Source organism: Scyliorhinus torazame, chromosome 3 (assembly GCF_047496885.1).
Source record: "Scyliorhinus torazame isolate Kashiwa2021f chromosome 3, sScyTor2.1, whole genome shotgun sequence".
Taxonomy (NCBI): domain Eukaryota; kingdom Metazoa; phylum Chordata; class Chondrichthyes; order Carcharhiniformes; family Scyliorhinidae; genus Scyliorhinus; species Scyliorhinus torazame.
The window spans coordinates 310,700,983-310,989,340 of record NC_092709.1 but is presented as its reverse complement, the minus strand read 5'-3'; the positions used below and the strand labels follow the sequence as shown (position 1 = coordinate 310,989,340).

Sequence of the window (288,358 nt, the reverse complement as noted above, 5' to 3'; positions counted from 1 at the left end):
ATTCCCTTTGAAATAAATTCATAGATCATAGAATTTACGATGCAGAAGGAGGCCATTCGGCCCATCGAGTCCACACCGGCTCTTGGAAAGAGCACCCTTCCCAAGGTCCACACCTCCACCCTATCCCCATAACCCAGTAACCCCACCCAACACAAAGGGCAATTTTGGACACGAACGGCAATTTAGCATGGCCAATCCTCCTAACCTGCACATCTTTGGACTGTGGGAGGAAACCGGAGCACCCGGAGGAAACCCACGCACACACTGGGAGAATGTGCAGACTCTGCACAGACAGTGACCCAAGCTGGGAATCGAACCTGGGACCCTGGAGCTGTGAAGCAATTGTGGCCAGCATTCCATTTGCCTTCCTAATTACCTGCTGAATTTGCATGCTAGCTTTTTGTGATTTATGCAGGAGGACCCCCAAATACCTCTTGTGCTGCAGTTTTCTGCAGTTTTTCTGTATTTAAACAATATTCCGCACCTTTATTCTTCCAAGCAAAATGCATAACTTCCACATTTTCCTACATTCCATTCCATTTGCCAATTATTTGCCCCCTCACTCAACCTGTCCATATCCCTTTGTAGACTTTGTCATCCTCATCACTTGCCTTCCTGGCTTGTAATGTAGAACAAGGCCAGCAGCATGGGTTTAATTCCTGTACCGGCCTCCCCAAACAGGTGCCGGAATGTGGCGACTAGGGGCTTTTCACAGTAACTTCATTGAAGCCTACTTGTGACAATAAGTGATTATTATTATTGTGTCATCCCAGACTTGGAAATAGTGCATTCATTTCCCTCTCCAAGTCATTAAGATATGTTATGAATAATTGTGGCCCCAGCATGGATCCCTGTGGTAATCCAGTCGCTACAGTTGCCATTCTGAAAATGCTCCTCTTGTCCCAACTCTGTCTTCTCTGTCTTCTATCAGCGAACCAATCCTCTATCCATGCTAATACATTACCCCCAACACTGTTGGCTCTTGCTAGTACCTTTTTGGAAATCCATGTATGTTACATCTTCCGATTCCCCTTCATTTACCCTGCTCATTACCACCTCAAAGAATTCTAATACATTTTCAGGCATGAATTTCCCTTCATGAAGCCATGCTGACTATGCTTAATCGTGTTATGTATTTCTAAATGCTCTGCTATTAAATCCTTTATAATGGGCTCTTAACATTTTCCCAATGACTGGCCTATAGTTAGTTGTTTTTTTGTCTCCCTCATAAGACACACTCACAATCCAAAGACCTAAGACGATAATCAGGGATTCAAGGTTTGATCTCCATGGCAGATGGTAAAATTTTAATTTAATGGGGCAAAAAATCTGGAATTAAAAGTCTAATGATGACTATGAAACCATTGTCAATTGTCATAAAATCCATCTGGTTCACTAATGTCCTTTTTAAGGAAAAGAAACCTGCCATTGTTCGTCTGGCCTTGATATGACTCCAGACCCACAACAATGTGGTTGACTCTTAAATGCCCTCTGAAATGGCCTAGCAGACCACTCAGTTCAAGGGCAATTGGAGGTGGGCAACAAATACTGGCCCAGCCAGCGATGCCCACATCCATGAATTCATTTTTTAAAACTCCTCATCCCAGGAATTAGCCTCATGAACCCTCTCTGAACTGCTTCCAATGCAAATCTCTCCCTCCTATAAGATCAAAATTGTACTTAACTCCAGGTGTAGTACAGTTGTACTTCCCTACTTTTATACTCCCATCTTCCTTTCAGTAAAGGCCAGGTTCTATTTTTCTTCCTAATTACTTGCTAAACGTACATGCTGATGTGAGAGCCCTCTGTACTGCGGTATTCTGTAGTTTCTTTCAATTTAAATAATATTCTACTTTTCTATTCTTCCTGCCAAAGTGGACAACTGCACATTTCTCTATTTGTCAATTTATTTACCACTCGTTAACCTATCTGCATTCCATTGCTGACACTTTACATCCTCTTCACAACTTGCTTTCCTACCTGTCTTGTCTCATCAGCAAATGTGGCTACAATACAGTCGGTCCCTTTATCCAAATAATTAATGTGAATTGTAAATATTTGATCCATGTGCCACTCCACTAGTTAGTTTGCCAACCTGAAAATGGTCCAGTTCTTCCAACACTGTTTCTTGTTAGCTATCTTTGGGAATACATCACTCCCAAATCACAAGTTCTTATGTAGTAGCCTTTTATGCGGCCCTTTATCAAATGCCTTTTTGAAATCCAACTACATTACCTCTACTGGTTCTTCTTTATCTATCCTACTTCTTGGATCCTCGAAGAACTCTTAAATTTGCATAGCACTATTTCACTTTCAAAAAACCATGTTGACTCTGTCTGATTTGTATTATGATTTTCTAAATGTCCTACTTCTAGTTCCTTATTAATGGATTCTAGCATTTTCCCAACGATTGACATTGGGCTAAGCTGGCTGAGAGTTTACTGCTTTCTGTGGGCCTCCTTTCTTGAGCAAAGGTGTTACATTTGTGGTTTTCCAATTCCCTTGAACTTTTCCAGAATGCAAGAAATTTTGAAAGATTACAAATACATTAGCCCTCTGCAGCCACTTAAGACCCTAGGATACAGGTGATCCCAAGTTCAGGGACCCGTCATCTCTAAGTTCCATTACATTTTCTCCAGTAATAGTGATTGTTTCAATTTTCTCTCTATTGCCTCTTGATTTTCATTCTTGGGATGCTTTTTGTGACTTCTAACAAGAATATTTGTTCAAAGCCCCTGTTTCCTATTAATTCCCCAGTCCCACTGTTTAAGAGATCAGTGCTCACTTTAGCTACTTTGTCCCCTTGTATATACTTTTAGAAGCTTTTACTGTCTGTTTTAATAGTTCTTTCTAGTTTTGTGTCATTCCAATTTCTCTTTGTTTTTCTTTTATTAATCCTTTGCTGGTTTACTTAGAAAATAGGAGCAGGAGGAGGCCATTTGGCTCTCCAAACCTGCTCCACCATTCATTATGATCATGGCTGATCATCCAACTCAATAGACTGATCCCTCCCCAATATCCTTTGATCCCCTTTGCCCCAAAGGCTATATCTAACTGCCTCTTGAAAACAGTGTTTTAGCCTCAACTGCTTTCTGTGATAGCGAATTCCATAGGTGAACAACGCTCTGGGTGAAGAAGTTACTCCTCATCTCAGTCCTAAATTGTCTACCCCGTATCCTCCGATTGTGAGCCCTTGTTCTGTACGCCCCCACCATTGGGACATCCTCCGTGCATCTACCCTGTCTACTCTTGTTAGAATTTTATCGATTTCTATGCAATCCCCCCATATTCTTCAGTACTCCAGTGAATACAATCCTAACTGACTCAATCTCTCTTCATACTTTTCCATTCTTCGCACCTACCAGTAATTTTTGCAGCATTTAATGCCTTTTCTTTCAATTTTATATCTCCCTCAGCTTCCTTGGTGTAGCCTTCTGATAGTCTTTCTCCCTCAATGTTGAGAGTTATGAAGTATATTTGGTACATCTTCGAGTGTTCTGAAATGTAGCATTCATTTCTGCCACTATTTCTCAACCACTTTACCTTTTAACCTATTTAGCCAGTCCACTTTAATCAACTCTGTTTTCATACCGTTGAATTATCAAGTTTAAGATACTAGTTATGGATCCACATTTCTCATTCGCAAACTGAATGTGAAATTCTATAATTACTCTTGCCTAGAGGATCCTTCACCATGTAGCCTTTAATCATATTTCATTACACATTACAAGGTCTAAAGTCGCCTGTTCCCTGATAGGTTCCAGAATGTATAATTCTAAGAAACTGTCCCCAAAACACTCTTATGAATCCATCCTCCAGGCTTTGCCAATTTGATTTGTTGAATCGATGTGACAATTGAAGTTGCCCATGATTATTTCAGTAACTTCCTTGCAAGCCTTCATTATTGTTCATAGGCTCCGTTTCCAAAGAACCGAAATAGCCTACTCAAAATATGGGTCTGGTTTCACAGTGGGCTAAATAACTGCCTTTTAAGGTAGACCAAGGCAGGCCAGCAGCACTGGTTCAATTCCTGTACCAGCCTCCCCGAACAGGTGCCGGAATGTGGTGACTAGGGGCTTTTCACAGTAACTTCATTTGAAGCCTACTTGTGACAATAAGCGATTTTCATTTTTGTTTCATTTCAAATTTAATGGCTTAACAGCAGACAGTCTTGTGGCATGTTTCATTCTTTTTAACTTTACTAATTGCAGGTTTTTCTAAAGCTGTCTTATCTATAATATATTATCCATGGTGAGTAATGTCATGAATCCAAAGGTGATGAACTTGGTTAGCAGTAGTGTGAATGTTATATCATGTGACTCATTGAGTAAAACACAGCAGGCAGCACCTAACATTTTGTAATAGGCCCCAACTAAACTCTCGGTGATCAGTGACCAATGGAATAATCAACTAGTGCTCCTTTCTTAAAAGAAACTCGCACTGCCATCCAGGAACTGACAGCCCAGATAGATGTAACTTGAAACAAATTGAATTAAATGCAAGAACATTTGTTCAGACAAAAGCAACAGGGTGAAAGGAAAAGAATGTCTGGTAAACATCTGTCAGCGAATCTTATTTTTGTGAAGGTGGTCCTCTGTGAGAACATGCCTTGAAACTGGGTGGTAGGAGGAGAAACTGAGGCCGAAATGCAGCCGTGGATCTCAAAATGTTAAACAAAAAGCCAAAAAAAGTATTTAGGAGCAATATTTGATAATTTATTCACTAAAAGAGCTGAAGTCTTCGTGTCAGACCATCTGGAAATAAACTATTGAAAACTCAATACAATACAAATTGAACCAAGAGTGCAAAAAAAGTCCCCACAGGAGCCAATCCGTCTCATTGAGCACTAACCACACTTCTTTCCTCCAGTGAGTAGGTATCGAAGGCCCATGCAAGCCTGCTGGCTTTTAAAGGCTCCCTGACAGAAATCAACAAGGAGCTTTATCTTAGCTTTGCATGCTGGACCTGCAGTAGTACTCTGAGCATAACATCACTGGACAGAAAGTGAGATGTGATGCCAGCATACCTTTAGCTGAAAATTAAACTTAAGAGCATAAGATAGATCGATCCAACCATCTACACCATGAACATGGGCTTCAGAGTGGTTTCACAGGTCAGCGCAACATCGAGGGCCGAAGGGCCTGTACTGCGCTGTGATGTTCTATGGGTTCATTTTATTTATACATGTTCTATAGTGTAGATGGGCTTCAGAGTGGTTTCACAGGTCAGCGCAACATCGAGGGCCGAAGGGCCTGTACTGCGCTGTGATGTTCTATGGGTTCATTTTATTTATACATCTACACTATAGAACATAGAACAGCTAATTTCATAGCCACAGAAACCATGCATTGCAGAAGGAGGCCATTCAGCCCATCGGGTCTTCACCAATTCCCCCCCGCCCTATCCCTTCACAGCGCCAGATTCGATTCCCGCTTGGGTCACTGTCTGTGCGGAGTCTGCACGTTCTCCCCGTGTCTGTGTGGGTTTCCTCCGGGTGTTCCGGTTTCATCCCACAAGTCCTGAAAGACGTGCTTGTTCGATGAATTGGGCATTCTGAATTTTCCCTCAGTGTACCCGAACAGGTGCCGGAGTGTGCCAACTAGGGGATTTTCACAGTAACTTCATTGCAGTTTTAATGTCAGCCTACTTGTGACAATAATGAAGATTATTATAATATGGCCCAGCGGGCAGCATGGTGGCGCAGTGGTTAGCATTGCTGCCTCACGGTGCCGAGATCCCAGGTTTGATCCCGGCTCTGGGTCACTGTCCATGTGGAGTTTGCACGTTCTCCCCGTGTTTGCGTGGGTTTTGCCCCCACAATCCAAAAGATTGGTAGTTGGATTGGCCACGCTAAAATTGCCCCTTAATTGGAAAAAAAAATAATTGGGTACTCTAAATTACAAAAAAAAAAAATGTTTTTTAAACATGGCTCAGCCATCTGCTCCTCTAATCCTTGTCGATGCTTTTCTCACCGACAGAATCAATGTTCTCATTCTCATTCCTGGCTCGTCTCCTATCCTTGGAAAATAGCAGCTCATACTCTATTCTAATGCCTGTATTCTAACCTGCTTCAAGTCCTAATTGCCCATCATCCACCTGCTTGCTCTCCCATGTTAGTTCCTGTTGTCCAGCAGCTCAAATTCAGGAACCTGTGCTCCTCCAATTCTGAGCTCTTGTATGTCCCCTCTCTTACTTATCACACCCTTAGGAACCACATCTTCAGCTCTTTAGGTGTTTGTCTCTGACCAGTTAAAAGTTTATTCAGATTAGATTCTAATGCAATGTCCTTGGGTTACTAATCTTCTTGTACTTTGAGTGAAATATTAGAGCCTCCTTAACTGTCCTTTTCCTCCAATAGCCTCCCTAATGTCTGACATTTAAAATGAATAGTAAAGTTGATCCACCCTTAGTGAATTAATTTCTGCAGAGCCTGTATGTTTTGTCTGCAATGCTGATCTGTTTTTTGGTACATTTGGACCTATAAAGTCAATAATTACACTTAAATATCAATTTGTTGTAGAATTCAGCAACGTGCAATGTCTGCAGCAATTTAACCTACCACCAAGCTGCTCCAATTTAGAAGATTAATGGAAAATAATATAAGTTCTTTAGTTCCAAACACCGAATTGATGCAAATCTGTTGTCCAATTCATGAATACTTTATGGTTTTATGAATATTTGGCATGTTGCGCACATGAACCATTTTTTCTTCAACACTTTATTTGCACTTTTTAATTTATTTGTTCACAGGATGTGGGCGGCACTGACAAGGCAAGCATTTATTTCCCATCCATAATCCCCTTTTGAAGGTGGTAAATGGTCACTGCCTTTGACTGCTACAGTTCATGCGATAGAAACATAGAAAATAGGAGCAGGAGTGGGCCATTTGCCATTCGAGCCTGCTCCACCATTCAATATGATCATGGCTGATCCACCATCTCAACGCCATACTCCTGCGCTTAGAAACACCCACTGTGCTGTTAGGAAAGGAGTTCCACTGTTGGCCCAGCGACAGTACAGTAATGGCAATATAGTTCCAAATCAGGACTGTATGTGGCTTGGAGAGGAGCTTGTAGGTGCTTGTGTTCCCATGCATCTGCTGCTTTTCTCTCTAGGTGGGAGAGGTCATGGATTTGGAAGTTGTGTCGAAGGTGAGTTGCTGCACTGCATCTTGTAGATGGTAGACACTGCTGCTACTGTGTGTCAATGGTGTGTCGATGGTGTGTTGCTAATAATAACCACAAGCCGTGAGTATGTTTCTTGTATTGACCAAATTACCACACAACCAGTATGTTAGTTCAAAAGACAGTTTATTATTAAACACAAGACTTACCTCTATGTGCAATGATACACACGGCTACGCATTAAACTACACCTCTCAACCAAGATGACCTTTACTTAACTTCTGGGTGACTGGCTCTGTGCAGGTAGATAAGGCCTTTATCTGAGTTCCCAAGTGTGTCGGCTGGAAGTCGTCCGGTTCGTCTCGGCTGCGGCTCGTCTCTCTCAGGTAGCGATCGCGGGTCTTGAACTTGGCTGGTCGTTATGCTGCAGTTGGTGTGAGCACAGGCCGGTCCCAAAAGACATCGATCCCTAGCTGCGCAGGGCCTCTTATCCTTCTCCTTTTGCACGCCCTTTTGGACGGTGCTAACTCAGGATCCAATGGATTGATAGGGTCTCGATCACCCTAATCGATTCTGGCCAATTAGGGCCGGGTACCTCAATGGCTGGGCGTGTCCTAGTTACAATTGTCCGCAAGGATGTATGCTTTCCAAATAAGAGGAAGCGGCGCCGGTAAGTCTGCTACTGTTGCTATCCCTTGATTTGAGTCTATTGTTCTGGGGAAATCAGTGATTGACCTTCAACAGGCGCAAGTTTCATTTCGGTCTGGTTTTCCTTTGTCCAATACACAGAGGCTGTGTACTGTCTGTGTCCCAACTTGACCACAATGCTCATTATCCTTTGCTGGCGGCCATTTTAGATGGCCACAGGTGGAAGGAGTGAATGTTTGTGGATACCAATCAAGCGGGCTGTTTTGTCCTGGATGGTGCCAAGCTTCTTTAGTCTTGTTGCACTCTTCCAGGCAAGTATTTCATCACACTCCTGACTTGAGCCTTGTAGATGGTGGACATGTTTTGGGGAGTCAGGAGGTGAGTTATTTGCTGCAGAATTATCAGTCTCTAACCTGCCCTTGTGGCCACATTATATGGTTAGTCCAAAGAAAAGTACAGCACAGGAACAGGCTCTTCGGCCCTCCAAGCCAGCGTGACCATGCTGCCCTTCTAAACTAAAACCGTCTATACTTCCGGGATCCATATCCCTCTATTCCCATCCTAATCATGTATTTGTCAAGATGCCCATTAAATGTTACTATCATACCTGTTTCCACCAACACCTCCTCCGGCAATGAATTCCAGGCACCCACTACCCTCTTGTGTATAAAAAAAAACTTCCCTCGCACATCTCCTCTAAATTTTGCCGCTCACAGCCTTAAGCCTATGTCCCCTAGTAATTGACACTTCCACCTTTGGGAAAAAGTTTCTGACTATCCACTCTGTCCATGTCCCTCATAATCTTGTAGACTTCTATCACATCACCCCTCAATGTCCGTTGTTCCAGTGAGAACAAACCAAGTGAGAACAAACCTCTCCTCATGGCCAATACCCTCCATACCAGGCAACACCCTGGTAAACCTCTTCTATACCCTCTCCAAAGCCTCCACGTCCTTCTGGTAGTATGGTGACCAGAATTATACAGCTGCAGTATGACTTGCCAATCTTTATACTCAGTGCACCGGCTGATGAAGACAAGCATGCCATATGCTTTCTTGACTACCTTCTCCACCTGCGTTGCCACTTTCAGTGACCTGTGGACCTATGCACCCATATCCCTCTCCCTGTCAATACTCTAAGGGTTCTGCCATTTACTGTATATTTCCCACCTGTATTAGACATTCCAAGATGCATTACCTCACATTTGTCTGGATTAACCTCCATCTGCCATTTCTCTGCCCAAGTCTCCAACCGATCTATATCCTGCTGTGTCCTCTGACAATCCTCATCGCTATCTGCAATTCCACCCGACCTTTTTGTCATCCGCAAACTTACCAATCAGACCAGTTACATTACATAGAACATTACACAGAACATTACAGCGCAGTGCAGGCCCTTCGGCCCTCGATGTTGCGCCGACCTGTGAAACCACTCTAAAGCCCATCTACACTATTCCCTTATCGTCCATATGTCTATCCAATGACCATTTGAATACCCTTGGTGTTGGCGAGTCCACTACTGTTGCAGGCAGGGCATTCCACACCCTTGCTACTCTCTGAGTAAAGAACCTACCTCTGATGTCTGTCGTCTATCTATCTCCCCTCAATTTAAAACTATGTCCCCTTGTGCTAGACATCACCATCCGAGGAAAAAGGCTCTCACTGTCCACCCTATCCAATCCTCTGATCATCTTGTATGCCTCAATTAAGTCACCTCTTAACCTTCTCTCTAACAAAAACAGCCTCAAGTCCCTCAGCCTTTCCTCATAAGATCTTCCCTCCAGACCAGGAAACATTCTGGTAAATCTCCTCTGCACCCTTTCCAATGCTTCCACATCCTTCCTGTAATGCGGCAACCAGAATTGCACGCAATACTCCAAATGCGGCCGCACCAGAGTTTTGTACAGCTGCAACATGACCTCATGGCTCCGAAACTCAATCCCTCTACCAATAAAAGCTAACACACCGTACGCCTTCTTAACAACCCTCTCAACCTGAGTGGCAACTTTCAGGGATCTGTGTACATAGACACCGAGATCTCTCTGCTCATCCACACTGCGAAGAATCCTACCATTAGCCCAGTACTCTGTCTTCCTGTTATTCCTTCCAAAATGAATCACCTCACACTTTTCTGCATTAAACTCCATTTGCCCCCTCTCAGCCCAGCACTGCAGCTTATCTATGTCCCTCTGTAACTTGTAACATCCTTCCGCACTGTCCACAACTCCACCGACTTTAGTGTCATCTGCAAATTTACTCACCCATCCTTCTACACCCTCCTCCAAATCATTTATATATACTATAAACAGCAAAGGCCCCAGCACTGATCCCTGCGGAACACCACTAGTCTCGGCAATCCATTCAGAAAAGCACCCTTCCACTGCTACCCTCTGTCTTCTATGACCCGAGCCAGTTCAGTATCCAGTTCAGTTTGATTAATGATGACCTCCAGGATGTTGCAGTTAATTGAAATTGTTTTGCTCATCAGTTAAATAAAATGCAAATAATTTCTGTTTTAACTGATGAGAAGTAGAGGCATAGAAATAATAGGCAAAACCTAGTGGAATTTTCTACTGATATTATTGAAGCAGAATCCACGAAATATTTTAGAAGAGTTATCTACGATACATCCCTTCCCTTCTTTGATCTTTCTATCTCAATATATGATAGACTGTTCAATAGTATTCATTGCAAACCAACCAACTCCCACAGCTACCTTGACTACAGCTCTTCACGACCCACATCCTGTAAGGACTCCTCCCATTCTCCCAGTTCCTTCGCCTCCACCGCATCTTTTCCAATGATGCCACTTTCGAAAACGGTGCTGCTGATCTTTCTTAATTCTTAATCGTGGTTTGCAACCCACTGTGTTCGACAGGGCTCTCAACTGTGTACTACCCATCTCCCGCACCTCTGCACTCATCCCTTCTCCTCCCTCCCAGAACCAGGATAGGGTCCCTCTTGTCCTCTATTTTCACCCCACCAGTCTCCACATTTAAAGAATCATCATCTGCCAGCTTCGGCAACTCCAGCATGATGCTATCACCAAACACCTCTTCCCCTCACTCCCCCTGTCAGTGTTTCACAGGGACTGTGGTCTCCGAGATACCATGGTCCCCTCCTCCATCGCCCCCAACACCTCACCCTCTTCCCATGGTAACTTCCCATGCAATATCAGATGGTATAAAACCTGCCCCTTTACCTCCTCCATGATCACCATCCAAAGGCCTAAACACTTTTCAAGTGAGGCAGCGCTTCACGTACACATTCTTCAATCTGGTCTATTGTATTTGCTGCTCCCAGTGCAGTCTACTCTACATGGAGAGACTAAACATGGACTGAGTGACACTTTGCAGAACACCTTTGGTCTGTCACAAGCAGGACGGAGACCATGTTGCTTGCCATTTCAATTCACCGTCCTGCTCTCGTGCCCACATGTCCATCCTTGGTCTGCTGCAATGTTCTATTGAAGCCCAGCGCAAACTGGAGGAATAGCACCTTGTCTTTTGATTTAGGCATGGTACAGTCTTCTGGACTTATGAGGTCAACAACTTCAGACTGTGAGTCCTCCATCTTCACCCCATTTTTGTTTCTATCAATTTATTTTCATGTCTTCCATCAATCTGTTTTTCCTTTGCCATTATCCACCCTCCCCGACTTGGGCACCTTGTTCCTAGTTGTCCTTTGACACATTACTTACCTTTGTTCTGTCATTAACACATTCTAATCTATTAATGTACCACTATCAGCACCCTTCTTGGCCTTGATCAGTGCCATTTACATTCCCTTTGTCTTTCTGTCCCCAACACCATTGTTAAACTCCACTTATCACTGGCCCCATATCCAGCAAATTCCAGTATTTGCAGTAATTTGCTTTTATTTTACACGAGTTAGTTGCTTGAGAATATTGTAGTAGGCTGGTATTAGGTATTGAACAAGGTGGAACCAAAGAGAAAATGCTGGAAAATCTCAGCAAGTGGCAGCATCTGTAGGGAGAGAAAAGAGCTAATGTTTCAAGTCCAGGTGACCCTTTGTCAAAGCTAAACTAGGTGTTTTCTGCACAAGAACAACAACTAATATTTTCGAACTCATTTAACATAAAGCACCCCAAATGCTTCATGGTTTTCTTTTCATTCATTTTTTTTAACGGGATGTGAGTGTCACTGGCTAGGCCAGCATTTATTGTCCATCTCTAGTTGCCTTCAGAAGGTGATGGTGAGCTGCCATCTCTGAGGTGTAGCTACACCCACAGTGCTGTTAGGGAAAGAATTCCAGGATTTTGACACCGCAACAGTGAAGGAGTGGTGATATAATGCCTAATCAGGATGGTGAGTGATTTGGAGGAGAACTTCCCGGTGGTGGTGTTCCCAGGTATCTGCTGCTCTTGTCCTTCTAGATGGTTGTGGTCAAGGTGTTGGAAGGAGCTGTCTAAGGAACCTCTGTGTTCCTGCAGTGCATCTTGTTGATGGTACACACTACTGTTGTGCATCGGTGATGGGGAAATTGAATGTTTGTCGAAAGGGTAGCAATTAAACAGCTGCTTTGTCCTGGGTGGTGCTGAACTTCTTGTGTTGTTTAGAGATGCACTCATCCAGGCAAGTGGAAAGTATTGCACTCCTGACTTGTGCTGTGTATATGGTGGACGGGCTTTGTGTGGGTCAGGTGGTGAGCTGCTCATCACAGGATTTCTAGCCATTGAGCTCTCTGGTAGCCACAGTATTTATATGGATAGTCCAGTTCAGTTTCTGGTCAATGGTAATCCCCAGCATGTTGACAATGGGGGATTCAGCGATGCTAATGCCATTGACTGTCAAGGGATGATAGTTAGCTGCTCTCTGGAGCTGTGAAGCAACGGTGCTACCCACTGTGCTACGTGTAATATGTATATAGGCAAGCTAGTGAAGGGTTAATTGATACATCTGTGTTTGGGACAGCACAGTGGCTGGCACTGTGGCTTCACAGCACCAGGGTCCCAGGTTCGATTCCCCGCTGGGTCACTGTGCGGAGTCTGCACGTTCTCCCTGTGTCTGAGTAGGTTTCCTCCGGGTGCTCCGGTTTCCTCCCACAGTCCAAAGACTTGCAAGCTAGGTGGATTGGCCATGCTAAATTGCCCTTAGTGTCCAAAAAGGTTAGGAGGAGTTATTGGGTTAGGGGATAGGGTGGAAATGAGGGCTTAAGTGGGTTGGTGCATACTCGATGGGCCGAATGGCCTCCTTCCGCACTGTTCTATGTTCATGTTCATAACTCAAACACTAGAGGGCACCACCATTTCTCTGTGCATAATCAGACCTCGGGGAATGCTGGGTAGTTAGCAAAGGAGAAAGCCTGAGAACAGCACGTGGAGTAGATTAGATTAGAGAGAGTTAACACGAGGATATTATTAGTGACTACTAGATTATTGATTACTGCTAAACAGATTCAATATTACTTTATTACTAACTGTAGCTCAGTAGCATGTGCTAACTTCATTTAATTAATCGTCATGCAATAAATTCGTTTTATTTCAATCTAATGATTGGTGGATTCGTTGTCATCAACTCAATGTACCATTCTGGAACAAAAGACAAAAGCATGACATATTACCAGGGATTTGAAAATGAGAATGAGTTTTAAAATCATGATGTTGGTTGGTTGACCAGGTGCCAAGGTCGGTCAGCGAGTGCAGGGATGAAATGTGAAAGAAACTTAGTGTGAGTAAGGGCACCACAGCAAAGTTTGGATGACAATTCAGAGGGTAGAATGTGGAAGACCAGCCAAGAATGTTTTTGCATAGTTGAGCCTAGTGTTAACCGTGGCAGGGGGCAAAGGCGTCCACAAATCATTGAAAGTGGCGGGGCAGGTTGAGAAATAATTGGCGAGGCTTACTAGATGGTGAGCTTTATAAATAGATGCACAAACTACAAAAAGAAGGAAGCTATGATGAACCTTTACAAATCACTGGCTACGCCCCCAACTATGGTGTGTGTCCAATTCTGAGCCCTGTAGAATATGGACGCTTTAAAATAAAGTGCAAAAACGATTTGCAAGATTAGATTCAGGGAGGAGAGACTTTAGTTAGCTGTGTAGATTGGTGAAGCTGGCCTGTTTTCCTAAGAGAAGGTTGAGCGGAAACTTGCTCAAAATCATCTGGTGGTCTGAACAGATTAGATGGGGAGAAACTGTTTTAATGACTGAAGGATCAAGATTTGGGTAAATGGCAAAAGGACAAAAGACGATGTGAGGAAAATCTATTCTACGCAGCAAGTAGTTAGGAGCTGGAATGCACGACCTGACAGGGTGGTGGAAGCAGATTCAATTATGGCTTTCAAAGGGAAACTTGACAATCCAGCCAGGGTTGGAGGCAGATGTTGTAGCCTTCACCTCGTTGATCGCCCAAAGGCGGATCCTGATGGGATGGAGGGCAGCCTCTCCACCCTGTACCCTGACGTGGCGGGGGGACGTGTTGGAATTTTTGACTCTTGAGAAGATTAATTTTGAACTGAGGGGAAGGATGGAGGTGTTCTACAATTCATGGGCATTATTCATTATGCACTTTCAAGAACTGGATAACATCAAACATTAGTTTGGGGTGGGGGGCGGTGTGTGTTGATGGTGACTATGGGTGATTCCTAATTCCTTTTTGTCATATGTTTATGTGAACATGCAGGCTAATGTTTGGGGTTTGGTGGGAGAATGGGATCGTTATTATTGGTATGGGGATTGACATATTTGTTACTGATTATTGTTTATTGTTGGTGGGTGTAAATTTGGGAGAAAATGTGAAAAAGGAGGAGAATTAAAATATTTTTTTAATAAAGGGAAACTTGACACGGACCCAAAGGTAGAATATATGCAGGGCGATGGGGTAAGGCGTGGGAATGGAATTGGCTAATCTATTCTTGCACAGTATCTGCAGTAACTTGACAGGCTGAATTGCATTCTCTGCTGGAACATTATGTGGTTGAGTGTATGCGGCAATAATATTCTGCTCAAAATGTTTATTTTGTTCTCAATTCATGCAAGAATTTATTTAAGCTTGATGAATGCAATGTATTTAATACAGTGGAGAAAACAAATATATGCAGAGACAATAAACTGTTCACTATTATTATCCTTGTTGTGCATAGTTAAGTAGTTGTCTGCTGAGGCCCAACAGCAGGGCACTTCTACTTTGCAAGCTTGGTGCTCAAAATAGGTCAGAGATCTATTAAAAAGCATAAAGAAGTGCTGTTTACGGAGCTACTTCTTGGTATTTTGTTGAGGCACAGCTGGTGTGGAGATAAGTTTTTTTTTTAATGGACTCTCTGCCTGTTGAGAAACTGAGTGACAGTTCAACTGTTAGAATTGAATGGATTTCAAAGGAAAATGAAGTACATTTTAATGGAAGCTATTGAACAAAGGATGTTTATTTCTGGCAGTTTAAACATGCATGCAACATAAAATACATATTATAATTTTAAGACCTTTTTGATAACCTTTTAAAAAATTTTACTGGGGCTGTTTTTTTAATGTCTCAAACTGATGGTATACTGTTGATTTAAAAAAGATATAACTTTTGTCGCCATTTCATAGCACACTTTCCTCAGACAAATCTATTTTGGGTGATATATAATAGAATTATTTTTTTAATGCTATCTTCAATTTAAGAAAATACTCTTTGGTCAGTTGCTCCAATTAAAATGTGATTGTTACTACATTAGTTCATTATAACTATTATTAATTTTAAAAAGTTTTATTTTAAAGTGTTCCCCAAAATATGTCTTTTGGTTTCTTAAGATGTTCAGAATGTTGTGGGAGTGGGAACTCTGCAGTCTGCTAATTAAAGTTAAAGCAATGCTGAAAAACAATCTGGTCTCCCGAGTTCAACAAAGAGAAGTCAATCTACTGGAATTTTAAGTTTCCCTCCCACTGCTCGCTGGCCACAATTGTATTCAGGAAATCTCTTTTGCAGACCCCTCTAGAGCACCTTCTGAGGCTGGCTGCATGTAGATAGAAAGTATTTGATTCATCTTTTGACTCTCTGCCATTTTTCCCCCACCTCTCGACCCTTAAACCCCTGTCAAGTTTGTATCCCGTAGTTCTTTTATCAGTCTGCAACATCAACATGCAACTCGTCAGGGAAATGAATACCTGCAGCCTTTTAAATATAATTACCATTATCATATTTTATAACCTTTTCCGAATGTTTGAAGTATAGTTAAAAGACCATTATGTAAATAGTTTCATTCAATTACTAGTTTTAAGTGATTATCTGAATCAGTTGAGAGGTATCCAAAGATGTGCAGATTAAGGCCGGCACAGTGGTTAGCACTGCTGCATCACGGCGCCGAGGTCCCAGGTTCGAATCCCAGCTCTGGGTCACTGTCTGTGTGGAGTATGCACATTCTCCCCGTGTTTGCGTGGGTTTCGTCCTCGCAACCCAAAGATGTGCAGATTAGGTGGGTTGGCCATGCCAAATTGCCCTTCAGTGTCCAATAGATTAAGTTGGGTTGCGGGGATAGGGTGGAGGCATGGGCTTAGGCAGGGTGCGCTTTCTAAGGGCCCGTGCAGACTTGATGGGCCGAATGGCCTCCTTCTGCACTATAGGGATTCTATGATCATTCTATTCTATCAATGACATTGTTTCCTGTTTGTTAACTCAATGTAGCATGTGCATTAATTCAATGTTTTTCAAACTTTTTTCCCCCAGACCCACTTTTGCCAGCTGGCTGACCTTTGGACTCACTTGATAGCTGGCACAGACATGATGGGCCTAAGGTCCTCTTTCTGTGTTCTGTGTAGTAAAACTATTTTATTCTATGAAAGTAGAGATATATTCAAAGTGCAGAGGAGAACCACGAGGTTGATGTCATTGTTTGAATGATGGGGGAAAAGATTGCATTTTGCTAGCACCTTCACAACTACATGAGTACAAAGTAGTTTGCAACCAGTGAAGTACAATTGCTGCTGTAATGCCAATTTATGCACAGCAAGCTCCCACAAACAGCAACATTAAAAAGACCAGATAATCTTTTTTGTGATATTGATTGAGGGATAAATATTAGTTAGAATGTCAGGGAAATTCCCTGCTTTTATTCCGTGCAGTCCCATGGAATCTTTTGTATCCACATGAAAGGCAGAGCCATGTAACATGTCATCTGGAAAATGGCATTTCTAGCAGGGCAGCATCCCCACAGTACTACATTGGAGTGTTAGCCTAGATGTGAAAGTGAAACCACAACCGCCTGATGTAGAGACTAAAGTGTTAACCCACTGAGCTATGACTAACACAGGGGACAGACTACAGAAAATTAGGTTTAACAGCCCGTAATCTTAAAGATAATCTTGCAGGAGAAGATGCAGTATGCTAATAAATAGTTGGGGGAGATGAATCCAGAACATTACTGTAAATTAAACTGAGAGTAAAAATAAGGGATACAGGTTTAAATTCGAAAAGGTTGCTTTCTCCAAACCCTATTGTCAAGACATTTTGAATGGATGTGTAAACTCTCCAACCTGGTGTTTGGCTTCCCAAAAGCTCCTTCCAGCAAGAGGACCGAGAGAGAGGGTGTAAGTGGAGGGCTTGTTGGGTGGGGGTCTGTGCTATCTTCTCTACAGAAATGGGAACTGAGTCTCTTGGTGGGTGAACCTGAAAAGCTACTCAATTTAATTTTCTTTGATTAAAAGACTTCAGTTGAGTGAAGAGTCAGATTGATGGGTGACGACCAGATATTCCTTTACCCAGCTTCAGTCTTGTCCGTGTGATGGTTCCAAAGTACAGTTAACCGTCTGGCTTGGTGTTGGGATGTCTGTCAGCTGGCCAGTCCACTCTCGCTCCTGGACCATGCATTCTCTCGTATCTCCCCTCACAAAAGCCATTTTCGTGGCACTCTTTCTGTTTGTCATCCTGCTGATCTTACCGTGTAGTTGAGATACCTATGTTAATTCCAGGTGCGTCAGGACCCTTTTTATACCTGCCTGTGACACCCCACTTTGAAAAAGCCTGCATTAATTTATAGTGAAATAGATCTTTACAAGTTGTACTTGATATTTTGTGCTGAAAGTTGCAGCAACTGGGCTGTTAATTTACACAATGATAGTCGCTGCACTCTATTTTTAAAAGCTATTGAATTGTATAACCTTCTATTAAATTTTTTAATGCATGCTTTCCACTGTTCTTATTGATGAGCTTGTGAGTCACCAGCATTAAATATTTTTTCATTGTCTAATATGTGACAGTGGACATAAAAACTTTTTTTGAATCATCGGCAGCCACAGGTGAGGTGCCTGAAGATTGGAGAGTGGCGAATGTTGTGCCCTTGTTTAAGAAGGGCAGCAGGGAAAAGCCTGGGAACTACAGACCGGTGAGCCTAACGTCTGTAGTAGGTAAGTTGCTAGAAGGTATTCTGAGAGACAGGATCTACAAGCATTTAGAGAGGCAAGGACTGATTCGGGGCAGTCAGCATGGCTTTGTGCGTGGAAAATCATGTCTCACAAATTTGATTGCGTTTTTTGAGGGGGTGACCAAGAAGGTAGATGAGGGCAGTGCAGTAGACGTTGTCTACATGGACTTTAGCAAAGCCTTTGACAAGGTACCGCATGGTAGGTTGTTGCAGAAGGTTAAGGCTCACGGGATCCAGGGTGAGGTTGCCAATTGGATTCAAAATTGGCTGGACGACAGAAGTGGTTGTAGAGGGTTGTTTTTCAAACTGGAGGCCTTTGACCAGTGGTGTGCCTCCGGGATCGGTGCTGGGTCCACTGTTATTTGTGATTTATATTAATGATTTGGATGAGAATTTAGGAGGCATGGTTAGTAAGTTTGCAGATGACACCAAGATTGGTGGCACAGTGGATAGTGAAGAAGGTTATCTAGGATTGCAAAGGGATCTTGATCAATTAGGCCAGTGGGCCGACGAATGGCAGATGGAGTTTAATTTAGATAAATGTGAGGTGATGCATTTTGGCAGATCGAATCAGGCCAGGACCTACTCAGTTAATGGTATGGCGTTGGGGAGAGTTATAGAACAAAGAGATCTAGGAGTACAGGTTCATAGCTCCTTGAAGGTGGAGTCGCAGGTGGACAGGGTGGTGAAGAAGGCATTCGGCATGCTTGGTTTCATTGGTCAGAACATTGAATACAGGAGTTGGGACGTCTTGTTGAAGTTGTACAAGACATTGGTACGGCCACACTTGGAATACTGTGTGCAGTTCTGGTCACCCTATTATAGGAAGGATATTATTAAACTGGAAAGAGTGCAGAAAAGATTTACTAGGATGTTGCCGGGACTTGATGGTTTGAGTTATAAGGAGAGGCTGGATAGACGGGGACTTTTTTCCCTGGAGCGTAGGAGGCTTAGGGGTGATCTTTTAGAGGTCTATAAAATAATGAGGGGCATAGATAAGGTAGATAGTCAACATCTTTTCCCAAAGGTAGGGGAGTCTAAAACTAGAGGGCATAGGTTTAAGGTGAGAGGGGAGAGATTCAAAAGGGCCCAGAGGGGCAATTTCTTCACTCGGAGGGTAGTGAGTGTCTGGAATGGGCTGCCAGAGGTAGTAGTAGAGGCGGGTACAATTGTGTCTTTTAAAAAACATTTAGATAGTTACATGGGTAAGATGGGTATAGAGGGTTATGGGCCAAGTGCAGGCAACTGGGACTAGCTTAATGGTAAAAACTGGGCGGCATGGACTGGTTGGGCCGAAGGGCCTGTTTCCATGCTGTAAACTTCTATAACATTTGGCATATTGTGTCATCACAATAGCCTATCTGACAGCTTTCCATCGATCTCCCCTCACCGATCTACTGCTTTTGTACCTGAGACTGGTCTCTGCTATTGAAAAAGCACCCTATATCAACTATTAAGTATTGTACTTTATAAAGTCCGAAAGCCAAATCAGATGTTTGATGTCGGCTTTCCCTAGTATAAAGATGAGTTACTGTAAGCCATTATTTTGGCTCAAGGAGTGGTGGAGAAATATTTTGAGAGAGCATGAAATTGGAAAGCTACAATAATTTTAATCATTAAATTATATATATTAATTAAAGAATAATTCTGATTTGAATGAGAAAAAAGCCATGCATTGTGTTAATTAAAATTATCTGGCAGGAATCTGTTTTGGTATGGAGTACGTATGCTTGTTTTGCATTCACCCACATTTGAATGAAATGGTAATACATAGCAAACAGTGCTGTTTTTGTCATTTCCTACCAATGTGAGCTTGTTGAAGACCTGGACTATCTGAATAGGTGGGCCTTCATCTTTCTGTATTTTTATTCATCCACTGCAAATAATAAGAATATTTATAAATGTCACGGCACCCTGAGCTAGTCCAGCCTCATTTGACCAGGAGTCGCAACACAGGTAAGATTAGATTTCATTTAAAATACCCGAGGCCCTTGGTTAAGTCTAATAAAATACAGTCACCAAGTTTAGAATTTTAAAACACAAGTAACCTTTTATTATGTACAGTATTATAATTAAACAGGTAGAAAATGTAACTACTACCCCTTTCTAAAAACACCCTTCTTCCTAACACAAACTGTGCTCTCTATATATACACGTGTGCACAGGCAAAGAACATGGGTTAAAGGATGGTGGAAAGGGAAAGACAATATTAATAAAAGTAAAAAGATAATGGTCTTTGGTGCACTGGGATGACATCTATTCAATGTTTTTCTGAAGTTCAGGTTTTGGTACTTCCTTCCAGGCTGGAGATGGTTTTCTCTGGCAAGCTTGTCTACTTTCTACTTTCTATTCCGACCGCATCTGTGGAGAGAAAAGGGAGCTAACGTTTCAAATCTGGATGACTGTTTGTCAGAGCTTTGAACAGAGTCCAGCGTCCACCGTAATTTGCTTTTGTCTACCTTCTCTGCAGACGCTGGTGTTGGTTTACAGCAAAGAGTGTGCCAGGCACTCGTTGCTTTCAGAACAATAGAGCAGTTCTTTCACTTCAGCAAGCAAGAAAGAGAGCATTCCTTTCACTTCCAAGGTCTAAACACTTCTGCCTACTTCTCTCAAGGCATCATGCAGGAACCAATCACCTACAGTTGTCACGCAAAAACTGTCCCTGGCCACCCCACTGGTAGCCAGTTAACCAATCGAACCGACTCTCTCCAAACCTGATTCCCAAGATCCACTCGGTGCCAAGGAGTCTGGCTTCTTCTCTCCAAAATACATAACCTGGGAACACAGTATCCTGGCAAGCACAGTTTTCAACTTTCAGTCTTCTGCTTAAAGGCACATCCTGATTATAGGTCCACAGGCCAAAATAATTTGTTTAAATGTGAACAAAGGAAATAAACAGGAAAGATTCTTACAGAAAGGAAATTTTCAATTATATTTTCAGTACTTTTGAGGGTTGAAAGGACGAATGTTAGTGTGCTTCTCCCCATTACACTCTCCCTGTGTAATACATGCGCTTATCTTGCACACGTGTACGATTATCAATTGGACCATGGTCTCCCATTTGGCAAGTTCTTTTCACCCATGTCCCGGTATTAATAAAGATACCAAGGATACTATAATTCACTAAATGAGCAGTACCTATAAATCATCATAAATAGTGGAGCTAGTATTGGACCTGGATGGCGTCTGGGGACACCAGAAATAAATTATACTGATAATTTATGTAGCGGTCTTGCTCAATCTGTAACCTGCATTTGCTTGTTAGATTTCCAAATTGGTACTATTCGGGTCTATGTAATAGCTGTGGTTCAGTGATTAGGATTCTCTCCTCTGAATCCGAGGTATGTGTGTTCAGGCCTTCTCCAGATACTGCAATCTAGGCTGTTATTCCAGCGCGTGCTGATTTTCAGATGAGAAGTTGAATTTATTTCTCAGGTGGAGGAGGAAGATCCAACAACACTATTCAAAGAGGTACAGGGAAGGTCTTATGGTATTTATGGAAGTATTTATCCCTGAGCTAACTTTACTAAAACAGGTTACCTCGCTATTATTTAATTGCTGTTTATGGGACCTTGCTTGTGCAAAATGGCTGCCAAATTTCCTGCATTACAATGAGTAGACGTCAAAAATACTTCATTGGCTGTAAAGTGCATTGTCGTGTCCTGAAGTTATGAAAGGTGCTGTATAAATAAAGCAGTGCTTTATTTTATTATATTTATTCCATAATCTGAAAAACAATGGATTAAATGCAACATTTTATTGCAATCTAGGGGTCCTAATGGGGTACAAATTGAATTTATATACTGCTATTAAACATCAACAATGTGTATTTTAATTAAACTGCAACAAATGCTAATTGACAGCTGAAATATCCACTCAACCTTAAATATCATGATGGCCATAGGTCATGACCTGGCCTGGTAATTTATCGTGGGATTAACTGCTATTTAGGCACTTTGTGTTATGTAAGTTATGTATGCAGTATGTAAAATCTCATGATTTAGGGGGTAACCTATTTGCATGGATTGAACATTAGCTAGGTAACAGGAAACAGTTTGCAATAATGGGTCTTTTTCTGGTTGGCAGAATGTAATGAGTGGTGTGCCACGGGGATCAGTACTACGGCCTCAACTTTTTGCAATTTATATAAATGACTTAGCTGAAGGTATGGTTGGTAAATTTACTGACCACACAATGATAGGTATGAAAGTAAATTGTGCAGATGTGCCTGTCCTGGATGTCTTGTGGATGCAAAACCTCCCACATCTTGCATGATACACACGTCACAACCTTTCTCAGGGTCCCTGCCATCTTTGCTGGCCATGATGATGGACACTACTGAGGCTCTGCTGTTTCTAAGCCACAAACATTATCTAACAGCCCCTCTTTTTTTTGGTTGAAGGATGAGAAGGGGAGGGGAAACACTACAGCAATGTAATGTTTGGGGCTTCACCGTTCTTTGACATTGGGTCCTCCGCGATCCTTTCCTCAGTTGTGGTGAGCGAGCTGACTTCATCCTAGAATCTTCCTCATTGCTTCTCACTACCACACTCTACTGAATGCTTCTCTCTCCTGTTGAGCAGTGGGTCCTCCGCGATCCCCTTCTCAGTTGTGGTGAACAAGCCAAATTCTCCCAGAATCCTCCTCAGCCACTTGTAACTACCGTCCACTGCCCTTCCTTAACTATTATGCCCCTTCCTTCACTATTATGTAACTATGTTGTCAACATCTACATAAGCCTACCTGTCCAGATTTAACTTGCCTATTTCTTTTAATTGCCTCTGATTTGAGTATGCCCAGCTTTATCTTGTAGTTAGAGGTCAGCATTGCAAGTAAAAAGTGCCACCTGAGGAACTTGATTCTCTCTCCAGGTTGAGTGGCACAATTCTCCACCTTGCCATCCAGATTGGAGTTTCAAAATCCGCCTGCTACCTGCTCCTGTTATCGAGTACTTTTGCACTTTGCTCTACTTCTCTCCTTTGGTGCTGGTTCAATGAACAACTGTAATTTTTACAGCAGATTGAAACAATGTTTTAAATAATGAGATTTTTTTATTTATTTGTGTCACCAAATGGCACCACAGATGAGTTACTCCACGGTGTGATTGCACTGCAAGGGCCAATGAGGAATAATCTTGCATCATCCTTTCAGTTTTGCCGTATTTACATATCAAAGACTGATCTGGCCACACCCATTTGTTGGAAACAGCTGTAATTTAAAACGGAAGCTGAGGAACCATACAAAAACAAAAATCATGTAGAGCAAAGGACTAGATAACAAAGTGAGCAAGTGGAACTAAAATATTTCCTGTTTTTATAAAATGATTAAAATCATTATGGGTTGATATTATGGGGTTGATATTACAACTGTTATAAACCTTGACATCCCAGTACCTTTATTACTGTAATTGTCTGTTTTAGTGTCACGAGGCATGAACTGAAGCATAAAATAAATGTGTTGACAATAGGGGGACCAATTTCCTTGCACTTGAGTGCTAAAGGTTAATCGTTCTTTTGCATATTATTTGCAGATGGGTTAATTTTAATATATTGAACTAGAAAGGCATCCCTGCTTCCTTTACATTATTAACAATGACTGCCTCACAATCTTGCAAATGAGGCAAATACTTTAAGGAGGCAATGGTACTTGGATATTCTGAAGTAAAAGATCTTTAGAATGAAGAGCAATGTTGTAGCTGTAATTTAATTTTGTCTGATTCATTATAACCAAACTACAACAGTCCAAATTTTTTATATGCCAAAACATGAACATCTATTCTCCATTGAAGTGTGAAACCACACATCACCATTGGATGAACCCTCTAAAACTCTGGAAAATCTTGTTAGATTTGAAACTTCAAGAGAAAACGATAAATAAATCTTGGTTTGTTGAAACCAATTTATAATTGTGTTTCATACATGATATCAGCTTTACTGCCTGTTTATATTAGTGACGACCCAAAGGTTGAGCAACATTTCTTTCATGGTTATTTTGTAGATTGTAATAACTTCTATTCACTTGTAATGAAAAGAAATATCGTAATCTTCTAGTTCCCTGCGTACATTTACGGGATGTGGGCGTCGCTGGTTAGGTTTTCCATCCCTAGTTGCCCTTCAGGAGGTGGTGGTGACTTGCCGCCTTGAACCGCTGCAGTCCGTGAGGTGTAGGTACACCTACAGTGCTGTTAGGGAGGGAGTTCCAGGATTTTGACCCAGTGACCGTGAAGGAGCGGCGATATATTTCCAAGTCAGGGTGGTGTTCCCAGGTGTCTGCTGCTCTTGTCCTAGATAGCCGTGGTTGTAGGTTTGGAAGGTGCTGCCTAAGGAACCTTGGTGAGTTACTGTAGTGCATCTTGTAGATGGTACACACGGCTGCCATTGTTCAGCGGTGGTGAAGGGTTTGAATGTTTGTGGAAGGGGCAGCAATCAAGCGGGCTGCTTTGTCCTGGATGGTACTGAGCTTCGTGAGTGTTGTTGGAGAGGCACAATTCCAGGCAAATGGAGAGTATTCCATTACATTCCTGACTTGTGCCTTGTAGATGGTCGACAGCCTTTGAGGAGTCAAAGGTGAGTTGCTCGTTGTAGGATTCCTAACCGTTGACCTGCTGTGGTACCGCAGTATTCATGTGGCTAGTGCAGGTAACGCCCCACGGATGTTGATTTGGGGGGGGGGGGGGATTCCACGATGGTAATGCCATTGAATGTCAAGGGGCGATGGTTAGATCCTCTCTTGTCGGAGATAGGTCATTGCCTGGCACTTATGTGGTGTGAATGTAAGTTGCCATTTATCAGTCCAAGCCTGGATATTGTAGAGGAGGAAACAGAGATGGATCATCCAGGTCTTGCTGCATTGGGTCATGAGCTGCTTCATTATCTGAGGAGCCACAAATAGCACTGAACATTGTGTAATCATCTGCAAACATCCCCACTTCTGACTTTATGCTGGAAGAAAGGTCATTGATAAAGCAGCTGATAATGGTTGGGCCTAGAGCGCTACCCTGAGGAACTCCTGCAGTGATGTCCTGGAGCTAAGATGATTGACCTGCAACCATCTTGCTCTGTGCCAGGTATGACCCAGGTGGTAATTGGCTGGATTGGATTTGTTCTATTTCTTGTGAACAGGACACACCTGGGCAATTTTATTGCCGGGTAGGTGCCAGTGTTGTAGTTGTACTGGAACAGCTTGGCTAGGTGTGCGGCAAGTTCTGGAGCACGATTCTTCAGTATTATTGCAGGAATATTGTCAGGACCCATAGCCTTCGCAGTATCCGGTGTCTTCAGCCGTTTCTTGATATCACGTGGAGTGAATCATATTGGCTGAAGACTGACATCTGTGATGTTGGGGATCTCCAGAGGAAACCGAGATGGATGATCCACTCGGTACTTATGGCTGAAGATTGTTGCGACTGCTTCAGCCTTGTCTTTTGCACAGATGTGGTGGGCTCCTCCATCAGAGGATGGGGATATTTGTGGAGCCACCTTCTCTAGTGAGTTTTTAAATTATCCACCATCATTCACGGCTGGATGTGTCAGGACTGCAGAGTTTAGATCTGATGCGCTCGTTGTGGAATCACTTAGCTCTGTCGAATACGTGCTGCTTATTCTGTTTGGCACACAAGTAGTCCTGTGTTGTAGCTTCAAATAAGATTGACACCTCAATTTTGGGTATGTCTGGTGTTGCTCCTGGCATGCTGTCCTGCATTCTTCATTGAACCAGGGTTGATCCCCTGGCTTGGTGGTAATGGTAGAGTGGGGGATATGCTGGGCCATGAAGTTCTAGATTGTGGTTGAGTACAATTCCGCTGCTGCTGATGGCCCACAGTGCCTCAGTCTTGAGTTGTTAGACTGTTCGAAGTCTATCCCATTTAGCATGGTGGTAGTACCATACAACAGGATGGGGGTATTCTCAATGTGAAGGTGGGACTTGTCTCCACAAGGACTGTGCGGTGGTCACGTCTACCAACAATGTTATGGACAGATCCATCAGGCAGGTTGGTGAGGATCAGGTCCATTCTGTTTTTCCCTTTTGGTTTCCTCACCACCTGCTGCAGTCCCAGTCTAACAGCTATGTCCTTTCAGATCCAGCAGCTTGGTCCTTGGTGGTACTGCCGAGCCACTCTTGGCGATGGACATTGAAGCTGCCACCCAGAGTGCATTCTGCACCCTTGCCATCCTCTGCTTCCTCCAAATGGTGTTCAACATGATGGAGTACTGATTCATCAGCTGATGGTGGACAGTACTTGGTAATCACCAGGAGGTTTATTTGCCCATGTTTAACCTGAAAGGCATGAGACTTCATGAGGTTCAGAGTCGTTATTGAGGACTCCCAGGGCAACTCCCTCTGGACTGTATGCCACTGTGCAGCCATCTCTGCTGGGTATGTCTTTTGGTGAGACAGGACATTCCCAGGAATGGTGTTCGTAGTTTTCATAGATTTCATAGAATTTACAGTGCAGATGGAGGCCATTCGGCCTATCGAGTCTACACCAGCCGCTGAAAGAGCACCCTACTTAAACACGGCAACCCCACCTAACGTTTTGGACACTACAGAGCAATTTAGCGTGATTAATCCACCTAACCCGCACATCTTTGGACTGTGGGAGGAAACCAGAGCACCTGGGGGAAACCCACGCAGACACACGGAGAATGTGCAGACTCCGCACGTCGATGCCGAGTGGTCCATCCGGTTTCATTCCTTTTTGATGTTTCTGTAGTGATTAAATACCACTGAGTGGTTTGCTAGGCCATTTCAGAGGGCATTTAAGAGTCAACCACATTGCTGTGGGTCTGGAGTCACAGGATAGCAGTTTTCCTTCCCTAAAGGACATAAGATGAGCATTGAGTATTGTGTCACTGTAAAAAAAAAAAAAAAAAGAGACATCCACAGTAGTCAAACATTATGGGTGGGATTTTCTGACCTCCCACCCACGTGTTTCTCTGCAGCGGGAGGTGGCATATTATTTGCTGGTGGTGGAAATCTTTGTTCCTGCCGCCGTCAATGGGAATTCCCATTGAAGCCACCCCACAATGCCAGGAAACTTGTGGGTGGGGAAGGGGGAGTGTGCTGCCTGTGAGACCAGAGAATCCTGCCACCAGCGAGCAGCTGCGAGAAATCCAGCCTATGTTTTTCTTATCTTACAAATTTTGACGGTAATGGAGCAGGGAAAGACTATACGGCCTCCTCCTGCTCTGCCATTCAGTAAGAATATGGTTGAACTTCTGCCTGCTTCTCATCCCTTAATTCCTTTAGAGATCAAAAATCTATCTGTCCCGCCTTAAACATACTCAACAATGGAGCATCCATGACCATCTAAGATAGAGAATTCTAAAGATTCACAGCACTGAGTGAAGACCTATCTCTTTATCTCGGTGCTAAATGATCAATCCCTTGTCCTGACACTGTCTCCATGTTCGAGATTCTCCAGCCAAGGGAAACCACCTCTGACAGCCAATTTTAAGACCCTTCAGAATATTGTATGCTTCAAACAGATCACCTCCCAATCTTCTGCACTCCAAGAATATAGGCCCAGTTTACTCAGCCTCTCATCAGAGGAATCAATCTTGTGAATCTTGTTATACCGCCTCCAATACAAGTATATTATTCACAGTAACGAATTCCACATTCACAACTCTGAGAAGAAATTCTTCCTGATCTCAGTTCCTCATTCATTTAACCTTTCTATATTCCTTTACAGTCTGTGTCCTTCTCACAGCTTACATTTCCACCTAAAGTTGTACTGTTAGCAAACTTCAATACTTTATTCTCCATTTCTTCATCTGAATCATTAATATAGATTTTAAATAGTTGAGTCCTTGGCACTAATCCTCGCAGCACTCCGCCAGTTCGACTGTCAATTTTAAAATGGCCCGTTTATCTCTACTCTCTCTTTGCTGTGTGTTAACCAATCCTCTATCTGTGCTAACATATTACCCCGAAGTCCACAAGCCCCGAAATCCATGAGCCCCTAAATCCATAGAGCCAAGCCTTGACATAAGTGATTTAATCTTGCATATTAAACTCAATAACTGGCTAAATTTTCCTGTTTTCTTCCTTGAATAGCAATGTTGTATTTGCTAACTTGTAATCTGCTGGGATTGTTCTACTAGCTAGGGAATTTTGGAATATCATAGCCAACACATCCACCATCTCTGCAGATATCTCTTTTTTTAACCCGAGGAAGTAGGTCCTGGGCAATAGTTGGCTTTCAGTCCCATAAGTTGCTCTTTAATACTTTTTCGAATATTTGGTGCTTGATGTTTAGTCACAGCTTCCAGACATGTAAGACCAGAAATAAGGCTTCTTTGTGTGCAGTATTTGAATTTCAAGTTACTCTAGGTAATTATGTGAATCCCATTTGAACCATTTCTTACTCCTGATGGTGTAACTATAATTTGGAATGCATTTTATTACTGACCTATTTTGTGCATTTAATCTCCTTGTTAATCTAATGGGGTAAGTGATGTTTAGTTTTGATATTAAATCATAATTTATATTCCTGCTGTCTTGAGATTTTCAAGACAAATGGTTTTGGATTTTATCTGTGTATGAGAGATCTTGTAACAGATATTTTTTGGTGGAAAGATGCTTTATTTTACCACCTGGCAATTTCATCTTTAATTTGAAATTCTTGTTGGGCAGTGATTTTGGCTTTGGTTCAATACATATAGCTAAGCAATTGCTGAAACAGACTGTAGAAGGATATCTATTTGATTCATTTCTATCCTGATTTATGATAGAATACAGTGTTTTAAAGCATGAGTTTTCACCTACAGTTCTCCCCAAGTGGTGAGTTGCTGGTCTTTGAAGTCATTAAAATACACTCCGAGGCAAACCTTAGCATAAATCATTGCTTATGGGATAGAAAGGAATTTCTCAGAATCCCAAGCCAGGCTTTTGCTGAGTGAAATTGATTGCTGTATTTTTGATGCTTTGATAATGATATGTAATTGATAATTTGGCATTGTTATGAATAGAATGGGAAAAAAGATTATATTGAAAGAATGTATTTGAAATTTTGAATGCCTTATCTGTTTCTTTTCTGTTCAGACATGCGCGGAGACACTTCAGTCAAGCTGAGGGAGGACAGCTGGATGAGGTGCGGCAAGTCATGGGTATGCTGGCTTTTCCCTCCGATACTCACATTTCACCTTATAAGGTAAGGGGCTTGATTTGTTAATTCTCTTTATAATCTTTTGTATAAAATATCGTAAATTACAGATCAGAGAACCTGAAATATTGTTTCAAAATCAATTCATACCTGTCAGATTTACAATCCATCACAAATTAGACAAAAACACTCCGTCTGTCCTGAAGCTCCTTTTGCATTTTTCATATTGTGATAAAGCACCAACTTGGGAAGGAATATCTGAACGCAAACTACTGTGGGCCATTGTTCTATAAAATCATCGTGTGGTACAGCAGAGAAGGAGGCCTTTCGACCCATTGCATCTGTGCTAGTTGTTTTGAAGAGCAGCCACGTTATTGCCATCACCAGGTTTTTCTGCATATTTTATCCATGTATTTTCTTTCGCACATTTTGTATTAGATACACAGAAGATAGGAGCAGGGGAGGCCTTTTGGCGCTTCAAGCTGCCATTTATCACAATCATGTTGATCATCCAACTCAATAGCCTAATCCTGCTTTCTCCCCATAACCTTGGATCCCATTCGCCCCAAGTGCCATATCTAGCCGCCTCTTGAATATATTCAATGTTTTAGCATCAACTACTTCCTGTGGTAATGAATTCCACAGGCTCACCACTCTTTGGATGAAGAAATGTTTCCTCATCTATGTCCGAAAGGGTTTTACCCTGAATCCTGAGACTGTGACCCCTGGTTCTGGGCACACCCACCATGGGGAACATCTTCCCTGCCACTACCCTATCAAGTCCTGTTAGAATTTTTAAAGTCAGGGTAGCATGGTGGCGCAGTGGTAGCGCTGCAGTCTCACGGCGCCGAGGTCCCAGGTTCGATCCTGGCTCTGGATCATTAATATATATCCCAGCACTGATCCCTGTGGCACCCACTAGTTACTGCCTGCCAATTTGAAAAGGACCTGTTAATTCCTATTCTTGGTTCCTCTCTGCCAACCAGTTTTCTATCCAGCTCCATCGATTTCCCCCAATCCCATGCGATTTAATCTTGCACAATAATCTCTTATGCAGGACTTTGTCAAATGCCTTCTGAAAGTCCAAATATGCCACATCGACTGGCTCCCCCTTGTCAACTGTACTGGTTACATCTTCAAAGAATTCCAACAGATTTGTCAAGCATGATTTCCCCATCATAAATCCATGCTGAGTCTGACTGATCCTGCCACTGCTTTCTAAATGCTCCGCTTTAAAATCTATGATAATGGATTCAAGAATTTTCCCACTACCGATGTTAGGCTTACTGGACTGTAATTCCCTGTATCCCCTCTACTTCTCTTTTTGAATATTGGAGTGACATTAGCTACCCTTCAATCTGCAGGGACTGTTCCAGAGTGTATAGGATCCTGGAAGGTGACCACCAATGCATCCACTATTTCCAGAGTCATCTCCTTAAGCACTCTGGATTGCAGATTGTCAGGCCCTGGGGATTTATCCACCTTCAATCCCATCAATTTTCCCAGCACCATTTCTCTACTAATATGGACCTTCCTCAGTTCTTCCCTCTCACTAAACCTTTCATTCTCCAACATTTCTGGTATCTGCTTTGTGTCCTCTGAAGACTGAACCAAAGTATGTATTCAATTGCTCAGCCATTTCTTTGCCCCTTATTATATATTCCCCTGTTTCTATCTGTAGGGGGCCTACATTTGTCTTTACCAATCTCTTTTCTCCTCACATATCTATAAAAACTCTTTAGTGTCAGTCTTTATGTTCCCTGCAAGCTTACTTTAGTATTGTATTTTCCCGTTTAAAAAAAATATTTTTGGTATTTGAAAACGTTATAAAAATAACATTAACATAAACATCAACACGGTATAATAAACATCCCCCGCCCCCCCATCCCAATCTCCAATCTTCTCACACTCCAACCATTAAACAACAATCCGGCCCCCCCCCCCCCCCCCCCCCCGCACCTTTGGAATACTGCATCTGCTGACATTTTAATTTTCCCCGAGAAAGTCGACGAACGGCTGCCACCTCCGGGTGAACCCGACCATTGATCCTCTTAAGGCGAACTTTATCTTCTTGAGACTGCGAAACCCAGCCATGTCACTAACCCAGGTCCCTACACTCGGGGGCTTCAAGTCCCCCCACATTAACAAGATCCGTCTCCGGGCTACCAGGGAGGCACAGGCCAAAACATCAGCTTCTTTCGCCCCCTAAACTCCCGGCTCTTCCGACACTCCAAAGATTGCTACCTCCGGATCCGGCACCACATGTGTATTTAGCACCGTGGACGTTGCCTTAGCAAAAGCCTGCCAAAACCCTCTAAGCTTCGGGCATGCCCAAAACATGTGGACATGATTTGCTGGGCTTCCTGCGCACCTCGCACGCCTATCCTCTACCCCAATAAACTTGCTCATCCAGGCCACTGTCATGTGTGCCCAGTGGACTATCTTAAATTGGGGACTACCTTAAATTGTATCAGGCTAAGCCTGGCACATGATGAGGAGGTATTAACTCTGCTTAGGGCATCGCCATAGACCCGCCCTATCTCTCCTCCTAGCTCGTCCTCCCACTTGCCCTTGAGCTCCTCTACCGGAGTTTCCTCCGCCTCTGAAAGCTTCTGGTAAATATCTGAAACCTTCCCCTCTCCCACCCAGGTACTGGAGTCGACTCTATCCTGTATCCCCCATGGCGGCAGCAGCGGGAGGCCGGCCTTGTTTTCTCAGGAAGTTTCGCACGTGCAAATTCCTAAAAACATTCCCTGCTGGCAATTCAAATTTATCCTCCAAGGCTTGAAAGCCCCCATCCTTCTAATTCCTGCCCTTTGCCACCATCTATCCTACCCGGTACAAACCGGTGATCCTTCCACTCTCTTATATCTCCTCCATTGCCCCCAGATTCTCCGAGCCGCCACCACCACCGGCCTTGTGGAGTATCGGGCCGGCGAGAACGTAAGAGGTGCCGTTATCAGTGCTCCCAGACTGGTGTCTTTGCATGACGCCGCCTCCATCCGCTCCTATACCGACCCCTCCCCTACTACCCACTTCCTAATCATGGCTATATTAGCCACCCAGTAGTAATTGCAGAAGTTTGGCCGTGCCAAACCTCCCCGACTGCGCTCCAGCAACACTTTCTTCACTCGCGGGGTTTTACCCACACATAGCCCGAAATAACCTCATTCACCCGCTTGAAAAAGGCCTTTGGGATGAAGATGGGGAGGCACTGAAAGACAAACAGAAATCTGGTGAGGACCGTCATTTTCACGGCCTGTACCCTCTCCGTCAGTGGTAGCGGGAGCATGTCCCATCTCTTAAAGTCCCCTTCCATTTGTTCTACCAGCTGGGATAGGTTTAACTTGTGCAGTGCCTCCCATTCCAGGCCACCTGGTTTCCCAGATACCGAAAGCTCTTCCCTACCATTCTAAGCGGGAGATCTCCCAGTCTCTTTTCCTGTCCTCTTGCCTGGATCGCAAACATCTCGCTTTTCCCCAGCAAAACAAATCGCCGCCACAGTACTTCTCCAAGGCTTCAGTGTCTTTTAATTCGCCTCCAGCCTCTTTTCTTTAATAAAAGTCCATACTTTGTCTGGTGTTTCAAAGTAGAAGTCCCGTTCCTGATGTGTGACCCACAGACGGGCATGGTACAGCATCCCAAACTTCACCCCCTTCTTAAAGAGGGCCGTTTTCGCCCGATTAAACCCAGCTTGCCTCTTGGCCAGATCCGCGTCCAGGTCCTGATAAATGTGCAGCTCACAATTCTCCCACTTGCTGCTCCGTTCCTTCTTGGCCCACCGCAGAACGTATTCCTTGTCCACGAACCGGTGAAAGTGTACCACCATTGCCCTCAGCGGCTCGTTCGCTCAGGGCTTCTTCGTGAGGGCTCTGTGCGCTCTATCCACTTCCAGGGGCCAAGGGAACACCCCAGCCCCCATCAACTTCTCGAACATGTCCGTCACATAAGTCCTCGCATCCGATCCCTCACTGCCTTCAGGAAGGCTGACAATTCTAAGATTCTGCCTCCTGGAACTATTCTGCAGGTCCTGCAGCTTCTCCTGCATTCTTTTCTGGCCGTCGTTCATCATCTCCACCTTGGTCTCCAGCATGGTTATGTACTCCTCGTGCTCGGACATCTTTTTCTCCACCTCCTGGATCGCTGTCCGTGGGGCCCTTGATTCTGTACAACCTGATCAATCGAAGCCTTAATCGGGTCAAGCGTGACCTTCTTCAGCTTGGTGAAGCAATCTTCAAAAAACTCCACCAGCTGCCCCATCGACCACTGTGCCGTCTCCCCGCGGCCCTTGCTCTCCGCCATGCTTTCCTGCGTTGCCAGCTCTGCTCGCGTCTTTCTTATAGGACTTTGTCGTCTCACACGGCCACGTCTAGTCCAATTCTCCATACACCGGAGGGGGATTTCTCCTCACTGTCTCAATTCACCAATTTATCCCATAAAATCCAGAAAAAAAAGGGGGGAAAAGGTCCAAAATTCCGTCACAGACGGGAGCTATCAAATGTGCGACCTACTCCTCCATGGCCGCCACCGGAAGTCCTGTATTTTCCCCTTAATCAATCCCTTGGTCCTTCAGGTCACTGAAAGGGGCAACACAGGTGGAGAAGGTAGTCAAGAAGGCATATGGCATGCTTGCCTTCATTGGCCGGGGCATTGAGTATAAGAATTTGCAGCTGTATAGAACCTTAGTTAGGCCACACTTGAGGAGTATAGTGTTCAATTCTGGTCGCCACACTTCCAGAAGGATGTGGAGGCTTTAGAGAGGGTGCAGAAGATAGCCTGAGACTTTGTTCCAAAGTGGAGGGGTCAATTACTAAGGGACATAGGTTTAAGGTGCGAGGGGCAAGGTTTAGAGGAGATGTACGAGGCAAGTTTTTTTTTTTTTATTTTTTTTTTATTTTTTATTTTATTTTTATTTTATTTTTTTTTATTTATTTTTTTAAACACAGAGGGTAGTGGGTGCCTGGAACTTGCTGCCGGAGGAGGTGGTGGAAGCAGGGACGATAGTGATGTTTAAGGGGCATCTTGACAAATACATAAATAGGATGGGAATTGAGGGATACAGAACCCGGAAGTGTAGAAGATTTTCGTTTAGATGGGCAGCATGGTTGGCACGGGCTTGGAGGGCCGAAGGGCCTGTTTATGTGCTGTACTTTTCTTTGTTCTTTGCCGAATTCTAAGCTCCCAATCCTCAGACTTATTATTTTTCTTGGCCAATCTGTATACTGCGTCACAGTGCCAGGGGCCCAAATTCAATTCCTGCTTGGGCCACTGTGCGGAATCTGCACGTCCTCCCTGTGTCTGCGTAGGTTTCCTCCGGGTGCTCCAGTTTCCTCCCACAAGTCCCGAAAGATCTGCAGTTGGGTAATTTGGACATTCTGAATTCTCCCTCGGTGTACCCGAACCGATGCCGGAATGTGGCGACTAGGGGCTTTTCACAGTAGCTTCATTGCACTGTTAATGTAAGTCTACTTGAGACAAGATTGTTATTATTTCAAAAAAAGGTGTGACCTTGAGCTTCCAGAGGCCAGTAATTTTAGTTCTTTACCTTTCTCTTACACTGACATCTCTGTCCTCAGACTTTTGCTCTGTTCCAATGAAGCTTGATGTAAAACCATAAGGAATAGGAGCAGAAGTAGGGCATTCAGCCCATTGAGTCTGCTCCGCCATTCAATGAGATCCTGACTGATCTGATGATCCTCAACTTCACTTTCCAGCCTTATCCCGATAACCCGTGATTAAAAATCTGTGTATCTCAGACTTGCATCAGTGCTTCGAAAGGTTAGTCATGGCACAAATTGCCTCCAGTCTCTCAGATTGCCTTGATCCCCTTCAGTTCGCCGACTGTTTCAAGAGGGTGACGGCAGACACCATCTCCATGGCCCTGCACTCAACCCTGGAACACCTAGATAACAAAGACACCTATGCCAGACTCCTATTTATCGACTACAGCTCAGTCTTCAACACCATTATTCCTGCAAAACTCATCTCCAAACTCCGTGGCCTTTGCCTCGGCTCCTCCCTCTGCGACTGGATCCTGAACTTTCTAACCCACAGGCCACAATCAGTAAGGATAGACAACAACACGTCCTTCACAATCATCCTCAACACTGGTACCCTACAAGGCTGTATCCGCAGCCCCCTACTCTACTTCTTATACACCTATGACTGTGTGGCCAAATTCCCCATCAACTCGATTTTCAAATTTGCTGATGACACCACCGTAGTGGGTCGGATCTCAAACAATGACGAAACAGAGTACAGGAATGAGATAGAGAATCTGGTGAACTGGTGGGACGACAATAATCTCTCCCTCAATGTCAACAAAACGAAGGAGATTGTCATCGACTTCAGAAAGTGTAGTGGAGAACATGCCCCTGTCTACATCAATGGGAACGAAGTAGAAAGGGTCGAGAGCTTCAAGGTTTTAGGTGTCCAGATCACTAACAACCTGTCCTGGTCCCCCCATGCCGACACTAGAGTTAAGAAAGCCCACCAACCTATGGGTGATTCCTGATTCCTTTTTGTTATTTGTTTATGTTAACATGCAGGCAGTTGTTTTGGGGGTTGGTTGGGGCATAGGATTGTTGTTTTTGATATAGGGATTGACATTACATCCGTTACTGATTATTGTTTATTGTTGGTGGGTGCAAATTTGGGAGAAAATGTGAAAAAGGAGAATTAAAATATTTTTTTTAAAAAGAAAGACCACCAACGACTCTACTTTTTCAGAAGACTAAGGAAATTTGGCATGTCACCTACGACTCTCACCAACTTTTACAGATGCACCTTAGAAAGCATTCTTTCTGGTTGTATCACAGCTTGGTATGGCTCCTGCTCTGCCCAAGACCGCAGGGAACTACAAAAGGTTGTGAATGTAGCCCAATCCATCACGCAAACCAGCCTCCCATCTATCGACTCTGTCTACAATTCCCGCTGCCTCAGAAAGGCAGCCAGCATAATTAAGGACCCCACGCACCCCGGACATACTCTTTTCCACCTTCTTCCGTCAGGAAAAAGATACCAAAGTTTGAGGTCATGTACCAACCAACTCAAGAACAGCTTCTTCCCTACTGCCTTCGGACTTTTGAATGGACCTACCACGTATTCAGTTGATTTTTTCTTGACACCTTTCTATGACTGTAACATTATATTCTGCAGTCTCTCCTTCCTTCCCTATGTACGGTATGCATTGTCTGTATAGCATGCAAGAAACAATACTTTTCACTGTATACTAATGCATGTGACAATAATAAATCAAATCAAATCAAAAATTGAATAGACTTAACGACCCAGCCTCGACAGCTCTCTGCAATATAGAATTCCACAGATTCACTACCCACTGAGAGAAGAAATTCCTCCTCGTCTCTGTCTTAAATGGGCGACCCCTTACTCTGAGATTATGCCCTCTGGTCCTTGACTCCCACAAGGGGAAACAACCTCTCGACATCTTCCCTGTGAAGTCTGCTGAGAATCCTATATGTCTCTATAAGATCACCTTTCATTCTTTTAAACTCCAATGAATACAGGCAGGCTTGAGGAACAGCACTTTCCTCTTTCGATAGGCACTTTACTGACTTCCGGAATCTCTATTGAGTTTAATAATTTCAGATCATCGCCTCTTTCCCACATTTTGAGTTTTTCTTTGCGGATTTTGATCAATTCTTTGATTTTTCTCTTATTTTTGTTTTTGGATGGCAGACGTTCATAGTTCTGCCATTCAAACCTCCTCTGGACAAACCTTTTTGTTTCTTGTCCCATTACCATTCCCTTTGGTCTTGCACCATCAACTCTTTTGTCATATAATTTCTCATGTCTTCCTCCTGATCACAGACCATCCTTCGTTCTTCCCACCTCACCCTCTTTCACTTGCTCACAACCTATATTACTCTTCTAGTTTGTTCAGGTCATTTACCTGAAGTATTTAACTTTGTTTATCTCTCCAAAGATGCTGCTTGACCTGCTGTGTGTTTCCAGCATTTTTGATTTTGATTTTGACCTTTCTGCTCCAACTTTACTTTTAAAAGGTACTTAAATATAACTCTCCATGACCATGGTTTCAGCAACTCCTATTTTCTGTTTTTCCTTTTATCCCCACTGCTTGCTGTCCAGATTGTTCATCTGTTCTGTTGTGCACAGTTTGCGTTGTGGTGCTGTGGAAATGGAAGTTGTTGTTATTTACATTGAGAGCTCAAACCAAATGTCAGATGCTTGGGAGCTGATTTTATTTTACTGTAGGTGTCAGCTATTACTTTTTCTGTTGCAGGATCTTTTGGACCCAGCCCGATGGAAGATGCTTATTCAGCAGTTCAGATATGATAACTACAGACTTCACCAACTTGGAAATAGCTCGGTTTTCACTATCACACTTCAAGCAGGCCTGTCAGCCATAAAAACACCGTATCCTTTTACAAGTCCAAGCAATGATCCTCTCAAGTTGCAGTATCAATGTTCAAAAATGCTTAATTATAAAACAAAGTTTAGTTACTTTTGAAAACATTGAAACTTGTACGTTTCGGCTTGCCTTGTAACATCCAACTTATAAAATCTTTGTTGTGCTTAAAATTGCAAGATTAGCAGAAATACTGCGATTGTGGATTCCCAATTAGATATTCCCTCGCATTTCCTGGTGATAGAAAATTGCTAGATTTATTTAAATAAAAACATGAAATGCTGGAAGCTCTACAGGTCAGGCAGCGTCAATGGAGGAAGAGAGAAAAAAAGGTGTCTCAGATTTATGAACTTGCATTAGAACTGAGAGATAACAAATTTTAAATAGTTGGAGAACAAGAGGAAAAAGCAGTGTGGAAGGAGAGATTAAATGACCAAAAGTGCCAGGGGAAAGTGGGTAGTTATGAGACAGTAAGGAAACAAAAGATGGTTCCAAAGGGGGTTTAAGTGGCAATAGCATAATTATTGCCAGAATTACTATTTGAGAAAATGGGAATGGTGGCTATGACCAAAATTATTAAAATCAATCCACAATTTGCCACTTTGGAATTTGAATGAATTTGCCAACCTAGACTAGTGCTTAAGGTGCTATCATGTGCTCATACCTTTTGTGTCACAATTTTGATGTGATAGTACGGAAGTAATACTTTCCTGGATAAAGCTGTAATATTTGTTTTTCCATGGTCTGCACCTTCTCCCTGTGTCTGCATGGGTTTCCTCTGGGTGCTCCGGCTTCCTCCCACAAGTCCCGAAAGATGTGCAGTTAGAAAATTTGGACATTCTGAATTCCCCCTCTGTATACCCGAACAGGCCCCGGAATGTGGCGACTCGGGGCTTTTCACAGTAACTTCATTGCAATGTTAATGTAAACCTACTTGTGGCAATAAAGATTATTATAGATAGGTGGTTGGTTTTGTTGTACATTTAATACTCCCATTGTCCAACTAGACGTACGACCAGCTCTCTTGTCACTAAGCTTAAAACTATTAATGATGCATTTAGGGCCAGCTATGAATTAATCAAATAAATGTAGGTTCAGCAGATGAAAATGGGTTTCAGGTGAGCCAGTTAGCTGTAAATAATTTATTAAGTTCACAGACCAGCAGACAGTTTACATGTGGTGAGGCATGGGAAACAGAGGTTGTGTACTGGAGTGCAGTGTTGAGGCCCAAGGGGCCATGGTGGTTAAAAGTCGCTGATCATAATTTGACTTGTGCAAAGACCAAATGATAAGCTTAAGGCCAAATATTAAACCACCAATGAGGGCACACATCCTGAAATGGAATGGATAGCCTCAAGACAGATAAATGGTTAAATTCCAGATGTACATCATAGAACCATAAAATGTGCAGAAATACACCATTCAGCCGATCGTGTCTGTGCCGGCCAAAAAAGAGGAAAAAGAAACTAACTGCTCATTTTAATTTCATTTTCCAGCGTCTGACCTGCAATCTTGCAGGTTACAGTACTTTAGATGTAGATCCAGGTACCTTTTAAATGTGTGAGCATTTCATCCTCAACCACCAACTTAGGCAGTGAATTCCAGGCACCCACCATCCTCGGGGTGAAAAGGTTTTTCCTCGTGTCCGCTCTGATCTTTCTACTAATGACCTTAAATCTATACTCCCTGGGAATTGACCCTCGGCTCAGGGGAAAAGCAGCTTGTGGTGGAGTCCACTAGGGAACCAGCAGTTCTGAATTTGGTGATGTGTAATGAGGCAGACGTGATTAGGGAACTTAAGGTGAAGGAACCCTCAGGGAGCAGTGACTACAATATGGTAGGATTCACTCTGCAGTTTGAGAGGGAGAAGCTGGAATCAGATGTAACAGTTTTGTAATTGAATAAAGGTAACTACAGAAACATGAGGACGGAACTGGCCAGAGTTGATTAGAAAGGGAACCTAGCAGGGAAGACAGTGTAACAGCAATGGCAGGGGTTTTGGGGGTTATTCGGGAGGAAACATGCTAACATTCAGGAGTGGTGGGGGAACCATGGCTGACGAGGAAAATCAAGGACAAAAAAGCAAAGACAACGCATACAATGTGGTGAGGATTAGTGGGAAGCCAGAGGATTGGAAAGCCTTTAAAAGCAAGCAGAGGACAACTAAAAAAGCAATAAGGGGAAGAAGATGAAATATGAGTGTAAGCTAGATAGTAATATAAAAGAAGATTTCAAGAGTTTTTTTTCAATAATTAAAAGGTAAGAGACAGGCAAGAACGGACTTTGAACCACTGGAAAATGAGCCTAGAGAAATAGTAATAGGAAACAAAGAAATGGCAGAGGAACTGAATAGGTACTTTGCATCAGTCTTCACAGTGGAAGACACCAGTGGCATGCCATCAGGGGGCAGAGGTGAGTGATGTGGCCATCACTAAGAAGAAGGTGCTGGGGAAACTGAAAGGTCTGAAGGTGGATAAATCACCCGGACTGGGTGGACTACACCCCAGAGTTCTGAAGGAGAGAGCTGAGGAGATTGTGGAGGCATTGGTGGTGATCTTTCAGGAATCACTGGAGAAAGGTCCCAGAGGTTTGGAAAATGGCAAATGTAAAACCCCTGTTTAAGAAGGGAGGGAGGCAGAATACAGGAAATTATAGACCGGTTAGCCAAACTTTGGTTGTTGATAAGATCTTAGAGTCTGTTATGAGATTGTGGAGTACCTAGAATTGCATGGTAAAATAGGACTGAGTCAGCACGGATTCGTCAAGGGGAGGTCATGCCTGACAAATCTGTCAGATTTCTTTGAGGAGGTAACAAGATTGTTAGACAAAGGAGAGCCAATGGATGTGATCTATTTGGGTTTCCAGAAGACATTTGATAAGGTGCTGTAGCGGAGGCTGCCCATGTGTTGGCAGCAGGGTACTGGCATGGATAAGAGGATTGGCTGACTGGCAGAAAGGGGGATAAAGGGGTTCTTTTTAGGATGGCAGCCGGTGACGAGTGGTGTTCCGCAGGTCCGTGTTGGGACCACAGCTATTCACGATATACATTAATGATCTGGAAGAAGAAACCGAGCGCATTGTTGCTACGTTTGCAGATGATGCAAAGATATGTAGAGGGACAGGTGTGTTGAGGAAGCAGAGAGGCTGCAGAAGGACCTGGACAGACTAGGAGAGTGGGCAAAGAAATGGCAGTTGGAATATAATGGAGAAAAATGAGAGGTTGGGCATTTTGGTAGGAAATATAGAGGCATAGGCTATTTCCTAAATGGGAAATGGCTTCGGAAATCAGAAACACAAAGGGACTTGGGGGTCTTACTTCAGGATTCTCTTAAGGTCAACATGTACGTTCAGTCGGCAGTTAGGAAGGCAAATGCAATGTTAGCATTCCTTTCGAGAAGGCTGGAATACAAGACCAGGGATGTACGTCTGAGGCTGTATAAGGCTCTGGTCGGACCCTATTTGGAGTATTGTGAGCCATTTTGGGCCCCAAATCTAAGGAAGGATGTGCTGGCCTTGGAGAGGGTCCAGAGGAGGTTCACAAGAATTATCCCTGGAATGAACAGCTTGTTATATGAGGAGAGGTTGAGAACTCTGGGTCTGAACTCGATGGCGTTTAGAAAGACTCAAAGGGATCTCATTGAAAGGTAGAGAATACTGAGAGACCAAGAAAGAGTGAACGTGGAGAGGCTGTTTCCAATAGTAGGCGAAACTAGAACCTGAGGGCACAGCCTCAGACCAAAGGATAATGCTTCAAAATAGAGATGAAGAGTAATTTCTCTCGCCAGAGGCTGATTAATCTGTGGAACTCACTGCCGCAGAAGGTTGTGGAGGCCAAATCATTGAGTGTCTTTAATCAGAGATAGGTTCTTGATTAAAAAGGGGATATGGGGTTATTGGGGAGAAGGCAGGAGAATGTGGATGAGAAAAATAGCAGCCATGATTGAATGGCGGAGCAGCCCATTCAGAATGGGCTGAATGGCCTAATTCTGCTCCTATGTCTTATGACATTGCTGTCTCGCAGCGCTAGGGACCCGGGTTAGATTCTGGCCTTGGGTGACTGTGTGGAGTTTGCACATCCTTCCTGTCTGCGTGGATTAGTATACTATGGCATTTCCAGTGCTCATCTACATCTTAAAAGTTGAGGGTTCCCGCCTATATCACCCTTTCAGGCAGTGAGTTCAGCCAGTGAGTTACAGATTCCAACCACCCTCTGGGTGAAAATATTTCCCCTCATATCTTCTCTAAACCTTCTTCACATTACCTTAAATCCATGCCCCCTGGAATCAGCTCCCCGCAAGCCTTCTCTGTTCCAGGGAAAACAACCCAGCCTATCGAGTCTCTTGATAGCTGGAACTATCTAGCCCAGGCAACATCCTGGTGAATCTCCTCTACACCCTCTCCAGTGCAATCACTTCATTTCTATAGTGTGGTGATCAGAACTGCACACAATACTTCAGCTGGGACCTAACCAGCGTTTTATACATCTCCAGCATAATCTCGGTGTTCTTATATTCAATGCCTCAGTTAATAAAGGCAAGAATCCCATAGGCCTTCTTAACCACCTTATCTACCTGCCCTGCTGTCTTCAGAGATTTGCGAACCTGCACACCAAGGTCCCTTTGATCCTCTGTACCTTCTAGGGTCTGACCATTGTATATTCCCTTGCCTTGTCAGTCCTCCCAAAATGCATTACCTCACACTTTTCATGGTTAAATTACATTTGCCACTTTTCTGCCCATCTAACCAGCCCGTTTATATCGCCCTGCAATCAAAGGCCTTGCCCCTCACTATTTGCCACACCACCAATTTTTGTGTCATCTGCAAACTTTCTTCTCATACTTCCTACATTTACATCCAGATCATTAATGTATACTACAAACAACAACAGACCCAGCATTATCTTCAGTTACTTTGCCTTTAGACTGGAGACTTGTGATTACGGTGGAGTGGGGTTGAGTCCGGGTGGGGTTGGGGGAGATGTCTGCAAGAGGAAAGCAGAAGGGCAGGTAAAATAAAATATGGGGGAAAGTTGAAGAGTGCATGATAGTCGCAATTCCAAATTTCCTTCCATATTATATACCTGAACAATGTCATCCACAGACAGTGTTACAAAGAAGATGGCACCTCTAAAAACCCAGACTGCCCAGTCTGTAGCAAATCTCTGAACAAACTTGCACAGCCTCTGCCCATGGCACACTGTGCCAATTCCCGACTGGTCTGCAAGATCTCTGGTGAAGTTATGAATGAAAATAATCCACCCATGATGCTACCTAATGGCTACGTGTATGGATACAATGTAGGTTTCTAACTTTTTGGTCGCCTATCAATCTTTATTTTCAAACTGATTATAATGCTCAACATCTCTTACATTTAATATTCCCGAGTTGAAAGTGGACACTGAAGCTATTCATTCTCAGACTCAGCTTTTGGTTTATTGATTCAGCCTGATTAACAATTATATCAAACAGCATGTCCCTTCTGCTGTTTGCAACAGGCAAAGTACATACCGTACCCAACCTGCCATACTTGCAAAATGCAGAACAGTGTCCAACATGAGATGTGCTTCTGCAATTAGACAACATTTGCTAAACAATCCTTAGTGTGCTCAAAATTATGCTGACAATCAATTTAAGATAGTCCGGCTCTGTGTGGCGCATTTGCGTGTACTGGAAGCTGCATATATTAATATACATGGGGCCCTGTTCTTTGCAAACAAAGAACATGTACACAGTGTCCTGTTTCAGCTAAGCAAAATAAGTGATACCATTCACAGTTTCATTCCTCTGGGCAATGCCTGGACCAAAGACTCCAGCTGTCTGGTTTAAATTTCAAACAATGCTTGGCAATTAACTGTCGGTCACCATCTACTAGTGCATTCTCTATGGCAATACCGCCATGAATCAGCACCTTCCTGGGGCTGGTTTAGCACCGGGCTAAAGAGCTAGCTTTTAAAGCAGACCGAGGCAGGCCAGCAGCACGGTTCAATTCCCATACCAGCCTCCCAGAACAGGCACCGGAATGTGGCGACTAGGGGCTTTTCACAGTAACTTCATTTGAAGTCTACTTGTGACAATAAGCGATTTTCATTTTCATTTCCTCTCGTACAGTAAAATGTCATTGTTTCCACTGACTTTGGTATTCTTGTGATTGTCCTGATGAGTGCAAGACGAAAACATTTGACAATGCCTTTTTTCCACAACACAAGTTCTGAACTACCAAACGGTTAAAAGATAGCACAGGGGTTGGCACTGCTGCCTCACAGCTCCAGGGTCCTAGGTTCAATCTGGCTTCTGGTTATTGTCTGTGCGGAGTCTGCATGTTCTCCCCGTGTCTGCGTGGTTTCCTCTGGGTGCTCTGGTTTCCTCCCACTGTCCAAAGTAGTGCAGGTTAGGTGGATTGGCCATGAAAAATTGCCCTTAGTGTCCAAAAGGTTAGGTGGGGTTACAGGGTAGGGTGGAGGTGGAGGCTTAAGTAGGGAGCTCTTTTCAAGGGCCGGTGCAGACTCGATGGGCCAAAGTGCCTCCTTCTGCACTGTAAATTCTATGACAACTGTCAGCTATCAGAATTGAAATTCACATAGGCTCATTAACTATGGAAAAACAAACAGGACTGCAGAATATATCTTCTATTATAGTATTTGAAATCACAAACATTTGGTGCAACAAACTTGTTCCTTTTATATTTCAATGGTATAATCAGTTGAATAGTTCAGCATAAGGCTGTTGAGGGTTTTCCACTGCTGCATTAATTTATGACTGATATTGTGGTTAATTCTCCATTTTGTTTGCATGTAAGTAATCAGTTGGCTGATGATTTACAGATTTTTGTTCTCTTTCAGTCACTACTTTCTATTCGCCAAGAGGACAAAATCATCTGCCCAAGAACCAAAGAGGTCTACAACTTCTCCCAAGCTGAAAAAGTGTACATCATGTAGAAATATGGAAAGGCGCAAGGCTAGAATCTGAACCACGGGGTGATGTTGGCCAAGCTTACCCAGTTGGCTACTGGGGCTGCTTATTACCTGTGGCAATGCACCTTTTTATTGGGGGATGTGTGTGTCTCTTGCGACCAAAGATCCAAATGGAACAAGAAATACACTTATTATTGTATGGCAAAAAGGAGCTTATGATAAACTCGAACAGAGTTTGTACTGAAAAGGTGAAATAAAACAAATGAGGCTTTGACGTGAGTTTTGTAGTGGTTTACATTATCCGAAGAATTTTGACAGTTTTCAAATGTACTTCATTCGTAAGTTTAACTTTAGTAACTCGCATTAGTGTTGTGCTTGGGGGTACAATATTGAACCTGTTCGGCTGCCTTATTTCAAGCCTTCTAAACTTATAACTTGCACAAGTGCAACTAAGAAAGTGTTTTCAGGTCATAATGTTTTAGAGTAGTTTGCACTAATATACTTCAGTTTAACCGGATCCGCTGTAGAACAAAAACCTACAAATTTTGAGCAATTGTGGTAACGTTCCAAGTACTAGAGGTTGGAAATTCCAGGAACCTGACATTTTAGCACTATTTATGCATGCAGATACTGTTAGATTGTAGACCAAAAATTATAACTTCAAAAAGGTTGGAAGCAGTTGTTAATTAAAGAAACATGAAATAAAACCTTGTTTTGTTTTTTATTTCATCACACATCTGTATTCTAATTAACTGTTTATTTTTCTGCGTTTTCTCCCCACAAATCCCTCTGGAGACAGTAGCTTGAATTTCAATATAGTTTTGAATGTTTGCAAATGGCCATTTACGTGTGAGCTTATGAGCAGGGGTCGGCAGCTTTTCAGAAATACTGTGCTAAGTCTTCATTTATTCACTCTAATTTAAGTTTTTGCGTACCATTGATACATTTTAATGTTTAGGTCTCTCTAATAATTAAACAATTTTGTATGTAAAATAAATAAGGTTTTTAACATGCTAAGGAAGCTTTGTTTAAAATTAAAGTGCAGATCTTACAAGTTTAGTGTGATCCTTGCCGTTGCTTTTGCTTGTTGAGTTTTCCAATGTCTGGCATGTATTTGGATACTTTTACGTGGCACACAAACCTCTGAGTGAGTTGTTAACCGGCTCAGTGAGGGGAAGAGAACTGATTTCTTATGTGAAAATACCTGTACACACCGGTGGATCCAAATGCTGAAAGCATTGCATACAATTTTCTTCAAACATTTACATCTCACTGGCAAGGACGTCCAGCAGGTCAGAATAGAGGACCCTTGATCTCGCTTGGTTGCACCAAGAAAAATCTCTAAACCTTATCCACTGTTCCCTTCGTAAAGAAAGAGTTTTTCGTGCTTCATTTGAAAATGTTGTTGAACATGTGACGAACAAAAGCACAGATTGCCTGGTCCTTCTTTTGAATAAATCCAAATTAGTCTGTCCAAGAAGGCAGAAATAAACAGGCATCTAACCTTTTGCTTTCCTAGGAGCTGAAATTTGGCGCAGGTTCTTACAATCTGGGTTTACGGTGTATTATAACACTAGCCCTTTTTTGGAGGGGTGGGAACAATCCCATTCAGAGATGATTTCTCTCAAATTTAGCTTGAGGAAAACAGATCCAAAAGACTTAAATGGGGCTGAAGGACTGATTTATCTCTCCCCGAAGGAAAGGAACCATCTAGAAAGCCTTTTTAATAAATTAAAGCCAGGTTCTAATTATCCAGATAGCATCTAGAGCCAGTTTGTAGTAGACGGGGATATTTGGGCTCTCGCGGTCTGATTCGTTCAGATACCTGCAAGTTCGCAAAATAGATCTTTCTATTCCCTGTGGTGCCGCCAATCTCGTTGATAGAGAGGGCTCTTTTGTTTGCATGGTCAGAGGAGGAGGGGATTACCTCTGGTATCTATGGGAGATTTATGTCTGAAGACACAGTATCGTGGAGGAGCACAGTATCGTGGAGGAGGTAAGGTCAAGTGGGAGGTGAAGGCTGGTATTGGAAGATGGTGTGGAGTGAGGCCCTGCAGAGCGTGAACTCCACATCTTCATGTGCAAGGCGTGGCTTAATACAGCTTAAAGAATTGTATAGGGCTCATCTGACTCGGTCCAGAATAAGTCGTTTTTTTGCAGGAGTGGAGGACCACTGCAAGTGGAAGTGGTCTGGCCAGCCATGTGCACATGTTCTGGTCGTGTTCTAGCTCATGAGGTTCTGGGTCTCCTTCTTTAGCACCATGTCAGCAATTCTGGAAATTGAGCTGGAGCCTTTTCCTTTAGTGGCCATATTTGGGGTCTCAGACTTGCTGGAGCTGCAGGCGGGGGCTGATGTCCTGGCCTTCGCCTTGTCGATTGCTTGAAGGCGAGTGCTGATGAGATGGAAGTCAGCTTCTCCACCCAGTACCTCCATGGAATTCCTAAACCTTGAGAAAGTCAAGTACACCATGAAGGGAGCACTTTTGAGGGTTTTTTACTGAAGGTGGCAGCCGTTTGTTATGTATTTCAAAGAGCTGGTTACAAGTGGGGGGAGGGGTCTAGGGGTTTTGCTTTTTCAGTTGTGGGGGCGGGGGGGTGATGGTTGTGGTTCAGGTGTTTGCGTGGCATGTGTTTTGGTGTTTTGTATAAAATGGAAAATGTCTGAATAAACTTAACTTTAAATTAAAGAACCAAATGTGCAATTCAGTGTTATGCTTTAGAAACAATAAATCGCAACATTAAATAGGTTCTAGGAAAAAGAGATGGTACAATCTTGTTTCTAATGGAGAATTCAGTTTTACATTTAAATTCTTTCAACCAAATGATTTTAAGTGGGTATTCAAGTGACATTTAGCTTAACCCCGAATGAGTAAAAGACTGCAGAGCGAGTGGAACAAATCTGACTGTTGTCCTGTTTGTTCCTCAATATTATATTTTTGAGTATATAGGTCTCTTAATTATAATTACATTCCTCCTATTTTATATTTCAATTTTGATCACAGTTAATTTCTACTTAAGAACAGCCCTTTTTGATTCTAAAGAAACTTCTACAATTGTTACATTCCACACAAGGCCTGGCCCTTTTCGACTTTGGGGAAATCACACTTGCCTGAATTCATGATGGTCATTTTTTTTTCATTAGTCAGGAGTTTGCACTTCGAAGATGATATGATGGCTATAGATTGTTAAAAATCCAGCTGTGTTCGTAGCAGATAGCGGAGGTAGATATGTAAAGGTGAGTGGTAGGCTGGAGGGAATGGAGGTCGTGTTGGTTAATGTGTATGCCCCAAATTGGGACGATGCGGGATTCATGAGACGGATGCTGGTGCGTATACCGGACCTGGAGGTAGGAAACTTGATTTTAGGAGGGGACTTTAATACGGTGCTGGACCCGGGGCTAGATAGATCCAGCTCAAGGACCGGAAGAAGGCCGGCAGCGGCCAAGGTACTTAAGGGGTTTATGGACCAAATGGGGGGAGTGGATCCATGGCGATTTCTTAGACCTAGGGCTAGGGAGTTTTCCTTCTTCTCCCATGTCCATAAAGTGTACTCCCGGATAGATTTTTTTTGTGTTGGGAAGGTCGTTGATCTCAAGGGTGGAAGAAGCTGAGTACTCAGCCATAGCGGTTTCGGATCATGCCCCACATTGGGTGGACCTGGAATTAGGAGAGGACAGGGAGCAGAGATCACTCTGGCGATTAGATGTGGGACTGATGGCGGATGAGGGAGTATGTGCAAGAGTGCGGGGGTGTATTGAGAGATACCTGGAGGTCAATGACGACGGCGAGGTCCCTGTGGTAGTGGTCTGGGAAGCGTTAAAAGCGGTGGTCAGAGGAGAGCTGATCTCGGGGCCCACAAAAGGAAAACAGAGGCCAAGGAAAGGGAAAGATTACTGGGGGAGATTTTAAGGGTGGACAGGGAATTTGCAGAGACCCCGGAGGAGGAATTGTACAGGGAGAGGAGACGACTCCAGACGGAGTTTGACCTTCTGACCACCAGAAAGGCGGAGGTACTGTGGAGGAAGGCACAGGGGAGGAGGCATGAATATGGGGAAAAGGCTAGTCGCCTGTTGGCGCATCAATTGCGAAAGAGGGCAGCAGTGAGGGAGATGGGAGGAATTAGAGACGAAAGGGGAGACACGGTGCGAAGGGCAGGAAAGATAAATGAGGTGTTCAAGACCTTCTATGAGGAACTGTATAGGTCTCAACCCCCAGAGGGAGAGGAGGGGATGCGGCAGTTCCTGGACCAATTGAGGTTCCCGAAAGTGGAGGAGCAGGAGGTGGCAGGCCTGGGGACGCCGATTGAGGTGGACGAGGTTATTAAGGGACTGGGAAGCAGGGAAGGCCCCGGGGCCAGACGGGTTCCCGGTGGAATATTACAGAAAATATGTGGACTTGTTGGCCCCGTTGATGGCGAGGACGTTCAATGAGGCCAGGGAAGGGGGGACTCTACCCCCGACGATGTCGGAGGCGACGATATCACTAATTTTGAAGAGGGACAAAGATCCGTTGCAGTGCGGGTCCTATAGACCTATTTCACTATTGAACGTGGACGCCAAATTGCTGGCAAAGGTACTGGCATTGAGGATAGAGGACTGTGTCCCGGGGGTGGTGCACGAAGACGAGACAGGGTTCGTAAAAGGGAGACAACTGAATGTTAACGTGCGACGACTATTAGGGGTGATAAATGATGCCCCCAGTGGAGGGGGAGGCAGAAATAGTGGCGGCAATGGACGCAGAGAAGGCATTTGATAGGGTGGAGTGGGAGTATTTATGGGAAGTGTTAAGGAGGTTTGGGTTTGGGAACGGGTTTATTAGCTGGGTTAGACTTTATGGGGCTCCAACGGCAAGCGTAGTTACAGGTCGACATAGATCGGAGTATTTTCGATTATATAGGGGAACAAGACAGGGATGCCCGCTGTCTCCATTGTTGTTCGCGTTGGCAATTGAACCTCTGACCATGGCATTGAGAGACTCCAGGAAATGGAGAGGGGTGATTAGAGGGGGAGAAGAACACCGAGTCTCGTTATACGCAGATGACCTATTGTTATACGTGTCGGAGGTTATGCGAATTTTGAGGGGGTTCGGGGAATTCTCGGGGTATAGGCTAAACATGGGAAAGAGTGAATTATTTGTGATACATCCAGGGGACCAGAGTAGAGATAGAAGGCTTACCGCTAAGGAAAGTGGAAATAAACTTCCGATACCTGGGGATTCAGATCGCTAGGAGCTGGGGGGGAATCCAGCTGTGTGATCTCCGGATTATCAGAAACTAATTTTTATCAAATCCCACATTTTGTTGAACAGTGAGCAGTTTTTTGTGTGTCTGTATTTTCAAGGATTCTCTTATTTCTGTAAAAGGCTCATCTGTATAGACCAGGATGGATAATTCCAGAAGGAAGGGCTTTCCTTTGTTCTTAGTTTTAACTGGAAGCCAGAGCAGTTGGAGACAAATCACTGAGGGGTAAACAGCTCTCCGTTATGCCAGGCGAAGCTGGATAGGACAAGGGTGATACAAGATGCAGGCTTCCTAAGGAACAAGATACAATCCAGATAACCAGGGAATTGGGAGAGAATGAAGGTTCAAGACACTTGAAGGACCAAAGTATTGTTCAGAAGAATTCAAGGAACACTAAACAAAGTGTTCTGAGTTAAAAAGACAATTGCAGTAACTTGGCAGCAGACTTCAGAGGTAGATGAAATGTTTAAAGTCATTTTAATGCGGTCTCGGAATTGAGAGTTAAAGCAATTGTGAACAGTTTGTACATCCGTCAAAACCAGGAAATCCTTAAAACGTTGGTGTAAAATCCTGGTCTAGACTGTTAAAAGTGGAGTGGAAGCTTTGTCTAAAAGTGCCATTTTAAAAATAATTTTACAGGATGTGGTATAGGTGGCTAGGCAAGCATTTATTTGCATATCCCTAACTGCCTGCATTTTGAAGGCATTTTAGAGTCAACCACATTGCTGTGATTCTGGAGTCACATGTAGGCCAGACCAGATAAGCATGGCAGATTTCCTTCCCTGAAGGATATTGGTATACCAGATGGGTTTTTACAACGATCGACAATGGTCTCATGGTCATCTTTAGACTTTTAATTCTAGATTATTATTTATCATTGAATTCAAATTTCACCATCTGCCATACTTGGATTTAAACCCAGGTCTTCTGATCGTGTACTGGGTCACTTGATTATTAGTTCAGTGACAATACCACTATTCCACCACCTTCCCCTTGGAAAACCTCGACTGGATTTCAGAATGCAAATCGCTAAGGCAAAGCATTGTTATTATGAGAGGATTTTACAGCATGTTTTTGGATGTGGAGTTTGGAAACTTTTATATGACAACCATCTTGGGAGATTCTGAGGAGAAAACCACAGATGCAAACTTGGGTTCAGAACAGAGTGGGTGTATTTGACCACAGCCAATTGGTATGCTTTAAAGGGACTGGTGTTAATGGGACCAATGTAGCTTAAGATGTACTTTTTGCCTGTGCCCTTGTAGCCTAACTTCTCACCAGACCCCATCCAGGGACCTCAGTTGTCCCTGTGCTGACTCTATGGATTCACCTGCTCCCACCCACTTTCCAAATGCCTTTACAGAAGAGCAATCGCTCAGCAATAATATCACCACAAGTCCAGAAAGGAGGACACGGGCAGTGCAGCCTGAAAACCAGCTGCCAGACCCTTTTAAGCCTAAATGTTCACAGCCATGAAGGGCTGCCAAGGCCTGCGAGTGACTCTTTCCCCCCCCTCTCACAGATGTTGAGACTGTACACTCTGCTCTCCCTCCGCCCATGTACCCGTGCTAGAATGTGACTCGGGGCTTTTCACAGTAACTTCATTGCAGTGTTAATGTAAACCTCCTTGTGACAATACAGATTATTATTGATGTGTTAAAAAGAGAACAATTGAGAATCAGTCAGGAAAAGTGGAACATTGACTGAGGATTTGAACTGTCCAAAGGATTATCTTGAAAAATCAAACTTGGCAAAGGTTGATCTTCAGTTTAAAAACTTGGTGAACTTCAAGCATCAGAAATATTGATGAAGTATCGTGGAAAGTGCATTGAACAAGAAAAGGAGGTTCTGATAAATCAGAATAATGTGTTAAATGCAGCATTAAAAAGTAAAACTAACAAACTGTTTGAACTTTGTGTGAGAAGAACAATGAGATTTTTGAACTTGAAAATAAAGTGGAGGAAATGAAGAAGAAGGTGGATGGCATGGAGGGTCGCTATTCAAAAGTTGCTCTTGTGAATAAAACCTCATTGTTGAATACTGATACAGTCGAGCAAAGAATGGATCCGGGTAATAGTACTGATATATCAATGTCTGTAATGAACAATAAGAAAACAACTGATGTACTGGTAAAATTAGAAAATACAAATTGTCAACCAGAAATGCTGACATTGCAAAATTAGCTTTCTAAGTCAATGACTCGATACACTGATTTAGAAATGCTTATTGTTGATACTACACCAGATGTACTTATTGGAAGAAAGGCAAGTGAACAGTTTGCCGAAGACAATTCAAACTACTGAACTGGACTGAGATAGTTCAGAATTTGTGCAAAAAGGTGTAAGGGTTAGAACAAACTGAAACTTCAGAGAGACGAAGTGATTGAATGGCTTCAGCAGAACTGAAAAGAACTTATTTAAAATGGGACTGGGAGAAGCAACAAGATCACAAAGTTCGAAGAGCAAACATAGCAAGCGTATGATACTATTTTGAGTGAACATAAGAATCTTAACAAAACCTTACAAGAGAAGAAATGTGAATGCACAAAATTATGAATTTTGATTAGGTTAAATTGAAATACAAATTTACCACACATGAATTTGAAAAGTGGGCTTAAGTAGGGAGCCAGGTAATTATAGTCCAGTGAGGGACAGAATTAATCTCCACTTGGAAAGAGATTAATCAGGAATGGACCAGTGTGTGTATATTTGACCATAGCTAATTATGAAGATTTATTTCTTTCAAAGAGGGAGGTGTTCGGAAAACAAAAGCAGTTTTAAGGGATTTATATTTGAATTGGTAAACATTAGAAATAAGGTATAATTTGAATTAGGTTTAATTTGATGTTTCTGTGCCTGGGGGGGGGGGGGGGGGGGGGAAACAGTGCGTGTGTGTTCTCCGAAGCGTGGTACATTGGCGAGACCATGCAGACGCTGCGACAACGAATGAACGGACATCGCACGACAATCAGCAGGCAGGAACATTCCCTTTCAGCCGGGGAACACTTCAGCAGTCAAGGGCATTCAGCCTCTGATCTCCGGGTAAGCGTTCTCCAAGGCGGCCTTCAGGACACGCGACAACGTAAAATCGCCGAGCAGAAACTTATAGCCAAGTTCCGCACACATGAGTACGGCCTCAACCGGGACCTGGGATTCATGTCGCATTACATTCACTCCGCACCATCTGGCCTGGGCTTGCGAAATCCTACCAACTGTCCTGGCTTGAGACAATTCACACCTCTTTAACCTGGGGTTACCCCTATCTCTGGATTTGTAAACACTTAATTAACTGCAAATGCCCGCATTCAAAGCATTGTCTTGCATCTTTGAATTTGTCTATATATATGTTTCTGAAACCTACCTCTTCCTTCACCTGAGGAAGGAGCAGTGCTCCGAAAGCTAGTGTTTGAAACAAACCTGTTGGACTTTAACCTGGTGTTGTAAGACTTTTTACTGTGCTCACCCCAGTCCAACGCCGGCACTTCCACATCATAGGTATATGTAGGTCTGAGATTTTACTAAGAAGGAGATATAGAGCTTTCCGGTGACATCGGCCTCCACACTGTTGGAGGAGGTGCTGACGGCAGGGGATAGGAGAAGGGGGTGGTGTTGCCGATTTGTAGGGTGATTCTGGGAGAAGAGAAGGCACCGCTGGAGGGGATTAAGGCAAAGAGGAAGGGAGGGTTGGGACAGGGCATGGAGGAGGGATTGTGGTGTGAGGTGCTCCAGAGGGTAAATCCGTCAACTTCATGCGCAAGGTTGGGGCTGATACAGCTGAAGGTGGTGTATAGGGCCACACCTCACAAAGGCAAGGATGAGCCGACTCTGAGGGGATAGAGGATGTTGTGAATGTTGCGCGGGGGCCCCACAAAACATGTTCATATGTTTTGGCCCTGTCCAAAGCTGGAGGGGTATTGGAGGGAGGTGTTCAGGGTAATTTCGAAGGTGGTACATATGAGGCTTGAGCGGGGTCCTCTGAAGGCCATATTCGGGGTATCGGATCGGCCGAGGTTGGAAGCGAGTGCGGAGGCAGATGTTTTAGCCTTCGCCTCGCTGATCGCCCAAAGGTGAATCCTGTTGGGGTGGAGGTCAGTTTCTGCACCCTGTGCCCTGGCATGGCGGGGGGATCTGTTGGAGTTTTCAACACTCGAGAAGTTGGAGTTTGAGTTGAGGGGAAGGGTTCTACAAATCATGGGCTTTGTTTATTATGCACTTTCAAGAATTGGATGATATCGAACATTAGGGGGTGTCTGGGTGAGGGGGGGGGGGGGCGGAAGGGGAGGTTGGACTGTGTATGTTGTTGGTGACTGAGTGGATGATGGATTCCTGAATCCTTTTCTTTGATGTTTGTATTTAAAATGTTGGGGGTTGGTGGGAGGGAGGAATTGTTGGCCAGGGGATTGACAATGTATTTGTTACCATTGATTGTTGGTAGGTGTAAATTTGGTTGAAAATGTGAAAAAGGGAGAGAATAACACTTTTAAAAAAAAAATATTCCTCCCTTGAATATGGGTTGGGGAGTGGGGTTGTTGCGCCTGAACACTGGCGAATTGTAAATGTTGCACCATTGTCCAAAAATGGATGGAAGGATAAGCACAGCAGCCACCGGCCAGTCAGTTTAATCTTGGCGGTGGGAAAGCTTTTGAACCCTACTTCGGCACTTGGACAAATGTTGACTAATTAAGGAAAGCCAACATGGATTTTCTAAGGGAAAAACAGATTTAGCTAATCTGATTGAGTTTTTGGTGAGGTAACAGGGTTGGTGAGGACAATGCAACGGACGTGGTGTACCTGGACTTCCAAAAGGCGTTTGCCCCATAACAAGCTTGTCAGCAAATTTGAAGCCCATGAAAACTCATATCCATGCTGGCACTGTACCTTCTGAGTTTTCTGAGTGACATGAAATAGAGGGCAGTTGTGACAGATTTTCTTTCAGACAGGAACAATATGTACATTGGAGTTCCCCTGGGATCAGTGTTAGGCCCACTGCTTTCCATGATCTATATTAATGATCCAGACTTGCATTGCACACCACATCCATTGCATTGTCCTCAACCGTGGCAGCACGGTAGCACAAGTGATTAGCACTGTGGCTTCACAGCGCCAGGGTCCCAGGTTCGATTCCCCGCTGGGTCACTGTCTGTGCGGAGTTTGCACGTTCTCCCCGTGTCCTGCGTGGGTTTCCTCCGGGTGCTCCGGTTTCCTCCCACAGTCCAAAGACGTGCAGGTTAGGTGGATTGGCCATGCTAAATTACCCGTAGTGTCCATAAGGGTTGGGAGGGGTTATTGGGTTGCGGGGATAAGGTGGAAGTGAGGGATTAATGTGGGTCGGTGCAGACTCGATGGGCCGAATGGCCTCCTTCTGCACTGTATGTTCTATGTAATCTATGTAATCTATGTAACCCTCTTTGTTACCTCACAACTTCAACAATTGCAGATGTCCAAAACTTGGAAGTATTGTGAACTATGAAGACGATATTGATAGACTTCAAGAGGACATTGATAGGTTTTTGGAATGGGGGAAAAGTGGTAGATAATTTAATCCAGTGAAGTGTGAATTGATTCATTTTGGTAGGAAGAATAAGAAAAGGCAATATAAAATAAAGGGTACAATTCTAAAGGAGATGCAGGAGCAGAGAGACTTGGGAGTATATTTGCACAATTCCTTGAAGGTGGCAGGTAGAAAGTAGTTAATAAAACATGCAGGACTGTGGGGTTTATCAAAAGGGGCATGGGGTACAAAAGTAATTAAATTATAATTAACCTATATAAATTACTGGTTCAGCTGGAGTATTGTGTCCAATTCTAAGCACCACACTTTAGGAAGGATATGCTGCATTATGTGCCTCCATGCCATTGTAATGAAAAGGTGCTCAGCAGAGCAAGGGTTAAGATGGGACTGGAGAATAGCATTGCCCACGGTATGATGTATAGAGCCACATGGTAATACACTCAGAACACTCTGGAGGCAGCCTACATGCTATTAACTGGGAACTGTAAATAAGGATTAACAATAAATGGTTCATGTTTAAACACACAGGTCTCAAGATCTAACCACAAACAAACCACAATGTAACATAGTGCTCAGTGGTGGCACCATAACACAATAGGATAGAGAGTGTAGAAAAGATTCACAAAAATGATTCCCTGGATGAAAGACTTCAGTTTAGTGATTGGGCTGTTCTCCTTAGAGAGCAGATGATTAAAAGATTTTGATGGAGGAATTGAAAATCCTGAGGAGTCCAGGCACAATAGATAACAAGAAACTGTTCCTGTTTACCGAAGGGTCGATAACCAAAGAATGCTGATTTGAGGTGATTGGCAAAAGAAGGAATGGCAACCTGAGGAATAGGTCTTTTTATGCTGCTAGTGACCAGGAGCTGGAATGCACTGCCTGACAGTGTGGTGAAGGTAGATTCAATTGAGCCACTCAACAGAGAACTGGATGATTATCTGAAAAGAAAAAAAGGAATGGATTTGAGGAGGAAAAAATGAGAGAATGGGACGAGATGAATGACTCGCATAAAGAGCCAGCGTAGACATGACAGCTCTATGTCCGCCTGTGCAATAACCATTCTGTGATCTTTGATTTGATAGTGACGAGCAGCAGGTCTGTGCTGCTTGTGTGATTGCATCAGTTCAGATTCATTTAGGTGTTGCTACTGATCAAAACGATGTGCAACCCAGATGAATTTCAAGCCAAGGCCCTCCTCACACTGCACCCTGGACAAAACATTGAAAGACGCGAAGTGCAAATATTCATTGGCCTCCGAAGCTGTCAAAATCATATTTGCACAGATACATTTCACCTTCTGCAGACATTTGCTATTATCACATTTAACCTTCATACAATATTTAGTGACGTGTTCAGTGGTGGTAAGTAGCATCGAGTATAGATTCGACAGAGTACTGAACTCGGGAGTTTGGCTCAGATAAGGGCTTGGTGCTGTTCTAATCATTTACAAGTTAAGGAGTGAGAAATAGCCAGAGCTGAGCAATTGAGGAAATAATTAGGCAAGCAGGTAGTGTGGTGAGCCACGTATGGCTGTTGTATATATTATTGTATTTACTCACTGTTACTGTTGATGTTGTTGGCTCCGCCTGTGGCTCCGCCCCTCTGAGAAGGTATATAACCCATCAATCCCGGACAGCCTCTCCGTGCGGGAGAAGCTTCTGGTGGGCTCATTCTAGCTAATTACAACCACAGTTCTTGTTAACTACCGTTTCGATTGGATTCATTGGTATCAGGTAGGTAATTGGTTGGTGAGCCTTACTGTTTTACTCCCAAAACTGGGGCAGTAATTTAAACTAGAATAAAAAAAGACTGTGGATGCCGGAACCTGAAACGAGAACAAAAGACGCTGGAAAAACTCAGCAGTTCTGCCAGCATCTATTAGGAGGGAAATCGAGTTAACGTTTTGAGTCGTGGACCCTTTGTCGGAACTGAAAGAAGAAACCTTTGAGATAAAAAAAAACTGCAACAATATGTAACAACTTTAAGAACAAAAGACAGTTGGCTTGATGTGTGAGAGGGAGGGTGGTGTTTGCATTGAGGCAGTACATGTATAGAATATTAAAAAAAGAAAGGGGGGGGGGTTAAGGTGGAGAAGAAAGGTCAAATTCTAAAGTTGCCAAACTCAACATTGAATTCCAAAGACTGAGCCTGGGAAGTTTATTTATTTTTATTTATTAAAAAAAATAAATTTAGAGTACCCATTTCATTTTTTCCAATTAAGGGGCAATTTAGCGTGGCCAATCCACCTAACCTGCACATCTTTGGGTTTTGGGGGCGAAACCCATGCAAACACGGGGAGAATGTGCAAACTTCACACAGACAGTGACCCAGGGCTGGGATCGAACCTGGGACCTCGGCGCTGTGAGGCTGCAGTGCTACCACGGCGCCACCGTGCTGCCCACCTGGAAAGTTTAAGCACTGTATTAAATTTATAGCTTAACAATTTAAAGTACTAAATATAACTACAAATAATCATTGAGTGATGTCTCTAAACTTTGAACCAAAATACAAAGTACGGTCAGTGCTGGTGATATGTTGTAACTATGGCAGCTGGTGGATGCCTGTGTGAATTCACATCCATATCTGCAGCTCGAGGTGTCACAACTCCGTGTTGATGAGCTGGAGTCCAAGCTTTAGGCACCTCAACGCAACAGGGAGGGTAGAGGTTACCTGAGCCCTTTGATCCAGAAGGCAGTCAGGCCGCCCACATTAAGTTACAGACTTGGTCCACGGTCTAGAATAGAAGGTTGCGGCTGCAAGTGATGGGTCCAGAACGGAGTCCAGAACGGAGCGTTGGGGGAGCCTCAGCCTTTGCAATTGTCCCTCAGATTTGAGATTCTTGCATTGTTGGTGGACAAGATAATAATAATATTAATAATTGCTTATTGTCACAAGTCGGCTTCAGAGATATTGAACAAACTGACTTCTTCAGATTTCCAACATCTGCAGCATTTTGCTGTTGGGCTGGTTAGTTCCAAATCCATCATTTGGAAAATGCTGGAATCCATTACTAAGGAAGTAATAGCGGGACATTTAGAAATCGGATTACCAGCAGGCAGAGTTCACACCATCGTGTGAAAGGGAAATGGTGTTTGACATATTTAGTAGATAAAGAGGAACTGATAGATGTAGTGCACCTTCATTTCAAAAAAGCATTGGATAATGAACCAACCTAGGCTGTTGGGGGTAATATATTAATTAACATGGATAGAGGATTGGCTAACTAACAGGAAACAGAGATGGAAAATATCACGAGAATCGCGAAATGCAATTCTCGACAGAGATCACGTCACGTTTCCTGATTTTCCCCACTCCTCGCCGGCGGTGACACGAGAGTCACACCCCTACCCATGGGCGTGAGCCTCTTATTGATAAATTTGAATACATTTAAAAACTGTTAGTGCCCCCCCCCCCCCCCACCCACCCCCCGCACAAATATTCAAAGGCTATGTCTGCAATATTTACAACAGGTTTGGCCAGGCAGTTGAGGGGTTCCCTCCGAGGGCACATGTAGGTTTGGCCCCGGGGACGTAGAGGGATATGCCCAGGGCACTGCCCCTGGCACAGGTTATCACTGGCAGTGCCAACCTGGTGGAACCCCATGTGGGGGTGCATTGATGTGTGGAAAGTGGGGGGGGGGGGGGAGTAGACACTTAGGGGGTTGATCGGGGGGGGGGGGGGTGTAGAGAGATGCCAGCAGGCATTTCTGGGGGTAGGGTATGCTGGCAACAAATACTGTTGGTTTGGGGGGGGAAAAGCTGGTTATGCCAGCGATGAATGTTGGGTGGGTTTGCTGGCAATGTATGTCTTGGGGAGGGGGATTTGCAGGTGAGGATTGTCTGTGGGGCCTGTTAGGCTACAGTGCTGACCTGGGCGCCCTTTAAACATGGTATCTAGCTCTAAGAGTCCCGCCCGAGTGATGGCATAAACCACACCCATTCACTTTTTTTTGGCAAAGAGGCTTATGATTCCGTGAGAAAATTGGTCTGTGCAACTGGAGAGTTACACACCAATTATCTGAATGGGCTTGGCACAAATTCTGGTAAGATTCTGCTCTGAGAGTGGAATAGATGGATTGTTTTAGGGTTGTTAAATTGAAAATTGTGGAGTGCCACAGAGTTCAGTGATGTGAGCTCAACTATTTAAAATCTATATTAATGTCTGGGATGAGGGGACAGACTGTATGGTAGCCAGTTTTGCTGACGATACAAAACTGAGGAAAGCATATTGTTGCAGGGAGGGGGGGGGGGGGGGGGGTGCACAGAGTCTGCAAAGAGATATAAATAGGTTAAGTGCAGTAGTCCAACAGTTGGCAGTTAGTGTATAAAGTGGGATTATGTGAGGTGTTCCTTTATGTTTTCCTATTCTTCGTACCAATATTATTTGAGTAGAGACGACAGTACGTTGCAGTGCAGAAGAATCTGGATGCTCGTGTTCATGTATCATAAAGAGTCAGCATGCAGGTACGGCAAGTAATTAGGAAGGCAAATGAATGTTAGCTTTATGGCAAGAGGGATGGAGCATAAAAACAGGGAAGTCTTTCTACAACTGTACAGGACATTGGTGAGACCACACCTGGAAAACTGTGTACAGTTTGGATCTCCTTCATGAAGGGAAGGCCCGACTTGCATTGGTGGCAGCATAGAGAAGGCTCACTGGATTGGTTGGTGGGATGAAGGGATTGTCTTAGGAGGAAGTATTGAGAATAATAATAATCTTTATTATTGTCACAGGTAGGCTTACATTAACACTGCAATGACGTTACTGTGAAAATCCCCTAGTCGCCACACTCCGGCGCCTGTTCGGGTACACTGAGGGAGAATTCAGAATGTCCAATTGACCTAACAGCACGTCTTTTGGGACTTGGGAGGAAACCGGAGCACCCGGGGGAAATCCACGCAGACACAGGGAGAACATGCAGACTCCGCACAGACAGTGACGCAGTGACGCCAGTCAGGAATCGAACCTGGGACCCTGGTACTGTGAAGCAACAGTGTTAACCACTGTGCTACCGTGCGTCCACAAAAGGTTGGGCTAATACCCATTGGAGTTTAGAAGAATGAGAGTTGATCTTATTGATTGATTAATTGATTTATTGTCACATGTACCGAAGTACAGTGAAAAGTATTTTTCTGCGGCCGAGGGAACGTACACAGTACGTACAAAAAGAATAATCGACAGAGTACATTGACAAATAGAACATCTACAAATAGTGATCGGTTACAGTGTGGAACAAGGGCAATTGAAACATTCTGAGGGGGCACAACAGTGTGAAAGCTGAGATGTTTCCCTTGTGGAGAATCTAGAACCAGGGAGCACAGCTTCAAAACGCACCACTTAAAATGGAGATAAGGAGGAATTTCTTCTCTCAGATATCTGGTTGACTTTGGAATTCTGTACCCCAAAGATCAATGGAGACTGGGTCATTAAATATCTTCAAAGCTGATTTAGACGGGTTTTTTAATCTACAAGGGGGTCGTGGGTTAAGGGGTCTGGCAGGAAAGTGGAGTCCAAGCTGCAGTCAGATCAGCTACAATCTTACTGAATGGCGTAGCTGGTTCGAGGGGCCAAATGGCTGATTCCTCTTCCTATTTCTCATGTTTGTTTATGTTAATCACATTAATTTATATTGCTGTATCTCATTCTTAGCCGAGTAAGTCACTCAGTTGTTTGAAACTCTTCAAAGAAATAAGAAGCATTAAACAAGGCATGCTGCTTGACAGCATACTTGGCATCAAATCCAGACGTGACGAAGTGACACACAGCCCCATTGACTTGTAAAGTCCTCTCCTCACTCATATGGAGACTTGTGCCAACTTTGGCAGAGCTGTCACACAAACTAGTCCAGCAACAGCCTGCTGTATTCATGCTTAACCAGTCTGCATCCTAGACTCTTCCATCATCCTCTCCCATACACCATGTTTATTCTGAAATGCATGTGCAGAAATAATTCCATGAAACAGCACACTCTAGTGGCTAATGTGTAACAGTGAAATGCTGCAGAAAGATTACAATCCCCACAATTTATATAATTGTGCATTTAAAATATTGGGTCAGAGAAACGTACCTTTCATGCTGATTCCCTATTTTAGGCAATTATTACATTACTTGTGGTTTTCCTGTTGTGTTGACAAATTGTTGGGGCAAATCACTGAAAATTGATTGTTAAAAATGGTGTGCATGTGGGTTTCTGCCAAATTTTATCAATTAAATTGAAAATTATTTGATGGAATAGGTTTTGAAAAAAATTGGAATTAAATAAAAGCTCTTGCAATTTACCGATAATAGGGCTGCGTATGTAGTGATCATGCATATGTATATTTATTAACTACTAATTTGTACTTATTAGATTAGGTTTAGATTTATTGTCATGTGTACTGAGGCACAGTGAAAAGTATTGTTCTGCGTATAATCCAGGCTGTTCGGTCCGTACATGAAAAACAGGATACATGATAAATACACAAAGTAAATACATAGACGTTGGGTGAAGCATGCGGTGTAGTGCTACAACAGTAGAGAAGATGCGAATTTCAAGACAATTGTCATAAGTTTATGAATTAAATAAAAGGAAAGAATAAAATGTGGATGTTCCAAAATGCATTTGGGCAGTAGATGTAATAAAAATGGATTGTATTGATAGTATTGTATTATTTATAAATTATCATGATAATTGTTAATACAAGAAACAAATTTAATATAGCTGCTAAAAATGGGTGAAACAAAGGAACAAGAAGTGATAACAACTCTGGAGGTGGTCAGAATAAATCAGAATCTTTTTCTGAGATGCCAGTGCAGCTGGGTCTGGGTGAGCATATTTTTGAACAAATGTTTCATCATTTGTTCCTGTAAGATGGATTGAAGAGTGGTGCTGGTGATGGCAGCCAGTTTTGTTTTATTTTGTCACGGGTAGGCTTACATTAACACTGCAATGACGTGTTTTATTTTTTGGATGGAGGCAGGATTGTGTGGAATTGTTGTTTGACCCAGATTAGTTCTTCCCTGTCAGTGGTACCTTTGTCTCCCTTACATCACTACCGGATCCTAACATTCCCCTTTCCTCTCACCCAGATTTTCAATGTCTACTTGTGGCTTCAGAGCCTTATCATATGGCCCATTGATATCCTCATCCACTTGTTCTGCAAATATAGCTCTCTTTGCTGCCCTGAATTTTATTTTGTTCAAGGGATGTGGGCGCTGCTCCTAATTGTTCTTGAAAAGGTGGTGACGAGCTGCCTTCTTGAACCGCTACAGTCCATGTACTGCAGGAATACTCACACTGCTGTAAGGAAGGGAGGTCCCGGATATTGACCTAGCCATAGCGAAGGAACGGTGATATAGTTTCAAGTCATGAGGGTGTGTGACTTGGAGGGAACTTGCAGGTGGTCGTGTTCCAATGCATCTGTTGCCCTCGTCTTCAAGGTGATAGAGGTTTCAGATTTGGAAGGTGCTGTTGAAAGAGCCATGGTGAGTTGCTGCAGTGCATCTTGTAGATGGTACACATTTCTGTTACTGTGCGAGAGTGAATGTTTGTGGAAGGCATACCAATCAAGCGAGCTGCTATGTCCTGGATGGTATCAAGCTTTGAGTGTTGTTAGAGCTGCACTCATCCAGGTAAGTGGAGAGTATTCCATCACACTCTTGACTTGTGCCTTGTAGATACTGGAATGGCTTTGGGAAGTCAGAAGGTGAGTTACATGCTGCAGGATTCATAGTCTCTGACCTGCTATTGTCGCCACAGTATTTAGATGGCTCATCCAATTCAGTTTCTGATCAATTGTAACCACTGGAATGTTGATAGTGGGGGATTCAGCAATGGTAACGCCATTGATTTTCAGGGAGGACAGTTAAATTCAATCTTATTGAAGATGGTCTTTGCCTGGCACAAATGTTGTCACTGGTCAGCAATGCCTGAATGTTGTCCAGGTCTTGCTACATCTGGACACAGACTGTTTCAATATTTGAGTTGTCACAAATGGTGCTGAACATTGTGCAATCATCAACAAACATCCTCACTGCTGCTCACTTATGATGGGGGAAGGGCATTGATGAAGAGGCTGCAGGTGGTTGGGCCTAGGACACCACCCTGAAGAACACCTGCATTGATGCCTTGGGACCAAGATGATTGGCCTTGAACAACCACAACCATCTTCCTTTGTGCCAGATATGACTCCAACCAATGGAAAATCACCCCTTGATTCTTATTTACTTCAATTTTGCCAGGGCTCCTTAATGCCACATTCGTTCAATGACTTTCCCTCCTCATAAGGTCAGAGGTAGGTGTTGTACCGTTAAAACCTCTGATACGTTCGACCAATTTACTTACTCAAAAGCTTTACCCAGGTGCCCTTATTTGCAAGATGAACAAAGGACAAAACCGATTCACAGTTTAACGCAATTTTATTCGCAATTCTATTACTCAGGAAAATATGACTGAGACTCACAGCTGAGCTTTGGGTTTTACCCGCACTTAGTAAAGGAGGCTGGCAGGCTACTATCACTCGATGTTGATGTTTTCTCTGGGTTCGAAACCCAGGCTTTCTTCCTGCGATGATTGTGCCTGGGCAACTCCCAGGTTATCGCTGAAGATCTGTTCAATGTTCCTTCCTTTATACTGGAAATCTAGGAGTCATATATATACGCCCACCACTGGTCATTTTTCTAGCCAGATGCCAACTTGTTAATGGGAAAGACAGGATACTTCTGTTTATCCATGGTGATTCAATCAAGACCCGTTGTCCTCTGAAACTCCCCTTGTCTGACCAACCATCAGCTCATTATGGAGTCTGATGCCTTCTTTTGTCTGTTCTTCATCCTGCTGCAAAGTTGATCACCTGTGTCTGGAAGTTTTTTACATATTCATAGTCTTTGGAATGGGTAATCACAAAGTCCATTCAGTGATAATAAGTTTATGGCTTGACTTGAGTGCTTTTGCAGATGGCCAGTATCTATTCCAGCCGGGGCCTCACGAGACAGCTTCTGTTCCTGGCCTATGTGTATCTTCTCCGCCTGTTTTCAGTACCACATAGGGATGTTCACTGATGAATGCATAATGTTCGGTACCATTTGCGAATCCTCTGCTACTCGGTCAAATGCTGCCTTGGTGTCCTGAGCAGTCAACTCCCCTTTTGAGTTCAGCTCTTTTGTCCGTGTTTGAACTAAGGCTGTAATGAGGTCAGGAGGCAGCTGGCCCTGGCGGAACACGAGCTGAGCATCAGTTAGCAGGATATTGCTATGTAACTGCTACTTGACAGCTCTGTTCTGCAGAACCTCCATCACTTTGCTGATGCTTCAGTGGTAATTGGCTGAATTGGATTTGTCCTGCTTTTGGTGGGCAGCATTTACTTGGACTATTTTCCACATTGCTTGTTAGATGCCGGTGTTGTAGCTGTACTGGAACAGCTTGGTTGGGCGCGCAGCTAGTTCTGGAGCACAAGTTGCCAGGATGTTCTCAGGGCCCATAGCTTTTGCAGAATCCAGTGCCTTCAACTCTTGATATCAAGTGAATATCCACCATACATCACTCACTAGCATCCTCCTCCCCATCAGTCTGTAACCTATCATCTCTCACCTGTTGAATCTACTATTGCTGAAACGTGCATCAGTCAACCTCAGGTGACTCCGGAAGTTTAGAAGATTTTTGTTTAGACGGGCAGCATGGTCAGCGCAGGCTTGGAGGGCTGAAGGGCCTGTTCCTGTCCTGTACTTTTCTCTGTTCTTTATTCTTAGGTATTGAACAAGCAACCATCCTTTCCCTGCAATTTTCACTCCTGGATACATCATAAACACAGCAGGTAGAAGTTGAAAATTACCGTCATTGTTTCCTGCCCTTAAGCCATTTTCTTACCTAGTCCCCATAGCTCAAAGTTTAGAACAAAGAAAATTACAGCACAGGAACAGGCCCTTCGGCCCTCCCAGCCTGCGCCGATCCAGATCCTTTATCTAAACCTGTCTTCTATTTTCCAAGGATCTACTTCCCTCTGTTCCCCGCCCGTTCATATATCTATCTAGATGCATCTTAAATTATGCTATCGTGCCCGTCTCTACCACCTCCGCTGGCAAAGCGTTACAGGCACCCACCACCCTCTGCGTAAAAAACTTTCCACGCACATCTCCCTTAAACTTTCCCCCTCTCACCTTTAAATCGTGACCCCTTGTAATTGACATCTCCACTCGTGGAAAAAGCTTGTTGCTATCCACCCTGTCCATGCCTCTCATCGTTTGTAGACCTCAATCAGGTCCCCCCTCAACCTCCGTCTTTCCAACAAAAACAATCCTAATCTACTCAACCTTTCTTCATAGCTACCACCCTCCATACCAGGCAACATCCTGGTGAACCTCCTCTGCACCCTCGCTAAAGCATCCATATCCGTCTGGTAATGTGGCGACCAGAACTGCACGCAGTGTTCCAAATGTGGCCTAACCAAAGTCCTATACAATTGTAACATGACCTACCGACCCTTGTACTCAATACCCAGTCCGATGAAGGCAAGCATGCTGTATGCCTTCTTGACCACTCTATCGACCTGCGTTGCCACCTTCAGGGTACAATGGACATGAACTCCCAGATCTCTCTGTACATCAATTTCCTCCAGGACTTTTCCATTAACCGTATAGTCCGCTCTTGAATTAGATCTTCCAAAATGCATCACCTCGCATTTGCCTGGATTGAACTCCATCTGCCATTTCTCTGCCCAACTCTCCAATCTATCTATATTTTGCTGTATTCTCTGACAGTCCCCCTTGCTATCTGCAACTCCACCAATCTTAGTATCATCTGCAAACTTGCTAATCAGACCACCTATACCTTCGTCCAGATCATTTATGTATATCACAAACAACAGTGGTCCGAGCACGGATCCCTGTGGAACACCACTAGTCAACTTTCTCCACTTTGAGACATTCCCTTCCACCACTACTCTCTGCCTCCTGTTGCCCAGCCAGTTCTTTATCCATCCAGCTAGTACACCCTGAACCCCATATGACTTCACGTTTTCCATCAACCTGCCATGGGAAACTTTATCAAACGCCTTACTGAAGTCCATGTATATGACATCTACAGCCCTTCCCTCATCAATTAACTTTGTCACTTCCTCAAAGAATTCTATTAGGTTTGTAAGACATAACGTTCCCTGCACAAAACCATGCTGCCTATCACTGATAAGTCTATTTTCTTCCAAATGTGAATAGATCCTATCCCTCAGTATCTTCTCCAACAGTTTGCCTACCACTAACGTCAAGCTCACAGGTCTATAATTCCCTGGATTATCCCTGCTATTCTTCTTAAACAAAGGGACATTAGCAATTCTCCAGTCCTTCGGGACCTCACCCGTGCTCAAGGATGCTGCAAAGATATCTGTTAAGGCCCCAGCTATTTCGTCTCTCGCTTCCCTCAGTAACCTGGGATAGATCCCATCCGGACCTGGGGACTTGTCCACCTTAATGCCTTTTAGAATACCCAAAACTTCCGCCTTCCTTGTGCCGACTTGACCTAGAGTATTTAAACATCCATCCCTAGCCTCAACATCCGTCATGTCCCTCTCCTTGGTGAATACCGATGCAAAGTACTCATTAAGAATCTCACCCATTTCCTCTGACTCCACGCATAAATTCCCTCTTTTGCCTTTGAGTGGGCCAATCCTTTCTCTAGTTACCCTCTTGCTCCTTATATGCGAATAAAAGGCTTTGGGATTTTCCTTAACCCTGTTAGCCAAAGATATTTCATGACCCTTTTTAGCCCTCTTTATTGCGCGTTTGAGATTTGTCCGACTTTCCCGATATTCCTCCAAAGCTTCATCAGTTTTAAGTCGCCTAGATCTTATGTATGCTTCCTTTTTCATCTTAGCTAGTCTCACAATTCCACCCGTCATCCATGGTTCCCTAATCTTGCCATTTCTATCCCTCATTTTCACAGGACATGTCTGTCCTGCAATCTAATCAACCTTTCCTCAAAAGACTCCCACATTTCAAATGTGGATTTACCCTTAAACAGCTGCTCCCAATCCACATTCCCTAGCTCCTGCCGAATTTTTTTATACTTGGCCTTTCCCCAATTTAGCACTCTTCCTTTAGGACCACTCTCGTCTTTGTCCATGAGTATTCTAAACCTTACGGAATTGTGATTGCTATTCCCAAAATAATCACCGACTGAAATTTCTACCACCTGGCCGGGGTCATTCCCCAATACCAGGTCCAGTATGGCCCCTTCCCGAGTTGGACTATTTACATACTGCTCTAAAAAAACTCTCCTGGATGCTCCTTACAAATTCTGCTCCATCTACGCCTCCAACACTACATGAGTCCCATTCAATGTTGGGGAAGTTAAAATCTCCCATCACGACCACCCTATTGCTCCTACATTTTTCTATAATCTGTCTACATATTTGTACCTCTACTGCATGCTCGCTTTTGGGAGGCCTGTACAATGTTACTGCACCCTTCCTATTTCTTAGCTCTACCCATACTGCCTCAGTGCTCGAATCCTCCATCGTGCCCACCTTAATCACAGCTGTGATATCATCTCTGACCAGTAATGCAACTCCTCCACCCCTTTTACCTCCCTCTCTATCCCTCCTGAAGCATCTATACCCTGGGATATTTAGTTGCCAGTCTTTGCCCTTCCCTCAATCAAGTCTCAGTAATACCAATATCATATTCTCAGGTACTAATCCAAGCACTAAATTCATCTGCCTTACCTGCTACACTTCTCGCATTGAAACAAATGCACCTCAGACCACCTGTCCCTTTGCATTCATCATCTCTTCCCTGTCTACTCTTCCCCTTAGTCACATTGAGTTTATTATCTAGTACCCTACTGGCTTTAGTTGCTGCCTCTTTACTGACCTCTAACTTCCTAATCTGGTTCCCATCCCCCTGCCACATTAGTTTAAAACCTCCCCAACAGTGTTAGCAAAAGCACCCCTAGGGCATTGGTTCCAGTCCTCCCCAGGTGTAGACCATCCGATTTGTAATGGTCCCACCGCCCCCAGAACCTGTTCCAATGTCCCAAAAATCTGAACCCCTCCCTCCTGCATCATCTCTCAAGCCACGTATTCATTCTGGCTATTCTTGAATTTCTACTCTGACTGTCTCGTGGCACTGGTCCTACTTTTTAACTCCCTAAATTCTGATTGTAGGACCTCATCCCATTTCTTACCTATATCGTTGGTGCCTATATGCACCACGACAACTGGCTGTTCACCCTCCCCCTTCAGTATGTCCTGCAGCCGATCTGAGACATCCCTGTCCCGTTCACCCGGGAGGCAACATACCATTTGGGAGTCTAATTTTCAACCACAGAAACGCCTGTCTACTCCCCTTACGATTGAATCCCCTATGACTGTAGCCCTGCCAGTCTTTTTCCCTCCCTTTTGTGCAGCAGAGCCAGCCACGGTGCCATGAGCCTGGCTACTACTGCCTTCCCCTGGTGAGTTTAATCAATTATCTTTCTGCAGAACTTTATCAAAAGACTTTTGGATGTTGAGGTTCATCATGCCATAGGACTATTTGAACTGTTGTTTCCTCAAAGAAATCGAGGAGCTTGGTCTGCTCAGTACTGTAGCCATCTGAGTTGGCCAACTCCCAATGTAAAATGGAGAACAGCAAAGGCTGCAGGGAAATTCAGCCAACACAGGCAGAAACCAGCAGGTGAAAGTTTACTGTGTATTAAACTCTGCAAAAGCCAAGACAGCATCGATACAAGCAGCCATCTGCATAATAATGTAGCAGCCATCTACATACTGATGAGCGATCCCCGGGAACAATCGCAACATTTGGCACAAACATAGCTAAGCCAGACTCCCCAGCGCCAGCAGGAGCCAAAACAAAAGAGGTTAACGGACACCTCAAGACCGCCCATCGATCAGGGAACCGCTCCAGTCTTGGAGAAATCGAACCAAGCGATTGGAACGAAGTCCAATCACCTGGAACCAGGTACGGGGTCCGCCCCGAAAGGCGGGAAGCCCCTGGGGACTATAAAGTAAAGCCCCCAAGTTCAAATTGTTCTTCTTGACAGGGTCACTCAGCAACGCGAACCAACCCTTGAGAGTGAACTGTCCAAGCTGCTGCATCACTGAAGTAAGTCTCAAGTCGACGCTCGCTACGAGATAGGCGCTCCTAGCTACCAGTCCATACCGGCTTTGAATCTCGCAGTTTCAGATTCCGAACAAAAGGCAATTTGTGTAAGTATAGGCCTGTTAGTTGTAGAAGTAGCTTAGAAGTAGCATTTATGCATGAGTAGCGATTCACTGTGTATAATAAATGTGCTTTGATTTGAATCTTACTAACTGGTGGGTTGAGTTATTGATCATTACTTGAACTTGAACCTTGTGGCGGTATCATAAAGATACCTGGCGACTTCCGGGTGCGGCGATGACCAGCTGAGTCGCAAGTTTCGGCAGCTCCCGGTGAAACGGACTTTTGGGCTCTTGATAGGAGCCCCAACAGCAATTTTGACGGCTAAAAACACTGTGCGGTAAACCAGAAGGGAATCCCCCCTGGATACGGATGAAAAAAGGAGGAGAAAGTGGCCGGATTGCAGTGGATCCTTGAGAACAGCGGCAAGGAAGGCAAGCAAAAACCAAGATGGCGTCGGAAGGTGGCAGTTTAACATGGGGCCCTGAACAACAAGAGTTCTTGAAATGCTGTGTGGAAGAGCTCAAAAAGGAAATGAAGAAAGAGCTGTTGGCCCCGATACTACAGGCGATCGAAGGGCTAAAGGAGGAGCAAAAGACCCAGGAGCGGGAGGTTCGGGTCGTGAAGGCAAAGGCAGCCGAGAATGAGGACGACATACAGGGCCTGGTGGTGAAGACGGAGACGCATGAGGCACATCAGAAACGATGTGTGGAAAGGTTGGAGGCACTGGAGAACAACGCAAGGAGGAACAACCTGAGGATTCTTGGTCTTCCTGAAGGTGCGGAGGGAGCGGACGTCGGGGCATATGTGAGCACGATGCTGCACTCGTTAATGGGAGCGGAGGCCCCGGCGGGTCCGTTGGAGGTGGAGGGAGCATACCGAGTGATGGCGCGAGGACCGAGAGCAGGAGAAATTCCCAGAGCCATAGTGGTGAGATTCCTCCGTTTTAAGGATAGAGAAATGGTCCTTAGATGGGCAAAGAAAGCTCGGAGCGGTAAATGGGAGAACGCGGTGATCCGCGTTTATCAAGACTGGAGTGCGGAGGTGGCGAGAACGAGGGCGAGCTTTAATCGGGCCAAGTCAGCGCTTCATAAAAAGAAGATAAAATTTGGAATGCTGCAATCGGCAAGACTGTGGGTCACATATCGAGGGAGGCACCACTACTTTGAGACGGCGGATGAAGCGTGGACTTTTATTGTGGAAGAAAAACTGGAATGAGCGGGTTATTAAAAAGAACGTTTGAACAAAGTGGTGGGACGAATGTGGGGGGCGAAGAGGGGGGTTAAAAAGGGGGGAAAGAGGAGTTTTATGTACTAATCCTGCGATGTGGTAACTTTTCTCTCTTCCACAGGTGGTGATGGGGGGAGGAGGGGAGGTGGAGGAGATGGGGCGTTGGCCATTGGGGCGGGGCCAAGGGAGAAGCGCGGGCTTGGTTCCCGCGCTATGATAATCATGGCGGGAATAGAGAAGCAGGAAGGAGGGGCCGTCGCACGGTGCGAGCCGAGGTCACGGGGGGAAGCCGAGGTCGGCCAGAGTTTGCTGACTTCTGGGAGCAACATGGGGGGAGTAATTACGCTAGCGGGGGATCTAGCGGGGGGGGGTGGGAGGGGGGAATTACGGGGCTGCTGCTGCTGGGGAGAGGGGGGAGCTGGTATGGGAGGGGATGGGCGGGGGGGGCACCGCCTGGGGGAGATACAGCTGCGTGGGAACCGGGTGAGGAGCTGGAAAAAGGGGATGGCTAATCGACAAGGGGGGGGGGGGGGTAGGAAGCCCCCCAACCCGGCTGATCACGTGGAACGTGAGAGGGCTGAACGGGCCGATAAAGAGGGCACGGGTACTCGCACACCTTAAGAAACTTAAGGCAGATGTGGTTATGTTACAGGAAACGCACCTGAAACTGATAGACCAGGTTAGGCTACGCAAAGGATGGGTGGGGCAGGTGTTCCATTCGGGGCTAGATGCGAAAAACAGGGGGGTGGCTATATTAGTGGGGAAGCGGGTAATGTTCGAGGCAAAGACTATAGTGGCGGATAACGGGGGCAGATACGTGATGGTGAGTGGCAAACTACAGGGGGAGACGGTGGTTTTGGTAAACGTATATGCCCCGAACTGGGATGATGCCAATTTTATGAGGCGGATGCTAGGACGCATTCCGGACCTAGAGATGGGAAAGCTGATAATGGGGGGAGATTTTAATACGGTGTTGGAACCAGGGCTGGATAGGTCGAAGTCCAGGACTGGAAGAAGGCCGGCAGCAGCCAAGGTACTTAAAGATTTTATGGAGCAGATGGGAGGTGTAGACCCGTGGAGATTTAGCAGACCTAGGAGTAAGGAGTTCTCGTTTTTCTCCTATGTCCATAAAGTCTACTCGCGAATAGACTTTTTTGTGCTGGGAAGGGCGTTGATCCCGAAGGTGAGGGGAACGGAGTATACGGCTCTAGCCATTTCGGATCACGCTCCACACTGGGTAGACTTGGAGATAGGGGAGGAAACAGGAGGGCGCCCACCCTGGAGAATGGACATGGGACTAATGGCAGATGAGGGTGTGTGTCTAAGGGTGAGGGGGTGCATTGAAAAGTACTTGGAACTCAATGATAATGGGGAGGTCCAGGTGGGAGTGGTCTGGGAGGCGTTGAAGGCGGTGGTTAGAGGGGAGCTGATATCAATAAGGGCACATAAAGGGAAGCAGGAGAGTAAGGAACGGGAGCGGTTGCTGCAAGAACTTTTGAGGGTGGACAGACAATATGCGGAAGCACCGGAGGAGGGACTGTACAGGGAAAGGCAAAGGCTACATGTAGAATTTGACTTGCTGACTACGGGCACTGCAGAGGCACAATGGAGGAAGGCACAGGGTGTACAGTACGAATATGGGGAGAAGGCGAGCAGGTTGCTGGCACACCAATTGAGGAAAAGGGGAGCAGCGAGGGAAATAGGGGGAGTGAGGGATGAGGAAGGAGAGATGGAGCGGGGAGCGGAGAGAGTGAATGGAGTGTTCAAGACATTTTATAAAAAATTATATGAAGCGCAACCCCCGGATGGGAGAGAGAGAATGATGGGCTTTTTGGATCGGCTGGAATTTCCCAAGGTGGAAGAGCAGGAAAGGGTGGGACTGGGAGCACAGATCGAGGTAGAAGAAGTGGTGAAAGGAATTAGGAGCACGCAGGCGGGAAAGGCCCCGGGACCGGATGGATTCCCAGTCGAATTCTATAGAAAATATGTGGACTTGCTCGCCCCGGTATTGACGAGGACCTTTAATGAGGCAAAGGAAAGGGGACAACTGCCCCCGACTATGTCTGAAGCAACGATATCGCTTCTCTTAAAGAAGGAAAAGGACCCGCTACAATGCGGGTCCTATAGACCTATTTCCCTCCTAAATGTAGATGCCAAGATCCTGGCCAAGGTAATGGCAATGAGAATAGAGGAATGTGTCCCGGGGGTGGTCCACGAGGACCAAACTGGGTTTGTGAAGGGGAGACAGCTGAACACGAATATACGGAGGCTGTTAGGGGTAATGATGATGGCCCCACCAGAGGGGGAAACGGAGATAGTAGTGGCGATGGATGCCGAGAAAGCATTTGAGAGTGGAGTGGGATTATTTGTGGGAGGTGTTGAGGAGATTTGGTTTTGGAGAGGGGTATGTTAGATGGGTGCAGCTGTTGTATAGGGCCCCGATGGCGAGCGTGGTCACGAATGGACGGGGATCTGCATATTTTCGGCTCCATAGAGGGACAAGGCAGGGATGCCCTCTGTCCCCATTATTGTTTGCACTGGCGATTGAGCCCCTGGCGATAGCGTTGAGGGGTTCCAAGAAGTGGAGGGGAGTACTTAGAGGAGGAGAAGAACACCGGGTATCTTTGTATGCGGACGATTTGCTACTATACGTGGCAGACCCGGCGGAGGGGATGCCAGAAATAATGCGGATACTTGGGGAGTTTGGGGATTTTTCAGGGTATAAATTGAACATGGGGAAAAGTGAGTTGTTTGTGGTGCATCCAGGGGAGCAGAGTAGAGAAATAGAGGACTTACCGTTGAGGAAGGTAACAAGGGACTTTCGTTACCTGGGGATCCAGATAGCCAAGAATTGGGGCACATTGCATCGGTTAAATTTAACGCGGTTGGTGGAACAAATGGAAGAGGATTTCAAGAGATGGGATATGGTATCCCTGTCACTGGCAGGGAGGGCGCAGGCGGTTAAGATGGTGGTCCTCCCGAGATTCCTCTTTGTGTTTCAGTGCCTCCCGGTGGTGATCACGAAGGCTTTTTTAAAAAGGATTGAAAAGAGCATCATGGGTTTTGTGTGGGCCGGGAAGACCCCGAGGGTGAGGAAGGGATTCTTACAGCGTAGCAGGGATAGGGGGGGGCTGGCACTACCGAGCCTAAGTGAGTATTATTGGGCCGCTAATATTTCAATGGTGAGTAAGTGGATGGGAGAGGAGGAGGGAGCGGCGTGGAAGAGATTAGAGAGGGCGTCCTGTAGGGGGACTAGCCTACAGGCTATGGTGACAGCCCCATTGCCGTTCTCACCGAGGAACTACACCACAAGCCCGGTGGTGGTGGCTACACTGAAGATTTGGGGACAGTGGAGACGGCATAGGGGAAAGACTGGAGCCTTGGGGGGGTCCCCGATAAGAAACAAACATAGGTTTGCCCCGGGGAGAATGGATGGGGGATATGGAATGTGGCAAAGAGCAGGAATAACGCAACTGAAAGATCTGTTTGTGGATGGGAAGTTCGCGAGTCTGGGAGCGCTGACCGAGAAATATGGGTTGCCCCAAGGGAATGCATTCAGGTATATGCAACTGAGGGCTTTTGCGAGGCAACAGGTGAGGGAATTCCCGCAGCACCCGACACAAGAGGTGCAGGACAGAGTGATCTCAAAGACATGGGTGGGGGATGGTAAGGTGTCAGATATATATATAGGGAAATGAGGGACGAAGGGGAGACTATGGTAGAAGAACTAAAAGGGAAATGGGAAGAAGAGCTGGGGGAGGAGATCGAGGAGGGGCTGTGGGCAGATGCCCTAAGCAGGGTAAACTCGTCGTCCTCGTGTGCCAGGCTAAGCCTGATTCAGTTTAAGGTATTACACAGGGCGCATATGGCTGGAGCACGGCTCAGTAAATTTTTTGGGGTGGAGGATAGGTGTGCGAGGTGCTCGAGAAGCCCAGCGAATCATACCCATATGTTTTGGTCATGCCCGGCACTACAGGGGTTTTGGATGGGGGTGACAAAGGTGCTTTCAAAAGTAGTGGGGGTCCGGGTCGAACCAAGCTGGGGGTTGGCTATATTTGGGGTTGCACAAGAGCCGGGAGTGCAGGAGGCGAGAGAGGCCAATGTTTTGGCCTTTGCGTCCCTAGTAGCCAGGCGCAGGATATTGTTAATGTGGAAAGAAGCCAAGCCCCCGGGGGTGGAGACCTGGATAAGTGACATGGCAGGGTTTATAAAGCTAGAGCGGATTAAGTTTGTTCTAAGGGGGTCGGCTCAAGGGTTCACCAGGCAGTGGCAACCGTTCGTCGAATACCTCGCAGAAAGATAGATGGAATGGAAAAAAGAAGGCAGCAGCAGCAGCCCAGGATCGGGGGGGGGGGGGGGGGGGGGGAGGAGGAGGAACCAGAAGGACTCTCAGGGTTGTTAATATATACTGTACAATATGTATAGGTCGTTGCTACAGATAATTATATATTGGACTGTTAAATTATAATTTTGGAGAGTGTTACTTGTGATAAGGCAGTTGCCAATTAGGGTTAGTTTTCATTTTTGTTATTTATTATTTATTCATTTTTTTGTTTGTTTTTTGTTTATAAAATAGGTCATTGTTATTTGTGTTGTTATAATATTGTGTAAAGGATGCACAATGTACTGTGTTGGTTGACCAAAAATTTTCAATAAAATATTTGTAAAAAAAAAAAAATAAAGATACCTGGCGACTCGAGAGCAAAGGTTATAAAACAGAGCCAATTGAACCAACCAAAAGTTAGCAACAGTACCATGCTGACTGCTGCTAACTAGGTTAGCTGTACTATTGCTGTACAGATAATTGACAAATTTATTCCTGAGAATCAATTCCATATTGCATGGAATGGATGTAACACTAATACATCTATTCAAGCCTATTATTCTCCAGTGTTGGTATCTCCATATTTATGCCCTCATAATTGAAATACATAAATACAATTAAAACTGGCTTTCATAACTCATCCTCAACAACTGTCTATGACTCGTTTTGCACAACTTAATATTGCTTCTTATCCCAACTCCATTTTCACTTTTTGTCCAGTTCCTAACTCTTGTTATTTTATGAGGCGTGGACACTGCTGACGAGGCCAACATTTTTGTTGTCCATTCTTAATTGCAATTGAGGTGGTGAGCTGCCTTATTGAACTGCTATAGCCTATGCGGTGTAGCTACACCCACAGTGCTGGTGGGGAAGGGCAGCACGGTAGCCTTGAGGATAGCACAATTGCTTCACAGCTCCAGGGTCCCAGGTTCGATTCCGGCTTGGGTCACTGTCTGTGCGGAGTCTGCACATCCTCCCCGTGTGTGCGTGGGTTTCCTCCGGGAGCTCCGGTTTCCTCCCACAGTCCAAAGATGTGCAGGTTAGGTGGATTGGCCATGATAAATTGCCCTTAGTGTCCAAAATTGCCCTTTGTGTTGGGTGGGGTTACTGGGTTATGGGGATAGTGTGGTGGTGTTGACTTTGGGTAGGGTGCTCTTTCCAAGAGCCGGTGCAGACTCGATGGGCCGAATGGCCTCCTTCTGCACTGTAAATTCTATGACAATCTATGATACCTGGCGACTCGAGAGCAAAGGTTATAAAACAGAGCCAATTGAACCAACCAAAAGTTAGCAACATAGTACTGGTGACATTCTGACGGGACTCGACCTAGAAGTGGCTTAATCACTCCGGGAGAACCCAAAAATTTGAATTACAGATCCAATTGGGAACAGAAAACCACAAGTGTTCAAACAGTTCTGACCAATCCTCATAATTCGGAAGTGTGTGTATGTATGCGTAACTAACAGGGCTATAAGGTAAACTGATAGATTTTTTTTGTTGCGACCAAACTGTCGGGAGTTTGTACTTCGGAAATTAGCAAAAGCCGTACCCATATTTACAGCACCGCCTTAGCTCCCCTGTTCCAAATTTAAAAGAAGCATCCAGATAAGAAAGATGGCAATGCAGGCAATGCAGCGCCTCATGAACCCAGAAGAATTTGCGGTCGCAGCGACCAGCAGCAGTAAAGTAAGACAGTGTCCCATATGGGAGGAAGAAATCAGGAAGTACCTCAAAGGGAAAGGATGGCCCCTTTGGAGTGAATTCTGTAGCAATGAGGAAACAGGTCCCGGGAGTATGGGACATACTTGGTGGGAGAACCTGAGCGAGATTCACAAGAAGAGCTTAGGGAAAGCTCGCAAGCAGATGACAATCGTGTCCTGTTTGGCACAATTGCGAGGCACAGAGGAGGTTGTTAGGATGCTCCGGAAAGAGATAGAAGGCATACATCGAATGAGTAAGGTCGATGTCAGTGAGGTAGAAAGAGAGAATGTAGAGTTAAGGAGGAAGTTGGCAGCAAAAGACGGAGAGGTGGATGATGCCAAGTGGGCACACCAGTCTTGTCTGGCGCACTTAAGCAGCTTCCAGTCTCAGTATGAAAAGGCCTATCAGGACACGCAACGTGCAGTCCTGGTACATGAAGAAACCGAGAAGCAGGTAGAAGCATTGCAGAGGCAGTGTAGTGACCTGAAGGCAGCGTTAAGAGCACTCCATGCTGCCACCACGGAGCAAAGACAAAGCTCTCTAGACCACGCAAAGTGCCGGAAGCAGATTGCAGAGCTGCAATCGCTGCTTTCAGTCCAAAAAGGATTCCAGGAAACCTTTGGAGCAAAATTAGATGAGGAAGACGGCCCTGATTGGGAAGAGTTGAATGAGACAGCGCAGAGATATGTTCAGGGAACATGTGCGCAGAGAAAGCCCCAAAAGAGAAAAGCGCCCCAACCCCCCACAGAGCAGATAGTTCAGGCTCCAATGAACCCTGTAACCACCCACCGCACAGCCACATCGGACGATGTGGAATTTCTGTACACCACCCCCTTAACAGTAACCCAATTACGGGACGCGTGCGAGAAAATCACACCGTTCCTCCCCACCTCAGACCCTCACCATTTCTTTGCCAGAGTAAAGCAGCAGGTGACCATGTACGGCCTGGATGAGCGAGAGCACGTGAAGCTCACAGTTTTGAGTCTAGACCCTTCGGTCGTAGCAGCCCTTCCCGACCCACAGAATGTAGGAGGGGGCACCCTTGCAGAAATGCATACCGCGGTCCTAGACGCGATCGGGTATAACCGGGGTGACCTCAATAAATGCAGGCAAAAGAAAACCGAGCACCCCACAGCGTTTGCTGGACGCCTGTGGATCCATTTTGCAGCAGTTTTTGGAGACTTAGACCGCGCCCATTTGTCCCCAGACAACATGGCCAAATGGACCCGCACCCTTATCTCCCATGCCACAGAAACAGGACAAAAGGCTTGCGCGAATTATGATCCTTCAGATGAGGCTCATAACGAGAAATGGGCAGTAAAAAGCTTGTCCCGCACCTGGGAGCAGTCTGTACAAAACAAACACGCACTTAAAAATCCCGAAGAAAAGCAGGCCGACGCAGACATACAAGCCGTTAAAACACACCAGAACCCCGCATGGGTAAATGAAAGCAAGAACAGCCCCCCACCAAAGTCACAGGAGTGTTTCAACTGTGGACAGTTGGGACACTTTGCAAGGGAATGCAATGCCCCACGAAAGCCACAGAGAGCCCAGCAGACGGGCACTCTAAGTAAGAATAAGACAGAGCCCATACATAATGTGAGCACACGTTCAGATCAGACGGACCTGAACGGAACGGACTGACTGTGTTCGGGCTCCCCGTGTTGGGTCTGCGACACCCTTTGGGGCAGGTCCGGATGACCAGTAGTTGCAGCGAAGATACGGGGACAGCCCATCGAGTTTCTCTGGGACACAGGAGGGTCCCACACCATAATAAATTCCTCCACCATGTTCCAAAAGGACACGTGGCCCACTACAGCCACTATCACCAATGATACAGGCCGCTCACAGCAGGGACACATCACAGCCCCTGTACCCATTCAAATCGGCAACATCACCACCAAGCACCCCGTAGTTTTAGTTGACCTGCCCCTCACAGCAGAACACATTCTGGGAATAGACTTGATGGATTTGGCAGGAAGGATCAAGGAAAACCCAAAAGCTTTCTATAGGTATGTCAGGAATAAGCGAATGACTAGGGAAAGAGTAGGACCAGTCAAGGACAGGGATGGGAAATTGTGTGTGGAGTCTGAAGAGATAGGCGAGATACTAAATGAATATTTTTCGTCAGTATTCACTCAGGAAAAAGATAATGTTGTGGAGGAGAATGCTGAGCCCCAGGCTAACAGAATAGATGGCATTGAGGTACGTAGGGAAGAGGTGTTGGCAATTCTGGACAGGCTGAAAATAGATAAGTCCCCGGGACCTGATGGGATTTATCCTAGGATTCTCTGGGAGGCCAGGGAAGAGATTGCTGGACCTTTGGCTTTGATTTTTATGTCATCATTGGCTACAGGAATCGTGCCAGAGGACTGGAGGACAGCAAATGTGGTCCCTTTGTTCAAAAAAGGGAGCAGAGACAACCCCGGCAACTATAGACCGGTGAGCCTCACGTCTGTAGTGGGTAAAGTCTTGGAGGGGATTATAAGAGACAAGATTTATAATCATCTAGATAGGAATAATATGATCAGGGATAGTCAGCATGGCTTTGTGAAGGGTATGTCATGCCTCACAAACCTTATTGAGTTCTTTGAGAAGGTGACTGAACAGGTAGACGAGGGTAGAGCAGTTGATGTGGTGTATATGGATTTCAGCAAAGCGTTTGATAAGGTTCCCCACGGTAGGCTATTGCAAAAAATACGGAGGCTGGGGATTGAGGGTGATTTAGAGATGTGGATCAGAAATTGGCTAGCTGAAAGAAGACAGAGGGTGGTGGTTGATGGGAAATGTTCAGAATGGAGTACAGTCACAAGTGGAGTACCACAAGGATCTGTTCTGGGGCCGTTGCTGTTTGTCATTTTTATCAATGACCTAGAGGAAGGCACAGAAGGGTGGGTGAGTAAATTTGCAGACGATACTAAAGTCGGTGGTGTTGTCGATAGTGTGGAAGGATGTAGCAGGTTACAGAGGGATATAGATAAGCTGCAGAGCTGGGCTGGGAGGTGGCAAATGGAGTTTAATGTAGAGAAGTGTGAGGTGATTAATTTTGGAAGGAATAACAGGAATGCGGAATATCTGGCTAATGGTAAAGTTCTTGAAAGTGTGGATGAGCAGAGGGATCTAGGTGTCCATGTACATAGATCCCTGAAAGTTGCCACCCAGGTTGATAGGGTTGTGAAGAAGGCCTATGGAGTGTTGGCCTTTATTGGTAGAGGGATTGAGTTCCGGAGTCGGGAGGTCATGTTGCAGCTGTACAGAACTCTGGTACGGCCGCATTTGGAGTATTGTGTACAGTTCTGGTCACCGCATTATAGGAAGGACGTGGAGGCTTTGGAGCGGGTGCAGAGGAGATTTACCAGGATGTTGCCTGGTATGGAGGGAAAATCTTATGAGGAAAGGCTGATGGACTTGAGGTTGTTTTCGTTGGAGAGAAGAAGGTTAAGAGGAGACTTAATAGAGGCATACAAAATGATCAGGGAGTTGGATAGGGTGGACAGTGAGAGCCTTCTCCCGCGGATGGATATGGCTGGCACGAGGGGACATAACTTTAAACTGAGGGGTAATAGATATAGGACAGAGGTCAGAGGTAGGTTCTTTACGCAAAGAGTAGTGAGGCCGTGGAATGCCCTACCTGCTGCAGTAGTGAACTCGCCAACATTGAGGGCATTTAAAAGTTTATTGGATAAACATATGGATGATAATGGCATAGTGTAGGTTAGATGGCTTTTGTTTTGGTGCAACATCGTGGGCCGAAGGGCCTGTACTGCGCTGTATTGTTCTATGTTCTATGTTCTAATTCCCACAATCTATCATTTGATCCAGTCAACCAGTGTGTCTGGAAAATGGCAAAGTCTGCAAGAGCCCCCACAACGCTCAACATAGGTGAATACGCCAACAAAATCAGCGCAGTAGGCGAATTTTGGTTTAACCCGACGACACTTATGCACGGATAAGCAGGTTAGGGCAGTTTTACAAAGGAACAGGACAGCATTCGCGACCCACAAACACGACTGTGGCCGGATGGCTGGTTAAGTACAAATCACAGGACCTGACCCTAGACCCCAAAAACATTATGGATTTCCCCAAGAGGCAGAGGGAGAAATCGCAAAAGTAATCGAAAGCTTATTAGAGCAGGGCGTACTTAGATCAGTAGCCTCCACTAATAATGCCCCGATTTGGCCAGTGAGAAAGCCCGATGGATCATGGCGACTGACCATCGATTACCGGGAACTCAACAAAATCACCCCCGCAGCAGCCCTCACAGTAGCAACAAGTCCCGAGACCATGCTCAAGCAGGGACTCAATTCCCGAGACTTTACGGTTTTGGACATCAGTAATGGATTCTGGTCCATTCCATTGGCAAAGGCGTGCCAGTACAAATTTGCCTTCACATTTAAAAATCAACAGTACACGTGGACATGACTTCCACAAGGATTCCACAACTCCCCCTCCATTTTCCACCGACAGCTGGCAAATGGTTTAGCCAAATTTTCTCGCCCCGAATGTCTGGTGCAGTACGTAGACGACCTACAACTGCAGACAGACATCAAGGAAGAGCACATTGAGCTTCTGTCCAAACTCCTGGAACTCTTACATTCAATTGGTTGTAAAGTTAACCCCAAAAAAGCCCAGATTTTGGAAGATAAGGTGATATATTTATGTACAATTATCACACATGGTAAACGCGAGATCGAGCATAAAAGGATTGACTCGATTGCTAAATTGCCCCTTCCCCAGAACGTTTCAGCCCTCCGGTCATTTTTAGGACTGGTTGGCTACTACCGAAACCACATTGACGGTTTCGGCAGCAAGGCCGCACCCCTCTCAGACCTCCTAAAGGAGCCCCCTGGGAATGGCTTCCGCAGCATACAGATGCTGTGGACTCATTGAAACAAGCACTCATAGCAGCCCCCACACTACAAGTTCCAGACCCGCTTTCCCCCTATGCGACAGAGGTAGCGACCACAGACCGCACCCTTTCAGCCGTGCTCCTTCAGGAACGGCACGACCAGTTAAGGCCCGTGGCTTACGCCTCCAGAGTTTTAGATGCTGTGGAGCAGGGATTTTCAGCCTGTGAAAGGCTCGCAGTATTCTGGGCAGTACAGTATTTTTTGTACATTACCGGACTGAACCCCATCACAATCCTCACAGAACACACCCCCACCCAACTTTTACTGGACGACGACTCAAAGACGGTACAGTCAGTCAGATTAGAGCAGCTAGATGGACCCTTCTTTTGCCGGGACGGGACATCACTGTTAAAAGGACAAAGACCCACACTTTTTTAGCTGACAACTTACAGTACCCCGGAACCCCCCATGAATGTGAAATTATCTCTCCACACCACAACATAGGCCCCTTTATTGCTAAAACACCCCCCAGAAAGATAGGTAGTTCACCCCAGAGCCCCAAGCACACAGACATGTGCGAAGATATATGTGGATTGATCTTCCACAATATTAAATGGGAAGCGCATAACAGGATGCGGTATTTATGTCGAGGACGCGCAGGGCTGCGCCCTAGAAGAAATAGCAATAAAACTTCCAGGACACTTAGGCGCGCAGGCAGCAGAACTTGCGGCCATCGCATACATAGTGGAATACCCAGATTCCTTCCCCAGCCCAGCAGACATATATATTCGGAGAGCCTCTATGTCTGCAACAGCCTTATGTAATTCCTACCCCCGTGGAAAGCAAGAGGATTTGTTTCCGCAGACGGAAAACCCCTCCCTTCAGCCCCATTGCTCCGTCACATTTTAGAGACAGCACAGAACAGGACTTTTGGGACAGTCAAAGTTCGTAGTCACCATCGTTCCTCCCCCCCTGGAAATGTAAAAGCCGACGCACTGGCAAAAGCAGGTTCCAGGCATGGATATTTTTGGACACCCCCCGAAAGCGCACCAGTGAATGCAGTTCAGGTCTCGCAGACTAAGATCGAGGATTTAGTGCAGGCCCAGAAGCAGGACAGCAATCTCAGAGAGATTTTGAAAGGAAACTATCCAGCACCCGATGAGAGGTTTAAAAATGCTCTGATGACACATGATGGTGTGGTGTTAAAAGACACCCTTTATGTGGTTCCTGAACAGGACAGGAATCAACTGATTTGTTCATTCCATGACGGTCATGGACATCAGGGAATCGATCCCACTACAGCCCACCTCAGGCAGCTCTGCTGGTGGTCGAGTTTAAAGGACGATGTAAATCACTACATTGAGAATTGTCTTATCTGTGCCCAGAATAATCCGGACAGATATGCCAAGAAGGCTCAGCTCAGTCACACCCGACCCGTTAATGGCCCCTGGACTAACCTCCAGATTGATTATATAGGACCATTGCCCCTTGCAGGAATGGTTATAAATATGTACTTGTGGTGATAGACACGTTTACAAAATGGGTGGAAGCATTCCCATCCAGAACAAACATGGCAAAGACCACAGCCAAGATCCTAACCCACCACATCTTTACGAGATGGGGACTCCCCCGCAGCATTGAATCCGACCAAGGTTCCCATTTTACGGGACGTGTCATGAAGAACGTCCTCACAATATTTGGCATTACCCAAAAATTCCACATTGCATACCACCCCCAGTCGAGTGGTATCGTGGCGCGCATGAATCGGACCCTAAAATCAACCCTCAGAAAAATGGTCCAGCAAAACAACACCACTTGGGACTCAGTCCTCCCTTTTGCGCTGATGTTTTTGCGAAGCACGGTTTCCACAGCCACAGGTTACACCCCACACACCCTCATGACCGGACACCCCATGAAAGGCACAGAATTTTTACTAGGCTTAGACTTGACGAGCCCTGAAGTGACGGCCCTCACACACGAGAACGCAGTCAAACAATCAGTGGAGAATGTTAAAACGACTCAGCTAGCAGCCGCAGTGAAATTGGGCACAAGAAACAGAGCAAGGCCTGTTTCGATAAGACAGTGCATGCGACTGAGTTCAGTGTAGGACAGCAAGTCACGCTCTCCGTATACAATCCCAGCACATTCCTGTCACCAAAGTACTCTGGTCCGTACTCCATTGCGGGCAAAGTAAGCCCTTCCATCTACAAAATAAAGTACCCCAATGGAAAGACTGCGTGGTTCCATATCAACCAGATGAAGGCATATGGAACACAGTCTAACAACGCACACCACGTCATGCTCGACGCAGCAGACCACGCCCCGCCCACAGCCAACGTAACCCTACCCTCCTCCAACACGTCCAGTCCAGCCACGGACTCAACCTCGACTCCACCCCCGAAATATATACTCTGCCCCAGAACGCCCACAGACTGCAGCAGCAGCGACAGCGACTGTGACTCGGACAATAGCCACAGCACACCTCCCTAATATCCCCATGCAACAGGACCCACACCCAGTGAATCTGACCACGATTCGAGTGATCCCTTCATGATCACTTTCCTAAAGAAACCCCACCACCGACCACCGACCTAAAATGACGACCCCGATTCCGTCCCCACAGAACTAGACACCATCTTTTGGCACCGAGATAATTCGTACAGACTCGTCCAGAACGACGAGAGTGATCCAAAATCACACCATGCAGCCCTATCAGCCCTGATACACTTGAGAGTGTGGCATCCGGGAGAAGATGACGACTTGGAGTCTGACTCCCAAAACGAGATCCCCTTTGCGACCCTGTTCGCAACCGATAACTGAGGTGTCGAGATGATGTTTTAAAAGGAACCGCTTGGGAGAAACGGTGTCCTTTCTGATGGAACCTGCAGCATGTTTTATGTTGTTTGTACTTATACTGTTAAATGTTGTATGTCAGACCGGAATTTTTTTTTCCATGGCCCCACGCCACCACTCCTCTGACGCCCACTGGCAGTCAGAGAAACTAGTTTGGCTAGTTCAGAGGAACTAGTTTGTCCGCAGAGACTTGTTCAGGTCCCAGACTCCAGTTCAGCGGAACTCGTCTGTCGACGGAAACACAGACCCCCGTTCGTAACTGCCCTTCTGGTTCGAAGGAAGAACCACTACGGCAGCCCCCCACGATGACTACATTTCTTGCCCGTTCTTGTCGGTTGCTCAGGCAGTGGAGAAACGGTATTGGGACCCGCCCTGCCTGGGAACGCCCCTCTGGTCAGCTACGCTCGGGTAGGGCACACACGGCATTGGTCGCCGTCCTATCCGGGGACTCAATCCAAATCGTACCCGTCGCGGCCCATACGCACCTCATTTCGTTCAAAGTTTTGTTCAAAAAGTTTTGTTTTGTTTTCAGGTAACCCTTAGGTTGCCAACCTTATGCTATTTACATCCTCAAACATTTGGATGGTAAATCGCACAGTCTGCGAGACGTCTCGCACTGGTTCAGTATTTGTAAGTGTGTCTTGTCCTGAAATTCGGTTTCTGAAAAAAAAAAATGAGGGATTCACACATAGTGACCAATTATAAAGGGAGTAATTGGCACTAAAGGACAGAAGGCTATCATACGAGATGTTAAACCAAGATAGTAACAGACACTATGCTTGATCACACAGAACTCCAGAACCGGAGAAGCGAAGAGAAGAGAAAGAAGAACCATGAGGACATCCTCCGCGTGGCTCATCGCCATAATGGACATTTGGTTGCGCATGAACACGAACCCCCTGACCTCAACTCCCCCAGCCGTTAATGATTCACTTCCCCACAGTACCCAGAGCCCAGTCACAAGCGACACCACACCATCCTGGTGTGACAGGTTTATAACCTGGTACTCCCTGTCCTACATGATAGAATTCCTATTGGTATTGGCGATACTCTGCTGCATCGTGCAGACTATTCGTCTGAGAAAATGGAGAAGGAGAGCCTACTGCGCTCGCACCCCGGTATATAGAATAAGATCCCCTATTTTCGGATACGATCAGACCCCCGACCCCCGCGATCTACAATAAAGAGCATTCGTTTGTGTTTTTGTTGTAAATAAAGAAATGTTCATGAGCAATTGTACAATCCTGACCTTGACTGCCAAGCCAGAAAATGTGTATAAAACTGCTATGATTTTGTTTGTATGGTTTAGGAATTTAGTGTGATGAAATGTTTGAGTGAGCGTAGTATATTAAGGATAGAGGTTCCCATTTTTTTGGTTTTGTAATGCATGTCCCTGTTTGACATAGCGGCCCTCAGAATTGTTAGTTAAAATTTTTTCTGCATAGTTATGGTCAGTGTAGAGGCCATAGAAGAGTGCTCGCCGGGTCAGAGAATGAAAAACCAACAGTTGTGTGATCCTTCACGCTTCGCGTTAGGATCACAAGGAGGGTGTGTAGCCACCTGAGTTGGCCAACTCCCGATGTAAAATGGAGAACAGCAAAGGCTGCAGGGAAATTCAGCCAACACAGGCAGAAACCAGCAGGTGAAAGTTTACTGTGTATTAAACTCTGCAAAAGCCCAGACAGCATCGATACAAGAAGCCATCTGCATAATAATGTAGCAGCCATCTACATACTGATGAGCGATCCCCGGGAACAATCGCAACATTTGGGACAAACAAAGCTAAGCCAGACTCCCCGGCGCCAGCAGGAGCCAACACAAAAGAGGTTAACGGACACCTCAAGACCGCCCATCGATCAGGGAACCGCTCCAGTATTGGAGAAATCAAACCAAGCGATTGGAACGAAGTCCAATCACCTGGAACCAGGTACGGGGTCCGCCCCGAAAGGCGGGAAGCCCCTGGGGACTATAAAGTTAAGCCCCCAAGTTCAAATTGTTCTTCTTGACAGGGTCACTCAGCAACGCGAACCAACCCTTGAGAGTGAACTGTTCAAGCTGCTGCATCACTGAAGTAAGTCTCAAGTCGACGCTCGCTACGAGATAGGCGCTCCTAGCGACCAGTCCATACCGGCTTTGAATCTCGCAGTTTCAGATTCCGAACAAAAGACCATTTGTGTAAGTATAGGCCTGTTAGTTGTAGAAGTAGCTTAGAAGTAGCATTTATGCATGAGTAGCGATTTACTGTGTATAATAAATGTGCTTTGATTTGAATCTTACTAACTGGTGGGTTGAGTTATTGATCATTACTTGAACTTGAACCTTGTGGCGGTATCATAAAGATACCTGGCGACTCGAGAGCAAAGGTTATAAAACAGAGCTAATTGAACCAACCAAAAGTTAGCAACAGTACCATGCTGACTGCTGCTAACTAGGTTAGCTGTACTATTGCTGTACAGATGATTGACAAATTTATTCCTGAGAATCAATTCCATATTGCATGGAATGGATGTAACACTAATACGTCTATTCAAGCCTATTATTCTCCAGTGTTGGTATCTCCATATTTATGCCCTCATAATTGAAATACATAAATACAATTAAAACTGGCTTTCATAACTCATCCTCAACAACTGTCTATGACTCATTTTGCACAACTTAATATTGCTTCTTATCCCAACTCCATTTTCACTTTTTGTCCAGTTCCTAACTCTTGTTATTTTATGAGGCGTGGACACTGCTGGCGAGGCCAACATTTTTGTTTTCCATTCTTAATTGCAATTGAGCTGCCTTCTTGAACTGCTATAGCCTATGCGGTGTAGCTACCCCCACAGTGCTGGTGGGGAAGGAGTTCTAGGATTTTGACCCAGCGACAATGAAGGAACGCCAATGTAGCTCCAAGTCATGAAGATGTATAGCTTGGTGGGGTACTTGCAGGTGATGTTGTTTCCATGCATCTGCTGCCCGTGTTCTTCTAGGTGGCAGAGGTTGCGGATTTGGAAGGTGCTGTCAAAGGAGTCTTAGTGAGTTCCTGCAGTGCATCTTCTAGATGCTACACACTGTTGCCACTATGCATTGGTGGTGATGGAAGTGGATGTTGCAAATGGTGGATGGGGTGCTAATTAGGCAGGCTGCTTTGTCCTGGATGGTGCCTTGTAAGTGGTGGACAGGCTTTAGGGAGCCAAAAGGTGAGTTTTCTTAAATTTATTAAACCAGCAGTTGCTGTCCATATTTTAATTCTCACATAGGCCCTTTTAACTATCAGCACTGAGCTCTCTACTGGCTCCCAGTCGAGCAACACTTCAAAATAATTCTCATTATTTTGCAGCACGGTAGCATAGTGGTTAGCACAGTTGCTTCACAGGTTCGATTCCTGGCTTGGGTCACTGTGTGTGTGGAGTCTGCACGTTCTCCCCATGTGTGCGTGGGTTTCCTCCCACAGTCCAAAGATGTTCAGGTTATGTGGATTGGCCATTCTAAATTGCCCTTAGTGTCCAAAAACATTAGGTTGGGTTATGGGGATAGGGTAGTGGTGTGGGGCTTAAGCGGGGTGCTCTTTCCAAGGGCCTGTGCAGACTCGGTGGGCTGAGTGGCCTCCTTCTGCACTGTAAATTCTATGATTCATCCTTGTTTTCAAGTCACTCTGGTCCTTGATCCCCCCCACCCCCCCTCATCTCTATAACTCCACAACCCTCAGATATCCCTGCATTCCAATCTAGCCTCATCCAACCACAATTCTAATTTCTCCAACACTACCTTCAGTTCTTGGCCCCTAGGCTCTAGAATTACCTCCATAATCCTCACAACCTCCTTAAAACGTACCTCTTTAGCCAAGTTTCTGGTCATCAGTTCCATTATGGCTGGTGGTCAAATGTTGTTTGGTAATGCTCCTGAGTTCATTAGGATGTGTGACCGAATAAATAAATAAATGGAAGCAGGAGTTGTTACTGCTCCAATTTCAACAATGAGTAAAAACCTACAGGATTTTTGAAAAGCATAAGCAGAATGATAAACTGAAAACCTTTCTTGCGAAAGACTATCTACTGGACCTATCTGGTAACTTCACAAGGGCTTTTCTCTTGTCTTCAGAAAAAGGAAAGGGTCAGAATTTGTTTCAGATTATAACTATCAAGCAATTTAATTGAACGACTGATAAAGAAGAGAATATGCAGCAGTAATAGAATATATGTGATTACATTAGATAATGTGGCTTGTTGAATAAAAAGGATCACAATTTATATGCGGAGCTATTATTTTGTAGTTAACCTTTGTACATGCCACAATAAAGAACCAGCACTGTGTAAACTGCATGAAGGCAGCATCGGAATTGGCAGTGGTACAGCCTTCAGGAAAATGAGCCAGCACTTCTTGTTAAGGCTTGCATAAATATAATCGGCGAGTTGGTGGAGGGTGCCGAGTGACCAGGAAACTGTATCACAACAAAGGTTAATCATTTAATGACTTTAAATTACAATATGGAAAATGATTGCTGGAGCAGGCCGGTCCATGTTGGTATTTTTCCACCACGTGAGCCACTGTGCTAATCCCGTGTGCCTCCCTTACCTCCATTTCCTTTTATCTCCCTTTTCTTGAACTGCCTATCTGTAAATGTTATATTTCCTCAATTACTAACTCCAGCAGTGCATTTGACGGCCACAGAACCGTGTGTAAAAGAAACAGTTTTTCCTGTTCTTTGTTCTGAATCAATCATCTACATGTAGTCATTTATCAATGTCTCCTCTCCCACCTCCAGACCCTTCAATCGCTTGAAACAGTATCGCGAGAAGAAAATTAGCTTGAGAAAAAGAAATGTTCAACATTTACTACTCTTCTCCTAAAGGTTCCCGCAGCCTGATGATCATTGCTCATGTATAAAACGAGTCTTAGCATGCTATTCGATCATGAAAGTCATCCCAATCAATTCTGAGCCCATTCTCCTCTAATTGTCAAATAAGCACCTTTCAGAATGTCCAATTTATCTATCTTAACCTTCAGGGTGCACACTGTATTAGTTTACATAGCACACAACAGTGTTGAAAAATGAAAGCATATTTTTTGCTGTTCTTTCTTTTGAGAATTCTATAGTTAAATACATCACCAGGTACATACAGATGAGGAAGGGTATTTCACCTATCTCAGATCATCTGTACAGACCATGGTATCTACTACTACTTCAATGAATCTAGTGTTTTTTCCCTCCATTACTCCGCCTAAATTCCACAAGTTGCTCATTCTATATGAAGATCATTTTGACTTCCATTTTAAGTTTGCCGTTTAAAGTTCTTCTTTTTTCTCCAACTCTCAATTTGGGTTTGAAGTGGTATCCATTCTTTTTGCGCGACTTGCTTCTCCCAACTTTGTAACCTCCACAATGCTCAGAACTCTGCAGTCCTTCAATTCTGGCCTGATTGGTTTCACTCTATCATTCAGCTGCCTTCGACCCGAGGAATTTCCTCCTTAAACTTCTCAGCCTCTTTCTCCTCCTTTAAAATGCTCTTTGAAATTTACTTCTTTGACCAAGCTTTTGTTAACCTATCCTAATTACTCCCTAGAGTTTTTCAAACTTTTTTGCCTGGGACCCATTTTTACCAACCGGCCATCCTTCGGGACCCACGCTGGCCGACCTTCGCGACCAACGCCGGCCGACCATCACAAGCCTCGCCAGCCGAAATTCGCGATCCACCATTTTCTCTTACCGTTAAAGCGAGAAGTGAGCCTGGGCTTATATTCTATAGTCTAGAGTAGCGAAGAATGAGAAATGACCTAATTGAAACGGGCATTATTCTCTCGGGATTCTACAGAGCAGATGCAGAATGTAAGTTTTCCTCAGATGGGTGATTTACAGCCCGAGGATCGAGTCTGCAAATTACAATGCGATGATTTTAGCCATAGATGAGGAGGAATTACTTAACTCAAAGTATTGTGAATCTTTTAATCTCTAAAATTCACTATCGAAGAAAGTTCCATTGAGCATATTCAAGACAGATGCAGGGAGATAGATCACTTGGTTGCATGGTGTACCGAAAACAACCTCTCTCTAAATGTCAGAAAGACCAAGGAACTGATCATCGACTTCAGGAAGCGTAACACGACACACATCCCCATCTGCATCAATGGCTCCAAAGTGGAGATGGTCGATAGCTTTAAGTTCCTGGGGGTCACCATCACCCACAGTCTGTCCTGGTCCACTCACGTTGATGCAACAATCAGGAAAGCTCAACGTTTCCACTTTCTACGGAAGCTAAATAAATTTGGCATGTCTGCATCGACTCTCCCAAACTTCTACTGATGTGCCATAGAGAGCATCCTATCCGGCTGCATCACAGCCTGGTATGGCAACTGCTCGGCCCAAGGTCGCAAGAAACTGTAGAGTGTGGTGAACTCAGCCCAATGCATCACACAAACGTGCCACCCTCACATTGATTCTGTATACACCTCCCGCTGCCTCAGGAAGGCAGACAGCATTACCAGAGACCCCTCCCACCTAGACTTTGCCTTCTTTCAGACTCTTCCATCAGGCAGAATGTACAGAAGTCTGAAGACCCGCACATCCAGACATAGGAACAGCTTCTGTGCCACAGCTACTAGACTCAACGACTCTCCCTTGGACTGATCTGTTCCCTGTAAGAACTCTATTCACGACGTCCTATGCTGCTCTTGCTCATGTATTTGCTTTGTTTGGCCCCTTGTTCCGCACTGTAACCAATCAGTTTGTCAATGTACTCTGTCGATTATTCTGTTTTGTCTACTATGTACGTACTGTGTACATTCCCTTGGCCGCAGAAAAATACTTTTCACTGTACTTCGGTGCATGTGACAATAAATCAAACCAAATCAAAATCCCTGACCACTAGCGTCCTCTTCTCCTGTCTCCATTTTCTAAATGTGGCGTCGAGCATGGCTGGCGGGAATTTGTGGTTGCCTCAGATGGGGGCCATCTTGATTAAACCAAAATACTGCCTCATTTGGTTCCATGTTTTCAGAGTGGCCACCACCACTGGGCAGGATGTGTACTTTGTTGGGGGGAAATGGGAGCGCTGCAGTGGCAAGGGCTCAGAGGGTCGTTCCCTTGCAGGACTCCACCAGCCTTACCCATTCTGTGTTGGGCTCTCGTATCTAGCCCCTCATCCTCTTGGCTGTGTCTGCCCAGTGGTAATACTGTAGGTTCGGCAGGGCCAGACTGCCCATGTTTTTCCTCCTTTGCAGTTTTGTTTTAGGGATTTTTGACTTCTTGCCCCTCCACACAACACCATGATCTTTTTGTCTACTTTGTGGAAATAGTCCTTGGGGATGAAGATCAGTATGGATCTAAACAGGAAGAAGAACCTCGGCAGTATCTTCATTTTGACCATCTGCACCCTCCCTGCCAGGGAGAGCGGTAGTTCATCCCATCTCTGTAGGTCCTTTTTAACTTCCATTTATGAATCCGTGTTCAGTCATGAGCTATCTGGATCCTCAGGTATCTGAATTTGTTTTGGGTTTGTTTGAATGGCAGTCCCTCCAGCTCTGTCTCTCTCCCTTTAGGGTTCACCGGGAATGCCTCGCTCTTGCCCAGGTTGGGTTTGTACCCCGAAAAGGCTCTAAACACTTCCCGAAGTTGCATGATTGCTTTCAGGCCATTCTGTGGGTGCGAGACGTAGAGGAGCAGGTCATCTACACAGAGCGACACTCTGTGCTCTCTGCCTCCTCTTTAGGGGGGAATCTAGACTTGGGGCAGTAAGGGTTCTTCCATTTAAGACAGAGATGGTGAGGAATTTCTTCTCTCAGTAGGTCATTAATCTTTGGAATTCCCTACCTGTGAGGCTTGAAGAGGTTTTCAAGGTTGAGTTACATATCTTTGATCCACAAGCGAGTCAATGGTTATTGGGGCAGGCTGAAATTTGGAATTAAGACCACAATCAGATCAACTATGGTCTTACTGAATCGTGGAGTAGGCTCGATGGGCTGAAAGGCCTCCTCCTATTTCTTATGCTTGTATAAGTATCTGACTGATAATAATGATCTTTGTCACAAGTAGGCTTACATTAACAAAGCAATGAAGTTAGTGAAAATCCCCTCGTTGCCACATTCTGGCACCTGTTCGGGTACACAGAGGGAGAATTCAAAATGTCCAATTCACCTAACAGCACGTTAGGGACTTGTGGGAGGAAACACACGTAGACACGGGGAGAATGTGCAGACTCCGCAGAGACAGGGACCCAAGCCGGGAATCAAACCTAGGTCCCTGCCGCTGTGAAGCCATAGTGCTAACCACTGTGCTACCGTGCTGCCAGTCTAGTCCCTAATAAAACATAGGCCAACATTTCAAAGAATGACTTTTGCCATAACCGCAACGATGGCACTGGCAGGTGCAATATAAAAGGTTAAGCCCCCATTCTGCTTTCAGATGTTGCCTTACCCAATATGCACTTTCACCATAGAATAACATTTCACATCGACATTTGAATCCTGAACAATTCGGTTGTTCCCTCCCAGTTCAGATATTATCCCTTTCAATCCAGTTGTCAACAGGGCATTAGAGCGAAAAGGCTGGAAACAGTCAGACGGTCTGGCAGTATTGGTGGACAGCTAAACATTTCAGATCAGAACTGTGGGAGAGGGTGTACAGCACAGTAGTGTCATCACAGAGGGTGGTGAATTTGTGGAACTCGCTGTCCCATAGTGCGATGAAGTCCAAAATCATGAAATGGTTTAAAGAGGGAGATCGATATATTTCTCATTTTAAAAAAGGGGTTAAAGGGACACGGGCAACAGGTGGGGAGGTGGGTTTGAGTCCAGGAAAAGATCAGCCATGATCTGATTGAATGGCGGAGCAGGCTCGAAGAGCTGAATTGCCTACTTCTGCTCCTAATTCCTATGTTTCCACCAGTATGAATTATGGTTCCTTTGGAACTAAAGTGGTGGAGGAACTTTCAGCATGCACTCCAAGCGTTATAAACTGTTCCAGTCAACAGAGAACTGAGTTTACTGAGGGGGTGGGGAGAGGTGACAAGAGTGAGTTTATGGGCAGGATGCGTGAGTTGATGGCAGGGTGGGTGGGTTGATGGCAGGGTGAGTGAGTTGATGGGCAGGGCGGGTGGGTTGATGGCAGGGTGAGTGAGTTGATGGGCAGGGCGGGTGAGTTGATGGCAGGGTGAGTGAGTTGATGGGCAGGGCGGGTGAGTTGATGGCAGGGTGAGTGAGTTGATGCGCAGGGTAGGTGGGTTGATGCGCAGGGTGGGTGGGTTGATGCGCAGGGTGATGGCAGGGAGTGGGTGGGGTGATGGGCAGGGAGAGTGGGTGGGGTGATGGGCAGGGGGGGTGGGTGAGTGGATGGACAGGATGGGTGGTGGGGTGATGGCAGGGAGAGTGGGTTAATGGCCGGGAGAGTGGGTGGGGTGATGGGCAGGTAGAGTAGGTGGGGTGATGGGCAGAGTGGGTGGGTTTACGGGCAGGCTGAGGTTTTAAGCGGGCCTGACTGCGTCACTCGGCAGAAGGGGCTCCTCCTCCATCTAAAATGGCGGCCCGTCAATGAGCTCCATCAGCGGCGGCAGCCTCAATGGCTGACTCATTGGATCCAGGCTCCGCTTCAAGCCGCCGCCGGACCGCCTGAATCTGCCCGGCGGCCTGGGTTATCAACCGTCAGCCTTCGGCCGGCCAGCTTGGACAGGAGGCTCCGCCCAGGAAGCCCACTTCGATTGTCGTTTCGAGTGGTGTAGTCGGATCCGATTGGCCGTTGTCGCTGTCAGTCGGAAGCCACGCCCCCTCTGACCGGAAGCCGCTCCCCCCGGACCGGAAGTGGGCCTGTGGTGGTGTCAGGCTCAGGTCGGCCTCAGCTGTCACTCCAGCCCCAGTGTGTATTCACGGACTCACCGAGCTGAAACATCAGCCATGTCTCTCTTTACCGGTGCTGCCTGACCTGCTGCGTATTTCCAAGATTCTCTGTATTTACCCGGGCTGCGTTCTGCTTTTTAACTGTAATCCTGTTAATATTGGCTCACCTTACACATTACACAATCGTCTTTATCTCAACCGAAGTTTGTATTTATATAGTGCCTTCAGGACAGTAACATGTCCCAAGCAATCTGACCCGGAGAGGGGATTCATGCCCGTAGGTGGACCTCTTTAAATTATTATGTGCAAAATATTTAAAGGGCCCGTGCATTTAAATGAATCAACTTCACACTTAACACAATGTAAGGTATACAATTGGGCGCAAGACATTTCTCAGGCGTACAATCAAACAAAAATTGTCAACGAGCCAAAGGAGGAGGTGTTTCGACAAGTAGACAAAAACTTAGTCAAAGAGGTAGGTTTCAAATAGCATTTTTAAAAATTATTTCATGGGATGTGGGTGTCACTGGCTACAGGCTTGCATTATTACAGCCCATTCCTAATTGCCTTGAAGAAGATGCTGGTGAGCCGTCTTCTTGAAGCGCCATAGTCTTTGTGGTGTAGGCACATCCATGGTGCTGTTAGGGAGGGAGCTCTAGGATTTTGACAGTGAAGGAATGGCAATATAGTTTGAAGCCAGGATGGTGTGTGACTGGTAGGGAACTTGTAGGTGGTGGTGTTCCTCAAAGGGGGTGGCAAAACAGGTTTTTCTTTTGGGGAGTGGCAGGAGTGAAGGAAGGATGTTTCAGAATATTCCAATGACAACCATGAAACAGTAATTTATGTCCCAGTCAAATGGTGTGTGATTTGGAGGAAAGCTATGGTGTTCCCAGGCCACTTCTGTTCTTGTCCTTCTTGGCATTAAAAGTTACAGGGAAGGAAGATTCTATCCAAGTAAATTCAGTGATTTACTGCAGTGTATCCTGTAGATTGTATAACAATCATGATATGCTGATGTGGGATGGAGTGGATGTTGAATCGGCCATTTGGCCCAACAGATCTATGCTGCTGTTTGTGCTTCACATGAGCCTCCTTCCATCTTACTTCATCTCCCCCATCGATGTATCCTTGTATTTATTTCTCCCTCATGTACTTATCCAGCTTCCCCCAATCCATCCGTGCTATTTCTGTCAAATATTTCATGTGGTAGTGAGTTTCACATTCTAACTGCTATGAATAGAAAAGGTTTTCCTGAACTCCTTATCGAGTGACTATCTTGTGTGTGGCTTCTTGAGTAATTTGCAACTGTTCCCATCCAGGTGCACATGGCAGTTTTGATAAAGGTCTTTTGTGATTTGCTTCAGCACCTTGAGGAAGAAGTGTGTGAGCACAGCTCAATGTGATCAAGTCTCTGGTGATATATACAGCTGATAAATATCCTATTTATTGTGAACAAAGAAGAATACAGCACAGGAACAGGCCCTTCAGCCCTCCAAGCCTGTGCCAGTCATGATACCAATCTTTGCCAAAACTCTCGGCATTTCCTTGTGCCGTATCCCTCTATACCCATCCTATCCATGTGTTTGTCAAGATGCCTTTTGAACGCCATTAATGTATCTGCTTCCACAACCTCCCCTGGCAATCCGTTCCAGGAACTCACTACCCTCTTGTGTCAAAAAAACCTGCCTCACACATCTCGAAACTTTGCTCCACGGACCTTAAACCTATGCCCCCTGGTGACTGATGTGGGTAAAGCTGTTGGCATTGGTTTATTAACTGCTCATGTTCCAAAACTCCAGTTACAATAAATTAATTACTGAAGACAACTTTAGGAGTGGATGAATACAGAACCTTCATGTTACAGTATTTGTGTTTAATGTTTTTATTCCTTCTTTACAGTAATGGAAGCCCAGCAGCATGAGAAGCTTTCTCAGCTGATCGAGGATCTCACTACCTCTGGACAACAAGTGCTAAATCCAGAAAAGTTGAAGGAGCTGAAGAAAATCTGCAAGTATGAAGTCGCTAAATTGCAATGTTTACTGAGGGAGGCTAATGTGGCACAATTGTGTCAGAATGGTGGATTATGCCAGTGATTTCCTGCATTGTGAATTTCCGAATCTTCACTCCACCATAAGAGATCAAGCAAAGGAGAAATGCCCTCCCCTGTGAAGCCAGTCCCTCGAGGTTGATTTGCTTCCATTCCAATTCTAAGGGTATTAAATGGTTCATGAATCCAATGAGTGGTGTGCAGATTCTGCCACACAGAGGACAGGTGGTGCTTGAAGGATTGGATTGATGGAACTCACAATTGCCCAGAATTCTACTGGTTGCCTGCTGGTTCACTCAGGAGAAAAAAAAGTTAGTTTGTTTTTAGACATTGAAGTTGTTTCCTGTAGGAAGTCTGCTGGCCTTCTGCTAGAGTTAAGACAGGATACAGATAGAACCTTTGCAGAATGTTATTAATTCCTGGAATGCAACCGTCACTGGCAAAGCCAGTACTTGTTGCCTGTTCCAAATTGTCCTTGAGAGGGTTCTTGGGAGCCACCTTCTTAAACCTCTGCAGTCCATGTGGCGTACGGTACACCGATAGTTCTGTTAGGAAGGATGTTTGAGACAGTGATAGCATAGGGATGACGATATGGTTCCAAAGTCACGATGGTGTGTCTCTTGGAGGGGAGTTTTCAGGTTATGGTGTTCTTATGTGTTTGCTGCCCTTGTCCTAGGTTGCTGAGGTTTGGGGTATAAAGGTGCTTTCGAAGGAACCTTGGAGACCTGTTGCAATGCATTTTGTGGATGGCCACAATGCTGCCACTGTGCTGTTGGTGGGGGGAGGTTTAAGAACAAAGAAAATTACAGCACAGGAACAGGCCCTTCGGCCTTCCCAGCCTGCGCCGATCCAGATCCTTTATCTAAACCTGTCACCTATTTTCCAAGGATCTACTTCCCCGCCCATTCATATATCTGTCTCGATGCATCTTAAATGATGCTATTGTGCCCGCCTCTACTACATCCGCTTGCAAAGCGTTCCAGGCACCCACCACCCTCTGCGTAAAAAACTTTCCACGCACATCTCCCTTAAACTTTCCCCCTCTCACCTTGAAATCATGACCCCTTGTAATTGACACCCCCACTCTTGGAAAAAGCTTGTTGCTATCCACCCTGTCCATACCTCTCATAATTTTGTAGACCTCAATCAGGTCCCCCCTCAACCTCCTTCTTTCCAACGAAAACAATCCTAATCTACTCAACCTTTCTTCATAGCTAGCACCCGCCATACCAGGCAACATCCTGGTGAACCTCCTCTGCACCCTCTCTAAAGCATCCACATCCTTCTGGTAATGTGGCGACCAGAACTGCACGCAGTATTCCAAATGTGGCCTAACCAAAGTCCGATACAACTGTAACATGATCTGCCGACTCTTGTACTCAATACCCCGTCCGATGAAGTCAAGCATGCTGAATGCCTTCTTGACCACTCTATCGACCTGCATTGCAACCTTCAGGGTACAATGGACCTGAGCTCCCAGATCTCTTTGTACATCAATTTTCCCCAGGACTCTTCCATTGACCGTATAGTCCGCTCTTGAATTAGATCTTCCAAAATGCATCACCTCGCATTTGCCTGGATTGAACTCCATCTGCCATTTCTCTGCCCATCTCTCCAATCTATTTATATTTTGCTGTATTCTCTGACAGTCCTCCTCGCCATCTGCAACTCCACCAATCTTAGTATCATCTGCAAACTTGCTAATCAGACCACCTATACCTTCGTCCAGATCATTTATGTATATCACAAACAACAGTGGTCCGAGCACGGATCCCTGTGGAACACCACTAGTCACCTTTCTCCATTTTGAGACACTCCCTTCCACCTCCACTTCTGTCTCCTGTTGCCCAGCCAGTTCTTTATCTATCGAGCTAGTACACCCTGAACCCCATACGACTTCACTTTTTCCATCAACCTGCCATGGGAAACTTTATCAAACGCCTTACTGAAGTCCATTTATATGACATCTACAGCTCTTCCCTCATCAATTAACGTTGTCACTTCCTCAAAGAATTTTATTAGGTTTGTAAGACATGACCTTCCCTGCACAAAACCATGCTGCCTATCACTGATAAGTCTATTTTCTTCCAAATGTGAATAGATCCTATCCCTCAGTATCTTCTCCCACAGTTTGCCTACCTCTGACGTCAAGCTCACAGGTCTATAATTCCCTGGATTATCCCTGCTACCTTTCTTAAACAAAGGGACACCATTAGCAATTCTCCAGTCCTCCGGGACCTCACCCGTGCTCAAGGATGCTGCAAAGATATCTGTTAAGGCCCCAGCGGTTTCTTCCCTCGCTTCCCTCAGTAACCTGGGATAGATCCCATCTGGACCTGGGGACTTGTCCACCTTAATGCCTTTTAGAATACCCAAAACTTCCCCCTTCCTTATGCCGACTTGACCTAGAGTATTTAAACATCCATCCTTAGCCTCAACATCTGTCATGTCCCTCTCCTTGGTGAATACTGATGCAAAGTATTCATTAAGAATCTCACCCATTTCCTCTGACTCCACGCATAAATTCCCTCTTTTGTCTTTGAGTGGGCCAATCCTTTCTCGAGTTACCCTCTTGCTCCTTATATACGAACAAAAGGCGTTGGGATTTTTCTTAACCCTGTTAGCCAAAGATATTTCATGACCCCTTTTAGCCCTCTTTATTGCAAGTTTGAGATTTGTCCCACTTTCCCGATATTCCTCCAAAGCTTCATCAGATTTAAGTCGCCTAGATCTCATGTATGCTTCCATTTTCATCTTAGCTAGTCTCACAATTCCACCCGTCATCCATTGTTCCCTAATCTTGCCATTTCTATCCCTCATTTTCACAGGAACATGTCTGTCCTGCACTCTAATCAACCTTTCCTTAAAAGACTCGCACATTTCAAATGTGGATTTACCCTTAAACAGCTGCTCCCAATCCACATTCCCTAGCTCCTGCCGAATTTTGTTATACTCGCCTTTCCCCAATTTAGCACTCTTTCTTTAGGACCACTCTCGTCTTTGTCCATGACTATTCTAAAACTTACGGAATTGTGATTGCTATTCCCAAAGTAATCACCGACTGAATCTTTAACCACCTGGCCGGGATCATTCCCCAATACCAGGTCCAGTATGGCCGCTTCCCGAGTTGGACTATTTACACACTGCTCTAAAAAACTCTCCTGGATGCTCCTTACAAATTCTGCTCCATCTTCGCCTCCAACACTACATGAGTCCCATTCAATGTTGGGGAAGTTAAAATCTCCCATCACGACCACCCTATTGCTCCTACATTTTTCTATAATCTGTCTACATATTTGTACCTCTACGTCACGCTCGCTTTTGGGAGGCTTGTAGTAAAGTCCCAACAATGTTACTGCACCCTTCCTATTTCTCAGCTCTACCCATATTGCCTCAGTGCTCGAATCCGCCATCATGCCCTCCTTAATCATAGCTGTGATATCATCTCTGACCAGTAATGCAACTCCTCCACCCCTTTTACATCTCTATCCCTCCTGAAGCATCTATACCCTGGGATATTTAGTTGCCACTCTTGCCCTTCCCTCAACCAAGTCTCAGTAATACCAATAACATCATATTCCCAGGTACTAATCCAAGCCCTAAATTCATCAGCCTTATCTGCTACACTTCTCGCATTGAAACAAATGCACCTCAGACCACCTGTCTCTTCCCTGTCTACTTTTCCCCTTAGTCAGATTGAGTTTATTATCTAGTACCTTACTGGCTTTAGTAGCTGCCTCTTTACTGACCTCTAACTTCCTAATCTGGTTCCCATCCCCCTGCCACATTAGTTTAAAACCTCCCCAACAGTATTAGCAAAAGCACCCCCTCGGACATTGGTTCCAGTCCTGCCGAGGTGTAGACCATCCGATTTGTAATGGTCCCACCGCCCCCAGAACCGGTTCCAATGTCCCAAAAATCTGAACCCCTCCTTCCTGCACCATCTCTCAAGCCACGTATTCATTCTGACTATTCTTGAATTTCTACTCTGACTGTCTCGTGGCACTGGTAGCAATCCTGAGATTACTACCTTTGAGGTCCTACTTTTTAACTTATCTCCTAACTCCCTAAATTCTGATTGTAGGACGTCATCCCGTTTTTTACCTATATTGTTGGTGCCTATATGCACCGCGGCAACTGGTTGTTCACCCTCCCCTTCAGTATGTCCTGCAGCCGATCTGAGAATCCCTGACCCGTGTACCCGGGAGGCAACATACATTCGGGAGTCTCGTTTTCGACCACAGAAATGCCTGTCTACTCCCCTTACGATTGAATCCCCTATGACTATTGCCCTGCCAGTCTTTTTCCCTCCCTTCTGTGCAGCAGAGCCAGCCATGGTGCCATGAGCCTGGCTACTACTGCCTTCCCCTGGTGAGTCATCTCCCCCAACAGTATCCAAAATGGTATATCTGTTTTGGAGGGAGATGACCGCAGGGGACACCTGCACTGCCTTCCTGCTGTTTATCTGCCTTTTGGTCACCCATTCCCCATCTCCCTCACCAATCCTAATCTGCGGTGTGACCAATTCACTGAACATGCTATCCACCACCTCCTCAGCATCGCGAATGCTCCAAAGTGAGTCCATCCGCAGCTCCAGAGCCGTCATGTGGTCTAACAGGAGCTGCAGCTGGACACACTTCCCGCACATGAAGGAGTCAGGGGCATCAGCCGCGTCGCTGAACTCCCACATTGAGCACAAGGTGCATAACACGGGTCTGGGATCTCCTGCCATTTTTACACTTTACCTTAACTGATTACAAATACAATATCAAATAATGTATAAGTGACAGGAATAAGGATTTTACTTCCCAATCACAATACTTACCAACCCACGAAGAGTTAAATTTCTCCCAGCTACTTACCTTCCCGACAGACACCCAGCCACTTCTCCCGCCGAAAATCTGAAGGCCGCTTCTCCTGCAAGGTAAGTTTTTAAAGGGTAAACCTACTTTCCCGACAGACCCCTGGCCACAGCGCCCGCTGAAAATCTGAAGCTCTAACTTGCGGATAAAAGAAAAAGAAAAGAGAGAGCTTACATGATATTCACTCACCCCTTTAGGTTAGAGGAGATGGAAGGGTGGGAGACACTGCAAGGGTAATGCCTCGGGTTCAGTAACCGCCCAACTTAAATAGAGGTAACAATCAAACACTTAAGCACCTACCTGATACCCATGCTGCACTCCGGCTCCCTCTCTCTCTCCCGCTCCCGGAAATGACGGCCGCTGGAACCTGGGGCAAGTTTAAACACCAACCTGAATCCCAAGCTGCACTCGCTGCGCTCCGGCTCCCTCTTTCACTCCCGCTCCTGAAAATGAAGGCCGCTGGAACCTGGGCGCAAGTTTAAACACCTTCCTGAATCCAAAGCTGCACTCGCTACGCTCTGGCTCCCTCTCTCCCTCTCCCTCCCGCTCCCGAAAATGAAGGCTGCTGGAACCTGGGGGCAAGTTTAAACACCTACCTGAATCCCAAGCTGCACTCGCTGCGCTCCGGCTCCCTCTCTCTCTCCCGGTCTCAGAAATGGTGGCCGCTGGAACCTTGGGGCAAGTTGAAACACCTACCTGTATCCAAGCTGCACTTGCTGCGCTCCGGCTCCCTCTCTCTCTCCTCCTGAAAATGAAGGCCGCTGGAAACTGGGGGCAAGTTTAAACACCTACCTGAATCACAAGCTGCACACGCTGCGCACCGGGTCCCTCTCTCTCTCCCGGAAATGAAGGCCGCTGGAACCAGGGGCAAGTTTAAACACATACCTGAATCCCAAGTTGCACTCGATGCGCTCCGGCTCCCTCTCTCACTCCCGCTCCCGAAAATGAAGGCCGCTTGAATCTGGGGTCAAGTTTAAACACCTACCTGAATCCCAAGCTGTGCTCCGGCTCGCTCTCTCCCGCTCCCGAAAATGAAGGCCGCTGGAACCTGGGGGCAAGTTTAAACACCTACCTGAATGCCACGCTGCAGTCGCTGTGCTCCGGCTCCCTCTCTCTCTCCCGCTCCCGGAAATGAACGCCGCTGGAACCTGGAGGCAAGTTTAAAAACCTACCTGAATCCCAAGCTGCACTCGCTGTGCTCCGGCTCCCTCTCTCTCTTCCGCTCCCGAAAATGAAGGCCGCTGGAACCTGGGGGCAAGTTTAAACACCTACCTGAATCCCAAGCTGCACTCGCTGCGCACCGGCTTCCTCTCTCTCTCCCACTCCCGAAAAAGGAAGGCCGCTGGAACCTGGGGGCAAGTTTAAACACCTACCTGAATCCCAAGCTGAGCTCCGTCTCCCTCTCTCTCTCCCGCTCCCGAAAATGAAGGCCGCTGGAACCTGGGGGCAAGTTTAAACACCTACCTGAATCCCAAGCTGCACTGGCTGCGCACCGGCTCCCTTTCTCTCTCTCCCGGAAATGAAGGCTGCTGGAACCTGGGGGCAAGTTTAAACACCTACCTGAATCCCAAGCTGCACGCGCTGCGCTCCGGCTCACTCTCTCTCACCCGCTCCCGAACATGAAGGCAGCTGGAACCTGTGGGCAAGTTTAAACACCTATCTGAATCCCAAGCTGTACTCGCTGCGCTCCGTCTCCCTCCCTCTCTCCCGAAAATGAAGGCCGCTGGAACCTGGGGGCAAGTTCAAGCACCGACCTGAATCCCAAGCTGCAGTCGCTGCGCTCCGGCTCCCTCTCTCTCTCCCGCTCCGGAAATGAAGGCCGCTGGAGCCTAGCTGCTAGTTTAAACACCTACCTGAATACCAAGCTGCATTCGCTGCGCTTCGGCTCCCTCTCGCTCTCCCGCTCCTGAAAATGACGGCTGCTGGAACCTGGGGGCAAGTTTAAACACGTACCTGAATCCCAAGCTGCACTCGCTGCGCACCGGCTCCCTCTCTCTCTCCCGCTCCCGGAAATGAAGGCTGCTGGAACCTGGGGGCAAGTTTAAACACCTACCTGAATTCCAAGCTGCACCCGCTGCGCTCCAGCCCCCTCTCCTGCACCCGAAAATGAAGGCCGCTGGAACCTTGGGGGCACGTTTAAACACGTACCTGAATTCCAAGCTGCACTCGGTGCGCTCCGGCTCCCTCTCTCCCTCCCGCTCCCGAAAATGAAGGCCGCTGGAAACTGGGGGAAATTTGAAACACCTACCTGAATCCCAAGCTGCACTTGCTGCGCTCCGGCTCCCTCTCTCTCTCCTGCTCCTGAAAATGAAGGCCGCTGGAACCTGGGGGCAAGTTTAAACACCTACCTGAATCACAAGCTGCACTCGCTGCGCACTGGCTCCCTCTCTCTCCCGCTCCCGGAAATGAAGGCCGCTGGAACCTGGGGGCAAGTTTAAACACCTACCTGAATCCCAAGCTGCGCTCCGGCTCCCTCTCTCTCTCCCGCTCCCGAAAATGAAGGCCGCTGGAACCTGGGGGCAATTTTAATCACCTACCTGAATGCCAAGCTGCAGTCGCTGCGCTCCGGCTCCCTCTCTCTCTCTCCCGCTCCCGGATATCAAGGCCGCTGGAACCTGGGGGCAAGTTTAAACACCTACCTGAATCCCAAGCTGCACTCGCTGTGCTCCGGCTCCTTCTCTCTCTCCCGCTCCCGAAAATGAAGGCCGCTGGAACCTGGGGGCAATTTTAATCACCTACCTGAATGCCAAGCTGCAGTCGCTGCGCTCCGGCTCCCTCTCTCTCTCTCCCGCTCCCGGATATCAAGGCCGCTGGAACCTGGGGGCAAGTTTAAACACCTACCTGAATCCCAAGCTGCACTCGCTGTGCTCCGGCTCCTTCTCTCTCTCCCGCTCCCGAAAATGAAGGCCGCTGGAACCTGGGGGCAAGTTTAAACACCTACCTGAATCCCAAGCTGCGCTCCGGCTCCCTCTCTCTCTCCCGCTCCCGAAAATGAAGGCCGCTGGAACCTGGGGGCAAGTTTAAACACCTACCTGAATCCCAAGCTGCACTCGATGCGCTCCGGCTCCCTCTCTCACTCCCGCTCCCGAAAATGAAGGCCGCTTGAATCTGGGGTCAAGTTTAAACACCTACCTGAATCCCAAGCTGTGCTCCGGCTCGCTCTCTCCCGCTCCCGAAAATGAAGGCCGCTGGAACCTGGGGGCAAGTTTAAACACCTACCTGAATGCCACGCTGCAGTCGCTGTGCTCCGGCTCCCTCTCTCTCTCCCGCTCCCGGAAATGAACGCCGCTGGAACCTGGAGGCAAGTTTAAAAACCTACCTGAATCCCAAGCTGCACTCGCTGTGCTCCGGCTCCCTCTCTCTCTTCCGCTCCCGAAAATGAAGGCCGCTGGAACCTGGGGGCAAGTTTAAACACCTACCTGAATCCCAAGCTGCACTCGCTGCGCACCGGCTCCCTCTCTCTCTCCCACTCCCGAAAAAGGAAGGCCGCTGGAACCTGGGGGCAAGTTTAAACACCTACCTGAATCCCAAGCTGAGCTCCGTCTCCCTCTCTCTCTCCCGCTCCCGAAAATGAAGGCCGCTGGAACCTGGGGGCAAGTTTAAACACCTACCTGAATCCCAAGCTGCACTGGCTGCGCACCGGCTCCCTTTCTCTCTCTCCCGGAAATGAAGGCTGCTGGAACCTGGGGGCAAGTTTAAACACCTACCTGAATCCCAAGCTGCACGCGCTGCGCTCCGGCTCACTCTCTCTCACCCGCTCCCGAACATGAAGGCAGCTGGAACCTGTGGGCAAGTTTAAACACCTATCTGAATCCCAAGCTGTACTCGCTGCGCTCCGTCTCCCTCCCTCTCTCCCGAAAATGAAGGCCGCTGGAACCTGGGGGCAAGTTCAAGCACCGACCTGAATCCCAAGCTGCAGTCGCTGCGCTCCGGCTCCCTCTCTCTCTCCCGCTCCGGAAATGAAGGCCGCTGGAGCCTAGCTGCTAGTTTAAACACCTACCTGAATACCAAGCTGCATTCGCTGCGCTTCGGCTCCCTCTCGCTCTCCCGCTCCTGAAAATGACGGCTGCTGGAACCTGGGGGCAAGTTTAAACACGTACCTGAATCCCAAGCTGCACTCGCTGCGCACCGGCTCCCTCTCTCTCTCCCGCTCCCGGAAATGAAGGCTGCTGGAACCTGGGGGCAAGTTTAAACACCTACCTGAATTCCAAGCTGCACCCGCTGCGCTCCAGCCCCCTCTCCTGCACCCGAAAATGAAGGCCGCTGGAACCTTGGGGGCACGTTTAAACACGTACCTGAATTCCAAGCTGCACTCGGTGCGCTCCGGCTCCCTCTCTCCCTCCCGCTCCCGAAAATGAAGGCCGCTGGAAACTGGGGGAAATTTGAAACACCTACCTGAATCCCAAGCTGCACTTGCTGCGCTCCGGCTCCCTCTCTCTCTCCTGCTCCTGAAAATGAAGGCCGCTGGAACCTGGGGGCAAGTTTAAACACCTACCTGAATCACAAGCTGCACTCGCTGCGCACTGGCTCCCTCTCTCTCCCGCTCCCGGAAATGAAGGCCGCTGGAACCTGGGGGCAAGTTTAAACACCTACCTGAATCCCAAGCTGCGCTCCGGCTCCCTCTCTCTCTCCCGCTCCCGAAAATGAAGGCCGCTGGAACCTGGGGGCAATTTTAATCACCTACCTGAATGCCAAGCTGCAGTCGCTGCGCTCCGGCTCCCTCTCTCTCTCTCCCGCTCCCGGATATCAAGGCCGCTGGAACCTGGGGGCAAGTTTAAACACCTACCTGAATCCCAAGCTGCACTCGCTGTGCTCCGGCTCCTTCTCTCTCTCCCGCTCCCGAAAATGAAGGCCGCTGGAACCTGGGGGCAATTTTAATCACCTACCTGAATGCCAAGCTGCAGTCGCTGCGCTCCGGCTCCCTCTCTCTCTCTCCCGCTCCCGGATATCAAGGCCGCTGGAACCTGGGGGCAAGTTTAAACACCTACCTGAATCCCAAGCTGCACTCGCTGTGCTCCGGCTCCTTCTCTCTCTCCCGCTCCCGAAAATGAAGGCCGCTGGAACCTGGGGGCAAGTTTAAACACCTACCTGAATCCCAAGCTGCGCTCCGGCTCCCTCTCTCTCTCCCGCTCCCGAAAATGAAGGCCGCTGGAACCTGGGGGCAAGTTTAAACACCTACCTGAATCCCAAGCTGCACTCGCTGCGCACCGGCTCCCTCTCTCTCTCCCGGAAATGAAGGCTGCTGGAACCTGGGGGCAAGTTTAAACACGAACCTGAATCCCAAGCTGCACTCGCATTCGCTCCGGCTCCTTCTCTGTCTCCCGCTCCCGAAAATGAAGGCCGCTGGAACCTGGGGGCAAGTTTAAACACCTACCTGAATCCCAAGCTGCACTCGCTGCGCACCGGCTCCCTCGCTCTCTCCCGGAAATGAAGGCTGCTGGAACCTGGGGGCAAGTTTAAACACCTACCTGAATCCCAAGCTGCATGTGCTGCGCTCCGCGCTCACTCTCTCTCACCCGCTCCCGAAAATTAAGGCAGCTGGAACCTGTGGGCAAGTTTAAACACTTACCTGAATCCCAAGCTGCACTCGCTGCGCTCCGGCTGCCTCTTTCCCTCCGGAAAATGAAGGCCGCTTGAACCTGGGGGCAAGTTTAAGCACCTACCTGAATCCCAAGCTGCAGTCGCTGCGCTCCGGCTCCCTCTCTCTCTCCCGCTCCCGGAAATGAAGGCCGCTGGAGCCTGGGGGCTAGTTTAAACACCTACCTGAATACCAAGCTGCACACGCTGCGCTTCGGCTCCCTCTCTCTCTCCCGCTCCCGGTAATGAAGGCCGCTGGAGCCTGGGGGCTAGTTGAAACACCTACCTGAATCGCAAGCTGCACTCGCTGCGCTCCGGCTCCCTCTCTCTCTCCCGCTCCCGAAAATGAAGGCCGCTGGAACCTGGGGACAAGTTTAAACACCGACCTGAATCCCAAGCTGCACTCGCTGCGCACCGGCACCCTCTCTCTCTTCCGCTCCCGGAAATGAAGGCCGCTGGAACCTGGGGGCAAGTTTAAACACGTACCTGAATTCCAAGCTGCAGTCGCTGCGCTCCGGCTCCCTCTCTCTCTCCCGCTCCCGGAAATGAAGGCCGCTGGAGCCTGGGGGCTAGTTTAAACACCTACCTGAATACCAAGCTGCACACGCTGCGCTTCGGCTCCCTCTCTCTCTCCTGCTCCCGGTAATGAAGGCCGCTGGAGCCTGGGGGCTAGTTTAAACACCTACCTGAATCACAAGCTGCACGCGCTGCGCTCCGGCTCCCTCTCTCTCTCCCGCTCCTGAAAATGAAGGCCACTGGAACCTGGGGGCAAGTTTAAACACCTATCTGAATCCTGTTCTGGATGATTTTGAGCTCCTTGAGTGTTGTTTGAGCTGCACTTTCCAGGCAAGCGGTGAGTATTTGTCACACTCAAAACCTGTCAGGCTTTGGGGAGTCAGGAGGTGAGTTACTTGCTGCAGAATTTACAGCCTATTACCTGCTCTTGTAGTCACAGTATTTACATAACTGCTCCAATTTAGTTTTCTGGTTAATAATAACCCCCAAGATGTTGATGGTGGGTGACTCAGTGATGTTAAGACAAACTTACGAATTAGGAGCAGCAGTAGGCCATTTGGCTCCTTGAGCCTGCTCGCCATTTAATAAGATTATGGTTGATCTCATTGTGGCCTCAAATCTACATTCCGCACTGATAACCTTTGACTCCCCTTGTTAGTCCAGATTCTCTCTACCTCTGCCTTAAAAATATTAATTGCCCCGGTATCCACCGCTCTCTGGGAGTTCCAAAGATTCACCATCCTCTGAAAGAAAAAAGTTGTCTTGTCGTCATCTTAAATGGGTGACCGCTTATTTTTAAACTCTGCTCTGTAGTTCTAGTCTCTCCCACAGAGAAAGCATCCTTCAGCATCTATTCCATCAACTTTCACTAAGATCACCTCTCAATTTTGTAAACTGCAGTGGATGCAAGCCAAATCTGTCCACCCTTTCCTAGTAAGATACCACCTCTTCACACCCGGTATCAATCGAGTGAACCTCCACTGAACTGCTTCATTTATATCCGTTCTGTAATTTTTTTTTTCATTTGTTCATGGGACGTGACATCACTGGACATCACTGGATGCACCAGCATTTATTGCCCACCCCAATTAGTCTTGTGGGGGCAGATAAGAGTCAACCACATTGCTGTGGGTCTGGAGTCACATGTAGGCCAGACCAGGTAAGGATGGCAGATTTCCTTCCCTCAAGGACATTAGTGAACCAGATGGGTTTTTACAACAACCAACATGGTTTCATTAGACTTTTAATTCTCGATTTCTTTTTTAATTGAGTTTAAATTCCATCACCTGCCGTGGTGGGATTCGAACCCGGGTCCCCAGATCATCACCCTGGGCCTCTGGATCACGAGACCAGTGACAATACCACTATGGCACTACCTCCCCTCAAGAGAGGGGCAGCAGCCTTGTGGATAGCATAATTGCTTCACAGCTCCAGGGTCCCAGGTTCGATTCCAGCTTGGGTCACTGTCTGTGCGGAGTCTGCACATCCTCCCCGTGTGTGCGTGGGTTTCCTCCGGGTGCTCCGGTTTCCTCCCACAGTCCAAAGATGTGCAGGTTAGGTGGATTGGCCATGACAAATTGCCCTTAGTGTCCAAAATTGCCCTTGGTGTTGGGTGGGGTTACTGGGTTTTGGGGGCGGTGTTGACCTTGGGTAGGGTGCTCTTTCCAAGAGCCGGTGCAGACTCGATGGGCCGAATGGCCTCCTTCTGCACTGTAAATTCTATGAGAGGAGATCAAAACTGTACACAGTATTCGAGATGTGGTCTTACCAATGCCCTGTACAACTGGAGCAAAGCATCCCTACTTTTATATTCATTCCCCTTGCAGTAAACAACAGCATTCCATTTGCCCGCCTAATCACTTGCTGTATCTGCATTCCAACTTTTCCTGATTTATGTACCAGGACCCCCACCCAGATCCCTCTGTACCTTGTTCAGCAATCTCTGTCTATTTAAATTATATACCATTGAATGTCATGAGGAGATGGTCATTGCCGGCATGAATGTTACTTTCCACTTGTCAGCCAAATCCTGAATCTTGCTCAGGGCTTGCTGTATACAGGTAAGGACTGCTTCAAGGCAATTATACACAAATAAAAGTCCTGCAATTTCTAGACCATTAATTAAAATATATTTTTACAGATCATCTGACGATTACATCAAGCAAGTATATCACTTAATCATGACGCAGTTAAACCAAGAGCATGCAGAGATCCGCTTATCTGCTTTCCAAATAGCAAACGAGCTATTTGTACGTTCACATCAATTTCGGATACTGCTTATTTCCAACTTTCAGGAATTCTTGGAGTTAACAGTGGAATCAGATTTTGAGCAACCTCTGCCTCCGCCAAAAGAAGTAGCTCAGAAATTGAAGGAAATGGCAATCAAATGTATTGAGGAATGGCATGAGAAATATGGCGAAGCTTACAAGAAACTCTCTCTGGGTTATCATTTCCTAAAACAAGTTAAGAAGGTGAATCTTTTTCTGTCTTTTTACTCGTTTAATTTTTCTTCCCTCAGTTAAAGAATTAAATGCTAAATATATTCAAAATCGGAAGTAGAAAAATGGGCATTGACGCTGTTCCAAATGTAAAATGATGCATGTCACATTCGTGAAATATCAGACTTGCCTAACTGTGTAAGAATTCCTCAGGCTTCATAGAACATAGAACAGTAGAGCACAGTACAGGCCCTTCGGCCCATGATGTTGTGTCGACAATTTATCCTAATCTAAGATCAACCTAACCTACACCCCTTCAATTTACTGCTCTCCATGTGCCTGTCCAAGAGTCGCTTAAATGTCCCTAATGGCTCTGACACCACCACCTCTGCTGGCAGTGCATTCCACACACCCACCACTCTCTGTGTAAAGAACCTACCTCTAACATATCCCCTATACCGTCCTCCAATCACCTTAAAATTATGTCCCCTCGTGACAGCCATTCCCACCCTGGGGAAAAGTCTCTGGCTATCCATTCCTCTCATCACCTTGTACACCTCTATCAAGTCACCTCTCTTCCTTCTTAGCTCCAGTGAGAAAAGCCCTAGCTCCCTTAACCTTTTTTCATGAGACATGCCCTCCAGTCCAGGCAGCATCCTGGAAATCTCCTCTGCACCATCTCCAAAGCATCCACATCCTTCTTATAATGAGGCGACCAGAACTGACTATTCCAAGTGTGGTCTGTTGCTAACTTTGGCTGTTGTCTTATAATTTGGCTCTGTTTAATTAAGTTTGCTCAAGAGTCGCCAGGTATCTTTCGACACCGCCACAAGGTTCCGAATACTGATCAATGACTCGATACACCAGTTAGTAAGTTCAAAAACAATGCTCATTTATTTACACACAGTCAAATCTACTCATGCATAAACTCTACAAATTAAACTACCACTATTACTAAAGCCTATACTTAGCTTCGGGTGCCCACTTAGTCAGAGGAACAATGGCCGTTGCTCGGTTCTGAGGCTGCTGGGTTGAGCTGTTTACAGGATAGCAACTAGGAACGTCTATCTCGTAGCGTGCGTTGACTTGGAACTTACCTGGTCTGGTGTAGCTGGTCTCTTCGCCGAGAGCCAAAGCCAAAGAAGAAAGATTCTCCCCTGGGGAATACCTTTTATACCGCTTTTGGGCAGGCCTTGAACTTGGCCTCAATTAATTGGATCTTTCCCAATCATTCGTATCGATCTTCCTCCAATAGTGGGGTGGTTCCCTGATTGCTGGGCGTGTCCTAGCTGACCGTTGGTCTGCTTTGTTTTAGTCTCTTCTGGCGCCGGGGTGTCTGCCTTAACATTGTGTATCTAAATGTTCCCTTTTGTCCCCGGAGATGGCTCATTAGTATGTAGATTGCTTGGTAGTTTCTGTCCTGTCTGAGAGCTTAAGGTTCTAATCAACAGACAGACCTTGCACCTGCTTGTTTCTTCGTGTTGTCCAATTTCCCCTGCATTCTTTGCGAGAGTCCATTTTGTAACCGGGACGTGGCCATCCCAGATGGCTACAGGTCTAACGAGAGTTTTATAAAGCTGCAGCAAAACCTCACGACTCTAAAACTTAATCCCCCTGTTAATGAAAGCCAACCCACCATACTCCTACTTAACAACCCTATCAACCTGGGTGGCAACTTTGAGGGATCTATACACGTGGACCCCAAGATCCCTCTGTTCCTCCACAATTCCAAGAATCCTGCCTTTAACCCTGTATTCAAGCATTCAAATTCAGCCTTCCAAAATGAAGCACTTCATATTTATCTAGGTTCAACTCCATCTGCCACTTCTCAGCCCAGATCTGCATCCTGTCAATGTCTTGTTGTAACCTGCAACAGTCCTTGACACTATCTACAACTCCACCAACCTTCATGTCATTGGCCAACTTACTAACACACCCTTCCATTTCCTCATCCAAGTCATTTATAAAACCCACAAAGAACAGAGGTCCCAGAACAGATCCCTGCGGGACACCACTGGTCACCGACCTCCAGGCGAAATACTTTCCATCCACTACTACTCGCTGTCTTCTTTCGGCCAGCCAATTCTGTATCCAGACAGCCAAATTTCCCTGTATCCCATGCCCCCTGACTTTCTGAATGAGCCTACTATGGGGAACCTTATCAAATGCTTTACTGAAATCCATATACACCGCATCCACTGCCCGACCTTCATCAATGTGTCTCGTCACATCCTCAAAGAATTCAATCAGGCTTGTGAGGCATGACCTGCCCCTCTCAAAGCCATGCCGACTATCTTTAATCAAACTATGTTTTTCTAAATAATCATAATCCTACCTCTCAGAATCCTTTCCAGTATTTTGCTCACCACAGACGTAAGACTGACTGGTCTGTAATTCTCAGGGATTTCCCTATTCACTTTCTTGAACGGGGGAACAACATTCGCCTCCCTCCAATCATCGGGTACTACTCCAGTGGAGAGTCAGGACGCAAAGGTCATCGCCAACGGCGCAGCAATCTCCTCCCTCGCTTGCCTTAGTAACCTTGGGTATATTCCATCAGCCCCAGGGGACTTCTCTATCCTGATGCTTTTCAAAGTTTCCAGCACATCCTCCTTAATATCAACCTGTTCGAGCCTACTAATCTGGTTCACACTGTTCTCATGAGCAACATGGTCCCTCTCTCTAGTGAATACTGAAGCAAAGTATTCATTTAGGGCCTCCCCCATCTCCTCAGACTCTAGACACGTTCCCTCCACTATCCCTGATCGGCCCTACATAAGTGTAGAATGCCGTTGGTTTTTCTCTAATCCTTCCCGCCAGGGCTTTTTCATGCCTCCTACTAGCTCTCCTAATACCATTTTTGAGTTCCTTCCTGGCAACCTTGTAACCCTCTAGAGCCGTGCCAGATCCTTGCTTCCTCAACCTCACGTTAGCTTCCTTCTTCCTCTTGAAGCTCCACTTCTCTTGTCATCCAAGGCTCCTTCACTTTACCATTCCTTCCTTGTCTCAGTGGGACAAACCTATCCAGCACTCGCAGCAAGTGCTTCTTAAACAATCCCCACATTACTGTTGTGCGTTTCCCTGAGAACATCTGTTTCCCAATTTATGCTCCTCAGCTCCTGTCTAATAGCAGTATACTTTCCCCTCCCCCAATTAAATACCTTCCCATACTGTCTGTTCCTATCCCTCTCCATGACTGTGATAAAGGGCAAGGCATTGTGGTTACTGTCATTGAAATGCTCTCCCACCGAGACATCTGACACCTGGCCTGGTTCATTGTCGAGCATCAAATCCAATATGGCCTCTCCCCTCGTCAGCCTATCTACATATTGAGTCAGGAATCCTTCCTGGACACACCTGACAAAATCTGCTCCATCCAAACCATTTGCACTAAGGAGGTTCCCGTCAATATTAGGGAAGTTGAAATCACCCATGACAACAACACTGCTACTTCTACACCTTTCCAAGATCTGCCGCCCAATCTGTTCCTCCATCTCTTTGCTGCTGTTGAGGGATCTATAGAAAACTCCCAATAAAATAACTGCTCCTTTCTTGTTTCTGACTTCCACCCACACTGACTCAGTAGACAAACCCTCCTCAACTACCTCCTTTTCTGCAGCTGTGGTGCACTCCCTAATTAACAGTGCCACTCCCCCTTCTCTTTTACCTCCCTCCCTAGTCTTCTTAAAACTTCCAAACCCCGGAACATCTAACAACCATTCCTGCCCCATGTCTCTGTAATAGCTACAACATCGTAGTTCCAAGTGATTCGAAACAAACCGGTTGGACTTTAATAATAATAATAATCGCTTATTGGCAAAAGTAAGGTTCAGTGAAGTTACAGTGAAAAGCCCCTAGTCGCCACATTCTGGCGCCTGTTCGGGGAGGTCGGTACGGGAATTGAACCCGCGCTGTTGGCCGTGTTCTGCATTACAAGCCAGCTGTTTAGCCCACTGTGCTAAACCAGCCCCTGGTGTTGTAACCTGGTGTTGTAAGACTTCTTACTGTGCTCACCCCAGTCCAATGCCGGCATCTCCACATCATCCCTTATTCATGACACTCCTTGCATTGAAACAGACAGACTTTAACCCACCCCACTGAGTGCAACTTTGCCCTATCAACTGTCTATCCCTCCTCACAGATTCGCTGCATACTATTTCTGCCCGTTCAACAGCTACCCTATCCTCTGATCCGTAGCTGTGGTTCCCATCCACCTGCCAAACTAGTTTAAACCCTCCCGAAGAGCTCTAGCAAACTTCCTACCCAGGATATTGGTGCCCCTCCAGTTTAGGTGCAACCTGGCCTTCATGTACAGGTCCCACCTTCCCCAGAAGGTATTCTGCGTGGCATTATGAATACGTGTTTATAGATTTCCTGTGCTTGAAGCTTTTAAAAGATATACATTTTACAAACACAAAATCTTTGAAATTAGAAACAATCTTTCATTGGTCCCAAGCATCTTAATGATCATGGAATACACAACAATGAAACATTGCAGTCTTAAAAGGATTCCCAAGAGTAAAACAACAGCAGGATGATATATACTGTGTTGCATGACATCTTGGCTCCAACCAAGGGAAAATAGTTTTCCCTTTTTCACTTTTGAATTAAATCTCTTCCATCTTCTCTGCTTCAGTGGAAACAGTCCCGAGTCCCAGGCTCTCTAGTGAATCCAAACAATTTCCTACTTCCGACATCATTCTGGTGAACAGTTGCTGTCTATGGTCTTAATGTAACTTCTTTAATGGGACACCCAAAACTGCATGCGGTACTCCCAATTATGCGATAAGTAATGGTTTTTGTACAAAATAGTCACCTCTTTGTCAATATTTTGTCAATATTTCCCAAATCCAAAATGATGTTAGCCTTTTTTCTAAGTACCTGTATATGCACGTCAGGAATTGTGCCTTTGAACCTCTAATCTCTTTGGGCTGTAACATGCGAGCTACAGGGCCGGGCAGTGTAGCTTGTGGGTGCTGCAAAGATGTGCTGGGGAAACGACACACCTCCCACCACCAAAGCAATTTCCCGGGAAGTTCAGACATCTGAAGGGCAATTGTCCCTTCACTGGGAACCATCCGATAATGCAATTTAAATTGTAAACTTCGAATGATTCTGTCTTTTTTGCATCAATAATTACCCAGAGACAGTTGGAATTAAAATCACTTTTTTAGCTTCTGGGTGACTATCATACCGACCCCCTGGGGACGACTCCTCCCCCCTCCCCTTCCGAACTCTCGGGGGAGTACCCCTGCACTCTCACTCCTGGAATTTCCCCTCCACCCACCCAATTCTAACCACCTATCTGCCAAACCTACCTTCTCCCTTTCTTCAAAGTGTTTGGACCTTTAAACATACCCAGACCACTCTCTGAACAATGGTCGTTCCGTCCAATTATGCAGCATTCGCCGAAGGCCTCAGGAGCACGCTACCCTTCACAGTTCTTGCCCATTAGGTGAGACAGGATCGAGAAGATATCCATGTAAGGAATTAGGAGCGGGGTGGTAATCAAGAACCAGATTGCCACTTCATGGAAGTTCAGGCTCTATGTGAACTTTTGTTTTAGTGTTATTCCATTCACCGTTCTTTGCATTTTCTCTCGAAATATGTTACTGCACTCCAATCGATGTTACATTTTCACTCTAGTCAACGTTGCATCTGTCGCTTGCCAGCACATTCTGTTAACCTGCTTATGTCACCTTCAAACCTTTTACAGTCCTCTTTCTATTTTCCAAACATTGTGGGCAGGATTCTCCACTCCCGCGCCGAAGTGCCCACCCCGTTGTGAATGCCATCGAGGTTCACGACGGCGCGAAATGGTCCCAATCCCGATCGATTCAGGCCCCGACAATGGGCTAGGATCGGGGCCGCGTCATCTACACGCGCCAGGCCTTGTTGCTGCGTAAAGGCGTCACCCACGCATGCGCGGGTTGGCCGGCGCCAACCCGCGCATGCGTGGTTGCCGTCCTCTCTGAGTTCGCCCCGCAAGAAGATGGCGGACGGATCTTGCGGGGCCGCGGAAGGAAGGAGGTCCTCCTTCAGAGAGGACGGCCCGACGATCGGTGGGCACCGATCGCGGACCATGCCACATTTGAGGTACCCCCGGTGCAGGATCCCCCCCCTCCCACCCCACCTCGCAGGCCACCCCCCCCAGCGTTCCCGCGCTGTTCCCGACGGCAGCGACCAGGTGTGGACGGCGCCGGGGGGAACCCGCCGTTTTGGCCTGGCCGGAATAGCGGGGTTGCCGGAGAATCGCCATTTTGGGTGTCTCCGGCGATTCTCCGGCCTGCGGCCCGCAGAACTCGACGGGGCCGTTCCCGCCACTTGGGAGAATCGTGGGAGGGTGTCGGACCCGGGAAATTTTGGCGGCCCAGGCGATTCTCCCAAACGGCACGGGAGTGGAGAATCTCGCCCTGTGTTCTTTTTAATTGTCAAATTTTGAGGTTGAATTCCCTGAACTCAAATCAAATTCAGCTGTCTTGAGTCCAGAAAAAAGGTTGACTCGGCAATAAGCCCTGACACAAATCAGTTGCATCCCTTCTTTAGACTGAACAAGATTAATTTACACTGGACCAGAACTTACTGTTAACTGGTGAATGAAAGGCACATGCCATTGGTTAAATCTGTGGTTGCCGGTTTAATTTCAGAGTATTTTTCAAGGCGAGTTGCCACAAGTGGAGCATTTGAAAAAGTGCATCCGAGAGCTATGTGAACAGGCAAATAGTTGTGTATCTGTTAACTAATAAGGTTGAAGAATTATTGATGAACAGTGAGGCGTCTGAACATAGAACATACAGTGCAGAAGGAGGCCATTCGGCCCATCGAGTCTGCACCGACCAACTTAAGCCCTCACTTCCACCCTATCCCCATTCTATGTTCTATAGTGTAAATGGGCTTTAGAGTGGTTTCACAGGTCGGCGCAACATCGAGGGCCGAAGGGCCTGTACTGCGCTGTAATGTTCTATGTAACCCAATAACCCCTCCTAACCTTTATCTGGTCACTTAGGGCAATTTATCATGGTCAATCCACCTAACCTGCACATCTTTGGACTGTGGGAGGAAACTGGAGCACCCGGTGGAAACCCACGCACACACGGGGAGAACGTGCAGATTCCGCACAGACAGTGACCCAACGGGGAATCGAACCTGGGACCCCGGCGCTGTGAAGCCACAGTGCTATCCACTTGTGTTACCGTGCTGCCTAGGAAACAGGAAATAAGTGAAAGTTAGAATAATTAATTGCTTGGTTGTGCAGAACTTGAGTATTGCTGAAACAAAGACATGTCGTTGGAGCTTTTCATAGAATTTACAGTGCAGAAGTGGGCCATTCAGCCCATCAAGTCTGCACCGGCCCTTGGAAAGAGCACCCTACCTAAGCCCACACCTCCACCCTATCCCCATAACCCAGTAACCTCACCTAACCTTTTTGGACACTAAGGGTAATCCACCTAACCTGCACATCTTTGGACTTTGGGAGGAAACTGGAGTACCCGGAGGAAACCCATGCAGACACAGGGAGAACATGCAACCTCCACACAAACAGTGACCCAAGCTGCGAATTGAACCTGGGGCCCCAGAGTTGTGAAGCATCTGTGCTAGCCACTGTGCTACCGTGCCCCCCCCCCCCCCCCATTTTGCACTCATCAGGACAGATGCAAGAATGCCAAATTTCAAAGGGAACAACAATTTATACTGCATCAATACCTCTTTTTGCAGTACAAATTGTTCCCATTGAAATTTGGCATTTTTGCATCTGCCCTGATGAGGGCAAGATGACAAGTTAGATAATGAATTCACTGTCAAATAGGGTGCAGAAAGCAAAATAAAGAGAGGGAAGGAAAGATTGGATTAAGAAAACAAAATCTCCAGAAACAGTTAAAACTTGTATAAGTTAATGTTCGGTGGTTGATTAGTTATTGATTTTGATCTGCAAATTATTCAGTTAAACTGACCCACAGAATTTTATTTTTAGTGAGTACTACTGTTCAATACTGCAGAAAAGTATCTTTCTTGTGCTTATAGATTGGCCATTGCGTTGTGTGTTACTTTATGCACCCAATAATGAGAACATCAGGAATAGACCATTTGGCCCTTCAAACCTGCTCTGCCATTCATTATGACCATGACTGATCATCCAACTCAATAGCCTAATCCTGCTTTCCCCCTATATCCTTTGATCCCCTTTGCCCTAAATGCTACCCCTTCAAACCTGCTCTGCCATTCAATAGGATCATGGAATTCTACGTTCCTGCCCACTTCCCATGTTCCTTGATTCCCCCCCCCCCCCCTCATGTTCCTTTAATCTTTCAAGCTCAGTCTTAAATATGCTCATCTTTTGGGAATCCACAACCTTTTGGGGTAGAGAATTCCAAAGAATGGGTTTGAGCTTCCTGAAAGTTCTGTTTTCCTGGGTATGAATTTTCTTTACATACATTGAAACATAGAAAATAGGAGCAGGAGGAGGCCATTCGGCCCTTCAAGCCTCCTCCGCCGTTCATTATGACCATGACTGATAATCCAACTCAACGGCCTAATCCTGCTTTCCCCCTATATCCTTTGATCCCCTTTGCCTTAAATGCTATATCAAACTGCCTCTGCCTCTTGAAAACATACAATGTTTTAGCCTCAGCTATTTCCTGTGGTAACAAATTCCACAGGCTCACCACTCTCTGGGTGAAGAAATAAATGTCTCCTCATCTCTCCTAAACGGTCTACCCCATGTCCGCAGACTGTGACCCCTGGTTCTGGACACCCCACCATTGGGAACATCATTTTTGCATCTACCCTATCTAGTCCTGTTAGAATTTTATAGGTTTCTATGAGACCCCCCCCCCCCCAATATTAGGAATACAATCCTTCCCACTCAATCTCTGCTCATACGTAAAAAATTTTTGTTTAAAAGAAAACTTAACATGTTTGCTTTATGTTAAGAGGAGTTTCACCTCTTCAATGTGATGCTTAGCTTCAGTGCACCAATTTTAATTAACTTGCGCTTTACTTTCCTCTCATTGACATTTAGGTGGACTTCCAAGATCTTGGGGCTAGAACCCAAGCTGAGAGGATGCGGGAGGAAGAGAGATTGAAAAGACTCGAGAATATTAACAGAGTGAGAGTAAACCGAGTGGATCAAGAAATGGAAGGTGTGCTACAAATTCAATTTTTTTGATTCTGTTGATTTATTTAATGTATTCTCATGGATGTATACTCGTGGAAAATGTAATGTTAAGTAATCCCTGTCTACATTGTTCTTTTCAATGAGAAACCTGTGTGAAGGGCCAATTAATGTTCAAAAGGATAGAAAGAAAGACTACGCAAGCACTTACCATAAGCCTGTTTAGGGTCACAGTGGAGGATTCCGTCCTTTTACTTTTCCATGGTCCCATTTCAGATCATGGAAACAAAGTCATTGGAATAATTAAGATGGGTGACCCACAGTAGTTAAGGTGTAACAGAGATGCATGCCCTTCTGTGATAACAGCTACTTCGAGAGAGGCTGACCTAAACCCTTGTCAGGCCATATAAGAAAGTGAGTAAAATTATTTTTCACTGGGGAATTTGACAAGTACCTTCGAGGTTACCAGTCCTTATTGTAGACACACAACTGTACCATTTGATGGAGGGAGGGCTACACTGGAGAGAATTCCTAGGAGATCCCAGGAACGCCTGCAGTCATTCCTTCATAATGCTGCTGAGATGTCAGTGTGGGAGGTAGCAGAGGCCTCCACTTCTGGCCACAGTTTGAAAGGTAAGTTACATAGTCTGGCAACCAAATGGTGCTGGGTCCTGCTGTTCTATACGACTCCACTTGATTAACAACATTAAAATATAATAACACGTGGAGACTAATGATACCAGGCTTGGGCTTTGCCAACCAAGCATTGCAGGGAGAATTGAGCCTTAGGAAGATGAGGATTTTTGTTTTTGTGATCTTGAGGAAGAGTTGGAGCACTAATGAAAAACAGGTTTGTGTTGAATTTTTACATAATTAAACTTTCAATACAAGATTAAAATACCTTCCATTGTTATTTGAAGTTCCAAATTTTATAGGTGAAGATGCATCATCACTTCAGAATGGGCTGTTGCCCTATGATTAGCAACAAATGAGTATTTTCAAAATATGCTGAGAACCTACTATTATATTGTTGTTTTTAATTACAGAAATATGATTAATCAGTAGGAATCAAAACTGGGATTTCAGAATTTCAGTTCCAGATGGGCTTGTGCATTTTTTTATATATATCTGCCCAGGAAATAGTTTCACTTGTGATGGGACTTTTATTTTTCTCTTCTAATAAGAATCGGTAGTCCGATTGGTGAGGTTCAAAAATATGACTTTATTGTTAGTGGCTTCACTGGTATATACTTGAATAAGAACTGCAGAACTGAATAAAATTTGGCCCGTGGGCGAGTACAAACTGAATAGAACTTTGAATTGAAATATCAAACAGCACATCAAAAAGTCAAGCCCGTGGCAAAAGCAGAAACACAAAAGAAATCACCAACACAAACAAACAGATGAATGATTCAAAAATTCAGGAACAACATACCTGAACCACGAGGTCCTATTTATAAGGAAATTCTTATCTCTGGTTTATCCCCTTGTTATGGGTCCGGGTTTACAGAACCCCAAAGTGTTTCATGGAGTTCAACCGACCCATAACTTTTAATAGATTGTGGTGTGGGAAGCACACGGCGTACTCTCCAGGTGTGATACAGCAATTATGGACAAATGGTTTATAAAACAAAACAATGTTTATTCTATGAACTCAAGTTAACCTTTTAAAAACAAATGTTGAATATCTTAACACCCACTACTTCAAAGATAACCCCAAAAGACTACAACAATAAATAATCCTTCAAACTGTTCCTTTAAATATCCAAAAGACTTCAAACCTTCAAAAATAAGAACACACCAGGTTACATTCAATATATTTATAGTCTTTGGATTTGCAGACATCAACAGACCAGCTGTGTTTCTTCCTGCAGCTCTCAGCAAAACACAGACACTCCCAGCTGCCTTCTCAAACTGAAACCAAAAGCCAAAGTGAGCTCAGCTCCCCCCACCCTCTGACATCACTTCAGTAATATGATCAGCTCCGTTTCTTAAAGGCATATTGCTTAAACATCCATTTCTTAAAGGTACTCTCACATGACACCTCCCCCAAAGAAAACAAAATAAACCATCAACTTCAAGATGGTTTCATTTTTCACCTTTGCACCATCAATTAAGAAATGCACACAGTAAAAACACTTTACCGGTAAAAAAAATCCCACACGTAAACAGGTATAATAATATAGTACATTTTTCTTTTCTTCGTTCTTCCTCCAACCAAACTCCTTCTCAATTGACAGTCTCTTTGAACAAGAAAGTCTCTGCACGATCCATCCGTTCCTCTACGCCTCGGCATTTCTCTTTAAAGTTAAATACTTCAGTTCAATCTGATCACAGAGTCCCTTGCAATTCTCCAATACCGGAGCATCAGTTACCACAGCTTTCAGGCTGTCAAATGCCTGTTGAAAGTCCATTGAAATTTTCGACGTTTCTTAAGCAAGTTCATCAGTGGAGCAATCACGCTACAAAGCTTTTGCACAAATGCTCGATCAAATCCACTCATGCCAAGAAAGGTTCATCACCAAACCTGCCTCCTGAAGTCGATCGAGTAACTCCATCAGATGTTTTAAATGTTCTTTCCATGTCTGGCTGAAAACTACCAGATCGTCGATATATACCGCACAATTGGGTAATCCTGAAACGACTATTAGTTAACCGTTGAAATGTGGCTGGGCATTTTTCATGCCAAATGGCATAACTTTGAATTGGTATATACCATCTGGAGTCACAAAAGCTGAAATCTCCTTTGCCCTTTCGGATAAAGGTACCTGCCAGTAACCTTTTAAGTAAATCCAGTTTGGAAATAAAAGCGGATTGTCCTACTTTCTCAATGCAATCCTCCAAACGTGGGATAGGATAACAGTCCGTTCTTGTAACTGCATTCAACTTTCTATAGTCCACACACAACCGTCTGGTTTAGGTACCATCACTATGGGTGAGCTCCATTGGCTGCAACCCACTTCAATTATGCCATTTTTAAGCATACTCTCAATTTCTTTGTTAACCTGTGACAATTTTAAAGGGTTAAGTCTATATGGATGATGTTTGATTGGAACAGCATTTCCCACATCTACATCATGTATAGCCATTTTAGTACTTCCCAATTTATCTCTACAAGCTTGCCCATGTGATATCAATAACTCTTTCAGGTCAGTTCATTTTTCCTCTGGAAGATAACTCAACAATTTATCCCAATTTTTAAGAATATCCTCATTCTCCAATTTAATTTGAGGTATGTCAAATTCACAGTCATCTGGATTTGGTTCGTCACTTTGAGTTAGAATCATTAAAACCTCCTCTTTCTCACCATCCCTTTCAAAGTACCTTTTAAGCATATTCACACGACACACTCGGTGAGTCTTCCTTATATCTGGTGTTTTTACCACATAATTCACCTCACTTAATTTCCTTTCAATCCGATATGGTCCACAAAACCTAGCTTTTAAAGGTTCACCTACCACTGGTAACAACACTAAAATTTTATCTCCGCTGGTAAAACTACGACCGTTGGATTTCTTGTCCGCTACCCGTTTCATCACATTTTGTGCAACTTTCAAATGTTGTCTTGCCAATTCACCTGCTCTATTTAATCGTTCCCTAAAATTTGACACATAATCCAATAGTGTAACTAACGATTTCTCACCCACCAATTTTTCTTTAATCAATTTAAGTGGTCCTCTTACCTCATGACCAAAAATTAGTTCAAAAGGACTAAATTTGGTTGACTCATTAGGTGCATCCCTAATTGCAAACAGTACGAATGGAATTCCTTTATCTCAATCCTCTGGATAATCTTGACAATAAGCCCTCAACATTGTCTTTAATGTCTGATGCCACCTTTCTAACGCTCCCTGCGATTCTGGATGGTATGCAGTTGATTTAAATTGTTTTATTCCTAAGCTAACCATAACTTCTTTGAATAACTTTGAAGTAAAATTCGATCCTTGATCCGATTGAATTTCAGTGGGTAGTCCATATCTAGTAACAAATTTAAGTAACTCCTCCACAATCTTTTTAGTTGTAATATTATGTACTGGAATGGCCTCTGGAAACTTAGTAGACACATCCATTATAGTCAAAAGATATTGATTCCCACTTTTTGTTTTAGGAAGCGGTCCTACGCAATCAATGAGGACCCTTGTAAAAGGTTCCTCAAATGCTGGAATGGGTATAAAGGGCTCTGGTTTTATCACTGCTTGAGGTTTCCCTATCACTTGACATGTATGAGATGATTGACAAAATTTAACTAAATCTTTATGTAGCCCAGGCCAATAAAAATGTTTCTGGATTTTAGCTTGAGTTTTCCTTATCCCCAAATGACCTCCCACTGGTAGCTCATGTGCCACTCGCAATACCTTCTTTCTATACCCTACCGGCAATACTACTTGATGAACTTCTGCCCACTTTTCATCCGCCTACATATGTACAGGTCTCCATTTTCTCATCAAGACATCACTTTTACGGTAATAACACTCTGGTATCCTCTCAGATTCCTCTTCCGTATATGCTTTCTGATATATCTTTTTATTTCTACATCTTATTGTTGTAACTCCGCCAATTTTCCTGAACTAAAAATATCCGCCTCATCCTCCACCTGTTCTTGATCTTTTTCAACCACCTGATCAAAAATCGTTTCTGATAATTACACTTCCACTTCATCTTCACTCTTTGATTTCTCCTCTTGTCTTAACCTGTGACTTTGCGACCTTGTTACTACACAATCCGGAAAAATCCCAGGATATTTGTCCTTCAACACTTCAGTTGACTGATTTTCCACTGGCTTATCAACCACAGTAGGCATCACTCCCACTTGCGATCCAGCTATATCATTACCCAAGATAAACTGTATTCCTGGTCAAGATAGTTTCTCTATTACTCCTACTACCACTTCACCACTCTTCACTGGACTTTCCAACCTTACCTTATATAATGGAATGCTATTCCTCTCACCCTGAATTCCACATATTCCACACACTTCTCATACTACATAATTCCTCATCTCTTACCATTAAAGATTGACTAGCTCCTGTATCTCTTAAAATTGTGACTTCTTTACCTGCTCCTCCTGATACACATGAGTAAACTTTACCCAAACAAGTAAATTCTTTAAAGAGATCTGGCACCTTCTTATCAATCAACTCTTGACCAGGCTGGACAATCTTTTGCACCTCCTTTGCTTCACTTGGGATTTCCTTTACCACTTTAACAAACCCCACTGTCTTATCCTGTTTTACCACATCAGCCTTCCCAGTGCTTTTCTTCAACCACCAACACTGTGACTTTACATGGCCTAGTTTATGACAGTGAAAACATTTGAAACTTTTCATTTCTTTTCCACCCTCCTGGATCTCTTTTTTAATCTGAGGTACACTCTCTTTATTATCTCCCATCAGATCACCTTTACCTTTACCACTTGAGTATTTCTCATGTCCCCAGTTTCTATCCCTCACAGGCTGAAACTGATGTCAGAAACCAATCTTTGATTTATGAACTAATTCATAATCATCTGTCATTTCTGCTGCTAACCGTGCAGTTTTAACCTCTGCTCTTCCACATGAGTTCTCGCTACATCAGGATTTGAATTTTTAAACTCCTCCAAAAGTATAATTTCTCTTGAGAGCTTCATACGTTTGGTCTATTTTCAAAGCCCTTATCCACCTATCAAAATTACTCTGAGCCTTTCAAACTCCATGTATGTTTGACCAAATTCTTTCCTTAAATTTCTAAACCTTTGTCTGTTGGCTTCAGGCACTAGTTCATATGCACCTAAGATGGATTTTTTCACCTCCTCATACGTCCCAGATACCTCCTCCGGTAGTGATGCAAACACTTCACTAGCTCTACCTACCAGCTTTGTTTGAATCAGTAATACCCACATGTCCTGTGGCCATTTCATTTGTTTAGCTACCTTCTCAAATGAAATGAAAAAGGCTTCCACTTCCTTCTCGTCAAACCTTGGCAATGCCTGGACATATTTAAATAGATTCCCACCAAGCCTTCGACTTTGACGCTCTTTCTCACTATCCTCATCACTATCATCCAACTGTATGCTTCCCTTTACATCTGCCAATTTTAACTGACTGTCATGTTTCATGGCCATTTTCTGAAGTTCAAACTCTCTCTTTATCTTTTTCCCTGATCTGTATCTCCCTTTCTCTTTCTTTTTGTTCTGCTCGGGCTATTCTTTTCTCGTTTCTTCTCTCTCCTTTTCTTTTTTCCTCTCTCTCTCTTTCTTTTTCCTCGCTTCCTCTTTCGTATTCAAGCTTCTTTAATTCTTTCATGTTCCATTTGTTTAATTTGCAACTGAATTTTTTGCCATTTCCAATGATTTGAACAATATCTCAGGCAACTTTAAATGCTTAACAACCGCCATAATTACCTCATCTTTTCGCATTTTGTCAGGTAATGTTAACTGCAATGTTTTTGCCAAGTCTAACAGTCTGCTTTTAGTCTCTGTCCGTAAGGTACTGCGTGTGACCGTCTCCACCCCCAAAAACCTCTGAGCCTCTGAAAGAGCCATTGTCTACAACACACTCCTCACTTAAACTAAAATACCACACCTGAAAAGCAACCACGATATGCTCACCCCTCACTGTCTTTAAGTCCACTAAGCCAATCCAATACATAGATTTTTTATCTCCCTCGAGCCCCCAATTGTTATGGGTCCGGGTTTACAGAACCCCAAAGTGTTTAATGGAGCTCAACCGACCCACAACTTTTAATAGATTGTGGTGTGGGAAGCACACGGCGTACTCTCCAGTTGTGATACAGCAATTATGGACAAATCGTTTTTAAAACAAAACAATGTTTATTCTATGAACTCAAGTTAACCTTTTAAAAACAAACATTGAATATCTTAACACCCAATTACTTCAAAGATAACCCCAAAAGATTACAACACTAAATAATCCTTCAAACTGTTCCTTTAAACATCCAAAAGACTTAAAACCTTCAAAAATAAGAACACACCAGGTTACATTCAATATATTTATAGTCTTTGGATTTGCAGACATCAACAGACCAGCTCTGTGTTTCTTCCTGCAGCTCTCAGCAAAACACACAGACACTCCCAGCTGCCTTCTCAAACTGAAACCAAAAGCAGAAGTGAACTCAGCTCCCCCCACCCTCTGACATCACTTCAGTAATATGATCAGCTCCGTTTCTTAAAGGTACATTGCTTAAACATCCATTTCTTAAAGGTACTCTCACATGACACCCTCCTTTGCGCTCATTGGCTTCTCATTTCTAGCTGGACCTCCCGGTTTGTTCAAATGAATGTCTGTTATTTAGAGGATAACTTGTTAACCAAACATTGGACATTACTTGAGATTGATTAGTGCCTATCAAAACTAGCTTAGTGTTTGTGTGCATAGTATTAGGAAAAATACTGAGTTACTAATAATGTATTTGTCACGCTTTGCCATTTTTCAGAGCCTGGCGGAAATCTAACTAAAAATTGATTAGTTGATTACACAAGGAACACTCTGTCCTCAGTATTGAATACAATGGTTAATTCATTATATGTAAAATGACTTGGTTCCCACAGTCAAGACAGTCTTAATATTTTCTTCTTGGCTATATGCATTCAACTATATATGAATAAAACTAGACTCTATCAACTTGACAGGTTATATTTCCCCCCGAAAATAATCTTGTATGCAAATTGGATGATAAACTATTATAAGAAATAGAATCCGTAGTAAAGATGACAGATATAAAATGCCGCTTAGAACTTAATATAATAATGAAGTTTCATTATTAGTTTGTCTGAACTCCTGATGTCTTGTGATGCACAAAATAATCTTAAATTGGTGTAAATTAGATAGGCAACCAAACATCCTGGAGTTGAGAGTTCAAAAGATAGGGCTAAAAGATTAAATTGTTTATGCTTATGGGGAAAACTGCAAGTAACTCTGTGTCCTTGCAACATAAAACTAATTGTGCTAAGCCCTATGTGGTGATCCTCAGGTTAAATCACCATCGGTCAGCTCTCCCCCTCAAAGCCTATGGTCACCTGGGACTATGGTGACTTTACTTTGGGGCAGCACGGTAGCACAGTGGTTAGCACTATTGCTTCACAGCACCAAGGATCCGAATTTGATTCCCTGCTTGGGTCACTTTCTGTGCGGAGGTCTCTTGGTGTCTGCGTGGGTTTCCTCCGGGTGCTCCGGTTTCCTCCCGCAAGTCACAAAAGACGTGCTTGTTAGGTAATTTGGACATTCTGAATTCTCCCTCTGTGTACCCGAACAGGCACTAAAGTGCGGCAACTTGGAGATTTTCACAGTAACTTCCAGAATAACTTGCCCTTTGTTGACTTTTTTTGCAGCCATTCTATTACCAGTTATCTGGAAGGAGGCTACTTTTCCATAAATAGAATATGCAAATATATTTATTCAAGCAAGAAAATATAAAAAGTTAAAAATGACGTGCTTTTATCTGATAAAATACTGGATTAACAGTAAAGCTTCTTAGCGTGTCACATTAAAAAAAAAAGTAAAAATAAAAGTGCGTCAATTGAAATCTTCCAAGTCTTCAGCAATCGAAGCACCTTAGAAACACCGTAATGGGCATTGTAATCATGATACCTTTAGCCCCTGACTCATACTTTAGATGTTTTAAAAAGCAATTAAACAGTGCAGGTTTTGACCTGGAGGTCTGAAGAGCAATCAACCTCTGACTTCCCCTGATGTTTACTTCACAGTAATTAGAATTTATGAACTTTAAAGAGCCATAGATCTTCACCTTCGAGCATTGCGCTTCTCTTCTTGTAAAAAGCATATTAATGTGAGCACTGTCACAGGATATCTGCTAAAACAAATAGTGTAGCACGTTGTGCACATTTCTGCTACCTTGTTTTTCCATCATACTTAGAGTCGCGCTGCACATTGCTATGTCACAAGGGCAGCATTTGAAGCTCCAATGTGCAGAGTTCCTCAGCAATTGGAAATGATGAAAGTGATTCAAGAACCAGAACAAAACAAATAGACGAAGGAGGAGACCATTCAGCACTTCAAGCTTGCTCTGCCGTTCAGTATGATCATGGCTGACCATTGTCCTTAATTCCACTTTCTCACCCGCTCCACTCCCTTGATTACCCGTGTGACCACAAATTTGTCTACCTCAACCTTAAATATGTTCAACAATAAAGGATCCACAGCCCTTTTGAGTGAAGAAATCTCTCCTCATTTCAGTGTTAAACGGTTGCCCCCATATTCTGAAATTCCCAATCAGGGGAAACAACCTCTGTGTCTACCCAACCAAGCCCCTTCAGAATCATGTATATTTCGATGAAATCACCTCTCATTCTTCTAAACTTCAGAGTATGTAGGCCCAATTTACTCAGCTTGACATCATTGGAGAACTTCATGATACTTGAACTTGAAGGAATCAGCAGTTGCCAGTGTCTATTTGACTACAGAGTACTGTGCACCAGTATGGTACAATTCATCCCACACCAGTCTTGTAGATACCGAGCTCACCGCAACAATGCATTTCATCTCGGGTACCCTCTGGTCAACTCAACTCCCCCGGCTCCCAGTCCTGAATAACATCCTGCCCCCTCCCAGGGGGAGATTGCAACATAAAAGCTCTTGGAGAAGGTTTATATCAACCCAAGCCTAGCAGTACCCAGGGACCTTATCAATTCACTTGTTGCTTGCCTCCCATCACGCCAGCCTGTATGGTTAAGACCACTGTGCCAAGGAATAACAGCAGAGGCCCTATGGCAGCAGGAATGGAACTATCATGCCACAATTAATAGCCACTTCCTCATCACAGATCCCACATTCCGCCCACCTGGCTTCAATCTTCAACATCAACACCGAGCACTCCTCAAATAAAAGCAAAATACTGTGGATGCTGCAAATCTGAAATAAAAACAGAACATGCTGGATAAGCTCAGCAGTTCTGTAGAAGGATCGTTTAGATCTGAAAAGTTAACTCTGTTCCTCTCCACAGATGCTACCAGACCTGCTGAGTTTATCCGGCATTTTCTGTTTTTATTTGAGCACACCTCAACCATTTCCGCGCTGACCAAGGCATTTGTGCAGCTAATCGGCACAAGTGGGACCTTGCAGGGATCATGGACTGCAGCTGTGGTGCCCCCCAATCAATGATGCACATTATTGAAAACTGCACCCTGACAAAATTCAGCAGAGGGCTCAGAGAGCTCTGTTTAGCCACTGCAGAGGCTGTTGCCTGGCTTGATGATTACTGCACAAGCTAAAAGCCAGCTGAACTTCACTTTAAAAATACTGGGAAAGATGAGTTTTGACATGCAGCATGAAAAACAATTAATCTCTGACCGTATTTCAGGTTTACTTAACAGCAATTAAGCATTGTGTTATAAAAGGATCTTTAGCATCAGAATAAGGTCTTGTACATCTTGAGTGTTAGTTTGCCTCAGTATAGAACTCTTGCCACTGGGTGTGAAGGTTATGGATTGCAGCTGCAATTCAGGACTTCAGCACAAAATCTAGGTGGCACTTTAGAACAGGGATGCTACATTGTCCTAGGCGTGATCTTCAGGTGAGGCATTGATCTGAGGACATGGCTTTTTCTGATAAAGGGCAAGAAGTAGTGACCTGGATAACATTAATCTCTCATACCACTAAAGTAGATGAATTGATCTCATTGCTGTCTTTGGACCTGACAAATTGCTTTGTTTGTTGATTTAATAATAACAAATACACATCTAAAGCAATTGATTCCCTGGGAAGCATTTTAGGGAGAGGGTCGCTAAAGATGTGAAAGGTAATATATACATACACATCCGTATTATTTCTTCTTGTACCAGAATAATCTATTGTCCTCCATTTAGCACAAGGTGGCCACTAGTTTTTTTTTTTTAAGTATCTAGTTCTAGGAGGCGATATTGGGCATTGATCCAGTTTTGGTATTCAGCTAATTAATAGGGGCTGGTTTAGCACAGTGGGCTAAACATCTGGCTTGTAATGCAGAACAATGCCAGCAACGCGGGTTCAATTCCCGTACTGGCCTCCCTGAACAGGCGCCGGAATGTGGCGACGGGGAGCTTTTCACAGTAACTTAATTGAAGCCTACTTGTGACAATAAGTGATTATTATTATTTTATTATTATTATTAGTAGTAGTAGTAGTAGTATTAGTGCAAACCACTGGAGCGTTTTCTCGGTGCAACATTTGAAGCTTTTTCATCGATAGAATGTGTGTCTCGTAGTTCTTCTTGACTTGTTCTTTAATCTTCCATTTTTTTTCTGTTTTCAAAACAGAAATGTCAGAAGAAATTCAAAACTCTTTGGTAGAGCTGGAGTCATGCTTCAGACTGCTGCTACCCGATGTGACTGAGTTCACCTGCAACAGCGTCGAATCTCAGCACGCACCAGAAGCAGCTGACCAAACAAACGCCGCAAGCTGTACAACCAGCGGGCAGGAAGATTTGTTTGATGAAGAGCAGCCATGTGGCAGTAAGGACCTTGCGCCACTGCCTTTGGCGAGCTCAGCTCATGAGAAGTGGAAATCAGATAATGTGTATCAAAGTGAGGACAGTGAGGATGAAGAACATGAACACAGCAGTGAAGTGTTTATTAGAAACCATGGTCTGCTCTCGCACAATTATTCTCTCGACTTGGAAATTCACACTGGTATGTACAGATCATTATGTTACTAATCTTAAGTTTATTAACTTGCCATTGTTTCAGATGTCCACACTTCACTAACTGTAAAAAATTCTCAATAAAATGTTTGATATTGCATTGCAGATTACTGCCAATTGGACATATCATTAACAAATATAAACAGCACAAAGAAAAAAGCAACTGCACACAGGCAATGCTGTATTGATAGATTGTAGAAGTATCCTCTGGTACAATTTTGGTATAAGTTTGGAGGGGAGCCTGCAGTCTAACGAGAAAACCAGTACAGGGCCTGTTTTCAGAGAGTATGAGCCAGGGAAAGGTGCAGGCGAGTTGGTACTCCTTGAGGATAAACTGGCGTGTGTTGAAGACTGGATCAGCTGGCGTCAGTCATCCTTTCCACAAGCATTGGTGCTTGAAATTGCACTCATCACAGCAAAAGCTATCAGTTTACATGTTAATAATGTTGCATACCATTCATAAAAATATTCCAGTAACCATGCAAGTTAGGGAGTGTTCAGAATAAGACTTGATTTTTATTGATTTTGCTCTGAATTTACAGTTTTTGAAAGCATTTCTTCAGAATATCTCCTGGTTTCTGATGCTAAAAATAAAACTGAAAAATATGCAAAAGAAATGGGTTTGTAAATCAGCAATAGAACATGAATATAAAGGTCCTTATTGACAAATTAGGGCAATTCAGAAGGGACCTTGTAAAGGAATTTAATATATGGAATAGATAAAATAAACACAGTATAATCCTTCCCCTGGGCATTGGGACAATTTGGCACAGGCTCAACAGTGAAAGACAAGTTTAGGAATGAAGACAAAAATATTTCTTTGCACAGAGGTTACTGAACAGTTGGAACTGCTTTGTAAACAGGGTAGTTAAGGTCAAGATGCTTGTCTCTTTCACAACTCGATGTTAGAATTGACATTTTGGAAGGACGTAAAATGGTCCCAAGCGCTTTCTTCATTTGAACCTATATTTGCAACATCCTTCTTCTGATGAGCACAGCAGGATTGTTTTTGAATAAATCATTAGTTTGCTGATATCTAGGCTGGACCAACTTGTGATCGGCAATTCCTCAGTTCCCCTCAGTTTCTCTGAAAAAGTCTCCAACCCTGAGTTAGAGAAAATTAGTCAGTGACTCTCTTTCCTACACCTGAGGCGGAGAGTTCCAAAGTCTTCTGATAGAAAAATATTTCTCTATTTTCAGAAGAATATTCGTGATTAGTACTTTACCAGCCCAGTAAGGAAGGAGGCAATGCTGAATCTAGTTCTGAGGAATGAGATGCTTCAAGTGTCAGCAAGGAAACATTTTGGGAACAGTGATAAGAACATAAGAACTAGAAGCAGGAGTAGGCCACCTAACCCTTCGAGCCTGCTCCGCCATTCAATGAGATCATTGCTGATTTTTTGTGGACTCAGCTCCACTTTCCCGCCTGAACACCATAACCCTTTATTCTTTTATTCTTCAAAACACTATCTATCTTTATCTGGAAAACATTTAATGAAGGAGCCTCAACTGCTTCACTGGGCAGGGAATTCCATAGTTTCACAACCCTTTGGGTGAAGAGGTTCCTCCTAAACTCAGGCCTAAATCTACTTCCCCTTATTTTGAGGCTATGTCTCCTAGTTCTGCTTTCATCCGCCAGTGGAAACAACCTCCCCGCATCTATCCTATCTATTCCCTTCATAATTTTATATGTTTCTATAAGATCCCCCTGCATCCTTCTAAATTCCAACGAGTACAGTCCCAGTCTACTCAACCTCTCCTCGTAATCCAACCCCCTCAACTCTGGGATTAACCTAATGAATCTCCTCTGCACACCCTCATTTCATTTCATTTCCAGTGCCAGTACATCCTTTCTCAGGTAAGGAGACCAAAACTGAACACACTACTCCAGATGTGGCCTCACTAACACCTTATACAGCTGCAGCATAACCTCCCTAGTCTTAAACTCCATCCCTCTAGCAATGAAGGACAAAACTCCATTTGCCTTCTTAATCACCTGTTGCACCTGTAAACCAACTTTTTTGCAACTCATGCACTAGGACACCCAGGTCCCTCTGCACAGCAGCATGTTTTAATATTTTATCATTTAAATAATAATCCCTTTTGCTGTTATTCCTACCAAAATGGATAACCTCACATTTGGCAACATTGTATTCCATCTGCCAGACCCCAGCCCATTCAATTAAACTATCCAAATCCCTCTGCACTTTTTGCTTTACCACTCATCTTAGTGTCGTCTGCAAACTTGAACACATTGCACTTGGTCCCCAACTCCAAATCATCTATGTAAATTGTGAACAATTGTGGGCCCAACAATGATCCCTGAGGGACACTGATTGCCAACCATTGAGAAACACCCATTAATCCCCACTAATCATTGTATCAGAAGGTTTAGGTTAACTATGGATAAGGACAGGAAGCAATCTAATGTAAGAATTCTTAATTGGAAGGGCAACAATCTTTGGGGGAGGATCTGTCCCAGGTAAACAGTAATCAAAGATTATTAGACAATACTGTTAGAGAACAATGGGCTACCTTTAAAGAGGAGATAGTTCGAGTACAGTTGTCATACATTCCCATGAGAGGAAGGGAAGGCAACTAAAGCCACAGCTCTGTGGGTGATGAAAGATAGAATCCCTACAGTGGAGAAGGAGGCCTTTTGGCCCGTCTGGGCTGCACTGACCCTCTGAAAGAGAACCCTATTTAGGCCCAATCCCCCAACCTATCCCTGTAACCCCACCTAACCTACACATCTTTGGACACTGAGGGGCAGTTTAGCATGGCCAAGCTTCCTAACCTGCACGTCTTTGGTCTGGGGGAGGGGGAAACCAAAGCACCTGGAGGAAATCTATGCAGACATGGTGAATCACCCAAGGCTGGAATTGAACCCAGGTTCCTGCCGCTGTGAGGCAGCAGTGCTAACCATTGTGCCACCATGTCGCCCTGAAACAGGAAAAGGATGCATATGACAAATGCTATATTAATAATACATGTGAGAACATGTCTTTCTTTATTCATTTACGGGATGTGGGCATCGTTGGTTAAGTCAGCATTTATTGCCCATCCCTGGTTGCCCTTCAGAAGTTGGGTGTGAGTTGCCTTTTTGAACCGCTGCAGTCCTTGATGTGTACGTCCATCCACTGTGCTGTTAGGGAGGGAGTTCCAAGATGTTGCCCCAGCGACACTGAAGGGACGGCGATATATTTCCAAATCAGGGTGGTGAGTGACTGATGTATAAAATGATATATAAAATTCCAAGGAAAATTGAAAAAGGAAATACAGGGGACAAAGAGATTATAAGAAGAGACTGGACGCTAACATGAAATGGAATCCAATTTTTTCTGAAGGTCAAAGGGTAGTAAGAAGGGTGGAACCAATTAAGAACCAAAAAGGAGGCAGAGGGCTTGGCTCAGGAACTACATGAGTACTTTGGGACTGTTTTTACCAAGGAAAAAGATGCTGCCAAAGTCAAAATGAAAGAAGTAATTGGGCTAAAATATAAAAGCTGTCTGTCCTTAATGTTGATAAGTCGCAAGGACTGATGGAATGAATCTAGGTGCTGAGGGAATGAAAGGTGGAAATCATAGATGTGCTGGTCATAATCTCCCAATCCTCTTTAAATATAGGGATGCTGTCAGAAGACTGGAAAATTGCAAATGTATCTTTGTTCAAAAAAAGGTGGGTAAGGATAAACCCAGCAACTACAGTCAGTCAGTTTAAGCTAGATGTTGGGAAAACAAAGAACAATACAGCACAGGAACAGGCACAGAAACGTTTAAAAATAATAATCCGGGGCAAAAGTAACAGTCACTTGGATGAGTGTGGATCAATGAAGAAAACCAGCAAGGACTTGTTATGATGTGATTTAACTGGCCTGATTGGGGTTTTTTGATAAGGCCAATGTGGTGGATCTGGTGTATCTGGACTTCCAAAAGACATTTGTTAAAATGACATATTACAGGCTTGCCAGTGGAATAAAAGGGACAGTGTAAAAATGGAATCTAAGTTGGCTGAGTGACGGGAAGCAGACTTGGAGCTGGTTTAGCACAGTGGGCTAAACAGCTGGCTTGTGATGCAGAACAATGCCAGCAGCGAGGGTTCAATTCCTGTACTGGCCTCCCCGAACACGTGCTGGAATGTGGCAACCAGGGGCTTTTCACAGTAACTTCATTGAAGCCTACTTGTGACAATAAGCGATTATTAATTAATTAATTAATGAATTAATTAATTATTAATCTGTGATTGTTTTTCAGACAGGAGGAGGATACACAGTGGGATTCCCAAGGGATTGGAATTAGGAGCACTGCATTTCTCAATATACATTAATGGCTTAGATTTCGGTGTACAGGGCAAAACTATAAAGTTTGAAGATGGTGCAAATCTTGGAAACATTGGGAATTGTCAGGGGGGTATAGTAGTAGGCTTCAAGAAGATAGAGACGTGCTGGTGGAATTGGTGCAACTTGGCAGATTAAATTTAATGTAGAGAAGTGTGAAGTAATACATTTTGGTAGTGTAGCCATCTGGGATTGCCACATACCGATTACAAAATGGACACTTGCAAAGAATGCAGGGTAAATTGGTCAATACTGAGAAACAAGCAGATGCAAGGTCTGTCTGTTGATTAGCACCTTAGCTCTCAGACGGGACAGAAACTACTAAGCCATCGACATACTAATGAGCCATCTCCGGGACAAAAGGGGAAACATTTAGATAAACAATGTCAAGGCAGACACCCGACGCCAGAAGAGACTCAAACAAAGCAGACCAACGGTCACCTAGGACAAGCCCAGCAATCAGGGAACCACCCCTCTATTGGAGGAAGATCGATACGAATGATTGGGAAAGACCCAATTAATTGAGGCCAAGTTCAAGGTCCACCCAAAAGCGCGCAAAGCCTTTTTGAGTACATAAGCACTCACCAAAGAGAGAATCTTTCTTCTTTGGCTTTGGCTCTCACCGAAGAGAGAGACCTGCCTAGCAGCTACACCAGACCAAGTAAGTTCCAAGTCGACGCACGCTACGGGATAGACGCACCTAGTTGCTATCCTGTAAACAGCTCAACCCAGCAGCCTCAGAACCGAGCAACGGCCATTGTTCCTCTGACCGAGTGGGCATCCGAAGCTAAGTATAGGCTTTAGTAATAGTGATAGTTTAGTTTGTAGAGTTTATGCATGAGTAGATTTGACTGTGTAAATAAGTGAGCATTGCTTTTGAACTTACTAACTGGTGTATCAAGTCTTTGATCAGTATTCGGTTCTGAACCTTGTGGCGGTGTCGAAAGATACCTGGCGACTCTTGAGCAAACGTAATTAAACAGAGCCAAATTAAGAGACAACACACAAATTAGCAACATTTACTGGCGACATCTGACGGAATTCGACTTAGAAGTGGCCTAACCATCTCCGAGAGAACCCAAATTTGAATTGAGAATCCAATTGGAAACAGAAAAACCACAAGGGTAAGAACAGTACTGATCAAGCCTCTGAGATTCGGAAGTGTGTTAATGCATGCGTACTAACAGGGATATAAGGTAAACCTGAGAGATTTTGTTGCATAAAACTGGCGGGAGTTTTGTAGGCTGGCAATTGGCGAAAGCCGTACCCGTGTTTACATCACCATTTTATCACCCCCTGTTCCAAATTCAGTAGAGAACCTAGATAGAATGGCAATTAAGGCAATGGAACGCCTTATGAACCCCCAGGAATTCGAGGTCGCAGTGACCAGTACAGTAGGACAGTGTCCCGTTTGGGAAGATGAGATCAGGAAATATCTCAAAGGGAAAGGCTGGCCCCTTTGGAGTGAATTCTGCAATAATGAGGAAACAGGACCCAGGAGTATAGGACATACTTGGTGGGAGAACCTGTCAGAGATACACAAGAAGAGCTTAGGGAAAACTCGCAAGCCGAGGGCAATCGTGTCTTGCTTGGCACAATTGCGAGGCACAGAAGAGGTCGTTAGGACGCTCTGTAGAGAGATGGAGGAGAGAGACAGAAGTAGTGAGGTAGACATGAGCGAGGTAGAGGAGAATCGAGATTTAAAAGAGCAGTTAGCAGCAAGGGTCAGAGAGGTGGATGATGCCAAGAGGGCACATCAGCCTTGTCTCGCGCATTTGAACAGTTTTCGGATGCAATATGATAAGGCCTACCAGGACACGCAACGTGCGGTCTTGGTAAGACAAGAGACAGAACAACAAATGGAGAAATTGCAGAAACAGTGCAATGATCTGAAAGCAGCCCTACGAGCACTCCATGCTTCCACGATGGAACAACGGCAGTGCTCCGTAGACCACGCAAAGTGTCGGAAGCAAATTGCAGAATTGCAATCTCTGCTTTCCATTCAAAATGGGTTTCAAAGCACATTTGGACCACAATTAGGTCAAGAAAACGGCCCCGACTGGCAGGAATTGAACGAGACTGCCCATAAAACGTACATGTGACATGTACTCCGGAAAAACCCCAGAAAAAGAAAGCGCCCCAACCGAACAGGCAGAACACACCCCCATGAACCCTGTAACCACACACCGCAGGGCCGCAGGAGAAGCAGACTTCCTTTACACAACCCCGTTAACCGTGACCCAATTACGGGACGCGTGTGGAAAAATTACACCGTTCCTTCCCACATCAGACCCCCACCAGTTTTTCGCTAGAGTTAAACAGCAGGCTACCATGTGCGGCCTGGACGAAAAGGAGCAGTGAAGCTCACAGTTTTAAGCCTCGACCCTTCAGTCGTGGCAGCCCTTCCCGACCCACAGAATGTAGGAGGAGGCACACTCCAAGAGATGCACACAGCGATCCTTGATGCGATCGGCTTTAACAGAGGAGACCCCGCAGAAGGCCTAAATAAATATAGGCAAAAGAAGACAGAGCACCCCACAGCGTTTGCTGGATGTTTGTGGATTCACTTCACAGCAGTTTTTGGAGAGTTAGCCCGCGCCCATTTGTCCCCAGATAATATGGCCAAATGGACCCGAATTTTAGTCTTCTACGCCACAGACGCAGGACGAAAAGCTTGCGCAAATTATGACCCCTCAGAAGAGGCCCACAATGAAAAATGGGTTTTGAAGAGATTGTCCCGTGCCTGGGAGCAATCAATTACAGGCAAAACCGCATTTATAACACCCGATGAAGAGCAGGCAGAGATGAACCCAGTTAAAGCGCACCAGAACCCCGCATGGGTAAATGAGTGCAGGAACAGCCAACCACAGTCAAAAGCTCAGGAATGTTATAACTGTGGACAGCTAGGACACTTTGCACGAGAGTGCAACGCGCCACAGAAGCAGTAGAGAAACCAACAGACAGGCACCCTAAACAGGAATAGGGCAAAGCCGATCCATAGGGTTAGCGCCCGTTCAGAGAATGCCAACATGAACGGCACTGACTGATGGTGTTCGGGCTCCCCAACTTGGGTCTGCGACACCCTTTGGGACAAGTCCCGTAGACCGGTAGTAGCAGGCAAAGTTCAGGGACAACCCGTAGAATTCCTTTGGGACACAGGAGGGTCCCGCACCACACTCAATTCCTCCACGATGTTTCAGCGAGACACATGGCCCACAACAGACACCATCACACTCAGCGGCTTTACAGGGCATTTACAAAAGGGACACATCACAGTCCCTGTAGCAATACAAATAGGGAACATCACAACTAAGCACCCCATAGTTTTGGTTGATCTGCCCCAGAGAGCAGAACATATCCTTGGGATCGATTTCATGAGCTCCCATAACCTTTCTTTTGACCCAGTTAACAAGTATGTTTGGAAAATGGCAAAGGCAGCACGGGCCCCCGCCACGCTCACAGTAGGAGAGTATGTAAACACGATTAGCTCAGTAGGAGACTTCTGGTTCAACCCTCGAGCCATTAGTGTAGACAAACAGGTTAGGGCAGTCCTGCAGGAACATAAAGCAGCATTTGCACAGCACAAGCACAACTGTGGCAAATTGGCTAGCTTTGTGAACATTACAGGTCCCGACCCTAAACCCCAGAAGCAGTACGGATTGCCCCAGGATGCAGAGGGAGGAATCTCCAAAGTAATAGAGAGTTTGTTGAATCAAGGCGTACTCCGATCAGTAACCTCCACAAACAACGCACCAATTTGGCCCGTCAGGAAACCGGATGGATCATGGCAACTGACCATTGTTTACCGGGAACTGAACAAAGTAACCCCAGCAGCAGCCCCCACCGTAGCCACGAGTCCCGAGACCATGCTCAAACAGGGACTCCAGTCAAATCTTTTTCCGTTTTGGACATTAGTAACGGCTTTTGGTCCATTCCATTGACTAAAGCGTGCCAGTACAAATTCGCCTTTACACTCCAAGGGAAACAGTACACGTGGACGTGCCTTCCACAAGGCTTCCACAACTCCCCCTCCATTTTCCACCGACAGCTGGCAAATGGATTCGTAAAATTTTCCCGCCCCGATTGTCTGGTCCAGTATGTAGACAGACACAAAGGGAGAGCACATTTCGCTTCTCGTCGAACTAGCACTCCTAAAAGAAATTGGTTGTAAAGTCAACCCCAGACTTTGAAAGAAAAAGTGATTTATTTGGGAACAGTGATCACTCCTGGTAAACGTGAGATCAAGCAAAAGAGAATTGACTCGATTGTCAAATTGCCCCTTCCTCACAATGTCTCAGCCCTCCGGTCATTTCTAGGACTGGTTGGCTCCTGCCGAAAACATTTTGATTGTTTCGCCACTAAAGCAGCGCCCCTATCCGACCTTCTCAAGAAGCAGGCACCTTGAGAATGGCTTCCACAGCATACAGATGCCGTGGACGCTTTAAACAGAGCACTCAGCACAGCCCCCGCACTACAGGTCCCAGATCTACTTTCCCCTTACGCTATTGAAGTAGCAAGCACCGACCGAACCCTTTCGGCCATACTCCTCCAGGAACGCCATGACCAATTACGCCCTGTAGCATACACCTCACGCGTGTTAGACCCAGTAGAGCAATGATTTTCTGCCTGTGAAAGGCACCTACTTGCAGTTTTTTGGGCAGTACAATACTTCGACTACATTACAGGACTCAACCCCATCACCATCCTCACAGAACACACACCGACACAGCTATTGTTAGACAGCCGACTTAAGGATGGCACAGTCAGCCAAATCCGCGCAGCCCGTTGGACCCTTCTTTTACAGGGACGGGACATGACAGTGAAACGAACAAAGACCCACACCTTCCTTGCCAATAATTTGCAGTATGCAGGCCCCCCTCATGAATGTGAGATCATCACCACAAAACAGAACACAGGCCCATTTATTCCCAAGACACCTCCCAGGGGAAACAGGTAGTACACCCCAGAGACCCCAGCCCACAGACACGTGCGCACCCCTGAAGATTTATGTGGATGGCTCCTCCACAGTGTTAAATGGAGAGAGAATTACCGGTTGCGGTATATATGGAGAGGATGCGCAGGGACGCACCTTAGATGAAATTTCATTAAAGTTGCCAGGACACTTAGGCTCGCAGGCAGCAGAACTGGCAACGATTGCATATATTGTAACCACTCAGACTCGTTCCCGGCCCCAGCAGACATCTATTCAGACAGCTTGTATGTATGTAATAGTTTGACGGAATTCCTACCCCTGTGGGAAACAAGAGGATTTGTTTCCGCGGACGGTAAACCCCTACCCTCAGCCCCATTACTACGCCATATCTTAGAGACAGCGAAGGATAGGAAATACAGAATAATTAAAGTTTGCTGTCATCACCGTTCTTCATCCCCAGGTAACGTTAAAGCAGACGCCCTAGCAAAGGCAGGCTCCAGGCATGGTTATTTTTGGAACCCCCCCGAAAGCACCCCAGTGCACGCAGTTCAGGTCTCACAGACCAACATTCAGGATTTAGCGAAGTCACAGAAAGAGGACGAGAAACGAAGAGAAGTTTTAAAGGGTACCTTTCCAGCCCCATATGATAAATACAAAAATGCAATAACCACACATGATGGTGTGATTTTAAAGGTTGGCATTTATATAGTTCCCAGCCAGGACAAGAACCAGATCATTTGTCAGTTCCATGACAATCATGGACACCAAGGAATTGAACCCACCCTAGCCCACCTCAGACCGCTCTGTTGGTGGCCTGATTTAAAAACCGATGTAACGCACTACATTGAGAATTGCTTAATCTGTGCCCAGAACAATCCAGACAGATATGCGAAAAAGGCTCAACTTAGTCATACCCGCCCCGTTAATGGACCCTGGACAAATCTCCAGATAGATTATATAGGACCCCTACCCCCGTGCAGAATTGGTTATAAGTATGTGTTAGTGGTCATAGACACCTTCACAAAATGGGTGGAAGCATTTCCATCGCGAACTAATACGGCCAAGATAATGGCTAAAATATTAACACACCACATCTTTACAAGATGGGGACTCTCCCGCAGTACAGAGTCCGATCAAGGCTCCCATTTCACAGGACGTGTAATGAAAAATGTCCTCACGATTTTCGACATTCGACAAAAGTTTCATATCGCATACCACCCGCAGTCGAGTGGTATTGTAGAGAGGCTGAATAGGACATTAAAAGCCACCCTCAGGAAAATGGTACAGCAGAATAACAGCACCTGGGATTCAGTACTCCCATTTAATGTTTTTAAGAAACACGGTATCTACATCCACAGGATACACCCCCCACACCCTCATGACCGGACGCCCCATGAAAGGCACTGAGTATTTATTAGGACTGGATTTGGCCAGCCCCCCAGTTACAGCCCTCACGCATGAAAATGCGGTTAAACAACTGATACAGAACATAAAGGCAGCCCAACTCGCAGCAGCAGTGAGACCTGGAACCAGGAGGAAACAGAGCAAGGCTTGTTTCGACAAAACAGTACACGCCACTGAGTTTACAGTCGGGCAACAAGTTATGCTTTCCCTTTACAACCCCAGTTCATTCCTTTCCCCCAAATCTTCCGGACCGTCCTCCATTTCGGACAAAGTCAGCCCCTCAGTATACAAAATAACCTATCCAAATGGTAAGTCTGCGTGGTTTCATATAAACCAGCTCAAGGCATATGGCTCGCAGAATAACCACACACACCACATCCTGCTCGCAGCAGCAGACGATCACGTCCTGCCCACAGATGACGTTTTCCTACCCTCCCCACCACCCAGTCCAGCCCGTCCTCCGACACAACTTCAACTCCGCCCCCAGAGGCACGATTCCGCCTCTCCCTTCCCTCAACCAGCAGCGACAGCGACAGTGATAGCGATCACGATGACAATAGCCACAGCACACCACGTTATGACTATACCCCTGCACCAGGCCCCAACCAGGCCCCACTCCCAGCGAATCTGAGCATGATTCTACTGACCCATTTGAGATCACTTATAACAAAGCCCCTGACGCCGACCCACCGCCCGACGATTACGGACTGAAGCATAGTAGCTCCAACCTCGACACACGATTCTGGCACCGAGACAATTTGTTCAGGCTCATCCAGAATGATGAGATGGACCCCAATTCGCCCCAAGCACGGTTACTACAGTCAAGAGTTTGGCAGCCGGGAGAAGATGATGACTTAGAGTCTGAATCCCACCAAACGAATCCCTTTGCGACCCTGGTCGTTATTGAGCAGTGAAGTGTCCAGATGATGGAGAAAAAAGGAACCGATGGAGAGATACGGTGTCCTTTCTGATGAAACCTGCACCATGTTTGTTGTATGTTTGCTCGTTAGTGTTAATGTTAAGTGTTGTTCGTAAACTCGAAAGTTTTCACGGCCCCACGTCACCACTCCTTTAATGCCCTCTGTCTGTTAATGGAACACGTTTGTCCCCAGACAATAGTTCCGAGGAACTAGTTTGTCACCAGAAACCAGTTTAAAGGTACAAGTTTGTCCCCAGACAACCGTTCAGAGGAACTAGTTTGTCGCCAGAACACGACTCATAGCTACTCTCCTGATTCGAGAGGAAGCCCCCACGATGACCACATTCTTACCCGTTCTTGCCGGTTGCTCGGGCAGTGGAGAAACGGCATTGGTCCCCGCCCTGCCTGAGGACTCCCCTCTGGTCAGCTACGCTTGGGTAGAGCACATATGGCATTGATCACTGTCCTACCCGGGGATTCCACCCATTTCTTACCCGCCGCGGCCCATATGCACCCCATTTTGGCTCGTTACGTTCGAAATTCTTTTGTTTGGTTTTGGCAACCCTTAGGTTACTTCCATATGCTATTTACATCCTCAAACACTGGGATGGTAAATCACACAGGCTGCGAGATGGCTCGCAGTACGGCAGTATTTTTCTGAGATGTCTAGTCCAACATTCGGTTTTTTTTAAAAAATGAGGGAGTCACAGATGGTGACCAATTATAATGGGAAATTGGCAACAAAGGACAGACAGACAGGCATACGAGATTTTAAGCAAGATAATAACAGAAATTATGCTTGTGTTCACAGAACTCCGGAACCTCAGGAACCCCAGAGGAAGACGAAGAAGACCGACAAAGATGAAGACAGCCTTCGTGTTCACATGGATCTTAGCAGGAACCCTTCAGTTGCGCACGGATGCTTCCCCCCCCCCCCCCCCCCGACCCCGACCACACAAACAGTAAATGATTCCCACCCCTGCAATACACGGAACCCTGAGATAACTAGCCCCACGACAGCTAGCAATACCCCGACCTGGTGTGATAAGTTTAACACCTGGTACTCACTCTCATATGTAGTCGAAGCACTCTTAGTGCTGGCGATACTTTGCAGTATCGTGCAAACATTTAGAGTTAGGAAATGGCAAAAGAGAGCATATCGCTCTCGCACCCCGGCACAGAGGTTTAGGTCCCCCATTTTCGGATTTCACCAGAATCCCCGAACCCATTGGGACGGATTAAATTGCATCCATTTTTCTTTATGTATTCTGTGGAATAAAGAGATGTAAACCTCTGTGTCTGACTGCCAGGCCAGAGAAATGTGTGTGCTGCTATTTTGTACAGGTTAAGATGTATAGATTATTTTTGGATTGTTTGAATGAGGATAGTTTATTGAGAATAGTTAGAGGTTCCAGTTTTTTTATTTTTCTGTAATGCATGTATTCATGTCATAACACCCCGTAGAGTTTTATGATAATGACTGTTTTTAAAATGGTTTCTGTAAAATTGTGTTGCATCGGATAGGACAGTGTAGAGCCTACGTATGGGTGCCCCGTTTGATCAGAGGATGAAGACGACGTAGTAGTGTGATCCTTCACGCTTCGCGTTGAGGATCACAAGGAGGGCGTGTAGCCATCTGGGATGGCCACGTCCCGATTACAAAATGGACACTTGCAAAGAATGCAGGGAAAATTGGACAATACTGAGAAGCAAGCAGGTGCAAGGTCTGTCTGTTGATTAGAACCCTAGCTCTCAGACAGGACAGAAACTACTAAGCCATCGACATACTAATGAGCCATCTCCGGGGACAAAAGGGAAACATTTAGATAAACAATGTTAAGGCAGACACCCGCGGCGCCAGAGGAGACTCAAACAAAGCAGACCAACGGTCACCTAGGACACGCCCAGCAATCAGGAAACCACCCCTCTATTGGAGGAAGATCGATATGAATGATTGGGAAAGGCCCAATTAATTGAGGCCAATTTCAAGGACCGCCCAAAAGCGCGCAAAGCCCTTTTGAGTACATAAGCACTCACCAAAGAGAGGATCTTTCTTCTTTGGCTTTGGCTCTCAGCGAAGAGAGAGACCTGCCGAGTTGCTGCATCAGACCAAGTAAGTTCCAAGTCAACGCACGCTACGAGATAGACACTCCTAGTCCAACGGCCATTGTTCCTCTGACTGAGTGGGCACCCGAAGCTAAGTATAGGCTTTAGTAATAGTGATAGTTTAGTTTGTAGAGTTTATGCATGAGTAGATTTGACTGTGTGTAAATAAAGGAGCATTGCTTTTGAACTTACTAACTGGTGTATCAAGTCTTTGATCAGTATTCGGTTCTGAACCTTGTGGCGGTGTGGAAAAATACCTGGCAACTCTTGAGCAACCGTAATTAAACAGAGCCAAATTAAGAGACAACACATAAATTAGCAACATTAGGAAGAACAAGGAGAGGCGATATAAAATAAGGGGTCCAATTCTAAATGTGGTGCAGGAACTGAGAGACCTGGGTTTAATATGTATAAATCATTGATGGTGGCAGGGCACTTTGGGAAAGTGGTTAAAAAGACATATGGGATCCTGGATAAATAGAAGCCTAGCAAACAAAAGTAAGCAGGCTTTGATTACCCTTTATAAAACACAGAATTGTGCCCAATTCTGAGCACCACATTTTAGGAAGGATACAAAGGTTTTATAGAGGGTGCAGAAAAGATTCACGGGAATGGCTTCAGGGATGAGGGATTTAAGTATCATGAAACAGATCGGAGAAGCTGCTGCTGTGCTCCTTGAAGACGAAAGCGTTGTGAGGAGATTTGATGAAAGTGTTGAAAACCATGAGTGGTCTAGATTGAGTAGATAAACTGTTTGCATTGGTAATAGTGTTGTGAACCAGTTGATTGAAACAAAAGAAACAACTATGACACGAGGAAAACCTTTTGTGGAATGAGTGGTTAGGATTTGGAATGCACTGCCTCACAATTGGTGGAGGGAGGTTTAATCGTGTCCTTCAAAAGAGCATTGAATTGGCAATGCAGGGCAATGGGTGCTGTGGGGGAGACGGGACTAGTTGGGACTATTAAATTGCTGTTGCTGAGTACCGACATGAGCTCGATGGGCTGAATGGCTCCCTTCTGCAGTGTAACCATTACATGATCTTCTGATGTTCTGTATTTTTGGATAACAGACTTCAAGATCAAAGAGAATGAAGACAATAGTGCTGTGATCAACAACGTAAAGGACCTCCAAAGACTGCTCACTAACACACACTTGTCAACTGTCCAGTATTGGATCCAGGTATGAATGAAAACGTTTAGTGTTGTTAATGGATTTTCTGTAAAGAAGCTTGATCAGAAGCCCTGGGAGACACGGTCATAAACACAATCTCCAATGATGCTTTTGATAAATATAAATTAGTTTGAAGAAAAGTAGACATATCATTTGAGGTCGTAAAGGTCTCAGGATCTCTTGCGTCCAATTCTGGAGTAAAATGTGCCGTTTGTAATTCTAGCACTATTTATGGCACTAGAATGTCATTTAAGAAAAAAGGTTTACCATAAGGCTCTACAATCATCTTGTCCTTGAGTATTGGTTCAGAAGCTAGACTCCTATAATTTTTACTAAGACCATGGTATTTCAATTTGAAAACTAATTCCGGAGTTAATTAAGAACATCTCTGGCCTTCTGATTCAAACTGCAATTTTTATATTGTTGTTTAGGTTGGCTGCTGAAAAGTAGTTGCTGCCAGTAGATTTTATTTGTCACTTATCACATTCCTGTCTTATCCAATTGAGTACAGAACAGGTGCCAACCTTGTGTTATATACAATTCCAATATAAAGTTTCATGCACTGATATAAAACAGATGTTTATATTTTTACATATCTTGTTTTAAAAAAGTTTACCATGAAATCTATTGAGTTTTGCGAATAATTGCAATTTGTATTTACAAACCCTGCTTAACTGAGTAGAACATGCTGATGCGCTTCATAGAATCATTAGAAATAAATTGATGCCAAGTAAGGAAAGCTTCGGAGGGGTGACCAAAGGATTGGTCAGAGCGGTGGGTTTTGAAGAGACTTTTGAAGTGGAGAGAGGGAGGGTATTCCAGAATGTGGGATCTTTGTGGCTGAAGTCACAGGCATGAATGGCAGAGTGAATGGTTGGCAGGATGTAAAGGGTCAGAGGACTGGGGAATCCAGAATAGGTGCAGGAAAAAAAATAAACATACAGATGAGAATTTTAAATTTGGGACATTGGAGGATGAGCATTTGGTCAGGAAGTCTTCCTGCTTTGTCCGGGAAGTCTTCGCTACATTCTGCAGAGCTGAAGAGGACTTAAGGATGTAGTATCTGAAGCCTGCAAGCTGCCCTTCTCTGTGATAAATCCTATTTGTATAACATGTAAGTTGTAGGAAGTCAGACAACTACAGAAAGGCCAGGTTTATTAGCCTGTGCCAGAAAGATAACCAGAAATCTCTCAGGATGCATCAGGCCATGGTAAGCAGTTCTAACCATGGCTCCAAACCTTCGCACAAAAGGCTCATTCCGGAGAACTATAGAGATGCATTGTATGCAAACATAAGGCTAATTCCATCTTTGCCTGTGCAGATAGTTTATGCACTTCGTCAGTGTTCCAGAATAGATTTTTTCTGCATCACTTTATTATCCAGGTTTTTGGGACCTTTTTCTTTTTTTTTAATATATTTTATTGAAATTTTTTTCCCTGAGCAACATTTTTCCCGCTTACAAAACAAGCGAAACGATAACAGTAACAAAACAGAAATTTTTAAACTTTTTACCATAATAATAATAATAATAATATACAAGTAACAAAACCTCGTACTCTATTGACCTATACTCAACTGAGCCTCCTCCCCCCCCCCCTCCCCCCTGGGTTGCTGCTGCTGGTCATCTGTCTTCCCTCTAACGTTCCCCTAGGTAGTCGAGAAATGGCTGCCACCGCCTGGTGAAACCTTGAGCCGATCCTCTCAGGGCAAACTTTATCTGCTCCAGTTTAATAAACCCCGCCATATCGTTTACCCAGGCCTCCAGTCCGGGGGGTTTCGCCTCCTTCCACATGAGTTGGATCCTGCGCCGGGCTACGAGGGACGCAAAGGCCACGACATCGGCCTCTTTCGCCTCCTGCACTCCCGGCTCTTCCGCAACTCCAAATAGAGCTAACCCCCAGCCTGGTTTGACCCGGGCCTTCACCACCTGCGAAATCACTCCCGTCACTCCCTTCCAATACCCTTCCAGTGCCGGGCACGCCCAAAACATATGTGCGTGGTTTGCCGGGCTCCCGCCACACCTCCCACATTTGTCCTCCACTCCAAAGAACCTGCTCAATCTTGCCCCCGTTATGTGTGCTCTATGTAGCACCTTAAATTGAATCAGGCTAAGCCTGGCGCATGAGGAAGAGGAATTTACCCTGCTTAGGGCATCAGCCCACATACCCTCCTCTATCTCCTCCCCTAATTCTTCTTCCCACTTTCTTTTTAGTTCGCCCACCGACTCCTCCCCCTCTTCCCTCATCTCACTATAAATCTCTGACACCTTGCTCTCTCCGACCCACACCCCTTAAAGCACCCTGTCCTGTATCCCCTGTGTCGGGAGCCGGGGAAATTCCCTCACCTGTTGTCTAGTAAACGCCCTCACCTGCATATATCTCAAGAAATTCCCCCGGGGTAACTTATACTTTTCCTCCAGTGCTCCCAAGCTCGCAAAAGTCCCATCTATGAATAAATCTCCCACCTTCCTAATTCCCAACTGGTACCAGCTTTGAAATCCTCCATCCATTCTTCCTGGGGCGAACCTATGGTTGTTCCTGATAGGGGACCCCACCAGGGCTCCCCGCACCCCTCTCTGTCGCCTCCACTGTCCCCATATGTTCAGTGTTGCCGCCACCACCAGGTTTGTGGTGTACTTGTTCGGTGAGAACGGTAGCGGCGCCGTCACCAGCGCCTCTAGACTCGTCCCTTTACAGGACCTTCTCTCCAGCCTTTTCCACGCCACTCCCTCACCCTCCATCATCCATCTACGTATCATTGCCACATTGGCGGCCTAATAATAATCTCCCAAGTTCGGTAGTGCCAGTCCTCCTCTGTCCCTACTGCGCTGAAGGAACCCCCTCCTTACTCTCGGAACTTTCCCTGCCCACACAAAGCTCGTAATGCTCCTATCTATTTTATTAAAAAAGATCCTGGTGATTAAAATAGGGAGATATTGAAATACAAATAAGAACCTCGGGAGGACCATCATCTTAATTGCTTGCACCCTGCCCGCCAGCGATAAAGGCTGCATGTCCCACCTCTTAAAGTCCTCCTCCATTTGTTCTACCAGCCGTGTCAGATTAAGTCTGTGCAAGGTTCCCCAGCTCCTAGCGATCTGAATCCCCAAGTATCGGAAGTTTCTTTCCACTTTCCTTAGCGGTAAGCCTTCTATCTCTCTACTCTTGTCCCCTGGATGTATCACATATAATTCACTCTTCCCCATGTTTAACCTATACCCCGAAAATTCCCCGAACCTCCTCAAGATTCGCATAACCTCTATCATCCCCCCCGCTGGGTCCGACACGTATAGCAATAGGTCATCCGCGTATAATGAGACTCGGTGTTCTTCTCCCCCTCTAGTCACCCCTCTCCATTTCCTGGAGTCTCTCAGCGCCATGGCCAGAGGTTCAATTGCCAGCGCAAACAACAATGGAGACAGCGGGCATCCCTGTCTTGTTCCCCTATATAATCGGAAATACTCCGATCTATGTCGACCTGTAACTACGCTTGCCGTCGGTGCCCCATAAAGTAGTCTAACCCAACGAATAAATCCGTTCCCAAACCCAAACCTCCTTAACACTTCCCATAAATACTCCCACTCCATCCTGTCAAATGCCTTCTCTGCGTCCATTGCCGCCACTATCTCTGCCTCCCCCTCCACTGAGGGCATCATTATCACCCCTAATAGCCGTTGCACGTTAACATTCAATTGTCGCCCTTTTACGAACCCTGTCTGGTCTTCGTGCACCACCCCTGGGACACAGTCCTCTATCCTCGATGCCAGCACCTTTGCTAGCAGTTTGGCGTCCACGTTCAATAGTGAAATAGGTCTATAGGACCCACACTGCATCGGATCTTTGTCCCTCTTCAGAATTAGCGATATCGTCGCCTCAGACATTGTCGGGGATAGTGTCCCCCCTTCCCTGGCCTCATTGAACGTCCTCGCCAACAACGGGGCCAACAAGTCCACATATTTTCTGTAGAATTCCACCGGGAACCCGTCCGGCCCCGGGCCTTCCCTGCTTGCATGCTTCCCAGTCCCTTAATAACCTCGTCCACCTCAATCGGCGCCCCCAGGCCTGCCACCTCCTGCTCCTCCACTTTCGGGAACCTCAACTGGTCCAGGAACTGCCGCATCCTTTTGGGACCTTTTTATTGCATCTTATGAAAAGTTGTGTCTCAAATATAAATTCCCTTAAATGTACAGCATATTTGCAAACACCTCAGCCTCCCGAGTTAACAAAATATTGGGAGATGTAATTATGTTTTTATTTTGCCAGCTCACAATATTTCAATAGCAGAGGGCATGTAGAAGAATAGATGTTGGGTGACTCGGGAAATCTGATATTCCCATGGTTCATGGTGACACTTTGGAGGCTCCACAGTGCTGTTGAGGCACTGCAGTAAAGTATGGAGTAAAACAAAAGCTAGAACTGAAAAAGCCATTCGGGTGCTTTGAGGAAAGCTTTGATGTTTGCAATATTTGTCCGAAATCATATCCAAAATGTGTGCTAGCAACTTTGCATAACTTTGCAATCCTCTAAAGCACTGACATTAGATGTCCCAGAGGTTTGCAATGGCATTGTTGATGCTGTAAACTAAGACCATGGACATCATGAGTTGGGTCCAGTGATTAGTGCTGCTGGACAGCTGAGATCAAAGACATTTGTGATGTCTTTGCAGACACATACACAAATATTTTTGCTATTTTATCAAATTGCCATGTCCATACCAGGACGTTGTTGCCACATTCTTATATACCCTGTCAATATCAAGACCACAACTTCTCCAGCTGCTGAATATCTGCATGACTGAGGCTGAATATGCTTCATCTCGGGCATAACCCTTCGACAGAATGTGTTATTGAAACAGGCTTCTCGTGATATAATTTGGAGTAATGATTTTTTAAAATGTGTTCTAGACATTCACCAAAGCTGGTATCAGTGACACCCGCCTAAAACGTGCCATTGACTTAAAAAATACAATTGATGCAGCACTAAAAAAACTTGAAGAGATGAACATTGATTACGAGAAGAGACAGAGAAAAGTGGTGAGTACTGTTATAGCCTAATTCAGTGATTCTGGTAATTGCATTGAGGAGCAATGTGGCTGCAGGAATAAGAGAATCTCCAATAAGATAGACACACCTAAAAACTGCACGCCAGCTTTTCTTTTGCACGCTGCCGGGGAAGACAATGCAATGTAGGATTTGATACAAAAAGGTTTATGTTGAAAATTCTAGACCCATAGTAAACTGGAACTTTTTACAACCTAGGACCACCTCTTAATCTTAAAACACAGACTCCTGGCTAATGGAAATTAACCACTACGGAAACTTCCAGCTTAGAATTTCCTTCAAATTGAAAAGGTCTGTCCCTAAGGAGCAATTAACAGTTCAGGTCCGAAGCAGTATCATCTTCAAGTCGCAAATAAACATCTCTCAACAAGTCACAATCAAATTTGAGAATGAGGCCTGGTTGTAATGGTTCAATCTTTTGCTTTTCTGGAACTTTTAATTTTAGCTCTAGTTGAAATGAGAGCCTGCAGCCCAGCAGAGGGAATTTGTGCTGGCTTGCTGGAGCAACCACCTTAAGCATCATGGCTGGAAAAGACAAAACAAATGTTGACTGTAAAATTTAGCGTTAAATTTAAATTAATGTAATGATGAACTGAGTGCTTTTCCCTCTCATAACATGGAAAGGGCAGCATTTATTGATGTTCCTTCGCAAAGTAGAACTTATTCTTTTGAACTGGGTTTCAGCTGCATTTGTTGTGCTCCTACATAAAGTTAACCATGTATATGATGCACTGTATCATTACTGGTGAAAAGCAACTTTTTAAGCATATGTTTACCTAAAGTCACACAAGAATGTAACAACATGTGGAATTAATAATCATTTATTCACACCAAGAATTTCCCTTCCACTCTGCCTATTGTTAATCAACTTTAGGGCCATTTACGGTAGCACGGTAGCATTGCGGATAGCACAATTGCTTCACAGCTCCAGGGTCCCAGGTTCGATTCCGTCTTGGGTCACTGTCTGTGCGGAGTCTGCACATTCTCCCCATCTGTGCGTGGGTTTCCTCCGGGTGCTCCGGTTTCCTCCCACAGTCCAACGATGTGCAGGTTAGATGGATAGGCCATGCTAAATTCCTCTTAGTGTCCAAAATTGCCCTTCGTGTTGGGTGGGGTTACTGGGTTATGGGGATAGGGTGGAGGTGTTGACCTTGGGTAGGGTGCTCTTTCCAAGAGCTGGTGCAGACTCGATGGGCCGAATGGCCTCCTTCTGCACTGTAAATTCTATGATAATCTATGATTAATCTAGGACAAAGATTCGGCACAACATCGTGGGCCGAAGGGCCTGCTCTGTGCTGTATTTTTCTATGTTCTATGTTCTATGTCTCTGGATGGAAACGCGTATTGCCGTAAAGCAGCAGCAGTAAACAAAAAACATAAAATAATGCATCCAAGATAACACAAAGTGCAAAGTATTAAAACTTAGTGCAATTCCAAATTGTGAATCAAGCTCAAGGTGGAAGTTGAAATCCAGAAACAAATAATTTGAAATAGAAAAGCAGTGAAGAAGCACAAGCATCTTGTAATCCATGAAACCTATGTAAATAAAATTGAATAAACTAAGGAGCTATATTGAAACCAGAGACATAGTGAGACTTCTGAAAATTTCTGAACATTTATTCTTTGGACTGTGGGAGGAAATCGGAGCACCCGGAGGAAACCCACGCACACACGGGGAGGATGTGCAGACTCTGCACAGACAGTGACCCAAGCCGGAATCGAACCTGGGACCCTGGAGATATGAAGCAATTGTGCTATCCACAATGCTACCGTGCTGCCCTTAAGAACAAACTAATCTACACTATAGCATCCTACCGTAATCCATGTACCTATCCAATAGCTGCTTGAGGGTCCCTAATGTTTCCGACTCAACTACTTCCACAGACAGTGCATTCCATGCCCCCACTACTCTCTGGGTAAAGCACTTACCTCTGACATCCCCCCATATCTTCCATTATTCACCTTAAATTTATGTCCCCTTGTAATGGTTTGTTCCACCCGGGGAAAAAGTCTCTGACTGTCTACTGTATCTATTCCCCTGATCATCATATAAACCTCTATCAAGTCACCCCTCACCCTTCTCCGTTCTAATGAGAAAAGGCCTAGCACCCTCAACCTTTCCTCGTAAGACCTACTCTCCATTCCAGGCAACATCCCCTTTGCACCTTTTCCAAAGCTTCCACATCCTTCCTAAAATGAGGCGCCCAGAACTGTACACAGTACTCCAAATGTGGCCATACCAAGGTTTTATACAGGTGCATCATCACCTCTCGGCTCTTAAATTCAATCCCTCTGTCAATGAACGCTAGCACACCATAGGCCTTCTTCACAGCTCTATCCACTTGAGTGGCAACTTTCAAAGATGTATGAGCATAGACCCCAAGATCTCTCTGCTCCTCCACATTGCCAAGAACTCTACCGTTAACCCTGTATTCCGCATTCATATTTGTCCTTCCAAAATGGACAACCTCACACTTTTCAGGATTAAACTCCATCTGCCACTTCTCAGCCCAGCTCTGCATCCTATCTATGTCTCTTTGCAGCCGACAACAGCCCTCCTCACTATCCACAACTCCACCAATCTTCGTATCGTCTGCAAATTTACTGACCCACCCTTCAACTCCCTCATCCAAGTCATTAATGAAAATCACAAACAGCAGAGGACCCAGAACTGATCCCTGCGGTATGCCACTGGTAACTGGGAGCCAGGCTGATTATTTGCCATCTACCACCACTTTCTGACTTCTATCGGTTAGCCAGTTCGTTATCCAACTGGCCAAATTTCCCACTATCCCATGCCTCCTTACTTTCTGCATAAGCCTACCATGGGGAACCTTATCAAATGTCTTACTAAAATCCATGTACACTACATCCACTGCTTTACCTTCATCCACATGCTTAGTCAGCTCCTCAAAGAATTCAATAAGACTTGTAAGGCAAGACCTACCCCTCACAAATCCGTGCTGACTATCCCTAATCAAGCAATGTCTTTCCAGATGCTCAGAAATCCTATCCTTCAGTCCCCTTTCCATTACTTTGCCTACCACCGAAGTAAGACTAACTGGCCTGTAACTCCCAGGGTTATCCCTAGTCCCTTTTTTGAACAGGGGCACGACATTCGCCACTCTCCAATCCCCTGGTACCATCCCTGTTGACAGTGAGGACGAAAAGATCATTGCCAACGGCTCTGCAATTTCATCTCTTGCTTCCCATAGAATCCTTGGATATATCCCGTCAGGCCCGGGTGATTTGTCTATCCTCAAGTTTTTCAAAATGTCCAACACATCTTCCTTCCTAACAAGTATTTCCTCGAGCTTACCAGTCTGTTTCACACTGTCCTCTCCAACAATATGGCCCCTCTCATTTGTAAATACAGAAGAAAAGTAATCGTTCAAGACCTCTCCTATCCCTTCAGACTCAATACACAATCTCCCGCTACTGTTCTTGATCGGACCTACCCTCGCTCTAGTCATTCCCATATTTCTCACATATGTGTAAAAGGCCTTGGGGTTTTCCTTGATCCTACCCGCCAAAGATTGTTCATGCCCTCTTAGCTCTCCTAATCCCTTTCTTCAGTTCCCTCCTGGCTATCTTGTATCCCTCCAGCCCCCTGTCTGAACTTTGTTTCCTCAGCCTTACATAAGTCTCCTTCCTCTTAACAAGACATTCGACCTCTCTTGTCAACCATGGTTCCCTCACTCGACCATCTCTTCCCTGCCTGACAGGGACATACATATCAAGGACACGTAGTACCTGTTCCTTGAACAAGTTCCACATTTCACTTGTGTCGTTCCCTGACAGCCTATGTTCCCAACTTATGCACTTCAATTCTTGTCTGACAACATCGTATTTACCCTTCCCCCAATTGTAAACCTTGCCCTGTTGCACACACCTATCCCTCTCCATGACTAAAGTGAAAGTCACAGAATTGTGGTCACTATCTCCAAAATGCTCCCACACTAACAAATCTATCACTTGCCCTGGTTCATTACCAAGTACCAAATCCAATATAGCCTCCCCGCTGGTCGGACAATCTACATACTGTGTTAGAAAAGCTTCCTGGACACACTGCACAAACACCACCTCATCCAAACTATTTGATCTAAAGAATTTCCACTCAGTGTTTGGGAAGTCATGACTACTACCCTGTGACTTCTGCACCTTTCCAATATCTGTTTCCCAATCTGTTCCTCCACATCTCTGCTACTATTGGGGGGCCTATAGAAAACTCCTAACAAGGTGACTGCTCCTTTCCTATTTCTGACTTCAACCCATACTACCTCAGTAGGCTGATACTCCTCGAACTGCCTTTCTGCAGCTGTTATACTATCTCCATCATCCTCCCAACCACAATCTTCGTCTGAATTAGTCAGAGTTAACTGCTGTCCAATTAAACCTTGAGCTGAGCTTTAACACTACAGCTCTTGTTTTCCTCTGACTTCACATTACCTGACTTCCTAAGCCAACCAGTTGCTGAAACTCTTGTACTTTCAGAATCAGCTACTCTTTTAAAAAAAAAAATATTTTCATTCAAATTGTTATCAGAAACATAATTTTTGCATAACCATTCGCAACAATTAACATAACAAAATAAATGTTAACCATATCGACAGAGAAAAGAACAATACTACGTAACAATTCCCCCCTCCCCCCGGGATGCTGCTGCTGCTGACCTTCACTGCTCTCCTAGAAAGTCGATCAATGGCTGCCACCTCCGAGAGAAACCCGTCGTGGACCCTCTCGAGACTGAGAAACCCAGCCATGTCACTAACCCAGGTCTCTGCACTCGGGGGGGCTTCGAGTCCCTCCACATTAACAGGATCCGTCTCCGGGCTACCAGTGAGGCAAAGGCCAATACGTCGGCCTCTTTCGCTTCCTGAACTCCCGGAACGTCTGACACACCAAAGATCGCTATCTCTGGACTTGGCACCACCCGCATGTCCAAGATCTTGGACATTGCCTGAGCAAATCACTGCCAGTATCCCTCAAGAGCTGACCATATGGACATGATTTGCAGGGCTTCCCATACACCTCGCACATTTATCCCCAACCCCAAAGAGCTTGCTCATCCTGGTTGCCATCATGTGTGCCCGGTGGACCACCTTAAACTGGATTAAGCTAAGCCTGGCACATGATGAAGAGGAATTGACCCTGTTTAGCGCATCCGCCCACAGGCCCGCATCCAGCTCCTCCCATTTGCCCTTAAGTTCCTCCACTGGGGCTTCCTCTGCCTCCTGGAGGTCCTGGCAGATGTCCGACACCTTCCCCTCCCCTACCCAGGTGCCGGAGACCACCCTATCCTGTATCCTGCGTGGGGGTAGCAGCGGAAATGAAAGCACCTGTTTTTTGAGACAGGCACGTACCTGAAGGTATCTGAAAGCATTTCCAGGGGGCAAACTGAATTTCTCCTCCAGCGCTTTCAGGCTGGGAAAGGTCCCGTCTATGAACAAGTCCCCCATCCTTTTAATGCCTGCCCTATGCCAGATTTGAAACCCTCCGTCTATCTTGCCCGGGACAAATCTGTGATTGTTGCGTATCGGGGTCCAAACTGAGGCTCCGTCCACCCCCCTGTGCCTTCTCCACTGACCCTAGATCTTTAATGGCGCCACCACCACCGGACTGGAGGAGTAGCGCGCCGGCGAGAACAGCAGAGGTGCCGTTACAAGTGCCCCTCGGCTGGTACCTTTGCATGAGGCCGCCTCTAACCGCTACCACGTCGACCCCTCCCCCAATACCCATTTCCTAATCATGGCTATATTAGCCGCCCAATAGTAGCTGCAAAAGTTCAGCAGCAGCGCCGCCACCCCCTCCGGACTGCGCTCCAGGTACAGTCTCTTTACTCGCGGGGTCTTATTTGCCCATACGAATCCCGAGATGACCTTGTTCACCCGCTTAAAGAAGGACTTCGGGATGAAGGTGGGAAGGCACTGGAAGGCGAACAGTAATCTGGGGAGAACCGTCAATTTAACGGTCTGCACCCTTCCCGCTAGAGATAGCGGGAGCATGTCCCACCTTTTAAAGTCCCCCTCCATCTGCTCTACCAGCCGAGATAGATTAAGCTTGTGCAGGGCATCCCACTTTCGAGCCACCTGAATCCCTAGATCCCGAAAGCTCTTCTCGACCATCTTCAGCGGAAGCTCTCCCAGTCTCTTTTCCTGCCCCTTTGCTTGGATCACAAATATCTTGCTTTTCTTCTCGTTTAGCTTGTACCCCGAGAAATTGTCAAAGTCCCTCAGAATCTGCATGACCTCCCCCATCCCCTCTAGTGGGTCCGAGATGTACAGGAGCAGGTCATCCGCGTAAAGCGAGACCCGATGCTCCTCCCCCCACCGAACCAACCCCCGCCAGTTCTTTGAAGTCCGCAGCGCTATAGCCAGCAGCTCTATTGCAAGGGCGAATAATAACGGGGAGAGGGGGCACCCCTGCCTCGTCCCCCGGTGGAGCCTTAAGTATTCCGACCTCCCCCTGTTCGTGCATACGCTTGCCACGGGGCCTGGTAGAGTAGCTGGACCCAACCTATGAACCCCTCACCGAATCCGAACCTTCTTAGCGCTTCCCACAGGTACTCCCATTCCACCCAGTAAAAGGCTTTCTCTGCATCCATCGCTGCCACTACCTCTGCCTCCCCTCCCTCTGAGGTCATCATGATGATGTTTAGGAGCCTCCATACATTGGAGTTCTATTGCCTGCCCTTGACGAAGCTTGTCTGATCCTCTCCTATCACCCCAGGGACACAGTCCTCAATTCTAGCAGCCAAGATCTTGGCCAGCAGTTTGCCGTCCACGTTCAGGAGCGATATCGGTCTATAAGATCCACACTATAGCGGATCTTTCTCTCGTTTGAGGATGAGTGAAATCGAAGCCTGTGACATTGTTGGGGGGAGGGTCGCTCTCTCTTTGGCCTCATTAAAGGTCCTTAGCAGGAGTGGGCTCAGCAGCTCCGAAAATTTCTTGTAGAATTCTACAGGATAGCCGTCCGGCCCCGGGGCCTTGCCCGACTGCATGTTCCCTAGACCCTTTACCATCTCCTCCAGCTCTATCGGGGCCCCCAGTCTCTCCACCAGATCCTCTTCCACTTTTGGAAACCTCAGTTGGTCCATGAATTGCTTCATCTTTTCCCCTCCCGGCGGGGGCTCTGACTCATACAATTTACTGTAGAACGCCCTAAAGACTTTATACACCCCCTCTGGGTGATGACCGTGTTGCCCTCCTTATCCCGTACTTCCCCAATTTCCTTGGCTGCCTCCCTCTTGCGAAGTTGGTGCGCCAGCATTCTACTCGCTTTCTCCCCGTATTCGTAGACTGCCCCTTTGGCCTTCCTCAGCTGTGCTACAGCCTTCCCAGTCGTCAGCAGGTCGAATTCCGACTTCAGCCTCCGGCGCTCTTTCAGTAGCCCCGTCTCGGGGGTCTCCGCGTAACTCCTGTCTACTCTGAGTATCTCCTCGACTAGCCTTTCTCTCTCCGCTCTTTCTTTCTTCTCTCTATGGGATCTGATAGAGATTAACTCCCCTCTGATAACTGCCTTCAGGGCCTCCCACACCGTGGACGCCGCTACCTCCTCCGTATCATTAGTTTCCAGGTAATTTTTAATGTTCCTCCTTATCCGCCCACAAACCTCGTCGTCTGCCAGCAGTCCCACATCTAGCCTCTATAGTGGGGGCTGACCTCTCTCCTCCCCAAGACGCAAATCCACCCAGTGTGGAGCATGATCGGAGACTGCAATGGCCGAGTATTCTATCTCCTCCACCCTAGGGATTAACGCCCAGCTCATCACAAAGAAATCTATACGGGAGTAAACTTTGTGGACATGGGAAAAGAAAGAAAACTCCTTCGCCCTCAGTCGGGCGAATCTCCACAGGTCTACGCCCCCCACCTATTCCATAAATCCCCATAGTTCTTTAGCCGCCGCTGGTTGCTTTCCCGACTGGTCCAATACAGGGTTGTGGTTTGACCGGTCCAATACAGGGTCTATAACTGTGTTAAAGTCACCCCCCATAATCAGATTGTGTGAGTCTAAGTCCGGAATTTTACCCAGCGTGCGTCTCATAAATTCCACATCGTCCCAGTTCGGGGTGTAAACATTCACTAGCACCACCTGAGTCCCTGCAGCTTCCCGCTAACCATTATGTATCTGCCCCCCTTGTCAGCCACAATATTGCCTGCCTCCAAAGCCACCCGTTTGCTGACCAGGATTGCAACTCCTCTGGTCTTTGAATCCAGCCCCGAATGAAACACCTGGCCCACCCACCCTTTTCTCAATCTTGTTTGGTCAGCAAGTTTTAGGTGCGTCTCCTGTAGTATGGCTACGTCTCGCTATAACCCCTTTAGGTACGAGAACACGCGAGCTCTCTTGACCGGCCCATTCAGGCCCCGCACATTCCACGTGATCAGCCTGGATGCGGGGCTAACCCCCCCCCCCCCCCTTCCCCCCTCCCCTGCCGATTAGCCATCTCCCTTTTTCGGCCAGCCACGAGCCCGCGTCCCCCGCTTACTCGAGCCCTCCCATTGGAGCCCCCCCCCGACTCGCCCTCTGTTCCCCCTTGTTGGCTCCTTTTCTGCCAGAAAAGCAGCATCCCTTCCCCCCCACCCCCAGCAGCCCCGTGATCCCAAACCCCCAAGTCAAGCACTTGCTTGACACTACCTCTCCCCCCCATTACGCTTCCGTGAGTCACCTGACCCATGCTGACCCCGGCTGCTCCCGCCTCTGTCTCCGATTATTCAGATGCCTCATTTTTCGGGCCCCTCCCTCCCTGTGGCAAGCCAACTTATCTGCTTCAACGGCCCCCAAAGAACATTTTCCGCCCCCCTCCCCCAACGAAAAACAACAACCCCCGGGCGCAAACCCGGCCCCACAAAGAAACGGCTCCAGCTACCAGGAGAGCAGCCCTACGTGTAGGGCCCCTCTCCTTCCTCTGCGGCCGAGCTCTGCAAAAGCCGAAAACATGGCCGAAGGAACAGGGAACAAACAAAAATAAGAGGGAACCACATAATGTCGCTCCCTCCGGCTACTCGGCAATTAACATCCCCACCAGAGTAACGTCCCAGTGTGGCTGTCCTTTAAGTCGAGTCCAACTTTTCATGCTTGATAAAATTCCACGCCTCATCCGGATGCAACAGCCCGAATTTCACGCCTTTGTTGTGGAGGGCCGTCTTAGCACGGTTGAATTCAGCGCGCCTCTTGGCCAGTTCTGATCCCAGGTCCTGGTAGATGCGGATTATGCTGTTCTCCCACCTGCTGCTCCGCTCCTTTTTAGCCCATCGCAGGACTCTTTCCTTATCTGAGAAGCGGTGGAACCGTACCACCATGGCCCTCGGCGGTTCATTCGTTTTGGGCTTCCTTGCAAGGACTCTGTGCGCCCCATCCAGTTCCAGAGGCCGAGGGAATGCTCCTGACCCCATCAGGGTCCCCAGTAATGTGGTCACGAATGCGCTCCCGTCCAACCCCTCCACACTCTTGGGTAGGCCCAGAATGCGCAGGACCTGTTTCAAGGTCTTCCAGTCTCTCCTGCCAACTTTTATGTAGGGCGTCGTGTGCCTCTACCCTGACGGCCAGACCCAGTATCTCGTCTTCATTATCCGAGACCTTTTTCTCAATCTCCTTGATCGCCTTCTCCTGAATTTTCTGGGTCTCAACCATTTTCTCCATTGAGGCCTTCATTGGGGCCAGCATCTCTGTTTTCAGGTCAGCAAAGCAGCTTCTAAGGAACTCCTGCTGTTCCCGCGACCACTGGGCCCACACTGCCTGATCCAAGCTGGCCGCCATTTTCTGTTCCCGCGCCCGTTCCTACCGCTTCTCACTGGTCATTTGTTTGGCCGTCCTGCTCCTGGTCCCCTTCATAAACTGCTGTGGGGAGCCTTCTAGCGCCGTTTGCTTGCCGATTTGTGCCGAAAAGGGGCTGTCAACGCTCCTTAAAAGGGCCCTTTAGTCCGTTAACAGCAGGAGCTGCCGAAAACGCGACCCGCACATGGCCGCCACCGGAAGTTCAGAATCAGCTACTCTTAACACATTGCTTGTTACTTCCCATCTGCTATTCTCTAATTTTTTCCTAACATGTTGCATATATCCGGTTTCCTCCCACAGTCCAAAAATGTGCAGGTTAGGTGGATTGGCCATGATAAATTTCCTTTGGTGTCCAAAATTTCCCTTAGTGTAGGTGGGGCTACTGGGTTACGGGGATAGGTTGGAAGTGTGGGCTTAAATGGGGTGCTCTTTCCAAGGGCCGGTGCAGACTCGATGGGCTGAACGGCCTCCTTCTGCACTGTAAATTCTATGATTCTGTCCCATACATGTCAGGTTTGCTGATCGTCCCATCCTAGCTGACCTACATCGGTTACCTTCCCTCCTAATGCATTTGGTTTCAAAATCCTTGTGCTCGTCCATAAATCCCACCGCGTTGTATCCCCATCCCTCCGGGAATGTGAAGGCAGTATGAGGTCATCCACTTTGGATTTGTAAAAGACGAATTGAATAATGTTCTGAAAGGCCAGAGAGACTAAAAGCTATAGAGGTTCAAAGAAATTTAAATGTATGTGTGCCCAAATCATTAAAAGCTAGTGTAGAGGTAAAAGAAGTGACCAAAAAGGCTAATGGAATATTGTCTTTTATCTCAAGTAAATTCAAAAGTGAGTGTTCATCATTTTTTGTCCCTAATTTTAAATTAGATCTACTTATTTCCTAGAACACTTAGCAGAATTATTAAATAATGGGCACCATTCAGCATAAATATGTCTAAGTGTAATTTTGGACAGGCTTGGTGGGGAATTTCCTGCCAGCTTTCTGGGTAAGATCCAGACCTGGATTCACCCACACTTAGTCATTTTTTTGGGCCTTGGTCTAGCCCACACTTGGAAATCTTTTTCAGCAGTGGGAAGCTGAACCCTTCGGCAGGACCGGCTCCTTGGAGATCAGGGCGCCATCTTAAAAGGGTTCACCAATCTCTAAGTGAGCTTGAGGGACTCCCCCACACCCCCCATCCAAGGGCAATGCTGCCCCCCGCAGACATAAGTATATATAAGTATAGACATATAGGTATAGTATACAAGTGAGGACATCCCATTATGGGGTAGCTGAGGGCCCTCATTTTCAGGCCCTCCCACCCCTCCCTTTTGCCCCCTTTCAGGAACCCCCCTTCAGCCCCTCAACTTTTTATGAGGCCCCTTCATAACCCCCTCCACCCCCTCACCTTCCTCCTTCAAACTCCCCTCACCCTACTGGCTCATTTAAATATCAGTATCTGGATCATGCTCAGTGAAGGCTCGGCGCAGAACCCGATTTGGGCTTCTCCCGTGATTCAACCGTCGCGTCCTGCTCTGTACCGGGCGCAACGGGGTTGCTGAATCGCAGCGGCGGGAAGCCCCCTGATCCGGCTGATAACTTGGAATGTGAGGGGCCTGAACGGGCCGGTCAAGAGGGCCCGGGTGTTCGCGCACCTAAAGGAACTGAAGGCAGACGTGGTTATGCTCCAGGAGACCCATTTGAAGGTGGCAGATCAGGTTAGGCTGAGAAAGGGGTGGGTAGGGCAGGTCTTTCACTCGGGGTTGGACGTGAAGAATAGAGGGGTGGCGATTCTGGTGGGGAAGCGGGTGGCATTTGCGGCGCTGAACATTGTGGCAGATAATGGAGGTCTGTACGTGATGTTGAGTGGTAGGTTGCAGGGGGTGCAGGTGGTATTGGTGAACCTATATGCCCCGAATTGGGATGATGCCGGATTTATGAAGTGCATGTTAGGTTGGATTCCGGATTTGGAGGGAGGGTGCCTGATAATGGTGGGGGGGGGGGGGGACTTCAACACGGTGCTGGACCCAGCACTGGACTGGTCTAAGTCCAGGACGGGTAAGAGGCTGGCTGCGGCCAAGGTGCTTAGGGGGTTTATGGACCAGATGGGGGGGAGTGGATCCATGGAGGTTTGCCAGGCAGGTGGAATTTTCCTTTTTTTCCCACGTCCATAATGCCTACTCCCAGATAGATTTCTTCATCGTGAGTAGGGCGCTAATCCCAAGAGTGAAGGGCACGGAATATTCGGCCATAGCTATCTCAGATGGGGCTGGGGGAGGAGAGGGACCAGCGCCCGCTGTGGCGCTTCGATGTGGGACTGTTGGCGGATGAGGAGGTGTGCGGGCGGATTCGGGGGTGTATCGAAAGATACTTAGAGGCCAGTGACAATGAGGAGGTGCAGGTGGGGGTAGTCTGGGAGGCGTTGAAGGCGGTGGTCAGGGGAGAGCTAATCTCCATTAGGGCCCACAGGGAGAATAGAGAGAGTGAGAGACTGGTGGGGGATATATTAAGGGTGGACAGGAGCTATGCAGAGGCCCCCGAGGAGGGACTACTGAGGGAGCGACGGGACCTCCAGACGGAATTCGACTTGCTGACGACTGAGAAAGCAGAGGCACAGTGGAGGAAAGCGCAGGGGACTGCGTATGAGTATGGGGAGAAGGCGAGTCAGATGCTGGCACATCAGCTTCGGAAGAGGGAGGCAGCGAGGGAGATTGGTGGAGTTAGGGATAAAGGGGGAAATACGGTGCGGAGTGCGGTGGGAATAAACGAGGCATTCAGGGACTTCTATGAGGAGCTGTATAGGTCTGAGCCCCCGACGGGGAGGGGGGGGGTGCGCCAATTTCTAGATCGGCTGAGGTTCCCGAGGGTGGAGGTGGTTGGGCTGGGGGCACCAATTGGGCTGGAGGAGCTGGCTAAGGGACTAGGGAGTATGCAGGCAGGGAAGGCCCCGGGGCTGGATGGGTTCCCGGTAGAATTCTATAGGAAGTACGTGGACCTGCTGGGCCCGCTGCAAGTGAGGACTTTCAATGAGGCGAGGGACGGGGGGACCTTGCCCCCGACAATGTCCAGGGCGCTGATCTCTTTGATCTTGAAGCGGGACAAGGACCCACTACAGTGTGGATCGTACAGGCTGATCTCACTCCTCAATGTCGACGCGAAGTTGCTGGCGAAGGTTCTGGCCACGAGAATTGAGGACTGTGTCCCAGGGGTGATTCATGAGGACCAGATGGGATTTGTGAAGGGTAGGCAGCTGAACACCAATGTGCGGAGGCTCCTTTATGTAATTATGATGCCTTCGGTGGAGGGGGAAGCGGAGGTAGTGGCGGCTATGGACGCGGAGAAGGCCTTCGATAGGGTGGAGTGGGAGTATCTTTGGGAGGTGCTGTGGAGGTTTGGGTTCGGGGAGGGGTTCATCAGTTGGGTTAGGCTACTTTATAAAGCCCCGGTGGCTACAAACCGGCGGAGGTCGGAGTACTTTCAACTGTACAGGGGGACGAGGCAGGGGTGTCCCCTGTCCCACTTGTTGTTTGCACTGGCAATTGAGCCGCTGGCCATGGCATTGAGGGAGTCCAGGAACTGGAGGGGATTGGTTCGGGGGGGGAGAGGAACACCGGGTGTCGCTGTATGCCGATGACCTGTTATTGTATGTTGCGGACCCAGTGGAGGGGATGGCGGAGGTCATGTGGATCCTTAGGGAGTTTGGGGACTTTTCGGGGTATAAACTTAACGTGGGGATGAGTGAGCTCTTTGTGGTGCACCCAGGGGACCAGGGAAGGGGGATAGATGAGCTTCCGCTGAAGAGGGCGGAAAGGAGTTTTCAGTACCTGGGGATCCAGGTAGCTAGGAGTTGGGGGGCCCTGCACAAGCTCAATTTGATGCGGTTGGTGGAGCAGATGGAGGAGGATTTTAAAAGATGGTATATGTTGCCACTCTCACTGGCGGGTAGGGTGCAGTCGGTTAAAATGACAGTCCTTCCGAGGTTTCTCTTTGTATTTCAGTGCCTTCCCATTCTGATCCCTAAGGCCTTTTTTAAACTGGTAAGCAGGAGCATCATGGGATTTGTGTGGGCGAATAAGACCCCGAGGGTAAAAAGGGTTTTCCTGGAGTGTAGCAGGGACAGAGGAGGGCTGGCGTTGCCGAATCTATGTGGCTACTACTGGGCAGTCAATGTGGCGATGATCTGTAAGTGGGTAATGGAAGGGGAGGGGGCGGCGTGGAAGAGGCTAGAGATGGCATGTGGGCACGAGTCTGAGGGCGCTGGTGACGGCACCGTTGCCGCTCCCACCGACAAGGTACACCATGAATCCGGTGATGGCGGCGACTCTGAAGATTTTGGGGCAGTGGAGGCGTCACAGGGATGAGATGGGGGCCTCGGTTTGGTCCCCGATTCGAGAGAACCATCTGTTTGTCCCGGGAAGGATGGATGGGGGGTTTCTGAGCTGGCATCGGTGAGGGATTAAAAGAATGGGGGACCTGTTTATTGATGGGATGTTTGCGAGCCTCGGGGCGCTGGAGGAGAAATTTGGGCTACCCCCGGGAAACGCTTTTAGATTTTTGCAGGTGAGGGCGTTTGTGAAACGGCGGGTGAGGAAATTCCCGTTGCTTCCAGCACACAGGAGTCAGGACAGGGTGATCTCGGGGGTATGGGTTGGAGAAGGCAAGGTCTTGGCGATTTACTAGGAGCTGCAAGAAGAGGAGGAGACCTTGGTGGAGGAGCTAAAGGGCAAATGGGAGGAGGGGCTCGGGGAGGGGATAGATGAGGGTCTGTGGGCTGATGCCCTGAGTAGGGTTAATTCTTCCTCCTCTTGCGCCAGGCTCAGCCTGATACAGTTTAAAGTTGTTCACAGAGCGCATATGACAGGGGCGAGGTTGAGTAGGTTCTTTGGGGTGGAGGACAGATGTGTAAGGTGCTCGGGGAGCCCAGCAAATCACGCCCATATGTTCTGGACGTGCCCGGCGCTGGATGGGTTTTGGAGGGGCTTTGCGAGGATTATGTCCAAGGTGGTGAACGCCCGGGTCAAGCCGAGCTGGGGGGGTAGCATTATTTGGGGTATCGGACGAGCCATGAGTGCAGGAGGCGAAAGAGGCCGGCATTCTGGCCTTTGCGTCCCTGGTAGCCTGGCGCAGGATTTTGTTACCGTGGAAGTATGCGAAGCCCCCTAGCGTGGAAACCTGGATTAATGACTTGGCAGGGTTCATCAAGCTGGAGAGGATAAAGTTGCCTTGCGAGGGTCTGTGCAAGGGTTCCTCAGGCGGTGGCAACCGTTCCTAGATTTTCTCGCGGAGTGTTAGGAGGAGGTCAGCAGCAGCAGCAGCCCAGGGGGTGGGGGGGGGTTCTTCTGGGGTGGCGTTTGGGTTAGGGTGGGGTGTTTCCCTATTTGTGTTTTTATTATATGGAGGGTTATTGTAGTTTAGGGAAATTCTATGTATAATTCTTGCGAGTGGTGTTCTTATGTTCTTGTTTATTTTTTCTGCGGGGGGGGTGTTTGTTGAAAATCTGTTGAAAATTTGAATAAAGATTTTTTTTTTTTTAAAAAAGAAATGCTGGGTAGTGGTTTATTTCCATTCAATTCTGAACCATTCCTTGTTCTCCATTGAAACTGCTGCCAATTACAATAATAAACTAATCGCTAATAATATATTCTAAAATATTTTTGAAAGAACAGGCATAACTCTAGCCAAAATATTTAAATGTACACCACAATTTGTGTTCAAATATTTTCAAGTATTCTGATGAATGCTTTAGCAACTGAAACATGCATTTATCGTGACTTTAGAGCATCAGAGTCCTTCCTAGAACTTGGCTCTGCTTCATTGCAAAAACAGTCCCTAATGTGCTATGATTGCATACACCTTCTCATTTGTTATTGGCTCATTATTTGTCAGTCAGATGCATCTCTATCAAGTTTAAAAGCAAGCTGAAATCATCAGTGAACAACAGTGCAAGCTGATTGTGATTTTACAAGTCTTTGCCACAATCTTTCGAAATATTGTATATTTTTTATGTTGTACAGTTAGAGGCTGAGGCTAGATGCACCTGACTTACTGGAGTGCTATAATTTGCAGGACCTTCGAGAAAGGATATTAGCATATAAATAGCAGATGCAATGACGACTATCACAGCTGAGTACATTTAATTTTTAGTTTATAAGATAGAATGGGTTTTTAAATGCATAGCCATCAAGCCTGCAGAATGACAAATGAAGTTTAGAGTTCACTTGTCTAAGGATGCCTTATAATATCATTTTTTAGAGTGTAACAGACACTTATTTAAGACAGAACAAAACTGATTTCCTGGGTGGGAAGTAATTGAGATTACCTCCCAAATTAATTAGACCATGGAGAATTTATTTTATGATTCTATTAAGATTTTACACAAAACAAAATGTATAGGGAAGCAGATTTTTTTTCAACCATTCAAATATTTATAATGATCCCTTGCTTTAGCTTAATTTGCTCTGATAATATAAGGGCAAATAATTCATTTGATTTTATGTTTTGCCATAATTACGACTCATTCAGTAAAATACTTTGCATTTTTTGGTATATTAAAAAACTGCAAAGAGATGAGATAACACAATATCATACTGATAATTTTGTTTTAAATTGAGTTGTGATATGTTGCTCTTTCATCCATCCTTGTGCACTAATAGTGCAATGTTTTCAGCACTTTTATGTATAGCCCAGTGCTGCACTCATAGTTGGCATTAAAAAGTTGTAGCTTCCCTGTTGTATATTAATCATAGAATTGTTACAGCACAGAATGAGGCCTTTTGGCCCTTTGTGTCTATGCTGGCTCTCTGCAAGAACAACTTACCTAGACCCACTTCCCACCCTTTTCCTAATGTCTGCAAACATTTCCACTTCAGATAATTGTCCACTTCTCTTTTGAAAGCCATAATTGAATCTTACCCCATCACAGTCTCAGGAAATGCATTCAAATCTTAGCCACTTGCTGCGAATAACGTTTCTCCTTATTTTGCCATCGCTTCTTTTGTCAATCACCTTAAATCGGTGTCCTCGGGTTCTTGATCCTTCCGCCTTTCCCCCTATCTACTCTGCCCCAGCCCCTCAAGATTTTGAATGCTTCCATCAAATCTCCTTTCAACCTTCTCTTATCCAAGGAGAATAGCCCCATTGTCTCCAATCTATCCACGTAACTAAAATTCATTATCCCTGAAACCATTCTCGTAAATCTTTTTTGAACCCCTTTTTGTGACACAGGTGCTGCTATTTTTGCATAAGAGATTTTGGCTATTTAAGAACAGGCTGTACTCCTCAAACATAATTCATAATGTAAAGATTTTTGAGATGTTTGGAGGTGATAAAGTACCCTGGGGTAAAAAATTGTCTTGGGCTCAAGCAATAACGAATTCATAACTCAATTTTAATGGAAACAAAAATTGTGTGGAGTACAACACTAGCTGCATATTCACAATTGTTCATTTTGTGTTATTGCCAAAGACAGAACATTTTATCCCCAGCGCCCACCTGACTGCAAACACTGTGACTTATTACATTTGAATAATGTACTTGTGTAAATTGGAGATTCTTGACTGAGGTGGTTCCTTTACCAGGGTTATTGTTGCTGATGCATTGTATGCCAGAGAATGCTTGTAAGATTTTTGGAACCTTTCAGTAAAAGTATGTAAAATTAAAATAAATAAGGAAAATCTAACCTCTTCAGTTCTAAGAAGTTCCCTTTTCCGGATTTGATCAATGTTTTTTCAGCTTTATCTTGCCTAGAGTTAAATGCAAAATTGTTTTTCTAATGATTGAAATTTTGACGTTTTACTTTTGAGAAATGGTGAACACTGGATAATGGCGCAATTTCATGCATTTAAAAAAAAAAAGCAGTATATGTTATGCATTGTAGCACCAGACCCTACTGCACCTTTCAGAAAATTAAAACTCATAAATTCTGTTTAGTGTTTGATGTGCAGTGTGCAAGCTGAAAGCCATAATACCCTAAACCTTGGGTTGTGTTTCACCTTTCATAAATTCCTGGGTAGATTCTATACAAAAATAATTTTCAGGTCCGCAGCTCATTGTTATTCAGACTTGATTGATTGCTGTCATTTACTCACTGAGAAAGTTAAGTGCTCCTGTCATTTCCGAAGAGTATAATTAGGATGTTTCACAGGTCAGCGATAGTGACAGGTTTTCTTTTGATTTGCTTCGACAGATGAAAGGGACCGATGAGGATGATGACGACGACAATGATGATGATTTTGTTGAAGTTCCAGAGAAGGAAGGTTATGAACCGTACATTCAGGAGCACCTTCGGGAGGAATACGGTGAGTTTGTGCAGCTGCCGGCTGCCACTTCTCAGTACGCTCTCCCACAGCTACGTAAACAAAGACCCATTATTAAGCAATAAGGTGATCAGTTGTGTGCTTAATCTGCCCACTGATGACTGAGGAAGTTATTACCAAGTTATTTGAACACCCATTTATAATAGATAAATAAACATCTTGCGATGATCTCCCCTGATAAACATCCAATAACTTTCTCTTGAATATATCAGTTAAATTTCTTTCTGGCCCAGCTAACGCTTCTACTGTACCTCATCCAAGGCCGAACAGAACGTCCTAACTCCAGTGCCAACCCAACTGTTCAAATCCAATTGACTTGCTCCCAACAGTTTTGTCATTTCAATTCTTGTTTGTAATTCATAGTGTGGTCATGCTTATTTGAACGATGATGTAAAAGTCTGTAACATATTATGCATTCACATTGCAGAGATGTTGGTTTTTGATTAAAGCAAAATGCACAAGCAGTTGGTGTGTTTATGTAATGCTCTTCCAAATTCATATTGTTACAAAGTCAACTGATTCCAGAAGCGTTTTTTTCATGGTGGCGTGAGGTAGGAGTGTTATTCAACTGGGTTTACTACAAAATTCATACCAGGCAGACATAAATACCAGTTCATGGCATTAATGTGGCAGTCTGAAAAAGATAATGTAATAGTACAATCCTAACTAGGCTGAATCAATCCGTCCTCTTAATCCTGACACTAAATCCATCTTTGGCACGTTTCACGTTGGCTGTGAATAAGAAAAAGGAGTCTAGTTTATCTAAGATATATGCAGTCTCAAAGTAATAAAAAGGGGTCAACTGTTTGTTGAACGAACAATAGTTTTATAATATTTTTGCTTATGAATGCTAAATTTATTTAACAATAAAGATTATTATTATTTAATTAAATCAGTCAATGGAATTTATATTTGATTTACCTGAATGTAAACAATTATGATTACTAAAGTAGCATGCTGAATCCAGTGACATTATTTAAATTAATCTTTTCAAAGCTAAAAGGGCAGCACAGTGGTTAACATTGTAGCTTCACAGCTCCAGGGTCCCAGGTTTGATTCCCGGCTGGGTCACTGTCTGTGCGGAGTCTGCACATTCTCCCATGTCTGCGTGGGTTTCCTCTGGGTGCTCCGGTTTCCTCCCACAAGTCCCGAAAGACATGCTATAAGGTGAATTGGACATTCTGAATTCTCCCTCTGTGTGCCCGAACAGGCGCCGGAATGTGGCGACCACGGGCATTTCACAGTAACTTCATTGCAATTTAAGCCTGTGACAATAAAGATTATTATTATTCGATTATTATTATTAGAACTTTAAGGGGAGGCACGTGGGACAGTGGTTAGCACTGGGACTACGGCGCTGAGGACCCAGGTTTGAATCCCGGCCTTGGGTCACTGTCCATGTGGTGTTTGCACATTCTCCCCGTGTCTGCGTGGTTTCACCCCAACAACACAAAGATATGTAGGTTAGGTGGATTGGCCACACTAAATTGCCCCTTAATTGGAAAAAAGTAAATACTTGGGTACTCTAAATTTACAAAAAATGATCAGAACATTCTGCGTTTTTCCATATTCATGTTTTTAAAAATTATTTCAGTTAGCTCTCACAGAGAGAGTTTCCTGTGTCTTTCAAAATTTACAAAAAATGATCAGAACATTCTGCGTATTTCCATATTCATGTTTTTAAAAATTATTTCAGTTAGCTCTCACAGAGAGAGTTTCCTGTGTCTTTCAAAAATGGCATCTTATAAAGTTTTACTGAAATTTAGCTGTCTTTAAACCAGAATATTTTGGGGTTAATTTCTTATAGTCTTCTTGACGGAGTCAGCAAGATTTGGTTTCAAGGACTTCAACTCCAGGAATTGAACTTAAATCTTGGCTGACACTCCATTGCAGCATGAAAAACTACTTCATTGTTGAAGTTTTTTCTTTCTGATCAGCCATTAAATCAAAGTCTAATCTGCCTATAATATAGGAAGCGCAGCAGCCAATTTGCACGCAGCAAGGCCTCACAAACAGTGATGCAATAGTAACCAGTTAATCCTTTTTGTGTTGTTGGTTGAGGGACAAGCCAGGTTAGTAGGGGAACTCCGCTGTTTTTCATCAAATTGTGTTACAGGATATTGCATGTCAAAAGTTGATAGCTTATCTGACACCTCTGACAGTGCACCACTCCCACAGCACTTCAGCTAGACTTTATGCTTAAATATGTGGAGTGGGATTTAAAAATTCCCAGTCGTCTGACTCAGATGAGAGGCCTGAGCTATTTTGGATTTGTTGACAATGGGTAGCAGTACAGTGTTATTCAATATAATTCGATTAGGGAGTAGGAAAATCAGGCAGACTTCCTACTCCTCATTGTTATACAGCAGCCCAGGATTGATGGGCTTTGCAATGGATGCAAGTTCCACTCTGCTTCCTCTCCTTCTGTAGCTCACCACCCTGGCTGCTTATGAGGAATAATCATTTAGATGTAATATTGGATAAACGCTGGTACCTGTGGAGCTAAATAAGAGGCAAAGGCGATTTTAAACATGTCCATGTGATTTTCAATCTAGTTGATAGTTTTGCAAAGGAGTTTGTTGTTGTATGTGATAGCTTGGAATGGTGCAACGTTGGTTAATGCTGTGAGTCTCAACATGCTGAGTTTTTAATCTCATCTGGGTTGTGCAGCAAGTGCTCTGAATGCAGGTATAGAAGAACTACCTCATGAAATCATGAATGGCTCATCTCATGATTTATTTTCTGTTAACCTACCTTCGGAACTCTTTTTAAGATATTCTAATTACACATTCAATTGCTGATGATATCAAATTTGTTTCTTGTGAACAAATCCACTAATCTAAATTTTAAAAATGAAATTATGCAACAAAATAGGAATTTAGATTTTAAAAAGGAATTATCAGCTAATTTTAATTTAGCTACTTCAATGCCAAGAAAAATTCTAAAATAATCTGGGGAGTTTGATGAGCAATAACAAAGGAAAATGTCCTGAAAGGTGAGATGAGCTTGCTCAGGTATCTAACCAAAGCAATCTTGGATTTTGACACCGTCTCTATTTCTATCAACCCTGATTATCAAGTAGGAAAAGATTAAAAATACACCTCCTGTCAACTTTATCCATTATAAATTCCTGTGTTCATATTTGTAATGGAAACTGTCTGGATAAAATTGTCACATTGTAAGTACATCCTCACCCATTGGAAGTGTTATGGCAAATTCATATCGACACTTTCTATTTTAAATGAGGTTTCAGGAATATATACATCTGCCCAGTTTTCCCTTGGACAGGAACATCGGGCAGGGTATGTAACGGCTGTCTGATCTGATGCTGCTAATTTTGGGTCCCTGTTAAGTTGTAAGTTCCGCTCCAGTGTGTAATGCCACAGGCAATCAATTGGTTGTAATATTTTGCCAGTATTGATAATCTGGCAGAACACAAATTAAAAAGATTGTATGGGACCTCTGTCAGGACTCAAAGGCCTTGAAATTACTCCGTGCAAATGTAATGTCTAAATGCATAATACATGTGCGTACAATTCTATTGTTCCTCGGCTTTTAAGGAGATATTTCTATTTCATTTTAAAACTGTTGAGGATTTAGTAATATTTTATTTTACTTTAAATTAATGTAGTAAACCTGCAGAATTAGTTGAATTCCAGTACTTTAAAACTCCAGATGTTTTCTTTTGAAGTGTAGTTGTAGCTGTAATATCCATTCTGATATCCTTGGTGGGAACATTTTCTAATACAGACATCTCCCATGTCATGTTGATGCTAATTTTAAGAATATGTATGTCGATCTGTTATTTTGAAATGGTGGATAATTTTTTTTCCGATCGCAAAGTTTGTTAAAAGCAAAATACTGCGGATGCTGGAAAAACACAGCAGGTCTGGCAGCATCCGGGGAGAGAGAAACAAAATTAATGTTTCGGGACCAATATGACTTCTTTAGAACACAAAGTTTAGACAATACATTCTGCAGTTAGTGAGCTATTAGATTGTTTTTACATTTCTCTTTCTGTCTTCATGCTGCAGATGAAAATTTGCAGAATTGTTTATCTCTACATGTGAGATAATTGAGATGAGTGGTGTGAATGAGTCACTCCAAATGAGTGAAATATGGCAGGCCATGGGCGGGATTCCCCCATGCCGCGGCGTTTGGGAGAATCGGCGTTCGCGCTGATTTTTCGCGCGACGCCGTCCCGCCATTCTCCCAACCGGTCATCGAGGTCGGCGCCGCGCCTGCCGGAGAATCGCCATACTCAGTGGCCCAGATGGGCTGAAGGTCACGCCGTCGCCGTTCACCCCTGCTAAAACTGGCTGACGATGCGGAGTGAGGAGGTGAGTGGCTGGCGTTCTCGGAGGCAGCATGTTGTGGCATCCACGGCCGGTGCTGGCGGGGAGAGGGGTTTTGGGGAAGGAAGACGCCATGCTCAGGGGAGAGGGCGGAGGGAGGGGGGGGAAGGAGGAGTGGGTGGGGAAAGGATGCCGCCATGCTCGGGGGAGGGGGGGGGGTTTCCGCGGGAGCAACATGCCAGCCGTTGTTGCACCACCGTTCTGCCCAAACGCACCACCCCCTACCTCCCGCACCATCCGACAACCCTAGCCCCCACACCACCACTTTCACAGCACCTTACACCTGCGGCACAACGGGATGGTCTCACAGAGGTGCTTGTGTAAGCGGGTGTGATCAGTGCATGTTGAATGATGACAACCCGCTCTGCGATGGGCTGTGAGCTCCGGATCGTTAGACAATGTCTGACTCATGGCCACAGCTACACCCTCCACCTCGGTGGTCCCTGTAAGCGTCACGGACAGTCCATCACCTGGCCATATGGGGTAGCTGGCATCGGTATGCCGAGGACGGCGGGGTGTTGGGGGGGAACACACACCCGGCCTCACTGTTGTACCGAACTTCGACCCCAGCGCCACTCGGTCCCCTTCGTGACCCCTCAGGCACCGGACATAGCACAGAGGCATCTAGGTTTGGTGTAACAGTGACTTTAATCGGGACTTTCTCATACAAGTGCCCTTGCCTCTACTAAGCTGTGCACTGCATCCGTGCCAACTTACTACGTGTCTAACATCTTTGCCTTACGGGTCCGACCACTACGCCTTGGTGTTTCCCCAGACGGTACAGCAGGAGTGGAGGTGGACTGCGACTTGGCTCCCCGTCGGCGCGCGTTTCCTGGGGCGGCCCGGCTTGGATGGGCCAGGTTGCTCGGCGGGCGTGCTGATGGCATGGTGCCACCCTGTTCTGCCCACCAGATGCACCAGGGACGGAACGGGGGGAGTCCGTGTTTTCCGGGACCTCCCTTGCTGGAGTCACCGGGACGGGCCCCAGAACCTCCTCCCCCTCGGGGAGCTCGGTGGTTGGCAGGCCTCACTATGGGACGGTGGTGCCTGCGGAGACGAGCGCCGTGGCACCAACACCACCTGGCGCTGCCAGTCCTGGAGACCCGCTGTGGCATCGACCAGAGTCTGCACGTTCGCAGCGATGGAGCTCAGGGAATACGCCATTCCTGTCAGGGACTGTGCAACCTTCCGCTGTGCTTGTGCGACGCAATCCAACACATGCGCAAGGCCATCGATGCTCTCGGCGATGGCCTGCTGGGACTGGGTCATGGCCTGCTGAGACTGGGCCATGACCTGCTGAGACTGGGCCAGACTCCGGAGCACGGCGACAATGTCCAGCTGGCTCTGGGATATGGCTGCCTGTGAGTGGGCAGCCCTGTCCTGGGCCACGGATGACACGTGCACATCAAGCCCCACGCCTTGCAGAACCTGACCCATGGCCGAAACATTTGCCCCCATTGCCTCCACCGCGGACGCCACCCGTGCGGTGTCGGCTTGGGTGGCAGCCATGACCGGCACCACTCCCTGCTCCTGGATGCAGATTGACTCCTCCAACTGCGTCTGCAGATGGTGGAAGGCAGCCGACATCCCGTTGTCCACTCCCTGGGTTTCCAAATGCATCAGGTCTGTGTGTGGGTCTAGTAAGAGTCCAGGAACCCGGGAACTGTCTGGGCGGCAGCTGGGTGCTGGGCCTGGCCTGCCCTCTGACCGTCCAGCCCCTCGGCTGCTCCTAGATCGATAGGTTCTTGATTAATAAGGGCACCAGGGGTTATAGGGAGAAGGCAGGAGATTGGGGAGGTAGAAAATTATCAGCCATGATTGAATGGCAGAGCAGACTTGATGGGCCGAGTGGCCTAATTCTGCTCCTATAGCTTATGGTCTTATCTCAAAACCACCTTCATACCAGTGAAAACTAAAATATCTCCATGAGTAGGAGATTGTGGGCAGCATGGTAGCATAGTGGTTAGCACAATTGCTTCACAGCTCCAGGGTCCCAGGTTCGATTCCCGGCTTGGGTCACTGTCTGTGCGGAGTCTGCACGTTCTCCCCGTGTGTGCGTGGGTTTCCTCCGGGTGCTCCGGTTTCCTCCTCCTGTCCAAAGATGTGCAGGTTAGGTGGATTAGCCATGATAAATTGCCCTTAGTGTCCAAAATTGCCCTTAGTGTTGGGTGGGTTATGGGGCTAGGGTGGAGGTGTTGACCTTGGGTAGGGTGCTCTTTCCAAGAGCCGGTGCAGACTTGATGGGCCGAATGGCCTCCTTCTGCACTGTAAATTCTATGATGATAATACCTCCACCTGCTGTACCGATTCGGCTGTGTGGTGCGCACCAGTCAGTGTCCCAGAAGCCTCATCACTAATGTGCCCAACCGAGGTGAGTGTAGCTGCGATGGTGGAGGGTGTGGGTGACAGCAGTGACGCAAGGTCCATTTCCACATTGGACCCCAGGTCTGGGGTCTCCTGGGTCGAGCCTTGAACCGATGGACGTTGTCCCCGGCCGATGTGAGGTGCCATTTCCGGCCTGTCCATCATCTGTCTGGCCGTGCTCTGTGCGTCACTGTCCAGAGTCCCCGTCCTCTGTCCGTCACTGTCCTGGCTCTCCGTCCTCCCATCATCCATCTATGTCCTGACTGTCCGTCCTGTGTTCGTCAATGTAATTTCTGTTAGTCCTCTGTGCGTCCGCTTCCTGGGCCCTGGCCTCGGAAGAGGGCCCTCCTGTCCGTCTTCCTTCCCCTCCCTGGCGTGAGTCCCTGTGGACGGATGGACTTGGACCTGGACGGCGGGGGCTTATCCGAGACGTTCCGGGACGATCGGCTGCTGGCCCTGGAATACACTATAAAACGTGTATCGTTAGACACGCGGAGTCGGGTGTGAGGGGGTGGAGGGGGCAGTGTGAGGGAGTGGAGAGTGAGGGGGGGGGGTGTTAGGGGGTGGAGAGGGCAGTCTGAGAGGGTGTAGTGTGGGGGGGGTTTAGGGGATGGAGGGGGCATTGTGAGGGGGTGGAATGTGAGGGGGGGGTTAGGGGTGGAGGGGGCAGTGTGAGGGGGTGGAGTGTGGGGGAGGGTTAGGGGATGGAGGGGGAAGTGTGAGGCAGTGGAGGGGGAGGGTTAGAGGGTGGAGGGGCCAGTGTGAGGAGGTGGAATGTGAGGAGGGGTTAGGGGTGGAGGGGGAGGGTTAGGGGGTGGAGGGGGCAGTGTGAGGGGGTGGAATGTGAGGAGGGGTTAGGGGTGGAGGGGGCAGTGTGCAGTGTGAGGAGGCGCAGTGTGAGGGGGGGGGGGTGGGATGGGGGAGGTGAGGGGGTGTAGCCAGGCAGGGGAGTCTCACTTGGTACTGCGCCTCCGATCTGGCATGGCGCTACCCCCCGGGTGGCAGCTCCCCCAGCGAGGTCCAGAGCCCTCTGCTCATGGACGGTGATGGGGTGCAGCAGAGGTGATCCCCCTCCGGTTCTTGCACGCTCACGGTGGTTGTGGGCTGTCTTGTCCTGCGGGGGGGGGGAAAGCATCAGAGTTCGGCGGTCAGCAGCAAGACGCACAGATGTTAGCAACATTATGACTTTGGGGGGGGGGGGGGGGGGGGGGGGGGGGGCGGCACTGGGCACCACGTCACGTCGGCTCGCAAGGGGGGTGTCGTGCCCATGTGGGTCAGGTGCAACATGGTGCACCCCCTCCTGCGTGGGCGGGGAAGGGCGCGACACGTGGTAGGGGGGGGGGCGGGGGGGGGGGAGGGGGTGTGTGGCCCGGGCGAGCTCTCGCGGTACTTACCCTGGCAGTCCTCGTGAGGTCGTGGAGCTTCTTGCGGCACCGGTCTCCAGAGCAGGGGGTGTGCCCCACAGTGCTGACGGCAATGTCCACTTCACGCCAGCTGCGCTTGACTGTGCTGGCCGGGTACCGGTGGCCATGTCTTGGGCACAGGATTGCCCTGCACTCTTCAACTGCGTCCACCAATGCCTCCAGATCATTGTCCCGGAACCTGGGAGCGGCACGGTGGGGCTCAGCCATCTCTTTTTCATGGCCTGTGCGAGAATCGCGCACATTCAATGACGCGGCGTCATCCGGGCGTCGTGCGATGACGGCGCTGCTCTGGCGCCACGCCCACTGCGTTTCTCACGGCCCCGCTGCCGGCCCCTTTTCGGGGCCTGAATCGATGCTGCCGGCTGCCCGTTTGCGCTGTCGTGAAACGCGACGGCGTTCGCAACGGCATGGACTCTCTGACTCGCCATCAGAGAATCCCTTCCCATGTGGCTTATTGTTACTGACCACAGTTGATTTATAAGACAGACTGATAGCTGGTGTCAACGAAAGTTAATGGTCAGGACTAGGAATACTGAGCGGATTCTCCGCCGGCGGGATTCTCCATTTTGCCGGCGCCCGGGGGTTTCCCCACGGCGTGGGAACCCCCATTTCCATATGACACAAAACTTGGAAGTATTGTGAACTGAACGGAGCATTGTAATAGACCTCAGAAAGACACAGAAAAAGGCTGGTGCGATGGATGGACACGTGGCTGATGAAATTTAATGAAGAGAGGTGTTTCATGATAGATTTTGATTAGAAGTAGTAAAATAAGGGAGATCTAAAACAGAATCCTGGAGGTATAAGTCAAATAAATCATTGAAGGTGGCATGAGTAAATGACTCCCTCTGTCTGTCTCTCTCTCTCTTTCTGTTCTCCATAGGGAAGAGAAGGTTGTGCAGGGATTTTATAGAGGTGTTCAAAATCATGAGGGATCTAGATAGGAAATAAATAATTCCCTTTGGTGGAAAGGTCAAGTACCAGATCAAAGGACAACAATTTAATGTGATCGACAAAACAACCAAAGGTGACGAGAGGAAAATGTTTTTTTTCCTGCAATGGGTATTCCAGGTCAGAATGAACTACTTTGGAGTATTGTGAAGACCAATCAATCACGACTTTGAAAAAGGAATTTGATAAGCACCCGAATTAAGAAAGTTTACAGGACTACAGGGTGAAGGTGAGGGAGTGGGTCTAGCATAATCACACTTGTAAAGAGCAGGCACAGAATTGATGGGCCAATTGATGGGGTGACACAGCGGCACAGTGGTTAGCACCAAGATGTGCTGGTTAGATGGACTAACCATGCTAAATTGCCCCTTCGTGTCCAAAAGATTAGGTCAGGTTATTGTGTTATGGGGATAGGGTGACCTTTCCAAGGGCCGGTGCAGACTTGATGGGCCGAATGGCATACTTCTGCACTGTGAATTCTATTAACTATACTATTAAAATTATAGAATCCCTACAGTGCAGAAGAAGACCATTCGGCCTATCAAGTCTGTACCGACCATCTGAAAGAACACCCTACCCAGGTCCACTCCCCTATCCTATCTCAATAACCCTTTAACCTAACTTAAACATCTTTGGACCGTGGAAGGAAACTGGAGCACCCGGAGGAAACCCACACAGACATGGGGAGAGTGTACAAACTCCACACAGACAGTCACCAGAGAATTGAACCCGGGTCCCTGGAGCTGTGAGGCAACATTGCTAACCACTGGCCTCCTTCTATGCTGTAACCAATAGTACTGCAGTTTCAATTAAAGCAAGTTTATAAAGTGATTTGGTGACATTTTCTTTGACCAACCATCTCCAAAACCAAACCTTTTTTACTCAACAAGTTAACATCTATTCCAAATAGCTCCTTTGTTGGGGTTAAACATAATTCAGAGAGCAATGGGTTAAAAGTTTAAAAAGCATTAGAATCCATAGGTGCTTTCCATGGTTCAACTTCTATCAGCTGCTTCTATTATCTGTCTCAACAATTTACTAATTAAACTTCAGAGCAGATCCAATGTTGTTAAAGTTAGGGTAAAGCCTCACAGCTGAGGAAACCTTCCTTCTCTCTCTCTCTGTGCACCACTGAGGCCCTTTATCTTCTCCCTAATCCCAAGATTTCTGTCAGGACGTAATCTCTTTCTCAAATTTACATTTTAATTACAAGTCCTGGTGAACTTGCTAAAATCAATAATGTCAGCATTCAGTGGCCTAGCTTTCAGCTACAGGCCCAGCCTAGCCATTTCCTACTATTGATTAATCTTTTTAACTCTATCTTTGTTATTGCTTGAGGCAAATAGGTGACACTGAACAATTTCAAAATGATTTTGGCATTTTATAGTTTTGTACGAAGGTCACAGTTGTAACAATGTGATTCAGTGTTTGAAACATAAAAGACAAAAACATTATTTTTTTGCCACAACGTTTTGTACTTTATACTACTAGATTTATTTTATCCTTGCATGCAAGCATAATTTTGATTAATGACCCTTTGCTGCCTTGGAATTACTTGATCCAAATGATTTTTGATATAACCCATCACTAAACCAAGTAATTTTATTCCTTGTTCCTCTACAATTTTTCCCTCATCAGACTGCTTGGTACAGTTTCAGAGAGGACTGAGGTCTTCTGATGTCTTGTCCAAATGCCAGTCCATGCATTAACCTGGTCAGAGAGCATCTCGTGATTTAATTGTTTACTTGACCTTGAGGCCCATCGCAGCTGAGTCTGGTCCTTCTCTCCTAGCATGTGTGTACTTTTCATTTCCAGCAAGAGTCACCCGACTAGTGATCAAGGGGAAACCCTAGCTTTCCCCACAACCTCTTTCATGATTTTTGGCGCATGGTTAACTGTAGAACCCCACTACTACTGACTTGCTGTAGGTATGGGAAGAGAAGGCTACCTTTTTGGACTTCAAGGCTCACTGCCAATACATACCGTCCAGTTAACCATGAGGTGAGAGGAACAAATGCTTTTTGCTATATGTTCCATCAACTGTATTTAGAAAACCTACTTAAACATTTTTGTGTTTACAACTTCTTTTGTACACCATGATAACTGTCTAATGAAGAAATTGATAATTATAGTCAACTCTTATTTGTCTAACTGTGAATATTAGTTTATTTAATTAACCTAAGTGCTTAGAATAACAGAATTCATTGCAATTATTGAATCAGAATTCTGGTTCAAGTAACATGGGGACACCATAGGATTTGACCACAACTTGAGTTTGACTGAAGATGTTTGATGAAAGTGGTGACTATTGTTCAAAAGCTTTATTTTGTGTGTTTTGTTTCTGTGGCTTTTAAAAAATATATGGTAAACACACAAAACATACTGATCTTACTGTGATAGTTTACATTGTGCATGTACTGTGTGTAACTACAGGACTGGAGCCACTAGCAGCAATGACCAAGGAGACAGTGAAGAGAGAAATGCAGTCTCCTCGGCCCCCACCATCACGGAGGACTGATGAGGAACTTGATCCAACAAGTGCGGCAGCAACATTAAAGATCTTGAAAAGGAAACTGGAGAGGTACAAGTAAGTGCTTGTTATTTTGTCTTTTGTGACATTTTCTTTCAGATAAATACACCATACTCGACTTCAGGAACTAGAATAATGTGTATTTTTATTGCATTTTTACACAAGATTTAAAATAAATGTCCTTCAGCACTTCTCAGAATGATAATGGGATAGATGCCTCCATCAGACATTCCTGGTTTCATATTGCCTTGCAAAGAAAGCAGCTTTATGTCAGCATAGTAAAAATGGAAAGCAGTACTTTAAGATGATGGGTCGCTGCATTAGCGAAGCTCTGTTGGAGCTACAGTGCCCGTGCTTTCATATTACAAGTAAGTTTTTATTTTTCACCTGCAGTTCACACCAGTTATCTCAGGATTGACCTTGTATCCCTTACCCTGAACAATGCACCATTAATCACCTATTAATAACGATTAAGTCTACAGAAGATGCAGAGTTTCTCATGTCACGCTGTTTGCTTCCGTATCTCCAGATGTGCCATAGCACAGTTTTATATCATGATGATCTATGAATTCACCTGGATGAGACAGACTTGAAACTATTATGCAGATTAACAGGGAAACTCAATAAATGTTTTAACAGAAGTGAATGAACATTAGAAAGACTTCTGTTTATGCTATATAACACTTTCGCATCTCCCAAAACATTTCACATTGAAGGGGTTACTTTGAAATGTATTTCCTACTGTTGGGTGAGTGAACTTAAAGCTATTTTGTTCTATGTTGCCCACCCAGGGGAAACAACTTCTCAGTATCTACCCTGTCAAGCCACTTCATAATCTTTTAAAAAAATATATATTTTATTAAAGTTTTCAAACACAATTTTTTCCCTTACAAATCAAAGAAATAAAAATACAAGTAACATGATAACTGCAATATAACATTGTGTAACTAACATGGTAAACTAACCAAATAACACAAAGTAATACTCCCTCCCCCGCCCCCTGGGTTGCTGCTGCTGGTCATCTATCTTCCCTCTAACGTTCCGCTAGGTAGTCGAGGAACGGTTGCCACCGCCTGGTGAACCCTTGAGCCGATCCTCTCAGCGCAAACTTCATCTGCTCCAGTTTTATGAACCCCGCCATATCGTTTATCCAGGCCTCCAGTCCGGGGGGTTTCGCTTCCTTCCACATGAGTAAAATCCTATGCCGGGCTACTAGGGACGCAAAGGCCACGACATCGGCCTCTTTCGCCTCCTGCACTCCCGGCTCATCCGCAACTCCAAATAAAGCTAACCCCCAGCCTGGTTTGACCCGGACCTTCACCACCTTCGGGATCACTCCCGTCACTCCCCTCCAATACCCCTCCAGTGCCGGACACAACCACAACATATGTGTGTGGTTCGCCGGGCTTCCCCCGCACCTCCCACACTTGTCCTCCACTCCGAAGAACCTGTTCAACCTTGCTCCCGTTATGTGTGCTCTATGCAGCACCTTAAATTGGATCAGGCTAAGCCTGGCACACGAGGAAGAGGAATTTACCCTGCTTAGGGCATCAGCCCACAAACCCTCCTCAATCTCCTCCCCGAGCTCTTCTTCCCATTTTCCCTTCAGTTCGCCCACCAACTCCTCCCCCTCTTCTCTCATCTCCCGGTATATCTCTGACACTTTGCCCTCCCCGACCCACACCCCCGAAAGCACCCTGTCCTGGATCCCTTGCGTCGGGAGCAGCGGAAATTCCCTCACCAGTTGTTTCGTGAACGCTCTCACCTGCATATATCTAAAGAAATTTCCCCGGGGCAGCTTATACTTTTCCTCAAGCGCTCCCAAGCTCGCAAACGTCCCGTCTATAAATAAATCTCCCATTCTCCTGATTCCTACCCGGTGCCAGCTCTGGAATCCTCCATCCAGCCTCCCTGGGGCAAACCTATGGTTGTTCCTGATCGGGGACCACACCGAGGCTCCCAGCACACCCCTCTGTCGCCTCCATTGCCCCCAGATACTTAATGTTGCCGCCACCACAGTTCGTGGTAAATTCTTTTGGTGAGAGCGGTAGTGGCGCTGTCACCAGCGCTTTTAAACTCGTCTCTTTACAGGACTTCATCTCCAATCTTTTCCACGCCGCTCCCTCTCCCTCTATCATCCATTTACGAATCATCGCCACATTGGCGGCCCAGTAGTAGTCGCCCAAATTCGGCAACGCCAGTCCCCCTCTGTCTCTACTACGTTGTAGGAACCCCCTCCTTACCCTCGGGACCTTCCCTGCTCACACGAAGCTCGTGATGCTCCTATCTATTTTTTTAAAAAAGGCCTTAGTGATCAGTATAGGGAGACATTGGAACACAAATAGGAGAGTAATGTATCTAAATTATTAGGGATTATAAATGGCCAAGGCCACAGCACTGATCTTTGCAGCACTCCCCTAGTTACAACTAGCCAACTTGAAATTATCCCATTTATCCCTACTCTCTTCCTGTCCATTAAACAATCCCCTAATATATTACCTGTAACCCCATAAGCTCTTATCTTGTGTATTAATCTTTTGTGTGGCACCTTATTGCATGCCTTTTGGAAATCTGTAAGTATACCACATCTACTGGTTCCTTCCTGGTATTCTTGGATTATAAAAAGAATAATAGTTTAGGCTTCTGATACTTGATCAATATTAAATGTTCCTGCTGGTAGTGCATGTGTGTCTATTGAGGGTGTGAACAAGGTCAAACCTTGAACTGATATCTCCATGAATAAATAACTGGGTAGCACCTGTTGTTATAGGTTCAGGGTTGAATGTGATTTAGTAGTGTATATATATATATATATCTATAAAATATATGACGTTCACAATGAGATGCATCTTTAATAGACCATGGTTGACTAGTTTCAATTATATACGTGCAGACCCCATTCAGTGCAAATAGTGTTTCTGCAATCTGTTGATCTCGCTGATCAAACATTGAGATAGAAACAAGCCCACAAATTTGGCCCAGATCCCCGGGATGATTAATGCACCGTTAGGAATTGTCGCTAATTGCATGCCTTCAAGGAGACTCTAAAAATTAAGCTAGTGCTTTTGCGCACAAGGACTCTGACAGGCACACTTTAAAAGTTTTTGAATATAATTTGGTTTTAATTCAGAAGGAAACTGACTACTACACCCCAAAATAACTAGCAAAATATTCTGCATGTTTTTTAAAAGTCATTTTCAGTCATTTAAAATTGGGTTATTCACTGGTGAATTTACACCATTTAATTTTTGTGTCAAACCTGTTTTCAGTTGTATTAATGAAACTTCACCAAGTTACCATTTTTAAATCTATCAAGAATATTGTTTTAAATTACATTTTAAAACCAGTAACCAATTGTTCTTGGCCCGTCCGTGATTCCTGCAATGTCCCCAATCTACCCATGACCGGGCCCTTGAATGTGTAGATTGGCAATGGGCCACTACTGGACGAATAACTGTTGCCAATTTCATCCCACCTGCGAAAATTTCAGTGTGGTACGCTGACCTGACGCCTTGATGTCTTATTTTCCTCCCGGTTCCGCCTCAGTGAAACTGGTAAATTTCCACCCACGGCGCCCCACCCCGAAACAGTGGTGGATGCAAAATTAGTAACATCTTGTAAGAATAATTTTACAAGGACGTGGATAAAGAACGGGGATAGAAGCCTGCAAAGTAGCAGTAGCCGAAGAACCTCCATGTATAATGTAAAATTCAATGAAAATGCACTTGGATCAGCAAGAAGACTCATAAGTTAGTTTCAGAATAGTGCTGACTGATCCGCTGGCTTTTCCAAGCATGTTCTGCTTTTGATTTCCAACATCTGCTTTTTGCATTTTTGTTTAAAGCAGGTATATAATTGCAACCATGGCCGATTATCGTAGAATCATAGAATTTACAGTGCAGAAGGAGACCATTCAGCCCATCAAGTCTGCACCAGTCCTTGGAAAGAACACCCTACTTGAGCCCACACCTCCACCCTAACCCGTAACCCAGTAACCCCACCTTTGGACACTAAGGAGCAATTTAGCATGGCCAATCCATCTAACCTGCACATCTTTAGACTGAGAGGGGAAACCGGAGCACCCGGAGGAAACCCACCCATGCAGACACGGGTAGAACATGCAGACTCCACACAGACAGTGACCCAAGCCGGGAATCGAACCTGGGACCCTGGAGCTGTGAAGCAACAGTGCTAACCACAGTGCTACCGTGCCGCCCAGTTTTAAGATGCATTTAATTGTGAACAAAATATATTTTGTAGTAGCTGAGAACGATTGTCAGGTCCCCTTCTTCTTGGAAAATGCCATCTCCAGAATAATTCGAAGGAATTCCTATAAACAAAAGGTAAAATGTGCATTTCCTGTTGACTAGAAATTACCTAGGGGTAGAATTGAAGAAGATCGGGAGTTAACAGAAGAATATAACCTCATGTATATAAGGTCTTAGAGACCTAGATTCTTCAGCAGTGAGGCTACTGATTGTAGCATGTCACAGCAGCGAACAAGACAAAGGCGATGCAAATTGAATCTTTGTTAATGAAGCTGCGGAGCTTTTGAAATTCATGATGTAGTGGCACACTGAAGAAAGCACTGCTGAAATAGATCTTGATCAAGTAATTGTACTGTGGTTTCAGTGACTGAGTTCTTTGAATCGATCCAGTAGAAACAATTTGGCCTTTATGAATTAGTTGAAGGGTTTCAGGTCACTTGGCAGGAACAGATGAAGGAAATGTACCCCAACCAGTTGAGTAATCTATCTGGGAATGTCTAAAACTGACTACTCATGATGGCCTTGCTGGTAAGACTTGACCTCATACCAGATGGATGAGGAAGAGCAACTAGACAGTTTCTTCATAGTTTCACCAGATTAGTGGAGAGTGGCAAATAATCTTTTCTTGGACAAACGATTGAAGTAAGTTTTGTACGAATAGCTATCTTTGAGGGAATCTAATCAAGCCGTATAGCTTCATTAGCTAGGTGGCAATGACACTGATAGTATTTATGGTCATAATGACTGCAGCTAGATGACAGATACATCATAATGGGTGCAGAGAAACATGTGAAGCGCAAGTTCAATTACCAGTGGTGTATTCTTTCTTGTAATAAATAGAAATCTACACAAGAGGGCAGGCAATATCTACTAGTTTCAGTTGTGCAGTCTGTAATATTTGCTCAATCTTACCAAGTTTTATATTTAGTTATTTAGATTGGCACATATCGTTGATCTTTTTTTGTTCTAAGTGTGGTGAGGGAGGAAGACAGGGCACCCGAGCCCGGTAATAGGTGGTGAACTCGGCAATGTTTGGAACCTGAAGTTGACCTTTACAGCCAGGCCTCATTTAAAGAAAACCTCCCAGACAACTGTCCGGATTTACTACTGGTGGGCAGGGATTGATATTAGGCCTCAACTGGGGTGCTGTGGAAATGGGCCTGAATTTTACGTTGTTGATGCGATATGACGCTGGGTAGCCGATTAATGGACATCCAGCATGAAAGACGCTCTGTGAAAGGCTGAGCGCTGGCGAGGAGGGCAGGAAAAGGGTGGGCACTAAGAAAAGGGAGCGTGTGGGCTAACGCTTACCATGTGCTCCCTCAGGGGGACAGCTGCTGAACCTTAAAAATTAGTGGGAAAACTGCCACATGTGCCGAAGTAGCACAATCATACACAGATCTCTGTCTCCAAACACACTTGTTAATTTTATTTCAATCCAGACTTTCATCCTCCCCAAAACATAAAGGGCACCAGGCAACTCATAAAAGGAGATGTAAAATTGTCTTCAATGCTGTTTAATTAATTTAAATGGTCTTCTTGATTGTCAGCAGGCGTGCTACATGGATTGGCCATGCTAACTTGTACCTCGCCTGCCGACCAAAATATCGCGCAAGGGAGCAATGGCGTCGGTACATGCGCCCAGCATTTTCTCGCATGATTTTACGCACTTCTGGGTTGGGCGTGCGGCCACCCAAACAACATAAAATTCTGACCATGGTCTTTGGCTGCCAATGCACTGGGGGTTGTTCTTTTTTTTAAGAGTATCCAATTAATTTTTTCCAAAGGGGCAATTTAGCGTGGCCAATCCACCTACCCTGCATATATTTGGGTTGTGGGGGTGAAACCCGCGCAAAAACGGGGAGAATGTGGAAACTCCACATAGACAGTGAACCAGAGCCGGGATCGAACCTGGGACCTGTTGCTAACTTTTGGTTGGCTCTTAAATGTTGCTTGTTGTGTCTTTACTTAATTTGCTCTGTTTCTATAACCTTTGCTCTAGATTCGCCAGGTATCTTTATGATACCACCACGAGGTTCAAGTTCAAGTGCTGATCAATAACTCAATACACCAGTTACTACGTTTCAAATCAAAACACATTTATTATACACAGTCAATTACTACTCATGTATAAAACTCTACTTACTAGACTATCTCTAACACTAAAAGGCCTATACTTAGCTTTGGAACTGGCCCAACAGGTCAGGGGAAAAAACGGCCTTTCGTTTGATTCTGAGTCTGCAGGCTTCAAAGCTGATATAGACTGGTAGCTAGGAGCGCCTATCTCGTAGCGTGCGTTGACTGGAAACTTACTTGGTTGATGTAGTGGCTAGGCAGGTCACTGTCAAGAGTTGTTTCGAGCTGCTGAGTGACTCTGCCAAGAAGGACAAATTGAACTTGGGGACTCTATTTTATAGTCTGCAGGGGCTTCGCGCCCTTTTGGGCGGACCCCGTACCTGGTTCCAAGTGATTGGACTACGTTCTGATCACTTGGATCGATTTCTCCAATACTAGAGCTGTTCCCTGATTGCTGGGCGGTTCCTAAGTGTCCGTTGGCCTTCCTTTGTCTTGGCTCCTGCTGGCGCCGAGGAATCTGGCTTGGCCTTGTTTACCGTAACTGTTTCCAGTTGTTCCTGGGGATCGCTCATTAATATGTAGATGGTTGTTAGTTTCAGTGCTGTCTGGGTTCCTGCAAGTTCTGATACACCGGAAACTTTGCACCTGCTTGTTTTTCCTGCGTTTGACTGAATTTCCCTGCATTCTTAGCGGATCTCCATTTTGAAGTCGGGAAGTGGTGGCTACCCAGGTGGCTTCAGACCTCGGCGGCGTGAGACTGCAGTGCTAACCACTGTGCCACCGTGCTGCCCTCTGGGGACTGTTCTAACCTCCAGTTAAGTATCAGGATGGCTGGGAATTCATTCACAGTGGTAAAATCGAAAGCTGGCAGGGGATTCTCCTTTGTATTGCCTGATTTGAGGGGATAGCTGTACTGATGTTTCCCCAAAGATTGAAGTCATTGGTAGATGCAGTGGTTGGGAAAACTGATGGACGACTTGCTGGGGGAGGAGAGGGTTGTGGGGGATCGCTCCTCTCCTCCTAGTTCACAAGCAGTTCAGGGGGAGATGAAGTTTTAGAATTTACTCGGGCCTCCCCAGCCAGTTGTCTCCTCCCACCAGGTTTCTTCTGGCAGCAGCAAACAGTGTGAGACTCTCGTGCGTGAAGTAAAATCGCATGGCAAAGCTGATAATATAATAATAACCGTACTAATAAAATTCTAGATGAAAAGTCGTGCTTTCACGAGTGTGCTATCACTAGTTTTTAGGTTTGGAATAGAAGAATAGAGAAATGAGACATTTTTGAGTTTGTCCTCAGTTAGCTGATCTTAGCCGTGATGGTGAAAGGGCTGTTACAATTTGTCTTATACCACTTGTCCTAGAGAGGAAGAGAAAAACAGAAAGGGTTCACACTTCCAATTGTTTTTCAGTGACCCTTGCTGAAAAATATATGTTTGGACATGAAGTGAGCACATGATTGAGCTTGGGTGTGATTGCCCCTGTGGTTGAATAGCCTACTAACTCTCCTTGGTCAGAGACACGCATGAAGAATGGCAACTATGGAATTGTATTCCAGTTAGAGACACAGCCTTCTGTAGATGGGAGAATAAGAATTTGCTATAAAAATCTGTTCTGATGGTAACCTTCCTGTTGGTCATAACCTTTTAAAACTTTTTTTCCATTAAGTGGCAATTTAGCGTGGCCAATCCACCTACTCTGCACATCATTTGGGTTGTGGGGATGGGACCCATGCAGACACGGGGAGAATGTGTAAACTCTACACGGGCAGTGACCCGGGGTTGGGATCGAACCCGGACCCTCGGCGGCATGAGGCAGCAGTGCGAGCCACCGTGCCGCCCCCTGCTGGTCATAATTGTGCTGCATTTCTAGAACAATTTAAGCACACAGCAAAGATTTAAATTATGCTTAAGCGAGGAAGGTAAATATATTCTGGGATTTAAAAATAAGAACAATGAATACTAAAAATAGAAAACAATATTAATTTTCTAATTTTTGTCAGGGTGCAGCTGGAATGTTATGTGGTCTTTTAAGCACGTTATAGGAAGGAATATGGTGGGGGGGTGGGGGTAATTGTAGAAACCAGATCAATTGGAAATGCCACCAGAATTAGAGCCTGTAGTTATGAAGAAAGTATTTTAGAAAATTGGAGCTTTTTTTCCCACTGGAATAGGAAAGGTTACAGTGGTATAAAATTTTTATTTCGAGATTAGGAAATGTTTTGCGAGGGTAAATAATTGAGCATTGACGTGAATTCACTTGGAGCTGCTCCTGATTGCTGTCAGAGGTGTTTTGGAAGCCCCGTTTATGCGTGTAAATGGGTTCGCCACTGCATTTCCAACAGCTACTGCTCTCGGAGAGTTCCAAGCCACTGGATCTATCGGTTAATGAAATGGTAAGCATATATTTAGGAACATCATCAGAAAAATGAAGGGGGAAATTAAAAGCGTTCTTTCAACTGAGGGTTATTGGAAATTGAATATTTTACCACCAGTGTCTTTTCAGCCAGAAATAATAACCTAATTTGAAAGGGAATTGGAGAAGTATATGAAAAGGAAGAATAGAAAAGAGTACACTGGACGGAAGGAAATGAAAGAGAGTAGCTACTTCCAGTTGAAGACCTAGCATTGGCACAGATCTCCTATGCTGCTATTTCAATTATGTCTCATTTAGACAAGTCTGGATATATAACTAAAAATAAAATTACAAGTTATACAGTTGTAATATCGAGCAGACTACAGAAATAAATATGAAAATGTGTGATCTATCCATAACCGTTGACCTATAGTGTCTAATTGCACCTAAAAGTTTATGAATTACTTTGTACTATTAGCCTTCAGAGGATCAAAGGAACACTTGTGTAGCTCATTTGGTTTAGCATTTTCAATTTCCTTTTCTATTTACTAAGTGTCAGCTTAGTTCGGCTGGTAGCTTTCTCAGCTCTGAATGACAAGTTCTGGGTTCAAGCCCCATTGCAGAATTTGAGCACTGTAGTGCTGAGGAAGTGTGACATCGTTGGAGGTGCCACTTTAGTGGGCACAGCACTAAACCGAGGTCCCATCTGTCTGCTCAGATGGGTGTGAAGATCTCTTGATGCAGTTCAAAGAGCAGAGACTTCTCCTGGTTCCTTGACAAACATTCTGTTTAATATGCTTTCTTAAAAAAAGACGGATTAAGTGGCCATTTATTTTGTTTGCTGTTTGTAGAATCTTGTTGTGCACAATTTGCTGCACATATTTACCTAAACTTTGGAGTAATTTGGTTACGGTGAGATTTTGAGATATTCTGAAGGCATGACAAGCTGATTAAAATTTCAAATGGCTTATAGTTTGGTATAAGTTCGCAGTTCTCAAAATGTAATATTCAAATGTACATTTGGATTTTTTTCTCCTAAAAATAATTTGTGTAATCTTTCAAGTGTTTTAAATGTTAGTTGCTGTTGAGGTAAAATTCTGGAGAAGTGATGAAAAGAGAAAGGTGGCCAGGAAAATGTTGCCAGTATTCCTTTCTGGTTGTTGCTTTCCCAAGCTGTGTCCACTTTTATTTTCCCTTGGGTGACCTCCAGAATCATCTATAATCCTTGGAGTAAGTTGCCTGCTGGAAACTTCATCAAATTCAGTGGCAAGTTGTAATGTGTATAATGACAGTGTTAGTCAAAGTGGGTCTGCATTAATGTGGATGTTAGTGCAAAGGTTAATGAAACTAGAACAGTGATTGTGCAGCACATTATCTTCTATTGATTTTTTTTTAATATATGTTCTTCCAACAGCCTGCCTGGAAGCTCAGACAGAACAGACATACAGGCATCTACATCAGCAAGACCTGAATTATCCAATGAACGTGACAAGAACAGGAAAAGGGAAGAAGAGTTAGAAAAAGCTCCTGTGATGTCTTTTGGGATCGACCTTTACTATTGGGGAAAAGAGCAGTTAACAACTGGCAGAATTCTCAAGTAATTTATTTTCTTATTAATTTTTCTTGTCACAGCACTGAACAGATTGTGGCTACAGGATTAGTACAAAGGTGGGTGGAGCGGGTCTCCCATCTCATGCAGAAGAGCTCACCCTGGCATTGTTTATGATTTGAGATTCACAAATATCGTAATTTTCTTTGAAATGGTGGAAATCATATGGATAATGACTGTTTTAAAATCCAGCATGATGAGTATCTAGAATGACACTCGCATATCCAACCAATGTGGAATCCACGACTGAACTACACAGCCAACAAATAAAGTAAGGTAATAGGAAACAATGCTCAATTTGCACAGAGCTGCAGTTGGATCACACCTTGATCAAACATGTCACCCCCCTCCACTCTCTCTTTCCCCCCCCCCCCCCCCCCCCAACCAAGTCTCAGATCATCCTGACTTGGAACTATATCGGCATTGCAATACTGCCACTGTGCAAAAATCCGGGATCTCGCTTCCTTACTACACTGTGGGTTGTTAACCCCAGCCTATCCAATCTTTCCTCACAGCTGCAATATTCCAGTCCTGGCAACATCCTCTTAAATCTTTCCTGTGCCGTCTCTCGTGCAATTACATCCTTTCTGTAATGAGGTGACCCGAACTGCACACGGTACTCAAGTTGTGGCCTAACTAGTGTTTTATATAGTTCCAGAATAACCACCCTGTTCTTGTACTCTAAGTCTCGGGTAAAAAAGTTAAGGATTCCATACGCCTTCTTAAGCACCTTATTGTCCTGTTAACTTCAGGGATCTGTGAACATTCACTTCAAGGTCCCTGACTTCCTCTCCACCTCTCAGAATCCTCCCATTTATTGTGTAACTCTTTGCCTTGTTTGACCTCCCCACATTCATCATCTCTTACTTCTCTGGGTTGAATTCCATTTGCCACTTTTCTCCCCATCTCACCAGTCCATTGATTTGTTGTTGCAGTCTACAATAATTCTCTCAACTGCACAGCCATTTTTTGGGTTGTCTGCAGACATCTTGATAATTCCCCCAACATTTACATCCAAATCATTAATATGTACCACAGAATTCAGGGGACCCCACCCACCTCTAGCATTCAGATCTATGTTTGGACTAAAGTTGTAATGAGGATTGGAGCTGAGTGGCCCTGGCAGAATTCAAACTGAGCATCAGTGAGCAGGTGATTCGTGAGCAAGTGCTGCTTGATAGCACTGTTGACAACTTCTTCTATCACTTTGCTGAAGATTAGAAATAAACTGATTGGGTGGTAATTAGCTAGATTGAATTGAACATACCTGAGCAATTTTCTGCATTGTTGCGTAAATGCCAGTGCTGTATCTGTTGGCTAGAAGTGTGGCCATTTCTGAAGCACAAGCCTTCACTGCCACAGTTGGGATATTGCTGGGTTCTGTAGTCTTTGCTGTCTTCAATACGCCCCAGTTGCATATTACAGACTGGTGAAAGATTCATCCATTTTGCCTTTGTATTTATTGAGTTGAGGATGTCAGTGCTGAGAAACAGGTCAGTTTTTAATTTGGTATACCTGATCTCAACGTAAAGCATTCCAAGATCAGGTGCACACAAATTGAATAAAGATGCCCAAATAAATAGAGAATGCTGGAAATATTCAGCAGATTAGGCAGCACGTGGAGAGAGAAACCGGCATCATTTCAGGTTGATGACCTTTCACCAGGGTGCATCTTTTGATTTTGATATGTACTTGCCATGCAAGTGAATGGCTACAGAGTACCTAAAACAGATGATACCGTAGTAGTATCCTCAAGGAAATGAGTGAGAAAAAAGGCAAGCGACTGATAGACGGAGAGCTAAATCTAAGTACTAGAGTACTGTGACTAGCTTGCAAACTTACCAAAGAAGTTGGAGACAGAGAGTTTGGAAACCTGAGAGTCTAAACTGACAGGTTTGAACATTTTACAGGATGCTATTGATATACTTTCTAAAAGCATGACGTCATTAAGATCAGTCAGCATGGAATTAGAAGCAATGATATGCCCAGAAAAAGAAATTTGATGTGATACATCATTCCGCAAATTTCTGCATTTATCAAATGTAACACAGGCTGATTCTGAGTATCATCATTTAGAAAAGAAAACTTTGAGGCAGTGAAACTGCTGGCTTCTGAGCAATATAAAGTATTTGACCTCATGATACTTCACAATAGTGGCAAATATTTGCGAATATAACAAATTTATCAATGTTATTTACAACAAAGTTTAGACAATGTTTGATGAAGTTTTATACCATATTATTAATTATATATAGTACTATTTATATTGTTCAAAACAAAACAGATGAACTGAGTGCAAATCGAGATTAATAATTGTGATCTAATAGCCGCTTGAGAGGCATGGCTTCGGGATTGATTGATAGTTATTGTCACATGTACTGAAGTACAGTGAAAAGTATTTTTCTGCGGTCAAGGGAACAGACAAAGTACATACATAGTAGACAAAAGAATAATCGACAGAGTACATTGACAATGGTACATCAACAAATAGTGCTTGGATGGCATAGATTGGGACCTGAATACTGAAGGGTATGTGACTTGTAGGGAGACAAGGAATTATGGAAAAGTGGACATTAGCACAATAGAGAGGAATGACCTAAGTTCTGGAAGCCAGGATATAGAAACAGTTTGGGTAGAGATGAAGACTGACAAAGGCAAGAAGTCACTTGTAGGAGTGGTGTACAGGTTCCCTAACAGTAACTACATGGTAGGATGAAATATCTTTTTTTTTTTGGTTTAGTTATATATGTTTAATAAGTTATTGTGTTTGATATTTTAAAATAAATGTTTAGAATTAGCCTGGGAATTAAAACTTCAAACAATGTGGAAGCTGGTTTTTAAAAAAAACCAACTCGGATTAAAAAGAACAGATCGTTCAAAGACGATAACGGGAATCTGGCAGCAATCCAACTTTTACTCCCAGTCCATTTGAGTAACAAATATATATATATATATTTTAAAAAGTTTAGAGATGCGAATGGCATCATTCCAAGCTATACGCCTCTTTTTGTCTCTGCAAGAAAATTAACCCTTTCATCAAGCTTTTGTGTACAATCCAGAAGATGTCAAAGTGAAGAATGTTGCACTTTCATTCCCAATAACTCTAAAGAAGTTAAAGATTTGGCATTACATATCCAAAAAGAAATCAAAAAACTTGATCCACCCCAATTTATCTCTCTCTGGGATAAAATTTGTGGGTGGCTTGGACACACTGGAATGTCCACAATAAGAATAATCTTATTCTCCTGTGTAGCTGTATTCATCATTTACATAACATACCAATGTGCTAAGTGCATAAAAAAACTATTTGCTAAACGCAGGGGACCAACTATTAGAATGATTCAAACTAACTGTACCCCCAATCGATGAATTTGAGCTGAAATACTATTATTGAAATGTTACTGATCAATCAACTTTTTGACTGTATTATTAACATATTGTATAATTCATTAATACTGAATCAGTAGTATCAAATTTGATTAATTTATTAATTATAACAATTATTTTGGAATGCCTGTTTGTTGGGCCCCGGGGGTTGGCAGGGTTGTATGCTATATTGGGAACTTGCCGGACGGGGAACTGACACTGCGGCTGATAATCGTCTGGGTAATCGGGGAAATCCACCTCTGGTACCCCCTCTTTTACCGGGACTAACTCTTGATTCATCTGTGGGAATTGATTAGCATGGGCTTTAGAACGAGTGCGAGTCGCCGGACCTCCTTGCGACAGTGGAGGTGGTGATAGTGGCGTTGGGAGCGGTGGATAAAGGGCTTGAATGTACACATCTTTAATGTAATTTCTAACATGGTCACATCAGAGGAATAAAGAGTTTTTTGTCTGAAACATCATTTGTTTTAGAACAGTTTAAACTACAATCAGAACCCTGGGAATGTAAGGTGGAGGCGGTCGTAGTGGCGGTGTAACGGTCGGTCGTCCCCTATATTGCCAATTTTCAGGGTCATCCTCATCGTCTCCCTCGGTCAAGGCAAGGCCGGCCATTTGACCGTACGGTCCTGATTTAGAAATGGGGGGTTTTACAGACTTGGGTCTTTTTCTATGGTGGGCACATTCCTTTTTCAAAACCTCCGCAGTCTTAACAATTCCCCCTTCTGTTAATTCAATACCCAATTTTAAAGCGTTAGCCTGCCAACTAGCCAATAAAGATGTATCTTTTAATTTTTGGCAGTACTCCCGCCATAACTCAATCAATTTCTTAGCCGTGGAGCTGCGGTTATGTTGCCAAATAATCTGCTGTGCCTCTATAACCGTAAGCAAATCTTTTGATCCTCCCAGGGGCCATTTCCCCGTTCCCAAATTCTTATGCAATTCTCCCGATAACTGCCGCAGCTGCTGAGAATGTTCCGGATACTGTTCACAAAGAGTCTGAAGCGCACTTCCACTATCAGAGGTGCTATCCAGAGTATTACCCATTGTCTCCTATCCTCGGATGATCCTTGTGGTTACCTACTTAATTTTGGTAGCGATCCTAAATTGCCTATTCAATCAAGAATTTAAACGGGTTTATCCTGCCCCGTTACCCAATTAGGAGGCTTAGGCAATTGTTCGAAAGTGACTTTTAGAAGGTCAAAGTCTGTAAATGAAACATGAAAAGAGAGAGAGAGAGAGAGGACTGATTTAAACAGACTGACAGACTCAGGGAATCAAAGACAGAACAACAGACAGACAGACTCAGAGATTTAAAGACAGAACTAACAGATTTAAGAAATTGTTCGAGTGTTCCGACAGGGTACGCAACGGTGAAACCCTGTTTATTGTGGAGTTTAAGGCGTCATCTGCACCTGGTGAGAAGTACTATAATTTAGACGGAGTTATCCGTTCTCCGCTGTAGCCAATAGTCAACCTCCGGAGTGTCGAACCAGTCGAGACACTGGTTGAGACAATCACTTGTTTTAAGGGCAACCTTTTATCGCGAAGGTATTAAGCAACCAGAAGGATCATCAACAGCCAAGCATCTTTAGAATTCGAAGAGGACTCTGACCTCTTACGGGACTCCAACCCAGAATTTGAGGAGAACTCTAAGCTCCTACGGGACTCCAACCCTTCCCGGGCCTCTAACCCGGACTGTAACAGGTTCGCAGGACTGACCTGATCTCGTAAGAGTCTCTCTGGGATGGAATATCAAAGAAGTAACAGTGGGAGCTTGTCAGAAAGGTATGGCAATTATCATAGAAAATAGGTGCAGGGGTAGGCCATTTGGCCCTTCGACCTGCACCACCATTCAATCTGATCATGGCTGATCATGCAAATTCAGTATTCTACTCATGGGTGATTTTGATCTACAAATAGGCTGGGAAAAATCAGATGGACAGAGATGGCGTAGATGACGAATATGTAGAATATTTTCAGGCTAATTTCTTAGATCACATTCTCCAGCCAACCAGAGAGTGGGATAAACTAGATCTGGCATTGTGATAGGATTAACTAATGAACTCATAGTGAAGATGCCCCTAGGCAACAGTGAGAATTTTACTTGGTGTTTGAGGGAGAGAAGAGTGAGTCTAAGACTAGTATTTTAGACTTAAATAAGGGCAATTACTTTTTTTATAAATGTTTTTTTACTAGGTTTTTGAGCAAAGTATATTTACCATTATGTACACAGAATAAGATATATATATATTATATATATATATATATATAGAAGAGAAGGGCACACACAAATATACAAAAAAAAAAGTAATAATATAAAATAAAATAACTGGTAGGGTATTATGCATCAGCTCAACTGCAGCAACTCTGTACAACTGTCAAAATTATTTACAACAAATAAGTAGGCAATAGTTTGTAGGGGTCGGGGGGGTTGGAGACTGGGGAGGTAGATATACATTTGGGTGCCAGAGAAACAGTTACAGAGGGCAATACTTGAATGGGTTTGGTGTTGGTGTTGTCACTTGCTTCTCCAGGACGGATCTCGCTGCCGTTGTCGGCTCGCGCTCACCTCCGCTTCAGCTGTTCCTCCCGTCTTTCGCTTGTATTCTCCTTGTTCTCTGTTCCTGTAGATGCCAAGTTTGTTATCGTTTCCCGTGCCCTCCTTCCGGCTATCATTTCCCTGCCTTCCCCCACCTCCCTGGTTCTCCTCTCTTGTTCCCTGTCTCTTCCCTCTCCCCCCCCTCCCGCTTCTGCCCCCCCCCCCCCCCTCCTGTGGTTCACCTTTCTTTCCTCTTAGGTTTATCTGGTCCGTTCCCCCCCCCACCCCCCCCCACTCTCCCGGCCTATCTCTCCCTCTCATGCTTTGGCTATTTTCCCCTGACTCTTGGCTACCTCGCTATTCTTCTGCTTGTTTGTTGGCCACAAACAGGTCCCGGAACAATTGGGTGAATGGCTCCCACGTTCTGTGGAAGCCGACATCTGACCCTCGGATGCCGAATTTGATTTTCTCCATTTGGAGAGATTCTGAGAGGTCGGACAGCCAGTCTGCAGCTTTGGGTGGTGCTGCTGACCGCCAGCTGAACAGGATTCTACGCCGGGCAATCAGGGAGGTAAAGGCAAGGGCGTCCGCCCTCCTCCCCAGGAATAGATCTGGCTGGTCTGAAACCCCGGGCATGGCTCCACCCTCATCCCCACCACTTTGGACATTGCCTCGAAGAAGGCTGTCCAGTACCCCGCAGATCTGGGGCAAGACCAGAACATCTGGGCGTGGTTGGCCAGGCTTCCTTGGCATCGTTCACATCTATCCTCTACCTCCGAGAAGAACCTACTCATATGGGTTCTTGTTAAGTGGGCGCTCTATGTACCACTTTTAGCTGCGTCAGGCTGAGCCTTGCGCACGTGGAGGTGGAGTTGACCCTATGCAGTGCTTCGTTCCAGAGTGCCCATCCTATTTCAATCCCCAGGTCCTCCTCCCATTTCTTTCTTGTTGCGTCCAGTACGGTGTCGGCCCTTTCTACCAGTCGGTCATCCATGTCGCTACAGTTTCCTTTGTCTAGTATGCTTGCGTCCAGTAACTCTTCCAGTAATGTCTGTCGTGGCGGTTGTGGGTACGTCCTTGTCTCCTTTCGTAGGACGTTTTTGAGTTGTAGCTACCTTAGCTCATTCTCCCTGGCTAGCTGGAATTTCTCCGTCAGTTTGTCCAGTGTTGCGATCCTGCCGTCCGTGTTTAGGTCCCTGACTGTCAGTGTCTCTCTGTCCTGTCCCCACCTTTTGAAGGTGGCGTCAGTCAGTGCTGGTGTGAACCTACGGTTGTTGCAGATGGGAGCTTTGTCCGACAGTTTGGTCAGGCCAAATTGCTGCCGTAGTTGGTTCCAGGACTGGAGGGTTGCTGGAGTGTTTTTTGGGTGGGGATGGGAGGGCTGACGTGGCGAGGGCCCGGAAGGAGGTCGCCATGCAGGAGGCCTCTTCCGCGCACACCCACTCGGCTTCTGGCTCCTTGATCCATCCCCTTATTCGCTCGGCCGTCGCCGCCCAGTGGTAGAGTTCTAGGTTTGGGAGGGCTAGCCTCCCCCGGATTTTGTTTTTTGGAGGACCTTAATTGGGATTATGCATTCTTCACCCCCCCCCCCCTCATACGAATGCCATGATTAGTTTGTCTAATCAGAAGGCCTTGGGGATGTAGATCGGAATGGATCTAAGTAGGAAGAGGTACCTGGGCAGTACGTTCATTTTGATCGTCTGGACTCTCCCCGCGAGGGAGAGTGGGAGTGTGTTCCATCTTTGCAGGTCCTTTTTTACTTCCTCCATCAGACTGGTGAAGTTCTATTTGTGGATCCCTTAATAAGGGCAATTACAGGGGCATGAAAGCAGAACTAGCGAAAGAGAACTGGCAATTTGAGATAAGAGATAGGTCAATAGAGATGCAGTGGCAGACATTTCAGGGGATATTTTCAGGGGATATTTCAGAATGTGCAGAATAGATACATTCCAATGAGAAAGAAAAATTCCAAGAGGAGGATCCATCATCTGTTTGTATCTTAAAAAAAATTAAAGGTACTATCAAACTTAAAGAAAAAACATATAATTGTGCACAGATGGGTGACAGCTTGAACAGAATATAAAAAATAGCAAAGAACATTTTTCCCCTCCCTATTAATCTTGTCGTCAGAGTACGAGAGAAAGTTAGCTAGAAATATAAAGAAAGAGTTTCAACAGATATTTTAAAAAGAAAATAGTTAACGTGATTATTGTTCCTATAGAAAGTGAGTCTGGGAGTTAATAATGAAAAATAAGTAAATGGCAGATAAATTTGCATCAGTCTTCATTATAGAGGATGTAAGTAACATCCCAGAAGTAGCTGTAAATCAGGAATTGTAAGGGAGGGAGTTACTTGAAATAATTACAATCACCAGGGATGTGGTACTCAGCAAATTGTTGGAACTGCAGATTGACCAGTCCCCAGGACCCGATGAACTTCATCCTAGGGTCTTAAAATAAGTGGGCTAGTGAGATAGTTGATGCATTTGTTTTAATTTTACAGAATTTACTAGATGTGGGTACGGTGCCAAGAGATTAATGCCTGTAATGGATGGGTTGTCTTCTGAGGAAAGGCTGGGCAGGCTATGTTTTTATCCACTGGAGTTTAGAAGAGTGAGAGGTGACTTGATTGAAACCTTTAAGATCCTGAGGGGACTTGACAGGGTGTATGTGGAGAGGATGTTTCTTCTTGTGGGAGAATACAGAACTTGGGGTTACTGTTTAAAAATAAGGGGTTGCCCGTTAAAGACAGAAATGTTTTTTCTCTGAGAGTAGCACGACTTTGGAATTTTCTTCCTCAAGGGATGGTTGAGGCAGAGTCTTTGAATATCTTTTAAGTCTGAAGTAGAAAAACAATGAGGTAAAAGGTTATCAGGGGTAGACAGGAATATGAAGTTGAGGTTAAAATTAGATCAGCCATGATCTTATTGAGCATATTCGAGGGGCGGATTGGCCAATTCCTAATTCATACATTTGTATTGGTTTTCAAAGTTATTGTAGGGAACCAGTGCTGACGCTCAGAGGACAAGTGCAGGACCAGGTAGTCAGAACTATCAGTCTGAGCGTTTCCTCTTTTTCCAAAGCAACATGAGGTAAGATGGGAGAGAATCTGATTTTATGTATACCCAGTTGAAACCCGGCATTTTGAACTATTACCGCCATAATTATAGCTGGAGTGTTATCTTCAGCAAAACATTACATTTAAGTGGAAAGGAAAATGTTAAAATTAAAATAACTTCTTAAAAAGAAAGGCTGGAGATTTAGCAGTGTGACACTGCAGGCTGTTGCTTACTGATAGCAGGCAGAGAAAATTGCTGCATCACTGTGTAGTCTGCGTCCTCGATGTTTTGTGTGCAGCAGTTTCCATTGCCAAGCAAGGGAAACATTTGATTTGTGGCAGTCGTGGATCTGCCATTGGCCACATGATCTGTTTTTTGCCTGGAGGAAAATAGGAAGACGGAAGTTTTCGAAGCATCATCTCTTAAGTGTGTCTGATTGTGGTTATTAGCCCTTAAAACTACTGAAACACTTATAGCTGATGCTCCTGTGACATCGAGATAGCTCTTCTTGAGCCCACAAGGTAACCTGATACAATTTCTAACAACTCCAACTTGTCCTCTCCCCTGAGGAAAATTCACACTGAGCTATATTCTTATCTTATGCTTTTCTGCTTTTTCTGGAAACTGGTCAAGTACGTATTTTTAATACCAGAGAACCCATGGTTTCAGTCCAAACTCAGGTTTTAAATTTAAACAAAGCCAATTACAGAGGTATGAGGGATGAGTCTGCTGAGGTAGATTAGGAAATTGGGTTAAAACATTTAATGGTAGAAATGCAATGGCAAACATTTAAAGCAATAATTCATAATTCTTAACAAATATATATTCCTTTAAAACTGTATGGAAAAGTGATACGACCGTGGGGAGGATTGTTAAGGATTGTTCTGATTCAACAAGTGTCTTAACAATGTTTCAATAACTTCCGGTTGCGGCTATGCCTAGGTAGGTCACACGTTCTGCAGCTCCCGCCGGGAACGGACTTTTGGGCTCTTTAGAGGGGCCCCAATGGCAATTGTTCGACAGCTCCCAGTGTGGGAAGGTGACAGCAAGGACCCCCAACATTATATGGATTGGACAAGGAGCGGAGCGGTTAAAAAAGTGATCCTGGTGCAGCGGAAAGTGAGAGGGAGGAAAAGCAAGATGGCGGCGGGTGGAGACCAAGCAGCATGGGCGCAGTGGTCGCAGGAGCAGCAGGAATTCTTTAAACGCTACTTTGCGGAGCTGAAGACAGAAATGCTGGCGCCAATGAAGGCGGCGATTGAGAAGCTTGTGGAGACCCAGAAGGCCCAAGGGGCGGCGATCCAGGAGGTGCAGCAAAAAGCCTCGGAGAACGAGGATGAGATCTTGGGCCTGGCGGTGAAGGTGGAGGCGCTGCACAAGAGGTGGCAGGAAAAATTTGAGGACCTGGAGAATAGGTCGAGGTGGAAGAATCTTCGGATTCTGAGTCTCCCTGAAGGAATGGAGGGGCCCGATGCTGGGGCATATATGAACACGATGCTCAATTCGCTGATGGGCACGGGAGCTTTCCCGAGGCCCCTGGAGCTGGATGGGGCTCATCGGGTCCTGGCAAGGAGACCCAAAGCCAACGAGCCGGCAAGCGCCATAGTGGTGAGGTTCCACCGCTTTATGGACAGAGAGTGCGTCCTGAGATGGGCCAAAAAAGAGCGGAGCAGCAGGTGGGAGAACACGGAGATCCGTATTTACCAGGACTGGAGTGTGGAGGTGGCTAAGAAGAGAGCTGGTTTTAACTGGGCTAAGGCGGTTCTCCAACGGAAGGGAGTGAAATTCGGGATGCTGCAGCCAGCACGATTGTGGGTCAAGTTCCAAGATCGGCACCACTATTTTGAAACGCCTGTTGAGGCATGGAACTTTATCCAGGCTGAAAAGTTGGACTCAAACTGAGGGTTTGTCGTGGGGGTATGTTTACCGTGTTTACTGTGTTTGGGGAATGTTCTTTTTGTTTCGGTGCTGGGTGGGGACGGGTGAATGGATTTGATGTGGGGGCTGTGGGAGAGTGTGGGCGTTGGTGTTGGAGGGCCAGGGCCCTGCGTAGGAAGAGGGGGGGGGTGGAGGCCCAGGGATGGGGAGTTGGGGTACGGCCGCAAAAAGGAGCTGCGCCAGAGGGGGTGGGGCCGGCTCAGACGGAAAGCGCGGGCTTTTTCCCGCGCTAGGGAAGGATGGGGGTGGGGCCGGGGGGAAGGGCGGTGCTGGAGAGGAGCGCACACTGACTGCCAAGGGGTGGGGGGATTCTCACACTGGGGGATCGATGGAATGGCGGGAGAGGCCGGGGTCGGCAGGAGTCAGCGGACTTACGGGAGTGTCATGGGGGGAGCAAAATGGCTAGATGAGGATCTAGCGGAGGGGGGGGGGAACTGGGTTGCTGCTGCATTGGCCAAAGGGGAGCTGGAAGTAGGAGAGGTGGTCGGGGCACGTACCTGGCCTAGGAAAGGAGATGGCTTGTCGGCCGGGTGGGGGGGGGGCAGGCAAGTAGCCCCCTGATCCGGCTGATAACTTGGAATGTGAGGGGCCTGAATGGGCCGGTCAAGAGGGTCCGGGTGTTTGTGCACTTAAAGGGACTGAAGGCAGACGTGGTTATGCTCCAGGAGACACATGTGAAGGTGGCAGATCAGATTAGGCTGAGAAAGGGATGGGCAGGGCAGGTCTTTCATTCAGGGCTGGATGTGAAGAACAGAGGGGTTGCAATATTGGTGGGGAAGCGGGTGTCGTTCGAGGCACTGAATATTGTAGTGGATAATGGACGTCGATATGTGATGGTGAGTGGTAGGTTGCAGGGGGTGCGGGTGGTACTTGTGAACGTGTATGCCCCGAACTGGGATGACGCCGGATTTATGAAACGCATGCTGGGTCGGATTCCGGATCTGAAGGTAGGAAGCTTGATAATGGGGGGGATAATGGGGATAATGACTTCAACACGGTGCTGGATCCAGCACTGGACCGTTCTAGATCCAGGACGGGTAAGAGGCCGGCTGCGGCCAAGGTGCTCAGGGGATTTATGGACCAGATTGGGGGGGGGGGGGGAGTGGATCCATGGAGGTTTGCCAGGCCGCAGGCCAGGGAATTTTCCTTCTTCTCCCACGTCCATAGAGCCTACTCCCGGATAGATTTTTTCATTTTGAGTAGGGCGCTAATCCCGAAAGTGGAGGGAACGGAATACTCGACCATAGCCAAGATGGACCATGCCCCGCATTGGGTGGAGCTGGAGTTGGGGGAGGAGAGGGACCAGCGCCCGCTGTGGCGCCTTGATGTGGGACTGTTGGCGGATGAGGGGGGGGTGCGTGCGGTTGCAGGGGTGTATTGAAAGATACTTGGAGGCCAATGACAACGGGGAGGTGCAAGTGGGAGTAGTCTGGGAGGCGTTGAAGGCGGTGGTTAGGGGAGAGCTAATCTCCATTAGGGCCCACAGGGAGAAGAGAGAGAGGAGGGAGAGGGAGAGGTTGGTGGGGGAGATTTTAAGGGTGGACAGGAGTTATGCAGAGGCCCCCGAGGCGGGGCTACTTAGGGAGCGACGGAACCTCCAGACAAAATTCGATGACTACGGGGAAAGCAGAGGCACAGTGGAGGAAAGCGCAAGGGGCGGTTTATGAGTATGGGGAGAAGGCGAGTCGGATGCTGGCACACCAGCTTCGTAAGAGGGAGGCAGTGAGGGAGATTGGTGGAGTTAGGGATAGAGGGGGGAATATGGTGCGGAGTGTGGTGAGAATAAACAAGGTATTTAGGGACTTTTATGGGGATCTGTACAGGTCTGAGCCCCCAGCGGGGGAGGAGGGGATGCGACGATTCCTCGATCAGCTGAGATTCCCGAGGCTGGAGGAGGAGCAGGTGGCTGGTTTGAGGGAGCCGATTGGGCTGGAGGAGCTGGTTAAAGGATTGGGGAGCATGCAGGCGGGGAAGGCCCCGGGGCCGGATGGGTTCCCGGTTGAATTTTACAGGAAATACGTGGACCTGCTGGGCCCGTTGCTAGTGAGGACTTTTAATAAGGCGAAGGAGGGGGGGGACCTTGCCCCCGAAAATGCCCAGGGTGCTGATCTCTTTGATCTTGAAGCGGGACAAGGATCCATTGCAATGTGGGTCGTACAGACCGATCTCGCTCCTCAATGTTGACGCTAAGTTGCTGGCGAAGGTGCTGGCTACGAGAATTGAGGACTGTGTCCCGGGGGTGATTCATGAGGACCAGACGGGATTCGTGAAGGGTAGGCAGCTAAATACAAATGTGCGGAGGCTCCTCAATGTGATTATGATGTCCTCGGTGGAAGCGGAGGTAGTGGCAGCTCTGGGCGCGGAGAAGGCCTTTGATCGGGTGGAGTGGGAGTATCTTTGGGAAGTGTTGCGGAGGTTTGGATTCGGGGAGGGGTTCATCAGTTGGATCAGACTGCTACATAGAGCCCCGGTGGCGAGTGTGGCTACGAACTGGCGGAGGTCGGAGTACTTTCGGCTGTACCGGGGGACGAGACAGGGGTGCCCCTTATCCCCCTTGTTGCTGCACTGGCAATTGAGCCGCTGGCCATGGCACTGAGGGAGTCCAGGAAATGGAGGGGATTGGTTCAAGGGGGAGAGCAACACCGGGTGTCGTTGTATGCCGATGACCTGTTGTTGTATGTTCTGGATCCAGTGGAGGGGATGGCGGAGGTCATGCGGATCCTGAGGGAGTTTGGGGACTTTTTGGGGTATAAACTCAACGTAGGGAAGAGTGAGCTTTTTGTGGTGCACTCGGGGGACCTGGAAAGGGGGATAGACGAGTTACCGCTGAAGAGGGTGGAAAGGAGCTTTCGGTACCTGGGGATCCAAGTAGCTAGGAGTTGGGGGGCCCTGCACAAGCTTAATTTGACAAGGTTAGTGGAGCAGATGGAGGAGGATTTTAAAAGATGGGATATGCTGCCACTCTCACTGGCGGGTAGGGTGCAGTCGGTAAAAATGACGGTCCTTCCGAGGTTTCTCTCTCTATTCCAGTGCCTTCCCATTTTGATCCCCAAGGCCTTTTTCAAATGGGTAAGCAGGAGCATCATGGGATTTGTGTGGGCGAATAAGACCCTGAGGGTGAAGAGGGTGTTTCCGGAGCGTAGCAGGGACAGGGGGGGCTGGCGCTGCCGAATCTGTCTGGCTATTATTGGGCCGCCAATGTGGCGATGATCCGTAAGTGGGTAATGGAGGGAGAGGGAGCCGCGTGGAAGAGGTTAGAGATGGCGGCCTGTGTGGGCACGAGCCTGAGGGCGCTAGTGACGGCACCGCTGCCGCTCTCGCCGACAAGGTACACCATGAGTCCGGTGGTGGCGGCGACGCTGAAGATCTGGGGTTAGTGGAGGCGACACAGGGGCGAGGTGGGAGCCTCGGTTTGGTCCCCGATTCGGGAGAACCATCGGTTCGTCCCGGGAAGGATCGATGGGGGGTTTCGGAGCTGGCATCGGGCAGGGATTAGAAGAATGGGGGACCTGTTCATCGATGGGACGTTTGCGAGCCTAGGGGCGTTGGAGAAGTTTGGGCTACCCCCGGGAAACGCTTTCAGGTACATGCAAGTGAGGGCCTTTGTGAGGCGGCAGGTGAGGGAATTCCCGCTGCTTCCGGCACGTGGGATTCAGGGCAGGGTGATTTTGGGTATATGGGTTGGAGAAGGCAAGGTTTCGGCGATTTATCAGGAGCTGCAGGAAGAGTAGGAGGCCTCGGTGGAGGAGTTAAAGGGCAAGTGGGAGGAGGAGCTTGGGGAGGAGATAGATGAGGGTCTGTGGGCTGATGCCCTGAGTAGGGTTAATTCTTCATCCTCTTGCACCAGGCTCAGCCTCATACAGTTCAAGGTTACTCACAGAGCGCATATGACAGGGGTGAGTTTTAGTAGGTTCTTTGGAGTGGAGGAGAGATGTGGGAGGTGCTTGGGGAGCCCGGCAAATCACGTCCATATGTTCTGGTCGTGCCCGGCACTGGATGGGTTTTGGAGGGGTTTTGCGAGGACTATGTCCAAGGTGGCGAATGCCCGGGTCAAGCCGAGCTGGGGGTTGGCATTATTTGGGGTATTGGATGAGCCGGGAGTGCATGAGGCGAAAGAGGCCGGTATTCTGGCCTGTGCGTCCCTGGTAGCCCGGCAGAGGATTTTGCTACTATGGAAGCCCCCTAGTGTGGAAGCTTGGATCAATGACATGGCAGTGTTCATCAAGCTGGAGAGGATAAGGTTTGCCTTGCGAGGGTCTGTGCAGGAGTTCCTCAGGCGGTGGCAACCGTTCCTAGACTATCTCGTGGAGCGTTAGGAGGAGGTCAGCAGCAGCAGCAGCCCAGGGCGGGGGGGGGGGGGGCGTTTCTCTTGGGGTGGTGTTTGGGTTAAGGTGGGGATTTTTCCCCTATTTGTGCTTTTTACTGTTATATGGGGGGGGGGGGGGGGGGGTTACTGTATATGGGGGAAATGCAGTGCACAATTTCTACATGTGTTCTTGTGCTTTCTTTTTGTTTGGGGGTGTGGGGGGGGGGGTTTATTGAAAATTTGTTGAAAAACTTGAATAAATATATATATTTAAAAAAAAAAACAATGTTTCAATAAGATGAGTAAATCCGAGGATTGAAAAATCAGCGTGAAAAATAAATTGATAAAGAGGGGAAAAATAGAATGCGAGAGTAAACTGGCAAGAAATATAAAAACAGATTGTAAGAACTTTCACAAGTGTGTACAGAGAAAGAGATTAGTGAATGTAAATGTGCGTCAATTAAACCAGGGGCTGGTTTAGCACACTCGGCTAAATAGCTGGCATTGAAAGCAGACCAAGGCAGGCCAGCAACACGGTCCAATTCCCATACCAGCCTCCCTGAACAGTCGCCAGAATGTGGCGACTAGGGGCTTTGCACAGTAACTTCTTTTGAAGCCTACTTGTGACAATAAGCAATTTCCATTTCATTTCATTTCATTGGAGGCAGGCAGAAGAAATTATAATGGTCAATAAAGAAATGACAGGGCTGTATTGGGTGTCTATCTTGCAGCGGGTGACCTAAAAATAGAAATATACACCATCCATTGGTTTCCCCTTATCTAGTCTACTGACTCCACCCTCAAAAAACATTTAATAGATAGGTTTAATGAAAAGGACGTTTGACATATGTTGACTCTGCCAAATCAAATTGGGATTTCCCAAACGCTCTGTTACCATGCCCTTAATAATAGATTCTAGGAGAAATTTTATGGGGAATAAGGAAATGGTAAAGATGCTAAACAAGTATTTGTTGTCTGCCTTCATATTAGAAGATGTAAAGAACTGACCTGAAATTGTGGGAAACCAAGAATGAGGAACGAAAGGTAATTAATATTAGTGAAACAAAGCTACTGGATAAAGTAATGGGACTAAAAGCCACCAAATTGCCAGGACCTGATGTTTTATACCCTAGGGTTTTGCGGAAGTGGTGGACCGATGGGATTTGATCTTCCAGAATTCACTAGATTCTAGACGATCCCTGCGGATTAGAGGGTCGCAAATGTAACTCAGCTCTTCAACCAAGGAGGAAAAGAGAAAACAGACAGATTCAGGCCAGTTAGCCTGATCTCTGATTCCCAAAACACAAGCACAGCAAAACTAAGATTAGAGACAGTGCATCATGAGACTGGGGGCACAAATCTATGTTCCCATCACATGATGCTACCGCATTGCGCTGCAATGGTCAATTTTCATTTTACAGGTATATTTGCATATTATGTACTTTCTATGTTTTGATTACATTTCAATGATTTCCACAATCATCTGTATCACTTTTGCACATTTCTCTGGACATGTTGTACACTTCTACTCTTGAGTATAATGTGCAGCCTGACAGCTGAACCTTTTTAATGGCAATATATAAGTATAGCCACCAGAGGTCATTCTACCCTTTGCTTTTGTCAGACCCAAGATGCACGGAAGCATTCACTTTCATGATCACAGTGCTAGATTTATAGAGTAAAGATTTGTTTAGATTTCGAATAGTATTTGGTATTTCTGATTTTTCTTACCATTAGAACAACGATAAATGCTGTATAATTGGATTAGTCAAATGAGAAAAGCAGGTTACCATTTTGGGTGCAACACTTCAGCGTTTTTACTTTTTGTATATAATCCCAAATAATCCATTTATTAATTTCACTCTATTATCTAAGTACTTTTGAAGTGCAATCTGGCACCTTTGGCTATACCTGTGGTATCTTAATAGCAGAGCACTGAGGGTGCTGTATGGAGGCACATTATCAGCCCTGTGGAACTCTTTGCCGCACGGAAAGTCGTGGAGTCCAAATCACTGAGTGTCTTTAAGATGAGATAGATAGGTTCTTGATTAAGAAGGAGATCAGCGGTTACAGGGAGAAGGCAGGACAATGGGGACGAGAAACATATCAGCCATGATCGAATGGTGGAGCAGATGCGATTGGCCAAATGGCCTAATTCTGCTCCTTAAACTAATGGTCTGTGACACACTGGCCGGAGTCCAGAGCCAGCGACTCCGACAGAATGATTTAATGTACTAGTCTATCACCATGCCACTGAATTGCGTCTAACACGAATGTTCAATGTAAAATATTGTAATATGTTTGCAAATCAAGACAGTGTAACATACATCCCTACTAGGTGGATTTTATTTTTCATACAGATATCTTTAATATTTGCTAGAATTGACACTCCGCATCGATTTTGGGCATCCAACGATGAAATGAAGGATGAGTCGGAGAGTAAGGGATCTGCAGCCGCACAAACCAGATACATCACCTTTGCAGGAAAGTTTGAACCTGTAAACCACATGTGTCGAGCACCTATGCCCAATGGAAGATTTTGTGAACGTCAGGATCGGTTCAAGGTTTGGAATGAAGTCACGCATTTCAGAGCATTGTTTGTGGGCGTCGCTAAATTTGCCAGCATTTATTGCCTATTCCAAATTGCCCTTTAGAAGGTGGTGGTGAGCTGCCTTCTTGAAATGTTGCAGTCCATGTTGTGTAGGTACACCCACAGTGCTGTTAGGGGGGTGTTCCAAGATTTTGACCCAGTGATAGTGAAGGGACGTTGATATGTTTCTAAGACCGGTTGGTGAGTGACTTGCTGTTGATACTCTGATGATGCCAAAGGGTTTCCCTTGGGGATGAGACGTTAAATTGAACCTCCATCTGCCATGTGAGATGAATGAAAAAGATCCTGTGACACTATTTCAAAGAAGAGCAGGGGATTTAAACCTGATATCCTGGACAATATTTATCCTTCAACCAATACCATGAAAAAAATATTATCTGGTCATTGTCACATTGCTGCTTGTGGGACCTTGCTGTATGTAAATTGCTGCCACATTTAATACATTACATGATTTGTTGCAAATCATGAGGATGATATAATCGACTGCAACAAGACATAGATAGCCTAATAGAATGGGCGGACAAGTGGCAGACGGAATTTAATATGGAAAATTGTGGGGTGATGCATTTGGAAAAGGGGAAAGAGAGAAACATAGGGCTTGATTTTCAAATCAGGGTCTGGAACTGGACACCAGGATAATTTCTGGATCCCAGCACCCATGCAACATCTGCGTAGCTCACATAACACAACTTAAAATTTAAATGCCCAAATTGGGCTGGTGACAAGCTCAGCTCCCAATTAGTGACACCGAGCATAACCAGGAACTACCTGCAGAGCACAAGTAGCAAAGGGAGATGACAGTCCATGATGGGGCCTGCTGCTACTTTGCAGAAGAGGGCAGCACGGTAACACAGTGGTTAGCATTGTTGCTTCACAGCACCGGATTCCCAGATTCGATTCCTGGCTTGGGTCACTGTCTGTGTGGAGTCTGCATGTTTTCCCTGTGTCTGCGTAAGTTTCCTCCGGGTGCTCCGGTTTCCTCCCACAAGTCCCAAAAGACGTGCTGTTGGGTAATTTGGACATTCTGAATTCTCCCTCTGTGTACCCGAACAGGTGCCGGAATGTGGTGGATAGGGGATTTTCACAGTAGCTTCATTGCAGTGTTAATGTAAGCCTACTTGCAAGAATAAAGGTTATTATTATTTTCTGGTAACAATCAAGCTCATCACTAACCTGCACTCCTACCTTCTCCTGTAACTTTGTTTTTCTAATTTCCCATACAACTGAACTCTACCCCCCCCCCCACCCCCCCCCCCCCCTCCCCAATGACAAAAATAAAATGAGGGAGAAATATGAGAGAAAATTAGCACGTAAAACAGTAAAAACTTCTACAAATATATAAAAGCGAATGAGTAGTATTACAGATGCCTGGTCAGCTCTGAACAGTGTCTAAGGTACTGGACCAGAACCATAACATTTTTAAGTTTTAAAGTGGTGCGGAAAGATTAATTTGATCCAGGAGTGATCATATAAGAAATAGGGCTTGGTTATTTTATGAACAAACATTATTAAAAACCAAAGAAAAAACAATATTTAACTTTTAAACTTCAACGCTAACAATAACATGTCGTTTCTTAACCCTAACACACGAGTTCCCATTAAACAGCACGTCAAAGGAACATAAAACTCTCATTCTCTTACATAGGCAGACAAAGGTGATACTTGCATTTAAGAAGCGATTTTTCTGCTGTTAGTAAAGTTCCTTCAGAATCCTTTTTGCAAACTTGCTCTGGAGCAGCTTTCCATGACCTCTTTCGATGATGTTTCAAATCCCTCTCCTCACCTGTTCACAAACAGGATTCTTTCTCTCTCACACTGAGCTCTGCCCAGCCCCTCAAACAAAGGTTCTCTCCTGGGTGCCCAGACTTGAACCCATCATTGTTATCTTGGCTGTTTGATTTTCCACTCCCATTTATACAAAAAACAGAGCTATGCTATTGATATGCAACTAACCTACAGACAAGAGAAGCCATCAGACTCTAATGGGGTAGTGGCTGGTCAAACAAGAGAATCTTGAAGGCCAGTGGATCGCGAGTGCATCACCCTGGCATCCTGTGTATTCCCAACAACGTGTTCAAGTCTGAATGGGACAATGTAACTCAGGCCAGGTGTGGGCGTATCCCTCTGACTCTGTTTTTACCTCAATGTGTTCAACCCCTAAATTGCCGACTACATCTTTGATCCCATTTCTGGACCCAATTTCCTAATATCTGCCTTTCGTAACAGTAGCTAAAATGAACATTGCTATCTTAGCTGCTGAGTCAGAGGAATTCGTAATGGGAAGAGAGGAAATGGCAGACACTTTGAACAAGTATTTTGTCTTCTACTCTGAAGACAGGTATAAAAAAGCATTCCAAGAATAGTAGAAAATCAAGGGGCAAAAGGGAGAGAGGAATGCAAAACAATCACAAGAGAAAAAAGTCATGGGAAAAACAATGGGATTAAAGGTTGCCAAGTCCCCTCGATCTGATGGCCTGCATCCTAGAGTCTTGAAGAAGTGGCTGCAGAGATAGTGGATGCATTGTTTGTAACTTTGCAAAATTCCTTAGATTCTGGAAAGGTCCCAGGGGACTGAAAAACCACGAATGTAATCCCTCTGTTCAAGAGGAATGGGAGACAGAAAGCGGGAAACTAAAGGGGTGTTAGCCTAACATCTGCCATTGGGAAAATACTGGAATCCATTATTAAGAAGGGAGTAAAAATCATGGTACTATGAGCCAGAGTCAAATTGCTTATATGAAAGGGAATTCATGTATGACAGATTTATTAGAGTTCTTTGAGGATGTAACAATCAGGGTAGATAAAAACAACCCAGCAGTTGTATTTAGCATTCCAAAAAGCAGTTGATAAGGTCTCATGTAAAAGGTTACTGTAGGAGAGCACATGTTGTTGGCGGGTAAAAGATTAGTATGGGTAAATGATGAGCTAACTAACAGGACATGGAGTGGGAATAAATGGGTAATTTTCAGGTTGGCAAGCTAGTGGAGTGCCACAGGGGCTCAACTATTTATGATCAATATTTTTTTTAAAAATTTAGAATACCCAATTATTTTATTTCCAATTAAGGGGCAATTTAGCGTGGCCAATCCACCACCTACCCTGCACAGCTTTGGGTTGTGGGAATGAAACCCATGCAAACACAGGGAGAATGTGCAAACTCCACATGGACAGTGACCCAGGGCCGGGATTCGAACCCGGGCCCTCAGCGCTGTAGTCCCAGTGCTAACCACTGCACCACGTGCGGCCCCATGATCAATATTAATGACCTGGATGAAAGGACAGCCTGTATATTAGCCAAATTTCTGATAATACAAAGGTAGTTGGAAAGCACTGTGTGAAGCGAATACAAAGAATCTGCAAAGGGATATAGATAGGCTAAGTAACTGAGCACAAAAATGACAGATGGATGATGTGGGAAATTGTGAATTTGTCCACTTTGGCGGGAAGAATAGAAAAGCAGAATATTATTGAAATTGAGAGAGACTGCAGAATGCTGCAGTACAGAGGGATCTGGGTGTCATGGTACCAGACGCACAAAATATTAACATACAGATAAGCAAGTAATTAGGAAGGCAAATGGGATATTGATTTTTATTGCTAGGCGAGTGGAATATAAAAGTAGGGAAGTCTTCCTCCAAATGTTTAGGGCATTGGTGAGACTCCTGCAGAAGTGTGCATAGTTTTGGACATATACTTCAGGAAGGATATACTTTATTGGCAGCAGTTCAGTAAAGGTTCGTTAGGCTGATTGCTTGGATGAAGTCTTATGAGGGAAGGTTTTTTTTTCAAATCCATTTCACACGATGTGGGCTTTGCTGGCTAGGCCAGCATTTGTTGCCCATCCCTAATTGCACTTGAGAATGTAGTGGTGAGCTGCAGAGCTGCAGTCCATGTGGTATAGGTACAACCACTGTGATATTAGGGACAGAATTCCAGGATTTTGACCCAGCGACAGTGAAGGAGCAGCTATATATTTCCAAGCCAGGATGGTGAGTGACTTGGAGAGGAACTTCCAGGTGCTTGTGTTCCCATGTATGTGCTGCCATTTCCTTTTTGATGGTAAGGGTTGTGGGTTTGAAAAGTGCTGCCTAAGGAACCTTGGTGAGTTCTTGCAGTGTATCTTGTAGATGGTACACATTGCTGCTATTGTGTGTCAGTGGTGGGTGGGTGTCTGTTGGTGGAAGGGGTGCCAATCAAGCAAGCTGCTTTTTCCTGGATGGTGTCGAGCTTCTTCAGGATTATTGGAGCTGCACTCATCCAGACAAGTGGAGAGTATTCCAGTACAGTCCTGACTTGTGCCTTGTAGGTGGTAGACAGGCTTTGGAGAGTCAGTAGGTGAGTTACTCACTGCAGGATTCCTAACCTCTGACCTGCTCTTGTAGCCACAGTATTTATATGGCTAGTCTGGTTCAGTCTGTGATAAATGGTAATCCCCAGGATGTTGATTGTGGGGGGTTCAGTATTGGTAATGCCATTGAATGTCAAGAGGCGATGATTTGATTCTCTCTTATTGGAGATGGCCATTGCCTGGCACTTGTGTGGCACAAATGTTACTTGTCACTTGTCAGCCCAAGCCTGGATATTTTTTAGGCCTTGCTGCATTTGCACGTAGACTACTTCAGTGTCTGAGAAGTTGTGAATATTGCTGAACATTGTGCAATCATCAGCAAACAAACATCCTCATGCCTGATCTTATGTTGGAAGGAAGGTCATTGATGAAGCAGCTGAAGATGGTTCAGCCTAGGACACTACCCTGAGGAACTCCTGCAGTGATGTCCCGGGTCTGAGATGACTGACCTCCAACAACCATGACCATTTCCTTCATGCTAGGTATGACTCAACCAGTGGAGAGTTTTCCCCTGATTCCCATTGACTCCAATTTAGCTAGGGCTCCTTGATGCCGTACTCGGTCAAATGCTGCCTCAATGTCAAGAGCAGCCACTCTCACCTCACCTCTGGCATTCAGCTCTTTTGTCCATGTTTGAATCAAGGCTGTAATGAGATCAGGAATTGAGTGGCATGGAAAGTTATTGAGCACAGGTCTTCAGTACTATTACCGGAATATTGTCAGGGCCCATATTGCAGTATCCAGCGCTTTCAGCCGTTTCTTGATATCACGTGGGGTGAATCGAATTTGCTGAAGACTTGCATCTGTGATGCTGGAGATCTCTGGAGGAGACCAATATGGATCATCCACTCGGCACATCTGGCTGAAGGTTTTTGCAAATGATTCAGCCTTATCTTTTGCACAGATGTGCTGGGATCCTCCATCATTGAGGATGGGAATATTTGCGGAGCTTCCTCCTCCAGTGGGTTGTTTAATTGTCCACCACCATTCACGACTGGATGTGGCAGGACTGCAGAGCATAGATCTGATCCATTGGTTGGGGCATCACTTAGCTCTGTCTACCACTTGCTGCTTATGTTGTTTGGCAAAGCTTTGACAAAGGGTCATCCAGACTCGAAACATTAGCTCCCTTTTCTCTCCACATATGCTATCAGATCTGCTGAGATTGTCCAGTATTTCCTGTTTTTGAATAGAAAGTATGTTTTTAAAAAATGTATTTTATGGGATGTGGGCCTCGCTGGTTAGGGCAGCATTTATTGCCCATCCCTAGTTGCCCTTCAGAAGGTGGTGATGATTGGCCTTCTTGAACCGATGCAGTCCTTCGGGTGCAGGTGCACCCATTGTGCTGTTAGGGAGGGAGTTCCAGGATTTTGCCCCAGTGATAGTGAAGGAACGGTGATATATTTGTAACTCGGGGTGATGAGTGCTTGGAGGGGAACTTCCAGGTGGTGGGGTTCCCAGGTATCTGCTGCTCTTTTCCTTCTAGATGGTAGTGGTCGTGGGTTTGGAAGATGCTGTCTAAGGAATCTTGGTGAGTTACTGCAGTGCATCTTGTAGATAGTACACAAGGCTGCCACTGTTCATCGTTGGTGGTGGATTTGAATGTTTATAGAAGGAAGAGCAAACAAGTGGGCTGCGTTGTCCCAGATGGCGTCAAGCTTCTTGAGTGTTGCTGGTGCTGCACTCATCCAGTCATGTGGAGAGTATTCCATCACACTCCTGACTTGTGCCTTGTAGATGGTGGACAGGCTTTTTTGCAGGGGGGGGGGGGGGGGTGGGGGCTAGCCTTTGACTTGCCCTGGTAACCACAGTATTAATGTGGCTAGTCCAGTTCAGTTTCTAATCAATGGTAACCCCCAGGATGTAGATTATGGGGGATTCAGTGATGGTAATGCCATTGTCAAGAGGCGGTGATTTGATTCTCTCTTCTAGAGATGCCATTGTCTGGCCCTTGTGTAGCGCGAATGGAACTTGCCACTTGTCAGCCCAAGCCTGGGATATTGGCCAGGTCTTGCTGCATTTGGACATGGACTGCTTCATTACCTGAGGAGTCACGAATGGTGCTGAACATTGTGCAGTCATCCGCAAACACCCCACTTCAGAGCTTATGATGGAAGGCAGGTCATTGATGAAGTAGCTGAAGATGGTTGGGCCTATGTTGATAGAATTCAATGAAGAAAGATGGGAGGAGGCTTGAACGGAACATATATGCTGGCATGGACTGGTTGAACCGAATTGCTTGTTTCTGGGCTGATTCAATGTTTACCAACTATTGTTTTGGGGATATTTCTTCACTTAATGATAATGACTTGTGCTGCACTGCTGTTATCTATTGGGGATACAAACTATAAGGAAATTTGATTTGATTTTACTTTTTTTGATTTTGCTTTGTGCTGCATTCATTGAGTTGTAAGTACCTGTAAAAATCCTTGAAAAATAATTTATCTATTTGTGGGCAGCACGGTGGCTCAGTGCCTCACAGCGCGAGAGATCGGGTTCGACTCCGACCCGTGTCTGCGTGGGTTTCTCTGGGTGCTCCAGCTTCCTCCCACAGACCAAAGATGTGCAGATTGGGTGGATAGGTCACGCTAATTGCCCCAAGGTGGGATTACAAGGATAGCGTGGAGTATTGGTGGGGTGCTCTTTCAGCGAGTCGGGGCAGACCCGATGGGCCGAATAGCCTTCTTCTGCACTGTAATGATTCTAGGATTCCATGATATCCCCCCCCCCCCCGCCCTCTCTCTCTCTCTCTCTCTCTCTCTCTCTCTCCCCCCCCCCCCCCCCCCCCCAACGCCAAAACAAGGACATGCCAGTGACACCTTTAATGTCATACATGTAACAATCTCAAAGGTTTCTGAAAATGTTTGTGCGAGAGACAGTATCATCTTTGGAACTACGTCTTTTCATTAAAATAACAAGGAAGATCTTACATGATAGCAATTACAGGTTTCAAGCTATTAATTTATTTTATTACCCATAGTTGCATTTTTCAAAATTACTATAGATTTACATCTGGGCATAAAAGAAGAATTGTGTTTTAGTCGGATATCTTACAATTTGCCTCCTGCATCTGCATGAAGATTTGAATGGACAATACCTGAAATGTATTGGTTATTTGTATAGGGTTTGAACATGTATTGTATTGCTAAGAAGGAAAAAATGTTTGTATGAAATTTGATGCTCGGCAATCTAAACATAACTTAAAAGACTAGTATCTAGTGTTTTGCATGACCGCCGATAATTCATTTGGGAGGCATTAAGTCATGAATATATCGACAATTACTGCAACCATAAAAGATCTTGCAAATGTAGACTGGGACTAAGCACATCTTGAGTAAATAGGTCTTTTTTTATCTGGGAAGCAAACTTTTTTGACAACTGCTATCTAAGTATTCATGAGTGTTTCTTAACATATGGACTGGCAGACTAACATTGTTGTAGGATGTTAATTATTAATGGGCGTCGGAAGCTGTGGTCCAGTACTAGGCTATTTAAAAAAAGAATCTTTCATAGGATGCAGACATTGCTGGTGTAGCCATCCGAGATGGCCACCAGCAAAGGACCATGAGAATTATGGCCAACCCAGGACTCAGACAGACACAGAGCTTCTGTGTATTTGAAATGCAGGTAGCTAGACCTGATCAAAACCCCCGCTCGTTTGCATTTTAATGGCCCTTTCCCCAGAACAATAGGACTCCAATCAAGAAACCGGTACAGCCACAGACTGATCGGCGCCACTCCCTTTACTCAGAGAGCCCAACTGCCAAGGTCAATGACCGCTAAAAACCCGCCCAGCTACCAAGGCACCCGCCCCTTTATTGGCCGAAATTGAAGACTGATCAGAGCCCTGTCGAACTATTGGGTCCAAGATCAAGGACCGCCCCAAAGAGCGCAAAATCCCAGAGGGATAAAAGAGGACACAGCCATGTGTTCTGTCTCTTTTGGATCTGGCCTGTGCCAGCCTCTTTTGGATCAGGCCTGTGCCAGCCAACTGTAGCAGGAATAGCCAGCCAAGTTCAAGACCAACGATCGCTACCTGACTGATGAGCCCAGCAGAGACAGAGCCACTTTCTTCGAACCAGCCAAGTGAAATCCAGATAAAGGCCTTATCCACCATTTGCACAGTGCCGGTCGCCCTGAAGTTAAGTATAGGTTATTGTAGCTGATAGGTGTAGTTTAACTCGTAATAGATATTGTGTTTGCATGTCGAGGTAGCTCTTATGTATGTAAATAAACCATCTTTTGAACTAACTAACTGGTTGTGTGGTCATTTGACCAATATAAGGGAAAGACTTGTGGTTCACCGAGATAAATAGAAATACCCACAGTATTGGCGACACTGTTGGGACATAACATCATATTATAAATAGAGCCTCATTATTAAAAGGGGCAACACTGGCTAGGCCAGCATTTTTATTGCCCTTTTCAAGGTGTGGTGAGGCATCGCCTTGAACCGCAGCAGTCCGTGGTGTAGGTACATTCTTAGAGAGGGAGTTCCAGGAGTTTGACCCAGCGACAGTGAAGGAATAGTGAGATATTTCCAAATTAAGATGGTGTATAGCTTGGATGGTTCCCATGCATCTGCTGGCCTTGCCCTTCCAGGCGGTAGAAGTTGTGGGTTTGGAAGGTGCTGTCAAAGGAGCCTTGGTCAGTTGCTGCAGTGCATTTTGTTAATGGTGCACACTGCTGGTGGAAGGAGTGAATGTTGGAGGTGGTGGGTGGGGTGCCAATCAAACGGGTTGCTTTGTCCTGGTTGGTGTTGAGCTTCTTGAATTTTGTTGGACCTGCATCACATTTCATTTAATTTAATTTTTCATTGCATTTAATTTTTACCTCCATGATCAGTAGTATAACTAGTTTGCCAAGAGTATAATAGTTGGATTTGTATTTCTAGATAGTGATTGGATGAATGTGTGTGGGAATCCCATGATTATATCCAGTATTTATGACATTTTGCAGCAGTTGATGAAGCATGCACCACAGAAAACAGTTCTTCAAGTTTTTACTTAAGCAAGCTTTGAAAATGTTCATGGAAGATATTTTATTTTGCCAGATGAAAGACTTTACTCCACATTCCTACCTCAAAAATCTTCCTAAAGTCACTGACTTGCTGCACGTGATAAACATTTGATACTATCATCATGACTGTGTGTGACTGTTGTAGGGGATATATTGCAACTGACTAGGAAAACAAGTGCTGTAAAAATGGAAAATTGATCCACTGGTATGCACCATTAACTCTCACTAAGAATATGAGAGTACCTGTACCACTCAGCCCCCTTGATCATATGATCAAGGCCATATGATCAACTTTTCAAGATATCTGAATCAGTCATTTTTGTTGTAATTTCACACTTTCTTTCTGAATTATCCAGCTTTGGTAAAATATGGGTTGCTGCTAATAAGGCTGTTCTGGTCATTGCACATTGTTGCATGCTTTTTTGTTCTGTTTACCTGCTTCAGCTGTAAAATGCACTAATTTTTTGAAATTTGTCACAGTCATTTTTAGTAATGTACTGAAAAGCTTTGTAATAGGTGTGTCCAAATTGAATATGTATTCAACACCTGCCACTACCTTGTTTTATATTGGGTTTTAGTTGTGTAGAAATTGCTATGTGTATTGCATATGGCCCAGTATTGAACAGCCTTGTCAAAACACCCTTGTCAAAATTCAGTATTTTGGAGTCACGGTCTTGTGAAACTTCAAGATGTGGTTCACCATCTCTCAAATAAATCTTACCTGTATTTATTTCTAGTTATTCAATATTGTTCTCCAGCAGTGATGACTTGTGCTGGGAGTATACATTTCATAGAAAGATAATGAAGAATGTGAATGAACAGAGGGACCTACTGGTTCACATATGCTACCTCTGGAAGTATGAGTGCTAGGAGTTAAAGCCATGGCAAGGGACAATAGATTTGGGGGGTTTATAAATGGGGGGTGGGGGGGAGGGGTGTAGAATACAGTGTGAGGATATAATGCTGAATTTGCAAAACATTAGTTTGCAGTTGACATCAGTCTACAGTTAAAGTATTGTGGGAGATTTTAGGTGCCCATTATAGAAGGGACAGTAAGGCTTTGTACGAGGCACGTTTTTTACACCGAGGGTAGTGGGTGCCTGGAATTCGCTGCCAGAGGATGTGGTGGAAGCAGGGACGATAGTGACATTTAAGGGGCATCTTGACAAATACATGAATAGGATGGGAATAGAGGGATACGGACCCAGGAAGTGTAGAAGATTTTAGTTCAGACGGGCAGCATGGTCGGCATGGGCTTGGAGGGCCGAAGGGCCTGTTCCTGTGCTTTCCTTTGTTCTTTGTTCTTTGCTGTGGGCCTTTTCGCTCCTAAGTCAGATAGTCAGGATATTTCCCAGCTGTATGCGTCTCGGGGTGGGGGGGTGGGGTGCGGCGGTAGGAGGGGGGGAGGGGGGGCATTGAGGGTTGACGGATGAAACTAGGCCCACTGTTTAAAGCCTGTTTAAAGAAAAAACATTTCAGTTCAGTGTCCCAGTTTTCTTAAATATTAGGCCCATTAACCTTCACCCCACACATCCCCTCACCCCCACCTACTCCCAATGCACACAGATACCAACACATGCCCCCACCCACTTCTAATGGTCCCTCATACCTTCCATACCAACTCCTGACCTCCAAAAATCCCGATGGCCTCTTCTAGCCCTAAGTCAACTTAGTGCCAACTCATGCCCCCCTCCCCACCACCTTTGCCCTCAATCACAATTCGCTCAGTATCCACTTTAAGAAAACTTCAGGAGCCATTCTGAAATGAAATGAAATAAAATTCTAAATATCTATCACAGAATTTACTATAATATGCAAAAGAAACCTCCCCATATTTGTGAATTCCAATTCAATACATTTAAATAAACTCAAGTACTTAATCCCCCATAAAAATAAACATTTGCAGTCATAACCCCATATTAAAGACAGCTAATTCTTTGATAACAAATTTGGAGTCATACCTGGCACAAAGGAAAATGAATGTGATAGTTGGAGGCCTATCATCACTGCAGTTCCTCAGGGTAGTGTCCGAGGCCCAACCACCTTTAGTTGTTTCATCAACAACCACTTGAAACAGATTTTTTACAACTCTTTCAGACATAGGCTGGGATTCTCTGTTGCGAGTCTGCCCCACTACTGCTGCTAGTGAGGACGGAGAATTTGGTGCTCAGCCAAATCTCCCATTCACTGCAGTGGGACCGGAGAATCCTGCTGCCGTGACCGGACGGAGAATCCCGCTGCCGTGACCGGACGGAGAATCCTGCTGCCATGACCGGATGGAGAATCCAGCCAATAGACTTCCAATTTTTGTTTATTTTTTAAAATGTTGACAATTTAAATAACTTGACAGCTGACAGTTCTACAGATCCTATCCACTCTTCAAGAGCATTTACTATTTTTTTTTCCAATTAAGGGGCAGTTTATTGTGGCTAATCCACCTACCCTGTGCATCTTTGGGTTGTGGGGGTGAGACCTGCGCAGGCAGAGGAGAAGGTGCAAACTCCACACGGACAGTGACGTAGGGCCGGGATGCTAACCACTGCACCACCATGCCACCCCTTCAAGAGCATTTATGGCTTCTCTAAAGATTTATAACTGGCACACTATGGGATAAGCCCCTAGCTCCAACAGAAATGGGGTCTGTCTGAACTCAACGCCTGAGTTTAAACGGCCCTGATGAGCGTAAGTGCTCAAAGAGATTGACTTTATTTTATACTGTATGCAACATGATGCTCATTGCATCTCTTTTTGTGTCTATATGCTGTATAGTGTCCTTTCCATGGAAAGATTATCCCAAGAGATGAGCAAGGAAATCCTGTCAATCCAGAAGATATTCAAAGGCTGAAGCAAGAAGAACAGAGAAAGCAAGAAGCGCAAGCTGGTACGGTGGCATGATGTTTTGGTTAATGTCAGTGTGCTAACGTTATATGGTAAATTCCGGCTTGGATTGTTGAATATATGTCTTGAGTTATGTTTTCATTGATGCGCTGTGCAGGAAGGGAATAGTTGCGTTTGTAGGAAAGGTGACTGCAGCTCAAAACTTCAGACTTTAAATCAGAGACTTTAACACCGGGTCTTTTTCAAAGTTCCATCATTAGTACTTCCCAGTTATGGTACATTGCCATTAGTGCGATGCATCTTAATGTTCACAGCAGGTCTATTGTGTAGCACTGTATCTTGAAGCAGCAACAAGAAACATGTGGTGATATTTATTTGGGACGTACCATTAAATTAAAGTAAAATTGTGAAGAATCAGAATTGAGGTATTATTGCGTAACCATGTATAAAATGCAAGGGATAGTGACCCAGTCCAGCCACAGGCTAACTGTGATGTATACAATTTCTGCTATGCAATCAGACTGGCATTTTCATTGCACTTGCCGAGCCAGAAGATGCATCTTTGAGAACTAACTGAAAACATAATTTATTTATTGTGCAACATAGGTAAATAAAACATGTTGGTTGTTTTGCTTTCAATGATTAGAGGATAAAAAGAAGCATTAACTTACTGGGGTGAATTTCATTCTGTCTCTATTTCCCAACTACTTTCTTAATGATTTATCCTGTTGGTTAGAATACCCTGTTCTGTATTCAAGCAAGTAAATGTGATGCAGAAGGATAAGAGATAGTAGGCGGGACCCCCTCTCCCGGCCACGTGGTGTGTTTGTGGTGGTAGGGGCAGCTTGCCATTGGCCAGTGGCGGGATCTTCCAGCCCTGCTGATGTCAATGGGGTTTCCCATTGTTCATGCCCTCTGCTGCTGGAGGACCCGTGGTGGTGGGGGGGGCGGGGGTTGCTTATGGCAGGAACGACCAGAACATTCTGGCCAATATCCAGTACATTTGTGTTTTTTCACTAGTTCCACCTCTAAACGTAGGGGCCACCTATTAGGCTTCACATCTAAGTGTTCTAAAGTCAGCAATGGAGTCTTGGAGGAATCAACAAGAGAGGGGCCTACGTAAGCAGTCTTGAAGGATCCTGCAAACCCAGGGATCAAGGTTGTTCAGTCCCTTCAAGCTGCTCTTTGTCCATTGACACCAAGTCCTCAAGGCCTGTCCCATAAGACCATAAGACATAGGAGCTGAAGTAAGGCCATTCGGCCCATCGAGTCCACTCCACCATTCAATCATGGCTGATTTCAACTCCATTTCCTCAATACTACCTGCCCCTCCACCTATCTTTGTATCATTGGCAAACTTAGCCAGAATGCCCCCAGTCCCGTCATCTAGATTGTTAATATATAAAGAGAACAGCTGTGGCCCCAACACTGAACCCTGCGGGACACCACTCGTCACCGGTTGCCATCCCGAAAAAGAACCTTTTATCACAACTCTCTGCCTTCTGCCTGACAGCCAATCGTCAATCCATGTTAGCACCTTGCCTCCCATCAGATCTTCACTCATATTGGTTCAAATCATTTCCCCGCATCGGACCAGGATTGTAGTTGCAGTTGAGGAAAATCTGAGCAGGCAAAGGTTTTTCCCACTGGAGCTGCCCTTCTCCATGGATCCTGTCCAACCTCCACCAGGTAAAAAGCCTGGGCACAGTTATCTGATTGTCCCAATTTAACAGTTTCCATAGGGCGACATGGTGACACAGTGGTCAGCACTGCTGCCTCTCAGCGCCAGGGTCACGGGTTCAATTCCAGCCTCGGGTAGGGTCTGTGTGGAGTTTGCACTTCATTCCCGTCCCTGCGTGGATTTGCTTCCACAGTCCAAAAATGTGCAGGTTAGGTGGAGTGCCCATGCTAACTTGCACCTTAGTGTCCAAAAGATTAGGTGGGGTTACTGGGCTACGGGGATACCGGTGTGGGAATGGGCCTCGGTAGGGTGCTCTTTCCAAGGGCTGGTGCAGACCCAATTGGCCGAATGGCCTCCTTCTGTTAAGGAGTTGCCCCCTTGGCCCACCGTGAGGGCCACCACACCTGTCTATACCTGTAGTCATTCTCACCCATGTGATTCCCGACCCAGAGAATATGGTACTCAACCCGCTAGGTGCTGATGCGCGAGCATGAGCCTCGATCCAGCAGCCTGGGGTGGGGGGGGGGGGGGGGGGGGAGAGAGAGGGGTAGGGGCTGCACGGAGTGGAGCATCAGAAGGCGCCGGTTCCGTTTTCTCCCCGATGCTGGATTCCCCGTCTCACCGACAACTCCGCTGCTGGTGGCGCAAGGCGGAGCATTTTGCCCATTGACACCATCATTTCTGGGAGGGTTGAGTTTTTGAACCCTCATAGTCAGGAAGAACTGCTGTTTTGGCAAATATTGGAAGGAAATTGATCTCTAACACAGGGGATTTGTAAATATCATCTTGTGATTTTGATTGTTCAATCTTACCTTTTTTGTCAAAAATAATAAAGACATAAAAAGCTGGAAGTATGCTGCACATTGATCAGCATCTTTAAATTGAAATGGTAGAGTAACACTTCGATTGGGACCCTTCAGTGCAGGTTTTTCAGGTTTCAAGTATTTGCAGTTTTCTTTTAATCTGTGCTATAAATATAAAACAAATTATTGATGCAATAATGCCATTGTACCTGTTATCTCACCCATCCACATTACACGCCTGCTTGCAAGTGTCTTGTAAGATATTTTATCTGGATAACATTGTCCCTTTATGTCTATCTCTTGTGTAAATGGACGTCAAGAAAAACGCTTAAACTCAAATGATACTTTGCGTTTCCAAGGGTCAGATTTCAAAAAGCATAGTTTTCTGCTGTTGTTCCCAGACTGATTATTTTAGTCTTGATGTGCACATTTGATTTTAATGGATATCATAATGCACCAATCAAATAATTTGAGTTTTGTGCTATGTGTATCCAAGACCTTGAAGCAAGTGTGCGTTTAAAACCAAGCTCTCGACCATGTGTGTAATTTGTGATGTTAAATGTGCTGCTCTGCTACCTCCAGGTGGCTTTGAATCTAGAATTCACTTGGAATTCAGCAGTTTGAAGTGTTCAGTGTTCCATTTTAAAATAGATTGAATCCCAAATACTGTTTGACACAGTGAATGAACATAGACATAACAGTATTACAATCTATTTGGGAATGACAGCAGAAAAAGTGCATAGAACAATAGTGCTTCCTGTAGTCTGATCCTTTCTAAATCACTTGATTCTTTCCTAGTTTGCAGTGTTTACATAAAACCTTAAGTGTAACGCATATGCCCCACATAATGATGACTAGGCCTTGATACTATGAATCGATGATAAAGCACAGTGACCTACTAATCTGTAACTTTCATCCTTTCCAATGGATCGCACATAGAAGCAAATTAAGTACCTATTTTTTGTGTCAGTACTCAAGAATATCTGGTCTTTCAGCCTTTAGTGACTTGTTAACAAACAGGTATCAGGCCAACCACGGAAAGGCAGGCTGCTGGCCAGTCAGATGTGAAATAGCGTCTCTTTACTAACTACAATATTGATTTTTTTCCCCCCAAACTGTGTAATTTTTTTCACCATCAGTATAGTCAGCAACACTATATGAAGAGCTTTAGGGTCCATCAAGGCTCTAAAGACTGTTCTTCCTTGGCACTCTATTGATTTCTTTTCAAAGGCTTTTAAATTGGTCCTTCATTTTGTTGAAATGCTCATTTCATACTGACTGGGCCCCAGTATTTTTTGCCGTATTTATACAAGTGTCCCATTCATGGAGCTCTAAGCTGGTACCACCTTGTTGTTATTGGAAGGTCTTGTGTCTAACTGTGCTTTATTTTGGCCTTAATCATGGATTAATGGTTTCATTTTTTTGACTTGTGTTACTTTATATTTAATCTCTCTCAAGATTAAATAAATCTTTTGGATCAACTTTCTTCATGAGCCTCTCTTTCTCTTCTGCCTTATCTTGCTCCAGCTCCATTTGTGGGTGACGTTTAACACTGATATAACCCTGTGTGAATCACAGTATCGTTCTGAGGAATGATTTTTAAAAAGAACAAAATAACATCACTCCTTTCTCCCTAAAACTTATATCTGTTATTCTGTTTTTGTGTCTATTTGAAATCTAGGGTTGCGAGATGTCGTGATTTAGTTTTTATTAGTCTGCCATCGTAACTCTGTGTAAGATGGGCGTAACCTTCCGGGAAATAATATATATAGCTATTTACATCCTTTTTTTCTGTAGGTTCTAGCAGGAGATCTGTGGACCACTGAAATTTATTTTTAAATGATTTGACTGGAATTTTTTTATGGTGAACCTAGATATTAAGGTCTACGAATTCATCTAATATGGAAGCAAGGAAATGCGCACACATTTCCGGCTGGAATTGTGCCATCCACTATGTTGGAAAAGGACAGAAAATCCTTGTGCAGTTACCCATGCCTGAAAGCAAGCAGTGAGCTCTTTGCAAGGAAATAACGAGCTCAATGCATGTTTGCGACCCCACTACAAGATTTGTTTGACCTGAGGAAAGCCAGTCATTTGGGCCATAATCAACAAGGCAAGTTTTTGAAATAAACTTACCTAATTGTGGATCCAGGAAGTGCGGGAGAGTTGAGGTTATGATCCCAAAGGATGCCTTGAAACTGACAGACGCATATCGCAGAAGACATAGGTTGCGAAAGTATTACTCCATGTAGTCACTGTACGCCAATATATAATACCATGTGCAGCATAAAGTCATGGTTTATTGTGATGGTGTAATGGTGTGGTGTGCTAGCTAGAAAATCTGGAGGGTTGATATTGGGATGAATAGTGATAAAAGTTTTTTTTTAGGTAAGTTTGAATACTGGTGTCTGGAATTTTCTGCTGCTTCATGCCAGCGGGATTCTCTGGTCCTGGCAGCATGGGGTGGCTTCAATGGAAGTTCCAATTGACAGCAGCGGGAGCAGGGAACCCGCTGCCGCAAACGGCATGCTGCCAAGAAACACGCGGCCAGGAGGCTGGAGAATCCCACCCGGTGTTCCTTTTTTTTTCTATAAATTTAGAGTACCCAATTACTTTTTCCCAATTAAAGGACAATTTAGTGTGGCCAATCCACTTAACCTGCACATCTTTGGATTGTGGGGGTGAAACCCACGCAGACATGGGGAGAATGTGCAAACTCCATGCAGTGACCCAGAGCTGGGATCGAACCCGGGTCCTCAGTGCCGTAGGCAGCAGTGCTAACCACTGCACCACCGTGCCGCCCTCGGTGTTTCTTTTCATCTTGTTACAGCGTAGATGTTAAGCCGTTTAACAAGTTCTAATTTCTGTACCAAATCATTTTGATGCAGTGCTGCAAGATTTTTCAGTTGGGTGGCACTGTAGCATAGTGGTTAACACTGTTGCTTCACAGCTCCAGGGTCCCAGGTTCAATTCCCTGCTTGGGTCACTGTCTGTGCGGAGTCTGCACATTCTCCCCGTGTCTGCGTGGGTTTCCTCCGGGTGCTCTGGTTTCCTCAGTCCAAAGATATGCAGGTTAGGTGGATTGGCCATGATAAATTGCCCTTAGTGTCCAAAAGGGTTAGGTGGCATTACTGGGTTACGGGGATAGGGTGGTGGCGTGGGCTTAAGTAAGGTGCGCTTTCCGAGGGCCGGTGCAGACTCGATGAGCCGAATGGCCTCCTTCTGCTCTGTAGGCTCTATGATTCTATGAAGTTTTAGAACATAGAACAGTACAGCACAGTACAGGCCATTCAGCCCATGATATTGTGCCGGCCATTTATCCTAATCTAAGATCAACCTAACCTACACCCCTTCAATTTACTGCTGTCCATGTGTCTAAGAGTCGCTTAAATGTCCCTAATAACTCTGACTCCACCACCTCTGCTGGCAGTGCATTCCACACACCCACCACTCTCTGTGTAAAGAACCTACCTCTGACATCTCCCCTATACCTTCCTCCAATCACCTTAAAATTATGTCCCCTCGTGACAGCCATTTCCACCCTGGGGAAAAGTCTCTGGCTATCCACTCTATCCATGCCTCTCATCACCTTGTACACCTCTATCAAGTCACCTCTCTGCCTTCTTCGCTCCAGTGAGAAAAGCCTTAGCTCCCTCAACCTTTCTTCATAAGACATGCCCTCCAGTCCAGGCAGCATCCTGGTAAATCTCCTTTGTACCCTCTCCAAAGCATCCATATCCTTCCTATAATGAAGCGACCAGAACTGGACACAGTATTCCAAGTGTGGTCTAACTAGAGTTTTATAATGCTGCAGCAAAATCTCACGGCTCTTAAACTCAATCCCCCTGTTAATGAAAGCCAACACACCATACGCCTTCTTAACAACCCTATCAACCTGGGTGGCAACTTTGAGGGATCTATGTACGTGGATCCCAAGATCCCTCTGTTCCTCCACACTTCCAATAATCCTGCCTTTAACCCTGTATTCAGCATTCAAATTCAGCCTTCCAAAATGAATCACTTCACATTTATTAAGGTTGAACTCCATCTGCCACTTCTCAGCCCAGCTCTACATCCTGTCAATGTCCTGCTGTAACCTGCAACAACCCTCAACACTATCTACAACTGCCCCAACCTTGGTGTCATTGGCAAACTTACTAACCCACCCTTCCACTTCCTCATCCAAGTCATTTATAAAACCCACAAAGAGCGGAGGTCCCAGAACAGATTCCTTGTGGGACACCACTGGTCACCGATCTCCAGGCGGAATAGTTACCATCCACTACCACTCGCTGTCTTCTTTCGGCCAGCCAATTCTGTATCTAGACAGCCAAATTTCCCTGTATCCCATGCCCCCTAACTTTCTGAATGAGCCTACCACGGGGAACCTTATCAAATGCCTTACTGATATCCATATACACCACATCCACTGCCCGACCTTCATCAATGTCTCTCGTCACATCCTCAAAGAATTCAATGAGGCTTGTGAGGCATGACCTGCCCCTCACAAAGCCATGCTGACTATCTTTAATCAAACTATGTTTTTCTAAATAATCATAAATCCTATCTCTCAGAATCCTTTCCAATATTTTCCCACCACAGACATAAGACTGATGAGTCTGTAATTCCCAGGGATTTCCCTATTCCCTTTCTTGAACAGGGGAACAACATTCGCCTCCCTCCAATCATCGGGTACTACTCCAGTGGAGAGTCAGGACGCAAAGATCATCGCCAATGGCGCAGCAATTTCCTCCCTCGCTTCCCGTAGTAACCTTGGGTATATCCTGTCAGGCCCAGGGGACTTATCTATCCTGATGCTTTTCAAAATTTCCAGCACATCCTCCTCCTTAATATCAACCTGTTCGAGTCTATTAACCTAGTTCACACTGTTCTCATGAGCAACAAGGTCTCTCTCTCTAGTGAATACTGAAGCAAAGTATTCATTTAGGGCCTCCCCCATCTCCTCAGACTCTAGGCACGTTCCCTCCACTATCCCTGATCGTCCCTACTCTCACTCTGATCATCCTCTTATTTCTCACATAAGTGTAGAACGCCTTGGGGTTTTCCCTAATCCTTCCCGCCAGGGCTTTTCAATGCTCTCTTCTAGCTTTCCTCAGTCCATTTTTGAGTTCCTTCCTGACTACCTTGTAAGACTTTAGAGCCGAGTCAGATCCTTGCTTCCTCAACCTTACGTAAGCTTCCTTCTTCCTCTTGACTCGAAGCTCTACTTCTCTTGTCATCCAAGGCTCCTTCACCTTCCCATTCCTTCCTCGTCTCAGTGGGACAAAACAATTCAGCACTCGCAGCATGTGCTCCTTAAACAATCCCCACATTACTGTTGTGCATTTCCCCAAGAACAATTGTTCCCACGTTATGCTCCTCAGCTCCTGTCTAATAGCAGTATAATTTCTTCTCCACCAATTAAATACCTTCCCATACTGTGTGTTCCTATCCCTCTCCATGACTATGGTAAAGGTCAAGGAGTTGTGGTCACTGTCACCGAAATGCTCTCCCACTGAGACATCTGACACCTGGCCTGGTTCGTTGCCGAGCACCAAGTCCAATATGGCCTCTCCCCTAGTCAGCCTATCTACACATTGAGTCAGAAATCCTTCCTGTACACACCTGACAAAATCTGCTCCAGCCAAACCATTTGCACTAAGGAGGTTCCAGTCAATATTAGGGAAGTTGAAGTCACCCATGACAACAACTCTGTTACTTCTGAACTTTCCAAGATCTGCCGCCCAATCGGTTCCTCTATCTCTCTGCTGCTATTGGGGGGTCTATAGAAAACTCTCAATAAAGTAACTGCTGCTTTCTTGTTTCTAACTTCCACCCACACTGACTCAGTCGACAAACCCTCCTCAACTACCTCCTTTTCTGCAGCTGTGATGCACTCTCTAATTAACAGTGCCACTCCCCCGCCTCTTTTACCTCCCTCCCTAGTCTTCTGAAAACATCTAAACTCCGGAACATTTAACAACCATTCCTGCCCCTGTGAAATCCATGTCTCCGTAATGGCCACAACATCGTAGTACTGATCCATGCTCTAAGTTCATCTCCCTTATTCCTGACACTCCTTGCATTGAAACAGACACACTTTAACCCATTCCACTGAGTGCAACTTTGTCCTATCAACTGTCTTTCCTTCCTCACAGACTTGCTGCATACTATTTCTGCCTGTTCAACAGCTACCCTATCCTCTGATCCGTAACTCTGGTTCCCATCCCCCTGCCAAACTAGTTTAAACCCTCCTGAAGTGCTCTAGCAAACCTCCCACCCAGGATATTGGTGCCCCTCCAGTTTAGGTGCAATCCGTCCTTCATGTACAGGTCCCACCTTCACCAGAAGATATCCCAATGATCCACATATCTGAAGCCTTCCCTCCTGCACCAGCTCTGTAGCCACGTGTTCAGCTGCACTCGCTCTCTGTTCCTTGCCTCACTTGCATGTGGCACCGGTAGCAATCCTGAGATCACTACTCTGCTTGTCCTGCTCTTTAGCTTCCAACTTAACTCCCTAAAATCACTTTTTAGATCCTCATCCCTTTTCTTAGCTATGTAGTTGGTGCCTATGTGCTTCTTCTGGTTGCTCCCACTCCCCCTTAAGAATCCTGTAGACTCAATCCGAGACATCCCTGGCCCTGGCACCCGGGAGGCAACATACCTTTTGGGAGTCTCGCTCGCGACCACAGAATCTCCTATCCATTCCCCTAACCATTGAGTCTCCTATCACTATTGCTTTTCTATTCTCCCCCCTTCTCTTCTGAGCCACAGAGCCAGACTCAGTGCCAGAGTCTTGGCCGCTAGGGCCTTCCCCCCGGTAGGTCATCCCCCGCAACAGCATCCAAAATGGTATACTTGTTTTGAAGGGGAACGGCCATGAGGGATCCCCGCACTGTCTGTCCGTTCGTTTTCCTTCCCCTGACTGTAACCCAGCTACTCTTGTCCTGTACCCTGGGTGTGGCTACCTCCCTGTAACTCCTCTCTATCACCCAGTTAGATACACATGGGGAGAACAATAATCAGACTTTAAAAAATCCTGTAAACCTGGTTCAATTTGTATGTCTTGGATTTGAGTAGAGTATTACTCAAACTCCAGGTGACTTTTTATAGGTAACTTTTTCCTGTATGCAAACATAGAAAATAGGAGGAGTAGGAGTATGCCATGTGGCCCTTCAAGCCTACTCCGCCATTCAGTGTGATCATGGTTGATCCTCTACCTCAACATCATACTCCCACACTCTTTCCCCTACTCCATGACACCTTTAGAGTCTAGAATCGATCTATTTCCTTCTTAAATATATTCAGTGCTTTGTCTCCACAGCCTTCTGTTGTAGAGAATTCCACAGGTTTACTATCCTGAGTGAAAATGTTTCTCCTCACCTCAGTCCTAAATGGCCTACCCTGTATCCTGAGACTGTGACCCCCCTGTCCTAGACCCCACCCCGCCAGAACAAACATCAACTCTGTGCCCAGTCTTGTCAAAACTTTATTCATTTCAATTAGATCCTCTCTCATTCTTCTAAATTCCAGTGAATACCGACCCAGTTGGTCCAATTTCCCCTCGTACAACAATCCTTCCATCTCGGGAATCAGTCTGGTGAACTTTTCCTGCACTCCCTATATGGCAAGTATATCCTTTCTTCGATAAGGAGACTAAATCTGCACACAATACTCCAGGTGTGGTCTCACCGAGATCCTACAAAGCAGTAAGGCATCATTGCTCCTGTACCCAAGTCCTCTCAATGAAGGCCAACATACCATTTGCCTTCCTAACTGTTTGCTGTACCTGTATGTTTGCTTTCAGTGACTGGTGCACCAGGGCACCCAAATCCCTTTGTGCAATCAACATTTCCCAATCTATCACCATTTGAATAATACTCCCATTCTGTCTCTCTATCAGAAGTGGATAACTTCACATTTATCTAAATTATACTGCATCTGCAATATATTTACCCACTCATTCAATTTGTCTAAATCAGCTTGAAGCCTCTTAACACCCTCCTCCACCACTCACATTTCCATCAAGTTTTGCGTCCTCAGAAAACTTGAAAATATACCTTTGGTTCCCTCATCCAAATCATTATGCATGTTGTAAATAATGGGCCCAAGCACCAATCTCTGAGGGACTCCATTAGTCGCTGCCTGTGGCTTCAAGAAAGATCCATTTATTCCTACTCTCTGTTTTCTGTCTGCTAACCAATTCTCAATACATACCAATATATTACTCCAAATCCCATGAGCTTTAATTTGCAAGCTCACCTCTTATGTGGGACTTTATCAAAAGCTTTCTGAAAATCCAAATGCACCACATCCAGTCATTCACTCTTATCTATCCTGCTAGTTATGCTTTCTAAAATCTCCAGTAGGTTTGTCAAATATAATTTCCCTTTCATAAATCTGCGTTGGCTTTGCCTAATCCTGTTGATATTTTCCAAGTGTCCTGTTATCACACCCTTTATAATGGACTCGAGCACTTTTCCTACTATTGATAGCTTAACTGGTCTGTAATTCCCTCCCTTTTTAAAAAAAAAAAAAAAAATCTGAAGGTGGGGAGGCAGGGGTAAGTTAGGACTTGGTGATTTTGAAACTGCCAGAGAAATGAAAATACGTTTAAATTTTCAAGTAAAATTAGATTATTCTTCTGAATTATTCTCGAGTTATGGGTGTCACAACAAGGTCAGCATTTATCGCCCATTCCTAATTGTCTCTGACTCTGTACCAGCACGGTCGCATAGTGGTTAGCACAGTTACTTCACAGCTCGAGGGTCCCAGGTTCGATTCCCGGCTTGGGTCACTGTCTGTGTGGAGTCTGCATGTTCTCCCCATGTGTGCATGGGTTTCCTCCGGGTGCTCCGGTTCCCTCCCACAGTCCAAAGATGTGCAGGTTAGGTGGATTGGCCATTCTGGATTGCCCTTAGTGTCCAAAAAGGTTGAGTGGGGTTACGGCGATAAAGGGAGCTAGAGTGGAGGCGTGGGGCTTAAGTAGGGCGCTCTTTCCAAGGGCCGGTGCAGACTTGATGGGCTGAATGGCCTCCTTCTGCACTAAATTCTATGATTCTATGAAACGATGATGGTGAGTCACCTAGAACCTCTGCAGTCCACATGATGAAGGTATTCTCACAGTGCTTATATAGGGAGTTCCAGGATTCCTACGAACAAGGAACGGCAACATATTTACGAGTCAGATGTGTTTTGGAGGTGATACTGATGCCAGGCTTCTTTCAGCCTCCAACGGTGATAGGAAATTTAATTCAAGAAGAAGTCATTTACAGATAATTAGCTTAGATCTTAGATGTGGGATCTTTCTAGGGCAGCACAGTGGCGCAAAGATTAGCACTGCTGCCCCACGGTGCTGAGGACGCAGGTTCGATCCTGGTCCCAGGTCACTGTCTGTGTGGAGTTTGCACATTCTCCCCGTGTTTACGTGGGTCTCACCCCCAGAACCTAAAGATGTGCAGGCTAGGTGGATTGGCCACGCTAAATTGCCCCTTAATTGGGGGGAAAAAAAGAGTTGGGTTCTCTGAAAATTTTTTAAATTAAATGTGTGATCTTTCTATTATTTTATCTATTTGGTGAATTAAGAGAAAAGACATGTACTGACAATAAATCAGAATCTTATAATAATAGTTTATGAGCTTTGTTATCTTTTGTAAAAGAAATTTACTTGATATTTTAAACTCCTAACAATGCTCCACCATTTTAAAATGTGTGACATTCAAAAGGAATCTAATGGGTGGGATTCTCCGATCCTGCTGCAGTGAGTGGAGATTTGGCTGGGTGCCAAATCCTCCGTCCTCGCTGGCATCGAGTGTAGGGCCTTAGCGAGGCGGACTGCCAACAGAAAGTCCTGGTCAATGACTCCTGTTTGTAAAAGCAATTACCAGCCAAAGTTCGCTGCTCATCTCCTGAGGACAAATGCTTGCGTAGATCTTAAATCAAAGCTTGAAGATATTGGAATAAAGGAAGTCGAAACAATGTGGATTAAGAAGGTTAGAAAAGGCATAACCGCATAACTGATACTCTCAATGTTGTAGGAAATTCATGGATTTTCTTTCCTTACAGACTGGCGGGATCCAGAATTGATGCGTGAGATAGAAGCTGCCACAGGTGTAGACCTTGGTTCTTCAAAATGTAACCAAAAAAGTAAAAAGGGAAAAGGAAAGAAGAAAAAGTATCCAAATCTCACTGATTTGAAACAGCAGAGTAATACATCTCGATCACGGCTCGAGAAACGAGTGTTTAACAAGTAAGTACTACATTCAGTATTTTCTTTTGAAGTGTTCCCGGTTCTATTAGTGTGGGAATGGTTACTTTCAGCTGTGCTTACCATGATGCATTGAGACAACTTTTTTGAAAGTCAATACATAGGTCAGATTTTATGTACAATATTCGGGTGCGCGCCCGCCCCAGGCTGACGAGAGATTTCAGTTTTCAGGGGCACGTGAGAATCTGAGGCATGCCTGTGGACAAGCAAGAAGCCAATTTAATTTAATTAAACAACCAGTTAACCAAAGTTCCATGTTGCCCGTTTGCCTTTAATGTTGGTGGGTGGGCCAATCGGAAAGGCAATCTTTACGTTTAAGCTGCAAAATCCAGGTCGAGACGAAAGGTCAGGGCTCAAATCAAATTAACACATGTGTCTGGGGACTGAGGTCTGTATATGATGTGCTGCGTAGGCCCTCGCGGCATAGTTTTTCCATTTATATTTATTTCTCACAGGTGAGCAACTCCCTGAGACTACTCCGCAGCAGCTGTCCCCACGAGGGAGCATATTGGAAGCACCAATCTGCGTGCTTCCTTTTTTTGGCGCTCTCCCTCTTCCCACCTTCCCCAGCAGAGCTTAGTCTTTCACAGAATACATTTCACACTGGCTGACTGTTAATTGACTGGCCAGCCTGAAATTGCGCTCAGTCGCCGGGAGCGCGTTCCACCCCCACGTCCGGACCTGCCGAGTGTCCGGGTCCAGTAGATCAAGAAGTTGAGCCATAATTGTTTTACATAATCAGTATTTGTGGTCTGGGCACATGGGGTGAATCACAGGAGAGCCCAAAATCGGACTCTGCACCAGGCGCAAAACCTCGCCGGCGCAATCTGGACCTCGCCCTCGCTGGGCGTTATCCAGATAATATTCAAATGAGCCACTCCCCTGGCACCTGGGCACCTTGGCACTGCCACCACAGCACTCTGGCAATGCCAGGTTGGATGTAGAGATCGGGCAGCTTTTCAAAATGGAGCCCCGATTTGTGCTGAGCTCAGCTACCCAGTGCAGTAAATCTTTCCAAGCATGACCTCGAAGGGGAGAAACACTCTGAGGGCCCAAAAAGTAACTAAGTGCCATTGAATAACCGTGTCAGTCTTGGCACCGCAGCCGCCCAAAACCGGACTTTGAAATTTTCTGTGAATCGCACCCTACATCTCTTTATCAAATTGGAGGTTTATCATTTAGTTTTGATGCATTATCCAACAGTTATGTACACTGTTTTTCTTTTGCTACTAATTCCAAGGTATTGTCGGTGCAGGCTTGGAGGGCCGAAGGGCCTGTATCTGTGCTGTACTTTTCTTTGTTCTTTGTTGTTTGTTGTTGTATTCTGGCAAATCTACACTAATACAGCATCAAATGAGGCCACTTGGCCTTTCTTTGAAAGTGCTATCCAATTTATCCCAATTCCCTGCTATTTCCTTCTAGTCCTGCACAGTTTTCCTCTTCATGTACTTATTTAATTCCCTTTGAAAATTGCTATGGGATCTACATTCACCACCCTTTTAGAAAGTGCATTCCAAATCATAACAACACATTTAAAAAACAGACCATCCTTATGTCACCTCTGGCTCTTTTGCAATTACCAAACTTGTCTCAGGCAGCACGGCGGCACAGTGGTTAGAACTGCTGCCTCACAGCGCCAGGGACTTGGGTTCAAATCCGGCCTTGGGTGACTGTGTGGAGTTTGCATGTTCTCCTCATGTCTGCGTGGGTTTCCTCCGACAGTCCAAAGATGTGCAGGTTAGGTGGATTGGCCACAATCAATTGCTCCTTACTGTCCAGAGATGTGCAGGTTAGGTTACATCCGATATAACGTGTATAGGGCGGAGTGGATCGGTGCAGACTCGATGGGCCGAATGGTCTCCTTCGGCACTGTAGGAATCCTATGATTCTACTGATCATCCTGCCAATTAATGCTATCAGCACCCTTCATAATGTTGAATAAGTATATCAAATCTCCCTGTAACTTTCTCAACTTTATGGAGAACAAACCCAGTTTATCTGGTCACACCACTTGACCAAGTCTTTTATCCTGTGCCACCCTAGTAAATCTCCTATGCACTGTCTCTAAGGTTAGCGTGGTGCCCCAGAAATTAACACCGTATTCCAGCTGGGACTTAAAGGTTCAGCATAACATCCTTTCTTTGTCCTCTGTGCCTCTATCGATAAAGTCCAGCAACATGTATATCTGGTTACAGTCTTCTCAACTTATTCTGCCACCTTCATAGACTTGTGTGTCTGTTCCCTGTGCATGGCTCTCTCTTCTTGCACTCCCTTTAACAATGTGCCATTTAGTAAATAATGGGGAGGCGGGGGCGGGATTCCCGCCAGGTCGGTCGGGGGCCTTTGGCAGCGGGCCCACTGGCGATTCTCCGGGCCCCAATGGGCTGAGCGACCGTCCATTTTTGGCCAGTCCCGCCGGCATGAATCACTCAACGCGCACCGGCGGGACCTGGCAGGTGAGTATGCGTGGGCGGTCCTCGGGGGGGGGCCTGACCCGCGATCGGGGCCCACAGATCTGCGGGACGGGCTTGTTCCGTGTGGGAATTTCTTTCTTCCACGCCGGCCCCTGTAGGGCTCCGCCATGGCTGGCACGGAGAAGAGACCCCCACCATGCATGTGCCAAAATACGCAGGCCGGTCTGCATATGCGTGGAATCACGCCGGCCGTGCTGCGCATGCGCGAGATCCCACCGGCCCTTCGGCGCATGCACAAACCTGCGCCATACCTTTGGCACCGGTGTTTTCCCGCCAGCGTGGGGACTTAGACTCCAGAAGGGAGAATCCCAGCCTATGTCGTTCCTCATTCTTCGTATCAAATTGAATCGCTTCACACCTTTTTGTTAAATTTTGCCTACTTTATGTCTATGGCCATGCCTACCTGAAGTCTATTGCGATGCTTCTTAATGTTTACTATGTTTGTTTTTAGAATTTAGTGGTGCCTCCAAACTTTGAGGTTGTGAAATAATCTGTAGTGGCATTTCAGTGTACGTACTAAGGAATGCTGCATTGTTGGAGGTGCAGACTTGGTTAAACCAAATTCCCATCTGCTTATTCAGGCGGGTTTGAGAAGGGACGCCATTTAAAAAAGCAACAGTGGTATTCTTCTGATCATTTGTCGCTCAACCAATGTCACCATACACCGATCAACCGGTCACTTAAATCAGTGGCTGGCTCCTTCCTATTACACTTTCATCATTCCACAACCAAACCACACAAAATATAGGTGCAATATAAATGACAACTATTTCATGTCCTGACCAAAAAGTTATGTTCTGCAGTGCTCAGAGGGTTAATTAATCTTCTAGCCTTTTTTGCCACGAGGAAAGAAGAAGCTTGAATTTTTCAAGTAATAAAATCCTGCTGTTCCTGTCAATAGAATTTAGTGAGTGGTTGCACAGGTCTGAGATGGATATCATTTCATTTACAGCACCACACAGTGCGGTGATGCTGATGCCAGACTTAACATTACACACCAGGACATGTCAAGGCCACTGAATTAGTGCTAAAGACTCCTCTTAAGAATTAGATATTTGGGCTGCAGCGCTGCAGTTTCCTAATTTCACAGGTCTTGGAGATAGAAATGATACTGTTAAATGTACACAGTGGCCTGGTGTGCTTTTATTAACAGAATGTATTTTCAAGGTATTACATAGCTTACAGTATTGATCTCTTTTGTAACTGCTGCAGGGGAAATCAGTGTTCAGACACTCGTATTTGAGTTATTGCAATTTATATTAAATTCAGGCTTTTCCTTTTGGCCATTTATTGTACAGTTTCATTCAAACCAATCATTCCTAATGAACCAGAGCTACAATACTAAGCATGTTTTGTGTTGCTGTAGATCAGTCCGTGCGATTGGGTGTAAACATTTTTTAAAATCCCATTAAAAGAAAGGCAGTTGCTTAAAACCAAATTAATTGATGTCGTTTGCATGAAATCCTTAAACCTTTTAGATACTGGTTGTCCCTTTTAAAGACTGGTGTGGGTGATTTCCAATACTAATTAAGCTAGAATGGCTTTGTTTAGGTTTTTCATACAAATGTGAATTGAAATTATAGAAGCGAGGCAGGAAGGTGCATGTAAAGATTTCTCGGAAAGGGATCCTGAACAAGTGGAAGGATTTTTCTGGAAAATGTTTGAAGAACATCGCTTCCTGGCCTTTCAGCCAAGCGTCAGATCAGACCAAGATGAGGTGCAATGCCTTTTCTTGTCAGCTTGAATCTTATGTGTCTCTCTTGTAGAGACCATGAATTGGATTCAGCTTTAATTTGAATTGGTTTTTGGAGCAAGCGAGGAGATGGATTAAGGACTTGCCCTGTCCACTGCGTATCGGCATTGTAACTTTAAGAACGGAATAAGAATTTTTAAAAAAGTTTGAAGACCACTGCTCTCCTCAAACCCTGTAGAATATAGAACATACAGTGCAGAAGGAGGTCATTCGGCCCATCAAGTCTGCACCAACCCACTTAAGCCCTCACTCCCAACCTATCCCCGTAACCCAATAACCGCTCCTAACCTTTTTGGACACTAAGGGCAATTTAGCATGGCCAATCCACTTAACCTGCACGTCTTTGGACTGTAGGAGGAAACTGGAGCACCCGGAGGAAACCCACGCAGACATGGGGAGAACGTGCAGACTCCGCACAGACAGTGACCCTGCGGGGAATCGAACCTGGCACTGTGAAGCCACAATGCTATCCACTGTGCTACTGTGCTGCCCCTGTAAGGCATAGTTCAAAACAATTTCGAGCAGGGGAGGAGAGGTGGGGTGATCTAACCAGAGGAAGGACAGCAATTTGGGTAACTGTAAGAGGGACTGGGAAGAAGCAGTCAGTGCAGGGATCCCCTGCGGTCGTTCCCCTGAGAAACAAGTATACTGCTTTGGATACTTGGGGGGGGGGGGGGGGGGGGGGGGGACTTACCAGGGGTAAGCCATGGGGTACGGGCCTCTGGCACGGAGTCTGTCCCTGTTGCTCAGAAGGGAAGGGGGGAGAGGAGAAGAGCATTAGTAATTGGGGACTCGATAGTCAGGGGCACAGATAGGAGATTTTGTGGGAGCGTGAGAGACTGACGTTTGGTATGTTGCCTCCCAGGTGCAAGGGTACGTGATGTCTCGGATCGTGTTTTCCGGGTCCTTAGGTGGGAGGGGGAGCAGCCCCAAGTCGTGGTCCACATTGGCACTAACGACATAGGTAGGAAAGGGGACAAAGATGTCAGGCAGGCTTTCAGGGAGCTAGGATGGAAGCTCAGAACTAGAACAAACAGAGTTGTTATCTCTGGGTTGTTGCCCGTGCCACGTGATAGTGAGATGAGGAATAGGGAGAGAGAGCAATTAAACACGTGGCTACAGGGATGGTGCAGGCGGGAGGGATTCAGATTTCTGGATAACTGGGGCTCTTTCTGGGGAAGGTGGGACCTCTACAGACAGGATGGTCTACATCTGAACCTGAGGGGCACAAATATCCTGGGGGGGAGATTTGTTAGTGCTCTTTGGGGGGGTTTAAACTAATGCAGCAGGGGCATGGGAACCTGGATTGTAGTTTTAGGGTAAGGGAGAATGAGAGTATAGAGGTCAGGAGCTCAGATTTGACGTCGCAGGAAAGGGCCAGTGTTCAGGTAGGTGGTTTGAAGTGTGTCTACTTCAATGCCAGGAGTATACGAAATAAGGTAGGGGAACTGGCAGCATGGGCTGGTACCTGGGACTTCGATGTTGTGGCCATTTCGGAGACATGGATAGAGCAGGGACAGGAATGGATGTTGCAGGTTCCGGGGTTTAGGTGTTTTAGTAAGCTCAGAGAAGGAGGCAAAAGAGGGGGAGGTGTGGCGCTGCTAGTCAAGAGCAGTATTACGGTGGCTGAGAGGATGCTAGATGGGGACTCATCTTCCGAGGTAGTATGGGCTGAGGTTAGAAACATGAAAGGAGAGGTCACACTGTTGGGAGTCTTCTATAGGCCTCCAAATAGTTCTAGGGATGTAGAGGAAAGGATGGCGAGGATGATCCTGGATAAGAGCGAAAGTAACAGGGCAGTTATTATGGGAGACTTTAACTTTCCAAATATTGACTGGAAAAGATATAGTTCGAGTACATTAGATGGGTCGTTTTTGTACAGTGTGTGCAGGAGGGTTTCCTGACACAATATGTTGACAGGCCAACAAGAGGCGAGGCCACGTTGGATTTGGTTTTGGGTAATGAACCAGGCCAGGTGTTGGATTTGGAGGTAGGAGAGCACTTTGGGGACAGTGACCACAATTCGGTGACGTTTACGTTAATGATGGAAAGGGATAAGTATACACCGCAGGGCAAGAGTTATAGCTGGGGGAAGGGCAATTATGATGCCATTAGACGTGACTTGGGGGGGATAAGGTGGAGAAGTAGGCTGCAAGTGTTGGGCACACTGGATAAGTGGAGCTTGTTCAAGGATCAGCTACTGCGTGTTCTTGATAAGTATGTACCGGTCAGGCAGGGAGGAATGCGTCGAGCGAGGGAACCGTGGTTTCCAAAGAAGTGGAATCTCTTGTTAAGAGGAAGAAGGGGGCCTATGTGAAGATGAGGTGTGAAGTTTCAGTTGGGGCGATGGATAGTTACAAGGTAGCGAGGAAAGATCTAAAGAGAGAGCTAAGACGAGCAAGGAGGGGACATGAGAAGTATTTGGCAGGTAGGATCAAGGAAAACCCAAAAGCTTTCTATAGGTATGTCAGGAATAAGCGAATGACTAGGGAAAGAGTAGGACCAGTCAAGGACAGGGATGGGAAGTTGTGTGTGGAGTCTGAAGAGATAGGCGAGATACTAAATGAATATTTTTCGTCAGTATTCACTCAGGAAAAAGATAATGTTGTGGAGGAGAATGCTGAGCCCCAGGCTAATAGAATAGATGGCATTGAGGTACGTAGGGAAGAGGTGTTGGCAATTCTGGACAGGCTGAAAATAGATAAGTCCCCGGGTCCTGATGGGATTTATCCTAGGATTCTCTGGGAGGCCAGGGAAGAGATTGCTGGACCTTTGGCTTTGATTTTTATGTCATCATTGGCTACAGGAATCGTGCCAGAGGACTGGAGGATAGCAAATGTGGTCCCTTTGTTCAAAAAGGGGAGCAGAGACAACCCCGGCAACTATAGATCGGTGAGCCTCACGTCTGTAGTGGGTAAAGTCTTGGAGGGGATTATAAGAGACAAGATTTATAATCATCTAGATAGGAATAATATGATCAGGGATAGTCAGCATGGCTTTGTGAAGGGTAGGTCATGCCTCACAAACCTTATCAAGTTCTTTGAGAAGGTGACTGAACAGGTAGACGAGGGTAGAGCAGTTGATGTGGTGTATATGGATTTCAGCAAAGCATTTGATAAGGTTCCCCACGGTAGGCTATTGCAGAAAATACGGAGGCTGGGGATTGAGGGTGATTTAGAGATGTGGATCAGAAATTGGCTAGCTGAAAGAAGACAGAGGGTGGTGGTTGGTGGGAAATGTTCAGAATGGAGTTCAGTTACAAGTGGAGTACCACAAGGATCTGTTCTGGGGCCGTTGCTGTTTGTCATTTTTATCAATGACCTAGAGGAAGGCGCAGAAGGGTGGGTGAGTAAATTTGCAGACGATACTAAAGTCGGTGGTGTTGTCGATAGTGTGGAAGGATGTAGCAGGTTACAGAGGGATATAGATAAGCTGCAGAGCTGGGCTGAGAGGTGGCAAATGGAGTTTAATGTAGAGAAGTGTGAGGTGATTCACTTTGGAAGGAATAACAGGAATGCGGAATATTTGCCTAATGGTAAAGTTCTTGGAAGTGTGGATGAGCAGAGGGATCTCGGTGTCCATGTACATAGATCCCTGAAAGTTGCCACCCAGGTTGATAGGGTTGTGAAGAAGGCCTATGGAGTGTTGGCCTTTATTGGTAGAGGGATTGAGTTCCGGAGTCAGGAGGTCATGTTGCAGCTGTACAGAACTCTGGTACGGCCGCATTTGGAGTATTGCGTACAGTTCTGGTCACCGCATTATAGGAAGGACGTGGAGTCTTTGGAGCGGGTGCAGAGGAGATTTACCAGGATGTTGCCTGGTATGGAGGGAAAATCTTATGAGGAAAGGCTGATGGACTTGAGGTTGTTTTCGTTGGAGAGAAGAAGGTTAAGAGGAGACTCAGTTTGCACTGAGTGCTGAATTTGGTGCTTTTTGAGTGCGATAGTGAGAGTTTGGTGACCGAGGGAGTTAGGTGAGGAGGGAGTAAGGTGCTCCTTTCATTTTGTTTCCGACATTTCCGCAAAGAGTGCGAAGAGAGCCAGGAGTTTACAGGAAGTGTAGCTGACTGGGAGCAGAGTCGGAGGGCGGAGATCTAGTTAGTCCACACAGCAGCTATATTCTTTAAGGTAAGAGGGGATGGAGGCTAGGCCAGTTACATGCTCCTCCTGTAGGATGTGGGTGGTGAGGGATACCACCGGTGTCCCCACTGACTATACCTGCGGGAAGTGCACCCAACTTCAGCTCCTCAAAGACCGTGTTAGGGAACTGGAGCTGAAGCTGGATGAACTTCGGATCATCCGGGAGGCAGAGGGGGTGATTGAGAAGAGTTACAGGGAGGTAACCACACCCAAGGTACAGGACAAGAATAGCTGGGTTACAGTCAGGGGGAAAAAACAAACAGGCAGACAGTGCAGGGATCCCTCGTGGCCGTTCCCCTTCAAAACAAGTATACCATTTTGGATGCTGTTGGGGGGGATGACCTACCGGGGGAAGGCCCTAGCGGTCAGGTCTCTGGCACGGAGTCTGGCTCTGGGGCTCAGAAGGGAAGGGGGGAGAATAGAAAAGCAATAGTTGTAGGAGATTGAATGGTTAGGGGAATAGATAGGAGATTCTGTGGTCGCGAGCGAGACTCCCGGAAGGTATGTTGCCTCCTGGGTGCCAGGGCCAGGGATGTCTCGGATCGTGTCTTCAGGATCCTTAAGGGGGAGGGTGAGCAGCCAGAAGTCGTGGTGCACATTGGTACCAACGACATAGGTAGGAAAAGGGGTGTGGAGGTAATAAACAAGTTTAGGGAGTTAGGCTGGAAGTTGAAAGCCAGGACAGACAGAGTTGTCATCTCTGGTTTGTTGCCGGTGTCACGTGATAGCGAGGCTAGGAATAGGGAGAGAGTGCAGTTGAACACGTGGCTGCAGGAATGGTGTAGGAGGGAGGGCTTCAGGTATTTGGATAATTGGAGCGCATTCTGGGGAAGGTGGGACCTGTACAAGCAGGACGGGTTGCATCTGAACCAGAGGGGCACCAATATCCTGGGAGGGAGGTTTGCTCGTACTCTTCGGGAGGGTTTAAACTAATTTGGCAGGGGAATGGGAACCGGATTTGTAGTCCAGCAACTAAGGTAGCCGATATTCAGGACGCCAAAGCATGTAATGAGGCAGTGGGGAAGGGAACACTGACAAAGGAGAGTATTTGCAGGCACGGAGATGGGTTGAAGTGTGTATACTTCAACGCAAGAAGCATCAGGAATAAGGTGGGTGAACTTAAGGCATGGATCGGTACTTGGGACTACGATGTGGTGGCCATCACGGAAACTTGGATAGAAGAGGGGCAGAAATGGTTGTTGGAGGTCCCTGGTTATAGATGTTTCAATAAGATTAGGGAGGGTGGTAAAAGAGGTGGGGGGGTGGCATTATTAATTAGAGATAGTATAACAGCTGCAGAAAGGCAGTTCGAGGAGTATCACCCTATTGAGGTAGTATGGGTTGAAGTCAGAAATAGGAAAGGAGCAGTCACCTTGTTAGGAGTTTTCTATAGGCCCCCCAATAGTAACAGAGATGTGGAGGAACAGATTGGGAAACAGATTTTGGAAAGGTGCAGAAGTCATAGGGTAGTAGTCATGGGCGACTTTAACTTCCCAAATATTGAGTGGAAACTCTTTAGATCAAATAGTTTGGATGGGGTGGTGTTTGTGCAGTGTGTCCAGGAAGCTTTTCTAACACAGTATGTAGATTGTCCGACCAGAGGAGGGGCAATATTGGATTTAGTACTGGGTAATGAACCAGGGCAAGTGATAGATTTGTTAGTGGGGGAGCATTTTGGAGATAGTGACCACAATTCTGTGACTTTCACTTTAGTAATGGAGAGGGATAGGTGCGTGCAACAGGGCAAGGTTTACAATTGGGGGAAGGGTAAATACGATGTTGTCAGACAAGAAGTGGGCAGCACGGTAGCCTTGTGGATAGCACAATTGCTTCACAGCTCCAGGGTCCCAGGTTCGATTCCGGCTTGGGTCACTGTCTGTGCGGAGTCTGCACGTCCTCCCCGTGTTTGCGTGGGTTTCCTCCGGGTGCTCCGGTTTCCTCCCACAGTCCAAAGATGTGCAGGTTAGGTGGATTGGCCATGATAAATTGCCCTTAGTGTCCAAAATTGCCCAAAGTGTTGGGTGGGGTTACTGGGTTATGGGGATAGGGTGGAGGTGTTGACTTTGAGTAGGGTGCTCTTTCCTAGAGCCGGTGCAGACTCGATGGGCCGAATGGCCTCCTTCTGCACTGTAAATTCTATAATTGAAGTGCATAAGTTGGGAACATAGGCTGGCAGGGAAGGACACAAGTGAAATGTGGAACTTGTTCAAGGAACAGGTGCTACGTGCCCTTGATATGTATGTCCCTGTCAGGCAGGGAAGAGATGGTCGAGTGAGGGAACCATGGTTGACAAGAGAGGTTGAATGTCTTGTTAAGAGGAAAAAGGTGACTTATGTAAGGCTGAGGAAACAAGGTTCAGACAGGGCATTGGAGGGATACAAGATAGCCAGGAGGGAACTGAAGAAAGGGATTAGGAGAGCTAAGAGAGGGCATGAACAATCTTTGGCGGGTAGGATCAAGGAAAACCCCAAGGCCTTTTACACATATGTGAGAAATATGAGAATGACTAGAGCGAGGGTAGGTCCGATCAAGGACAGTAGCGGGAGATTGTGTATTGAGTCTGAAGAGATAGGAGAGGTCTTGAATGAGTATTTTTCTTCTGTATTTACAAATGAGAGGGGCGATATTGTTGGAGAGGACAGTGTGAAACAGATTGGTAAGCTCGAGGAAATACTTGTCAGGAAGGAAGATGTGTTGGGCATTTTGAAAAACTTGAGGATAGACAAGTCCCCCGGGCCTGACGGGATATATCCAAGGATTCTATGGGAAGCAAGAGATGAAATTGCAGAGCCGTTGGCAATGATCTTTTCGTCCTCACTGTCAACAGGGGTGGTACCAGGGGATTGGAGAGTGGCGAATGTCGTGCCCCTGTTCAAAAAAGGAACTAGGGATAACCCTGGGAGTTACAGGCCAGTTAGTCTTACTTCGGTGGTAGGCAAAGTAATGGAAAGGGTACTGAAGGATAGGATTTCTGAGCATCTGGAAAGACACTGCTTGATTAGGGATAGTCAGCACGGATTTGTGAGGGGTAGGTCTTGCCTTACAAATCTTATTGAATTCTTTGAGGAGGTGACCAAGCATGTGGATGAAGGTAAAGCAGTGGATGTAGTGTACATGGATTTTAGTAAGGCATTTGATAAAGTTCCCCATGGTAGGCTTATGCAGAAAGTAAGGAGGCATGGGATAGTGGGAAATTTGGCCAGTTGGATAACGAACTGGCTAACCGATAGAAGTCAGAGAGTGGTGGTGGATGGCAAATATTCAGCCTGGATCCCAGTTACCAGTGGTGTACCGCAGGGATCAGTTCTGGGTCCTCTGCTGTTTGTGATTTTCATTAATGACTTGGATGAGGGAGTTGAAGGGTGGGTCAGTAAATTTGCAGACGATACGAAGATTGGTGGAGTTGTGGATAATAAGGAGGGCTGTTGTCGGCTGCAAAGAGACATAGATAGGATGCAGAGCTGGGCTGAGAAGTGGCAGATGGAGTTTAACCCTGAAAAGTGTGAGGTTGTCCATTTTGGAAGGACAAATATGAATGCGGAATATAGGGTTAACGGTAGAGTTCTTGGCAATGTGGAGGAGCAGAGAGATCTTGGGGTCTATGTTCATACATCTTTGAAAGTTGCCACTCAAGTGGATAGAGCTGTGAAGAAGGCCTATGGTGTGCTCGCGTTCATTAACAGAGGGATTGAATTTAAGAGTTGTGAGGTGATGATGCAGCTGTACAAAACTTTGGTAAGGCCACATTTGGAGTACTGTGTACAGTTCTGGTCGCCTCATTTTAGGAAGGATGTGGAAGCTCTGGAAAAGGTGCAAAGAAGATTTACCAGGATGTTGCCTGGAATGGAGAGTAGGTTTTACGAGGAAAGGTTGAGGGTGCTAGGCCTTTTCTCATTGGAGCGGAGAAGGATGAGGGGCGACTTGATAGAGGTTTATAAGATGATCAGGGGAATAGATAGAGTAGACAGTCAGAGACTTTTTCCCCGGGTGGAACACACCATTACAAGGGGACATAAATTTAAGGTGAAAGGTGGAAGATATAGGAGGGATATCAGAGGTAGGTTCTTTACCCAGAGAGTAGTGGGGGCATGGAATGCACTGCCTGTGGAAGTAGTTGAGTCGGAAACATTAGGGACCTTCAAGCAGCTATTGGATAGGTACATGGATGACGGTAAAATTATATAGTGTAGATTTATTTGTTCTTAAGGGCAGCACGGTAGCATTGTGGATAGCGCAATTGCTTCACAGCTCCATGGTCCCAGGTTCGATTCCGGCTTGGGTCATTGTCTGTGCGGGTCTGCACGTCCTCCCCGTGTCTGCGTGGGTTTCCTCCGGGTGCTCCGGTTTCCTCCCACAGTCCAAAAATGTGCGGGTTAGGTGAATTGGCCAATGATAAATTGCTCTTAATGTCCAAATTGCCCTTGGTGTTGGGTGGAGGTGTTGAGTTTGGGTATGGTGATCTTTCCAAGAGCCGGTGCAGACTCAAAGGGCCGAATGGCCTCCTTCTGCACTGTAAATTTAATGATAATCTATGATTAATCTAGGACAAAGGTTCGGCACAACATCGTGGGCCGAAGGGCCTGTTCTGTGCTGTATTTTCTATGTTCTATGTTCTATGTTAATAGAGGCATACAAAATGATCAGGGGGTTAGATAGGGTGGACAGTGAGAGCCTTCTCCCGCGGATGGAAATGGCTGGCACGAGGGGACATAGCTTTAAACTGAGGGGTAATAGATATAGGACAGAGGTCAGAGGTAGGTTCTTTACGCAAAGAGTAGTGAGGCCGTGGAATGCCCTACCTGCTACAGTAGTGAACTCGCCAACATTGAGGGCATTTAAAAGTTTATTGGATAAACATATGGATGATAATGGCATAGTGTAGGTTAGATGGCTTTTGTTTTGGTGCAACATCGTGGGCCGAAGGGCCTGTACTGTGCTGTATCGTTCTATGTTCTATAATTTGACATTTAAATTCCAAATGTCATCTGCATCAAATCGTAGAAGGTTACAGCATAGAAGGAGGCCATTTGACCCATCCAGTAGTCCATGCCAGGTCTCTGCAAATGCAATTTAGCTAGACCCCTCCCCAGCTCCTTCCCCATAGCCCTACAGATGCTTTCCCTTTTGGTCATATGCAGTTCCCTTTTAAAAGCTACAGTTGAACACCTTTTCCTCGTTTCACCAATGGTCCTTCCACCAGTCACTTTAAATCGACAGTCTGAACTCTTCTACCAATGGAAACAGTTTCTCTGTCCACTTGTCAAAGACAGCTGAAGATTTTGAACGCGTCTATCAAATGCCCTCTGAGCCTCTTTTTTTTCTCTAGGTATATTCTCCATTCTTTCTAAAGTCCCTTATCCCTGGAACCATTTTGCACCTTGTCTAAAATCTTCCCAAAGTGTGGTTGTCAGAATTGGATACGCTACTGAGCAAAACTAATGTTTTCTAAAGATTCATCATAACTTCCTTGCTTTTATGCCCCCTGTATCTGTTTATAAAACCAAGGATCCCATATGCCTTTTCCACTATTTCTGAACCTTCAGGAATTTGTGCACATATATCTCTGTATTTGGGCACCTTCATCAGAATTGTACCCTTTAGTTCATGTTGCCTTACTGCATCCTTACTGCCAAAATGTATTACTTTCCATTTCTGTGTTAAATTGCATTTACCATGTGCCTGTCCATTCCCCCAACATCCTCTTCAAAACCAATCCGCTCATAGTTGATTATACTTCCAATCTTTATGTCATCTGAAAATACTAGGGGCGCAATCATTAATGAGATGAATGGTCGCATTCCAAGCATTGTTTGGCATCTTTGAATTTGTCTATATATGTGTTTCTGGAACATACCTCTTCATTCACCTGAGGAAGGAGCAGCGCTCCGAAAGCTAGTGACATCGAAACAAACCTGTTGGACTTTAACCTGGTGTTGTAAGACTTTGTACTGTGCTCACCCCAGTCCAACGCCGGCATCTCCACATCATTAATGAGATCGAAATCGATTGCAGCGATCTCCCGGGAATTACCCGCCTCGCCAGCAAGAAATCACGTGGGCGTCAGTTAGTACTCCTTTTTAAAAACGTGACGGTGGCACAATAGCTGCTATGGGGAAATGAGGTAGTAATCATTTCCATTTTCGGGCACGCAGCTAAGGGCACTGGAGCTGCTGCCCCAGTGCTCAGAGGGGGTGGGGGACCCCTCAGGGGGTTGGACTTGGTCGGCTGAAGTGTTCCAGGTTGGGAGTCACCCCTGGCCGAGGGGGTGTGAGGGGCTTTGCGTCCGTGAGGCGTTTAAGCCAACTTTAAATGTTGTAGAGACCCATAACGGCCTTTCTCTACCGCCAAACGGTTTAGGACAGCCTTGCTGTGCCTTCAATGTTGAAAGTCAATTTCACTCCCGTTAACCGTGAGCAGCCTCCAGCTTCACAGCTGAAGAATATTGTAAATTATGAATTAGACTTGTTAGTTGTCGGAGCACTTCCTACTCCTCAACTCTCAAGTGCCTACTCCTTGGTACATGTGCCATGCTTCAGAGGATGTTTAGTGCATAGCATCTCAAGGAAACTGAACACTGCCTGAATTCGAGAAACATCAGCACCATAGAGGCAGCTGACAACAATCAAACACTAAAGCTCTGGACTTCAGTACTGGGGATCTTCTTGTGACCAAAGGGTAAGTGTGTGGATCAGGGAAGGGCACAGGAGTACGACCTCCCTAATGTTTCCGGCAGAGGCCTGGGGTCTAAGGGCTCCTGATGTGGCTGGGGGTGAGTGTGCAGAGAAAGGTTTGTAAGCACATGTGGCTCCATGGACAGTATTCTGAGAGGATGCAGGAGATACATGGTAAGGGTGGGGGGGGGGGGGGGGGGGGGGCTGTGTTTGTGGGATTTGAGGGTCCCTAACAGATTGTCAGTCTCTCTCCTCCAGTTCCTTCCAGAGGTTCACAAGAATGATCCCTGGCATGAAGAGCTTGTCGTATGAGGAACGGTTGAGAACTCTGGGTCTGTACTCATTGGAGTTTAGAAGGATGAGGAGGGATCTTATTGAAACGTATAGGATACTGCGAGGCCTGGATAGAGTAGTCGTGGAGAGGATGTTTCCACTTGTAGGAAAAACTAGAAGCAGAGGACACCATCTCAGACTAAAGGGACGATCCTTTAAAACAAAGATGAGGAGGAATCTGTGTAACTCTGCCGCAGAAGGCTGTGGAGCCCAAATCACTGAGTGACTTTAAGACAGAGATAGATAGGTGCTTGATTAATAAGGGGATCAGGAGTTATGGGGAGTAGGCAGGAGAATGCGGATGAGAAAAATACCAGCCATGATTGAAAGACTCGATAGGCCGAGTGGCCTAATTCTGCTCCTATGTCTTATGGTCTAAAAAACTGTTCGCTGGTGTGGATCCCACAGAGGCTGCCCTCATATTGCTGATGGCAGCCGAGATAGGCAGACGCCAGAGTAGGCGACAGCAGCTGGAATGCAGGCCGGAGGCGGTACCCCATGTGCAGTGCACACCCTGAAGACCCGGTGGTCCATCAGGCCAAGGAGAAACCCAGAGGGGACGGCCTGCGACAGCCCAAGGTAAACAAATGTCATTGGTCTTTCGATGAGATTACGGACAGCATGTTCCGTAGGAGACTCCGACTCAAAAAGAGACAGTGCGATACGTGTGCCACGTCTCGGCGACATGGCACCTCGCGGAGGAGGACAGCTGCTCCCATTGGTCACGAAGGTTACCGCAGCCCTGAACCTTTATGCAACCGAATCATTTCATGGCTCGAGTTGAGACCTTTGCGGCATTTCTCAAGCTACAGTCCACAGGTGCATCGAACTACATCACCTTCAATCTGAACCAAGCCCATCAAGATGCCCGAGCTACAGGATTCTCCAATCACCGGGTGGCCATGGTCCAGGGATCAATAGATGGCATGTCGCCTTGCACGCACCGCATCAGGGAGAGCCCATTATTAACAGGAAGGGGTTCCACTCCCTGAATTTTCAGATTGTGTGCGACCACCATCTCCGTATCATGCCTGTGTGCACACTACCCAGGGAGCGTGCATAACAGCTACATCCTGGGGCACTCGGGGATCCCCGGCATCTTCGAGGACCACCCCGGGATGATCATAGAATTTACAGTGCAGAAGGAGGCCAATCGGCCCATCGAGTCTGCACCAGCTCTTGGAAAGAGCACCCTACCCAAGGTCAACACCTCCACCCTATCCCCATAACCCAGTAACCCCACCCAACACTAAGGGCAATTTTGGACACTATGGGCAATTTAGCATGGCCAATCCACCTAACCCGCACATCTTTGGACTGTGGGAGGAAACCGGAGCACCCGGAGGAAACCCGCGCGCACACGGGGAGGATGTGCAGACTCCGCCCAGACAGTGACCCAAGCCGGGAATCGAACCTGGGACCCTGGAGCTGTGAAGCATTTGTGCTATCCACAATGCTACCGTGCTGCCCTTGGATGATGGGTTGGCTCTTGGGAGCAAGGGGTACATGCTGAGGTCCTGGTTGATGATGCTGGTGCAGAGGCCTCAGACGGAGGCGGAGACCCAATATGATAAGGCCCATGTTACCACCCATGCTGTCATTGCATCGGACTGCTCAAAATGCGGTTCACATGCCTTGACCGCTCTGCAGTATACCTCCGGAGCGTCTCCAACTTTGTGGTGGTCTGGTGTGCCCTCCATAACCTGGCACAGCAGTGGGCCGACATGCTGGAGGAGGAGGAACATGCACACCTCGTGTTGCCCTATTATGTTTTTCTTTTTCTTTTCTTTTCTTTTCTTTTCATGTACTAAATGATCTGTTTGAGCTTCTCGCAATTAAAACTTTTCATTGTACCCCGGTACACGTGACAATAAACAAATCCAATTCAATGCTGATTCTTCGGAATAGGAGGTGGACCAGGAGAGCTGGAGGATGAGCCTGGGGAGGAGCTGCAAGAGGAGCCAGGTGGCCAAGGACCAGCGAGCCTCTCCTCCACACCAGATTTACATAGGATGAGGCTCTGTCCATCAACTCAACCCCTCCCTCCAATCCCCTCTCTTTGCCCCCCTCCCAGTCTTTCTGCTTCCAGCATGCTCACACCCATCCTCTGAACGGGGTCTGCATCGGGGGCACTTGACCTTGGACCAACCACTGTGTCCAGGTAGGGGTTCCGGAGAGCAACGGGATTGGGGGTGCAGGCAGGCCTGCTTCGAATATTAACGTGACAGAGGTTTCACAACCCCCCCACACCTCAGTGTCCACTCAATGCTCCTCAATCTTCTTGACTTTCGTGGTCAACTGCTACGTCTAGGTGTGTCCCCAGGATTCACATCAGAGATGGAGAGCTTGCTGCTTTCCCTGCCTGTGACCTTTGATGCCCTTGGTGGATATCCTCTGAGGGCCTGGAGCCGTGGTGCTCCAGCCAGCGTAACGATGTCACTGATGCCGCCATGCTACCCTGTTCTGTCTGCTGTCCTTGAGATGTGCCGGTGTCATGAGGAGGGGATTCGGGAGAACTGGAGACCAACACCGGCTCCTCGGTGGAAGACCACAGGTTGGTCTCCAGCACCTTCTCCTCCCTGACGGTGGCCGTAGCGCCCTGGGGGTCTCCCATGGGATGGAGGGGCTGCTGGAGGATGGCGGGACAGCGGGAGTGGGCTCCAAAGGCCTCCAAGTCTTCTGGCTTTGCCAGCACCAATTGTCTGCACCATGGTGTCAATGCCCTCAGTGATGCTCCTCAGTGACCGAGCCATATTCTGGAGTGCCTTGGCAATGTTCATCTGTGTCTGGGACACGTGCCTCAGCGACTGGGTCATGCTCTGGAGTGCCTTAGCAATGTCTACCTGCGTCTGGGACACGCTCCTCAGCAACTGGGACATGATGTTGTGGTCTTCAGACATGGTCGACGCTGACGAGCCACTCCTTGTACACCACCACTCGACGCGGAAGTTGTGCTCCAGGTTTTCCAAGACAGTCATCACCCTAGCAATGTTGACCTCGCTGCCACGGATGGCCAGCAACATGACCTGTGACCAAAGCCTTTGGGACTCCTCCAATTGGCTATGCATTTGCTGGAATGTACCTGACTTCCCCTCCTGAATGTTACGGCCGTGTCCTATCATCTTCATCAGCTCTGGGAGAACCATGTCCAGAGGCTCGGCATCTGACTTGGACCCAGCTGAGTCCTGTGATCCAGCTGACCTCCGACTGCTGTCTCCCTTGGATGCTCCTGCCGACACCTGTTGTGCATCAGCAACTGTGTGGTGCTCACCAGATTGTGCGGATGGCCTGGCCTCATCAGATAGCAATCCTGCGAGACAATGGGCATGAGATCAGTGAGAGGGAAGGATCATTTTGTCTGACACGGAACTATTCACTTGATCCAGGTCACCTGGGTGAAGGGGCAGTGGATCTTCACCTCTGTGGCGCAGGCCAACCTCACTGTCCGTGACTGCTCTCCCTTGCTCAACCTCACAATCTCCAGGGCCCGTTCCTCATAGGGGTGAGGTATCGGATTTCTGGGACTTTGCCCCCCTCACCTTGGCCCTTTCCCGTTTATTATGGGCTATCTTCTCTTGCGGTGACAAAGAGGAGGCATTAAGAGCTGCACGCTTGATGGATCGGGGGGCCTATAGCGGTGGCATTGTGGGCACCACACCTGGACATAAAGGGGTTGTGCTGGTGGGTGCCACGGAGTTCTGAGGAATAGACACAAAGATCGGTGTGGGAAGGGTGCAAGGTGTCAGCCGGTGATCTGTGGGGGGGGGGTGGTTTGGGAATTTGGGGAGTAGCAGACGGAACTGATTCCTGAGGAGAGGTGGTAACTTACTGTTGCAGCCCGGTGGAGGTCGCTGGTCTTCTAACACTGGACGGCGGTCCTCCTGGTCATGTTGCCCACATTGACAGCCACTGCCACTGCCTCCCAGGTGGCATTGCTGACGCTGCTGCTGGTCCTCCAACCCCATCGGGGGAACAGCGTCAAGAAAATTGGCAAGCTCAGCATCGCAAAAGCGAGGAGCAGGTCTGCGCACTGCCATTCTTGTGTGTTGACTGGGAGTGAGTGTTGAGGGAGCGTTTAAAAGCAGCTCCCCCTTGTCAGTGGCGAGACACTGAGACGTGAGTCTGACGAATCAGATGGTGAGACAGCCAATAATGGCAAGACTCAACGTGGGGGCTCAATTTCGGCACTAAGTGAATACGGGCCGCGATTTGGCCAATGCAGCCGTTGAGGAATACCCTGTGTTATGGGCCAGGGTTTAGAGAACCCCAAAGTGTATCATGGAATTCACCTGACCCACAACTTTTAATAGATTGTGGTACAGCAGAAATGGAAAAGTATTTTTTAAAGCAAAACAATGTTTATTCTATGAACTCAAGTTAACCTTTTAAAACATACAGTGAACATCTTAGCAACCATTAATTCAAATACGACTTCCGGGTGCGGCGATGACCAGCTGAGTCGCACGTTTCGGCAGCTCCCTGTGAAACGGACTTTTGGGCTCTTGATGGGAGCCCCAACGGCAATTTTGACGGCTAAAAACACTGTGCGGTAAACCAGAAGGGAATCCCCCCTGGATACGGATGAAAAAAGGAGGAGAGAGTGGCCGGATTGCAGTGGATCCTTTAGAACAGCGGCAAGGAAGGCAAGCAAAAACCAAGATGGCGTCGGAAGGAGGCAGTTTAACATGGGGCCCTGAACAACAAGAGTTCTTGAAATGCTGTGTGGAAGAGCTCAAAAAGGAAATGAAGAAAGAGCTGTTGGCCCCGATACTGCAGGCGATCGAAGGGCTAAAGGAGGAACAAAAGACCCAGGAGCGGGAGCTTCGGGTCGTGAAGGCAAAGGCAGCCGAGAATGAGGACGATATACAGGGCCTGGTGGTGAAGACGGAGACGCAGGAGGCACATCAGAAACGATGTGTGGAAAGGTTGGAGGCACTGGAAAACAACGTAAGGAGGAACAACCTGAGGATTCTTGGTCTTCCTGAAGGTGTGGAGGGAGCGGACGTCGGGGCATATGTGAGCACGATGCTGCACTCGTTAATGGGAGCGGAGGCCCCGGCGGGTCCGTTGGAGGTGGAGGGAGCATACCGAGTGATGGCGCGAGGACCAAGAGCAGGAGAAATTCCCAGAGCCATAGTGGTGAGATTCCTCCGTTTTAAGGATAGAGAAATGGTCCTTAGATGGGCGAAGAAAACTCGGAGCAGTAAATGGGAGAACGCGGTGATCCGCGTTTATCAAGACTGGAGTGCGGAGGTGGCGAGAAGGAGGGCGAGCTTTAATCGGGCCAAGGCGGTGCTTCATAAAAAGAAGATAAAATTTGGAATGCTGCAACCGGCAAGACTGTGGGTCACATATCGAGGGAGGCACCACTACTTTGAGACGGCGGATGAAGCGTGGACTTTTATTGTGGAAAAAAAACTGGAATGAGCGGGTTATTAAAAAGAACGTTCGAACAAAGTGGTGGGGCGAATGTGGGGGGCAAAGAGGGGTTTTATGTACTAATCCTGCGATGTGGTAACTTTTCTCTCTCCCACAGGTGGTGATGGGGGGAGGAGGGGAGGTGGAGGAGATGGGGCGTTGGCCATTGGGGGCGGGGCCAAGGGAGAAGCGCGGGCTTGGTTCCCGCGCTATGATAATCATGGCGGGAATAGAGAAGCAGGAAGGAGGGGGCGTTGCACGGTGCGAGCCGAGGTCACGGGGGGAAGCCGAGGTCAGCCAGAGTTTGCTGACTTCTGGGAGCAACATGGGGGGAGTAATTATGCTAGCGGGGGATCTAGCGGGGGGGGTGGGATGGGGGAATTACTGGGTTGCTGCTGCTGGGGAGAGGGGGGAGCTGGTATGGGAGAGGATGGGCGGCGGGGCACCGCCTGGGGGAGATACAGCTGCGTGGGAACTGGGTGAGGAGCTGGAAAAAGGTGATGGCTAATCGACAAGAGGGGGGGGGGGGGGTAGGAAGCCCCCCAACTCGGCTGATCACGTGGAACGTGAGAGGGCTGAACGGGCCGATAAAGAGGGCACGGGTACTCGCACACCTTAAGAAACTTAAGGCAGATGTGGTTATGTTACAGGAAACGCACCTGAAACTGATAGACCAGGTTAGGCTACGCAAAGGATGGGTGGGGCAGGTGTTCCATTCGGGGCTAGATGCGAAAAACAGGGGGGTGGCTATATTAGTGGGGAAGCGGGTAATGTTCGAGGCAAAGACTATAGTGGCGGATAACGGGGGCAGATACGTGATGGTGAGTGGCAAACTACAGGGGGAGACGGTGGTTTTGGTAAACGTATATGCCCCGAACTGGGATGATGCCAATTTTATGAGGCGGATGCTAGGACGCATTCCGGACCTAGAGATGGGAAAGCTGATAATGGGGGGAGATTTTAATACGGTGTTGGAACCAGGGCTGGATAGGTCGAAGTCCAGGACTGGAAGGAGGCCGGCAGCAGCCAAGGTGCTTAAAGATTTTATGGAGCAGATGGGAGGTGTAGACCCGTGGAGATTTAGCAGACCTAGGAGTAAGGAGTTCTCGTTTTTCTCCTATGTCCATAAAGTCTACTCGCGAATAGACTTTTTTGTGCTGGGTAGGGCATTGATCCCGAAGGTGAGGGGAACGGAGTATACGGCTATAGCCATTTCGGATCACGCTCCACACTGGGTAGACTTGGAGATAGGGGAGGAAACAGGAGGGCGCCCACCCTGGAGAATGGACATGGGACTAATGGCAGATGAGGGGGTGTGTCTAAGGGTGAGGGGGTGCATTGAAAAGTACTTGGAACTCAATGATAATGGGGAGGTCCAGGTGGGAGTGGTCTGGGAGGCGTTGAAGGCGGTGGTTAGAGGGGAGCTGATATCAATAAGGGCACATAAAGGGAAGCAGGAGAGTAAGGAACGGGAGCGGTTGCTGCAAGAACTTTTGAGGGTGGACAGACAATATGCGGAAGCACCGGAGGAGGGACTGTACAGGGAAAGGCAAAGGCTACATGTAGAATTTGACTTGCTGACTACAGGCACTGCAGAGGCACAATGGAGGAAGGCACAGGGTGTACAGTACGAATATGGGGAGAAGGCGAGCAGGTTGCTGGCACACCAATTGAGAAAAAGGGGAGCAGCGAGGGAAATAGGGGGAGTGAGGGATGAGGAAGGAGAGATGGAGCGGGGAGCGGAGAGAGTGAATGGAGTGTTCAAGACATTTTATAAAAAATTATATGAAGCTCAACCCCCGGATGGGAGGGAGAGAATGATGGGCTTCTTGGATCGGCTGGAATTTCCCAAGGTGGAAGAGCAGGAAAGGGTGGGACTGGGAGCACAGATCGAGGTAGAAGAAGTGGTGAAAGGAATTAGGAGCGTGCAGGCGGGAAAGGCCCCGGGACCGGATGGATTCCCAGTCGAATTCTATAGAAAATATGTGGACTTCCTCGCCCCGGTACTGACGAGGACCTTTAATGAGGCAAAGGAAAGGGGACAACTGCCCCCGACTATGTCTGAAGCAACGATATCGCTTCTCTTAAAGAAGGAAAAGGACCCGCTACAATGCGGGTCCTATAGACCTATTTCCCTCCTAAATGTAGATGCCAAGGTCCTGGCCAAGGTAATGGCAATGAGAATAGAGGAATGTGTCCCGGGGTGGTCCACGAGGACCAAACTGGGTTTGTGAAGGGGAGACAGCTGAACACGAATATACGGAGGTTGTTAGGGGTAATGATGATGGCCCCACCAGAGGGAGAAACGGAGATAGTAGTGGCGATGGATGCCGAGAAAGCATTTGATAGAGTGGAGTGGGATTATTTGTGGGAGGTGTTGAGGAGATTTGGTTTTGGAGAGGGGTATGTTAGATGGGTGCAGCTGTTGTATAGGGCCCCAGTGGCGAGCGTGGTCACGAATTGACGGGGATCTGCATATTTTCGGCTCCATAGAGGGACAAGGCAGGGATGCCCTCTGTCCCCATTATTGTTTGTACTGGCGATTGAGCCCCTGGCGATAGCGTTGAGGGGTTCCAAGAAGTGGAGGGGAGTACTTAGGGGAGGAGAAGAGCACCGGGTATCTTTGTATGCGGACGATTTGCTACTATACGTGGCGGACCCGGCGGAGGGGATGCCAGAAATAATGCGGATACTTGGGGAGTTTGGGGATTTTTCAGGGTATAAATTGAACATGGGGAAAAGTGAGTTGTTTGTGGTGCATCCAGGGGAGCAGAGTAGAGAAATAGAGGACCTACCGTTGAGGAAGGTAACAAGGGACTTTCGTTACCTGGGGATCCAGATAGCTAAGAATTGGGGCACATTGCATAGGTTAAATTTAGCGCGGTTGGTGGAACAGATGGAGGAGGATTTCAAGAGATGGGATATGGTATCCCTGTCAATGGCAGGGAGGGTGCAGGCGGTTAAGATGGTGGTCCTCCCGAGATTCCTCTTTGTGTTTCAGTGCCTCCCGGTGGTGATCACGAAGGTTTTTTTTTAAAAGGATTGAAAAGAGCATCATGGGTTTTGTGTGGGCCGGGAAGACCCCGAGAGTGAGGAAGGGATTCTTACAGCGTAGCAGGGATAGGGGGGGGGGCTGGCACTACCGAGCCTAAGTGAGTATTATTGGGCCGCTAATATTTCAATGGTGAGTAAGTGGATGGGAGAGGAGGAGGGAGCGGCGTGGAAGAGATTAGAGAGGGCGTCCTGTAGGGGGACTAGCCTACAGGCTATGGTGACAGCCCCATTGCCGTTCTCACCGAGGAACTACACCACAAGCCCGGTGGTGGTGGCTACACTGAAGATTTGGGGACAGTGGAGACGGCATAGGGGAAAGACTGGAGCCTTGGGGGGGTCCCCGATAAGAAACAACCATAGGTTTGCCCCGGGGGGAATGGATGGGGGATATGGAATGTGGCAAAGAGCAGGAATAACGCAACTGAAAGATCTGTTTGTGGATGGGAAGTTCGCGAGTCTGGGAGCGCTGACCGAGAAATATGGGTTGCCCCAAGGGAATGCATTCAGGTATATGCAACTGAGGGCTTTTGCGAGGCAACAGGTGAGGGAATTCCCGCAGCTCCCGACACAAGAGGTGCAGGACAGAGTGATCTCAAAGACATGGGTGGGGGATGGTAAGGTGTCAGATATATATAGGGAAATGAGGGACGAAGGGGAGACTATGGTAGATGAACTAAAAGGGAAATGGGAAGAAGAGCTGGGGGAGGAGATCGAGGGGGGGCTGTGGGCAGATGCCCTAAGCAGGGTAAACGCGTCGTCCTCGTGTGCCAGGCTAAGCCTGATTCAGTTTAAGGTATTACACAGGGCACATATGACTGGAGCACGGCTCAGTAAATTTTTTGGGGTGGAGGATAGGTGTGCGAGGTGCTCGAGAAGCCCAGCGAATCATACCCATATGTTTTGGTCATGCCCGGCACTACAGAGGTTTTGGATGGGGGTGACAAAGGTGCTTTCAAAAGTAGTAGGAGTCCGGGTCGAACCAAGCTGGGGGTTGGCTATATTTGGGGTTGCACAAGAGCCGGGAGTGTAGGAGGCGAGAGAGGCCGATGTTTTGGCCTTTGCGTCCCTAGTAGCCCGGCGCAGGATATTGCTAATGTGGAAAGAAGCCAAGCCCCCGGGGGTGGAGACCTGGATAAATGACATGGCGGGGTTTATAAAGCTAGAGCGGATTAAGTTCGTCCTAAGGGGGTCGGCTCAAGGGTTCACCAGGCGGTGGCAACCGTTCGTCGAATACCTCGCAGAAAGATAGACGGAATGGGAAAAAGAAGGCAGCAGCAGCAGCCCAGGATCGGGGGGCGGGGGGGGGGGGGGGGGGGGTGGCGGGGAGGGGTGGGGGGGAGGAGGAACCAGAAGGACTCTCAGGGTTGTTCATATATACTGTATAGTATGTATAGGTCGTTGCTACAGATAATTATATATTGGACTGTTAAATTATATTTTTGGAGAGTGTTACTTGTGACAAGGCAGTTGCCAATTAGGGCTAGTTTTCATTTTTGTTATTTATTATTTATTCATTTTTTGTTTATAAAATAGGTCATTGTTATCTGTGTTGTTATAATATTGTGTAAAGGATGCACAATGTACTGTGTTGGTTGACCAAAAATTTTCAATAAAATATTTAATAAAAAAAAAAATTAATTCAAATACAACCACCAAAGAATACAACACTAAGTAATCCTTAATAACTTCCCAAACAACATCCAGAAGACAAAAGAAACACATTTTAACAGAAGCACATTAGGTTTACATTCACTACTGAGAACATTTATAATTCTGAATTCACCAAATGATCAAGAGATAGTCTTTTCATGGCAGAGAGATCAACAGTACACCTGTGTCTGGCTTCAGCTCCAACACTGAAAACAAAACTAAAACACACCCTGCAGCAAACAGCCTAAAACGAAAGTAAAAGGCTGACAGACAGCCCAGCTCCACCCACACTCTGACATCACTGATAAACACCCATTTCTTAAAGGTACTCTCACATGACGCCTGCCAAACACTCCCAAAATGACACTTCAATATTGATCCGTTGAATTGCGCCCTAGAATTATATTCTAGCACAGTGAAATCATTTTGTGCATTAATAGCATTTCATGTGTTAAATATACAGCTAGCGTAGCGTAAGAGCCAAAAGAGAGAATGAGTTTATACAACATGCTGGTCGTGGGTGAAACAAAAAACCATCTGTCAATATATATTGTAAGAAATAGTAAAAAAGACAAATATGTTGCTGTGTTGCATTACAAGGGGATTGAGCACAATTTAAAATGCTGGATCGATTTCAGTATAACCATTTATTATGGTTGACTTATAACCTGAATTCAATCCTCCGATTGTACGGTACCTGACCTGCGTCCTTCAAAGGCCTAGTCGAGCTGCTTGATATTTGTGCTTTTTCTATAGATCCTACTTGACCAGCTGGGTCTTTCCAGCATTATTTGTTTATATTTTGGATTTCCAATATCAGTTTGTTGCCTTTGTCTATTCTGCTGTTCTTTATCTCCCAATCAAGTGACAGCTTGCTCAAGCCAAGGTACCCTGTGTTATTTTTTTTCCCCTTCTTCCATGGGATGTGAACGTTGCTGGCAAGGCCAGCATTAGTTGCCCATTACTAGTTGACCTTGAAGTGAGTAGCTTGCTAGGACATTTCAGAGGGCAGTTAAGAGTCAACCACATTGCTGTGGGCCTGGAGTCACATGTAAGCCAGACCAGATAAGGATGGTAAATGTCCTCCCCCAAAGGACACTCATGAACCACTTGGGTTTTTACAACAATTGAAGATAGTTTCATGGTCACCATTATTTAGACTAGCTTTATATCCCAGATTTATTAATTAAATCCAAATTCCGCCAGTTACAGTGCTAGGATTTGAACTATGGGCGGATTCACCGGCCTCTCGGCTGTGTATTTCCCGGCGGCGGGAGACGATGCGCAGTTTGCAGGCAGCGAGAGTCTCTGCTCTCACTGCTGTCAATGGGAATTCCCATTGAAATCACCCCACGCCGCCAGAAAATCCATGGGCGGGGGTGCACTGCGGGCGGGGGTGCGCTGTGGGCAGGAGTCGGCTGCAGGCGGGAACAAAGAATCCTGCTACCAGCGAGTGGCCAGAGAATTCCGGCCTATATCTCTTGAACATTAGCCTGGGCCTCTGGATTGCTAGTCCTGTGATATTACCACTATGTTGCATTTCCCTGTAAATGGACCATTAATCTTTTTATTTTTAACTGAATTATTTTGTCAATGGTTAGATAGACCAAATTGTCATCCCGATTATCTATCTTTATCTGGCAATATTGTGATTGGATTCTTGTGCGCTGATATAAATTATTTTGCTGCCATCTCTCGTAGCTAAATCAGTGGATTTCCAAAAGATATGCTGAGAAGATTTGGAGGAACATAGAGGAATGTTTTTGTGATTATTGTTCATTCATTGACCTCACATAAATAAAACTACTTGTTGGTCCAACACCTGTGTCTCAACTTAGTGCTTTAGATAGAGAATTCTTGTGCAGGCATCTGATATATTCTGCAGCTGGTGAGCAGATTAACGGTTCTCTGTAGCGATCCCTGGGTCTCGCAACCATTTAGCAGGATGTGTAGGAAATGTGACACTGCAGATCATAGAGAAAATAAAGTGTGTTTTTTGGAGCGATTGCTAAACTATCTAAGCACATTGCCTTGCTTCCATCCCGAACAGGTGCCGGAATGTGGCGACTAGAGGCTTTTCACAGTAACTTCATTGAAGCCTACTTGTGACAATAAGCGATTTTCATTTCATTTTCATTTCATTTTGGCTTTAGGACCATAGACATCAATCTTTTTTAGGGTAAATTCTACTTTGGCGTGGCCGCAGAATCGGCAGTAGTGAATCTGGCCAGTCAAATTTGTTTTCCATAGCCGATTGGCCATCCATTATACACTCTGTTTGATCACCCATGTGAGAAACAATAGGCAGATGTGCAATGGTGAGCAGTCCCTGTCACCCACTTTGTGTCCTGGCTGAGGTTGAACTTTATCCTCCTTATCTTTAGCCTGCACCTTCTCCCAGTTCCACAATTTATCAGTAGGACTCCCACCAAAATGTGTGCTTTAAATCATTTTTTTACCTCCTTTGAATCAATGGCATATCAAATTTCAGTATGATTTGGTCTCTAAGAGGTGTGAAAATTATGCATAAGAACAAAAGAAATAGGATCAGGAGTAGAGTACACCTTGAACCTGGTTTGTCAGTCAACACTGTCATGGCTGATCATCTGCCTCAATTCCAATTTCCTGATGCCCTCCATTTGATTCCCGAGTAACCAAAAATCTATCTCAACCTAAAATGTATTCGCAGATGGAGCATCCACAATACTCCAGGATAGAGAAATCCCAAGATTCACTGTTTTTTGAGTGAAGAAGTTTCTCCTCATCTGAGTCCTCCATGATTGAACCCTTATCCTGAAACTGTGCCCTGTGTCCTAGACTCAAAGAACAAAGAACAAAGAAATGTACAGCACAGGAACAGGCCCTTCGGCCCTCCAAGCCCGTGCCGACCATACTGCCCGACTAAACTACAATCTTCTACACTTCCTGGGTCCGTATCCTTCTATTCCCATCCTATTCATATATTTGTCAAGATGCCCCTTGAATGTCCCTATCGTCCCTGCTTCCACTACCTCCTCCGGTAGTGAGTTCCAGGCACTCCCCAGCAACCTTTCTGTCTACTCTGTCCAGCCCCTTCAAAGTTTTATATCTTTCAATGAGATCATCTCACATTTGTCTAAACTCCAGAGAGTATGGGCTTAATTTACTCAGCTTCTCATCTTAGGACAACCCTCTCATCTCAGAAATCGCTCAAACCTTTGCTGTACCACCTCCATGGCAAGTATATCCTGCCTTAATAAAAGCAAACTACTGCAGATGCTGGAAACCTAAAATAGCTGGAAAAACTCAGCAGGTCTGGCAGCATCTGTGGGGAGAGAAATAGAATTAATGCTTCAAGTCCGTGTGACTGCTCTTCAGTTCTCCACATTATACTTCATCTGACACTTAGGCTTGTATATTCTCCCCTTTGGATATACAAATCTGTTTCTTTATTTGTTCATGGGATGTGGGCGTCACTGCCTGGGAGCATTTATTGACCATCCCTGAGGACATTTAAGAGTCAACCACATTGCTGGGGTCTGGAGTCACATGGAGGCCAGACCAGGTAAGGATGACAGATTTCCTTTTCTAAAGGAAATTAATGAACCATATGGGTTTTTGCAACAATTGGCAATGGTTTTGTGGTCATCATTAGACTTTTAATTCCAGATTTTTATGGAATTTAAATGTCACCATCTGCATAAAACCCGGGTCCCCAGACCATTACCCTGGGTCTCTGGATTATTAGTCCAGTGGCAATACCACTACGCCACTGCTTCCCCTTCTGGGTGGGCCCAGAAGCGGACGTGAAACATGCTTCGGGCCACAGTCAGCCTGGCTGGCCAGGCGCTCAGTGAATGGCTGAACGCTGCTGGGGAAGGAAGAAGAGGGCAGGCACTGGGTAAAGGGGAGGGTGCAGGCTGGTGCTTCTTCGGGGTGGGCGACAACTGCTGCTGAGATGTCTCGGGGAGCTGCTGACCCATTTTAAAAGAAGATTAATGTTAAAACTATGCCACGAGTGAATAGGCAGCGCAATCATGCACAGACCTCAGTTCCCAGACACATTTGTCACATTTATTTAAGCCTTTCAATGTCTTTGATAAAGGGACCTTTCATCCAGCCCTGGATCAAGGTTGCAGCTTAAAACTAAAGGCCACCTGGCCAATCGGCCTGTCCGCCAATCGCAAGGGCAGACAGGCAACTTAAAATTCTGGTGTTTAATTAATTTAAGTTGGCTTCTTGATTGTCGACGAACATGCTGCGACTCTTGCACACGCCCACCCACCAAAATATTGCGTGAGGGTGAGATGACATTAAAACACACGCCTGACGTCTTCTCGTGTAATTTTGCACACTTCCACGTTGGTTGTGGCCTGAACTTTATACAGAGAATTCTGGCCCTTCCCACTCATGTAAATATCTATGTCCCTTTCTCTTTGTGTCCTCCTCGCATGTTACATTCCCACCTAGCTTTGTATCGTCCGTAACCCGAGAGGCATTCCTCTCAGTCGTTACTATAGATTGTAAATGGCTGAGGCTCCAGCACTGATTCTTATGGCACTTGAATAATCACAGCCTGTCAACTTGAAAATGCCCTATTTATAGAACATGTTGCGCCGACCTGTGAAACCACTTTAAAGCCCATCTACACTATTCCCTTATTGTCCATATGTCTATCCAATGACCATTTGAATGTCCTTCGTGTTGCTACACTTGGATCCCTGCCTTTTAACTAATCATCCATTCATGCTAATATATTACCCCCAACTCCATTATCCCTCTTCTTGCCTGTTAACCTATTGTGTGGCACTTCATGTAACTTGTGGAGTGCCACAGGGATCAGTGCTAGGTCCTCAACTGCTTACAATCTATACCAGTAACTTTGATGAAGGGATTGAACATAAGGCAACTAAATTTACTGAGGATGCGAAGATAGATAGGGAAGCAAGTTGTCAAGAGGAGGTGGAGAATTTGCATAGATTAAGTGAGTGGGCAAAAATTTGGCAGAGTATAACATATGAACTTGTCCACTTTGGCAGTAAGAATAGAAAAGCACTGTACTATGTAAATGAAGAAAAATTGCAGCACTCGGTACGGAGGGATCTCCAAACATACAAATTAGCAGCAGGAGCAGACCAATCGGCCCCTCAAGCCTGCTCTGCCATCCAATAAGATCATGGCTGATCTGATTGTAACCTGCCTACCCTCGAAAACCTTTCACTCCCTTGTTCATCAAGAATCAATCTAGCTCAGTCTTAAAAATGTTCAAAGACTGCTTCCACTGGCATTCAAGGAAGAGAGTTCCAGAAACTCGTGCCCCTCTGAGAGAAAACAATTCTTCTGATCTCTCCTTATTTTTAAACAGTGACCCCGAGTTCTAGATTCTCCCACAAGAGGAAACATCCTCTCCACATCCACCCTGTCAAGACCCCTCAGGACCTTGAAGGTTTCAATTAAGTCGCTTCTTACTCTTCTAAACTCGAGCCGATCCAAACCTGGCCTGTCCAGCCTTGCTTCTTAAGACAACCGCCCACTCCTGGTATTAGTCTAGTAAATCTTCTCTGAACTATTTCCAAAACATTTACATCCTTCCTGAAATAGGGGTGGCATGGTAACACAGTGGTTACCACTGTTGCTTCACAGCACCAGATTCCCAGGTTCTATTCCTGGCTTGGGTCACTGTCTGTGCGGACTCTGCACATTGTCTCCGTGTCTGCGTGGGTTTCCTCCAGGTGCTCCGGTTTCTTCACACAAGTCCCGAAAGACATGCTGTTAGGTGAATTGGACATTCTGAATTCTCCCTCCGTGTACCAGAACAGTGTGGCGACTAGGGGATTTTCACAGTAACTTCAAGAAAGAACAATACAGCACAGGAACAGGCCTCCGAGCCTGTACCAGTCATGATACCAACCTTTGCAGTGTTAATGTAAGCCTACTTGTGACAATAAAGATTATTATTACAAGGAGACTAATGCTGTATACAGTACTCCAGATGTGGTCTTATCAGCGTCCTTTACAGCTGAAACATAACCTCCCTACTTTTATAATCTATTCCCCACACAATAAACAATAACATTCTATCAGGTTTCCTAATTAGTTGCTGTACCTGCATCACCTTTTGTGATTTGAGCACTAGGACATCCAGACGCCTCTACACCTCAGAGATTTACAATATCTCACAATTTAGATAATTGGCTTTTGTTTCTCTCTGCACAGTTGCTGCCAGACCTACTGAGTATTTCCAGCATTTTCTGTGTTTATTTAAGATTAGGAGCTCTCCATGACTGGGCTCATTTTCATTTTGTGACAAACGGAAGTGTGTGCAGGGTCAGAGGGACCTGACACTGTGTGCCTAGATCTTTGATAGTGGCTGTACATATTTAAATATTGGTTCACGAAGCCTCTTGGGATTCATGTATAGAAGGGTTCAGATAAAAGCTGTAAGTTATGCTAAACACTTATTAAGCTCTGGTTAAGCCCTAGCTGGAGTATTGCACCTCGTTCTGTTCACCGTGCTTTAGGAAGGATGTGAGGGTCCTGTTGAGAGGGTGCAGAGTAGATTAACCAAAATAGTTCCAGGGTTTGGGGAATTTAACTCCAAGGTAAGGTTGGAGAAGCTGGGATTGTTCTTCATGCAGCAAAGTGAATTGAGGGGGAAGTTTTGATAGAGAATGTGACTGGTTTAGATAAAGTAGCCAAAGGTAAGCTGTTCTCATTAGCATATGGTATATGGATAAGGGGGAACAAATTTAAGGATTTGGTTGAGAGATACAATGGTGATGCAACCTGCGACTCGCTGTCTTGAGAGGGTCGTGGAAAGGTTGACACTCGATTTCAAAAGGAAATTGGATGGGCACTTGAGGGAAATAAACTCACAGGGCTAGGGGGGTAGAGTAGGGAGAGTGGAACCGACAGGATTGCTCCACAGACTTGATGGGACAAATGACCGCCCCCTGTAGCATAATGACTGACATCAAATCTAGCATCCTGCAGTTTCTTTTAATGAAATATAGCCCACACATAGGAACACTGCTGTCATGATATTCAAACACACACATCATGATGGACACACCAACAGACAAATCAGAGCACACAACACCACAACCAATCACACACAAGGACAGCAACCACATAAAAGCACGAGCACGACACCTAGTGGACAGTAGGTCTGGGGACAAAGACACGGACAAGACCTGTTACAAGATCACAAACAGGGAATCCCCACGTGCAGAGTATCAAGACAAAACTGTACATAGAAAGTTTAAATAAAATAGCGTTGTACCATATACAACCGTGTTGGCTCATCTGTGTGTCAGAACGCCCAACACCACATGGTACAGGAGTGGATCGATACCTGCCAACTAACCTGCCATTCTGGACATGGACCGCACCGACAAACCGCAGCTGTTGCAAGTCGCGGGGAACCTAGGTACCAATTGGAAGCTCTTCAGGCAGCGATTTGACCTGTACATCCGAGCCAACGAAAAACAGAGTGCCTCGGATGAAACGAAGATTGCAATGCTCCTCTTCTACGCAGGTCAGCACGCCCTCGACGCCTTCAACTCACTGGTGTTCGAAGAAGGCGAAAACCAATCCAAGTATGACACGGTCATCCTCAAACTGGACCAGCACTTTAAGGTTGAAGTGAATGAAAGTTTTGAAAGACACCTCTTTCAGCAACGCCTGCAAGGTAAGGAGGAGCTTTTTCAACCCTTTTTGACGCACCTCCGAATTCTAGCGCAGTCCTGCGGTTACGGCAGCACCACAGAGTCCATGATCAGGGACCAGATTGTTTTTGGCGTTGCCTCTAGTGGCCTACGCCAGCAGCTTCTTAAAATAAAGAGCCTCACCTTAGCGTCTGCTGTGGAAGCCTGTGTCCTCCACGAGAATGCAACCTGCCGTTTTGCCCGATTTCAGGCGTCCGAGTTGGCACGGAGGGGGTCCCCAGCCGTCGAATCGGCAAGCCAGGCCGCCCACGACGCCGAACGCATCCAGGCCGTCGATTACTTCCCGACCCACTGCCCGGACGATAGCGGCCGCCGCGCTTTTCGCGGTCTCCCGCGCTGGTGCGCGCCAAAAATAACGGCCACATCGAGGGACGCACTGCGCAGGCGCGCCCACCGCAAGATCGCACTGCGCATGCGCAGTGGCGCAACGAACGCCGTGACGTCATGACGTGCGGCAATTGTGGAGCTGTACACTTAAAAGGGCAATGTCCTGCTAAAAACCGACAGTGCCTCAGATGTGGCAAGATGGGCCACTATGCTGCCCACTGTCGTTCGGCTCAACCCATGGATCCTGCACATCCCCGACAATCACGCAGACAAGTCAGGACCGTCCAGCCCACGCATCAAGACTTCCAGTTGAGTGATGCAGATGACCAGGATGCCTTCCGCGTTTCCGTCATCGATGTCAACAAGGTCAATGCCATCAATCCAGCCGATGAGTGGTGTGCCACCCTGACGGTCAACCGATCGCGCGTCACCTTCCGTCTGGACACCGGCGCATCCGCCAACCTGATTGCATATTCTGCATTCCAGGCCATGAAGGTCAAACCACCCATCACGCCATCCCGGCTCAAGATGGTTGATTATAACGGGAACGTCATCCCGTCCATAGGATCTTGCCAGCTACAGATAACTCACAAGATGCACACGGCCACACTCCCCTTCGAAGTTGTCGGCTCATCAAAAGACTCGTTACTGGGCGCACAGGCGTGTAAGGTCCTTCACCTGGTACAGCGCATTATGTCTCTCTCTCCAGATGAGATATCCGACTTCCCGGATGCTGAGTTCCACGCAAATCTCCATTCCCTCCTTGCTCACAACCAGGAGGTTTTTGAAGGCATGGGGACATTGCCATACACGTACAAGATTCGACTCAAACCGGACGCCATCCCTGTCATTCACGCACCTCGCAGGGTTCCTGCGCCACTCAAAGACCGCCTCAAGTTGCAGCTGCAGGCTCTTCAGGACCAAGGGGTCCTATCCAGGGTCACGGAGCCCACGCCATGGGTCAGCTCCATGGTCTGTGTAAAGAAGCCCTCTGGCGAGCTCCGCATATGTATAGATCCTAAAGATCTGAATAACAACATCATGCGGGAACACTATCCCATCCCGAAACGAGAGGACCTCACCAGCGAGATGGCGCAAGCCAAAATATTTACCAAATTGGATGCGTCCAAAGGATTTTGGCAGATCCAATTGGACCCGGCCAGCCGAAGGCTATGCACGTTCAACACCCCTTTTGGCAGATTCTGCTACAACCGGATGCCATTCGGCATCATTTCAGCATCTGAAGTTTTCCACCGCATTATGGAGCAGATGATGGAAGGCATCGAAGGGGTACGTGTATATGTGGACGATATCATCATTTGGTCCACCACTCCGCAGGAACACATGCATCGTCTACGACGTGTCTTCACCCGCATACGACAAAATGGCCTGCGTCTCAACCGCGCCAAGTGTGCCTTCGGCCAGATGGAGCTGAAATTCCTCGGGGACCACATCTCACGATCAGGGGCCCGTCCCGATGCAGACAAAGTTAGCGCCATCACAGCCATGCCACTGCCGGCTGACACGAAGGCTGTCCTAAGATTCCTGGGCATGGTCAACTTCCTTGGGAAGTTCATTCCCAACCTGGCTTCTCATACAACGAATATGCGCCATCTCGTAAAAAAATCAACAGAATTCCACTGGCAGCAATCGCATCAGCTGGAATGGGAGGAGCTCAAGCACAAACTGGTCACGGCACCAGTGCTGGCGTTCTTTGACACGACTCGCCCTACAAAGATCTCAACAGACGCCAGCCAATCTGGTATTGGAGCGGTACTCCTGCAAAAAGACAGCACGTCGTCATGGGCCCCGGTTGCATATGCCTCACGAGCCATGACCCCTACCGAACAGCGCTACGCGCAGATAGAAAAAGAATGCCTGGGCTTGTTAACTGGACTGGACAAGTTCCACGACTATGTGTATGGCCTGCCACGATTTACGGTTGAAACTGACCACCGCCCCCTGGTCAACATCATTAACAAAGACCTGAACGACATGACCCCTCGCCTTTAGCACATCTTACTTAAACTCACGAGGTATGATTTCGAACTGATCTACACTCCGGGGAAGGATCTCATCGTGGCGGACACGCTCTCCCGAGCAGCGAGCACACCACCAGATGCGGAGGGGTTCGTGCGTCAAATTGAGGCACACGTGACTCTGACAGCAGCAAATCTGCCAGCTGATGATCCAAGTCTGGCCCACATACGCGCAGAGACGGCGACTGACCCCCTTCTGCAGCGAGTAATGCGCCACATGACGGAAGGGTGGCTCAAAGGGCAGTGCCCCCAGTTTTATAATGTGCGAGATGACCTTACCAACATAGACGGGGTCCTTATGAAATTAGACAGGATCGTTATTCCGCACACCATGCGCCAGATGATACTTAATCAACTACACGAAGGCCACTTGGGCGTCGAAAAATGCAGACGAAGGGCCCGAGAGGCGGTATATTGGCCGGGAATTAATGAAGATATAGCCAACATGGTGCTCAATTGCACAACCTGTCAGAGGTTTCAGCCGGCGCAACCTCCGGAGACGCTTCTACCACATGAGTTGGTGACGTCCCCCTGGGCGAAGGTGGGTGTTGACCTATTTCACGCACTCGGCAGAGATCACATCGTTATTATAGACTACTTCTCAAACTACCCGGAAGTCATGCCTCTCCATGATCTGACGTCGTCCGCAGTCATTGGGGCCTGCAAGGAAACATTTGCTCGCCATGGCATTCCAAGGACTGTCATGTCAGATAATGGACCCTGCTTCGCCAGCCGTGAATGGTCGTCCTTTGCCGCAGCATATGGTTTCACTCAAATGACATCCAGCCCTCTACATCCACAGTCGAACGGGAAGGCTGAAAAGGGCGTCCACATTGCCAAGCGGCTCCTGTGCAAGGCGGCTGCTGCCGGATCGGACTTTAACCTCGCCTTGCTGGCCTATCGATCGGCCCCGCTATCCACGGGTCTCTCGCCAGCGCAGCTCCTAATGGGTCGCTCCCTCAGGACGACGGTACCGTCCATCCTGGCACCAACAACAGACCATGAGACGGTTCTTCGGAACATGCAAATGCAGCGTGATCGCCAGAAAAGTCAGTACGACACACGAGTGACGGACCTGCCCCCCCTGTCCTCCGGAGACAAAGTACGCGTCCATCAACCGTATGGTGGCTGGTCAGCACCGGCCGAAGTCCTCCGACATGTGGCTCCCCGCTCGTTCCTTGTTCGCATGCCGGATGGTTCAGTGCGTCGCCGCAATCGGCGCGCCCTTCGCCGATTTCCACGCTCGCAGCCACACAGTACGCACACGCCAGATCCTCAACAGGCTTCCGAGGATAACTTTGTGGAGCTGCCGCAGATCACGCCCTCTCCATCGCCACCCATGGCCATGCTTGCACATCAGCCGGTGGTTCTTGACCCACCCTTGAGGCGGTCAACCCGAACTCGTCGCAAGCCCATTAGACTGGACTTATAACACCGTTCATATGTCTAACAAGTTACACAATTTTATATGATAACCTGTTGTTGTTTATCGTTCCAGATATCGTCTGACTGGACCACTGTTCAAGTTTTTTTTCTCGTTCGCATTCATGTTCTGTTATGGTACAACCTTGTTCATGTGACGCACCCGACATCGCCCCATGTAAATAGTTACGTCATATGCATATGCTGTACACAACACACACACACTCTTAGATGCACTCACGACGCGATCATATTTATTACCACGTAGGCACATATCTTTGTAAAAAGGGGGGATGTCATGATATTCAAACACACACATCATGATGGACACACCAACAGACAAATCAGAGCACACAACACCACAACCAATCACACACAAGGACAGCAACCACATAAAAGCACGAGCACGACATCTAGTGGACAGTAGGTCTGGGGACAAAGACACGGACAAGACCTGTTACAAGATCACAAACAGAGAATCCCCACGTGCAGAGTATCAAGACAAAACTGTACATAGAAAGTTTAAATAAAATAGCGTTGTACCATATACAACCGTGTTGGCTCATCTGTGTGTCAGAACGCCCAACACCACAACTGCAGTATCTATTTAATTTGTTCGAGTGCAACTGTTAGTTCTAATGGTGCCTTCTTTGCAGCTGTAAGAGTGAGTTAAAGCGGCAGCATCCTCTGATGGGTGTGCTGAGCAAAATAAGTAACGTGCTACCAGCACACTGTATTGGTTCAAACATTACGCCTGTCTTTTTTTCTTTACAGAGCTTCGGTGAAGAGAGTCTCTGAAGCAATGACTTGTGTAGACAAAAGGAAGCATGAAAAATTTGCAAACCAGTTCAACTATGCGTTGCATTAAGGCCATCAAAAATTACCAAAATTGCCACTTTATTACAGGTAATTTTCAAGTCCCTTCCAACATGGATTTCCCCCCCCCCACCCTTATAGATTGTGGCCGTCTTTAATTCTGCAGTTATAAATTTTGTATATAGGACACTAACCTTCTGGAACATCTATAAACAGCTGCAGCCAAGGTTAAGGCCAGAAACAGCTTGATTGCCAAATTAGCTGACTCAACATGGGGTGCTGCTATCGCCACCCTCCAAACCTCAGCACTCTGATTCTCATACCCAGTAGCAGAACACTGCGTCCTTGTTTGGTCATGATTGTCACGCACACCTCCAGACCACACACACCTAACACCCAGCTGAATGCTACCATGCCTGGAACACTATGCTCAACACCACTTCCTTGGCCCCCTGTCCTGGCAAACATCATTTCTCCATATATCCACTGACATGATAAACAAGTACCTGGTCTAAACCCAACGCAACAGCTGCCTGGTTTGAACCTTCCAAGGAAAGAGTGGTCCACCCGTAACAGGTTCCGGATCAGCCACAGCCCCTGCTTGGCCAACCTCCACAGATGGGGCATTAGTGCCAGCCCCGTGCCTGTGGGAGAGAGAAAACCATGCACCACATCACTGAAGAATGTCCAATCCACAGACTCAGCAGAAGCCTATCCGCACTCAACACAGCAGCACTGGAAGGAACGACTTGGCTTAGGGACTTTGCATTTGCTAAATAAATCAATTCTGCAGTGTACGTAATTTATTGTCAATGATTTAAAATGTCACATTTTTCTACAACAGTGTGAAACATTTGTAAAGAATTAAGTATTTCATGTATGTAATTAATGTAATCGGTGGTAATTGTGATTAATAATGTAATATTAAAAAACTGCTTGGACTTCAAATTTACTCCTGGTATTTTTTGGTGTAATTGAGTGAATGAACTGCACTGATTAACTACTCTTATTGCCAGCAGTTCAAATCAATTTAAACTTTTTACAATCTCTGTAGATTTCCTTTGCATTTAAATACATATGATAACTTTTAAAACTTCTTAAATAAAGGATTCAATGTTTGATTCTTTACTAATTGTGATGCGTGTTTAATTCACATTGAAAGTGGTCTTTGCTTACTGGACTGATGCCTAAATGGGTTCTTTTGGAGAGAGAGAGAGACTGTTGAAATAGTTAAGTTGTGCAAAAGGTTGTGGTGTTCTGGCATGTTTTTCTCATCCAGAGACCAAATATGGAGGAAAGGGTGGGGTGGTGGTTGCAAGGGGTGGGGTCAAAGGAGGGGAGTGAACTGCAGCAGGATGATGAAGCACCCAGGTCCAGAGATAAGTAGATAAGGGACTAGTTGCTAGGAGACCCACATTCCACAACAATAACTTATATTTACAATGGATAAAAGCAAATTACTGTGGATGCTGGAATCTGAAACCAAAGAGGAAATGCTGGAAAATCTCAGCAGGTCTGGCAGAGATTAAAGATGCTGCCAGACCTGCTGTGATTTTCCAGCATTTTCTCTTTGGACTTTATATTTACAAAGTGCCTTTAATCAAATGCCCCTGAGCAACATTTCCAAAGTGGGGCACAGTATGAACCAAGAAATAATGAGGGCTTGTGAGAAGGACACAAGGTAATGATGGGCGATTTTAAAATGCATATTGACTGGATTAATCAAATTGGCAAAGGTAGCCTCAAGGGAGACTTCATAGAGTGCATGAGGGATTGTTTCAGAGAGCAATATGTTATGAAGCGAACCAGGGGGCAGGCTATTTTAGATTTAGTATTATGTAACGGAGAAGGGTTGATAAATAGCCTTGTCATTAAGGATCCTCTTGGAAAGAGTGATCGCAGCATGCTGGAATTTCAAATTGAGATTGAGCGAGGGTGTTTTAGCATTGGGCAGGGGTAATTATACAGGCCTGAGGAAAGAGTTGGCCCAAGTAGACTGGGCACAATAATTGAGGATAGGACAGTTGAGGAACTTTGGTGGATGTTCAGGGAGATATTAAACACCTCTCAATTAAAGTACATTCCTAAGAGGAAGATGAATTGTAAAAGGGAGAAAAACGTTCCATGGCTAAACAAGGAAGTCAAGGTGCACATAAAGGCAAAAACTAGGGCATACCATACTGCAAAAGCTTGTGGTAAGCTGGAGGATTGGGAGCAATCTTTAAGGGTCAGCAAAAAACTACTAAAAATAGAATCAAAAAAGCTAAGATAAACTACAAAAGGAAACTAGCACAAAAATAAACACTTGATACCAAGATCTTCTATAAGTGTATGAAGAGGAAGAGAATAGCTGAAGTAAATGTTGCCCCTTTAGAGGATGATACTGGTGAGGTAATAAACACAGAGAACCAATATTTTGCCTCTGTCTTCACGATAGAGGAGAATAAAATTTTTCCAAGAATTGCAGTTAATGCAGAGGAACTTGGGTCAATCACTAGGGAGAAGGTATTGAATAAACTAATGGAACTAAAAGCAGATAAGTCTCAAGGGACCTGATGGCCTGCACCGTAGGGTACTAAAGAAGGTGGTAGCAGAGATAGTGGGTGCATTGGTTATGATATTTCCAAATTCCCTGGATTCTAGAAAGATCCTGGTGGATTGGAAACACGCTAATGTGACGTCCCTATTCAGAAAGGGAGCGAGGCTAAAAGTAGGAAACTATAGACCAGTTAGCTTGACCTCTGTGGTGGGGAAGTTGCTGGAATCAATCATTAAGGAGGAGATGACTGAACATTTGGAAAGACAACGTTCAATCCACCATTGTTAGCATGGTTTTATGAAGGCTAAGTCATGCTTGACAAACTTGCTTGAATTTTTTGAGGATGTGACCAGCCAGGTTAATAATGGGGAACCCGTGGATGTATATCTAGACTTTCAAAAGACGTTTGACAAGGTGCTGCATAAAAGATTGATTGAGAAGGTGAGATTGGGGGTAGAATACTAGATTGGATTGATGATTGGCTGACTGACAGAAAGCAGAGGGTCAGGTTAAATGGGTCCTTCTCTGGCTGGCGAACTTTAACTAGTTGGATGCTGCAGGGTTCAATCCTTGAACCTCAACTGTTTACAATGTATATTGATCATCTGCAAGCAGGGACAGAGTGTAACATAGCAAAATCTGGTGTATGATACTAAAATAGGTGGGAATGGCAGTGAAGAGGCGATATAGTTTGCAGATGGATATAGATAAGCTAGGAGATGAAGTTGAATGTGGATAAGTATGAGGTTATCCATTTGGTCAGGCAAATTATTATCTAGATGGAAAGCAGATTCAAAGTGCGTCTGGGCAGAGGGATCTGGATGTCTTTGTTCATGAATCGCAGAAAGTCGGTGCAAAATGAAATAAGAAAGGCAAATGGAATGTTAGCGTTTATTGCAAAAGGACTGGAGTATAAAAATATTGTTGCAATTATATAGGGTGTTGGTGAGGCAAAGTCTGGAATATTGTGTCCAGTTTTGGGCTCCTTATTTGAGAAAGGGTGTGGTGGCATTGGAGGCAGTACAGAGGAGGTTCACCAGATTGATTCCAGGGCTGAAAGGATTGACGTATGAGGAGAGATTAAACAGTTTAGGCTTATACTTGCTAGAATTTTGAAGGATAAGAGGGGATCTGATCGAGGTATGTAAAATACTAAAAGGGATTGATAAAGTAAATGTAAACCAAATGTTCCCCCTTGTGGGGCAATCTAGAACAAGAGGTCACGGATATAGGCTGAGAGGCGATAGATTTAAAACTGAGATGAGGAAGCACTACTTCTCGCAGAAGGTGATGAATTTGTGGAACTCGCTGCCCTATACTACGGTGTAGTCTGAATCATTACATGGTTTCAAGAGGGAAGTTATATATTGCTGATTTTAAAAATGGGTTAAAGGGATATGGGGAACAGGTGGGGAGGTGGCTTTGAGACCAGGAAGAAATCAGCCAGCATCTGATTGAATGACGGAGCAGTCTCGAAGGGCTGAATTGTCTACTTCTGCTCCTAATTCCTATGTTCCTACGTAATAAAACATAGACGATCAGCATTATAAAACAAAATATAACACCGAACCCACATAAAGAGAGATTGGTTCAGATGACCAAAAGCTTGGTCAAAGAGGTAGAAGAATCTTAAAAGGAGGAAAGTGAAATTGAGACTTGACAGTTTTCTTTTTAGTCCTTCCATGTGATGTTAGTGGCCAGGCCCATCCCTAACTACCCTTGAGATGGTAAGGTGAACGACTTTCTTCAACCGCTGCATTTCCAGGCTTCTGGTGTAGGTACATGAACAATGCTCTTGGGTAGGGAGTTCGAGGATTTTGATCCAATGACAGGAAAGGACCATTGATATAGCTTCAAATCAGGATGGTGGTGTGCCTTGGAATGGGACTTAATGGTGAAGGTGGTCTTCCATGTGTTTGTGAACTTTGTCCTAGGTGGGTAAAGGTCTTTTCTGTTTCATGGGATGTGACCCTCACTGGCAAGGCCTGCATTTGTTACACATCCCTAATTGCCCTTCAACCAGTGGTTAGGCCATTTCAGAAGCCAGTTAAGAGGCAACCACATTGCTGTGGGTGTGGAGTCACATTTAGGCCAAGCAGACTGAGTAATGATGGTAGATTTCCTTCCTTGAAGGACTTGAGTGAAGCGGTTGATTTTTAGAACAATCGATGATAGTTTCATGCTCACCGTTACTGAGACAAGCTTTATATTCCAGATTTATTAATTAAATTTAAATTCTGCCAGCTGCCATGCTGAGATTTTGACTATGTACCCTGGGTCTCTGGTTGACAAGTCCAATGATATTACCACTGCACCAACCTCGCCCCATGGCTTTGAAAGGCATTGTTCAAGGAGCCTTTAGTCAGTTGGTGCAGTACAACCTGCAGCTGGTATATACAGCTGCCACTTCACCGGTGGTGGAGGAAGTGAACGTTTAAAGTAGTGGAAGGGGTGCCAATCAAGCAGGCTGCTATGTCCTGAATGGTGTCGAGCTGCACTCATCCAGGCAAGTGGAGAGTATTCCATCACACTCCTGACTTGTGCCTTGTAAATGGTGAACACGCTTTGGGGAGTCAGCAAGTGAGTTACTTGCCGCAGAATTCCCAGTTTCTGACCACCTTTTGAAGCCACAGTATTTGTATGGCTTGTCCAGTTCAGTTTCTGATCAATTGTAACTCCCAGGATGTTGTTCGTGGGGGATTCAGCAATACTAATACCATTGAATGTCAAGGAGAGATGGTTATATTCTCTTGTTCGAGGTGGTCATCGTCTGACACTTGTGTGGCGTGTACATTACTTCCCACTTATCAGCCCAAGCCTGAATATTGACCAGGCCTTGCTGCGTATGGCCAAGGACTGCTTCAGTGTCTGAGGAGCTGCGAATGATGCTGAACAATTGGCTGAAGACTGGCATCTGTGATGCTGGGGACCTCAGGAGGAGGTTGAAATGGAACAGCTACTCGGCACTTTTGGCTGCAAATGCTTCAGCCTTGCCTTTTGCACGGATGTTATCCATCATTAAGGATGAGGATACTTGTGGACCCTCGTTAAGGATGAGGATACTTGTGGACCCTCCTTGGCAGGAAGTGGCAGATCTGGTAGTGGGATCACTTAGCTCTGTCTATCACATGCTGCTTCCGCTGCAAGTAGTCTGATGTTGTAGCTTCACCAGGTTGAATCCTCATTTTGTTTTTAGTATGTCTTGTGCAGCTCCTGCTGTGTCCTCCTGCACTCTTTATTGAACCATAATAGAAAATGAACAAAATATTCTAATTAACCGATAAATACCCCTTAAAGGGATGCAGTGACAAAAACAAAACTAAAAAGGAAACTTAAATCAAAATCTAATTTTGGGTGGAGATAAGCCACACCAGCCCTTGCAGCATCCACGAGTCACATAAGACCTCAACCGTACAGGTTCATACCACATGCTGCCTCTCCATCGACGCCCAGTCACAGATGATGCCATGGGAGAGGGGCAGGAAGTCGGTTTAAGCAACACCCTTAACTGTCTGCTGCCTGGACCAGGGCAGGCCAACAACAAGGCCTTCTGATCTGTGTTCTTCCCCCCCACCCCTCCACAGTGGATGGCCAAAGATCAGGGCTTGTGGGACTGATGGCAAGAAAAATTTGAGGGACATTAAATACCACTAGTTTCGATGGTGGGTTTAGAACCTATGAGCCCATGATTCTACAGCATAGGCCAGGGCCTGTGGATTACCAGAACAGTGACATTACCACAACACCACCACCTGCCCCTGACCTGGAGGTGTATATGTATCAATCGTTGAAGATGGCAGGCCAGGCTGAGAAAGTGGTTATTAAAGCATACACAATTCTGGGCTTTACAAACAGAGGTATAGAGTACAAAAGCAAGGAATTTATGGTGAGCCTTTATAAAACACTGGTTCTCGCTTAACAGGAGTAGTGTGTTCAATTCTGGGTACAAACTTGGAGGAAGGATATGAAAGCTTTAGAAGGGGTGCAGAAAAGATTTTCAAGAGTGGTTACAGGTGTTGAATTCATCATATACCCAATTGAAATTGTTATGGGCCAGGGTTTCGAGAACCCCAAAGTGTATCATGGAGTTCACCTGACCCACAACTTTTAATAGATTGTGGTATGGGGAGCACACGGCCCACTCCACAGGTGTGGTACAGCTGAAAGGGAAAAGTATTTTTTAAAGCAAAACAATGTTTATTCTATGAACTGAAGTTAACCTTTTTAAAACATACAGTGAACATCTTAGCAACCATCAATTCAAATACAACCCCCATAGAATACAACACTAAGTAATCCTTAATAACTTCCCAAACAACATCCAGAAGACAAAAGAAACACCTTTTAACAGAAGCACATTAGGTTTACATTCACTACAGAGAACATTTATAATTCTTAATTCACCAAATGGTCAAGAGATAGTCTTTTCATGGCAGAGAGAACAACAGTACACCTGCTCTGTCTGGCTTCAGCTCCAACACTGAAAACAAAACTAAAACACACCCTGCAGCAAACAGCCTAAAACGAAAGTAAAAAGCTGACAGATAGCCCAGTTCCGCCCACACTCTGACATCACTGATAAACACCCATTTCTTAAAGGTACATTTCTTAAACACCCATTTCTTAAAGGTACTCTCACATGACTCCTCCCCCCAAGAAAAAAAAACCCATCAACTTCAAGTTGGTTTCATTTTTCACCTTTTCACCATCCTTCAAGAAATGCACACAGTACATATACCTTATCATTTTTTAAAAAAACACACGCAAACAGGTGTAATAATATAGTCCATTTTTTTCCTTTCCTCTTCCTCCAATTGAAATCCTTCTCGATTGACAGTCTCTTTGAACAAGAAGGTCCTTGCACGATCCGTCCATTTCTGTACCCCTCGGCATTTCTCTTTAAAGTCAGATACTTTAGTTCAATCTGATCACAGAGTCCCTTGTAATTCTCCAACACATGCACAGTGGTTATTACACCTTTCAGGCAGCCAAATCCCTGTTGAAAGTCCGCTGTCCACTGAAATTTTTGACATTTCTTCAGCAAGTCCATCAGTGGAGCCACCACGCTACAAAGATTTTGCACAAATGTTCGATCAAATCCACTCATGCCAAGAAATCACATTATTTCCCTTTGTCTTGAGGGTATCGAGAACTCCTCAAGGAAAGTGACTTGGGCTTTTCCAGATTCACTTTTGGCACGTTTACCACCAAACCTGCCTCCTGAAATCGATCGAATAACTCCATCAGATGTTTTAAATGCTCTTTCCATGTCTGGCTGAAAATTACCAGATCGTCGATGTATACCGCACAATTGGGTAATCCTGAAACAACTGTATTAGTTAACCGTTGAAATGTGGCTGGGGCGTTTTCTATGCCAAATGGCATAACTTTGAATTGGTATATACCATCTGGAGTCACAAAAGCTGAAATCTCCTTCGCCCTTTCGGATAAAGGTACCTGCCAGTAACCTTTAAGTAAATCCAGTTTGGAAATAAAAGCTGATTGTCCCATTTTCTCAATGCAATCCTCCAAACGTGGGATAGGATAAGAGTCCCGTCTTGTAACTGCATTCACCTTTCTATAGCCCACACAGAACTGTTGGGCACCGTCTAGTTTTGGTACCATCACTATGGGTGAGCTCCATTGGCTGCAACCCACTTCAATTATGCCATTTTTAAGCATACTCTCAATCTCTTTGTTAACCTGTGCCAATTTTAAAGGGTTAAGTCTGTATGGATGTTGTTTGATTGGAACAGCATATCCCAGATCTACATCATGTATAGCCATTTTAGTACTTCCCAATTTATCTCTACAAACTTGCCCATGTGATATCAATAACTCTTTCAGGTCAGTTCATTTTTCCTCTGGAAGGTAACTTAATAATTTATCCCAATTTTTAAGAACATCCTCATTTTCCAATTTAATTTGAGGGATATCAAATTCAGTCATCTGGATTTGGTTCGTCACTTTGAGTTAGAATCATTAAAACCTCCTCCTTTTTCTCTCCTTCCCTTTCAAAGTACCTTTTAAGCATTTTCACATGATACACTTGCTGAATCTTCCTTCTATCTGGTGTTTTTACCACATAATTCACCTCACTTAATTTCCTTTCAATCTGATACGGTCCACAAAACCTAGCTTTTAAAGGCTCACCTACCACTGGTAACAACACTAAAACTTTATCTCCACTGGCAAAACTACGAATTTTGGATTTCTTGTCCGCTACCCGTTTCATCACATTTTGTGCAACTTTTAAATGTTGTCTTGCTAATTCGCCTGCTCTATTTGATCGTTCCCTAAAATTTGACACTAAATCCAATAATGTAATTTCCGATTTCTCACATAATCAATTTAAGTGGTCCTCTTACCTCATGACCAAAAATTAGTTCAAAAGGACTAAATTTGGTTGACTCATTAGGTGCATCCCTAATTGCAAACAGTACGAATGGAATTCCTTTATCCCAATCCTCTGGATAATCGTGACAATAAGCCCTCAACATTGTCTTTCATATCTGATGCCACCTTTCTAATGCTCCCTTCGATTCTGGATGGTAAGCAGTTGATTTAAATTGTTTTATTCTTAAGCTATCCATAACTTCTTTGAATAACCTTGAGGTCAAAATTCGATCCTTGATCCGATTGTATTTCCGTGGGTAGTCCATATGTAGTAAAGAATTTAAGTAACTCCTCCACAATCTTTTTAGCTGTAATATTACGTATTGGAATGGCTTCTGGAAACCTAGTAGACACATCCATTATAGTCAAAAGATATCCCACATTTTGTTTTAGGATGGTCCTACGCAATCAATTAGGACCCTTGTAAAAGGTTCCTCAAATGCTGGAATGGGTATTAAGGGCTCTGGTTTTATCACTGCTTGAGGTTTCCCTATCACTTGACATGTGTGACATAATTAACAAAATTTAACTACATCTTTATGTAGTCCAGGCCAATAAAAATGTTTTTGGATTTTAGCTTGAGTTTTCCTTATTCCCAAATGACCTCCCACTGGTACCTCGTGCAACTCGCGACATCTCCTTTCTATACTCTACCGGCAATACTACTTGATGAACTTCTGCCCACTTTTCATCCCATTTTCTCATCAAGACATTACTTTTATGGTAATAACACTCTGGTATACACTCAGATTCCTCTCCCGTGTATGCTTTCTGCTACATCCGTTTTATTTCTACATCTTTTTGTTGTAACTCCGCCAATTTTCCTGAAATAAAAATATCTGCCTCATCATCCACCTGTTCTTGTTCTTTTTCAACCAGCTGATCAAAAATCGTTTCTGATGATTGCACTTCAACGTCATCTTCACTCTTTGATTTCTCCTGTTGTTTTAACCTGTGACTTTGTGACCTTGTTCCTACACAATCCGGAAAAATCCCAGGATATTCGTCTTTCAACACTTCAGTTGTCTGATCCTCCACTGGCTTATCAACCACAGTAGGCATCACTCCCACCTGCGATCCAGCTATATCATTACCCAAGATAAACTGTGTTCCTGAACAAGATAGTTTCTCTATTACTCCGACTACCACTTCACCACTCTTCAAAGAACAAAGAACAAAGAAATGTACAGCACAGGAACAGGCCCTTCGGCCCTCCAAGCCCGTGCACTGGACTTTCCAACCGTACCTTATATAATGGAACACTACTCCTCTCACCCTGAATTGCATATATTACCACCTTTTCTGGCAACATTCTTCCCAAACTACATAACTCCTCATCTCGTACCATTAAAGATTGACTAGCTCCCGTATCTCTTTAAATTGTGACTTCTTTACCTGCTCCTCCTGATACACATGAGTAAACTTTCCCCACACAAGTAAATTCTTAAGAGATTTGGCACCTTCTTATCAATCACCTCTTGATCAGGCTGTACAATCTTTTGCACCTCCTTCGCTTCACTTGGGCTTTCCTTTACCACTCTAACAAACCTCACTGTCAGCCTTCCCAGTGCTTTTCTTCAACCACCAACACTGTGACTTTACATGGCCTAGTTTATTACCGTGAAAACATTTGAAAGTTTTTATTTCTTTTCCACCCTCCTGGATTTGTTTTTTAATCTGAGGTACACTCTCCTTATTATCTCCCATCAGATCACCTTTACCTTTACCACTTGAGTATTTCTCATGTCCCCAGCTTCTATCCCTCACAGGCTGAAACTGAAGTCGGAAACCAAGCTTCGATTTATGAACTTATTCATAGTCATCTGCCATTTCTGCTGCTAACCTTGCAGTTTTAACCCTCTGCTCTTGCCAATGAGTTCTCACTACATCAGGAATTGAATTTTTAAACTCCTCCAAAAGTATAATTTCTCTGAGAGCTTCATACGTTTGGTCTATTTTCAAAGCCCTTAACCACCTATCAAAATTACTCTGTTTGACCCTTTCAAACTCCATGTATGTTTGACCAAATTTCTAAACCTTTGTCTGTAGGCTTCAGGCACTAGTTCATTAGTTTATAGTGCAGGGGGTGGTTTAGCACACTGGGCTAAATCGCTGGCTTTGAAAGCAGACCAAGGCATGCCAGCAGCACGGTTCAATTCCCGTACCAGCCTCCCCGAACAGGCGCCGGAATGTGGCGACTAGGGGCTTTTCACAGTAACTTCATTTGAAGCCTACTTGTGACAATAAGCGGTTTTTATTTCATTTCATATGCACCTCAGATGGATTTTTTCATCTCCTCATATGTCCCAGATACCTCCTCCAGTAGTAATGCAAACACTTCACTAGCCCTACCTACCAGCTTTGTTTGAATCAGTAATACCCACATGTCCTGTGACCATTTCATTTGTTTAGCCACCTTCTCAAATGATCTGAAAAAGGCTTCTACCTCCTTCTCATCAAACCTTGGCAATGCTTGGACATATTTCAATAGATTCCCACCAAGCCTTCGACTTTGACGCTCTTTCTCACTATCGTCACCACTGTACGTTTCCCTTGACGTCTGCCAATTTTTACTGACTGTCATGTTTCATGGCCATTTTCTGAAGTTCAAACTCTCTCTCTTTATCTTTTTCCCTGATCTGTATCTCCATTTCTCTTTATTTTTGTTCTGCTAGGGCTATTCTTTCTGTTTTCCTTTCTTCTCTCACTTTTTCCTCTATCTCTTTCGTATTCAAGTTGCTTTAATTCTTTCTCATGTTCCATTTGTTTAATTTGTAACTGAATTTTTGCCATTTCCAATGAGTCAAACTGTATCTCAGGCAACTTTAAATGCTAAGCCAGCGCCATAATTACCTCATCTTTTTGCATTTTGTCAGGTATTGTTAACTGCAATGTTTTTGCCAAATCTAACAGTCTGCTTTTAGTCTCTGTCCGTAAGATACTGCGTGTGACCGTCTCCACCCCTAAAAACTTCAGAGCCTTGAAAGAGCCATTGTCCACAACATACTCCCTGCTTAAACTAAAATACCACACCTGAAAAGTACCCACAATATGCTCACCCCTCACTGTCTTTAAGTTCACTAAACTAATCCAATAGATTGACTTTTATCCCGGACGAGCCCCCAATTTGTTATGGGCCAGGGTTTAGAGAACCCCAAAGTGATCATGGAGTTCACCTGACCCACAACTTTTAATAGATTGTGGTATGGGGAGCACACGGCCCACTCTATAGGTGTGGTACAGCAGAAATGGAATAGTATTTTTTAAAGCAAAACAATGTTTATTCTATGAACTCATGTTAACCTTTTTAAAACATACAGCGAACATCTTAGCAACCATCAATTCAAATACATCCACCAAAGAATACAACACTAAGTAATCCTTAATAACTTCCCAAACAACATATAGAAGTCAAAAGAAACACATTTTAACAGAAGCACATTAGGTTTACATTCACTACTGAGAACATTTATAATTCTAAATTCACCAAATGATCAAGAGATAGTCTTTTCATGGCAGAGAGAACAACAGTACACCGGCTCTGTCTGGCTTCAGCTCCAACACTGAAAACGAAACTAGAACACACCCTGCAGCAAACAGCCTTAAACTAAAGTAAAAAGCTGACAGACAGCCCAGCTCCACCCACACTCTGACATCACTGATAAATACCCATTTCTTAAAGGTACATTTCTTAAACACCCATTTCTTAAAGGTACTCTCACATGACAAAATAATCAAAATAAAAATAGCAAATGCTGGAAAACCGGATGCGAGAATGCAAAATTTCAATCTGTTGTGTTGGGTGCTCTGGATCCGTGGAACACATACAGGTCACTAACACTTGAAATAGTGCAACACTATTTTATTGAATCATTAACTGTTCAACATACTCTCACTATGGGTTAACACGATACTAGCTTTAACTAAAGACCTTTGCCTTGTACTAACCAGTCGATGCACTCAGCACATGGTGAATGTCTGTGCTGCAGGCTGTGAGCTCTGTCCTACTAGCTAGCTGCAGCTCGAATGAGCGGGAACTCTGATGCCCCCTGTCTTTATAGTGCGTGTGCTCTAACTGGTGATTGGCTGCGGTGTTGTGTGTGTTGATTGGTCCCACTGAGTGTCCATCAGTGTGTGTCTGCACCATGATATATTGGTGTATATTATGACACAAACAATCACAACAATTTATGCCACAGGAGAAGAGGATGCTGACAGGTTGGAGGTTTGACTCTGATTAGCCAAGACATTGCCATGGAGAAAGCAACAGGGAGCTTTAGGTTCTCCAAACTTGTGGGTAATTCAAAAATGCCACAAAGCTTCAACACGTTGTGTATGAATGCACGTTGCATCCATCACCCCATCTCAATGGGTTTCTTTTTGAATTGCTCTCCTGATGGGAACCAAATCACATGGGCATTTCGCCAAATGGAGGTGTTTATCCTGCTTGGGTCACTGTCTGTGCGTAGTCTGCATGTTCTCCCCGGGTCTTCGTAGGTTTCCTCCGGGTGCTCCGGTTTCTTCCCACAGTCCAAAGATGAGCAGGTTAGGTGGATTGGCCATGCTAAATTGCCCTTAGGTTAGATGGGGTTGCTGGGCTGTGGGGATAGGGTGGAGGTGTGGGCTTAAGTAGAGTGCTTTTTCCATGAGCCGGTGCAGACTCGATGGCCCGAATGGCCTCCTTCTGCACTGTAAAGTCTATGATTCTGTGACAAAGGGGTGAGGAGGTTCATTAGGAATATAGATTGAAGAAGCTGTTCAACTTAGAGGAGAGAAGGTTGGGAGGAGATTTGATAGAGGTGTGCAAAATTATGAGGGGTCTGGGCAAAATAGATAAAGAGGAACAACTTCCATTGGTGCAAGGGTTGAGAATCAGAGGACATTTAAGGTGAATGTCAGAACAATGAGAGGCAACTGATGAGAAATGTTTACAAAGTGAGTGGTTTGGGTCTGGAACTTACTGAGAGTCCGGCGGAGGCAGACTCAGTCGTTGCTTTCAAAAGATAATTGGATGATTTTCCGAAGAGAAAAAAATGACAGGGCTGCAGAGTAAAGGTGGGGGAGTGCGAAAACGTGAATGGCTCTTGTACAGAGTCAGCACGGTCATGATGGGCTGAATGGCCTCTTTCTGTAATTGTCACCATTCTATGTCTGTTTGATTCTATGAATGAAAGATAATCTCATTGAAATATATACGATTCTGAAGGGGCTTGACAGGGTAGACACTGAAAGGTTATTGTCACTGGCTGGGGAACCTAGAACCCAGGGGCACAGTCTCACATGAATGAGTTCATCACTTGGGACTGAGATGAGAAGAAACTTTTTCACTTGAATGGTTGTAATTCTTTGGAATTCTCGACCCAAAAGGGTTTTGGATGCTCCATTGAGTATATTTAAGGCCGAGATACATAGATACATAGGAGATAGGAGAAGGAGAAGGTCTTTTGGACCTTCGGGCCTGCTCCGCCATTCATCACAATCGTGGCTGATCATCCAACTCAATAGCCTAATCCTGCTTTCTCCCCATAGCCTTTCATCCCATCCTCCCCAAGTGCTACATCTAGCCGCCTCTTCAATATGTTCAATGTATTAGCATCAACTACTTCCTGTGGTAATGAATTCCACAGGCTCATCACTCTGTGTGTGAAGAAATGTCTCCTCATCTCTGTCCGAAATGGTTTACCCTGAATCCTCAGGCTGTGACCCCTGGTTCTGGACACTCCAACCATTGAGAACAACTTCCCTCCATCTACCCTGTCTAGTCCTGTTAGAATTTTATAAGTCTCTATGAGATCCCCCCTCATTCTTCTGAACTCCAGCGAGAACAATCCTAACCTAGTCAATCTCTCCTCATATGACAGTCCCGCCACCCCTGGAATCAGTCTGGTAAAACTTCGCTGCACTCCCTCGAGAGCAAAAATATCCTTGCTCAGAAAAGGAGACCAAAACTGCACACAATATTCCAGGTGTGACCTCACCAAGGCCCTGTACATTTGTAGCAACACATCCCTGCTTCTGTACTCAAAATCTCTCGCAATGAAGGCCAACATACCATTAGCCTTCTTTACCGCCTGCTGCACCTGCATGCTTACCTTCAGCAACACCCAGGCCCCGCTGCTCAGTGATTTACAACCAATTTATAACCGTTCAGGTAGTAATCTGCCTTCCTGTTTTTGCTTTCAAAGTGAATAACCTCACACTTATCCAAATTATACTGCATCTGCCATTCATTTGCCCACTCGCCCAACCTGTCCAGATCTTGCTGTAGGATCCCTGCATCCTCGTCACAGTTTACCCGCCCACCCAACTTGGTATCATCTACAAACCTTGAGATGTTACATTTTGTTCCCTCATCCAAATCATTAATATATATTGTGAATAGCTGGGGTCCCAGGACCGATCCCTGTGGCACCCCACTAGTTACTGCCTGCCAATTTGAGAAGGACCCATTAATCCCTACTCTTTGTTTCCTCTCTGCCAACCAATTTTCTATCCACTTCAATATGCTTCCCCGAATTCCATACACTTTAATCTTGCACAATGATCTCTAAAGCGGGACTTTGTCAGACGCCTTCTGAAAGTCCAAGTATTCCACATCGACTGGCTCCCCCTTGTCAACTGTACTGGTTACATCTTCAAAGAATTCCAACAGATTTATCAAGCATGATTTCCCCATCATAAATCCATGCTGACTCTGACTGATCCTGCCACTGCTTTCTAAATGTTCAGCTATAACGTCCTTGATAATGGATTCAAGAATTTTCCCCACTACCGATGTTAGGCTTACTGGTCTATAATTCCATGTTTTCTCTCTACCGCCCTTTTTGAATATCGGAGTGACGTGAGCTACCCTCCAATCTGCAGGGACAGTTCCAGAGTCTATAGAATCCTGGAAGATGACCACTAATGCATCCACTTTCCCAGAGCCACCTCCTGAAGCACTCTGGGATGCAGATTCTCAGGCCCTGGGGATTTATCCACCTTCAATCCCATCAATTTTCCCAGCACCATTTCTCAGCACTATTTCTCTACTAATATTGATCTTCCTCAGTTCTTTCCTCTCATTCTCCAACATTTCTGTTTCTTCATTGTTTCATTGGTTGGAAAGATTTTTCATCTTTCAGGGAACCGAGAGAAATGAGGAGCAGGTACGAAAGTTGTTTTGAGGCAGTGGATTGGTCATAATTCTATTGACTTAACAGCCACAAGGGGTTGTGTGATCTCCATTTGTTCCTATCTTTTATGTTATATTCTTAGGAGTGGGGCCACTGTTGTTTTCTGCGTGCAAAATAAAATCTGGACCTGGGAATTGGACGAACAATTGGGTAAATTTTCCATTTCAATGCTCCCTTCCCAGAGCTCTGCCCAGCAGGAGCATAGATTATACAATTTCTCAATCTGTTCCCTCAACAGTTGCAGTCAAGAAGGCATACGGCATGCTTGCCTTCATTGGCCGGTGCATTGAGTATAAGAATTGGCAAGTCATGTTGCAGCCTTTAGTTAGGCCACACTTGGAGTATAGTGTTCAATTCTGGTCGCCACACTACCAGAAGGATGTGGAGGCTTTAGAGAGGGTGCAGAAGAGATTTACCAGAACGTTGCCTGGTATGGAGGGCATTAGCTATGAGGAGCGGTTGAATAAACTCGGTTTGGTCTCACTGGAACGAAGGAGGTTGAGCGGCGACCTGATAGAGGTCGACAAAATTATGAGGGGCATAGACAGAGTGGATAGTCAGAGGCTTTTCCCCGGGGTAGAGGGGTCAATTACTAGGGGGCATAGATTTAAGGTGAGAGGGGCAAGGTTTAGAGTAGATGTACGAGGCAAGTTTTTTACGCAGAGGGTAGTGGGTGCCTGGAACTCGCTACCGGAGGAGGTGGTGGAAGCAAGGACGATAGTGACATTTAAGGGGCATCTTGACAAATACATGAATAGGATGGGACTAGAGGGATACGGACCCAGGAAGTGTAGAAGATTGTAGTTTAGTCGGGCAGCATGGTCGGCACGGGCTTGGAGGACCGAAGGGCCTGTTCCTGTGCTGTACATTTCTTTGTTCTTTGTTCTTTGTTCCATGACAAAAAGTACTGAAAAAAAGGTCTCTTCTGGTACTGAGATTTGCTGACGACACCAAGTCGAAGTATAACGGGTGGCAGTACAGGGGTTAGCACTGTTGCTTCACAGCTCCAGGGGTACAGGTTCAATTCCTGGCTTGGGTTATTGTCTGTGCGGTGTCTGCACGTTCTCCCCGTGTCTGCGTAGGTTTCCTCCGGGTGCTCCGATTTCCTCCCACAGTCTCAAAGATCTGCAGGTTAGGTGTATTGGCCATGCTAAATTGCCCTTGGTGTGCAAAAAAAAAATGAGGTGTGGTTACTGGTTTATGGAGATAGGGTGGAGATGTTGACTTCAGTAGGATGCTCTTTCCAAGGGCTGGTGCAGACTCGATGGGCCGAATGGCGTCCTTCTGCACTGTAAATTCTATGATAACAAATTGTGATGAGGATTGTTAA

General features: G+C 45.8%; 2 protein-coding genes and 1 long non-coding RNA gene across 3 annotated transcripts in view; 2 read left to right on the top strand and 1 right to left on the bottom strand.

Moving 5' to 3' along the window:
- Positions 1-45,245, top strand: part of maea (macrophage erythroblast attacher, E3 ubiquitin ligase) — a 234,885-nt gene extending 189,640 nt beyond the window's left edge. The window contains exons 6-9 of the mRNA XM_072497540.1: positions 29,179-29,287; positions 37,503-37,636; positions 42,729-42,924; positions 44,467-45,245. Coding sequence (XP_072353641.1) covers positions 29,179-29,287; positions 37,503-37,636; positions 42,729-42,924; positions 44,467-44,562 — 535 coding nt within the window. The 3' untranslated portion in view covers positions 44,563-45,245. The remainder of the gene's footprint in view (positions 1-29,178; positions 29,288-37,502; positions 37,637-42,728; positions 42,925-44,466) is intronic.
- Positions 45,246-63,668: 18,423 nt separating this feature from the next.
- LOC140409620 (uncharacterized) lies at positions 63,669-93,286 on the bottom strand. Its single transcript, XR_011940437.1, has 2 exons — positions 92,774-93,286; positions 63,669-65,057 (listed from the first exon to the last, which is right to left on the bottom strand). It is a non-coding gene; the product is annotated as an uncharacterized lncRNA (long non-coding RNA).
- A 584-nt stretch (positions 93,287-93,870) lies between these two features.
- uvssa (UV-stimulated scaffold protein A) lies at positions 93,871-272,046 on the top strand. Its single transcript, XM_072497539.1, has 14 exons — positions 93,871-94,663; positions 96,088-96,199; positions 109,331-109,661; positions 118,648-118,768; positions 129,989-130,360; positions 145,143-145,252; positions 150,147-150,275; positions 168,262-168,373; positions 179,919-180,072; positions 190,125-190,307; positions 207,928-208,111; positions 220,295-220,406; positions 232,915-233,098; positions 270,877-272,046. The coding sequence occupies exons 2-14, from the start codon at positions 96,090-96,092 to the stop codon at positions 270,968-270,970; spliced, it is 2,196 nt and encodes a 731-aa protein (XP_072353640.1). The 5' UTR covers positions 93,871-94,663; positions 96,088-96,089; the 3' UTR covers positions 270,971-272,046.
- Positions 272,047-288,358: the final 16,312 nt, after the last annotated feature.

Bases quoted from the DNA above. Each gene is read 5' to 3' on its own strand.
- uvssa (XM_072497539.1), top strand. From the start codon at position 96,090: ATGGAAGCCCAGCAGCATGAGAAGCTTTCTCAGCTGATCGAGGATCTC. The intron at 180,073-190,124 runs GTAAGTGCTTGT...TTCTTCCAACAG, and splicing joins AGGAAACTGGAGAGGTACAA to CCTGCCTGGAAGCTCAGACA. The intron at 190,308-207,927 runs GTAATTTATTTT...AATATTTGCTAG, and splicing joins ACAACTGGCAGAATTCTCAA to AATTGACACTCCGCATCGAT.